This window comes from Heptranchias perlo, chromosome 30 (genome assembly GCF_035084215.1).
Source record: "Heptranchias perlo isolate sHepPer1 chromosome 30, sHepPer1.hap1, whole genome shotgun sequence".
Taxonomy (NCBI): domain Eukaryota; kingdom Metazoa; phylum Chordata; class Chondrichthyes; order Hexanchiformes; family Hexanchidae; genus Heptranchias; species Heptranchias perlo.
In genome coordinates, this window is record NC_090354.1 from 3406772 (window position 1) to 3695129 (window position 288358).

Consider the following 288358-nt stretch of genomic DNA (forward strand, 5'->3'; position numbering starts at 1 on the left):
CACTTTCGGTGAAGTTATCAGGAGCTGAAATGCTGAAAATTATTTAAACTCTTGCCTATTGTTGTTCAGTTTTATTTTTAGCCGGTTACAAGTTTCACGTTTATTTTTTTTAAATTAAAAACGCGGGCAGCCAATGCAACCCCGAACTTGTAGAGGGAAAAACACGAATGACAAAGGTCCTGCTGTTTGTTCAAAGGGGACCGTCATACATTTTATGAGTGCAGTTTCCTTTACATCAAAAGGCATCACACAGGGAGGGTAAAAGCTCCCACAAAACAAGTGCAATTAGCACAAAGTCGTCAGGAGCAGATGGCTGTGGTCCCCGCTCGCTCAGGACCGGAGCTAGTCCCTTTGAAATTACTTTTTAAAAACAATCCCCCTACAGCCATCAAGAACAAGAGAATTTCGAGCCTTAACCGTTTATTTATTTTCAGCTTTCTCAGGATGTTTTGGGGTGAATACCGGAGCCATCTATCTATTTATTTATGCATTTACTGGGTTGGGTGGGGTGTGGGGCGAGGGCTGTTACAACTTTTGCTAAAGCCACTCGCTCCGGATACTTTATTTTCATTCAACGAATTTCAAAGGCACGTTTGAAAAAGTATGGCATGAGAAGTATAACATTCACAACAGTGCTTGCAGTGAGGGGGAGGGTTAAAGCTGTGTGTGCTTCCTTGCAAATGAAAATAAAATGTTGATCTAAGAGGCAATGTACATTAAAAAAAGGTTAAACAGTATTATGTGGGCAAGATCGTACAGTCGGCGAATTCCTTAGATGTTCACACTGCAATAGCAACGCACAAAACAACCCGTGCCATGGATGAAATGGAATAGTTTGCAACTATTTCCGGTAACAACTCGCCGATTTCAGTGGAAAGCTGTACTTGTCTTTTGTTATGCTCCGCACCACAAGCCAGATCAGAAAGAGTTCCCTGGTTACATCTTTGTTCCCCGGCACATATATTCGATTGAGATGCACTGTTGATGCATGCGGTTTTGCACAGTGTGCTGGTTCGGGCGAAGTTTGTAACATTCTTAAGCACACGTAGAAAATCAACATGCTTTCGAATGGAGATGACTGGAGGAGGCAAACATTTGTTTCCCCAAAAGCAGCCCAGTTCTCTTTAGTCTCAATAATTGCCTTCATCGCGCCAGGCAACTCGAGTTCTTTCCTTCCTCTGCTTTTTAAGATATAATATTTGTTCTCTTCTTGAACGTAGTATATATATAAATATGCATGAATATTTATAGCACATTCAAGAAGAGAACAAATATAGTTTCCCCAGTTTCAGAAACTCCAGCTTTGTCCCCCGATCAAGCTGTCTCTGGCCTAACTTTTCCTGCACAGTTCTCCGCGTAAATAAATTTCACCAAAAGTGAGGGCAGCACCGGTTAAACTTTTCCCAGAGATCTTTAAAGCACTTTATTTAGCTTCTACGCTGAAATGCGGAGTAACACTTCTTCAGCGTATGTGCCAATATATTTGCGAGAGGGTGGTCTGGGTGTGTGTTAATGTGTATGTATGTGTATGTATGTGTGTGTGTATGTGTTTGTATATGTGTATATGTGTAAATACTGAACGTGATTTTTTTTATATCTGTATGCATGTGTATGGGTGTCTGGGACTGTATATATGAATGTGTGCATTTTGTGCGAATCTGTGAGTGTACCTATGTATGTGTGTGAGAGAGGGACTATACATACCTCTGACTGAGTATACTTATAACTGTATGTGTATTAATATATATAGGTCACAGTGTGTATGTTGGGGGATTAATTTAGTTAGACATTAAAAAGTTATACATTGTTTTAAATTTGACAGAGGAATCCGGTCTCTTCCAGTCAGCATATAATTTGTTTATTCGGGCAGTGGCTATTGTAGAAAAGTGGTTTACTTTAAATTAATGTGTGTTCTCAATCCAGATTTATGTCATTAGAACTAAAAGGCGCGTAAAACCGGCAATAGAACTAGAAAATTAGAACCTTTTCTGGATGATTACTTTTAAAACCTCAGTCCTGATTTATTGCATTAATTGTACCCCACAGTTTATTCTGAGATTCACCAGTCTCTCTCCATTCTCTCACTCGCACTCTCCTTCTCAATTCTCTATCTCATTTATATATATATGTATATGTATGTATATATATGTGTGTGCGTATATAGAAAGTTTGAGGGTTCTCTGCCTGAGATGGACAATGGTGTCATCTTCAGGCGGCTTTTGTTGACTTGTTTGTTAATCCCAGAGGCGTTTGGAGGTAAAAAGGTCACTCGTACATCCGGAGTTTGCTGTCGCATTCCTCGCTTCGCCTATACATTTATTTTAAAGACATCGCTGTGGAGTGTTTGTTTAATGTCGTTCATGAACGACATGCATCCTGCAATGAGAGCTTCCTTTAAGATTCCAGCACTGCTGACCGGCATTGAATTAAACATTTCTTGAATTTACCCGCATTTGCAGTCTTGGCAGTCTTTTTAAACTGTTTGATTTTAATTGCACGTTTTAAAGCTCTAGCGTTTGTTTTCTAACGATTTCGTCAATATAAGGTCAATTTCATGTACAAAAATGCAACCATCCAGTGATCTCGTTTTGTGCGTTGGTTTATTTATGGGCTGCCAGCTGACGGATTATTAACTATATATTGGAATACTTCATAATGGCCAAAGTCCATAATTGCAGGAAATAAAGCATGTCTCCGGATCATTGTATTGTCATAGATATTATAACTCTATCATAGGCCATCCCTAGAAAGATGCATCCTGTATAACATAATTTTTTGAGAAAGAAAGTCAAGAGCAATGAAAACAGCCAAGAAACGCAGTATGTTATAATAATCAAATCGGTTTTATTGGAATGAGGTAGCTGAACACTAGGGTTGTAAATTGAACGTGATGAGCACATTTGGAGGGCTGCTAAGAGGCTGAGAAACAAAACTGATAAAACTCAGTAAAAGATTTGAATCACAGCATCAATACCTTGGGTAGAACTGCTCCGGGGGCCATGTATAGCGACATCATCAATGCCCTTTTTCCTCTGGTCGGTATCACTAGCGAAATCGTAAACCCGAGTGGTACTGACCAGGCGGAATCTTCATGGATGCATTTTGCGACGTTACAACACATTGCTCATTGTACCAGAGCATATCCAGTCCCATGTTGACTCTAACCTCCCTCACATTGGTATCAAAAGATACCTGCACCAAGGCTTAAAACCAATTGAAAAATCAAACATTCTCTGAATTATCACTTTTCTGGAAATATTTGGTTCTGTTGTAACGAAAATCTAGTCACATTTTCCGATTTTTTAAAAAACAAGCTTTGATCAAGCAACAGAAAGAAAATAAAATGCCACAAAAGTGAGCGAATGAGATTAGTATTTGTCTGTTAACATTTAACACCCGCCTGCTACTTTCTCCACTCAATTTCTTAAAATCTTCACTTCCTTTCTACACCTAGCAAGTATCTTTTTAATCGATAACCCTGTAACAGTATTAGTAGTGCAATCACAAAAAGTATCACAGATCTCATAAAACACACTTTACACTGCAGAATAAAGGTGTTTTTTTCTCAATTTCCGATATATACAAACAATTCCGTTTGAAATCATGATTCTTAAATACAAGATAGACTGAAATCTACACCTATGCATAGACAGTAAGCCAGACTCCCTGTAAAGTTAACAATAACTTAAGGCGGGAAGTCAAAATCGCAAGCTAAAAATATATAAACAACCAGCTGGGCAATATGACCTATTACAATCATCGGTATCAAAATATGGGATTCTCGTATTGTAAACATGTGAAAAGTGCAATGCTAACTTTTTTGGTCTTTTCCCTGAGTTTATTACAAGTATAACACAAAAGGGAGGGCAAATAACATCAGTAAAATGTAATGAATGAAATTAAAGTCACATTCTCCCTTTCTATAAAGGTATTGCAATATGTTTTGAAAGCCTGAGTTAAGAGGTGTGGATGTTCTCTGATGTCGACGATCTGGGCGATGTTGATGGAGAGGTAGATGCCGACTTGTCCGATCCGTCTCCGTTTTCCTTTGCGGCGTTAGCGGAGAAGTGGGGAGCGAACCCTTCTTTCTCCCGCTTCTTCTGTTTCATCCTGCGGTTCTGGAACCAGATTTTTACTTGGGTTTCATTCAACTCGAGCGTGGCGGCTATCTCCACCCTCCTGGCGCGGGTTAGATACTTGTTAAAGTGGAATTCCTTCTCAAGCTCAGTTAATTGCTTCGTGGTGAAATTGGTTCGTATTGTGTTCGTCTGACCACCTATCCCGTAATCAGCAATTTTGGCTGCAAAAATAAAAGGGAAAACAATTAGATCGACCATGAGCAACCCCCACCATTAAGCGGCAACTTCAGCACTTAGTGTCCCGGAATTTGATAGAGGCAGGAGATAAAATATAACACGAGGCTTTTAGGCTGAATTCAACTCATCTTGTTGAACGAGAAGACTCTAAAACAGAACATTAACCCTTAATTCAACCAACGCAGCGTAAATGCGAAATACTTGGTCCCTCCCGTCGGGTTTTTCTAATAAATGTTGGCCCAACTTGTTTTGTGAAGTGCTCTAAAACCAGCTCACTGTGAAACACACGTCTTAAATAATAAATTGGTAACTTATATACAGAGATCAAGTTTCACCGAGTGAAGATACATAGACAGGCCCGTGCACATCACATTTAAAGCTGCAGTCCCGCTTTCCACAATGACCTGTCTGTCATTTTCAGGTCAGTTTCATAAATTCAGAATCAACCGACCGCTTATCTCTTATTTACTCCAATTGATTCCGGGAAGGGGGAGGAGCGTCAGCAAATGGGTTACTGCAAAACGATTCGAATATTGTAGGTCTTAATTTGAAAAGTTCAAACAGGGGGCAAAGTATTTTTTTATTTACTTTAGATGTTTTCGGAAGCCAATAAATGTTAAGGTCAATGCTATTTTACAATTTTACAAAATCAATTGTGAAAGTTGGGAAGTGCTTGAATTGGATTTTCGCCAGTCCCTTGATTCACTTACAGGTAAGGAAAGGATTACAGTGCTGCTCATACTAACCTGTTTTAGGAGGGTTTCTTTTCACTTTCATCCAGTCAAACGTCTGTCCCGAAGAGGATGAATCAGAGGTGCAGGAAGGTTCCTTTTCCCCTTCTTGAGATGGAGACAGATTAGCATAAGTCCCATACGCCAAGCCCTGTTGCTCTTGGCCGTAGGAATGCTGATACTGACCCGGCCCCGAGACACTACAGTAACCGTCTGAAAGCGGATTGACAGTGGATGCTATATTGCCAGTGTACCCCGAGGTCTGAAAGTACGCCCCATCCGATTCTTGATTGAAAAAATAATGGTGATTGTAACCCGGGTTGCAAGTTTGGGTCGTGTAGTTGTTGGGGCCTGAACTGGCGTATGGGGTTCCCAGACTGGAATGATGCGAATAGCTGGCTGGCTGGTGCTGATGCTGGAGTGCATTGTGCGCGCTTCCTCCTACTAAGAATCGTCCATCACTATTGCAATTGTCAACGTTACCTGCACAAGGAGCGAAAGCTGTTATCCCTTGTTCTGAATGATGGTAACCCTTGGATGAGTAGGCGCTCGTCCCACGATTACAAATTGCGTACTCTAAGAAGGAGTTCATCCTGGTATTGTCCATCTGCCAGTGATGGACGGTCAACCTGTTCGGGATTCTCCCTGCCCCTGAAACCCCAAGCACTATGTCACCCAGCAAACTTCCTCCATGGCTCGCTGGCAATCAAACGATATCACTCAAGAGGACATTCACGTGACCTCGAGTCGCCAATGGCAAGGGACCTCCTGATGTTAGTGAACTGCATGAGGTGATCCATCACCCCGGTGACATTTACATCACAAAAGCTTTCAATCAAAGTTATCCGCATCAATCTGATAGCAACACTTAAACGTCAAATCGGCCTTCAAAAAAAGGAGGGGGGGAGAAAGTTGGAATTATTCAAGATTGTCCTTAAAGTGTTAAAAGATTTGGTCAAACCAAGAAACACAACTGCCTACAAAACCTGGGCATACTATCTTACTGAAGCACAGCGGCGCTCAAGTAGGTAATTTAATATATATTTTAATGTTTTATTTGAATGATGCAACCTTGCAAGAAACAAACCCATGTCTTATATGCGATTTGGGCAGTTCTTTTTATTAAAAAAAACTGATCAGGTTTAAAGGTGAACAGCTTCTCGCTTAACTTTGTTTTAAAAGTCTAGAGTAGATGGAAATTAATCAAACATATAACAGCATGGATACAGAAAAAATAGACCCGGTTGTATGGGGGAGGGGTTATAAAATAAAGCTTTCCTTTTAAATGAATTGCAATGATCTTTTGGTGAATGTTGTAGTGTACTAAAAGCTATGAAATGTCCATATGATTTTTGGAAAGGTAATGTTTCTCATGGGATGTTTGATAAAAGGTCTTATAACAAATGTAATATAGATGAGTATTATCCTGTTAGAATTGCATGTTGCTTAATTACCGTTTTTTATGTCCCAATTTTGTAATTCGCTGGGATCTACTAAAGAGTCATAAAGGCATGGGTTAAATTTAAAAGTGTAATGTAATAAAACATATCCGTGCTGTCATTTGTGTTCCTTCAGTGAAATTGTACAGGGAATTCAATGAAAGACGAAACATAAAAAATACGATGTCAATCCGATAGAATCTTTTCTGTAATTCGAGGGTTCAGCCTGGTTAGACCATTAAAACAAAGATAATGTCTATTTGAGAGGCTTGTTTCCACCATGGAGAAATGATTGCCTTGCGAAAGTAATACATCCAATCAATTCATCAATAATATAATAAATCAACGAATGTAAGTTGAATAGATTATATGCTTTTGAATTTTAAAAAACATTTTAAAATAAAACTTTGAAATATTCATCTTATATACCCTCAGCCTTGTCATAAAGTTTATGGCTACCTGTAATAGATGCGGTGCTGACAGCACTAGGGGAGAAATCAGTCATCTCATTTCTCAGTGGGTGCCATATATTACTTTCCAGCACTCAAACTGAAGTTTTGACGATTCTACACGAGGGAGGGAGGGGGTGGGGCGTTATTTTATGCATCATAAATATTTCCTCGTTTAAAGTTTTGAAGTGTATCTTACCTAAGTCAGCAAACCCAAGTTAACTAAAAGTGGCAGAATATCTTGACAAAGTGAATGGTGATTATTCATGTTTTGGCGGAATTGAAGGCATCTCACACAATGTCCTTCACAGTCGAGTTTCGTTAGCTGTCAGGATATGTACTATTATCTCAGCATTTAAGCACATTTAATATGTTTGACATAATAAGGTGGTTTTCCCTTTACATTCTGGGTTATCACATATATACACACAGTTTAGTGGTGATTAGCTAGAGGCCCGAGGCTTACAATTATACTAATTTACTCAGTTAACAGAAAAAGATTAATTGTACAGTATGTGATGTGTCACTGTTGCACCTAGACATTCGAGCTGTTCGTCGCCCGCCATCTGTTAGGTTCATGGCGAGCTTATATTTTCTACATAATGATACCTTATCACTGTCACCGAATTCAAGAAACATTATTTTTGCCTTCACTCATTCAGTTGGTGGATCCATATGTCACAGGCAGCTCTGGCAGCTAAGCAATTTAAATGTTTGATGTCAGCTCCATTTTGCTACTGCTTACTGCACTCTCCCCTTTAGGAAGAGAGAGAGAATGAGAGGGAAAGAAGGATACAGATGGATAAGTACAGGAAGAGATGGAGCGATATAGAGAGAATGATAGAGAGAGGGAAAGGTGATAGAAACCGTGAAGTATAGAGAGGAGAGAGGCACAGACGAATAAATACAAAGGGAAGACAGAGATAAAGAGGGGAATGTACACAGAGAAAGGTACTCAGAAACAGAGGGATACAAGGAAAAAGCAAAGGAGTAAAAGAAAGAACGTTGGGTACAGGGAGTGAGCTGGGAAAAGGGAGAGAGAGGAATTATTTTAAGTATATAGCCATAACTGAGGTATATTACAAATTGACTGGACCTGCACTTGTTATTTTAAGTGTCAGAATCGCGAACGGGATCCCTAATGCTGAATAATGATGTTAAAAAAAATTGGTTTGCAATACAATAGACAAGTAACTCAACAAAGTTTCATGACAGCAATGTCCCAAACATAGCCTCTTGCTTGGGTTTCACTGGACTAATAATTTAACACAGGACCGTGAGCGTGCGCCATAAATGCTGTTCATCCACCAGCTGCTTATTCACGATGTCAGATGTAGCCAGTGTTGGTTGAATAAAGGACCTTTGGCGAGTAAAACTTTTGGGCTAATATAACTGTAGCATCACTATTAAACACAAAGCCCTGCTCATGTTTCCTATATTTGTTGCATTTCGACAAAATAGATCCGTGTCCGACTATTCACCCCACGTGTAGCCTTCCGCCTATTATGAAAGACATTTAATTAATCATGTGAAAATAACTGTACTGACACGAATTACTTAATAGACTAGCAATTTCCATTTTAAGCTGCGTGTAAATGGAACGAACGTGTAATGACAGAAATGAATAGTACATTCAAGCCACGCTGGATTATTCAATTGATTACGATAGTTGGGAAGCGGGGATAATGCATTTGATACCATATTATGCAACGTTAGTTGCAAGTATTTAGTTGAAGTGAACTAAAATATGTTCACTTCTCGCTGATCCATGTTCTAATCTGTTTTGTTAAAAGCAAAGAATGTAACAGCTAACGTCTATCATGCATTGAAATGAATTGAACGTTATGCTAACTGGTCATAACTGCAACTCAATGTTCAGAATCTGTTTTCGCTCTCTTGAATGCGAGAGTGATGTCACTGGCAATAAATATTTTCGGTGTAGCAGAGCCACGGAAAGTGAATTGATTCAAGATTGGGGAACCTGCTTTTCAACGAGATGTTACAAGTTTGTTTTGCTCGTGCTGTAGCTAGTTACAGATTTATAACATTTTTGGAGAGGTAGTGAACTCTTTAGTCAATATTTTAAATCGCAGTTGCATTTCTTCGGTGATTGGCTAATAATGACACAATCCTTGATGTTGATCTTTTTTATGTCAACCTCCTTTAACAATGTGATTGTATAAATCATTTCTCTGTGACTCCTTTTATCTGACTGTCTACCAAACCTATTTAGCATTGCAATCAGGTCACTGAGAAACGCTACAACTACTTCTTTACCCCTCTTATTTTTTAAATATGTAGTTATGAAAATGTACGGCTGTCCGCTTTTCGTGTCAAGTCTTTATTTCAGAATCGTATGACCCCTTGTACTGTAGTATTTCCAGTACACAATATTTTACCGAGAATAAGAAGGCGCCTTATTTGGGAAATACAAAATGTGCTTTTTTATTTTTGTCACAAAAACTTCATGACCTTTTTGCAAAGTGAAAAATAGTTCCATCTTTTCACAAGTGCATCGAATTCATACTGATACCCTAATGGCGTCTTAAGGGGGCACTGATGTCTGAGGTACCACATGAGGTCCCATCTGCCTTACTCAATGAATGATAAGGATGCCATGGCTCTAATCATACAGCAGATTTAAGCATTGTGCTGTGACCCCCTTAAAATTCCTCCTCTGTACCCTGCTTTTCCCAAGACTCCAATCTAAACCTGATGTGAAATCTCATTGGGTTATCCTGTTGAACGATCTCTAATACAATAATCCCAGAAATCAGAAACATTTCAATGTAAAAAAAAGCTCTAAATGAAGAGCCAAAGGCCGTATGTAGGACAAGCTTGAAAAGAATAGGAGAGAAGACGATGAATGAAGATGAGATAAATGAAGACGTGGTTAGGTGACACCAAATTTGGGTCCTAAAGGTCTGCAGATTATAGGAGGAAGGTAAGACCAAGAGAGAAAGAGCACTACAGTTTTGAGGCCCTGGTAAAAAAATGGGGCTAGAGTAAAAGACGGCGAGATTGCCAGTTAGGGTGATAGTGAGGATGGCGAAATGTTGCACTTTTAAAGTCGGTTTTTTGTCTAAAATCTGTTGTAACGCATTATTTTCAGGCAAAAGCTTCGGGCACTTCAGTTGCCATAGTGATGTGCGTGCCAGCGGTGGGTGTCCATGTTGTAAGGTCTGATGGGATAGCATATGTGCACAAATATACTTATGGTAGATGATATATAGTTAGTACTTTCCCCTCTATATAATGGGAAGTGAAGCGATGTGAAAAAAAGAAATGGAACATTTCAAAAACGAGAAACCATGCCGTGTGTTGCAGGCTGTAATGTTTCAGCCACCATCAATGGACGATTCAATACGGATAAGCAATAGGAGTCCTTCACTCTGGGATATGATTTGTAGATTTCTGTGTAAACATCAGGCAGCCTCTCTAAAGCACTATTCACTATATCCCAAGGCTTTTAAAGGTCTAATTTAGAGACTAGTAATATACAAATCCAGAACCTGGCATTTATCATTCTGACTTATGTAATCGTTTTATTATTGACATTTAGTATTTAATTGTTAAATTTATTATAGTATTTGTTTTTTAAATAATATTTAAGTTTCATTTCAGCTATCTGTTTATTGACTTCCCAGTTTCCAAGCTAATCAAAGTACATGGAGAATTATGTGCGAACAATTGATTTTAAATTTATGAAATTGATCAGAAATTGACAAGTAGGAGGAGAAAAAAGGGATACACTATGTCTTTAAGGAAGGTCGGATTGAGTGGTTAGTTCCCATTTATTAAGGCTGTTCTGTGGGCGTAGAATTGATTTGTAATTGTCACTGGCGTGTTCCCTGGACGTGATGCAAGTTTTACTGGTCATTATGCTATGTAAAGAGGCGCTCGTTAGAGATTTGTATTGATAACACGTCAAGGTTTACACACGTAAGCTGAAGGAGTTTCTACTCAATTAAACTGTCATGCATTTATATTAGAATAAAGAAGAGCACATAACTCTACGGCAAGACTAAATCCTAGAATTTCCTGGAGTCTCCGCGCTCAGACTGTATTAAACACGTGAACAGAATTCTTCTGTCCAAGGGAGCCAATTCGGCCATCTGCTCTTCCAACCCTTTAATAGCCATGAAGCTCTTTCTCTCTTCCTCTCTGTTCACGTGTTTCTATCTGCCTTTCTCAGTGTGCCTGTCTCTGCTTCTCGCTATCTCTTTGTACATTTCTCTATCTCTGCCTATGTCACCCTGCATGTCTTCGCCTGAACCTTCCTCTCTTTCTCTTTTGGGTGCTACTCAGTCTATTTTTTTGTTGCTTATTCGCACCTTTGTTTTTCTTTCTCTCTGCCTCTGCATCCTTTTGTCTGTTTTTCACTGTCCCTCGCGAATCTTCGACTTGAATGATGAAAAAAAAACGAAGCTTGCTAAAATTCTTATAGAAACACCATGAACGCTGCCTGCCCACAATGACCGGACGAGAACATTTCCTTGTGTGATTTGTATTTGTGAAAACCCATCGAAAAATAACAGATTAACTGCAGTCTGTAATAATATAAGTAGCATTGTACAGGAGTCGTAGTTATTCAAATAGACACAGTACCTAAAATACTGAAGACGAAGCAAAGATCAATAAACGAAAAGAATAATTAAAGAAACACGAGACAAAGGGGGGAGCAGTGGAAAGTTAAGAAGCAAAGGAGTGTAAAAGAGGATTCGATTATGTAAGTTCTTCAAAGTATCTTAAAAAGTTTTTGTTTTAAATTAGGAAACAAAGCTTGAGAATGTAAAATACAATGGAACAAAGATAATAAAAAAAACTAGTGCAGATGAAAATATTGTAGAATAATAATCAGTAACTATTGAGAATGTTTTCTGCCTGGTGAACACACGGCGCCATTTTGAAACGGAATAAGGCGGATCCGGTGATCCTGGTGTTTGCACCATTTTCTGTGGAGAATTTCCGACGGTCCGACCAAATTCCTGTCTTGCTTGGGAAACACCCGTGACTAGGCAAATACGTAATATGATTTATTTTGTGTGTCACTGCGATTGATTTCTCGAAATGACCCCCCTCATTCATAAAGCAGCTTGATGTATGAGTTTAAGTAAAAAAAAAATTACATCTTGTAAATAAACCTCCCCTGGCAGGGCGCGTGGGACCCGGAAAGTGGTGCACAATTGCGAATTAAAAAAAATGAACTTATGATCGATGTTGTTAGTTATTTTCTGGCGAGTTGCAGGAAGCTTTCCTCCTCTCTCTCTTCCAGTTTCTGCTGTCTAACTTACGTTTTTGCCGCTCCCTCTTTAATATCTCAGCACTCCCTCCTGCTTTTAATTCCTAAATTCTTTTTTTTTCTAGCGTGCCAAAGTTTACGTTTTAATTTCCTCGCCGTCGTGTTATCTCTGCCTCTCTCACCATTTATTTTTCACGATACTGTTACATATCAGAGAGAGAGAGGTGGCAATTACACCCGTGTACAATCCCGGTGCATTTAAAACAACAAATCACACCAACTAAACGAGATTCAATTTCAGGAGACCCATACAGAATGAGATGTTTGTTCTCTTTTGAGAGTGTGCTTTAAATTCTTTCACTCAGCAATGTTTAGTCAAAAGACGCGGATCAGTTTGGATGGATGGGAAAGGAATCACATTGAGACCCTCCCCCTCCCCACAGGGCATCTGCTGGTCTGTATTTATAATAAACTTTGTGTTTTCCTTTTCTTTTCTTTTCTTTTATATTCTAAGTTACTTAAATACTATTTTGGGTTAAATTTTAAAATTGGTATTCTATGGAATAACAGAAATTTCAACACAGAGGGAGGCCTTTCTGCCCATCGAGCCTGTGCTGGTCCTTGCTCCATGTTGGAGCTATCTACTTTAACCCTATTTCCCTCACCCTTTCATATTTTACTTCTTCTGGTATTTATCTATAGTATTACTCTACAACATTCTTAGAAGATTTATTTTCAGAAATCGGCGAAGCCTGGAAGCTGAAAATCTCAATTCAGCGCCTGAGTGGGGAGTTGATTGAATAACAGTCGATAATTTCGATTCACAAACAGAGGGCTCAAACACAGTTGGGAATGAAATTAACATTTAAAAATACTATTTATTTTTAAAATATACAGTTTGCTAGACCCGTCTCACTAAACCAGCTTCGAACGTAAAGTGAACCCAAGAACATGTAAACGTAGCGGAGAGAAGAACTCCAAGGAGGTTAAAACACTTGATGGTTACCCATTCTGTTTGTTGCTTAAAGCGATGGAATGGTACAAACCATTTACCAGACTATATAACACCTGCGATTTTATTGTCGTAGGTCCACCAGGACCAATCTAAGTATTCAGGATAGACACATTTCTCCTTAGATAAAAATACCGCATTTTACGTTTTTTTTGTTGTTACAGCGAATATTTCCTGAACAAGCTATTGCGGATTCAAATCATGGTGCATTATATTTCTAATAAAATAAGCACACTAACAGCCATCTTGAAACACAGACAGTGTAGGTTCATTAAAGAATTAAGTCGTTTTATTTAAACTATGAAAATAATGTACAATAAATAATTTAAAATTCACTATTTCAGAATTTGCAATAAATAGGCTACCTCTAAGACATAAAATAACTCGTCACAGTTGTCCAATTGTGAGCTATAAGATAAAGCAGCTTTACTATAAATACAATTCAGATATATGTTTTCCTGAGTTAGTGAAAATGGGAATCTACAATTTTTGCACGGTCTTGACATCATTTATGAAACTGCAACTGAATAAAACCGTATTTAATTAAATACCTGTGCAATAAAGACTGCAATTCTTGTAGACTCCAGGTCAAGGCTGAAGAATAAATTATTTACTGTGAGATCAATCCTATATCACACAGACTTTTATTATTCCACATTATTGTAATTTAAAATAGGAAATACTGAACATAATTTTAAACATGGCTGAACTTCTACACTCGCCCTACGTCTTGCGAATTGCTATTGATAACTGAGGTGCTGCAAGTCTATTGTGCAGAGAGCGCTGGTGAAAAAATCAAAGCTGTCCTCGGGGATATCCACAGGACTGTCGATGGAACCCTGCAGACTGGGAGATAATCCATCGGAGAACGGCAGATAGGAATCCGAGGAAAACATGTTTAAATCTGGCAGGGAGATCAGTTCCAAGGCCTCCGGACTGAGAGTGTCCAGACCAGCAGCACAATTCTGGCCTGTTGTAAACCCGTTTTCAGCAGTGGCCGTTAGGTAGAAGGGGCTCTTGGCTTTTCCGTCGCTGCCGCACATTGTCAGATCCTGCAGGTTTTGGAGTTCTTTGCTAAGCGTGTTTTGGCTTTGCTTTCTGGCCTGATCGGCGCAGTTTTTATTTTCGAAGTAAGTTCCTGATGCTTCGACAGGCTGGCTGTAAGGGGAAGACTGCTCGGCTTCGTCCTCTGGAAGCGAACTGTTGGAAAAACTAACTTCCCCGTCTTGGTTTTCTTTATACTGGGCTTGCCTCTTGTGCTTCATGCGTCGGTTCTGGAACCAGACTTTAACTTGTCTCTCGGTCAGGTCGAGCAGGGCCGCGATCTCCACTCTGCGTGGCCTGCACAGATATTTGTTGAAGTGAAACTCCTTCTCTAGTTCCAAGAGTTGAGTGTTTGTGTAGGCTGTCCTTAATCTCCGGGAGCTGCTGCTGTTATCCTGCTCACCCTGGCCTTCTAACAAGAGAGAAAGAGCGTGAGGAGGAAAGTGAACGTTTTAACATGCACATTGAAAAAGATTGGAATTCCTTCTGTTGTGCAAAACGTACTCTCTCACAAATTCCACTGAAATTGGCTTTGTAAAGGTTTCTTTTTTTCCAACCGGTCAATAAGAATCTTTACCCTTTTTAAAAAAATCCTGAAATTGATAATTTCGCACGACAAAACACTTCTTTACCCCTTTTCGAATTCCTGCAGCTTTTAAGAGTTTGATCAACATGGCCGCCGAAAATGCAAATACCAGGATCTAAAATATATCTAAACACTTTCACAATATAATAAGACAAATCGCATATTAAAACAACATTAAATAAAATATTACAATAAATCAGCATTTTAGAGCCAAGCACTGGATCCGTCAGACAATTATAAATGCATTTCATAAATCACCCAGCAATAACATTATAGATTAACCCGTGTTTTATAAAACGTTGTCATCTACGCTCTAATTGGAACGGATACGGTACACTTAAGTTTGACTTTTGTAAACTACGTATTAAAAATAGATTATATAAACGATGCAGAGAAAATCTGGGCTTCGGGCAGACCTGTCGGAGACTCAGCCGCTTGAGAGGACCCAGGGACCGGTGCTGACAGTGACAGAAGTCCCTCGTTGTTTTTCTTCGACGACTTTTTCTCTTTCATCCACGGGAACTCGGCTGCGGCAGCAGATGGGAATGGGCCATTTGGAGGCCGCTTTTCGCGACTTGGCCGCGGCTGGTTGCTGCTGGGATTCAGGCTCGGGATGGTCTGCTCAAAAGGAGGAGGAATTAGTGTCGAGTGTGAAAGCGTCGAGTTCTTGATTGATGAACTTTGAAATGTATCAACGACAGCAGGGAAGGACGTCAGGCACTCGGCGAGCGAAGGCTGGCTGTTAATGAAACCAATCTCTCGCTCCAATTCGAAATTCATGGCCTTCTTAATCCCGAATGGAAAAAGTTATGAATATTGTAGGTCGAGAAAAAATAATATTTTCAGGTTTTAATTCTGTTTCTCTGATATTACAAGGCGTATGGGGACCAGCTCTATTAAACTGAAGACTAGGTTGAAATTGGACCAAATTCGTTGTCACATGATTGGCGTTGCCCAATGGCAATTTGGTGTCTAATGAAAAGAAACCATTATCTCTGCAATTGATCCAAAAAAGTGAAGAAAAAAATGATTCCACTTTTGTATTACTGTCAGAGTTTTAAATTTACCGTCAGATTTTCTCAATTCTTGTGCATTCTTCCTATTTTTAAGAATATCGATTTTAATTTTTTAATTCTCCCAATAATAAAACAGTATTTTGCAATTCAAGTGAAGACGATTTGCACCTAAAATCTGGCGGCTTGAGTAATTAACAAGGTACCTCATTAATCTTCAAAGTTTTGACAAGAGGGCCGGTAACAAAATAGAACTTTCACAAGATCAGCCAGGCAGTTGCTATATGCCTGTAGGAAAGTTCCAATCCCTTTAAATGTCTGTATCATTGGACACATTTCACAAAATGCGTCTTTTCCAATTGTCGAGCGGATATAAATGCTATGACAGTAGTTTTTCAAAGCAGAGAAGAGGTTTCTGAAACCAGGTAAGTATCGGATTTTAATTTGAGGAAGGCTCGAAATAGTGAGAAACTACTGAGTAACTATTTTAACCTATTTTGTTTTACTATCTAGTCCAAATTTAGTGCAACATTTTCTTTCTATCTATTTATCCATCCATCCATCTATCCATCTATCTATCCAATCTTTATAGACAGATTTTCCTTTTTTGGGTTTTAAAATTGTTTGATCCAAAAACTTGTTTAAAACTACGAGCGTTTATTGAAAATTAATTTACAATTTACTGGTTTATTAAATACTGATGACTGTGTGAATCATAATAGGGACATTTTAAAAAAAGAGATTTTAAACAGTAACCAGCATTAGTGTTACAATAGATATCTTTTTTTTTAAAGCTGAACCCGGGGAGGAACTGAAGGCGGTCACGATCAATCTTTTCCCACAGAAGAGCTTGACAGCTAGGGCTCGGGAGCACACACTGAAGAATTTGCCTCCCCATATCAAATACCAGGAAGTGAGACTGGCCTACCTTTCTGACAATCTTCATTTTTAAAAGGGGGGGCGGCGAAAAGCATTTATTTTTTAGTCAAAATCCGCAAACGCATATTGTATAAATAGCAAACTGGTGACTTCACGAGTACTGAGTGATGCGACAAACGAAAGCATATTCAGATTAGGGCATTTTTACGCTTTCAAGAGGAAACATATAACACATTGCCTTGGCTCAGCTTACAATCCCTCCTGGTAAACACTGTGTGGGATGTATAATCAATTCGTGCAATGGGGCCTAGAAACCTTTGTTTGTCAAAACGTGTGTGGGTGCAAGTATTTAAGCGCGGGTTCTCACAGGCCTCTGAATCACTGAAACTGTTCAGAAGAGAAGCGATCTATTCTTAAATCAGTAAGAAAATGATTCCGAAAATAGAATATTTAGTTAATTTTTAAACAGGCGTGATCCGACCACTCAAATTAGCAGCAATTTTATCTGCTCGACACTGTGATTCATGGTGTGTGAGGTTTGCACCGGGAGCATTGACTGTGGAACAATTGGTTAAAATGTGACGTGAGAAAAAGGCTGTAACATGGCGTGTCGTTTGGTTTTCAACTGGAAGCTGCGGAATTATTTTCATTGTGCGCGTAGCTTAAAATTATTCCTAGTGCTAGTCCTGAGAGTGTTTTTTGTTTAATAAATAACAATAAATTCCTCGAGTTAAAGAAACGCGATAGTGTTAAATATTTTCTATTCATTTTTGATATTGTTTTGTACACAGACTCTCTAACTATATGTAGGTATGCACACATATCTAATTGAATGCAATATAAATAGAGAAATAAAAGACACCTGACGCAGAAGACAAATCTATAATTCATTGAATAGAGAGGGATACACATATTAATGCAATGAATTAAACAGCACCCAACAGCTCCAATAAATAAAATTGGTTTCTGGATGTTAAAAGACATGGGTTAATTTTCACTTGAGATCTGAAGAAAGCTAAATGATTGCAGCATTGTTGCAGGTCGTCTGCAAAAGCAAAATGTGTTAAGGCTTTCTTTTTGCTGGGAAGCTGTTTTTTTTCTTCTGGGCGGCGAAGGGTCGAAAATCGAACAATATGGCGCCGAATCTTTTTAGCTCCGGCTGACATCAGCTGCAAAATTGTATTTGGAAAACCCTGGAGAATTGTTATACGATCTCAGGAAAACTTTCACACAGATCTGTGGCTTTTAAATGGTCCATATCACTGTGTATATGATTAGGAACTCGTTGGAGGAGCTTCGCCTTCATGTTGATATCACACAAACACTAAAAAAAAGTTTATTTAAAAAAAAATCTAATCTAAGTTTTGCAAAAATCACAGATGATGGTCAAATTACCAGAATTGTGTGTTTAAAGTGGATAACATTAATTAAGGAAATACTAAATATGATTATCAATGTTATTACATTTGACGTCTGAACTTATGATGCCCACTTTAACTCTTGTTGTCTTCACATTTAAATCCATGGTCAATTAGATTTTTGTTGTTACTCCTACTGCAGCACTAAGAAAATATCAGTGAACTCTTGCCATAAAGTATAGGTATAGTGCAAATAAAACTATTTAATATTTTGTTATATTCCACAATTAATTTTACTTGAACCAAGAATGAACAGTTCAAAAGGTCATACTTATTGCTTAAACAATTATAGAATTAGGGCACAGAAAGCTTAAAGAATGAATCAATGCAATTAGTCTACTGGAGGTAAAATTAACTTTTAACCGTTGTTAGAAATAAATGTGTGTTTTATATGATTGGATAACCAGAATCACTCTGTGCTTTACTTTCCCTGCGTCCCTGATAGGTTAAAACCTATTGTTAAAAAGTGTGATTGTGACTATAATGCTTGCAGTGGTTACTATAAAAGGACTGTTTCACACTGTTTTAGGGCACGCGATAGTCAATAAACTTAATCAAAAAAGTGCAGTAAAAGTTTTGTTAGAACAGTAAACTTGTCAACTATTTACAAATACCTGCATTCTGCAATTTCGTATCAGAAACTTGAATAGCTTGGGAACCAAATTAACTTTTCCCAATTATTTCCCATGTTTTAGAGTTTATAGAAATCTTGAGTGTAAAATGCATTCTCATACAAATTCATACACATCCTGCTCTGATAACATCACTTTAAAGCGAGTTGATTGCCAGACCAAGAAAAATATCTTTCATTTTGAATGGAATGAACTGCAGAGATCTGTGTACTTTGGCAGGCTGCTCATGCTTTTGGTCTTTGTTTCTCTTGCAGGTCCAATGACTGCTCTGCCCAGACAGCACGTGGTGTCTCCTTTCACCAAATGGAAACTTTTTACCCCTTAATTCCTGAATGTTTGTGTAAGTCTCTGGACCTTGTTTGGTAATAAAGATATTTACAAGCTGGAAAAGTGCTTCATTCTTTAAAGTTTTGTAAGGGGCATTATCTGAGCACTATCCTCTTCGCACAAAAAAACCCCTCTGATATTAGAATAGACGAGATTTATAACAGCAGAGGAATGATTAGGCAATGAAATATAAACGAGGCAGAGCTTCCTACTCGTGCCACTGTGTGTATGTGTCTTGTGTGTGGGAGAGAGGGAGAGCTTAAAATATATGATTTGAATAGTTTTGCCATCACAAGTGTCTATTTCGGTGCTAATATAAACTGGCTATTAATAGCGTTTTGATGGTTGTATATATAAACATTTTCATGTTATGATCATTAATATATAACCCATACAACAAAATCTGTTAACAGGAGATTTATTCCAGAATTGTTTGACAGACAACTCTTAGCAAGGAAAATAACTACGAATAAGGCAAGGAGTCTCAGAAAAGGAGGATTTGCTATATTTTTCTAAATCAAGACTATACAATTACTGTCCGATTCTGCCCCATGCCTTCGATATAACTAATTACATTATTTGTTGGTACAATGGTAACAGAAAACTACATTTTTTATTCTAGTTTACATTAACTAAAATAAACGTGTTTACAGTGACATGAATACAACCGCTTCGACAGGTAAATACTAAAAGTACAGTTTTTTATTTTTTTATATAAATACGTATTGTTGGGGATAAATAATACAAAAAGAAGAAATATTTTCCTGGCATTAATCAATAAATATATCTGAATGTTCACCAGAATACACACATATTGAAAGACGCACCAGCTACTCAGTTTTAAGATTCCTTCAAGGCCGAGTTGAAGTTAGTCGTCTCATATGAGTTGTTTCACCCATTGAAATGTAAACGATAAGTGCAATACAGGTGTCCAAAGGAAATCAAGCATCAGCAAATACCCAAAAATGTCTTCACTTTTGCTTTTTTCAAAGGACAGAAGATTTGTTCATTTACCCTGTTTCACGTTAAGTCCAAGAAGAAACAAATGTACAACCTTTAGGGTTTTGCATTACCAAGTATTACTGGACCCTAAAGATTGTAATAGGGTGAGGGGAGGGGATGGAACAGGCATACTCTATATAGGAGGGGTGGCTGGGTGAGGGGACAATGTAAGCAACATATATTAATACAAGCCAGCATACATGAATAAGAAAGCACTAATAAGGGAATGGATCGAAGAGGTATCATGAGAAAAGGAAAGGATAACTTATTATTTATTTTTCCTCAGTGAAGCTCCCTGCTTATGCCTGCTACAGATGGGTCAGTTTGGGAGCTTCCTGAATTCTTCCCTGAGAAGGATGATGCGATGAAAGGTCTGTGTAGGTTGGATGTGGGTCACAAGGTCCATGGTGCTGACTGGCCGCCATCTGAGCAGCACCGTTGTAGTCCATGTTTGTGGATGCAGGGTGAGAAAGGTGATTGAGGCCGAAGAGAGAAGGCCCCGAAGCGGACATAGAATCCACATAGTTCCCGCCAACATACACAGGACTACCCTGCAAGTTGGGTGTCCCATAGTTGCCATTCCCCTGTAGTGCATGCGGGTCGTATTCTGGAGCCGTCCCAGGATATCTTTTCTGTTGCTGAGTTGGGCAACTTTTCATCGGGTTTTGGTAACTCGTGGTCATAGCATAAGCGTTCTGGTGAGGTTTATTGAAAGGCGGCGGTGAAGGGGCATCATAGGCAGAGTTGTTAGCAAGCGGATGCATGGCGTTTACAAACCCGGTGGGGGCCTGGACGGAAAGCGGGGGGCTTCCCGTGGGCGATTGTCCTCCGGAAGAACTCACCATGCCTTTCGTTTTCTGATCCTTTTTGTACTTCATCCGGCGGTTCTGGAACCAGATCTTGATCTGTCGTTCACTGAGGTTGAGCAGGTTGGCCATCTCCACTCGGCGAGGTCTGCAAAGGTAACGGTTAAAATGGAATTCTTTCTCCAGCTCCACCAACTGTGCGCTGGTATAGGCAGTGCGCGCTCGCTTTGAGGCAGAACCCGGCGGGCTTTTGTCCCCACTGACATTTTCAGCTGTGAGCAATAAAATAAAGATAATTACCTCTTAAAAGTGCACCTATCTGAACAAGAAAATTCTCCAAATAAATTTAATAAATCTTGAAAGAAAAACAGAGCCACCCCCTTTAACACATCAAGGTCTATCATTTCACGTCAAACGTTATTAAAAGTTCTATACCCCCAACACCAGAAATATGACGTGGGATCCCCAGAGCTCAGAAAATTGAATCGTAATCATATTGACACAATGTTTAGAACAATATATTCCACGGTTGAAGAGGTACACTTAAAGAGGACAGGGCAAATGATGGTTTGCTACAATACCAAGTGAATTATATAATTATGGTCCATTCAAGATTACGTGTATAATCAAGAACTGCTACTTTCGATATGGTTAATATTGTTATTATTAGTAATAATACTAACAGAAACAGCATTAATAGTATTTATATGCTTGTAGCAATTTCGTGTATTACCTGCGTTTTAATACTTCACTTTTTTTTGTCATGCCAACTTTCTGGTTTCACAATCAACCAGTACGTGACCATTGTGCATTCTGGGCTGTTTAGAAGCAGTGGCACAGTGTATATATTTATTGCAATACATGTTACAACATGTTTCAGTTTCAAAGCAAAATAATAACTATTTGAGAAATTAAAGGAGGGGGCAATGTGTTTTAAAATGTGTTAACAATGTTTTAACAAAGACTTTACGTGCTGCAGATATTTGAAAATCGTGTTTTTAATGTTTTGGTTTAAAAAATCGTGCAGCCTTTTCATTTGGTGCTTGAGTACCTAAAACTACAAAAGAAAACTCGTGTACCTGTGCTGGGACAGTTGTTATTTTTTTGCTTGGAGTTTTGCCGTGACTCTTTCATCCACGGGAATATCTGCTTGGTGAGGCTGGGTGTGGAGGTGTGGGAAGACTTGGGCAGAGTCTTGCTGGTGCCTGGTTGTGTCGAGTTGCTGCTGGGGTTTTGGGGAGGTGAGACAGGTGGAGGTTGGCGGTGCTCGGGGAGGCTCGAACGCATGCAGCTCCCATTGATGTCTTTTGATTTGGGATGTGGAGCACTGGTGCCAGCTGGCTGAAGGGAACAGGCCGACCTCTGGTAATCACTTTCAACGTGAGAAGATGTTGGGTAGGGTTCCTGCGCCACTTCATAGCTGAAACCATTTGCTCCCTGGTATGTGTATCCACCGAATAGAGTACAGTTGTCGTAGTATGTCGTTTTTTGCATCTCGCAGTTTCCCAATATTTATTTCACAAACTGTCAGGGTCCTGACACCCTTATCGAATAACATTGGCACCCCAATTCACGTGACGTTTTCTTCCAATAGCCTCCTGGCAGTTGACCTAAGGTTAGAAGAACCACAGAATAATAGTGGAACGGGTGTGGATCCATCTTACACACTCAAAAGCAAATGACATGAATAGCTTTCACCAAACAAACACAGCAGATGCCATGGCTGATCCTGATTCCTGGCTATTTTGGACTGTAGAGGAGTGGAGGAAAAAAACACTCTTGCATTGAGTCCTGATCGAAAACTACAAATTTCACATAGCCATCTGCAAAACTATTTTAATAGAGATCAGATTCAGCATTAGCTCATAGCGAAATTCTTTTGGTTTAGGCAATGTTCCAAAACTGATAATTATTTGGGAAAAAATTTCAGACAAACTCGGTTTTCATATCTAACAGGCAGTTTCATAAACTTTCACAATCAGCTCAGTAAACATACACAAAAAATCGTTACATTTGATTTTATTATTCTTTGCTTGATGAAGTGTCATGCTGTCAATATTCTAGATTAAAAATATTACCTACCGCCTAAAATTAGGTTTGCAGTTACTGTTATAAAACGGAGCTGTCAAACTATCAACATTTAAATGTACAGCAAACATGGCGGGGTGAGATTTCCCCTGAAAACATCTGGTTCAAATAGAAGGAAACTTATGGATGTTTCAGTAGCTATGTATTCAAACTCTAATCCGAAACACACTTTTATAGCCACCATAATTTCTTGCTTAACGCGGCAATCTAAAATTCACATCTTTCAACTCCTTTAGTGCGAAGAGGGTACACTGATAATGTGGGAGAAAATCACAGAAAAAAATCATACAAATAACGTAGTACTAAGAAACAATGAAAACGACCATTATATACACAGGGATTAGACTCTCAACCATTTGAGATTAGTTTGGTTTCATTGTTTTCTGAATATATATATACATGTGTATTTAACGTGGGGTATTAAAGTGTATTACTTTGCCAAGGCGAAGGTGAGGAAGTAAGTGCTTTTGTTTCTATCTTTCTGTGTCCTTGTGTAAACTGGATACTGTTTTTGGACGGCTCATGCTTGGCCTTGCGGCGATTTTTTAGGACCCTTTTCCTCTTCCCCGCCACAGCTTTAACTGTCCATGATGGATCGGCAAAGTATTTCAAACCTGAAAAACAGGGGCTTGTGTTCTCTATGACCAGCATTTGAACCTTTCTCTTAACCAAGAAAGAAAAAGGATAATAGGTACTGTCTTGGAAGGTGCTCTATAATTTGATGTATGAGGGGGGTCAGCCGACCAATAAAGATTTTTTTTTAAGAAAGGCCAGGGACTCCCGGAGCGGCTCGAACGCAGAGAGTCAACGGCGAGACGTCCCCGGCACAATCTGAGCACTCCTAAAATATGCAGTGTTTTCATTTCTGCTCCACACTCGCACAGCGTTTTCCAATTTGTGTTTTAAGTACAGTTTCAGTTTGACACACTTTTGTTTTAATGATCCGAAGCAGCTGCCAGAATTATAAATCACACGGTATAAACTCGGCGATGATATGTTCGAGAACCGGCCAGTTCTTTCTAAAACTTGCCCAGATTTTCAAAATAATTTTTTTTATTCGACATTTTTTAATGTTAATTTTGGTGTCCGACATTGATTAAAGATAATGTGAAACAGAATTATTAGATTAAATGCAAACAATGCACAATCCAAATGCTTGCTTGTCTATATCGCATGCAATACTTCTCTCCCTCAGACCTATAGGCTTTAACATTTATAAAGGGACGAACGCTTTTTATAGTCTAAGTCAGCGAAGGTTTCACTGTCAGGCGATACGGCGTTGGAAATATATTAAAGATGTGGCTTTGTGTAAGAGAGAATTAAAATGTATTCACAACATCGATTTTTGCTTCATGGAATGTTTATTATGGTCCAAGCTCTTACATTTTGCGCTAAAATTACGTTTAATTTATTCAGTATAAACTATCCAAGTAAAAGGTTGAAAATTGTAAAAAAAAAGAAAAGAAAGCATTCAAATCAATGCACACTTCTGAGAAAGGTAAACGGAATGGGATTTTTTTCAGAAAAAACGCCGTCGTTTACCGGGTACTTGCTTCGAAATGTATACTTTTAAAATAGTAAAATCGAATTTCATAATTCCGTAGTTTACACCTCTGTTCATTGGTGCCCCCCATCCTGCGCCGGAGTACAGACGGTTGTCGGATATTAGCTTTGTTCTGTACGACAGGGCAGAGTTCCTGATTATTTACAATCAGAAGATAAAATGCACTCTGAAATTTCAGACTTTTCATTCAAAGCCGGGCAGAGCAATACCCTAACCCCCCTTTGCTTCAGAGAGAAAATGCTGCAAAGTTTTATTTACCAATACACTCACACAAAATAATAAATTCTAATAAAATGACCCGTTTTCAGCTGGGTGCTGCGGTTGCACCTAGGGAAGCTGTAGACTGTAGCGGAGTTTAAGCGAGCCGCTAAAACTAGAATTTTACAGCACAATACATGGACTTTATATTTCAAATGATGCTTTGGGAAACATTGAACAAAGCCGGAAAAGTCAGGCGCGCTTCAGTCGCCGGTTGCCACCATGTTTCGGAGAAGCACAGAGGCTCGGAGAGTAATGTCCTAAGATTTCACTCTCCATAATCCGAACACGCAGTACCTGCAGGTCTCAAGTCCTTACAGAGCTATACAAGCGAAGGGGCATTTGATTGTTCCAAAATGTGTTAAAATATACAGAAAACAATCATCCAAGCTAGTGGGACAACAATAGGGGAAGTCGTCATACACCTTAAATTATAGAGCACCGTAAGACGTCCACGTAAATATGTCTCAAATCACAACAGAGAGCTTGATTTTAAAAAATACTCCAAATTAGCCCCCCAAAAAGGCACAGGAAAAGGGTTCCGTGTTGAATTCAGATGCAATGTGAAACAGTCGCTGCGTGAAAGGAAGCTATAGCTTGTGAACTCTTCTTGAACCGAGATTGAAGTCATATGGTCATAAATCACTGGGACATATACTCCGCCATTCACGAGTGATAGCCTATTTGAGTCCAGCTTACCTTAGCCACTGACGATAGAAGCAGAGCAAGACATAATATTTCAGATTCACCACGCAATCGATAAGCAGGAGTTCCCAAATTCTTTTTTATACATATAAAAAAAGGAAGGATAAAACAGCTGGTTATGGCGCTGAAATTCACTCGTTGAAGGCAACGGCAAAGAAAGGCGAGATGGTACAGCTTCAAAGAACTGTAGAAAGCTCAAGGCTTGAATGGACAGCCCTGATATTATTGAGCCCTAGACTGGTACGCCCTGCTCACAGATAACAATGGTTTCTCAGCTCTACAGGGCAGAGTGAACTAGAAAGAGAACCCATATATTCGGTATGTTTGTTATGAATATATATATATATAAAAATATTAAAAGCACGGTTTTAAAGGGAAAAAAACGATTTCTTTCTTGAGTGCTGGGAAGGCAACGAGTGTTAATCCCCTCGAAACACAGCGTCACAAGTGAAAAATTATGCTAATTAGCGACGTGGTGGACAAGGCCTAGACTAGGACTATTTGATTCACGTGTTTGGCAATTATGTGCCAGTTTATGCTAATATATTTTTCGGGCAAAGTGAAACAGTTCACCATTCAAAATATTATTAATACAAGATATAATAATTTTCAAAAAGTGAACTTCACATTACATAACTCCACGAAGAAATATATTTCCATCTATAGCATTGTTTACTTAACTTGTGGTCTGAATCATTAATTAATAATTTATTCATGACAAAAAAACTTTAGTGACAGACTGGGTGCAGTAGAAAGAAAAGAACATGGACGTAGCTTGGGGGGGGGTGGGGGGTGGTGGTGGTTGGAAGGAGGAGGGGGGTAATTCTGTTATATTTAACATGTAGCAACGCACAAGATGCAACAGCCTCTCTAAACTTTTAATGTGGGCTGTGTGTTGCACTTGCTTGGACACTTAAGGTGATTTAAAAAAAATAAAAAATGCACTTCAGACAATGGAGAGAGAAAGAAATGTCACTTGAGTGAAAGCCAATGAAAAAAGAATTTGGAACTTAAGCTCTTTTTTATGCATGCCACTGCTTCTGTCGTTTATGGCTACGTAAGATTTATGACTTCATGGCACCGTAGCTGTAAACAGTGTAAAAGGGATAGATGCTGCACTAGTTAGGTACATGAAAGGAGAGCCTTGAACAGCGTAGGAGGAAGACCGGCGAAAGAATCTACCGCTCTGCAACTTTTTACGCCTTCATGCTATTCTTCTATTTTATTTTTTTGCAAACTATGGCTTTTTTTTTGGTTTGTTGAAGAAGTAATTCAGAAGGCCGAGGTCTTGTTGAATGCTTCACTTCTGTTTAAAATAAGTGAGAGGAAGGACTGATTTTTTTTTAACGTGCAGTGATTTTCTACAACACAGTGCTCAGCTGCCAAAGGTATAATTTCACAAAGTGAGACTCGGGATTCTTGCCGTTTAAGAAACAAGTTCCTCCTGCTTAGAAGTACAACAGGCTAAAGAACGCCAAACCGCATCGCAGGTTTTTTTTCCCATCGTGAGGTGGCTGAATATATAACTTTGCAACTTTGTAACTTGTATAACTGGACGCAGCCTTAGTAATCACTTTTCTCCTGCACCTATTTTTTTTTGCCTGTAAACTACTTCAGCGACTGGGAGAAGAGTCAGCTTCATCTCAGTGATCTCAACAATGAACTTTTTTTTACATCTGCTTCTATGGAAACCATAACTTTCACCAATTTTGAAGCATAGAGATTTTAATTTGAACTTTTTTGTGGTGGTAAGATTTTTTTTAAGTACCGAGTATAACAGGAAATACTAAGGTTTCAAAATTTGGCTACATTGTTCTTATACAACAACTGATTCTAGATTATTACCAATAAAATATCTCATTTTACTCTAAATCGGAAGTTTACAAAAAAACTTAGGCAGTTGAAAACTTTGAACGCGTTATGTAGCTTGAACAATGTGCCCATTATAGACCTCTGTATAATTTATGTCTATCTATCTATCTATCTCTCTATCTATATATCTATCAATTCATCCATATGATAGATAAACAGAACACTGAATTTTGGGAAATGGTTCAGGTATTAAATGAATATAATCTGACTTACCGCAGTAATGCTGCTAGTTCCTGACCCAAGGTGTAGCTGCTGACGGGATCTTTTATAAAGAGCGAAGACTGCAAAAAGGAAAGAAAAAGACAAACCTCCGATCAAGGAAATCGTTACAAAATCGAATTCGTTGCACACGACCTCTGAGGAAATCGACGGAGTATTCGAACAAATGACAGAAAGAAGCAACAAAAATTGGATCGTCAGGAATTAGGAGCACAATATGCATTAGTAATAATATATTACAAATGGCACCATAATGTATTTCAATATAAACACTAATTATAAATACTTTAACTTATATATTGGTCTGTTCACCCAGAGTTTTTATATTTATAATTTAAGTAATACGCTGCGTATATTTTTGAAATTGCTCATGCAATCCTATTTGTGCTTAATCAATGAATAAAGTTGTGTTTCATTTATTTTTGTGAATTTTTTTCCTACCGTGGTTGATAAATTATATGTATATTTACCACCTTACACTTCACGGAGAGCACTTAATTGCCTGGTTTTATTGTCTCATTCTAACTAACATTTAGCCAGTTTTAATATTTGGATCAAATAGTCTTATGGTTAAATGTTAGGCCTTCGACAAACATCAAATATTAAAAGTATAAGTAATTTTAAAGCTTTTGAATTTTTCAATGTCTCTTTATTTGTAACTTTATTTTGAATGGTTACACATAATTCGAATGTCGACGTGGAATGATTTGGAAATTGGATTCATATTTTAAAATCAATTGTTTAATTATATCCCAACCCTCCTGCAAAAAATAAAGTAGGGCCGTTGATGTATTTTATAGTGAAAATAAAAAAACACGCTTTCTGTATGATTCTGTTATTGGTCTAGAGTAAAATATTCGTTGCACATTGCCCCAAAATATCGGAAAGATAATAGATCACGCAAGGCTTTGTAACCTCGCAGTATAAAAATGTTTTTGTTACAACCAAAAGCGGCAACAGTTACGTATGTTGAATCTTTACCTTCGTTTGCTATCGAATTACTTACATATATAAATATTTATAAATGGTTAAATGTGAATGGGAGAAACGGAGAAGGAATATAGTTGGACTAATGTTAATAATAAAGGTTACGCGCTTATATGTGACTAAACGCCAGTCCTGTAGCAGAACAAAGGAGCAAGATTTGGATGCGAGTTAATGCAGGGGTTCACCTGCTAGTTTTAATAAACAAAAGCCTCTTGTGTTTTCATATAAAACGTTAAAATACGTTAAATTATACATAAATGCCTATTTTAATGGCTATTCGCGGTATTTATGGATGGGCAGGATTCGAGAGGTGGGAGAAATGCCTTCAAAAAGGGTTAGTTCTTCGTTGCAGACTATGAAACTCATAAATTATTTACCTTAGCTGGAAAGCAAATGTTCATGAATCATTGGGTGTCATGAACGGCTTTTTTAAAAATTCTTTTTATTTTTGCTAAATTAATGTGAGGACTTTCAAAGAAAAAAACGGGCACGAAAAAGAGAATTTATATCATGAAGAGAAGTCTGACTGAGGACTCCTGAATCCAACACACATAGACTCACACACGCGCGTTTACAGTTGAGTTAAACGCGTTGAGAATTGTTCTCCCGGTGAACTAATTTACAGTCTTTGAGTATCAGGAGGATATTTAAACATTTGCAGTTGGACTGAGTTGATAAAAAAATAAAGGGAAAGAAAATAAAATATGCCTTGGCTCATTGTGACAGATATAAGCCTCTCTCTGAATGACCTTTCCTTGAATAGTAATAACTCACCACATTAATGATCAATCAACGGGAGGGTTTTGAAATGTCTCCAAAATAACAATCCGTCCCACTATCCCAGGCTTTCTCCGCGATCGCATATAATCCTTTTATAAGAGATATTGGACGGCACACATATCTTCCCCCTGACCCGATTTGTTTTTTAAATGGCCTGCTGTAAATAATCAGAGTACTGACTGGGTGATCACAGCCCGGAGACAGAGGCGAGGGCCTTCCATCCAAATGCCAGAGTAATGCGCTCGGATTATGCATTCACGTGGTCAGTACGTCAACGTTTCCCCATTTTATACAGACTTTAGCAATTGTTAATTGAACTCTTCGTTTTTTTAGTGTTGGATCGCTGAAACTTGCAGCTTCGCGCATTTCAAAAACTTCCTGCTTTATAGCGTGTGGCGAAAGGTACTCTACATTTTTATTGTTTTCTGTAGAAGCTGTTTGCAAAGGTAGGTTGTTTTTAAAAAAAATAAAACCCAAAATCATATAATTAGTTTCTTCCAAGAAATCCAGGTCAGGGAAAGAAAGAAGTTTTGGCAACTTTTTTTTCTTTGCGCCCACCTCTCCCCCCACCTCCCCCCCCCCCCAACTCTCCAGCTTTCTCTGTTCAGGCAAAACAGCAGTTTGATTTTTTGAAAAGACAAGCTTTGCTGGGATGCCTGTTTTGGATCAGACTGATAACCTATGGTCTCCCCACTCTGCTATGTAGAAAGTCTGTGATAGTGGGCTTGATCTACACCCACCACAGACTTTCAAAGAAACGGGGGACTCCAAAATTAAACGCCTTATTTATTCTTAACAATCAAAGGATTAGTTCACAGCAGCATACGTTCTTTAGCAATGTGGTCATATATCCGATAGTAAAATTAGCAGCATGCCTTTGATTTAAGGAGGTCTTAGGTGCTCATACTCGATATATTTAATGTTAAGCTACATGTAAACTTATATTTATTTTCTTAGCAAAAACCACATCATAATTTATAGAACAGTCGTAAAACATGCAATATATGCGTATATATATTATACTATGCTTACTAGTTTAACTCAATATATATGTGTCTGATACTCTGTTTTATGTAGGTGTCGCCTGAAACCGTAATTGTGATTTCAAACAAGAACTATTCATCAAATTGCAACGTGTTGGTGCGATATGCACCCATCGGAATGTAATCAGGCGTCTAATGTTAGGCCGCAGTGTTAAAATGTAAAAAATATGTCGCCTTCATTAAATAATGTGTTCTTCCATATTTAAACATAGAGATTTTACTATAATAGTGACTGCCAGCCGTGCAAAACGTGTGACATAATGTACACTGGCACGTTTCCAAATGTACCTTTTCATATGACCTATTAATGCATAACTTGTGTTTAATGTGACATTTGACCTGTAGCACAGTGACGTGCCATGGGGCGGTTTACGCCCTGCAACTTGCCTCGATTCACTGCCTTTTCATTTTGCTTTTCAAACGGCTGAGAAATTAACGGAAATCTAAAAATAACAAACTAAAATAAATAAAGATATTTATTAAAATTAACAAGAACGCTGTTTTGGGGGCTTGAGGATGCCTGGCATGAGTCAAAGAGAGATCAATAGGGTTACTGTACAACTAGAACAGAGGGCCTTTGATCTACGAAGCTAAGCGGAATCGCAGTGACACTCTTCGCTTTCCTTGCTAGATAATGCACGAGAAGAGGCTATGCAGCAGGAAAGAGTTAATTTTTAATAAAGAATAAAAACAAAATTTTCAATGCCACTGTCTTCTTAACAAATACTCTGTAGCCCAGGCGTAGAAAGATCATTACAGCGTGACCTTAAGTATCTCTAAATGCCTTAGATTGGTTTAGCAGCCAACAAGAAAAAAAGGTATCGAGAAACGAAATGTTCCAGTTTTCCAGTTTGCTGGACATTATCACCCATAAAAAGGGACCACTGCAGTAAAACAGTTAGTTCTGCTTATGTGCTAAAAACTATAACATTCAATTTGATTATTTCTAAATCCATTCTGACGCCTGCAGTTCAAATTATCTTCCTCAGCATAACAAACACTTGGTACATTTTCATTTTGCTGGAGGCTGGCCGCAGCGTATAAAATGATTTGCTAAAAAAAGGGGAGAGAGAAATTTAATGCAAAGCAATTTTCTGCTAACATCAAATACCACGTTATCGTTAGTCGTCTATCTGGCTGCAGATGCCTAAGGGAATGAAAGCCTTTTAAAAGGTTTTACCGTTTAACAAAATGTTGTACTTCCATGAATTAGAGAATGGTCTAGCATTTTTATTACTATTTTAAGGTGTTGCACGTTTTACCAGCAATATCAGGTTGTTCTGTTGTATTCAAAAGTTATTGTTATATTCTCAAAAGTGTTTGGTAAAATAGAAGTCACCTTCAGGTGGAACAAAAGTGGAGATGAAGCAATTCTAGAAATTTAAAAGAGACTCATTATAACTTTTTCTCTCTCAAAGTTTCGATTGAGAGGCCAAGAGAATCGAGTTGAAGAACTTAAAGCCGGCCAACACACGATGGGACTTTAGTTTGTGAACTTAAAAAGTCGCGAGTACAATAGGTAAACACAGTTTACCCAGGTCATAAATCATGTGCACATTCATCTTGAGGATAACACTCTATCTAAAAATGCTTTTGAAGCTTCTTCCACGAGTTCGGAGGTGTCAACAATCATCAAAGGTGGACCCAAACCAAACGTTTAACTCTTTGTAAGATCTTTCGGAAGTCTGAGGAGGAAAAGAGTTTTCTGAAGAATTCTTCACCGCCTTCTGAAAAGAGAGCATTTTTTGGGGGGCGGGGGGGGGGGAGGTGGGAGTGGAGAGGGGCCACGTCTGTCTTAATCCGTTACACACAAAAAAAGTCAACAACAGTTCACGGAAACCAACCGGGGACCTCTCTCTTAGGTCAAGCTATGGACCATTAATTATATCCACCCTGGAATTCATGGCGAGGTGCAGAGAGGGAAAAACATTTAAACTGCAGTATTCTTGGTTCGCTTACCTGTTGGATCATTGCAATGGAAGTTGGAAAAAGATCACTGCATTTGGTATTTAATCACCGGTGGTGGATCTCAACTACATCCCCACGGGAGGAAAAATGTTTATTGGACCCTGGTGGATTTTTTAAAAATGCATTCTGGAAAATCTCGGGATTGTCATCGAAAGAAGCATGGGTTCGCCTGACATAAATGAATTCAGCCAGGAGCGGTACTGGAAAGTTACGTTGCACAATTAGACCTGGGCCTGAACGAACTATCAGGAAAAACGCGAGCTGTTTGCTTATTTCAGAAGCTTAATTCTATATATGTTGTTCCAAAAAAACCCCACAAAAACCAACTATTACTACAAATGCAACATGATTTAAAGATAGGCTGTTGCCAACGGAGGCAAAAGAAAACGTCAGAAATGGAACGCAAAATAAGGATGTGGGTTAACGCGTCCAATAGGAATTGCCCTGTTCGATGGATGTTGGAAATTACTGCCATATGAGCTCAGTCTTCGCAGAGCGACATTGGCTTGCCTCCTTCCTTTAAATACTGACCACACCAATTAAATATACTATGATATGTATCAGCGAACTAGGGAGAATAAAAGAGATAGAGAGGGAAAAAGAGATACAGAGTGGAAGGGAGACAGAGAAGAGAGCGACAGCGAGAGCTAAATAGAGGCAATGTTAGTTCCTGAGCACAATGATACAGTCGTACTATGACAATTACCTAACAATGTCATTTCTGTGATTTAAAAATTATTACAATCATTACTTTCAAGCAAATAAACTTCAGACCTCCGTGGAGTGCGAACAGGGCACCACCTTATCCTATTTTTGTTCTTGCAATTGCAACAATTTCAGACAATTGCTCCTTAGAGACCGACCACATTTCAACACAAAGGAATGGAAAATACATGGAAAATTTGGCACCAAAAATATTAGTTTCTCCACGATTTGAAGCCTTAATTGGAAAAAGCCCAATAATAATAATCAAAAATCATCATCGCTATTAAAACAGAACTATATACTATTGGAGCAATTCTCAAGCGAATTGTACCCCAAAATTAGTTCCGTTTTGTACTATCAGTGAAAGGTCAGAGGTTAGAGTTATTGCATTTTCACTTTTCTAATAGCCAGTCTGGGAGCATGGAGCAGCAGCAATATAATTTATTACCTTGTCTTTACTGGAGCTAATTTGATCGGTTATTGAGAGGTGTTGAAACGTCATGAGTTGCTAAGTCAGGAACACCGCATTACTACCTACAATGCTGATCGTTTAATTATTTATTCTTATCTTTAAGAAAATTTGAGAATTTATATTGAACGTGTTAACGCACATTAACTGGCGACTTTACTTATCTGGACTACCTTTGTCGATGTTGACTAGTGTATACAAATTTTAATTTACAAAAGATTACCAACAAAATTGTACCATTTTCTTAGTGATACCGCTATCTTGTCGTATGTCTTTGATCCATTCTATAAAATTTAATTTTCCAACAAATGCTTTTTACGTTAATGTTTTTCTACGTATAAACAAAGTACATATTGTTACACCACCTTTTTTAAAGGGCGGTTTGTTTATAGATTATAGAGGTGTGTTTTTGTGCTTCATATCACCGTTTAAATGTTAGGACATATAAACGTAATTTCACCATCTCCCACTCCTCTGCACGGTGTCCAGATTATGTTATGTTACAATTCACATGGAAAAAAAGTCTTGTAATTTTTCATCAATTTTAAATAGCCTTGCACGGCCCTGTAAAATATATTAACAAAGAGAAGGGACATGATTTATTATGGGGAGTATAATTACCTGTAGATTAAATATCCATCTTATAGGAGCAATGGTTACTCTTGAGTGTACGTAGGGTTGTTTCCTTGTAACCCGTAATGCATTATCATCCCGTTAAAAGGATTTTATTTAAAGTATATCTGATCAGTTTGAAGGATATCAAAGCCAATGGACGATGTAAATAAGAGAGAGAGCAAAGCAATTATGAAATGAGACACCATAAATAAATCTTTGACTCGTTCATAAAGTTAATTCTGTCAGCTGTTGGATAGAGAGAGAAAAAAAGTTGAGGTGAAAAGAGTCCGGAAATCAAAAAGTTGAGCAATTTTCCTTCAAGTTTGCACAATTTTGTTGCTTTTTCATGCAGTGGAATGCGATCTGCAGGAGAGGAAAATTAGTTGACAATTTGATAAACATTTCAACGAGAACTGAAAGGAATAAGATACAAAATATTGTTCAATATCTCTGCAGGGCTTCGTATAGTAATACGGTGCTATTAGCGTTTTGCATTTTAAAAATATATTAGCCCTAGTCTTTATGTTTTGCTTTCTATGGAAGTCAGTGAACCGCTCGTAAAAGAGAGGCGAAAGAACAAAGCCTTTAGGAGGGGCTTTTCGTTGAGTGAATCGGCATGGCATTGTCAGGGTTGTTTTGAAGCACAGTCATCGTATTTAAAGAAGGGGCTGTAAATTCTACAGATAGAACAAACAGCCTTTAAGCCGTAACATTTTCAGAATGAAAGAGCTTATTTTGCCTTTACGTGGCATAAATTATTTCTTTAAAAAATCACATATTGCTATCAGCGCCTCTGAACGAACGCAGTGCCATTGAGCATGATTCATGTGTGTTGAGGGCACCGAGTCACATTATTTTTCCATTTTGGTGCTGGGAGTTATCAATTAATAAAGCCTCAATTGAATTCAGGGTCAGACTTGCAAAGAAATTTACACATCTTTGCTATGGAAGCTAAGCAATATCCAATTGTATTCTAATATCGATTTGCTAATGCCTTCCCCTTTTCTCTTTTCTCAGGAGCCTTTTTTTGGCAAATGACGAAAATCGACATCCCGAAGGCTTGCCTATCATACAGCAACTCTGTGTTTTCTTTGTTTTTTCTCATTTACAAGCACACAACTATTATTCAGAGAGTGAGGAAAACAGATTATGTACCATAATTTGTTACAAAGAAATATAGACTTTGTCAATCTGTTCAATGATTGCTTAGCTTTACTTTATGTAACATATATATAAATATATGTATTTATATTTATATATATGACTGCATGCAACATATGTATGTATTTCAAATAGAGAAGGACAATGGCTCGTACAGTATTTTTATAATATAAAATGCACTAAATCCATCAACAAACTCTCAATTTGTTCAATGTACTTGTAGTTAGTTCTCATGTCTGGCATTGACTTATGCATCCTGTATATTAAACAATTAAATGGTTAATATATATTTGAGTTTTTCCATCTTTGTTGAGATAATAGACACAAGAAACAATAGATAATTTCAACAAAGACCTGTGTAATTATCAAAACAAACACTTAAAAACACTTCAGATAATCATAATTAAAAACGACCATTAAATATCCCTCAATAAGAAAAAGACTGCAATTCAGTTGACAGATAATGGTATTTTCAGAGACTCGCGTGTTTCAATACTGATGTTCCTTGCCTGCTGCAACCATTAATATTTAATGCCAATCACTGAGTTATTCTAATTTTACTACATAAAGGTTTGCACTAACGATCGGTGTTAAATGTTACGCTGCTATTAATGGGCTTCAACTTCACTGGCTGGCGTCCAACCGCAGAATAAAAGGAGCGAGGCTTTGTGGAAGTCTGTTAGTCTTCGCTCATTTTCAAAATTGAGCTTTGCAATTCATTTCTGGTCACCCAAAGCGCCTCCTTTACTAGGTTTTTATTCCAATGAGGCGTTGTGTTTTAAAGAATTCATACAAAACTATCCATAATTGGTAATCACGGATGCTGTAATTTAAGACCCCCAGCTATAGCTTTCATATTATCCTCTGATCTATTGCTACAAATGGCCGGCAATAATCAACTCTGGGGAGAGGATTACAACCTTCCTCATTCCTGAATATCATCACTTGCACATCATTCTCATAGAGCATGATTTATCACGCAGACGAACATAAACAACACACAACTTACACACAATGGCATCCATAGTGCTGCTGACATATTTCGCAATAAATCAAGAAAGCAAGAAGAAAAACATTCCCACAAAAAAAATATCAATGAAAATGAGGAAATAAACAAACATACCACCGTGCTAAATTGAAAAATAGAAGGAAAGGCACTATTTGTCAAATGTTATGACAGTCTTGAAAAACATAAATAACACACATAATATTTACATAGAGAGACACGAGGCACTGCAGCTGTACTTACAATAATCCAGCCCACGGTGTGTCTCTCTTCCCAAATTGTTTTATTCCAGCCTCTCTCTGTTATAGGCTTGTTTTTAAAAGGACAGTGGAATTTCACGTCAGACACAGGGAGACCATGTCGGCGATTTACCGACGAATACATATCTATTCTGCAACAGCTGCATTAATTATTTAATGAGTCACGTGATCGAGGGGGAAGGGGGGATTTCAAATTCATACTCCAAGGAGAAGTGTGACCTTCCACTGGGAGAGCGGAGAAAATCTTTCATATTCTTCTTCATTCCCCGTTTTTTTTTGTTTACAGAATTGTATTAATATATTGCTAATGATTCTTGTTAAAAATAGGGGTTCAGAGGCTTTCCTGTAAGTCGAGAATTAAATAGAAGTGTGACTATATCAATGCATTCAGGGCTTTCTAAGTCTCATCCTTTTCATCTTGAGACGCTTCTTCAGACTCACAACATACGTGTCTATCTTTTGTGGTGCCGGTGCAGTCTAATCAGAACTGGGAGCACATTGCCATAATAATAGATTTCTACCTGATTCATTTTACCATAAGTTTGCTTGTTCCTTACGTTGACTTTCCAAGTTTTATATTGTCCATTTTACTCTTTATCTCCTTCTCTGTCGCATAGTTGGCTCTGTATTACTGTGAAACTACTATTATTTTTTTTAACAAGAAAGATCACTCTTCACTTATAGGCGGGCACTTTTCAATCCTTCGGTCACAAAGCTAGAAGCAGTCGCTACCAGCAACATAAAGGTCACGGAAAAAATCTTCAGCAGTTAGCAGTATAATAAGATTTTATAAAAATCCAATCCAAAATGTTTGCGTTTGTGACATAAAAAAATTCGGATCAAATCTATGGTAAGGGACAGAGAATCTCTGTTACTGTCATATAGGGGTGGGGAACCTCGTTATATTTTTTCTGGTAGCAGCAATGTTTTGAAAAAAGCAATAATCTTAGTCGGAAACATGCCCCGAGAAACCAATTTGACACACTGCTGTATAACTTCGTGGTGCTTCAGCGTTCTCTCTGCGGGTGCATCCTAAAGTGCAGGCCAGCAATATCAATTGCGGTAGGTGTATTTACAATAGTACTAGAGATTATTTCGTTACAAATAAAATAAAAATATCTGCCCTAAGTAGTGCATAATATTACCTGGAACTCTGCCTTTGTTCTCGCCAGACAAACCCACCGATTTTCAGAAAACTATAATAATATAATTTAATGATAGCCTTATAAATCTCATCCGTCACATTTATTGCCTTCTAAAATGATGTTAGAAAAATCGCGATGATTTTTAAAAAGAGAATAACTATGTTTGGTTTTAAAAGACGTCGATATCATTTGCAAAAAAGGATTGCGGGCGGGGGATTGACTTCTCAACTAACAAAAGACATTTAAAAATCGTTTATTTGTTTTTAATTCAAATTTAAAGGCTTTTTCTAAACTAGATGATGTATTATTGCATTCGCGTGTATTTCTATTGCCTAGAGAAACACAATGGTTGCCTTAATAAATTGGAGCTAGAGAATTTACTAAACGTGCGGAAACTGCGCTTCAGTTTCACGCACTCTTATACAACTTGTATTTCACGGTAATTGCTTCTTAAATCGTAAAAAGTGATGTCTATTTTATACTCTTAGAGATGGAAGACACGGGGTAGCAATCAGGTTTGAATTAGAGCGTCCGTTTAAATGTTGTGGTTTGGCGTTGGTAATAATAAGCTAGTGTAAAACAGCCAACACGTTGTACGCACGGATTTTCTCTCTATCCCTCCCTCCCTCTCTTTTCTCCCTCCTCACTATCCGTAAGCAAGCCGCATTTAAAGATAGAAAAGTCAGGTTGAAATCCTATTCTTATAATGAATACACAAAAAAGTTCAAATAAAACTGTACGGCAAATTGACACTGTATGTTGCTGAATCTTTTTAGAAGCTGGGAGCAAGATAATGGCCCCATTTTTCTTCTCATTCGTTGGATTTTCAGAAACCATCCTTAAACGTGATTGCAAAGTGCAAGATGCATATATATATATATATATAATCTTCATTCCACAACCTACTCTTATCTATCACTCAATATTTAAAGAAAAGAGGGATTTCAACACAAACGTTCAAGATTGTCAATCTTTTCTAACGCAAGTTAGAAGTAATTACACACAAGGAAAGCCTAACAGAACGGGCACATTTCAGCGACGCAGCACAGATTTTAAGTCGAGTGAACGAAGGGTAACCCTGGTGTGTTTTTTTTATCCTTTAGTATTGAGAATGTTCAGATAGAACAGTGTCATGTCTTAAAGGTCAAGGGTTTCAGAGGTCAGACTGCTAGTATAAAAACAGCTAATCGGATAGAAAAGTTGTCCTTTCCGTGAACCCTTTAGGCCGTCCTGCTGACCAACCAACATGCTGATTTTATTCCATTAGAATCATACATTTTTAAAAACACCATGGAAAGGTAAACAACAAAACGCAAACTAAAAGCAGATTCTCCAGTCGATGCATTTACTGTATCTTTCAAGCTGTTCTCAGCGAGTATGCGTTCACATTTAATTGTCAAAAGAACAAAGCGATTCAAAGTGACGAAATTAAATGACTTTTTTTTGCTATTACCTTTGGTTTCACCATTTTCCGTTTTCCAGATCTGAACATTTTCACGATTTTTAATCATAGTGGAGAGGGGATCTTCCGAGGTGACTGAGAAATTCCACGCTCTGCCCATATTTTTACAGAACCCTCCAGGACGCGCACCACTTTTCCCCGGGACGACCCATCCAGATTTGCTGTTGAGCAACAATGGGAGAAGTATTTAAAGAAAGCAGTGATTAATGATTTCAAGTTAATTCTCGCATTTTCAGAACCTCTCTGCGTTCAAATAATGCCTGTGAACTTTAGTTCTATAGCTTGTATTCAGCCCCTTTGGCAACAGTCTGGCGGAGGGTGTAGGACTGCTCGGTCTGTTATCTGTGTCGATGAATAGAGAAAACCGAGCAGCTATTGCAGAGATTCAATGAATAATTCTTATATTATTAACTGAAGTGAATACTCCTCAAAATACTTCAGAATTATATACCTTAACTAAAATGTTAGATTTGGAAAGGTTGCATTTCAGATCGTTTCAATTTCGTGGGACCTAAACACGTATACTTTGGTTAGTGAGGATTTTCTCATATAAAGGACAGATTGTAAATCTTTCTATTTTCTCCAAAGGCAAAACGTGATTTAAAAAAAACTTGAATGGTGTGTTTCTTTTGTTACAATTGTACATGTGAAATCTCATATATATATATATATTTGTTTTTCATGCTGCTAAACACAATCTTTGAACATTCATTAGAAAGTGGCACATTGTACCGTGTTCTGATCAATGGGGTTTTGCAGGTTGGGTTTGAAATTAATATTTTGAGGGGTGGCGGTGGGGTGCAATTACCGCATCGTTCAGTTATGACTTCAAAGTGCAGTTTTGCAACAGTGTTTGTTAAACTACAGGTCTGAAGCAAAACATGTGTATCCAGTGAACTAAAGTCTGGAAGCAGCTAATGTTTCACTCTAATGTAGAATATTGTGTTTTGCATTGATATACACTCCAGGTAGATTTTCTTTTGGTGTATGCTGCATTTTCCGATCCCAGATTGCATATGCAATGTGTTATGCGAAAGAAAATTAAAATTAATACGGAGCTTCATCTGACAAAAGAGGTCATTTGTCTTCTTGATTATCTATTTGCTTGTCAAAGCTTGAACCATTACACTGTCCAATCCCTTTCTAATACACAAACACACATGCACAAAGGAAAAATGCTAAGAGGTACTGTATAAATAAAAGAAATGAACTTAACTTTACAATATTAAAGGTTGCAAAAGAAAAAGACATGGCAACGAAATCAAACAATCAAAGAATAATAGATAACCATACTGGACTATCAAATCTTCACATTAAAGCATTTTTCAAAGTTATTACTCCATTGTATTACTATGCAATACATCTATATCCACAAGCAGCTGCAAAAGCCTCTAACAGTGTCAGAATAAGCGTATTTGTTCTGAGGTGTATCCCCTTTTGGCTTTTTTTCCCCGCTAAGCCAATGTCCTTTGTTATTACCCTGCCCAACTCACACAGATAGAGGAGCTTGGAGAAATCTGCAGTCATGTCACCAGATCATATTGCTTCAAGAATGTGTCCAGTAGACCAGGTATAAATAAACAAAGGAAAAGATAGACCTTGAAAAAATTTATTTCGGTTATTACTATTTACACGTATTTTGGTCTGGATGAGAGTCAATACATACAGAACAATGCAAGGACATAGACTGCTAACGAAAATACAAACTCTTGTGGGCCCGAACGAAGTAGCTGCTAAATTTCATAGTTTGGAATGTCATAAAGAGTGATGAGGAAACTAAAACAGTTTATCTACCTAACCTTCCACTTTTTTTTCTCCTGGAAAAGTACATTCTGTTAATACTGAGGCCAGAGGCAAGTATTGTATCGTGGCTGTACAAGTCACATGCAACATTTTAATAACCACTTTAAATAACTTTGCTGACATAATTTATTCCTACATATGATTTTTACACGTTTGTTTTTAAAGTCCAACTACATACATTTTTATTGGCACCGAAAGAAATATATTTGGGATCAAAACAGCTGAGGAAATGGAGTACATGTCAATGTAATATTCCAAAGAAAATACCCAAAATGTTTCTTTTTGTAAACCCAATTGGAAAATGACTCCAAGCTTAAAACCACAAGGGCCATCCTGCCGAATTGTTTCAACATTCTTGTTGTGGGTTTGTTTTTTTTCGTGAATAAAAGACAGTTTGTCATCCCAGGTTGGCGAAACGGAGCCTCATTTATTAAAGTGTTCGTTTGCTGTCGAGGTAATCGTAGGCATAGAGTTCATCCTTTGTACCACCAAGTAAACATGACAAATGGGGAGACTTTGGCGTGATTAAAGATGAAACGAGGATTCATCTTTGCCAATCTCTTCTGAAAACTGCAATCTACAATATTACTTATGGGGGGGGGGGAGGAGTGGGCAAAAGAGTATTTACAGTTTAGACTTTGCCATTATAAATAAACAGTCTTTCAGTTAAAATCCTATGCTTCTGCGCGCGACTACCAATTTCTCTCCCACAAGGGCAGCTATAATGTGGCTGCTGGTCCATTTGGCTCCTGGTTCTGAGAGATTCCTTGCGATTGATGACTTGCAGAGGACGAGGAGCCTGTGGTAGACCTGATTTTGGTATTTGGCAACTTGTGGTCCTTTTTCCATTTCATTCGCCTGTTCTGGAACCATATTTTAATCTGTCGTTCTGACAGGCAAAGAGAATGGGCTATTTCCACCCTGCGCCTCCGGGTTAGGTACCGATTAAAATGGAACTCCTTCTCCAGCTCTAGAACTTGCTGCCTCGTGTAAGCAGTGCGGGAGCGTTTGGGTTCCCCTCCTTTGTAATTAGGGTTCACTGAACAAAAAGCAACAACACAGAAATAACTGACTGAACACCAGGAATCTCACAAGGAATAGAACTAGTGCACTTAAAGTAAGCATTAGAGTAAGAAAAATGTAAAACTTCACTTCTATCATTAACTGCTGTTCAAAGAGATCTGAGCGGCTAGGACACAACACATCAAAGGCACATGGCCAGAAGTGTAATTGTACTGCAATAAAAATTTATGGAGGATGTGATTACTGACCTCCAGATAGGCGATCGTAAATCTAAAGAATGGCTATTTACAATGGGTGCAATAGATCCCGGGCTTTCAGGTGGTAAAAAGCCCAGGCAAACGACTCACCGGAGTTTATATGTAATTTCTTCATCCACGGATAAACCACAGGCTCTTTGGAACAAGGAGTGTTTTGGTTGCTGAAGTTCTGGCTGCAAGAGGGCGGTGGGCTTGGAGTCACCGAGACATACTGGTGGCCATGCTTGGCTAAGTGGTTCTGCAGGCCGGTCTGCGATTGTACGTGACCCCTAGGCGCCACGACTTGCTCGCCCGAGCCCTGGAGGTTGCTGCAAGAGGAGTAAGGCTGCTCGCCGTACGCTGACCGCGGGTACATCGCCTCATGCTGGAACCCGGACTCCCGTGCCCGGGTATAGTATTCCGGAGAATGGCTTGGTAGGTAATTGTTCTGTGAATACTCTTCACACGGTGGAAATTTAGGGTCCACATAGTTAGAGTTAATCAAAAACGAACTCATGACCTTTAATATCTGAAATGCAAAATAACTCAAAATTTTTTCTAACCCAGCCGTTTTTTCCTGTTCCCTAAACCCTCCTACTTTACTGTCAAGTGAACAAAGTTAGGCGTTCATGTGACACAGGCAGCCAATGGCAGGTTCCGTTCGATTCCCGGATAAGGAAATAGAATTGGACGCTGAATGCTCCCAAGCATCTCCTCTAAACAGTTTTTGATTACAGCTTTGAATGTATGTTTTTTTCCCCCTGAAACTTAGCAACTTTGCAAATAGGTTTTCTTTGCTTCAAGTCCGTTAAACAGACTTGAGGTCGACCAGACGTTTCTATGTTATGTGCATCAATGAGTTTGTTGCTAGTCGATATGAATCAAATTTTTTTTAATTGAGTCAGTTTTTTTAAAAGCATGAAATAGGATCTGATATGTTAGAATCTATACGTGGCTTGTAAATCTTTTTGTAATCGCGATGCTAACGCCTTCGCAGAGCTTGGGGAGGGGGAAGGCGTTTTGGCTGGCAAAGATAAATCGGGCTGCTTTGGATCAATAGAAAATTCATCAACTAATTCAGGTCACCTAAGTCAACAAATTACATTTAGAGGTGCATTAGACGGACGATTTTCACCCAGAATATCCCTTGTTGAAACGATTCCGCTCGAATCATCCCCGCACCAACAAACCACGCACAATTATAAGATAGAATCATTTCACAGGTGACAACCACACGGATGTCTAAACGAAGTTGCCCATGTTCGATTAAAAACATCATGGCAAACTGTGGAAGGAATGTTAACACATTTTGTCTCGTTGCTACATTGAATCGCTTTCGTTGGCTAAAATTAAAAATGGTCAACATATTTCAATTGAGCTGAAACATCCCTTTATTTTTGAAATCGCCCTGTTTGTGAATTTCAGAGATTAGTTAAGAATATGAGACTGATAACTGTTAAGTTTTATTTAAAATGATACATATAAAACTGAGGAAAAAGACACAAATAACTGGAATTAAATAATTGAAGATGTTCATGTACTTTTAATCTATTGTAGACTGTAATACAATGCACAGCAAACGACATGCGTGGGGGCTTCGAAATGATTAATTTCTAAGTCATAACAAACCCTTTAAATCTGACCATTTCTAAACGGAGGAATGCGCGGGATTATCGAAAAAGGTAACAGTTACATTCCATATTTAAATGACGTAACAAATATAGCACGAGAGAGTGCTGAGAGTTTTTGCAACAAGACAAAAAAGGAAAAAGGACAGCACGCTATTACAAGCACCAATCTCACCCGCAGAACCAGGTAGATGAACACTATGTTTCGGTTTTATTTATTTAAATATATTATCGATTTGTAGAAAGAAAGAAGATTCTAGACGTAAGCATATTCTTCTGTCTTCGGGTTGAATGTTGTAGCGTTTGTGTCGACTACATACTCCCCTAGATACGAATTTGTGACCACAACTTTGTCAACACAAATTCGGATCTACAGGGTATATATAGAGGACAGACATATATTTTTTCCGAATTTATGTAGCCCAGAGACGTTCAAGAGCATCCATGTAAATGCACACACACCATTGAACCAAGTGTATATATTTGTATTATATATGTATATACACAACTTGAGTGAGGATCCGGTTCTTCGATTTCTTTCAGTGATTTGTAATGCAATTTATGTATCTTTTTATACATCGAAATGTGAGTCGTACAGTTTTGCAAATGCATAGAAAGCAATGTCAGTTAATTCGGAACCAAGTATTCTGCAAGAATCCAAAAAATTCACTTCCAGGCCAAACTTGGAACCATCTCACCAGTAAACACTTTATATATAACCGTTAGAAAAGAGGCCAAGTCACATGTGATACTTCTCCAAAAGTTTGCTCACAGCTGCAACAGGGACAAAGAAATTTTCTTTATATTTAATTTATTCAGGAGCAGTGGATGAGCTTCCACGCAGTGGCTATATAAATCTTACAGTAGACATTGGGGAAACCATATATCCTCCTCCCCCGTGATAAATTCTTGTAAAAGAAAGAACGTAACTGTGGCCTACTTGGGCTGATTTATATTTGTGTAGCACATCGCCCAAGTAGTGGGAACTAAACGACCAACTAAAATGACCTCAGTACTTTTCTTCAGGGGAACACATTGTGAGATTTTTTTTCTTAAATAGAATGGCTGCCATAAATTGTCCATAAAATTATATCTTAAAAACTTTGCCAATCTAAATCCATTTGCGAAGGAGAAACAGAAATACCAAATGTCTTAAACACAAACACGTTTGTGAATAAGGACAATGTTGTTTATGTAAACTGTATCAAAGAACCTGATTTCCGGGCGATAGTAATAAAACGTGAAAATGATGCAGAGACTATACCCCCCGCATGTCAAAAGAGTTTATGACTTTAAAAAAAACTTCTCTCTTAAAGGTCTAACTTCACAATGATTTTGATCACGATCTTTAATTATCCAAAAAAAAACAGAAGCAGAATTTTATATAATGTTACATTTATCTAATATCATTGGCCCTTACAGTTGTGTCTTTAAACAGGTTTTCACTATCACTGCAGTTAAAAAGGAAACGTAGAGCCTTTCCAAAAGTGTCTTTTCATAAAAGATAAACCCGGTGCTTTGTTTGACTCGCTGTAATAAAAATGTCGACATTTCGGAAGTTTGGAAGATGAATATATTTACTGTCCCCTATCTGCTCTGCATTTCAAAGGAAATTCGCTTTAGATTGCTATCCTAACAGAGGATGCAAACAGCAGCGGGATGGGGGAGGCCTGTTCCCCCTCCTGTTCGTAGCGTGCCATAGGGGAAGTGAAACGCAGGCCACAACCTAACTGTAGTAAAGGACTCACTACTGCCAAAGATAGTAACTTAAACAAGTAAACATACAAACACTGTCAACATACTAACCATTAAAAATTAGCAGCATTGACATAAAATCAACATTGTTCGTATCTTTACAATTAAATGATTGCAATTAATATAGAATTACTAGTGTTTAAACCACGTATTCTGATCATTTATTTTGCACAGTTAAATTGTGATATTCTGTCTTAAATACAGTCTTACACACACCTCTCTCCACATCGCACCCCCACCACCCCCACCCCTCCCTAGATATATACGTTGGGGTTAGTTCAAGGCTAAACATGTCACCAAGTATTCCTACGTCCTAGCATAGTTTTCCGATTGCGTTAAATCACATACATACCCTCACACAAACAAAAAAACCCTTTGTGTTTCTTCCTCTACATTCTCAAAATGTACATTACAGGACGCGTCGGTTTGGGCTTTGCAAAAAAAAATCGAACAGAGAGGTCGAAAATACCAACTTCAACATAAACATATTCGTTCTCCTTTGTCTGTTCTTGCACTGATAACATCTAGTTAGAGTAACGCTTTCCAGCAGCCCTCTATTTTTTTCCCATTCGAAATGCCTAGCAGCTTTTTAAGAAGTGGCCGAGCAGCGGCCTGGTGAACATTTTGTTTTCTCCCCTCAGTTTTCGTATTAATCTCATACACTGACAGTCTTTGTTAAACACCAAGGCGTGCCCTGCGTCCCAGTACATTTTAATATTTGTTAGACGCTTTGACCTGAGTTTCACCCCGCTCTTGGACTCTCCCCCTCTACAAGTTCTATAGTATGGATAGGTCTCTCAGTCATATTGAATTTTGCTCAGGTCATTACGTTTGAGAAAAATAGCAAGGCAGGAGTTTACCCAAAACAGCATTAAGGCGCTGGAAATTCTCTCAAGCATAGCATGTTCTGTGATTCCATTAGCATCAAATATTTATTATAGAAGTCACAATTCTGGTCTTCTATAGGCTGCTGCGCACCCAGATTCCAATTTGAATAACAAAAGTAATTAATAGATCTGTTTTCTTGTGCATGCTTAGTTTACATTAATATAAAACGTTCTTTTTTGCAGTTACATATTTCATATATTGCTACATTGAATTAGTCAAAGAATAACATCAAGGGATAAGGCATCAGGCGAATAAAAAGTCCCAGCACTTTTCACATTTTATATATATGTGTATGTGTGTGTAACAGCGAATTCATTTAATTTCGTGGAAACGATTGTTTTAACACGTCAGAGGATTTTCTAATTAAAACTAACGACTATGCCCCTCACTCGACACAACCCCCTCCAGGCAAATGTCAGCAAATTTCTTCATGAACTTATAGTCAAACATGCTCAAATTATATTTCATTTTCCCCTCCATTTTCTCCTGATGCAATTTCCATCTATTAACAAATGAGTAAAACCGTGTCCACATAGAGTTAAACATGGAGATGAAATAAGGAAAGGTTCAAATATTTTAAAATTCCACCATGTTATTTAATATACAAAGTACAAATTCCAATTCCATGCGCAGGGTATGGTGAATGTTGTTTTGAGAGAATGTTTCAGTTAAGAGTGGCGTGTTTATCTACACCTATAGAATCCATTTTTGTCAGCCCAATGTTCTCGGTGCAATTTATTGTTTAATTCATATGTTTTGTTGGACATTGCACATATTAACATATTATTATTTGACGTTAAATGATATAAACATCCTTATGCTGCTGTTCATTGTTTTTGTTCACGATTACTTACCATCCCCCACAAAGAAAAGCCTGTAAGTTACAAAAGCTATATTGGCTTAATATAGTGAATTCAAAACTTTAAAGTAAACAGGTATCAGAAGGGACGTTGATATAAAATACATAACATTTATGAAAAGTCAATTTCATGAAAAAAAGAAGGTAAATGTGATTTCAGTGAATATGATTTTTGCACCAATCCAGAATCTAGATAACACTCCTACAAACAATGCTTTGCCACAGAATGTAAACCGAGACAAAATATTTCTTATGCAGAAAGTATTATTGTATTCCTTTTATATCGGAGGGGGAAAACGAAACTTATAATCCATATATTACAGCAGCAACTACACTTCAAAAGTACTTCATTAGCTGTAAATGCGTTTTGGGACGTCCCGAGGCCGTGAAAGGCGCCATATAAATGCAAGTTCTTTCTTTATGTAATGCACAAATAGGTTCTGCAAGACATATGCATAATCTAATCATTGCTAAATTCGCTTAAAATCGATTAGTATTAATGTTATCCATGGTAATTGAAAAGGATAACTGTGCATACTTTGTTGCCTTTGGAAAAACTTCTTAAAAGTATGCAGTATACATATTAATTTCACGCTTATATTGTTACAAAATGCATTTGTTTCAATGTGGACGCCATACAAAATAGAAAGAGAATAAGCTGCCCCGATTTCCCCCCTCTCTGTCTAAAAATGTGTGTTTAGAAATACGTTTAGACGTTTGCCACACAAATTGCTCATTCAAACATTCAAAATTTAAGGGTCTGTATATTTACTTTGAAAAGATTTATTGCAGAATAACTAAAGTGTAAACAGATTTAAAACGTGTTCGATGCGCCGAATGACCCCAAACACAGTGCCTTGCAGACAGATTTAAATAGTTTACTTTGTCTAAATGATCGGAGTAGGGCCTATGGCTTGTAGATTTTTCGTGCAACTTTTAAAAAAAATTGGTGCGTTGGTGTGAGATACGGACCAGCAACACGCGTATTAATGATAATTAAAGGCGATTGACACCGAGCTCATTTTACATTTGATTTGAGACCTATGGGGAGAAGCTAGATCAATCTTATATTTTTTCCTATTGTAAAATTTGATCAAAATTCCCTGAATCTTCATGGATAGACACTAAAAGAAAACCCTTAATCCTGGGGATCTATAAGGGGGCAACATGAAAAAAAAAACTGAAGCAAATACATGGAGAAATGAAAGAGGTTAACCTTTTCCTGTTTGCGAATATGCAGTATAATTCTAGGGTCTAGTATTCCTCCCTTTAGTGACTTACTTTGCTTTATGTGGTACTTTAAAACCCAGAAATCGTCAATCAATTGCAAAAACTCTGGGTCTACTTTTATTTGACTCCCTGGTTCTATATTTCCCCATTTGTACATATATATGTAAACACTATTTATGCACGAAAGCATCGAGAATGTACATATGAGTTCTTATTTTAAGTGTAATTTTCACACTAAGTTGTGTAATTTATATTTGACTCGATTCATCTTATGTCCTCTTGTCCTGATATAACAACAGGCATTTACTGTTCATCCTTACCGTCATGTCATCAATATTAAACAAAGCGTTTCTATTTCCATACACCTTGACTCTCAAATGATTTTAAAAGGAAAGCTGATTACATCTGGCGGGAATTATTTGTCTCGTCCATTTGTGTTTTCAGAGACTCTTATAACCTATACCACAACCCTTTCCGTCGTGGATCTGGTGATTTCTATTTATTGTGCAGTGTGTCCTATAAAAGAGATCAATTAATCCTCCCTGTTTTTGCACAGATCGCGGTCAGGATAGTTAGCCGCACCCGCCCCCCACCACCTCTCTCTGTCTCTGTCTCTCGCCTTATTTTACATACTCTGAGGATTGTTCTTCATCGCTAAGCTCTACCTCCACTTCCACGTCTTACCTCGGTATCATTTTCTCATCTGTGCCAAGATCATCCCTTTTACCATTGACATCGAACTGGGTCTATCTAAGCAGACAACACCAAGTCACGCACGACGTAAACTTTTGACCCTCCACTTTTTGACCCCTTAGCTATAATGCTGTACTAACAAGCCCCCATGAACAGTTTCAACATCACAATCCTCAGACAGTATTGCTGTACAGTTTTTGTTTTCCCCCACGAGGCTCGGTTTTTTAAAACTCAGCGCTGCTTCACTTAATACATATATTTTAGAAATCGAAAGATTTTGTTTAGATCCTGGAATTTCTTGAAAGTTGGTTTTGAACTCTTCAAGAAAGTATTTTTTTTTCTTACCGGCACAGTTTGAATGAATTTCTTTCATTATTCGTCAGGAAAAAAATACAAACTGAAAGGGTGAGTTTTGAAGAGATAAATGACTACAGCACTTAGAAACTGCTGATAGTGCATAAGTAGAAAATTTTGGGGAGATATCAAACAGACTCCTGCGACTCTGTTCTGCCAGATTAACTGCAATGGAAAGGCTGGTAAGCGCCGTGGCAGAAAGGAGACGCATAATGACTATGAACTTGGTCTGAAGCGGGCTCTGGTGGCGGATCTGACACGTTACATGTGTAAAATAGTTCCCCAGATTCTGTTCATATTTATTTCCAATTCTGCCTTTAAGTCTGATTTTTATAGTGGGAAAATATCACAAATTATTAGTAGCAAAAGTTTTTCGAAACCATTGTCAGTTTGTCTGTACTGTGCGTTCCGCGTAGACTGGCAGCAATCGTGACTTGTTTAATAAAACCTGAGTATATTTAATATAAAGAAGCAGGTTATCAGAACAATCCCTCAAGAGACGAAGCATTAACAATGATTTTATATTATCTTTGTCATCAGATAGTGTAATAATTTCGGAAGTTTAAATGTAATCCAAAATTAAATTAAACTAAATTCAATTGAATTCAATTAAGTTATAGTATTGCACCGTAAATGGCGGAGAACGAATAGTATATTAAACAGTTCTGGGTATTTGTAATACTTTTTCAAACTAAACGAATAAGATGTTCTGTTGTGAAGTGTCTCGCTGAATAGCACTGCAAATGTCAGACATCAACCTATCCTTTTTGTTTTAATCAATGGGGATTAACAAATCCGCACGGCCTGTGTACCATAAAAAACACTAGAGCATTTTCTAGAGTAGAAGAATTATTATGTAGCTTGATACCAATTATATTGCGGCTTTTAGTTTTTTGTTTCATTTTTCAATTTATTAAGTGAAGGAGATCAATCGAAAATAATGGTGCTCTGTAATTTAAGATCTCACCTTACGCCCGTGTTGCATTTAATTAGACCATGATATGTATGCTGGTCTCGCTTAGGTCGCACGTTCTGGAACAGGGTGCCGGTTTGTGGCCTAAAGTGATCCCAGTTACTGACGGTTGAAACCGCGGGGAAGAGTTAATGATAGCGTAAGGGATCTGAATGCTTTTATCTGTGTGCCTGCAACTAGATGTTTAATACGGCGTTATAATCATCTGACACCTTTATGGCTCCGTCGCGCGTTTATGTGACTGCCTTTTGTTCGCTTTCCCCCTAAATTACAACCTTAACCCAGTCCCCAAATCCGTCCACTGCCTATAAACACACCAGATGCAAACCACTTAAAAAGCTAAACAAAGAAAATGCATCACCTTTAGACTGTGCAGTTAACCTGATAGGGACGGTTATCGATCCTGTACGTTTCTATGGAACAGATAATTCGCTTGTGATAATATCAGGAACAAATACATCTGTGTTAGAAGGGGGGAGAAACGACACCACTTTCGCCGAAACCAAATTATTAATGTTACAGTTCACTATTGATTTGTACTATAAACGCTTGTGTCTGCGTCGATTTACAGAGAGGAAGGGAGGCCCGATAACCTTAAATAGATTGGGAATGGGTTGAATGGTTATTTGTGTTTTAGAATTAATTATGAAATATTTGCAACGCTTTTCCGTTCTAACAGAGTTAGCTCCAACTGGAACCTAAATCAGTATTTTTTCCACAATAGGAAAAATGCCAACCAATAATTGGTGCTATTTGATGTTCCCTTTTGTCCACTCAACTATGTTTTTCTTGGTTAAGATTGGTATATTTTACTTATGTACCAATATCTATAAAGAGCACGTGTATTCTTGCCTTTTTTGTAATTATTTATGCTCTATCAGTTTCTTTCTCACACTAATCATAAACTATTACACTAATGTATTTCCTGAGCACCATGCCTTCAAATCAGATTGAAAAACCTAAATGAAAGGCCAAGTGTAGGACACCATCAAGGCTGAAAAGAATAGTAGTTGGTTGATCGCGTATGAAGCGGATCTGAAATTGACAGATTATTTTGCTTCTGAGGAAAAAAATAAAGGTTACAAAAAACTTGTTTACCAACAAACTCGAAAACTTGTACCACTTTCGCCGTAATACTCTAAATCTACATGTAAAATATGCATTTAGAAGTCATAAAACGAATTGCATTAATTGTTGCTTTTTCCCATTTTACTGCAGGACATTAAAGGACAACCATTCAGTTATACCGGGCACTATGAATAAAATGAGAAATGGAACGCAATACCACAATGTACTTCCTCCGTCAGGGATGTGTTTTCCTGTTTACCCTCTGGATTTCCTCAGCTATCAGCGCGGAAAAGCAATAAAAAGATGACAGAAACATTTCGAAATTCTGAGAGAAAAAAAAACTTTTGACTCCTAACATTGACTTAAAAAGCTCCCGCCCCGCCTCCCCCCCCCACCCCCCTCAAACTTCACCGGAAACGGCGAGAATTAAAAACTTGACAGGCGGATTCGAGGACTATGCCACAACACTGATTATCACAGGGTGAGAAACTTGACATTTACTGATGAGAAATGTCAAAATATAATTTTCTTCTTATTTATCTGCATTTCTCCTTAGACTGGTTTGTGACTGCACACGTAATCTTTACACTGTACCTCAAAATATGCAGACTAGCGTGACAGGAAGTCTAGTATAGTAAGGATGATATGCTTCCAATTTTACTTTGATAAAAGCACATGGTACAGTATCCAAGCTGTAACGTACAGTTTGCGCAGTATATAAATAAAATGCGAATTATATTATATCACGTTAGTCTGTATTTGTTTGGGGTAATTCTTTACTGTGGGATCAAAGGACATCCGTTTGTGTTAAGAATCTCTTTAGCCTAATAAATTGATATAGCACCTATTCCCCTGTCTCTCACTTAAACTCGAAACCCCATAGGAAAAATTTTCGTATAAAAGTCTGTGCAACTTTCAATTAGTCGTACTTAAGAGTCACATTTCAAAACGATGACATTTATAGAGGCTAAAAGTCTATAATTCAAAGCTGACAGCAGTGAATAAGAGTTAAAGGCTGTAATTTAAAAGTAATGATTGAGTTTCGCATCTTTATCCTGAACTAATAAAGAAAGAATGGTGCACTTAATATTTTGAAAATATTTTGATAGTCCATCCTATGCTTCTTTTACAATTGGAGATGTGTGAAAAATACACCCCCATCCTATTTTAGACAAATATCTTAGGCTTTATGATACAGGTTAACCTTTCTGCTGTCCCCTTGTTCATCTTGAATACATTATGAGTTCACAAAATGTTCACTTAGGCCAAGGTCCGAAAATTCAGCCTAACCCAAACCTACTGATCGAGCGTCAAAAACACCGAAGGTGAGGTAGGGGGAAGGGAGAGATAGAATTTAGCTACAAAATAATATTAAGGGCCTTTTTGAAATTCGATTCCACTGTAATATAGTCCTCATTTTTTCACTAATCTTAGACAAAGATTGCGAGATAGTTATAAAAATATTTTTGGATGTGCCTTCCTTTAAACATTAAAACATTAGCGATAAATTTGAATCTTCTTAGTTTAACAAGATATATAATTATTATTCCTTCTGTTTTTAGCTAGTGGGAGAGTTAAAATTTCGAACGCTAATAAACCAAGGAAGTGTTTTAAAAATAATAAAAAAGATGTCCTTGACTGCACACGACCTCCCTCAAAAGGCCGATTTCCTTTTTAAACAATATATGTAAACAACTACATTAGATTACATGAATCCACACGAGACAGTGTTGAACTGCCCGTGTTCCACCACAATGATTATTCCAGGGAAAAAGAACTTTGTTAATATTTTGAAAATAAAATGAAGTTAAGGCAGAAACGAAAGGACTCCGTCGAGGGTGAGTCACGTTCGTATCCGGATTATTAACTAGAGTAAACTTTGCATTGGATTAACAACTAGAACTGGGAACATATTTCAGCTCCCCCACCCCTTCCTCCTTCCCACAGTTAAACAGTTCAAATTCATATTTAAAGGACACTGCGTTTTATTCTTTGCTCTCAACCACAGATTAACAAATCAAAAGCTAAAAACAAAGTAAATTATTGTCATGGAAAAATTCACGCAACAAACGAATTCTAAACCACACAATGAGTTTGCAGAACGTAAGGCGAGAGGTTATCAGAAAGTACAGCACCAGAGATACTTTCAAACAAACGAGAGCCGATATATATATATACTCTATTGCAATTCAATGTTACCTAATAAAACATTAGGAACATTTAAATCTACTTAAGGACAATAATCGGTCGCTAGGAACGAGGCCTATTAATCCTGTCCACCATATCTTACGTTTCTTTACAGTTTGGGCCCATTGTACTGGCTAAACTGAAGAAACAGATATTTATAAAAGCTACAATCTCAGCAGTACTGCCAATTAAACATTTTTAAAGATTTTTTTTTCATTTTTATAACTTCTCTGGGCCTTGCTGGCAGAAGCAGTACGCGCCGTAGTTAATAGTTCAGCGTAACTTACTTTGAGCTGTACAGTTCCATAAGATTTTAACTGTAGTCAGTAAGGATTTGGGACCCTATAGGTCTAGTAAAGGAGACCTGCTCGATTCCTGTAGAAGACTAGTCACGGTATACGCTTACAGACTGCAAACCCAGCCAGATAAAGTTCAGCGTCACTAACATTATACAGAATGTGAAATATATTGTACCTTGTCAACTCCCCAGAACCATAAAACTAACTTTAACGACCCCACGTGACTTTTGAGAGCCAGTAGGGGTATCTGCCTGCGGTATGGGCGATTTTTACGATCTAACTTTGAGATAAATACCCAATTCATTTGACATCCCAATGTCATACCGACTTCTTGTATATGTAGTTTGTTATATTCACAAGGGGAGCATGCACATTGCAGGATAGACCTAACATTTGCTGTGTGACTTATCAACTACCGATAAGCACTTGGACGTTCTTTTGGTAAGTTGAGTTTAAACTAAACTAAGGTTTACCTGTTGCACAAAAATGAAGCTGGGTTTACAAAAGGAGCGCGTAGAGTTTGTTGTATAGACAAACTTTTAAACAGTACATCTTATTACTGTACAACTCTCTGGGGGCATGGCATAGAAATCTAGACCGAGGACCCTTCTATCGAATATACACAATAACAGCTAATAGAAACCCGTCCTATTGAATTGTTCAAACAGATGTTAAGGGATTCAGCAAGATCCATAAATTCCAAAATGCAAGAAGTCAAATCACACAAATGCCGCCTTTAAAGTGTAGAGAGCAGCACACAGTGCCGCACGCAAAAAAAAAGGTAACTGTTAGATAACCTATAGGATTTAAGATGAAAGGTTAACTAAACAAGTCAGGTAAAGTCACATTCAAATAATATTTTATAGATTTAATTTTAAAAATATAAAACGAGAAGCAATCAATAGATGCCAATGAATGAAAATGCATTATGTGCGCTGATAATGTGACTTTAAAGCCAACCTTTTATAAAATGCAAGTAGTACATGGAGTTAAGATATCACAAAACACGTAGCATTATTCAAACATAACACGTCTGAAAGTATTTAATGTATTAGATACTAACAATAGGTATTCCCCAGACACAGTAGAACGTATTATACCGAGTAATAAGATGCCAGTTAATATACAGTCAACATATTACACTACAGAGATCAGGGGTGGTTATGAGAAACTTTTACTTTATTTCGAATTAAGCTACAAACAAATACAAAAAGCTTGTTGGCAACGTACTGTAGGAGCTAGACATAGCTGTCGTTGATATCCACAGAAAATGTGCCATTCATCACTCTGCCCATTACAGACTATCTATAGGCAACATTATAAACTTTTTTTTGTATTATTTACAACCATTATAACTCACTAAATAATCGTGTACAATCATCGCTGATTTTAGAATCTATCCACATGTATTAACAATGATTAGAATTCTACATGGAATTTCGACTTACGGACGTTGCTTAAAATCACGGACAGCATTAAGGACAGAAACTTACAAGAAGGTGTATATATTTTTGAAAGGTGATAGTGCAAGAGCAAAGATAATAGCTTTTTATCAGCGTGGGGGAGGGAAGGAAGATCAAATTGTACAACTTGTGTCAATTATAAATAAGTTATACCATTTACAATCCACAAAAACCATGCTACTTTTTCAAGAAAGCACCAACAGTTCACTGACACAGACATATGTAAGACAGCAACAAGCATTTAACAGCGAAAGGACAACACAACAGAATAAAATTTTAAAAAAATTGTTAGCAGTACCACAGAAAAGTTTAAGTCATCTTTAATATTTAACAACACGCGGGAAAAAAGGTGCCTCGCTGTACAGTACTGGTGCACGGTGTCTTTTATTTTTACATTTTATTTGTTAGGGTTGAAAGGCGCTTGCTCCGGCCGTCATGCTCATGCTTTTCAGCTTGTTATCCTTTTTCCATTTCATCCGCCGGTTCTGGAACCAAATCTTGATCTGCCGTTCTGAGAGACACAGAGCATGGGCAATCTCTATCCTCCGCCGCCGGGTTAGATATCTGTTGAAGTGGAACTCTTTTTCCAACTCCAACGTCTGAAAACGAGTATAAGCAGTCCTGGCTCTTTTCCCGTCCGGTCCACTCATACTATCTGTTAATAAATACAGGCAGGTTTTTTTTATCCATGCTGAATTATCTTTCCCTTTTTAAAAAATAATTCATTTTTTAAAATCAGAATTTTAGTGCTTGAAAGTTGCAGTATTCGACTTCCCCGGGGCCTCTCCGGACATGCATGTCAAAATGAAAGTACATTGTCCCCAATCTGAATTGCTATTAATTATCATTTTCCTTTTCATTGTCTGACTATGTAACCTGTGTCTTCACGGCTGTGCCTCTAATTATCTGCACACACACACACACACACACCAGAGACACACAGTCACACACACGCACACCTTTTAAAAAAAATTGTCTTAAATTGCAAACAGATCCATGGAAAATGGGTCACAGCAACGCTGACTGTCCAGGGTAGCTGCACAATGCCCTTTGTTATTATGCTGATCGTGCAGTACAAGTCGTAGCTTTCTATACACTAGCATCATAGATATCATATAATATTTACAATTTATCCGCATTAAATACGATTATTTTAATATTTACTGAATTTTGTTGGTCGACTTGCGCATTATTTTTTCATGCAAGTTATAAAATTGTGGTTTACAGAGTTAAATTAAATTTGCGGAATATGTTTAGTTAAGTTTCTGTAGAGCAATAAAACACAAATTGTTCACATTTTGTGTCATCCAGGTTGTACAATAGGACGCCATGGATTACCTGACTATAGAACAATGTTTAAAGTGAGAAACATAAAATCAAAGTGTACCATGGCCAATGTGCAGTTTTCTCATCCAAGGAAATATTTGTGGCTGCTGTTCTGGTGTTGTTGCTTGTGTTGGTTCTTGCTGTGCCCTGGGATGGTTGTTGTTGTTGGCTTGAGTGCCCTCTTCGGCATCCGAGGATGCTCCGGCCTCGTCCATTTCTGTAAAATTACTTGCTGAACTAGAGGAGGTAGTCGGGTCGGATGGGGAACCCTTGGCTCCGTGACTGTCCTTGCCGGAACAAGGAAGGGGTTCTGGAGATGAGAGGGTGCAGCTCGCTGCTTGCCTGAACCTGGTTTCTGTAGCTGGAGGATAGCTTCTGGAGTTTTCTGTATTAACCACTCCAAAGTGGTTAGATGAGGCTGAACGGGTGATGCTAAGGTCCATACCATTGTAGTTGTAGCCGTAAGTGCCTGAATGCATGGTGCCTGAATCCCTGTATGGTCCGTTCTCGGAGCTGCTCGTCCCATAATTAAGTAACTGATAATCCGGGCCATTTTGATAGCGACCGGAGAATGAGTTTACAAAGTAAGAGCTCATTTGGGTTTTTTTGGGTTGATTTGTGGTTGTTAGTCGTTATAACCCAGTCCTGCACGATTTATGATATATTAATGAATTATAGAAATGACTGTACTTCGTTCGCTTCTATGTATGCGGCCAAATATGGGGGGTGCGAGTCGGAATCACGTGCTTTTGTTGACCAGTCGTAAATTCTCACTGATGACCTCAAGGGGTAATTCATGCTCTATGGTTACAAATAATGACGATCCGAGAATCGTTACGCCATGTGAATGCAAGGCTCCAAATGGTGGCCAGGTTTGCAGAGTGCGCCACCTACTGGGCTCCGTCCAAATTACATGAATTAAGGTCATTGCTTATCTATTAACATTGGTATTATTTATATTAATAATAAAACAACAAAAAGTTACCTTTTCAATTTACCTACCACAAAATCAATAAATTCCAGTATTGTATTACATGTTGTTACATATATTATTTAACCTTTGACAATGCATTTATTTTAAAGCGCTAAAAAATATCAAAAATGATAAGCATAAAACGGCAATTCAATTATATTACAATTGAATTGGAAATCACGTTTTATAGCTATGCTTGGAGTGGGGCAATATATTTCGTTTTTTTGACCAGATACATTTAAAAACAATTAACTTGCCATCCTTGACTAGTCAGTTAAATATACGCGTTCATTGACTTACACTTGGTGCTGTCGATGTGAGCCTTATTATTTGCTACATGTTGTAGTTCCAGTGTGTTTGTGGGATTGACGTTCGTTCTGAAACGTGGTAATGTGTGCGAATACAATATGCTATAAATATATATAAAACTTTGTTCTTAAAATTGCACAGACCCTTTCAAGACAAGGGGCAGACTAAATCTTAGAAAGTTATAATTTAAACCATGGGTGCACTCCTTTATGTTCCATGGGCTGTGCGCATAGCACATTTATTTTCATTACTCTATGTTTTGAAGGAGTTAACTTAAGAAAAATACACGTTTGAACTACTTTGTACCACCTCTACCATTCGGAGTTAATATGCCTTATTGAAATTACCATGTAATTATTGTGACTTAAATGAGAAATGAATAATGCTAATTGACATTCCGGAGACACGAATCCCTTCCTCGGTATTTTGTATACACATAACATGAGTATCTTTATACGATCATTTACGGGATCCGCACAAGTCCCTCAGTACAACTCACCTCGTAGAGCGGTCAGTGAATAATTAGGAGAGCGCCTTCAGCATTTTTTGTGGCGAAATGTTATTTTGTTTTGTGTCGAGACGAATTTAAGTACGAATTTTCACTAGACTGAATCTGGTGGATTCTTGCGGGCATGCATGGTTACGACTACAGGACGTTTGTGGTCAAACAGCTTCTTTAAAAATTAAGCTTAATAAGACTGTGTCATAAATAGGTCGTGCATTTAGCAAGACGGGTACCGAGAAGTATTCACTTGATTGTGTAACAGAGAATAAAATAATTGAAACCAGAGAGGTAGTTGTTAAAAGCCGCACTATCCTTCGCTTTCTCTCTGTTATAAACAATCTGGTTGCGAATTTCAAAGATTTGCGTACGTATCAATAGCCAGTAATGTTTGTATAATCCAGTCTGATTTTTAGAAGCGGACAGTAAGCAGATTACTGGAATGAAATTTAAATAAGTTTTGAAGGGAAATCATAGAGATAAATCAATTACGAGAAATTCAATGAGGAGACTGTCAACTTTTTGTTTTGTGATAGATTACAACCTAGACTTAGATAAGCTATGAGTAGCGGTATTGAAAATTTTAGTCTTTATACCATTTCTCACAATCAGATCATCAATGGCTTTCATGTACGTTATGATTCTTGAATTGAAAAATACACATCACTGTTATTTTTAAAAAACTTTTATTATCATTCCAGATAAGGATGCCTCAGTTTTTAAAATTTATTACACACGCTACAAACACAATCACGTTCATTTAACAAAAAACACAAATAAAAAAATAACCTCTTACTCAATTCTTAAGACATTTGCTTTTATTTCCCTCGCTCAGTTACGAAAAAAATCCAAAATACAATATTTAGACCTCATTGTGTAATTTGCACACGCACGCACATTTCCACACACACGCGCATACATACCTAAAATAAATCAAAAATAGTTGTATTCACAGTGCACAAAAACATACACCTTAATTAACTAGAGAACTGAGACGAACGTCAAAAAAAATCACAATATTGCAGCAGCTCAATTGAGATACAGAATTCATGGAATACTCCTAGCGTTTTTTAAACTATTGACACCAATGTGAAACAATGCCTGCCTGACTAGACCAAAGGAATGCATAACTTCATAATAAATCTTACAACAAATACAGAAATGTACAATTCCACTGGTGCGCAACAGCAAACAAAATGTAAACTTTTAATATTCATTATTCTTTGTTTAAATAAAGAACTGCATAGCGTTCCCCTTTCTTTCTATTTCTTGTCGTTTTCACTCTGTTGATTTTTCTTCTGTTTCTTCTCCGCTTAATTGCGAGGAGCTGAGTAATTTGTTCTCTTTTTTCCATTTCATGCGCCTGTTCTGAAACCAGATCTTGATCTGGCGTTCTGTGAGGCAAAGTGCGTGTGCAATCTCTATCCGGCGTCTTCTGGTCAAGTAGCGGTTAAAGTGGAACTCCTTCTCCAGCTCCAGAGTTTGATATCTAGTGTAGGTTTGCCGCCCGCGCCGTCCGTTCGGATTAAATGCTGAGGCTTCCCAGGAAAAGTAAAGGAAGAGAAAGAGAGAGCGAGGGGAAAAAACAGTTAATTATTACACGTAACATGGAAATAGTACTGAAGCATATAAATAACAAGTGAATCACATTGATTATACGTTAAGCTACTCAGTTTCATAATAGACTGTTTGATGAGCACTTTCGATTCTGAAACACTAAATAATGATTCCCATTCATAGTATGGCTACACTCTGTTCGATTAAAACTTTATAATCGGTGGGCCTGGCAGATCGGCATTAAATTTTTTAGGATAAAACTACTGATCTTGCTTCATGTTTAATAGAGATCAGCGTTACATATTGTATACATAAACATATTAATCTTATGTACCAGACGTTGAGTTTTAATGAATTATTCAGAATCTCTAAATATGCAGCAACTCATAATTTAAGGTGAAATCCGACATAAAGAAATCTATTAAAGTGTCCTGAAATAATTCAATGTTAAATGCTCGGTATTTGAGCAATGGAGTGCTCATCTCTATTCTTTCTAGCTATGTTCAATGTAAGCATGCATTAAAAGTTTTTTTAAAAATAGTATTAAAGTGCAAACTTACCACCACTGGAATTCATTCTTTGCATCCAGGGGTACACGGGGTGCGAACTCTTCTGATCTTCCAATTCGCCATATAAAATTCTGTTTTGTGCACACTCGGATTTGCGTTGTTCCGGGTTAAAATGCGTTGGGTCTTCCAGGGAGTGGTATTTGGAGCTGGTGGAGGAGGCGGCGCAAGAAGGGTCTTTTTCCCGATAAAAACTGGGGGCACCGTAATCACAGGGTGTCCGATTGCACCCGTATGCACCGTTGGCTTGTTGATAGTAAGAGGGTGATGGGTAGCTTTTATCCTGCATGCTTGTAGCCCCATATGTGGCTGGATAGTGTCTTAAAGGGTCGTAACCGGAGGAATATAGAGGAATCTGCCCAAGGAAGGACTCTTGCCCACTGGCAAGAGTCACCGGGAAAGTGGAGTTCACAAAATACGAACTCATTTGTTGGCTGTGCTCTGTTATGATTTGTTGTGTATTAGTCCAAGTGCCTGTGCTATTAGCAGTTAGCGAGATGGGTTTGCTTCGGGATGGCCAAGTGCCAGAAAGGACAGCAGGAAATATAACCATCTGATCATCGACTGACCAATGGCAATACTGTTTGATAGCAAAATAGCACCCATGAGGGGCTTATCCATGAATCAGAGACGCTAGCAGAAACCGGCACATGTGATGGGAAAAAGTCCCAAACAGAGACAGAGGAAAAAAAATCAACAGAAACACAGCATCTTTAGATTCACCCTGGACTGAAAGGAATAAAAAGCATAAGACTGCGCAAAGCTCTAAATCTATTTAAAACAATTAGTTTACACGTCAGTGCAAACAGCGAAACAATCTACCCCCTCAAACTAACCAAACAAGCAAAATAAAACTCCAGTATCCGTGGATTCAGATAATAATTCACTAAACACTTATTAACTCCATTTTATTGCTTTCCCCCTTTTCAATCGGAGGTCGGTTTTATGTTTCTTACTGGTTTGGTTTGCATTGTGATTGTGTAATTAAAGACGCATTCGGTGTGTTTTACATATAAGATGTTGCCATTAATATTTCCAGCTCCCAATTTTATTCGCCATAACGGTTTCTTTTGCATATTGTATTGTATGAATATAAATATATCGGTGGCTTGTGTGTTATGCACACAAAAGTTCCTGATAGTCGTTTGTTCAAGAGTTCCTGATAGTCGTTTATCTGCTTGTGTTCCAGTTTTCTCTCTGTGTAAAAATGTGATTCAGCGATGCGGTTTAACATTGAGGCACACGAAAAGGGGATCAAAACACCAACTTTTAATCTTTAATTGAAACCACAAAGTGAACGGAAGAAACTTTCCAAAGAGAAAAGGCAACTTAACTCAACCAAAAACCCGAAAGGGAATCGACAGCGGAATAGGACACAAACATTTGCTACGAAGAATCTACAATTTTACATTTTAAGTTCCCGGAATAACATCTGTGAAGAGTTTTTTTTTTAAAGTTTGGTATCAAAGACAAACAGAGAACAACGCAGAAAATGGCTTAAAATCCATTAAAAACCCAACTTGTTAGACAGTGGCCGCCTTCGTAAAACAAAACAGCGTTTGGGCCCAAAAAAGCAGCAAGAACGGTTTTCGCTAGCAGATATTTAAATGGGCTCTGTTTAGCTCAGTGAGTACACCATTTACAGACTTATTCCATGTATTTAAAAATGTATTGGCGAATATTACTTGAAGTTGCTTCCGTTAAGTGCTTAATAGATACTGGGTGATATTCAGGACTACGCACAGCCTGTAAACTGATACACGTCTACATATATAGACAGGCACACAGTACTGTAGATATCATGCAATGTTGCTCTTTCGATTTCTATATTTGATATTAGGTTGTGTTGTACTCTTAAACTATGCGTTACAGAAATAAAATATTTTTGCCTTGTAATATATGAATTTCGTAATGTGAATTTTATTCAAATTTCGACTCTTCTATTTATACATATTTATACTTTACTCGTGGAATCACCATATAGTTTTTATTTAAAGAATACAGAGACATGCTGTATCCATCTGTGTGATTAGCGAGTTTGTAAAAAAATCATACGAAGTTATAGACATCCTGACTTTATACGAAAACGCATTCATATATTTTTAAATAGATGTAATTATTTTACCATTTATAACTATTAAATGTTACAAGTGTCAGAGAGTTTGTGATGGACTTTAGGACTTTTTTTAGCAGTGCCTCTGGAACGCGCCACTTCCTGGTTTCAAACATCTGTTTCAAAGAATCATAAACTAATTAGTGAGCACATGGCAGAAATTAAATAAAGGCTTCCCTCTTGGTACTGGTTCATTTTCAGATGCGGGTAGATTTCTTGTTCTAGAAACATGTCAATTTGAGCAGGGTGAGGAAGCATAATTAAGGACAAAGTGATAAAACTTTTTTTCCATCTGAGAGATTCCCACCTCCTCTCCTCTGGCATTGTTTCTAGAAGCGGCGGTTACTGGATTCAAACCAAATGTCTCATCCAACTGAAATCTGAAACTAAGATTTTTACTTTCCGTTTTTTAATTTCCATGTTCTAATATTCAAGAAAGCTTTAAACAGCATTGACATGAAGATTCTGAATATACATTGAAACCCTTCAAATTACAGTAGTGCTCCGAGTCAACCGACTCATTCAGTTGCTATCTGGTGTTTAGTTTATTTTGCTAAATCTTCTTTCTTTTCATTTTTTAGACATTTGGTCCCCAAGTAAATATTATATTGTGACTTTAAGTTGATTTTGTTTTAATTGTTTCATTATTAAAAATTATTGATATCGTAGGATTGTATCGCCTAAACCCCTGTAAGCTATAAGGGTACGTTCCAATCATTGTAAGTTTTATTTTATTCATTCATAACAAACTATTTAAAATAAAAAATCAGCATAAACAGAGTAGGAATTATAAAACCAGACAGGAAAAACATTGTGAGATTATAACTGTTTACGAGTAAGGTTGCTCAAGCGCCGAGTTTTCGAGGAATTTCATAGTTGCCATTTAAGCAATCCAGTGTATAAATGTTTTCATCCAAATGTTTTAATTGCTGGATCAGACATATTATTGAATACAAACTTGATATTTCTTCCTTTCACCAAATATTTTAGTTTTAAGTCTTAGTTAGATATTTCCAACATCCCGTCAATGTTCGTTTTTACTGGTCATCGCAGGTCGCCATTTACTTTTGGTGTCAATTTCTACAGCTCTTTGTCAGGAAAAGGAATTAAAATCCTCTTCCAAAGTGTGGGAAGGTAATATTAAAGTGGGCGGTGGAAGTTCTGTGGATCTTGTTTATTGTAATAGGTCGGGACATTAAGGGCAGAAATTCGTTTATAACCGGTCTGATTATGCTTTACATGACGGGCCTTGCACATAACAGACCGGACTGACTGGTAGCATTGCTATCATTGCTGGAACAAAAAGCAAATTCGGGCTTTGCTATCAATTTTCTGCTATTAGGATGTAGCCAGCAATCTGTTCATATGAGATCTGTTTGCACAGGAATTTTACAGATTAACTTTGACGCAGAATTCCATTTCTTCAGTAACCCTGGAATTTCTCCAGAGCATTTCTGTTTAATACGAATTGGCTGCTATTAAAGCAAAATATTAAGTGCGGTGACGCTAACTGACCTTCACAATAAATTTACAGTCGTACACACCACTGCGACAAGGTTACGGTGTACCGTACCATTTCTTTTCCAAATACTCTGAGCTTATTTTTTGTTTGAACAGAAGTCAATAAAATCAAATCACAAATATTAATAATTCCATTTTAGTCAGTACAATTGTGGCATTGAGTCAGAAAGAAAGGGAAAGCAAATAAGTAATTTGCTACTGAAAAGCACATAGACCAATAATAAAAATCGATGCAAAATTATATTTATACATCGTCGGTACTCGTTTATGCAGCTCCGTTCGTTTTCATATTCTGCAGATAAAATGCAGCATGCCCCTCTTGATCCTTATTTTCCGACTTCCTCGGCCTGGTGGAACGCAAGGTGGCAGCAGGGAGCAACAAATCCCTCCCCCCCACCACCCCCACCCAACCTCCCCCAGCAAAAACCATGGTAGATTTATATTATATCAATGCAGAGCTACTGGGCCTCTTGGTTGCTAAACACTCTAAACCACGGTCATCTAAACGCCATCTTATATTATATCATCGTACTGTTACCCACTATCGGTGTAAGCTGAAACCCTAATGCTCTCCAACAGAAAAAAAAAACCTGTCGCATATCGAGAACGCATTCATTTGTAACTCCAGCACCAAATGCTCGATTCAGAACAAATTATTAACAATCTGAGACACAATAGGAGGAAAAATAACACTATTACAACACAATTATAATACGTCTGTGCGTCATTCTCTGTGACACTGCCCATTCTAATTGCTGGTCCCTCTTGATAAAACTGTTCACGTAATGAGCGACCCTCGAGAAAAGATTAACAAACACGAAGCTCATTTAACATTACCATGTAACAGAATTCGTCCCCGAACACAATTATAGATTTGTCAACACGCCACAACTATGCTGGATAACGGGTTCCCTAATTATATAATAGACATGTGAAGCAGAATCGCTTGCGGAGAAAAAATCAATCCCAACACTCACTCTCCCGTATAAATTGAAGAAATAACTTTTCACAGCTGTATCACATTACAGTGTCTAAACTCCGGCTCATTGGAATAAAATACAACAAATATATTCTCCAACTCACGTCAACAAGTCTCTAATTATTTTCTGTGAGATTTTGATTTTAGCTGAATTCCACACAAAAATCATTTAGTAGAATTTTTAAAAATCAATTGTAAAATGCGTGCTAATATTCGTCTTACCTTTGCAGCATCATCTGTGATCTTGTTTCGATCTTCTTCTCACTTTGGAACCAGCGCGATTTTTTTTTCACGGACAATATTGTCCCAAACTGATAGCCGTCGGTTAACCTGCGGCCGCAGACTGGTCGGGGTTCATGCATCTGTCATTTACACGGGAAATCACAATACGAGCCTCTTTGAAAAATGATATCATCCACATCACTGAGATTTGCGCCACTCCATCCATTGCTGAAATTCCCAATCGACAGACAAGTGGTAGATTACAAAAAAAGTCTTGTTTACTTTGTGTGCGCGTGTATATGTGTGTGTGTGTGTGTGAATGTCTCTGTGTATGTGTATGTATGTGTTTGCACCTTCAATGGTAACTATCAAAGTTTGAAAAAAAAACCCGATAGAAGCCCTGAGGAGGACACAGGACCGACCCAAGGTACGGTGGCCAAAAGAATACTGCAATATACTCACATGGGAAATCATAAAAAGTTCATGTTCACGGTTGCTATCCACATGACCGGCAGCGGCCAATCGAAGGACCGATCCACTCATAAAGTTCTATCACAAAGTTGTAAATTTTCATAAAACAACAAGGAATTTATTGCATTTCTTCATGACTACTAACAACAGGCCCCCTCGCCGCCATGTTTTGTGCTAAAGCAAAATGGCAAAAAGAGTATTTTTATAAAATGTTTTCTTTAAAAATGCCACGGTTTAAATGGATCGTCTCCTTTTTTTTCCAATATCAAATGACATAAAACCCCATTCTCAGTGTGTTTCCCACATTTGCCTCTTCCTTTCCGTAGAAAGTATGTCAGCTGCATAAAAGAAAAAAATAGCTTTTGCGAAAACCAAATAGTTCTTGACTTTCTCTCTCTCTATGCTTTTGCTGCTCGGGCAATTTACGTGAAAACAACCGAAAAATAGCATGTAAAATTATTAATTTAGTTCACCATTAGTAAATAAAACGTTTCGTTTAACGAAAATCGCCTGGGTTCATTTTAAAAGCCGATTTTCACAGTTCGACAAATTGTTTTCTCAAAATTACCTTTTACTCCTTATTACCCTGACGTTTATTTTTGGAGGGACAATAGTGTCCTTAATATAATAATATGTCGGTTTCTTTGATCAGGTTAGAGGGATTTACTCGTCCTATATACCCCACGCTGAAAAAGGGCAGGAGCGAGCGGAAGCCGACCTGAATCTCGGTGCCCTTGGTTAATTGAATGGATTTACCTCCATTGTCTTCAGGGCGCAATGCGCCTAAAACACCATAAGAGAAATTTTAAATAATAATAATAATCGTCAGAACAAAGCTAAGTCAATTAATATCTTTAAAATACAATCGTTTGTATGTCAAAATGGTACTAACCATTTCATATATCGCCAATGTGTATTACATGAATATTTACCCCTGTTTTCTGACAAAAACATTTTATTGGCGAGAAACACTTATGTTACATACGTAAAATGCATTTACATATAATGTATATATGAAATGCACCATATATCCATGTATTTCCAGGCAAGGGTAATTTTTCAACTGTTAAGCCGCCTGAAATGCATTGCCTTGATACCCGACGCCTAACCCAGCTGCAGACCATGTCTTCGCAAGTGTTATATCTTTATTTAGACATAGATAGGTTTACAACTCCCACGCAAACGTTCTGGAAGCTTCCAGTGCCTTTGTTGGGTGTAATTGTTTAATCAGGAGAGCCAGTTTTAAAGACTTGAGCGCAAATCTCGGAATTAGTGAGAGCGAAAATATTCCACTAATTGGGTTATTCTGACAGAGGAATTGGTCTTGACTCATAAAAATCGTCTTGGCGTTATATATTTTCGATGAGGGGTATTTTGTGATTATCAGTGAGTGTATGTGACTTGTACAAATGATCAACTTTAATAGGGAAGCACCATAACGAAAAAAAAATCCTAATTTTATTTCACGTAACAGTTTACATCCTTCATGACTAAAGCGCAAAAACTCAACTGAACAGACATAAATGGTCCATTTTTAAATATCAAAAAATGTACATAGAAGTTTCACTCAATACTTCCACCAAAACACAATTTTATATATTTAACTATAACAGGAGTTTATACGAGACACACATTAATAATCTGTACACGGGTTGTGACTACGCACAGCTCATTTTTGAAACTATTCTTACTGACAAGAAATTACATCGATACAGTAACAAATATAAAGTCACTGACATTTTTTCCTTTAAATACACAGAGTAAAGCAATGCTACATACAGTAACGACCAATTCACCACATCAAAAGGCTAACGCACAGACTATATATAACTGTACTTGTACAATATAGATTTGGGTTATTCCCTCTAATCTGTACAAAACAAACTACAAGTAAAACAGTTACAGATTTAGGTAGTATTCTGTTTCAGTGTTACGAAATGGGGGACAAATCTCTCCATTTGTTAAAAAGTCATTTAAGTTTATGCCTTTTTTTAGTTTTTAGAAGTTTATTTTTTCTTCATTCTTCTTGTTTTTCTTCGCTTGCATCAGGTGGACTGGTAACTTTACTTTCTTTCTTCCATTTCATCCTCCTGTTCTGAAACCAGATTTTAATTTGCCTTTCAGTCAGGCAGAGAGCGTGTGCGATCTCAATGCGTCTCCGTCTGGTGAGGTAGCGGTTGAAGTGAAACTCTTTCTCCAGCTCCAGGGTCTGATACCGAGTGTAGGTCTGACGTCCCCTCTTCCTGTCTGAAGCTGGACCGTGAACAAGGAGAGGCACCGAAAGAGAGGGCGAAACAGAGAGGAAAAAAGAGATCACAAACAAGACAGCAATAGTCCTTTAAAATTTCAGTATTTCCCTTTCTTATACTTCAATTTTGCCACTGATTTCAACATTTTATCCAGAATATCCCCTTGACAGATACAATAAATTGCTATCGGAAAGTAACTGATTACAATCAATATAAAGTTTATATTAATGCCTTATAAAGAAGGACGGAGGATGTACCTGTATGTGAAAGTATTTAAACTGTTTACACTGCACTTACAGGCCTGAAACGACTGTCATGTAAAGAAACTCAAAAACATATTGACTTTAATTTTCTATTTATCTATTATTTTTAAAGGAGGATATTTGTATTAGTTGAACAACTATAATCTATTGATAGATGATCATTGTTCTACATCCTCACCGTTCTCTGGATTTGGTGAATTAATGTTGTGTAACTTGAAACTGACAGGTAGCTAGAAAATGGATACTGCGATTTGTTTTAAAGCAAAACATTGTGGTGCACTTTGTCTGCACGGCTGTGCTAGAAAGCACCAATCTCCAAATCCAGTCATAGGACTTCAGCTTTGCAATTCACCAACATACGGGAGAAAATAACACTAATGTGGAATAGAGAATGCAGGAATAGCCCTCTCGCTTGCCTGGCTGGAAAGAGCTTTTAAAATGGGATAATGGTGCTCAGAGCTTCCCCCACGACACCACCACCACCCCACCGCCTCCCCTTCCCTCCCCACCTTACATGTTACACAAGTAAATTGCCGCATTGGTTTGACTGGGCCAAAACAACGTTACGCAGCGCATTTAAGTAATTCCCATTGAACTGAAATACCTTTTTAAATATTTAATGCTAGTTTTTGCGCACTTTTTGTAGCCTCCATTTGTCATCTTCTTGCCATCCCTGAAGTATTCCGCTCCCCCCCCCCCCCGCCGCTCCCCCCCCCCCCCCACTTTCCAGCCGAATCCACAACACCCAATGGCACGTTGCAACTCAGAAACACGGAGAGAAACTTTGAACCGAAGCGGCATTGCAACAGCATTTAATGACAATAAACTGATAAAGGAATAAGAGGCGGGTTAACTCTCATGGGACATTCCGGGTTCGTTGCTATTTTTATTTGGAATTAACAGCACAGAGATTGGTGAAAATGGACGAGAACAGGGACAAATGTTTCACTGAAGTGTGCAAATATATTTGTGATTTAATGCACAACTTTGCAGTTCTCTATTTCCTATTTTATTTTAAAATGGCTTTGGCTATTTTTCACAAGGAGCTAATATACATCCAGATCAGCGACTTGATTGCTTATGGGGAGAGTACGTTGCATTTTATACCCCTATTTCGTGAACGTCATAAATGAACACGACACCACAATGTAATAAAGTAATTCACGGTCCCTCTAAGAGGTTTCATTTTATGTGACTTTTCACATACCTGAGCTCTTCATCCAGGGGTAGATCCGGAAGTTCTCCGACTGGGGGTCTGTTTCTCTCTGCTCCGACTTGCTGCAACTCTGCTTGCAGGAGTCCCCAGCGCCGCACATCATTGATGAGATGTTGTGATCGAATGAGGAACAGTGCATGTTAAAGGAGTTCGCGTTGAGGCCGTATGGAGACGTGTACATGGTCGGGGTCTGGTGGTGAAGGCTGTTGGCTGTGCTGTACAAACCCGGCACAGTGGCTGCGTACGAAGCCGACCCTGAGCCATAACCCGACCGCTGGGAGTTTGAGGCAAAGGCGCAAGAAGTTGGTTCCGAAAATACCCCCGTTGGAAAAACAGAAGTTCCGGCTGTATATTTCGAAAATAAAGCATTCGCATAATACAATGAACTCATAATTTGGCCGGTGATTTGTAGGCCGGGACGTTTCAGTGTCGGTTTTACGAGGTACGGTGATATATTACGGAATTAGAGTCCAGATTTACACCAAAAGAACCCCCTTTTTCCTCCCGAAGCACGTGATTTCGGCACGTGACACGGAGGACCAATGAGAATCAGGCTACCCGCTGCTTCTTTGGATGATAAAAAATTCTCTGATCAAAAGAAAAATTCCTGCATCCAAGTAATAATGTGACTAACTTTACATACAAGGTGAATAGGACGCAGTTTGAGTTCATAGGCTGGGTTGATGGATACTTTAGATGGGAATTTTTTTTTAAATCGATTCTCTTTCTGTAGCTTGGATTCAGCTTACAGTGGAAAACGCATTTGTCAAAACAGCTTTTTTTGGATTCGGTTGCGTTCTAACATCGCGCTATAAGTTCTTATAATCGATATCCATCTTAATACCAGTCACAGGCCGGAGGAGAATTTTTAGAATCTATTTTCCAAAACTACAACAGTCGTTTAGACACAAACAAAAAAAAATGCCCACTGTAATAAGCCACAGATATTTCAGAGCGAACTTCAACTTGTTCTTTTTTTGGTGGGGGGAGGGAGTGAGGAAGGAATTATGAGTGCAAATGAGTGAGCTGCAAACATAAACAGGTCACTAATGAAAAAGTCACAAAGACAAATTGTGTCAGGTGCAATAGCTGTGTGTTATTGATATTTTAATGCTCAGTTTTCAGCAACATTATCTACCTATCCATCTATCTGTTTATTTGTACTGGACACATTATGCACATTTTCCTTTTGCCAAACCTTTTCATTCAAATAAAATTCTACTTAATAAAAAGCCGAGCAATTTCACAGTTCTGTTTTCGCTTGTAAAGTTTATTGTACCCTTTTCCGCCGCTTGCATGTTCAAACAATAGCCCAATCTCGTGTATAACAATAATGCATCACCGGTTCTTCTCTGCACCCCCCACCCCCATCCTCCCCCAATAAAAGCAATTCACGTATACAGTAGACTTTTCTCACAGTTAAAACTTTTCTTCTTGTTTTGTAACAAAACCAGCCTTTACTTATGCACATGCCAACTTGGAGAAAACAATCTTATAAATACAACAAAGACGTAAACAATAACACAATCTAAAATAGCTAAAGCTTAAATAGGCAGCTTCATGTTGTCGGGATTTTCCTTTAAGCTAATGGTTATTAGCTGAAGTAGTGCACACGGCTTAAATATTCTACAGCAGGTTTTCAACACACACACACACACACACACACCAGTACATTGTTCCATGAACTTCACATTAAATACTTTTACAAGAACCCACTTAAAATAGCTAGAATGTTACACAACGACATGTATATATCTGGTAAAAAGTTGAAATGTTCGTTTTAATCTACACCTTCACACATTTCCGTACAATATTTTGTATCAAATTATAATCAGTAAAATTTGTTCTGCTTCTCACACCTCCTCTATTTAAAAACTGTCTACATTATTCTATTGATTCCCAGTCGTTTTGACCTTTCATTTTTTAAAATTATTATTATTATTGTTATTATTATTAATCTTTTTCTTCGTCTTCTTCTTTTCCGTCCTTCTCCTTTGGAGTCTCTTCTATTTCGGATTTACAGCTGGGAAACTTATCTTTGTTATTTTCCTTCTTCCATTTCATTCTTCTGTTCTGGAACCAAATTTTGACTTGCCTCTCGGTCAGTCCCAGGGCGTGTGACACTTCGATCCGCCGTTTGCGAGTCAGATATGGATTGAACAAAAATTCTTTTTCAAGTTCTAGTGTCTGATAGCGACTGTATGTTTGTCTGCCCCTGCGCCGTCCTGCAGCTACTAGGAAACAGAGGGAGAGAGAGAGAAGGAGGAACAAGAGAGAACGCTCAATAAGGCTTTGTAGTTGTTATACGAGGGGGTTCTAAAAACAGGATCCAAACACTATTTAACAGTATTCATCAGCGTAGGAAAAATACGCCATAAAACTGCAATAAAACTACAAACAGTACGCAATATACCACACATAAAAAACCGCCTTCAGGATCATTAAAGTATAAAGCAATTTACAAGTGCTGAAGTTTAGAATCATAAAACACTAAAGTTTCAGCGTTTCCCTTATTGGCTCAGGAAATGAACCTTTCTGTGTTCTTAAATTTGTATGTATGTGTGTTTTATCCCTTTCCTTTCTGTCTCCCTCTATTTCTTGCTGGCCCTTCTCAAAACCTTACCTTGCGGTCTCATCCACGGGAAAAGCTGTGTCGGAGATGAACTCTGTTCTGAATTCTCTGCCTCTTCTCCTAGGCTGTTAACCGTCGACTTGCAGTCGGGATATTGGACCAGCTCGGCCTCTTGTTGGGCGGCGAAAATTGGCTGCCTTTGCAGGGCATCGTAGCCGTAGAAACTGCCGGCATCCCCGTGACACGTCACCGCACATGGATTTTGTTGATACGCGGAGGTGGAGAGGGTCGCTGCGCCGTGGTGGTAAAAATCCTGGAGCTGGCTCGGATGTTGGAAGCTGCCCCCGGTGCCGGGTCCATAAACCACGGTGGGTCTGCCGCCCAGGTCCTGGGTGAACCCACAGTCATAATAATTGGGGCGCAGAGTCTCCCCACTTTTATACTTGGAAAACAGCGAATTCACAAAGTAGGAGCTCATTGGGAAGGACTAGGATCTCTCTGCTCAACGGAGGGAACTTAGTGTTTGGTAATCAGACAAACAAACAAGCCAAGATTTTTTTTAAAAAAACAAAATTAAGCCTTCATCTTATTGATCTCAACATATAGTGTCCTGGTATCACATCTTCGTGAAGAGGTTCACTCATAAACAGTTTTCTGTGATTTACTTCAGCCCAAATGAGTTGTTTCATATTTTGCCGTCTCTTTTCATGATAATTTGCATTTATTACCTCAACCACGTCCTATTGGCTTCGCTTACTCCGTACGGACACTGCACCGCGTGAAAAGGGAATGGTGAGAGAGAGAGGGAATGAGAGAAAGATAGAGAGGGGGGAATATGCGGATTAATATATTCAACCATGTTCATTACCGGGATATCAGCCGCTTTACAACAGATGAAATACATACGCCACCAAAAGATTGATAAGGGGAAGTATCCACGCTGTTGGGAAGTAAAGGATAGACAGTCTGACGTTAATTTCCAAACCATTTAATGAGAATATGCGTCTCTTTTAAAGGTCAGAGTTACATCAACAAGACGTGGAAGTACAGTAGCAAACCTAAAATCTAATTACCATCAACTTTGGATCTAATTGCTATTTTTCCTCCAAGTTATTGCAGCGTAGAGACATGTCCAGTAACAGTCAAACGCAAATTATTTGGGATAATTTTTTTTGGAAAATGTTTTATCTTAAGGAATAGGGGAATCTAGTGGTATTTAACAATTTAATGGTCCGTTTTCCTATTATTAATAAAGCCTTTTATCTGGTGCTTGGACGGACTCTGGAACAGTAACAGTCATCTGAGAACTATAGGAAAGAGATTAAGGAACTATAAAGCGTAATAAAAGCACAGCCTGTTATTGTTTATAACACGCAGTGAACGGCAGTTAGTGTTTTTACGAGACGCTCTGCGCGAAGCAGTAAAATATAGGTTTTCTGAAGTGGACGCTCTGTTCCCGCTTACTATTTTAAACATAACATTAAAAAAATGGACTATTTGTTATTGGGTGACAAGTTACACCGCAAATTTGATCTCGTTAAAAGAGTTTTAGTTTCCAACCCAGATGCAAAGGTTCCTGAGTGAAGGCAAGAGCAGTGATTCCGAATAAACGGTTCATACAAGAAAGCTCACTAAAGACGTGCAGGAATTTGCTTCGAATCCATTTTTTCTTTTTCATAAAATGATACGTAGATTTGATAGCTATGTATACATATATATATGTATGTATTTAAAAAAAGTTGAAATTATTTATAACGAGTTGACACATTAGATTCTAAAATCGAGTATAAACTTGAGGGAAAGTGTTATAATTCTGGCTCACATTTTCAAAATGATAATTTGGTATTAAAGCACAAAAGGAACTCCGTAACAATGAGCTATAGTGAACCTGTATTATTTTTAAGTGTTATGTCTATTTGTGACAACTGAAAGCAAGATATTTTCCTGCCACCAACTAGTATGGACCACAGTATTGTATTGGCGTAGCGTTTTCCTTCACGACCGATCTGATATTCTGATGTTATGAAGAAGGTAACAATAAGTTAAAATCGATCTGTCTCACCTTGGCAGATATCCCACATCATACTAAATCTAACCATGCATTTCAATCACTTACAAATGGCTTGTTTTGTGTTAGCACTAGGAATGTCCATGTATAAACGCACATTTGATCCAAATCAACAGTGTCATAACAGTTTAAAAGTTAGTTAAAGCTGAGCTTGTTTGAATGCAAGGTGTAAATAAAACTTTCGGGTATCTGTGCTAATGCATTACTACCCGATAACAACAACTCATTTTGTTAATTTTCTTTATTGCTCGTTTTAAACTTCCCTCCTGCTTTATACTACAGATTGTGCTTATATTCAACACGCTACTAAATGTGATTACATTGGATCTGTATGCATAGAAGTCTTTTTACACCAATGGACAGAATATGCACACCTTCTATTTGCAATATTCATCACAAAGAACACACGCAATATATAACAATATTCAAACTTTACATATTCATATATTTATTATGCATATTTCTATCTTCTCTACCTATCTATTTGTATATTTATCTATGGATCACTCTGTCTATCTAAGTATAATATACAAACTTACGGTTTTGCTATATAGCCTCTCAATAAGTTAGTGTTGCAGAAAAACTGATAATACTTAGATTGCAAATTTCCATTCTATTCTGCAATATTATGGGATGCGTCAGATGGCGAGGAACTAAGCGCACGGGTGTTGTAAAAGTATCGACGTCCAAAGTTAGAGTATGGCTCATGTAGTAAAATAATGAAACACACTGATAGCAAAAATGTTATTAACTTATCGCACGTGCAGCCTGTGAAATACGGTCAACTGATCAAATAAACCCGAATAAGGACCTTGCAATGAAAAGATGTTCGGATGCATTTTAAAAACGTAGTTGTGTGAAATACTTTAGCAACTTTCAAAAATGATTCGATTCTGCGAACGTTCTTGTGTTTAAATGATTTGTTTTTAGTATAAGTGGCATTAGCTTTCTGTAAAAAACTAAATGTATCTGGAATGGGATTGAATTAAGCTCACTAATGTAATAATTAATAGAAAGGTTCGTCTTCGAAAGTTTGTCCTCTCCGACTACCGGTACCCGGGGTGGTGTCAATACTGAAGCATCTCTGACTCAGGTTAAAATAATTTAATCTTATTTTCTTTTTTTCCAAGATTACAGGGCAACTTTCCGATTGTTATATTAACTTTTACTTTCGTTTTTAGTAATGATCATTACTTTCGTCTATAACCGTTTAAATTCTGTTTATATTTGGCTCGAACTTACCGGAAATAATGTTAAATATAGCGTAACAAATGCTAGGATTTAAAGTGATAAAAAATGTTTTAAAAGATGTAATATAACTCCAACACAGACCACCGAGACACCTAATAACATCACGAAGTTCGCACAAAAATACCTTGTTAAAACGTGAACATCTTGTTACTGATTATTATAACTGGTTAATCATTTGAGGTTTTTAGAAAAAAGAATTCTGACGGCAAAATAAAAATGTATAACTTGCCGAGTGTCCAGCCCGTGAGGACCCACGTGATTGTTGTTTTATTAGGTATTGCGGCCATGACGTGCTTTAGGATGGCTTTGGACTCTTTATTTAATATCGCTATTAATGCTTCATTGTGCTTTTAATGTGTTTAATCTCTTTATTAGCAAGGACTGTAATTTTATGGATGTAGTTTTATATTGTTAGAAACTATTCATATATATTTCCTAAGTTTAGCTATAAATGCAGTCAAATATTGTTAATTCCATTTGAAAAACCCCATCTATAAATCTCTTTCTACACACACAAATGTATATACGTGTGTGCGTAATATGATATTTCAGGTACCTATCATGCACATAGACACAATAACACATACAAATACTGATGAGATTTATTTCCAAATCTATTCAGAGAATAAACCTACTTCTGCTTAGTGCGTTTACAGATGATTTTACATATATTTTTGCAGGCATCATATGCATGCAACTGAAGTACATTCCCCGCACTTAGACAAAATGTTGTTCTTTTGATAAATATGCAGCATCACAGCGATATAGAATGTTATAATTGTTGGTGCTGGCGTTTTAGTTTTATGTTCCATTGATGTGTAACTCTGTTGCATGCTGTAGAAGATGGAGCAATACTAGTATAATGCATGTATTTGTGTATCTGGGTATGTATACTTATGCCTCCTTATTATTGATATTTTTAGCAGATGCATCGCATAGCCTGAAGTTTAATCTGAAATTAATAGAAAGCTGGTATCTTATACAAAAGCGAAAACGTTATCAAAGTTGTCAAGTTTGAAATCTAAAACCACATGCTTGTTATGTTCCTGCTAATATATATATTATAAGCGCACAAAGATAGAAACAGGGAGAGAGAGAGAAGTACATGCACACACACGAACACCTGCATTCACATACATTGTAAATGTACAGCGGGATTCCTATTGAAAAATGGTAATCCTGCTATTTATACAATTCTATGTCTGTAGTTCTTGGGAGAATTATGTAAAAACTTTAAGGAGTCAAAAATAAAGTATCACCAAAATTCTTACATTCAACGTCCTTGTGTAATACTCTCTTTTTACTGAAATTATAGACAACATGTTATCTATCAAAACGATATGATGGTGCAGGAGAATGCGACACAGAGAAAGACAGAGACGGAAAAAGAAACAGATACAGAAACAGGGACGGAGACAGAGAAAGAACAATCCTGATTGAAGTAAAGTCTTGCCTTTCTCTAGGACGAAATTCCAGTTTTGCTTTTACATAATGTTGCAGTCAGTTCTCTTCTTGTGCAAATCCTATCGCAGGAAATTGTTACACGCGTCCTTTTCTGTTATATATAAAACAGGTCTGCAATTTGATTTAAATACGGAGACAGACAGAGGGGTGGTTACCTAAACTGTACACCTTTTAAAATCATGCAACAGATAAAAGCGAAATCAATAAAGTCTGAGAAAGAATAAATCAGCAAGGTCGGGAAACAAGTCTGTAGGAAATGTGCATGCGGATGGCTATTACATTGAAGATGTGTGGTATATGGTTTGTTGAAAGGAAGACGGTCACACAAACAATAATCAATATCTATTCTACAATCTACGATAGACTCAATGTAAAAGTGCGTGCACTGAAATGTGAGAAATGTAACGGGGTTGAAAGTTCATTTGGAAGCTAAGCATCCAGAAATGAAAATATACACTTAAAACATTTTTCTACATAACTTATGTCCTTTAAATAAGAAATACAACAAATTATTTTCCCAATACATACATCGTTTAGAATAGCCAACTGCAAATTAAACACCCCGTTTGTTACATATTTAGCTGAGCGAGCGCATAGTTAAAAGTCCAAATCCTTAACATTTTATATATTTCCCAAGCGTAGCAAACCTCGTGATTTCGCTACATTGGAACAGTCTTCTTTCATTTATTAACTTTAGCCTCATATTGTGGACTATCCTGCCGTTAATGGACGAACTTATTTTTTTCTGTGGGCTTCTCAGTTTCATAAAGCAGTTTGAAAATAATAAAACTACATAAAACGTGGCACAGATGAACATATAGTAATGAAGATAAATGTTAAATTAATTTTCGTGACAATTTGCAAACACGGAACAAAATAGCTGATTGAGTCAAAGTTTTAGACAGGATTTTTGATATTTTATTTTTTAAGGTATCGTGCAACAGGACCAAGCAAGAAAGGCTGGGGTAATTGAAGCAGGAGCTGTATGCTTTTTAAGTATGTGTTATATGTATTGAATCCCGGTTCTTCGACTAACGTCCAGTGAATCACCATGACTGGGTTTGGTGGAACAATGCCGCCACCTACTGGAATCAGGGCGAAGTATTTTGGACTTTAAAAAAACACAGGGTGAAAAAAGCATTAGCAAATATGCGCAATAGAGCGATAAAATCTGACTATAAAGAATTCATTAGACCCAAACCGCGGCGAAGGAAGAATATTTAAGCTCTTCAATTCCATCATCCCATACAATCGTAGACAGTACCAATAAACCACATCCTTAGTGTAGTGCTGTAGCGGATTGCTAACAACCCAAATTCCTAAAGGGCAGTAAAGAAGAGGAAGAAGAAAAAGAAAAAAGGGAGAAAAAAAGCTTTCAGAACTCTATTGTCTCCACCTCCGAGACTAAACAATTGGGCATTCTGCTTTAGAATAAAGTCCCAGGCATAGGCGCGGGGTTGTAAACACAGCCAAAGCCCCCGCTCCAGACGTCTCGCCAGACTCCGTATAGCTTTTTATTGCAGCAATTTCTGGCAGCCTGAAATGGTTAGGAAGTAGAACAAAAGAGGGCGTCGCTTGCTTTAGAGTCTAAAAAGCATTTTGGTTACACCACAATATTCACCGCAAGTTTCCCCTAAAAAAATCCAGTTCCTATGTATTTCCCCTCAGAAATAAAACTCAAAGCCATATTTTTATTGCTCGCCACCTCCAATTGTGAGTTTAATTTAATAGGTTCTGAAAGTTTTCCCTTTGCTGTGTTTGTTTTACAGACGTTCAATTCTTAACCTTCAGAAATTTATACCCTATAAACTTTTACAACGGTCATATTATTTTATTGCAGCTCACCACACTGAATTTCCTATAATGACAGACAACTTCCTAACTCCTCCTCCTCCGAGGAGCAAGGCTCATTTCTGTTTTCTTTTTGTATGCGTTTGAGTCTCTTGTGTTTGATAAAATATTGAAATGAAAACAATTGATATTACATTAGTCTTAATATACGACATGCTGATACTGTAATTATTTTAATCTAGCCTAGTAAACACTGTTTCAAACGATCGCATTTTCCCTTTCCCTAATATGTCAGTGTTAAAGAATCTAAACATAGATTTATTTTTTAATATGGCTATGAGATATCCATAGCAGCCCATCCACTGAACCAACCTAAAGAACAGGTTTTAAAGTGGTCAGCTGCCCTCCCTCCCCTCTAATTATCCCGTTTTGCATTGCCAAGAATAAGAAGGCTTTGAAAGTACAATCAAACAAAAATGACATCTACCCTGAAGACCCGATGAAATTGATCAGCTTTTCTTTCCAGTACGGTGAAATATGCATCTTATTATCAGAGATTTATACATATGAATATTTGAAGATATATTTGTTTGGCGTGTTATTGTCTTCAATTTAAATACATTTCATTACAACATCCCTAGTAGTTGCGTGCAAATTCCTATGACTAATTTTATAATTGATTCAGTAATATTTCTCGTAGTTTTTAAATTTTGGTTATCAACGCATTTTTGCAATATACAATTACATGTATGGTTGTAACGTAAGCAAATAGGCCGATAGGTTTCTACATTCATTTATTTTAGTCATCTTGCAATACTCATCTATAATATAGCACATATGTGTGTATATACATATATATTTACACATGTAAATATACATATGTGTACATGTATATATGTATATTGTATATATATGCATAGAGATAGATATATAGATACATAGATAGGTACATAGATTGATATATATATAGATGATTGATAGATGGAATACACATCTGAGAAACAAGGGTTTAATATAAATTCCCTCTATCTGCTAAAGCAAGAGAGGCGACTTGAAACTTCCAAAGAGAGTAAAGAGTGTTGAAATATTGTCTTATTCAAAATTCAAGTTAAATAGGCCGATCGAAGGAATATTACTTAGCACATTTATTATAACAATAAACAATGCAACTAAACTAGCAGAACATGGACAACGGGTTCTTTTTTTCTTCTTAATAGTTTATGTAAATTCTGTTACAATATATAATTTCCTCCATGTATAAATACGTTAGATTTTACGTTCGAATTCCCCATGCATTTTATTTTGTTCCAATAACTGTGATGCTTAAGATGCAGCTTGTGCAAAATAATAAGTAATGAACTTACATACTTTATGATATGAATCAGAGAATAAAATATGCAAAGTTAACAGCAGAAAAATGCGGTTAGGTTTTTAGTTTATAATTTGTTTCGTGGGGAGTTAATTAATGGATCAAAAGAACACAAATTAACTGATATTTCAGATCCTGTAATGATAAAAGCATGGAAGGTAAGTGAGTAACTTACTGAATGTCGACTAACTACCCTGGGATGGAGCCAAATTTTATGAGTTTCTGAATCTTATATCCGTATCAACAACTTGAGATTATGTCTCATTCGGCGAGATACCCCAGTCAAGATTCCTTCATGAGACGGAGGCATTTTGATTTAGCTTTATTTATAGGGACACTTTGCCTAGCTTTATGCTTCTTCTCTGCAGTTGTGCGTATTCCTTTCTCTGCTGTTCTATTGACGACCGCCATTGTGTCCACTGTTAGAGAGGATTTATCGGAAAAGCCCACGAATTGAAAGATAAAATTACTGAATTACTTTTAGTCCGTATGTCTGGTATAAACACTGGCGTTTCTTCTCAATAATTGTCTCATGGTTTATCAGGTAAATACTTTGATTCCTTTGACCTTGTTTGAGATTTTAAGAATGGACTTTTATTTCTGCTTCCAAATACTTCTTTTCAATCTCTATTTGTAATTATTGACGAAGCTTATTTAATAAATATTTTTCTTTCTAATATTTTTTTTAATGGGTCTGGTTCTCAGCCATCAGGCACAGGGAGGGGTTCACATTCACAACCAGGAATGAGGCAAGACTTTAAAAAGGAGAGGCAAGCTCACGCCGAAACATCCGTTTCCAAACTTTCACCAGCATTTATTTTGCAGCCGTTTTTAATACATTCATATATTTCCATCTACTGATTGTGGTGTTAGGTGTACAGAGAACGGTGGGTTCAAAATGTTTTTCACCATTCAGTGGGTTTCATTTATTATTACTATTATTATTAATAATAAATCACATAAGAATAGTGCAACCGCGCGCTGTTGACGTCGGATAGCTGCAGATAAAAAGAAACTAAAAGCAATTGTTGCCTTTAATTGGGGTGCTTTTAGGTAAAATAGTTGTTCATTCACCTTAAATGTAAAATGTGCACACAGCTACAAAACTCAGAACATACACCAGCTCCAAACCGGACGGAGACAGAGAGATATTGAGAAATATTTTACAAGTTGTCATCTGGAATGTTAACTTTGCTACAATTTATCCCTTTGAGCTGATCCGTTTTGTCGACTTCCTTTTGTGTAAGCTGATAGGCAAACACAATGCGAGTCCCTTCGCCAGATTATTCCTAAACAGTATTTTATTTCTAAAATGTCATCAATTTCTTTATTACAGATCGTTAAATTTTCGCTTCGACCACAGTTAAACGTGCTTACTACAATATTAAACCATTTTTTAAAGAGCCACGTGGTAATAGTTACCCATAGTTATACAAAGTCTTAACAAAGGGTACAGGCACCCAAACGTGAAAGCTACTAATTTAAACCTTAGGAGTATCGTGTTGCACATAAAAATAAAATCGACAGACTCACACTCACTCAAACACGCAGACTAAAGTCTACAGAAATAGTGATCGCAAATTATATTATCAATCGGTTTAAATAGTAACTACTCTTCCATTGAAACAGGCAAGGTCTCAAATCAAAGAGATACAGGGATCGGGGGAAACAGCACTTAAAACAACCGCAATGTGGTTCGAAATGGTTTTTATAAACATTCAATTTGCATGTAAACAAATGAAAATAAGTCGTGTTAAATCATTGCGAACAACAATGATTAAAAATATATATTTAATCGTAGGTTAAAAAGATCCTTTTTTGCAAAATGGTGCTTTGGAGCGCGGGCCAGCCCAGTCCCGCGGCAAAGGCCATCACCAAAACACTCACAGAAATTGTAATAATTTATAAATAACCTGAAGTTTCTTTTTAAGCCACAAAGAGAGAAAACGTAGCCGGAATAAAAGCTCGCTCCTCTCTTTGGCTGTTATAGTGGATGAGAATGAGAGGAAGTTGTATCTCTTAATATCCTGCAATAAAATCCTTTACACGTGACTCTATTCCCTGAATGAATGCACTAAAATGTTCGAAATAAATAGCCGAATTGCTGGATGTTAAACCCTTACATTCTGGCTATTCTTTGCTGTGGAAGGATGTTGGTTTTCTCAGAACTACAGTGGTTTAAGGATATATTGCAGTGATAGCAATAACCGGCTACTCGCTAAAGTTTAAGCTCAACAGCTAGTCACTCGAACTCTTTTACGTGCTCCTTACTGAGTCTTTTCATCTTCATCCTCCTGTTCTGAAACCAGATTTTGACTTGTCTTTCAGTCAGGTTGAGAAGACGTGCCACTTCGTGCCTGCGGTCCCTGGTGAGGTACATATTGAATAGAAACTCCTTCTCCAACTCCAGGGTCTGATATTTGCTGTAAGGACATCTTTTCTTCCTTGTCGAACGAGCGTGTAACCAATTTGCAGAAGGGTTATCTGATGATGAGTGGAGGAGAGAGGGGGAAGAAAATCAGATCAGAATAAGAATTATAATGCGATCATATTTCTTCTATGCACTTCTAACTTTGCAATGGGAATGGGGTGACTCTTCCAAAATGGTATCTATGCAGCTAAGAATTGAGATAGTATGTTCTGTTGTGGTCATATTCCTAAGCGTCTTTCCCTCAGTAAAGTGTGTTACTAAACTGGAAACCGCTGGGCGCCCTCGGATGGTTTAGATTTATTTTTGCTGTTTATTACTACGTTTGTAATTGAGATGTAAACGCTAAGCCCCGACAGCATTGTATAAATTGCTTTCTTTTTTTTCTTTCTCAACGACTTCACATAAAGAAGGTTCCGCAAATTTTCGCTCACTGTTCTTCAAAAGATTGATTCAAACAGAAAATTGCAAGGAAAAAATATGCTTTATTAATTCATTAATGTATTTATTGCCTCGTAGAGGATCGTCTGGCAAACCCGTCATTAGAAGTTTGCAGGTGGTGACTTGTGTAGCTCATAAAACAGAACTGAGGCGCATAAAGTAACAAGCAATATAAAACCAGTTAAATACGTGTAGCTAAACTGGAAGTAAACTGCCTCTAAATTAGAACCTTATTTCAGTCTCGTTTTTGCTTGATTTTCGTAAACGATAAACATTCTGAGATAAATCAAGTACATTTTCCGAACAACTTACTTTGTTCTGATGTCTCTTTGTCCCTCTTCTCTTCACACATACTGTCTTCAAAGCACGGCGCTTTTCTGGAGCTGATGGTTTCGCTCACCAGAGATTCCCCGTGTAATTTTCGGAGCGCCGCTGGTAAGGTTTCCCCGCCGTGACCCGCGAGTGACTCTGTTTTCAATGAATCGTGAACGCTGGACTGTATCCCGGGTACGGCCACGGTCCTAGGGGTCGAGTCTAACCAGGACCGCATGTACCTGCTATCAGGCGGGATGGGGTGTGACTGGACGTATGGATGGTACAATGTGGAGGCATTGGCAGAGGGCTGAGCGTACACGGGGGCCCAAGAGGTGCCGAACACGGGAGATTTCGGCTGAAAATTACAAGCAGGAAAGTCGGGGTGCTCGGGGAGCCCCGGCTGTCTGGAGACTATATATTGCCCCGAAGTGAGCTTTGCTGCTGGCGTCTCCTCGTTTTCATGACTTATAAGAGAATCGACAAAATAGTTACTAATAGCACCAGAGATCGACATTGTCAAACATCACTTCGATTCATTGGGAAATTATATGTAAGACTAGAAATTGTTCTCTCAACTTCTCAACTAACAAAGTAGAGTTAGCTAATATGTTGTGGGCTATCTGCGAAACGATTGGTTAAAGTTTTCATGAGGCCGACAAAGCGACAATAAAACGTAAATCAATCCGCAATGGGGGTTAAACAATTAACATCGCCCCCCGTATTAAATACTTTTAGAGGTGAAATGGGATTTAAAAAACGAACAGTAACTCACATATATACATATTGTACAACTTTCCTTAACAATACAAAACGTGATTAATTTTAAAAGACAATCTTTTAAGGAACTATTTTGCTTCCTAATCAATCTTATCTCGTGTGACAAATTCCCACACCAGGTCTCATAATCGTTAGTCTTATTATTACTGTTATTATCTTAAACCAACAACATAAAACGTATTAAATGCAAACATCGTAGCAGATAATTCTTGCGATATTTGCGTTTGATGGGTACACGAAACTGGTGAGTTTGGCGGTTTGGAACGCCCAGATTTGAGTTTATAATGTAACCCGAGGTTCTGGTCCCATTGAATGAAATATGTGTGCATTGTAAGTATAGCAAATTTAAACTTTATACAGCAGAGATTGTCGTGAAAATTACATCACAAACCGTGACAAGCCAATGCTTTACTTTTCTTTCACATTTTAATTTGGACAAAAGTCCGCAATTGAGCAGGGCTAGAACGAATTGGATTAAAGACAGTTTCTTGTTCCAGTTCCTGCATTCTCAACCATCAACTTCCTTTTGTTCCCTTTGTAATGTTTTAAAGCTCACAGTTACATTAAAGACACGGCTTCATAATATTCTGCATTATAAGGCTGGGTGCTTTTAAATTACTCTCAAGACTGCTTTAGGAGAAAGGAAAGTCCATATTTTAAACAATGTTGAATTACAGTGAACGAGTGAATAATTACGATGTTTTTTAAAATATATATGCATAAACTGTTACAGGTTAATAAGTTGTAAGTTAAATCCACGACTTCCCTTGTTATCTTTTGCATCTGTTTAAGGAGCCGCCCTTTCCGTGAGAATAAGTACCAAGCAAGATATTTGCATCGTGAAGCTAGGGCGAAATTATGAATGGAAGTTCTAAGATCACATTCGACTTCATCCATTAAAAACTGATACAAAAAATGGCGAAATTCACAAATATGGACAAAATTTAATGGGTAGTGAGGGGTCTATATAGGTAGGAAACTGCTCGGCTTTCTAACTTACCAAACCAATTCCTTAATGTAACTCATTAATGACAACTGACAATGTACTGGTTTGCAACAAATTAATTTAGAAGGTTGGTTGAGATAACTTGATTTGATGTGATTCAGCTCATACAAAGACTTTGCGGTTGAAGAGACTTGGATATTAGTCAAACCGCAGGGCGAGCAATGGCGAAGGCAATAAGATTACAACAAGTGGCGACTTGTTTACACTCACCAACACACGGTTAGACGACGTTTTTTGTTAAACTTTCATTTTGTAAAATTAATGCAATAAGCTGCATTATTCAATTCAGGAAGAAATTATTTTAAATATAAATGGATGTTCATTTGTTTGAAATCACAAATCATTGGACCAACATTTCAGTCTTAATTTTGGAGCGGTTATACTGACAAGCCGTGGACTGTCAGATGGACTGCTGGTGAACAATAGCAACCGCCATTAAAATATCACAAGTGAGTTTCTGGGTATTGAGAATGTCACATGCTGAGGATAATATCTGCGTATTCCTTAATGTTATGATTGGATCCTCACTATATCTTGAGTCTCGAAAAGGATCTTACCGTTTTAAAAATAATTTACAAAATACTTGCAAGAACCTGGATAAACTATAAGCCAGCTTGATGTGAACACAAGGGAGACTATCCAAATATTAGAACAGATCCGTGTGAACCTACACCTATGTGTTCAAATTGGTTGTTAGCATCTTGGAATTTATTCTTCAAAATATGCACAAATGTGAACATCATTCTTGGGATTATTTTGTATTTTTTACTTGCCTTGACTAACGGTGTATGTGATTTTAAAAGAACGTTCTTATTCTCTCTCCTGCACCCTCGTTCAAAAAGTTTAATTTTGCTTCCACAATGATTTCCGAAATTCAGGGGTAAACTAAAGAAAAATAATTTGACAACAGTCCACATTTCAAGACTGTATACTTTAAAACGTTTTTTAAAATCGTTAAGATGAGAGATAGGTTTCAGTTTGACGTGACGATTGTTTTAAAACAATATTATCCATAGTTTTCAAACACAGTCGAAATACTAAAAGAAAGATTATTTCAGCAGCAAAATTGTGCAGTACAAGAGTCTGCCTGACTTTCACACTGTGTCTGTAAATTGGGTAGCAAACGGATGCTTGAACCAAGAGTAAAAAGTTGCATCCACATATGTTGGTGATTGTTGTTTATATTATCGCTTCTGCAGTCACTGTGACCGAAGGCCAGGGAGCAAAGTTAAAAACAAGCTGTCATATATTTAAATAGGAATTCGTTAGAATAGTTTATATTTAATTAGTAAAGTTATGAGATATAATTATTTCGATATGATCTTCTAAGAAATTTCATTTGTAGATATATTTATTTCTACTGCAAGAAAAAGTATATTTTTAAAATGTAAAAAATTTAGTATTTTTCGAAGTGCACCAAGTGGGCGAAAATCAGCTTTAGTGATTTAATTTGTCCAAATAATATATTTTAATCTATTTATTCAAAGCATGCCGATGTATCCGCTCATATTTGAATGTACCTTAACCTGAAAACTGTCAATCGGCTTGTGTATTATTGTGCAAATGTTAAAAGACAGTTTACATCAGCAGGTTCAAAGACACCTGCCCATCTCTTATTCGGAATTATTTTTAAAGCGATAATCTGGAACTAGCACCATCATTACTCTATCCCGTTCGAATAGAAATTCTAGGTAGCGGTTGGATTCTTGCAAAGTTCTCAATTTACAACCAAAAAAGTCTTAAATGTACAAACTTAGTAGTTTTAAAAATGATTGTTCAATATAGTATAGAGTTTCACTGTCAATAAAGTAAAATGTGCATTCCCAAATGGTTAGTAACAGTACAGTTTTCTGTATTATGGGTTTATTTAAAGAATGCATTCATATATTAAGTTCACTAACAGAAACTATGCGCTAGTATCTATATGGAAAACATGCAAAATTTAACTTGGGCGCAACGAATAGGAACCGCATTTTAACAATATAAGTCTATAAAAAGGATAAAAGATTATATTGCTGCATTCGCAGTATCTTTGCTTAATATATTGTTGCAGTCTATATGTTTTTATTGTGGCGAATTATGGGCTTTTCTTATATATTCCGAATGTATTTAGAGTTTTAAAAAGGCTTTTTTAAAAGCACATATTCGGATCTCTGCCAACCAAAAATGGCGAATGTCTCCAAACAGCAGCCACTGGCATCATGAATGGGAAAAGTTACGTCGTTCGGGGTCGCTGCAGGCCATTTGGGTGAGAACAGCACATTTAGTCGAAGGAGGTTTAGCTGAGGCCTAGCTATACAAGAAAGTAGGCCCTTTGCTCCAGGCTACACAGCACATTGTACAATCCTACCAACCTAATAATTTTAGTGTAGTTATAAGCGCTGTGACATCTTTAAAAGTAACGAGTTTCTTTGTTGTATTCCCCCGTTTGGCTCATTTCATAGTACATTGGAAATATGCAGATGAGCAGGAAAACAAATCAAAATCCTTTACAATAAATAGCACACCACACCTCGTAAAAAAAATCCAAGGATTCAACCCCTGATTGGAACACGCTCTGATATCCAACTGATGTTAAAATGTAATATCAAGATTTTCCTTTTTCCTTTAATGCAATTCTATTCTTAAAATCACTCGGCGGGCTAAGTGGCCGATGTGTATGTGTCTCCGTGTGTATTTTAAACAGTATTCGATAACAAATTTGCAGGTACCCCAGATTTCAAACTGACCGTGAAAGTGAACGAATTGAAGAATATCTGCGCAAACTCGTTCAGTTTATACTTTTATATTTGAACTAACCAAACAATAAAACGGTATCAACGATACTAAAGCTTCCTCATCCGGGGGAAAGGGACTAATCGAAGGCTTGCCTTATGTGTTTATAATTGGATGCCTCCAGTTAAAAATGCTATGAAATATAGTAAGACGTGCCTGGCTGCAATAATATCGTTCCGGCCTCTTTTATTTAATATAAAATGACGTTGCGATAGACTGAGCATTTACATTACTAGTTATGTCTGGATAAATTGCATTATAGCAAGATAAAATAATACAAGTATTGCAAGACTAGAAGCATTGATAACTTGACATTGAACGAATGAAAACCGCTCTGAGCCGTGAGTGTTTTCCTTAGATCATAATCCAAGGGTAGAAACGTTACTTCACGGACCAAAAATAATGCACTATAGAACTAATCGTGTTGGTCATCTGTTCATTTTCATCCTTGTTCGATGCATTTAAGCTTCTCTGTTTTTAAAGTCTGAAATAACTTCTTTAATGGATATAAACTGTGCAGATATTACCCGCTGACTCATGCCTGGAAGAAAGCTTTACACAAGTGCCCCATCTATCTATCTATCTATCTCTCTATCTATCTATCTCTCTATCTATCTATCTCTCTATCTATCTATCTCTCTCTCTATCTATCTATCTCTCTATCTATCTATCTATCTATCTCTCTATCTATCTATCTCTCTATCTATCTATCTCTCTATCTCTCTATCTATCTATCACTCTATCTATCTATCTATCTCTCTATCTATACGTACATCGATCGATCTATCTATCTACGCAGTTAGATCTTAAATAATAGAAAAGCAGAGCCAATTAGTCACCTTTGCAAACACAATACAATTCCAATATTTACCCCCAGAAAATATGCATAATTTGTACTATTTAAAACGTTGCCATGCTATTCATGCACGTGCTTGCACAGAAATTGACATGTTAGAGTCTATCCGCGCATCAGATAAATAGACAATTAGACAGAGATATATTTCAGTTAATCCGCAATAAGAATTCCACGCTAGGCATCGTTAGCTGCACCATACTTCTACATCTTCGTAATATATAAAATGTTTTCCTACAGAAACCATGTCTTCGGGTAGCAAAATACCAGAGATTCCTCTTTTTAACTAAAATCCAAAAGTTTGCGATGACAATAACTGGAGTAATTCAGGCAGTTTCTTGTCACTGCGATCAAACAGAAGCCCAACAACATGAAACTACCTAAGTCACACAGCAGTTCCATTTCGCTTGCGCCATAGACTGGACCTAACGAGTCGAGTTCAATTCGAACAGTAAAATAAAGTCCAGCATTGCGAGATATGGTTTGGCTAGACATTATTCTTTAAAAAATAATTCAATTAATAAAAAAAGAAAGAAAAATGAGGGAGGATGGTTAGAAATCTCACAATCACCGACGGCTCCAAAATTGCATCTATCTCTGTTTAATTATTCCAACAGGGCAGATTGCATCATTTTGGCCTTGCTTCGTTCGTATTTATCGTGCAAATAAACATTTAAGAATCTGAAGCAACAGGCATCACTATACTCCATCGTTACCATAGTAATGGATCAAGGTTTTCACTTTTTAAAACCAGTCACTAGGCTGTTGTAACAACAAACTTAGTAAAACCAAACATTCAAAGTCCCCCAAAGTCAACGCAGCTGTAACCAGCCTTACAAAGGGGTCGCTGGCAAAACACAGTTAAACGTGACAAAAATGTCCTACCATTCTCATCTGTTTTCCAAAGCCTTGAAGGCAAATTTGGGCAAAAGTTAGCGGGATTCCACTTGAAGTTTGTCAAGAAAAGAAAAGCGTGACCATTTTCCTGATCTCAAAGCTATGTTGTGTGGCATGCCACTCGGAGCCAAACTGCCCAAGTCCAACAAGTCCTACATGACAGCAACTTGCCAAACATATTTACAAGCCATAAAACTTTACAAAAGCAGACGTAGTCGTCCGTGGAGCATCGTCAGTGCCCACAGTCAAATTACGACCGTCTCGATGGTATTTAAATCACCGACACCGGATACCAAATAAATTTCAAACTGCAGGGTTTTCTTTAGGGCTGGAAGCGTCGGAATCCCCTGTTTTTTTTCTCTCAACCATCAACTTGTCCATTTCAGGTCAATTTCACGGGTTCACAATCAGCCAACCACCATCCATGATATACACGAGCCAGGCTTGAAGAAAGAGCCACTAGCGGGTAAATGGCCACAGTAATACTTAAGCAGACGTTTAAACATTAAGAAACGTATTAAGAATTACGGAAATCCAGCCAAACACATTTTTCTTTAAATCTGCATTTTAATATTGACCCGTAACAAGGCCAAGGGAATAATGCAACGACTTTAAGCCGTGAAATATACAGAACATGCTATAAAAAAATCCTGCCAACATTTATTATACACCATGAAATTAAAATATTTCATTTAAACAGTTATTGGTGGATTTACAGTGACAATGATTTTGACCAAGTATTAACAGTTCTTTGTACCCCCCCCCCCACACCCCCACACCCCCCCCCCCCCACACCCCCACCCCCCCCCCCCCCCCCACACCCCCACGCCCCCCCCCCCCCCCCCACCCACTTACAAGGGCATTGTGCGGAGTTCAGTGTGCTTAGCAATAGACAAGAGGTGATGGACACAACGTTAATAGTCTTTGGTATAACAAGTTTCTTTACTTTTAAAAAAAATAAATATTACACTTTATCCAACATTACACATTTAGTATCTGACAAATCTCTATCTAAAAACACGCATGTAAAACTAATTGAGACGACAGACCACCATAGTTTGTTTGTATTAAATGTCAGATATTTTGATGAACATTTAAAATACACGCTATTCTTAAGTACAAACACATTTTAGTTATAGTGTATAATGTCCACTAAGGGTGTACGTTCACTGCAAGAGGTATAATCGGCACTCATGGCATGTTACAAGCTGGGTTTTAACCGATTGCTATATATTCGCATTATTTATGCAACAGATGTTCAAAAGAACAACTACCTATCCCCCAGTGGACATTACTTCTCAAGAACATTGACTGAAACACTCGCCTGTGTCTATATCTATTTTCATTTGCCGATGTACTTAATCTGGAATTGCTATTGCGAGTTCGTATTAATTTATTGGTTTCTCACATTCCATTCACGTTTTGATGGGAAGCTTTACGCCACGTCTGTAGTGTGGAACAGAATGAGAAATTAAACCGTAAAATTGAGGCTGAATCTTGTTAAACAAATCGGGGTCCAATTAGTTCCCCACCCAGATGGGTTTTTTTTGCCCTCAACATGAATCGAGAAGCTTTGAGGTATTTTTAGGTGTAGGGAGGAAAAATATAGATCAATGGCAAATGAAAAAATGAAATTAGTAGCCAGCGGGGACCTATGCGAATTGTTTTCTGTTTGGGAGGTATGAGCAAGGTGTATGGAGGCCAGTTCATGAATAATTTTAGTCACTTGATGTTAGTCAAAGGGACACAGACAAAAAAATCGCTATGTAAGAATCTGTCCTTTCATAACAATAAGATCATCAAAAAGCGTTCAAACTTAGTACTTGTTTCTTTCATTTAAATGCTTATATCAATAAATGTGCATCCAATAACTGTTTTACCTCTTCCGCAAATCTTTATTTAGCAGACATCTCCAGTTATTAGATGTTATTTTAAGTCAAGTCAATTGTAAAACATTTTGTTAATCTACATAACAACAGTCAATGCATTTCCAAAGCAAGTTATAGTGTAAAAGCTTTAAGACGTTTCCACGTGAAAGACGCTAAATAAATGCAAGTGTTAATACTATAATCTCTATGAAATCGATTTGCAATTTTTCATAGTTTGTTATTTCCAAGCACCTCTATTTAACTGTCCTTTGTACGATGCGGTCGTGCATTGAAATGGAAAAATCAGATTTTATTTGGAACTCTTAGAACACTTTTTAACAACAATCGTGTTTATTGGGCATTGTGATTGCCCACTGAAAGCACATGAGAGCAACGAAGAGAATTGCACATTGTTTGATATCATTTTTGTAAAGCGTGCCCATTCAATGATGTGCATAAATAGTCATTCTTACAAACTAAGAAGCAGGGGGATTCTTGATAGGGCGATCATCTAGGAAAACGTGTTTTTACCTTTATGTCCTCTTATTACTTTAAGAAACACCTTTGCTTTAAGACAAAGCAGGATGTATCTATCTATAAGCAAGAAATAATTCAAAATTTATTCCTTGGTAGACCTAGCATTTCCCATAATTACTAACCTCTAATTGTTTCAACATGCCTCTCTATTTTGAGGCTATTTTGTTGCTATACTTTAACAAGTGCTTCAAACATTCTTGTGCGTGAACTATGTCTGCGCAGATGGTGTTATCTAATAGTGCCGATTTCTCTTTTGTCTCACAACAAGCGGAAGTTGCAGACCCTAAAATGATTACTCTTGTAAGCATGACACATATATGTGGTATAACTATACGTAGTTTAAATCCAACAAAAAGGACAAAATGTACAATGCAAACCAGATTTTATTGCCTTTTCCAAACATTCTTTCAGTTCCTTTTCTCATAATTAAGTGATAGGGCACTAAATTAATTGATGGCAATTAATGGACTTCTGTGCAGTAAACGAGTCTTCAGAATGTGCTCATTTTCAAAAGCAAATCAGTACCTTTTTGTTATGTTTCGTCATTTTGAACTTGCAATCCCTCCATCCCACCTTCTACCCTTCCCCTTAGCGGGCTCATTGTTGTTGTAGTGACTAGACTTGTGAACTTGCAACTCCTCCCCATGACCACCAAACTCCCCCCTCCCCCCTTCAATGTTGTTGCAGCGTCCGGACTTCTGCAAGGAGATGCCTTATATCGTCCACTGTCTCATTTTCTTAAATTGAAAAGCGTTAGCCCGTTCATCAGATGGGGAAAGTAGCCGATATTTCTCGAACTCTGTGCTCCCGGCTCATCTTTTTCAGTTTCATTCTTCGGTTTTGAAACCAGATTTTGACCTGTCTGTCGGTTAGATTCACGCCCCGGCTGATCTCCAGGCGGCGCTCTCGAGTCAAATACATGTTAAAGAGGAATTCCTTTTCCAGCTCCAGTGTCTGGTGCTTGGTGTACGGGCAGCGTTTCTTCCTTCCGCCCTTCGGCGTCAGCCAGTTTATCGCATTCTCAGCCCTTGTGCTCTCTGTCAATCGGGAAAAACAAATTGTCAGACGACCTGCTGAATAAAACGGGTTCTGTTTTTTTTCTCTTTCTTTCACCATCAACGATACCATGACTCAGGGTTTTGAAGGAGGTCTCCCAGTTGGGAGCGGGGAGGGGTGGGAGTGTCGGCTTACAGTCAACTAGTGGAATGTGAACAGTTCAGATTTTATCCCGTTCCACATTAGCACAAGCTGTAAATGATATTGTATCACAACGCTGCATTACCGGTTCGAATATATATGCTATTAACTTTAGGTCTTATCAATATAAGTGTTCCAACAGCTTTACTTGAAGATAAATCTTGCACCTGGACAAATAATTACAGTGAAGGCCTAGTTAAGATTGAATCTAAAATGATATTTCAAAATCACATTACACCTAATCCTTGATTTCTAACAAGATTCAGATGCAATGCAATGGAATAAGATATCACAGACAACACTTAAACCCCCACCCTTTTTACAGTTTACATTCTGACTGTAAAGAGATAGGATTGTCCCGAAAGCTTCATTGCAAAAAACGTCACGAGTAGGTTTTAAACAGCTAAGATAGCTTAACATTAGCAGAAAATCGTACCCCTAAATTCTAATTTATAAGCTCCCCTTTTAAAAAATGTGCCTAACTAGTTTAAGGTAAACCTGTTGTATTTCCAAGGGGCATCTCACAAAAGGACTTTTAAGCATCTATTAACTTTCCAGAGTCAATGATTAGTGCAAATGACCTTTTGAAAATTGTTTTAGAAGCGTGATGCAGCATTGCAAAATAACCTTTAACTCCTATAATGTCGCCTTTACACTGGATTTTCACTTAAAGGTTATGGTTTATGCAAGGAAATGGGAGTAGCTCCTTTGCGGAGAGGGCAAGGAACACAGATGTTTTCAACGGGAAGTCATGCGCCTTTTTATAAAGCGTCTCGTCGCTATTCATTTTATTTTATTTGCTGAAAGTCTCCCATTTATTTTGTTAGTTTTTAATGCAACAGTTGACGCACTTTGAAATAGTTTTTGTCATTCGCCGCCCTTTTAAGTGAGTGTTCTGATGAAAATTGCTATGCTGACTGTTTCTACATAAACTTTTAGACTTATTAGCAGGATTTTTAAATTGTAAAAGGATCTGTGGTTCCCATGTTTATTGAGGTAAACCTCACTGTATGCGAGTCAAATGTCGCCGATGCCGCCAATATCGCTGAATTAAACTGAAATGGGATGAACCAGAAGTCATTATTGGCAAAAAGGTCAAATGTACCCAAATTGTATGTGCAAAGATACACCCAGTTTCTCAACATCTTTGCAGTCTATATTGGTTGAAGACAAGCTACTTGGGTCCCCCGAGTCCTAATAACTCTTTTGTGAAATCCTATAGTTGCAATTAAAGTCTATAATTTAACCCCGTTGAAAGTGCGGATATCCATTCAACAGAGGGTTTTTAGGATAAGAAAATATCAGATGCAATTTCGTTGATGTGAATTACACCCTGACACAGGGCAAGCTCTTGATTTTTTTGGAGGGGGTTAAAAATCATGGAACATAAGAAATGTCCAGGTTTGTTGATCCAACTACTGTACAAAATTTGTAAAACTAATAACGTCATAAAGAAGCAATCGATAAAGAGCTAAAATATTCGCTCCATACGAGAAACGGTGTGTGTAGTGCAGGGATCAGCTCGTTACCGGCCATCTTTCAATTAAATTCTAAGGAGAAAAACACGAAACCTATTTGCGGGAATATCACAGCTTAAAGAATCTATAAATGGTTATTGATTGGCCATGCTCTTAGCTCTTGTTTAGATCGCAAGATCTTATCAATTCCATTCCGTTCAATGACATATCACAATTCCCCAATATTAACCGCATTCGTACTGGATCTTCCTGTCCACAAATATTATTTAAAGTCATAAAACCTGTTTTTAAATATTCGCAAACTATTACGGCCTGACTTTGAAGCACCAGGTACAATTCAAGAATGTTCGTTGCGTCTGTTCTGGCGACCCAATGATAATCAATACATGCGAATGTATCATACATTTCAAATTAATAATGTGTGGTCAAATACATACGTGCAAGACATGGGGCTAAATTATAATATTTTTCTTTTATCTGTGTTTATCTGGCGCTCCAAATGGTCAAAAAGGAAAGGAATTAGATAATAGTCGGACTGAAATCTCCTCAGGTTTCTCCAATAGTTCTTTTTGTAAATGCTGCTGTGTCAATTTCTTGGTCGTATTGCTGTGTGTGAGAGTTGCACCATGTGTTACATTTTCTATTCAAATGCTATAACTTAATTGTGCGAACCTTTAGATCAAAATGGAAACTGCGTGCTGTGATTACCTTGGCCTGCATGCATGTAAAATGCGGAAAATTACTCAACGAGACTGAAGTGACCGGAACAGCAAGAATTTGAAAAGAAATACAGTCCTAAACAACGTAACCTGGGGTTCGGTTTAAAAATGAGCATGCAAATTTACAATATATCTTTAAGCAGTAAGCTAATTATTGACTGAGTAAAGCATTTTAATTACATGTTGTAAAGTCATATTGTATACTAATGTCTGAATCCTACTCGCGGATTTATATTGCAACTGTTATGATTATTTTATATCAATAAAATATATTATTGTTTGGGAAGTTGTTTGGGAAATAACTGATATGTGTGAATCGCAATGTACGTTCTAATTTTAAGTATCGATTAATTATGTGCAAGTTCAATTTTTAAAACAGTCAAAATCCCAACTCAATTTAAGGGCTCCGTCTTTATTAGCTACTTTGTCACGTCATTAGGCTCTTTGTGTGAAGCTGACGTTATTTCAATGCAGCAAAGATGGCGGAAGCGTTGTTGTTATTGAGTTTAGTTTTTTTCCTGAGCCAAACTGAGATTTTTGTTATCAACTAAAAATGGAAATTCAATGTCCTTGGAAGTCAAATAATCTCCTGAAACTGGGCACATCAACAGGTCTGTGCAATAAATGGATAACAGCAATGATATATTACCTATACTTTTTATATTAAAAAACTGCTCAATGATATTTCACTCTACGGAATTAAAGGTCGACCAGCATTGAGTGTTCTGTCAGTGATCAGCTCAACTATGGGCTGTTCATTGGTAAGAAAGAAATCATGAGTCCCGACATCTACGGAGGGTGTTTATAGTTAATTTACAACAGTCCCCGCCAAGTCTATTTGTCAGTTTAAACTAACCTTTATCAATTCAGAATTACCCAGTCTGTAGTTTGGGTGCACACTTTTGATTTAGTCTAGGTTCTGTCAATAAATGGCATTAATGCAACCATACACAATTGAAATGAAAAAGACGATAAGATTGAAATACATAACTTTTCTCTATTCCTAAATGAGAGTTAATTTTACTTGCGAGGTGTTCCCTGTCTGTTTAGTGGGACAAGAGACACACTACACGCCCCTTTACAATACCTAGCCTCAAATTCACAGTGTAACGTGTGCTTCACATGTCCCAGATTTCCATAACAATACAAACAGTTGGATACACCATTGTTACTTGACGTGTAGTACAGTCTTCTCGTTTGTGTCACTTGTTTGTGTAGGTAAACATTCAATAAAAATCAGTGTTAGACAGAAAGAGCAACTCATCAGCCCAACATTTATCCTTAAACCTTAACAACACACAAAACAGACACAAACAAGGAACCAGCCATTTGAACTGCTAGGGTTTGGGCCGATTTTACAAAGGACTTGTAGACTTTAATGCAGTTGAACTGGCTTCGCTTTGCAATGTTTCTTTTTTTTTGTTTGTGAGTAGGGGGAGGAAATCCGTTATGGCGAATCCGAGTTGATTATAACTTCCTACGAGTTATTGCATTCTGGTGTTTACTCGCTTCTTTCCTATTGTGTAGCGGGTCAGGGTAGGGGAAAATTATAGATATTTGTTTTTTATTTATGTTTTCCAGAAAAAAGGAAAGGGGAATTACTCCAACGCAAAAGTTAAACCCATTGACCACCTGTTACATAATAGTCAATTTCTGAAAGAATCGGTAAAGCGATAGTAAAAATTGCTTGATATTCATTACACTTCTCATAGATTGTGTTAGAAACAGACCACAGCCAGAGCACCATCGGAATTATAGATACCTACCAGGAAATAGCATTAAGGGGACCTCAATTACTAATTAGCATGTCAGTTCAATTTGTTTGCCCCTGTGGCTCTTTTATCCCTAACTTACCGAGGAGCGAGGTCTCATAAAATAATACTGCAATACCTCTGCAGCGCTGTGTGATGTAATTTTCCTTTGGCGCCATAATCTAGTTCCATGGCAACAAAGAGAGCTTAAGTAAATATCACATGGTGCCATCAAGCTCATTTTATTTATATTCAGTATTTGGAATTTGTAGTTGCATCTTAGATTGTTTTGATACATGAGCCAACCATTGAAAGACCATCGCTCGGATGCTTAGATTGCTGTTCGCCGGGTGTCAGCCTCACAGCCAACATATCAACACCCATAGCTGTTTATCAAAAATATTGCTGACCACTAATGCAACGTTTGCGCCAAAACCCTAAACTCGAGCATTTTCTGGCATTTCATTTAAAGGAATATTTATCTGCATATATTTATGTTTCTATATATGTATGTATAAACTCTCTAATTATCCATGCAATGTTACCCACATACATACACAGACATTTATATATATATATGCATACATATATACAGAAGAACGTATGTGTATACATGATGCCTCGGATTACTAATTAGTAGGTCAGTTCAATTTGTTTGCCCATGTGTATACGTATAATTATATATATTTAGATAAATGTATATATCTGTATATACAAGCATATAGATATACATATATATCGGCATTATAATTATATAGATATATATGTCATTTTGTAAACATTTATCTGTGTATATAATTATAATTATGTATATATGCTCATAAAATTATATAGCTATATAGACATATATATATTTGCATATATGTCATTATTTATGTGGTAACGGAAGCGCTATTTTAAGTTTATATTTTACTTGATATAACTACAGCTTAAAGTTTTCTTCTTAAACATGCCTTGCATTTGGAAATGCTCATTTATTTTTGCCTAGGTGGGTTTTTATATTGGGGACTTTTACAACGGTTTCTAATGCAGCTAAGGAGTGGCCTTCAGAACAGGAACCTTCCGTTGTTTTGATCTTTAAAAGGGTCACTTAAACGTGTTTGTAATTTACTCTGCCGTAACGGGTCTGTCCTATAAATTACTCAAGGTATTAATTTGTACTGAGGGATCTTTGTGCTGGAGACAAAAAGGCTCCTTTATGGCCTAAATAAAGTCACCTTGCCGCAGATGAGAGAGCTGCCTATGTTCCTGTTCCAATTGCCGTGTAATTGCTTGTCTTCCTTTCGTTCATGGTTTTACCCACCTTTTGTTTCCTTCTCGGAAAGTGTCTTATTCGCGCCAGGAAACTGTAAAGAGGCACTTTCTCTTCCCCCGGTGTTCTTTCCCGCGTCTCCGCGGCCGGGATCGTTTGAGGTGCTCACTTTTATATCGTTTTCACCTGGTTTTGAGGAGGACGACGTGGCGAAGGAAGAAGTGAAGGAAATGTTGGACTGAATCGAGCACGGAGCAGTGACTAGCTGCGGTTGGTTGTAATCCGTGGGTTTATTTGATGGATAGGTCGGTTCTGAACGGAAGTAGCTGGGCATGGGAATCCTGCCACTGTCACTGGTGCACATTTCAGAAATCACCCTCGGGTACACTGAAACCTCAGGGCGCGTCTTCGCGTGCTTATCCCCGTCTAATAAACAATAGTTGGTTTCCTCCTTCACGCTGGACGCGAAGGAGAAAGTGTTTATCTGCTGAAGTCGGCCAGTGTGGCTGGATGGTGACGGGGTTGCCCACCCTGATATCCCTGGCACGTACTGATGTGGAACCAAACCTATGCCTTGCTGGTGATTCATTTCCCCTTGGATACGACGTGCTAGGCCAACTTGCCAATTCTGCACCCTGTAGCCCTGGTCCGGTCTGGAGGACAAATAACCCCCAGGACAGTAAGGTTCAGCTCGGCTGGAGCAAATTAAAGACCTCACTGAAAACGAGCTTGAAGCAGAATTCTCCGAACATGACATAGCTGCAGCTTAATTTGCTGAGGAGGGGGGTGGGGGAGGAGGGGGGGAGGGTGGAAAGAAAAAAAAAGGTCCTTATCAAACTGACATTTCTCCTGGACTCATCAGAAGGCGGCGGTGGACAACTTCCTCCCAACCGGCCAATCAGAATGCCAGTAGCCACTGCAGGCTCCGCCCACATCACGGGGGTTTTGAAATGAGACGAAAATTGATGCATTGGTGGGGCTCCGCTACACTTAGTTATTGTGACAAATACAAGCTTGTTAATTCTGCTTTAATTAACCAACTTGGAAGGGAAGCCTCTCGTTCTCTACTAATAAATATTCACCACTTCAACTTAAACACGGTGGTAGGCATTTTTTGTGTCAAATTAAAACAAAACAAGATTATATTTTGCAGGGATTTTTTCAGACAGTATGGCGACAGCAGGAACACTGAAGAAGCTACATGCATCTTTCAAGTTCTGTTTTGTGGAAGTAGTGATTTAGAGGAAATACGGACAAAAGAGGAAAACTGAAAGTAACACAGAAATTCACTAGTGGAAAGAATGCATTAGCTTTCAGGAAGAATGATGCCGGCACCTCGAGAAATAGGCATATATATCTTTAATGTGATAGATAAATATCTCTATATATATACATATAATTAATTTATTGGAACGGCTAAATGTTAATTTATAGTTTCAATAGCGTCATACAGTTAAGTGACATTAACAGCCTCCCATCAGATGGGACATGGCGTTTGGACTTAAGTTTACGTGAATCTGAAAATATATATTTTACACACACGCACAAACGTGATTCAAAAGCAAAGTTCAAGGTAGAGGCTTTTTTGGGTAAAGGTGGCAGTTTATATATAAAGATAGCACTGGGCGTGGGATCTCTGCAGTTTCCAAATGCATAAAATATGAATATCATTTCAAACAATACTGGGTGTAACAATACGGCGTGAATGATTGTAACAACGTACAAATATTTAACTTTTGTTCTAGGGTCTCTCTCTTGTACTGTACTGGGTTAAAAGAGGGCAATGAGATCCAGGGTTCGAAGATGGCCGCAATTCCCCCCTCACAAATATTTTAATCCGTTCATCTAGCTATTTGAAAAAAGAATTACGTTTTATCTATTTATTTTAATTTTTCGCTGTTTCTCGAACCTGTTTTTATTTTTTTAACAAAGAAATGGCAAAACTTCACTTTACAGTTTCGATTTTGTATTCCGGAGACTTTTCCCTTTGCCTATTTTAATTTTTATTGAAGTCTTTAAGTTCCTTATTTGCTATTTTAAACGTTAAAGATGATTATTTATGTTTTATATGCTTAAATTCTGCTATATTTATTTATTTTTCATAAAGTATTAAGCTTTGGCGGACTAGAGAGCTGAATACACATATAACTAAACAAGCAAACATGTAAATAAATAGGTAATTTTACTAATGCAAGTGCGTATATTGGACACATACATCTTTCTGAAAGAAAGGAATCTTAGGCCTGCAGTATATTTGTGCAGAGCTGTTCATTTAGAGACCGTTCGCTTTGCCATTAATATATATCCATTAAATCTGACTTTATGTATCCCTAAGGTTTTGAACTGAGATCAAATCTCCGGTGCAAACATGTCTTTGCAATAGCAGTTTTGGGCCTAAATCTGTTTTTTTTTAAGAAAGGGAGGATTATGTAAGTTGTCTCTTTCCCGAGACTGAGATATTTTATAGCCATTCTGTCAAATCACGCACAGGCGCCAACTCAGGGGAAACAAACTTTATTAACAAAAAAAAATTAACTCTGAAATATTACCCCCTCCCCCCGCGACCTCACGTTACCAACTGTAAATATTTTTAACAACAAAAAAAATCTAAATCCTGACGATGACAGATTAGGACATTCCTATTGACAACTGACTAACTACAGATTTGGTGGAGTTGTCCTTTTCAACCTCAATTAAATCTGCTTTCGTGACTAAAGTTAAAACTGTACAGTCCGCACATATTTTAATTCACTGGAAGCAGCAGCAACGAATCATCAATGTGAGTTGGAAATACAACCGGAACTCATATGTTCTGCTGTTAATTGAATTAGGTTGTAGATGGGATTCGACGCCTCTCACACCCCTACCCACCCCGAGAAATACATCATCTAAAATGAAATGAAAACACCTTTGTATGTAGAACTGGACTTACTTACAATTTACAACCGGGTAATATTGCAGAAACGCAATAGTGGATTGTAGCATGTTATTGCCACATGGACGAGACACACGTGGGGACACTTTTTCTACCCGGAACTGCAGCAATAATTCTACAGAAATGACTAAGGGGCGACTTTCAAGAGAATAGGCTGAGGGATTATCCCGTCCCCTGCTTGTAACGAGACCCTGGAGGACAGTATTTTGGGCACCGTCTAGGACAATCTAAAGCGCAGGCAACTCTTTGTGGGGGAGAGAGAGTAAAGGGGTGAGAGGGGAATTATACAGTGGATATCATGCATACCAAATAAACACAGAATATAAATGCAGGACTCAGAAAGTGTTCTTTAATACAATAGTTCCACATTAGTGTATGTATGTGTGTATATACACTCGTTAATCTCTGGATAGATTATGCAGTTACGTTATAGTCCTTACCTAAACACATACGCACAAAATTGCATAACTGGGTCGATAGACACATAATTCGGCTACATTTTATGATTCATTGTGCATGTAAATACCACATGTACTCGCGCGCAGTGAAAAACGGGTCTGTTAAAAAGGGGCTGAAATTGCTGCTCTCACACGTTGTTAAGGATATACTGCTGCAAAACTGCAGATTTGGATTATTTTTTAAAATAAAGGTTTGTAGAAACTATGAGGTTAGATTGCACAGTTGAATAGTGAGGCATAAAATAATTATTAAAAACACATGGAGATTTGGGATACTTTTAGTGAGATTGTGAAAACAGTCCCGCCCAACAATTAGATTAACCAAATTATGAATTTGATAAGTAATACGTCCTTCTCATAGGTTTCATTTGACCTCCATAATCCGTTGGTACCTTTACTTTTAAAACACGGTGTTTTACACACGAATTTACGTGTATTCCTTGCACAAGGGTCTTGGTAAACAGTGTATACGTCCAGTTTTAGTATACGTGCTGCTGAACAGCCAGAATTTACCGATCAAAGCAATTTATATGTGCTTATTGAATAACAACATTCATTTTGTATCCCCTGCGAAAAAAAACCCATGGGGATTGTAAACTATTAAAGTTTACATCATAAACGACACTTTTGTACAGAGTTTTTTTGAGATCGTGCAGTTTTTCCTTTAGTCCGAATTAACGTTGAAATTTACAATGGAGGCCACGCGTCCCACAAGCATTCAGAAACGTACAGCGCAGAATCCAATGTGCTCTTGATAAGAATTACTGCGTCGATTAAAAAAACATTGAGGCAGAAGTGAGCGTGGAACGATCCCCGATGCTGGTGGTTGCACGGTGAAAACGAGCCATATATAATTCTAAGATATTTAAATCAGATTCATACAATAAAGGTGACAGCAACAGCACCAGGAGCCCTGCATAGTCATTGTTTATAGAAGAATTACAATCACGGAGCTGTATTTAAGTAAAGAAATCTTTTTCCAAGGGTCGCATTATTTTTTCCAGATTTGAAACAGAGTTCATTAATAGCTCCTTAATAGAGTAACACTAAATCCGAGGAGGGTTACGTATTGCGAGCAGGACATTTACTGCAAAGTGGTGTCAAACGCTAATTACCATGGAGAAATTCACACAAACATTTGATTTTTAAAACTTACACAAAAATATTGATTTCTCTTCCATAATGCAACAATAATAAGACGGGCACCGACAATAAATAACCAGTGATACTATCTTAACTGCAAATAGATGTAAGATAATGTTGTAGGTTTTATAGTTTCTCCTAATTAATCAAGTTTAGTATTTAAAAATTTAAATACTCTCACTTTTGAATCCAAACTGGTTAAACTCCCAAATCACACAATTCAGTCCACAATGGTTGTTATGCCCTTAATCCTTCTCTTTCTCGCTCACTATTTCGTTCGCTTTCGTTCAAATGTACAAATGAAGGAAAGTTTAAAATGCTGAGCGGCCACACAAAGAATAGTTGTATATATTTATTTGATATACCAGTGAAATTGGTATGTGTACATATTATCGAATGTACGATGACACCAACAACTTGCATTTTCACAGCGCCTTTAACGTTGAAACAAAAGTTCTAAGTCGCTTCAGTGAATGTAACGCCATCGTCTCAGGTCTTTGGATATAATATGGATACATATATAATAACCATCACATTGAAATGTTAAATTTTATGAGGCTTTTATCGGTTCCATTAATTCTAGGTTTATTCTTGGAAAGTTTGTACAAATGGGAAAGTTCAGGAAATTCTCCCGTTTTATTTCACAAAACTCACCGTCAGAACAGAAAGTCACCGCCGTTTACTATCAGCTCGAGTCGGTGCGCGGTAGCCACTGAGAGAGGGACAATACCGGGTCTTATCAGTTGCTAACCGACAACGTACGGTCTTTTTACACACACACACATATATATATACGGTTAGAAGACGATGAAAATTAAATATAATTTGTCACAACTCGATTGTATTTGTGCAGGTCTATTATAATTTATACTTTTGCTACTTAAAAATATACTGTTGAAGCGGAGATCGGTTGACTTTCAGCTTCAATCAAGCAATTTCCTGGGACATTTCTGCATCTTTCATATGATTTCGCTGCAACTTAACCAATGATCAGTCTCCCACACAGACTCGTTTGGAAACGATCTAAAACTCGATCGTTAGTCGTTCAAGTTAAGTTTAAGATTGTAGGAACTTACAGGGAGAAGGCGTCACAGTTACCAAGTTCCGAAGGCGAATCCTGCACTTTTCTTATTTTGTTTTATAGTTAATTTCGGAATCTCACAGAGGGCCCGGAGAATGAAACAGTGCGACGCCACGAAAGGAAATAACGATAATACCACACAATCCACCAAGAGTCTACCTCCCGACAGAAATTTTCCTTGGAAGCACATCGGCTTACGGCAAACCGCAGGTAAAGGAATCAAATATTAAACTCCATGCAGCGAGTTAGCATCTCAATTCGGTAGTTATTCTGTGTCTTTATTGATAGCATGAATCAAACAGAAATAGCCAAGAACGCAGCTCTCTATCTATCTATCTACATATCTATCTGTCTGTCTGTCTGTCTGCCTAACTGTCTCCCTGTCTGTCAGTCTGTCTGTCTACCAATCAATTAATCTATCTAATCTATTTATCTGACTATTTCTCTATCTATCTACTACCAAGCCTCAGTTTTCCAAGTTGAAGGTGACGTAATAATTTCCCCTCCCTCAGCCCATCGTTTCCCCCTTTAACTCGTTGCCTCACAGGGTCACAAAATTGTGGCGCTCTTTACTTTTCTCGGGCTTCTCTTCATCTTTCAAAACGCTGGTTTGTAAAATCCAAACTCAATATCAACAAACCATCGTTTCCTGTGCACCTCTTCTCTCCGAATCTTTTCATATCCCTGTCTCGTTTGGCCTGCATCTGGGCTTCTAAATTAAACTCAAAATCAACCTGTCCATTGATCCAATCTAATTCGCTCAAGGTGAAGGTGATGTCCCAGCATCTTCCTCTCTGCAAACTTCAAGACTCCTTTAAATTCTTTCAGCAGTAGACGAAGCTGCTTTGCATAAATCCTCTACTATAATAAACAGAAACACAAAACACGCAAAAGCGAGGCCTGGATCCTCTGTCTTAATTTAACAATAGGATAGAAAGAGACTAACGCTAATAGTAACAAAGTAATACTCTTATAATAGTCCCCAAGTACTAAACTCCCTCCTCCTTCCTGAATTAATTAATGTTCCAAGTTGGATTGTTACCGATTTTAAAAATTATTGATACTTAAAAAAAACTATTCACATGTGACTAGGAGCTGCGCACAGTTCCAGGGGTTGCAAAAAAATCTCTAAATGAAATGCAGAGAATGAATATTTTAAATCGAATGAGATTTGGTAGTTAACATGGTGATCCTTTAAAATATCACATTTTCAGTAAATTACACTTTGTTAACATCAGCATCAACCCAGATTCCGCGCTGTATATTATGAAACAGAAACACCGGAACTTCCACCACAGTCAACAATTCTGACTTATTATTGGGTCAAATAAATCCACCCATTGACCACATACAATCAATTGTACATTTATTCCTCTCTGAGCTTCTTGTGCCTCGGATGGGAACGTGCCGAATCTATTCCAGGAAGTGATCTTGCATGAGCTTGCGGTTTTAGGCCCACAAGGACATGCTTGATTTTTTTTTCCAGTTAATCCACATTGATGACATTCTGATCACGAGTCTGCGTCAACCATCTCACTCACTCTTAAAGCCGTGTGAAGGTCAAGTTATTTTGAAAACATTCCAAAACGTTCACAGCTCAAACGCAGATAAAGCACTTTTAGCTCCAGAATTTACTCACGGTGCAAATCTATAACTAGGAAAGCAACAATTAATGAAATATGGCCCCATATAATAAATAGCTGGACAGACATTCCTTCTGACTAGCTTATACGTGAATGAATAAAGCAATAAAGGCATCTATCTATCTATCTATCTATCTATCTATTTGTCTGTCTGTCTATCTATCTATATATATATATCTATGTAGTATCTATGTATCTATCTGTCTATCTATCCATCTATTCATCTATTTATCGATCTATCTATCAAACGAGCCCTTTCTCGTGTTCAGACATAAGTTGCCAACCACCAACTCATTGCAAGGGTATCATCTCTTTACAAAACACCCAAATCAAACACGATCACAAGATCTGCACTTATTCGGCGCCTAATTTATTTTTTAGTCGGTATAGCTTTAAGGATTTTGACTTTCCTTCTCGTGGCACTCCGAACACTGACTCTGACATTGTCGGCCCCTGTTGTAGAACAGTCGCATTTTAATCTATTTTCTAAATGTAAAAATAATCGCTTGTCTTTATTTTAGAAAGGAATACCATAAAGGCCCACATTGCATTTCGATTTCTCAACAAATAACTTATTGTCACGGCAAATAGATACATCATTCTGTAGCCACTGTAACAGCAGCGTGTTTCCGTTTTTAATAAAGGAAGAACTATATAAGCGGGATACCTGTAATCAGGTGTTAATTATTGGCTTCTTTTCACTAATAAAAGCTAATCACATTTAGCAACTTTTGAGATTTTAAAACGACATGTAAACGATTTAAAATTAACAACTTGATTTTAATTACTATTTTTGTTGTTTTCGCCACATGAAAATTACATTTTTGCATTTCAGTTCAAGTTTAAATAAAATTTAAGTGAATTTTCTTACTCAGTCTTGTCAGTTTGATCAGGTCGAATGGACTTAAATGTAACAGTGTCGCCTTGACCCAGCTAGCGGATAAAGAGAATGCGTCTACAATGACATATAAAATCCAGCTTTAAATCTTTACCAACAACAGTATTTTAGCTCGGCAAAGCTTGAGGAGGAAATCTCCGTTCAGAATGAAACGAGTACCACGGTTTATTCCTCGTTTCAACTGATTGCAAGGGCGCGTTTAAATTCTAATATTTTTTCTATATAAATTATTATTAAGTAAACGTTGAATTTTCCTCAACTTCTCATCCACTTTGACTTTCGGTCTTTGGTAATAACAATGCGAACTTAGAATGCCAATAAGGATCTGTCGCTCTACATGCTGGCAGCCATAGGAATCTTACACAGTTACGAATATTTGATAAACTTTAATAAATTATAAATGGCTTTCTATTGAATCTTTGGAGTTGTAATCACAGCTTTGCACAATACAACTTTAAAAACAGCATACAATAGGCCCAGGGCCTAAACAAAGATACAACTATTTCCGCGATCAAAAATAAAATGTAGACCCTTTCTCAAGGAAAATATCTTTAGTCGCGTTGTAAAATTATTAATCACTGTTCGAAAATAATGGATCACTTATACTGTCGCTCACGTGATGGCGGTTGCTGCACAAACTGGGAGGATTTTGTTGAACGTTTACTAAAGATTTTTATATACGGTTTCGCAAGAAATGGTGCAAACATATTAAATGCCTTTCCGACGCGCAGTATTTTTCTCTATTTTTCTCTTCCAATTTAGCCATCGGAATAATACAATTTATACATGGGGCACTTTCAAGTAGAATAGCTAATGTTGATTTCATAAAATAAATCCGATTTTTACTTACAAAATAAAAATATTTAAGAATCTGTGTATCCCTGTTAATGCTGCATTAATCTCTGATAATACAGTCATATGTTGGGCTAATCTTTACAAAAGTAGAGAGTAGGTACACCATAACAGTCAACGAGTTTGCACTGACTATGCGATCCATTTAGAGAGTCAAAGATTTATTGGTAATTAATGTTTTGGAATAATAGGTCTTGGAAAATTGGAGATTCTTGTATCAATTGTCTCATTATGGAAGCAATTTTTCTCCGTATGTTGAGACAGCACTGGGCTAAATTAAATGCAAACCGCCGCTGCAATACTTCAGACTGCCACTTGAGGTCAGTGTTGCTCCACAAATGGGACTAAGAAGACCTTGGACTTTAATTGTGACTGTCTTGAGGCTGGATTCAAGGCTAAGAATTATCCATTGTATCCGTAGTTCTATTTGTAGCATTAATATGCACTAACTAAGTTAAACTTCATATGGCACGTCACAATCTAAAAATGATTTTTAAATTTAACTTCAGCGATTTAGATCAAGCTTGATTATTATAATTATAAAATGATGTACGCAAGTAAACCAGCCAATAGACTGATCTAATAAATATTTTTAACTAATAAAACTTCACATTTGAGTCCTTTTGTTGTCCTACTGTGATCCCTAAATTTTAACTTGCATCGAATTTAAACCGGAGAGAGATGGCGATCGGTGCGTTGAAGATATTGTCTCTTTATATATCATAGAGTAACAGACGAGTTATTTTTTAAACTCTGGGTTGAAAGGTTGTCTGCGAACTGTTCAATAATTGCTGGGGCTTCCTACCAGGGAAATGATTGATGTTGGTGTTCATACAGTTTTGAGTTACAGCATAAGCAGGTCGGGAAATAAAAGCCACTTTGAAAGATCATTGTGCATTAAACTGTCTTCCATTCTTTACTGCTTTTCCAATTAGCCACTTCCAACTCTCCGACTAGCCTTCCTGTTGCTTTAAGTTAGTGACCAACAAAAAAAAGGCTGCATCACTGATGAAAAACATTTTTCTTAAGTCTGCTCATTTCTCCTTGTGTAGCATCTATGGTAGAGTTAGATTATCATGAAGATTAAACCGTGTGACAGGCAGTATTAGCCTAATCAGTAATTCAACTTGAAATGATTTATCCTTTTCAGGGTAAATAAAGGTAATGGCATCAGCATTGAGATCAGCACTAACTTCATGCGCTCTTTGGGACGAAAATAATGGATTCCACACATTGAAATCATGACTGAAGCGAGCGATATTTCTTGCAGAGGAAATCAACAGTAAATTAAGGTCAAACTGGGTGTCGAGCGTTTTCAAAGTCAACAACTTTCCTCACACTTTTTTTCAGAATCGAAATAAATAAAATCCCCGTCACACTGAACAAAACATCACATTCCAGACTCACACTAAATGATTACTTTCTGAAACAAAGAAATTAAACATTGAACGAAATACTTATAAAAACAAACTTTGTTACAACAATTCAAAATAATCCAAATCGCAAGGATCAGAAACACACAACGGAACCCACAGAAAACTGCTGAAGAACTCATCAATTCAATATACCAAGGAGTGTTATTTCTAAACACAACACAAATTTCCGAAAATAAGCTAGTAGCAGGATATCTGAACCCAGCTGCTTATGAAAGCGGGAATCTAAAATAATGAACATAGGGAGTTCTATATTCAGGTGTTGCCAAACCAGCTCAATAACACGGAAGAAAGACGCTTAAGTCAAAACAGATCAGGCGACCATGTCCATTTACTCAGTTGCGGTATTTACTGCTTTGACTACATCGATGTGCGGAACCAAAAATCAACCCGGGGGTAAACGCTAAGCAGGGATTATATTAATGCATTAGAATTCTGCAAGTCCAATAAGGAGCTAGACCCCAAGATAAGATAGGGGGGATCTGATTTTCGTTGCGACCTGTTCTTTTTACACGTGGTTTGGTGTCTGCCGTTAGCTCGCCTGATATGCTATTCTGGACCATGCGTGCAACAATCTTCCGCTTCGATTGAATAAAAGCTTCAGTGATGTACAAACAAGATCCAAAACATTACTTTCAAGAATCCCGCCATTGCCAGGAGTAACCTACGGCCACCAGGAAGGTATACTTACTCACCTGTCAGATTCTTACGGTCTGTTTAGGGGTCTCCCCAAACTCTCATTTGTTGCTTTAATACTGCACGCCTTCAGTTCCTCAATGACCATGGGTCGTGGGATCTGTGCTCTTTCCCCCTCCCCGTTCGTACGCGCGCTGCAGATTTTATAACACACTGCATAATATTACTGCTATTAGGGCTTGACGTTGATTGCGCCATCCTGCGGATTATGCAGATTGCCCCCCGTTACTGTTTAGCTTTTGAAAAGAACCCTTCGTGTTATTTAGGAGGCTGTTGTATTTATGTGAAGTCGGCGCTGCGTGTACTTTCCACCTCGTTTGGTCAGTCGGATTGATGCCAAGGGAGGCTCATTTCAAAATGAGTCGTTAACATGTTATTAAAGATCAGTGAAATATAACTGTAGCCATGACAACGGTTTTTGCCTGTTATTGGCGCAACATGGCAAGGTTACAGAACATTGTCCACTGCGTCAGACCCTGGAAGGCCCATCATCCACACAGTTAATAAATAGATTCACTTTCTGTCAACAGGGGGAAAAAATCCAGCGCCAAGTTTGAACGCCTCTTGTTTTTTTTGTGCTTTGAGGCTGCTCGGAGCCATTAACAGATCGTGAAACTGATCCGTTTCCGGAGCGAAGTTTGGAAGTTTGTGCTGTTAGTGGAATGTGTTTGTCTTGACCCCGGGGTCAAAGGTGACCTTGACCTGACGGAAGTTCAAAGACAGTGCTTATTAGACCAGAAGAAAAAAAGACGGTTCGGCACTTAAAGCATTTGCGTTTTCTGAGAAAGGCAGAAAGAGAGGGGCGATAAAAAGCGAGTAGGGAAAGAATGAAGGGGAGACAAGAAGATAAAGAAAAGGAAGACGGGGGGGGGGGGGGTGGAGAGAGAAGCGAGAAGGTAAAAAGGGGAATAAAAACAGAAATATACAACGGATCAGGCAGCGTCTATTAAGAAAAAGGACGGGTTATTTTGCGTTAAGCCCTTCATCAGAATTTGTCAATTTCTGTTTTTAATTATATATGACCAGCGTTTGCAATTTGTTTAAAGAAACAGGCAGCGAGGGTAGAAAAGGGCGGAGAGACAGAAAGACCGAGACAGAGGAATGAAAATAGAAAAAGGAAGGCGGAGAAAGACATGGAAGAAGATGAGAAAGGAGACTGAAACAGAAGATAAGAGAGAGAGCAGGGACAGAGAGAGAGAAAGAACGGAACAGGACAAAACACAGAAAAATAAACTGTTTATTGAATTGTCAACAAAACCCTTGCGTCTTTTTTCCTATCAAAGCGATTCTAGAGAAATAGCTTCATCGACACAACTGCACCAATAAGAATGGGACCTGATGGAGAATTGAGTTTATCAGAGAGATAAAACTACAATAAAAGTTATAGCTCCAGAGATCGAAACATCGATTTCAAGACGAAATTATCTTATTGGACAGGATAGACCGTTGAAAATATGTCTTAATTTTTCTTTTTTTATAAACCTTCGATGTAAACCGGCGGAGCCTGGCCATCCCAATGAGATGCCCATCTGGACAAACTGCTTGAATTTATTTCACCAAATAAAGCCCCGGCCTCTCCTATGAGTTTTGGGTTTAATTCATAGTGTGTACCTCCTTTTCCCCCAAAACAAAATGTTACATGCAGTATTTTCCTTTATTATTTTCTTGATTACCATTTGAAATTCTTTTTCCCCATTTCCTCCCCTTCTCCCCCAAAATTTTGTGTTTCTGTATATTTTAATTTTAAAATTTTTTATTAAGTAACAATGTTGAAAATGTCCATTGCAGTACTATGTATTCAGGAAGCTGAAACTAGCAAATTGGTTCCCCGCCTGTATAGAAGGCGAGTTTGTTTTTAAATATTGATTTGTAGGGTTCTGTCACGGGGGCAAATATGGCCGCTCCGATTCCCATGTATTCTGGGAATAAATAAATGTCCGTCCACGATCTTGGAGTGAGATTATAACTTTTTAGTTTGGCCGTCGTCCATTCAGCAAGTCGTAGTTAAAAAAAAGAAGATAAAGGCAAAGATTGGTTGTACTCAAGAAGGAGAGAGGGAGGGGGACAATTCTTGTTTTACCCGATATGTAAGAAAGTCACAATTCGCATCATGTTTGCAAGTTGTTTTTTGCTATTTTTTTCATTTTATGGCTTCAGTCGAACTTCTCTTCCACGGAGCGAAAGAGACAGAGAGGTAGAAGAACAGAGAGAGAGAGACAAAAGGACGGAGTATGGTGGAGAAATAAACAAAGACAGAGACAGAGAGGGGAGAAAAAGGGACAGAGACAGAGAGGGAGTGATAAAGGGACAGAGACAGAGAGTGGAGAAAAAGGGACAGAGACAGAGTGGGAGAGATAAAGGGACAGAGAGAGAGAGGGAGAGATAAAGGGACAGAGACAGAGTGGGGGAGATAAAGGGACAGAGAGAGAGGGAGAGATAAAGGGACAGAGACAGAGTGGGGGAGATAAAGGGACAGAGAGAGAGGGAGAGATAAAGGGACAGAGAGAGAGAGGGGGAGTGATAAAGGGACACAGACAGAGAGGGAGTGATAAAGACTGAGAATGCGACAGTGAAACAAACCGAATGAAGGCGACGAGAGAACTTTTAAAACAATATTTCCGCTCTCCATTAAATCTGATTGGTTAATTGGGACTATTTACCCGGTGCGGCACACATTCAGTAATTAAGATGCATGCTGGGTATGTGTTGGATACATACTGAGTACATGCTAGTTGTATGCTGGGTACATAATGGACATACGATGGGCATATGCTGGATATGTGCCAGGTACATGCCATGTATCTATTGGGTACAAGCTGGGCACATGGTAGGTACATAGTACTGAAATGCTGAATGCATGCTGGATATATGGTGAGAACATGCTATGTTCGCCATGTATATACTTGATACATACAAGACACATGCTTGTTCATGTTATATGCATGCTGGGTACATGCTAGCTAGATACTGGATCTATGCCAGATCCATGTTCGGTGTATGAAGGTTACATGCTGGCTGTATGCTCAGTACAAGTTGGGTGCATGCTAGGTGCATACTGGCTACATGCTCAGTACATGTGGGGTACATGCTAGGTATATCCTGAATATTTGCTTGAAATTTGATATATATTTGTTAGGTACATCTTTGCACATGCTACATGTAGCTGCATGCTGGGCATGACTGGCTCTGGATAAGTGCAGATGCACGTGGCTAAATCCTAAAATATTTAGATAACGATTTGTTTCGCTTGTTTCTGGGGCAACCACGTGATTTGGCCAGTTTTCCCCTCCGCTAATAAATGGATTCTTAGACATGTAATAACTCGCAGCATTATTTGTTGCTTTTAATGTCGTTAGAGTGCAAAATCTATGAAATTGCGTCGATCCTTAAGTGAAATTAATTAAATACCAACGCAGTAGCCATTCTGGGCTCTGAGCGATCAGCTGGAGAAATAAACTGGCCTGTCAATTCTGTAAGACTGAGATTGAAGGGATGCATTTGATGAGATTGACATGTGATGACCGGGCGCACATTTTTCCAGTGTGCCCTGTAAATTATGAACTACAAGGGAGGACAATAACTGTCGATATTGTTGATATAACCGTGTCTTATTTTGGTAGAGTACAAATTATATAACTTTCTCGCCAGTGGCCCGAAGCTTTGTGGCCGCTTGTTATATAAAGCGGAGGAAATGGTCCATCTTGAGGTTCGAAATTCGATCTGTACCAAATATTGGAAGCAGCAAAGATAATAGAGGCTAGGTTCTAGCCCGAATTGTTATATTGTGTGCGCCGGTCCAGAGGGTCAGCCAGATATGTATTCGGCCGGACCAGGCCTGGAATACGTGGTTAGCCTCTCCTTCAATTCCTCTGATGCAAATGAATTAATTTGTGTCTTTTTATCAGATTTCACACCTCCTGTTGAGATCCCAAACACTCGTTGTTTTATAATGATTATTGTCATCGCTGTTTATTGTGGGGCTATGATTCTAGTTTCCGTCTAAACTTCATTTGACTTACGCAATTTTTTTTTTAAAACTGCGAAATAGGAAGTGAAATATTTCTACTGAAGGAATTTACAGCGGAGAACATTTATTTATCAGGAACAAATATGATATTGGTGAAAATCTGCGTTTAAGCTTAACTTAATAGATCAGAAACACTCACTGAAATAACATTATGTGTTGAGGCATTTAATTTTTAGTTAAAAGATTCAGGCAACCACTTTTGAGAATGCTGAATTAGCAAACACTTTAGATTTTCCCGCCAGGAACATGCCAATAAGTTATTGGAGAAAACTTGCAACTGAATGGTCAACATTATTTTATCTGCATTGCTATTGTTACATATTATTCTGCGTTCTGAAACAAGGGTTCTGGGGCGTCACCACGCCGATTCCACGAGACAGTTTTCATAATGGAAATCTATCTTACTAGATACATTACAACAGATAAGAATTCTGAGACTAAGATTAATAATTAAGAATCTGTTCGCTTTAATTATCTGTTGACAGCGATCTGTGAGACTATGAATCATTCCAGGTCCTTAGCTCTCCATCAGTTGGAGGTTCTGGTACATTCCTCTTGTTGATATAATAATCTGTTTATGTCACTCGGTGTGCCCGTTGTGTTCTGTTTTTATGACTGAAACCAAGCATAATAAAGATGTTAATGTGAAAAATGTGATAAAACGCCAGCAACTCCATGAATGTTTAACCTCGAAGTGCACAAGGAACTTTATATGACCTTACATGGCTTATTGCCCGCCTCCATCTTTTAACTAAATGGTCATAGGGCCCACACCCAGCTTAGTAGCGCGAATAATCGACAGGTAGAGATTCGTATATGTACTCTCAAGAAATTAAAATAATTTTAAATATAAAAAAAAATTGATCCGTTGATTTATAGTATTTAAAACAAAACCTCACTAGGCGTCATTTATTATTTAGAGGCATTGCTGCAGATATTCCATTTGGCGAATTAGCTGCACTGGAGCCGGAACCTGAACCTTAAATGTTCATTCCTTGCTGTATCTATATGTCAAGGTATAATTCATTACACGACTGTCCCCTTACAATCTTACACTTGTATAAGTCCCTTTTTCCAACGCGGGACAAAGACTTGCTCTGTCCATTCTTTATATACAGGAATAACGATTTCTTCACAGTTAGCTCATAGAGGAAATCTCTCCCATAGTTAGTAAATGCAATTCACATAAATGGTGATGGTGTGGCTGTGAATTACTGGATCCTACATTTTAATGGCTGGACCACCAGTTACATTTTCCAATATATGATTCATAAATGGTCAACCATTTCAAGATATTTCTACATTACATGTACAGCAGATCCCTGTTTGCAGCATTGCGGCTTTATTCAGAGAAGTCTCTACTGGCCAGACTGGTTTAGCATAACTGAACGTACCATTATTAAGCGTATCTTCACTGACTGTGCTGTTGCTTATTATATAATTGCTAATAATCCAGTAGTTAGTGATTTGTGTCTCAGGACATCAATATGAATTAGGTGATATCAGGATTACATAATGCATACCCACTTAGTCTGTTCTGTTCATTTGTTTTTTAAGAGATGCTTTTGTAAACTGCAGGTTTGAAAACGCGTTCTTGCAAGTATTCTTAAAGCTCTTTGTCCTTGAACTAGAATTACATAGAATCCACAGAACAGAAACACGCCATACGGCCCAATTGGTCTATGTCGGTGTTTATGCTACACACGAGCCTCCTCCCACTCTAATTACCTCTTCCCACTCTGCCCCCATAATCCCCTATTCCCTTCTCCCTCATGTATGCATCTCCCCTTAAATGCACCAATCCTACCTGCTTCAATCACTCAGTGTTGCAGCGAGTTTCACATACCTACCACTCTCTGTGCAAATATATTCCTCTTAAATGCTTTGTTTGATCTGTTGATGACTATCTTGTATTTATGCCCCCTTGTTCTGGACTCACTCACTAGTGGAAACGGTTTCTCCACCCAATTGAACCCCTTCATAACTTTATTTCCTCTCAGTCTTCTCTTTTCCAAATAAAAGAATCCCAGCCTGCTCAATCTTACCTGGTAGTTGCATCTGGTCAATTCTAGTAACATCCTTGTAAATCTTTTCTGCACTTTCTCTAGTGCTTCAATATCAATTTTTGTAATATGGGGAACAGAACTGCACGTTCCAAGTATAGTCCAACCAAGATTCTACATAAATGTAATATTATCTCCTTGCTTTTGTATTACATTCCCCTAGAAATGCATCCAGTACATTGTTGCACTTTTTATGGCCTTATCAACTTGTGTTGCTACATTTAGTGGTGTATCTATCTATATTCCCAGATCTCTTTTCTCCTCTACCCCGTTTAGTTTCTTATCTTCCAAAGAATAAGTTACCTCTTTATTCCTCCCACACATTATTAGCTATACGCCCAAATTCGGTATCATCTGCAAATGTCGACACCGTACCTCCAATTTCTGAGCCCAAATCATGTATGTATATGGTTAACAACAGTGGTCCCAGCATGGATCCCTGAATTGCCCTTGTCTATTGTTTCTGTTATTTCTTCAGAGAATTCAATAACGTTGGGTAAACATGACCTTCCTTCCAGAAATCAATACTGACTATGTTCTATTATAGTCTCCATCTTTAGATGTTTTGTTATCTGATCTTTCAGCAAAGATTCTAGTATCTTTCCTACCACTGACGTTAAGCTAATTGGTCTATAGTTCCCTGGATTAGTTGTATCTCCCCTTTTCAAGATAGGAATTACATTTGCTGTCCCCCATTCCACTGACATTATTCGTTCTTCTATTGGAGTTTTATGTATGGATACTAGTAACTCTGCTATCTTCTCCCTAATTTCTTTGAGTATCTGTGAGAGCAGTCCACTGGGACCCGGGATCTTGTCCTCCTTAAGTTTGGCTAGTTTGCCTAGTATCTCCTTTCTTTCTTAACTGATATTGCATCAGAAACGTGTCCATTGGGGTGTGGTGTAAAATGTGTATTGCCTCTACTCTCAGGCAACTGTGTGTGATTGTACATAACATGTACATAACATGTAATGCAACCACTTGCAATGGTTGTACAAAACACAACAAGAAGCCACATGGGCAATAACTTGCCCATAAAAATATTGCAACTCTCCAAACCCGGAAACGTTGATTTCAACGAGGCTGCGCGATGGCAGCGCAGGGGCGGTTTCTACCTATGAGTTCCCAAAACTGATAAATATTTAGTTGAGCCAAATTAACTTAGTACGTTCCACTGATAATTATATTTTTAAATGGTAAAGATGTGATGAAACTAAACAGTTTAAAAGCAAAGTTCTTAATTGTTAGCTAGAGATATCTTCAAACCTTAACTTTTATCAGAAGAATGAGGACAGTTTGGATCAGATAGTAGTTTTCTCATCCAATGGGATTTGAAATAGTATCTTGTGCCGACACTGTTCACATTTCCGGTATGTATTGTGTCCTGGAATTCAAATGAGGGATTTTGTTTATCAAACAATTAAGGTTTTAAGTTAATCACATAATTTGGGATGGAATGTAAATGATTTTTCCCTCAGGATTGCACACAACAATACATATTATTAAATGAATTTAAATATACATTTTTCAGCCTTCCCATATTTTGAGAACTGATATTCAATTCTACATCCCAGTATTCTTACCAAACACCCCTTTCTCCTAATACTGGTGGATTTTATATTCTTGTGATCCTGTGACAGAAGTCACACAATGCTCACATTGAAATGAGGATTAAATTAATTGGGATAGTATAAATCTCCAGTGACACTGTATTTTGTGATATTTAAACATTGACGCATACGATTTGATAGAGAAAACAGGGAGCATTATGTCATGCTGACTTGTTTTAGTCAAGTAAATACTGAAAGGGACCAATGTAATCTATTGTGTCCGTTGTGAGTATGCAATATCAGGAAGGTGCAGCGAGCGTTATAAATGTCCACGCGTCTGTGTATCTTTGCTTTATAGACTAAATGGTGATTAAAGCGCGCCATGGGCTTTTAAATCTGTGGTATTGAAAATTAAAGCTTGAAGTTCCCTTTCAGCGATAAAGAGAAAACGATAAACTTTGCACACTTGCTGCTAAAGGCTGGTGCTTCACCGTGTGTGTTTTCAAAGCCAGTTCTGGTCTGTAATGCAAATTCATCTGCAATATTAATCTTTGAGGGTTAGTTTATTTATACTGACGAGGTAATTCGATATTATATGCACGTTTAATTTGAATATCTGAACGGTAATGAGTGAATTCATGCTACGGATTATATTTTGCACACAATTAAATGGATTTTAAAACTCGAATAAATTAATCTTATTAACACAGTAAATATCTGTAATTTTATTTGCATGGTCATCGTTTAAAGTTACTTGGAACCAAACGGCCTTCGACATCTGGTCCCATCTAGAAGTCGAGCTGACTTTTCAAGTTAAAAACTCAGCTCCATTAGTGAAGAATTTAGCGCCAGCATCAACGCTAATTAAAAACCCAGTAAAATGTGTCCCAGAATAAGGGCTGTGGCTACTTCAAGGGGGAGGGGGTACAACAGTCCGATAGAGTCGGTGTCTCCAGTGGAGTTTATTCGGTTCTATTCGCATTAAAAGACAAGCCGCAATTTTTCAGACCGAAACTGAATTTCTCTGCCGCTTTCTTTCACTCACCCAACAATGATAAGAATTCGACTTAACGCGCCAAATAAACTTCAGATTCCTGGATTAAAAGCTGTTGCCTTTTTCTTTGTTTATGTAGAGTTGGAAGATCTCTTTCTTTCTCTCTCTCTCTAGCTCCAGATTTGATGTTTGTTATAAGAGGCGCCCCAGCCTCTGTCTCTTTTCTCGTCAGCCAGTTGTCTATTCGCACATATAATTTACACAGACAGGCAATAAAATGTCTGGCTGCTGTGTGCGCAACCTATACAACGCCTTGCAGAAAGGCTGGTTTTAAATGCTACACCAGCACAACCGTGGGATTGAAATTTTACCTTCCACCCGCATTTAGAATTTATAGTCTCGATATATTTTTGGAAATGCTAGCATTTTGTTTCGTATGTGGATAGATTTTTTAAAAGAATTCTAAAAACAAACAAACAACGCCACTGTGAAAACAAATCTATAAACTGTACTTGATCGTGGATGTTTGGTGTGGAGTTCTCAAAGTTTAAAGCACCGTTAAATACATTGTATTGTAAATATTCTGTATGGTTAAAAATCCAGGTGTTAAAATATGGGATTGATAAAAAAAAAGAAATCTCTTGGAATTTCGATGCCTCTGCTAGCGCTCTGGGCTCTTTATGACCCTATCTGAGGCGAGTGGCTGCAAATGATTGAACTTCTCTTGTTATTTCTGTCGGGCAATTGTTTTCCCTCCTGCAGTTTCTAACCTTGAAACGGTTCCAGACTTAAACTTTATTCCCTGGACGCATTCCCCTGTGAAACTTACTTGTCGTTCATTCTAGAACGGATGTTTATTCGAGAGAAAGTTTAATGTGTTGGAGACTCGACTTCTTGTTTGCTGTAGTCTATTTGGTGGAGATCCTTATAGAAAATATTTTTTATTGATTGGGGGAAGGTTCAAATAATACAAATAAAGCGACATCGCCAACATACAAATACAAGCAACACCTATAAAAAAAACACCATCTAAAATTAGAAAGATCAGTCTATTGCAAGGTGTATAAATTAGTCAAGAAATCCGTGGTTGGACCCATCTTCAGGGCAAAATTTAAATTCTTAAAATTCACTTGTAATTCTACTTCATATGTGTATCTAAGGACAAAGAAATTACCTCCTCTTGTTACAATATCCTCCAACATGGGGGAATCTCATGGCGTGCGATGTGATCACATGATCCTACCAAGAATGCAACATTGCTTGCACCAAACACTTTGGGGCCAACATTGGTTCATCGGCGGTGGAATGTCAACAGCTTTTTAAATGCATGTTGTTATTATCTTGTATTATTGTGTCTGTTGTGTCGTCGATTTGAAGTGGTAGCCAGCAAACTACAGCACACAGATATTTTGTGAGAAAATACTTAAGATGAATTTTGCCGCTCATCCCTTGGAACTAACAAGTAAAAATGTTCGGTTTTGTTTAAAGGCCTGTTGTAGGCGACTGTTTATTTTAATAATTATAATCTTGACAGAATCTTGCCAATTCTCCAAATAACTACTTAAAAAATCCCATAATTTTTTATTGTTCCAAACTGTTGTCCAAACTACCACGCATTTTTTTATTGATCGTAACATTTGATTTCGAATGTCCTTTCAAGGTGATTTGTGCAATAAGTCCTCCCAAGGTACAGTAGTTAATTTGTACCAATCTGGCTGTTCTACAATAATTTTAATTACAATTCTATTGAGACGTAGTAATCCAACCAAAACGAATACACCGTGTTCCAGTAAGAACATGCAAGGATTAGCTTGAGATTGCCACCGTTCTGCCAATCAAGCATGTGGAATGTGGCATAAATCTAGTTATTTGTTTTCTTTTGAAATTGAACTCAAAACTGCAACAAATGCTTTGGAAAAAAAGGATTAACTCGTGCAGCTTATTTAACCCTTTCAATCTGTACATTCGTTGTGAAATGCTTTTTTTTTTAGTTTAGGGACTCGTTTTATTTCCCACAGTATAAGAATACAAGACTTTGGAAGCAAAATGCTCCATATTACATCCTGCTGGTTTGGCTCGCATGCATTAGCATAGAGGCTTTCACTGACCCCAGCGCTTTCGCTTCGGAGTTCGTTAATACATACTGGCAGTTAGTTTGCTCCGAGAAAACTAATTGATAAAAGTAAAAAAGAAATATAGAAGTTGATCATTCATTTATCACTACGTTGAAGCTGCAGCACAATTTTTAAACTGAGTTTTGGTTTTGTTGCAGGTCAAAGTTTATGGGAGGGTTCGTTTTAGGATCGTGGATTAAACCCAAGCATTGTGAAATTAAGAAATGTGCTCGTTTGCAATCAACATAAGAATAACACGATACTTAGTACCAATTAAAGCACTGCACTACAGCAGGACAACAGTCTTCGAACCTGGCTGAGGTGATCTGGGAGTGCACAACAGGTCTGAAAAGAATTCGTTATCGAAAGCAATGAACAGAAATGTTAATTTGTTTTCAGTAAGCGTGCTGCCGAATTTGACCAATACACAATGTTCAGCATTAGACCAGGGTACAAGTCCTTCAGAAGTGCTGTTCATAAACAGTAAGTTCGGTGAGCATTTTAAGCTTTTGGCTGTGCTCTGGAGAACGACACTCTCTCGCTATGTCTACCCCAAATCGAAACAAATTCTTTAACGAGCCAGCAAATAAACTGTCATGTTTCGGTCTGGTTTCTCCATGCACTTGTAGTACCCACTCCCCGAAGACTGCCCACATTTGATCTTCCCAGAAATGGCTAGTTGTAAAAAAACACTAACTTTCAAACAGATGCAGGCACAAAGATATACGAACCTACTACCATTTCCCATATTTTACTGAGAGGCAGACACGTTCCTTATTCCAATTGTGAGCTAGTAAATCCCTGCGAGAAAGGAGGAGAAGAGACGGTCTCAAGAATAAATAAGACAAACATTTTTCACCGGGTTACCGTTTATATTATTACATCTATCTCCCTTTTGCGAAAAAATTAGTAACTATTTATAATAATCCCTTCCGGGATCTCTCAAAAAAACTGAAAGTTGGCAATTTTTTGTACTTTTGGTGAAACTTTTAAAATTTAAAATATGTTACAATTAAGTACAGTTTGACATTGAAATACCAAAAAAATTGTACCAAAATTTACAAACATTGGATTAATTCTTAAATTATAGCATTCGTGAAAATATCTCAATAAAAACCATAGCACGGCATGACTTAGGAAACTCCAAAATATACTAACTTTTAAAAATCTAAAATCATAAGGGATAATATGTGTTTTGCACTGTTTTAAATACAAAATTCAAGAGCGAAAATAAGGAAACTGGGATAAAACTGAAGATTCTGGAAATACACAGCAGGTCAGTTAACACCGGTGGAGACAAAGGGCAGGTTAACTGTTCGTATGCGCCTGAAACGTTCGCCTGTTTTACTCTTTACAGTTTGAGTGACTTGTGTATTTCGAGCGTTTTGTTTTTATTTCAAATTACTAACATTTGTCGTTCTTTCGGAAGCTCGCTTTGCACGAATTAAATATTTTAGAACTATGGATTTGGATAAGCAGAAATAAATAACGTTGAACATGCTGCATACGAGACAAAGAAAGCGAGCGTGTAGCGTTATTTAAAAGGCCGGTTTGATGTGACAGGCTGCTTTTTGCGTGTTTAAACGTTACCCAAGTGATTTGAAAGCAAGCTTTACAAATACACAGTGTCACTTAAGTATCCCGACTCCCGCAAATTTTCATCACTATTACTGTAGCTCCTATGGAGATGAAACAGGGTGCATTTCACCAAATAAAACCAACCTCCCCTTAAACAAACTACAAATCGAACATTAATTATGTTTGCTGTAAACACACCCAGCTGCTAAATATCTATATCCACTCTGCATGTTTCCGACGGGATTACAGTGTTTTTAAAGTGTCGTTTAGCAATGAAGTTCTATACTTTTTGTAGAAGATAAAATATCATTTGTCTATAAAACAAATTGCAGTGATTTTTATTGTCTTTAAATCGCAATTCCTGGTCCATAGGCATAATTAGCTCCGATCTGATTTTTATTCATTTGGCTCGTTCAGAACAAATGTGTTACATCAACCGCAAAAAGATCTACTCGGGTTGGTGTATCGGGGAAATTGGATCAGGAAACAAAATGATTACAGGCAGTTTCCACAATCACTGCAAGCTAAATTGTTTCCCACCCAGCCCAAGAAGCACGAAGAAATTGGGGGGAATGGTAAACCAACCCATACCGTTTTAAATTCAAGTCCAGAGGAATGCGGCCGTTTGCAACAACCGCTTTAGGTTTAATGTCAAAATGACACACACAAAATTGTCAAGGATGGAGAATAAGGAAAGTGTTTTTTAAAAAATCATTTTTTTAAAACGAGAGGTCAACGTGAAAAGCCAAGGTCTATATTGCATCACACCGCCAAAGCTCCAAACTGTTAAAAAAAAGAGGAGGAAGTCAATTAGAAAGTAATGATTAGGTGGCAACATTGCGTTTTAAAGTCCTGCAAACGGTAGAAAGGTACAGCTGAGGGACGTGAGGAGTTGCACGGTTCTGAGAAAGAATAAACTGTAGTGGGAACCTGTAAATGAGTGTTGGGGATGCAGGGAGGAGGAATAGCCTATCCAACCACATAGTTGAAGCTTAGAAGGAACAAGGCAGAGAAGTTTATAGCTGCAATGGTCATGGCAGATAGGCAGATAAAGACGGAAAAGGATATGATGAATAAATTACTTACTGTTAATAGGTTTACATACTGGTAGCAATTTAGGTCAAAAGAGCCGATGTGATTCATTTTACACCGTACAGGGATGAACTTGCATCAGCAATAACAGCAACTAGGAATAGAAGGCGTCAGCATTCACGCAATCTGTGTGCATAATATTAACTCGTGTAGTGCTCGAGTTTCGAGTTCACAGTTTTCATTGGTTGCAAAGTATCCTTTTACATCTTAAGAGGTTTCTGCACTGTTTCTGGATTTGTGTTGGAATTGGACAAAACACATAACATTCAATAGTTAATATTTCTGTTTTTTTTAATGCGTTTGTATCGTTTCAGCTGCTCTGTAGCTTGTGACACTTTCAACCCCCCCTCCCCCCCGCAAACAGACATACACAATATATGTTTCCACACAAATATAAACACCCTCACATACACGTACACGCAGCCTTTGCTACGGAACTGCACACAACTCATATACTCTCATTCACACAAACATAGAATCATAGAATCACGGAAAAGATACAGCGCGGAAGGAGGCCATTCGGCCCATCGAGTCCGTGCCGGCTCTATGCAAGAGCAATCCAGCTAGTCCCACTCCCCCGCCCTTTCCCCGTAGCCCTGCATTTTTTTCCTTTCAAGTACTTATCCAGTTCCCTTTTGAAGGCCATGATTGAATCTGCCTCCACCACTCCCCCGGGCAGTGCATTCCAGATCCTAACCACTCGCTGTGTAAAAAAGTTTTTCCTCATGTCACCTTTGGTTCTTTTGCCAATCACCTTAAATCTATGTCCTCTGGTTGTTGACCTTTCCACCAATGGGAACAGTTTCTCTCTATCTACTCTGTCTAGACCCTTCATGATTTTGAATACCTCGATCAAATCTCCTCGCAACCTTCTCTGTTCCAAGGACTTTTGTACTCTATCTCATAAACAGAGATATACAGACACAACATATGCACCATCTCTCACCGGAAGACGTAAACATCCAGCACATGTACTCTTTGACGCATAAAGGCATGGATATAGCAACATGTTTACTATTACACACGGGCATACGCATATTTGCTTCCAGTAGCGTTACGTAAACGAGCAGTTAGAATAGAGGAGACCGTTCCAAAAGATAAAAGCCGTAGAGGACAAAATAATTACAATATTAAACGGATATTTTCTAGAAATATTCACCAAGGAATATAACACTAACTTGCTATCCAATTCTTGTAATATTCCCAATAACAGAGGATTTTGAAGTTAATAGGGCAGAGCTACTTGCCAAGTTGAAGGAACTTTAACACTAACAAATCACTTGTGACAGATGGTATCTATCCTACGTATTTTGACGCCAACCATAGAGGAAATTTGCATCGTACTGGCTATCGTCATGAATGAATCGCTGTTGGACTGTTGGACTGAAAGCAGCAAATGTAGTGCCTTGGTTTTAAAAGAGCAACATATCTGATCCAGGTACCAACAAACCTATTAGCCTAATATCAATAGTAGCTAAAATCGTGGAAATTATTCTAATAGGAAGGCTGGAGGAATATCTACAAAGCAACAACAGTAACAAAATAACCGCATTCGCGTTTATGTAGCATTTTATCACCTGGAAATGTCAGAAAGCACTTCACGCAATGAATTACATTGAAGTGCAGTGCCTGTTGTTATTTCCACAAACAATTTAATAAGAATGAACCGGAGCTTAAAGGGTTAAATTATGAGTACAGGTTGCATATACTTGGCGTGTGTTCTCTTGAGTTTAGAAGGTTGAGGGTGAACTAATCGAGGTGATTAAAATGATTAAGGGATACGATAGGGTTGATACAAAGAAATTATTTCCTCTGCTAGGGGAATCCAGAACAAGGGGGCACAATCTTAAAATTGGGGCTAAGCCATTTGGGAATGAAATCAGGAAGAACTTTTCGCACAAAAGGTAGTGGACACAGGAACTCTCTCCCCCAAAAGGTTGTGGATGCTGGGTCAATTGAAATTTTCAAGACTGAGGTCCATAGATTTTTGTTGGGTAAGGGTACCAGGGGAAATGGAATAAAGGCGGTAAATTGAGCTGAGGTACAGATCAGCCATGACCTAATTGAATGACAGAACAGATTCGAGGGGCTGAATGGCCTCCGCCTGTTCCTGTATAGAAACAGCCAGCATTGATTTAGAAGGTGACGAACTTTACAAATCTTTTGGAATCCTTTGAAGTGTTTCGGACAAAATAGATAGTGAAATTGTAGGTTATTATTTATTTGGAACTTTCAGAATGCCTTTGACAAAGTTTCACATGGGGAACGTCTTATTAAAGGGAAAAAAACATAGGGATCCAGGGTAGAACTGGATAAGATATTGGTTATAAAATAGGAATTGGGTCGAACTGGGGGGAATTAGATCTGAGTCCCTCTAGGGTTAATGTTTCGATCGCCGTGTTTTTCCCCAATTTATACTAATTACCTGGATATCAAAAAATTACCAAGTTTGCTGAACTAGGTAAAGCAGTGGAAATAGATTTGCAGCAATGTTAAAATCTGTTGTGCAGCTGAGCAGATAAACGGGACATTAACTTGAACACTGATAACTGTAAAGTATTGCAAAATGGTCAAGTATATTTCATAGGTATACAATGTTTGCAACTGAACTATCAGAACGAGAGGTAAGCAATCTTTATACAACCACTTCTGTGTTAATGTGAATAAGTTTCTGCTGTTCAGAAGTGCAAAATTAACTGTATTTGGTGACCCAAGATCTGAACTCCTTCCTAATATAAGGTTTCAGACTCATTCTGCTCTGGACACGCTCCAGTGCAACTTCACTTTGCCTGGGTTCATATATAAAACTGGGAGTTACGCAATGTACAGTCTCACACCATGTATTGAATCGCCCAATACAAAGCCATAACAGGTTAGATACAACTACAAAATTAAGTAAAACTCTTGTCTTGCACATTTTTACTACACTTCGCTTTACAATGAACCTACAAAACTTCCGAATAAATCATATGTGCACACACATAATCGTATATCTATACCTGTGTCATAACGTAAGATTCCATTTTCTGTCTATGCGTGGGATGTCTAAATCAGTTTAATTATAACTTCGGTCTATACAACCGATTCAAATTGAGACATGTACCAAACTCAGACCGTATATGTAGTTTAATGGCAGCCTTAGAAATTGATCCGGGAATGATAGTGGACTTATCACTCTCGAAGTCTAGACAATATGGCAAATCAACATAACAAAGCGACTGGATTGCTGGGATATATGGCCAGAAGAAAGTCTTTACAAGTTATGCTGAGTCCTTATAATGCACAGGTCAGGCTTCACTTGGAGTATTAATGGTATAGATTAGGTAAAATAGGAATAATACTTCCGAATAATCCCGGAAATGAGAACCAGGGGATATGCATTTCAATTTAATTTTTTGAAAAAATTAGAACAGATATTTGGAAGAACATCTTCATTCAAAGAGTGGAGTATGGAGGCTAAATTAATGGATGCTCTAACGGGAAGGATGAGTTTCGATTTTTTTTTCTCGTCCTTGACTTACATTCTTATATACTCGCCCTCTTTCTCACACACAGACATACACACGTCTAGACTCTTTATACCACACGTAACCCAAAGTTAACAGTGTTCAAATGTATTTTTACATTGACACAGGCGGCTATAAATATATTTCCGAAAGTAGTGCAAACGGGCGATTCTATAAGAATTAACTATTTTCATTGAGGTATTCCTGTAATAAATTGCGGGACAGTTTTCTCATGAAATGTCCACGAATTGGATCTAATTACGGACTTTTTGTTAAGTGGTTGAGGTTACTTTGAAATTAATGCAAATTATTTATTTCTAAACTCATTGGTGTCTGATTGAAGCTCTGGTTTTGAATTACAATATCCGAAGTATTGCCTATTTCCTTTGCAGTCGTTCTAAGGTCGGGTTTCGCCTCAGGAGCGTTTTGCTGAAACACGACAGTAATAAAACCAAACGGTAGGAACCCTGACTCTCTCTTACAAATAAACTGCATCTTTAAATTCACAGACGTCCACACAAGTCCAAGCCAGCCTCCTCGAGTACCAATGTTTAAAAAAAATTAAACTAAAGTGGTCTTTGTATCAGGGAGACTTTGAAGATGCTTCGGCTGCAATGAAATGGATTTAGTGTTTACAGCTAGACACCATTATTTGTATTTTATGTTTAGAGCGCCGAAATATGATAGATTGGTTGAAGAGGTTGGACTGCACGACCCGATAGTTCAATTGCAGATTAGCTGTGCAAAACCAACTGCAAAATACAGAACATTCTCACAGATTTCTGTTAATCTCAATGTACGGAATTCCAGCTTCACACTTGCCAGGTGGAGAAACCTACAATGTGAGATTCAGCCTTGATAGGTTACAAGTATTTGCACTTAGTGGGAATTCTCGAACGTTAAACGTGCTAAATTCATAGTTTAAAAAATCCTTGAATTTTAATCCGAATATCGACATGTTCTCCATGAAACTGCAAGTTCGGAACAGGTTGCTATTTGGTTACCAGTGGAAGTGTGTGACCCTTATATAAAACTTATGTTATATAATATCTACAAGATAGATTCGAATTATTGTACGCATATTATCAGAGCAGAAACATTGTGAATAATAGCCCTGCTTTCTATAAGTTTTTGATTGTTATTAAATAGTGGATTGTTCAAATATATTTATCACAATATTGTACATCATGGAGCTGCTAAGCCTGTATTCATTATTGCACTAACATTAAAATGATGAAGAGTGAGATATGTTATAATTGCATTGATTTCATTGTTGTTCATAACTGTACGTGATCTTTCCTTCCCCAGATAAAGCACATTGTACTCAATCAATATAAACTAATCAGCAGTACCTGGAAATCCAGGCAATTTGATTCGTAAATTTGCAGGAACAGAACCGATAAACAATTAGCAATTATGATATTATTTATTTTTGGAATTGGACGAAGAGAGAAGAGGAGGGTACCCCGTGACAATAGAATTAATATTTATAATGGCGCAATGGAAATAGCTGAATCTTCATCTCGCTCTGATCAATAATGTCATAAAGTAATCGCTGGTCCCGTGTTATGAAGTGTGTCGAACGGCAGAGGGCGCGCGGGTGTAGACACCTGCGGAGCCAAGGACAGGGGTTATGGATATGAAACCTATATTCTTCTTCAGTTGAAGAATCGATTTACATTTTTAACAATAAAATTGAGATTTTAAAACATAAATTTAATTAAACATTGAATAGTTCAATACAACTGCAATAGTACGTTTCTCTACGTTATAATAGTAATAGACTACTTCATAAAAGTACTACATTGGCTGTGAAGCGCTTTGGGATGTACTGACGTCGTAGAAGGCACTATATAAATGCAAGCCTTTATTTACTTAACACAATTGCACACATTGTCAGATACAACTAATCATAATCGCGTCTGTAAATCAAAGCTCGAAGCCTCAAAATAATTGCCATAGTATTGAAATATGTTCCTGAAATATACTTTGCATAAACAGAACCAATTATCTACAATTTAAGCATGACGTAGTTTGGAAAATATACGTGTAAAATTGAGCCGTGCACAAAGTTCATTGTTATTAATACAACCTGCGAAAATTGTATTTTTATGCATATACCTTTAATAAGGTTTAGAGTTTACAGGTGACCACCCTTACAATAATACCCCTTCTCTAATTACATCGACTTTGTATTGTGTGTGTGCACCGCTAGTTGAGTACCAGATGGTAGCCTTGGAGGCTGGTTATTAAGGATTTTTATTGATGTACCCAGTGGAGGCTTTGACCTATTTGGATTCCTCAGTAGCGGTATCATTAATTTCTGGTAGGGAAAGTGGAGTGGGCGAAGTCTAAAACATTGTTTTTCTTTCAAAAACAATCTTTGATGATTAATTGAATTATATTCTTACAAGTTGATTCTTCATCGTGTCAGTTACCTCTTTATTTCTAATCTCTCTAAGTCCTCATCCAGTTCTATCTGGTCTTCGTTTAACCTAGGTTCTAGTTTGTGTCTTTCGTTCCTCTGAGTCTGGCCTCCTTTGATTCCTTGTCCCTCTACTCCATCATCGTGAGAGAGTTTTAAGCCCTTTCAGCCCCACACTCTGAATCTCCCTACCTCGCTTCCTCCATTTTTCTACTCCTCTTCTCGCCCTAAAAAGCCCCTGAAGACCCTTTTCAACCATGTATTTGGTCACCTCTCCTATGACTCCTGGAGATCTGTTTCTTCTTTACATGGTGCTTTCGGGTGTTTGCTGCATTAAAGTGTGATAGATACACAAATGGCTGTTTTTGGTGAAATTGGGTCGACTAATCTTTGTTCAAATATAATTCTGCAACATTTTTCACTGTAACCAATGGCTTTCTATAATTCCTTTAAAATAGTAACGAATTCCTTTAAAATATATTTAACTGGGAAAGTCTCCACCGCAAACTGCTGTGCATTTGAACTGCGAGGGGGGGGGGGGGGGGTTGTAAAAGCACACCCAGCACGTGCGGCAAACATTTGTACAAAATAAACTCCTGTTATTGTGTTATTAGTTATAATGATGCATGTTACAATTAAACCATGTTGAAGCCAAGCTCTGTAATAGGTTACGCCATTTAATGAACCGTATCGAAGTGAACCTCTGTTATAATCAAATGTGCGATAATGAAATCTTATTATAATTACCACTTTTATAATGAAACCTGGTAATATTGAACCCTGTCATAATGAATCCTTGTTATAATGAACCTTGTAATTGTGAAATATGGCAATGATCACTGTTTTATTGAATCCCAGTCTTAGTGGAACTCTGGTACAGTGAAACCCTGTTTAATGAAACATTTATACTGAAATCTTATCGTAACAATCCTACCTATTATGAAACCAGATTATATTCACCTCTGTTATAATGAAAACCCGCTATTATAACAACCGTGGTATAGTGAAATGTTATTACAAACATTCTTATAATGAAGGCCGACTTTCACGAGTCTTGTTATAGTGAAATTCAGTTATAGCAAAATTCTGTTATAATCAAAAACAAAAACAGAACATGCTGGAAACACTTAGCAGGCCAGACAGCATCTGCGGGAGAACAGAGGAATTCCGAATGTGAACCCTTCGTCAAAATCCAGTTTCAGATTTCCAGCATCTGCAATGTTTTTTGCGTTCTGTTATAATCAATTCCGTTTCAGTGAAACTGAGTTGTAATAAAGCTTGTTATAACAACCCGCTGTAATGAGTCTTGTTATAGTGAAATCTTGCCAGAATGAAACCTTCATTTGCAATAATAAAATACGTTTTTAAGGTTTCCCCATGAAACTTTCTCCAAAGAAAAAGCTGTTTGAAAAATATCCTGCTGCATTTACAGTTAATCTGTGAGCTCATTATACAACGAAACGTTTGTTATAATGTAATACAGTACTGTCATAAAAAGTATCACGGAAGAAGTCTGGCGCGGAGAAGACAGCATAGAGCAACAAATTGAAAAAGGGAAGAAAAATATCTTAGTGCCTTCATTACATTATCAGGAATCCAATGTGAAGTAAGGGATATTATTACACTCTTCATTTTTTGGCATTCGCTTGCAGTGATATATTTTATATCAAGGAATAAGTTTTGTGTGTGTTTAAGTTTTCAGCAATCCACTTAATGAATAGAACAAGGGTTAGTTTAAATCATTATGATGTAGTGTGCTAAAAAGACTCGGATTGGTTTGTAAAAAGGCTCTAAACAGAAAGTTAATTGTAGGAGAAATGAATGGAAGGGCTCTAACAAAATATGCTTATCCTTAATCTGTGAAGTGGAATTTCTCAGATATCCCAGGCACACGGGGCCAGCCGCAGCCTTTTCCATTCGCCATGTGTTTGGCTAGTTGCTGTGCCTCTTCCCAAGTGATATCACATGCAAAAAGGCCCTTTCGACTGTACTTTGCCAGGTTATGCTTGGACTTGCACGTTTCCCTTTTCCTGCTATTTCAGTACTTGACGTGGTAGTTTGGAATCTTGCAATCTTAGCACATGTATCAGCCAAATGAAACCTCTTTGCTTGGCAATTGCTTTGCTCGTTATAATGAAGTGGAGTAAGTTATATATATAATGAGCAATTATATTTTATTAAATTAAAATAGAAAATGCTGGAAACACTCTGCAGGTCAGGTAGCATCTGTGAAGAAAGGAACTGAGATTTCTGTTTCAGTTCAGAACTGACGAAAGGTCATCACCCTGAAACGTTAACTCTGTTTCTTTCTACACAGATACTGTCTGACCTGTTGTGTGTTCCAGCATTTTCTGTTTTTATTTCCTATTTCCTGCATCCACAGTATTTTGATTTTGTTTTAGTTATATTTCACTACCTTCTCTGATACTAGAAGGAAGCATGTTGAGGCAATAGAGTGGGTACAGCACAGATTCACTAGGATGCAGCCTGGTATCATAGAATATAGATGCGAAGAAAGACTTGAACAACTGGGGCTGTTTTGGTCAGAACAGAGGTAAAGGGGAGATTTAATAGACGTTTTTCAAATTAGGAAAGGATAGGACAGTGAATACAGAAGCAGACTGCTTCCAGCGGTTGAGGGGGCAAGAATGAGGGGGCGTAGATATAAAATTAAATTTAAGAGATTTAGGAAAGAACACTGGAGAAACGTTTTTACACAGAGGGTTCGGAGGTTATGGAATGCGCTACGAGGGTTAGTGACTGAGTCAGATACCATGTCAACATAGAAACATAGAAAATAGGAGCAGAAGTAGGCCATACGGCCCTTCGAGCCTGCTCCGCCATTCAATATGACCACGACTGATCCTTTATCTTGATACCATATTCCCGCTCTCTCCCCATACCCATTGATGCCTTTTGTGTCTAGAAATCTATCCATCTCCCTCTTAAATATATTCAGTGACTTGGCCTCCACAGCCTTCTGTGGTAGAGAATTCCACAGGCTCACCACCCTCTGAGTGAAGAAATTTCTCCTCCGCTCAGTCCTAGATGTCCTACTTCATATCTTGAGACTGTGACCCCTCATTCTGGACACCCAGCCAGGTGAAACATCCTTCCTGCATCCAGTCTGTCAGAATTTTATATGTTTCAATGAGATCTCCTCTCTTTCTTCTAAACTCGAGTGAATACAGGCCAAGTTGACCCAATCTCTCCTCATACAACAGTTCAGCCATCCCAGAAATCAGTCTGGTGAATCTTTGCTGCACTCCCTCTATGGCAAGTATATCCTTTCTTAGGTAAGGAGACCAAAACTGCACACAATACTCCAGGTGTGGTCTCACCAAGGCCCTGAATAACTGCAGTAAGACATCCTTGCTCCTATACTCAAATCCTCTTGCAATGAAGGCCAACATACCATTTGCCTTCCTAACTGTTTGCTAAACCTGCATGTTTGCTTTCAGTGACTGGTGTACAAGGACACCTTTGTACATCAATATTTCCCAATCTATCACAAATTAAATAATACTCTGCCTTTCTGTTTTTCCTTCTGAAGTGGATAACTTCACATTTATCCACATTATACTGCATCTGCCATGTATTTGCCCACTCGCTCAACTTGTCTAGATCGCCTTGAAGCCTCTGTGCATCCTCCTCACAACTCACGATCCCACCTAGTTTTGTGTCGTCACAAATTTGGAAATATTATATTTGGTTCCCTCATCCAAATCATTGATATTTATTGTGAATAGTTGGGGCCCAAGCACTGATCCCTGCGCTACCCCACTAGTCACTGCCTGCCACCCCGAAAAAGACCCATTTATTCTTACTCTCTATTTCCTATCTGTTAACCAATTTTCAATCCATGCCAGTGTATTACCCCCAATCCCACGTGCTTTAATTTTGCACACCAACCTCTTATGTGGGACTTTATCGAAGGCCTTCTGAAAATCCAAATAAACCACGTCCACTGGTTCTTCCTTATATATTCTACCAGTTACATTCTCAAAAAACTCCAGTAGGTTTGTCAAACATGATTTCCCTTTCATAAATCCATGTTGACTTTGTCTAATCCCTAAGTGCCCTGTTATCACATCCTTTATAATAGACTCTAGCATTTTCCCTACTACTGATGTTAGGCTAACCAGTCTGTAGTTCCCTGTTTTCTCTCTCCCTCCTTTTTTTAAATTGTAGGGTTACATTTGCCACCCTCCAATCTGCAGGAACTGCTCCATAATCTATAGAATTTTGGAAGATGACAACTAATGCATCCACTATTTCCATGGCTACCTCTTTTAGTACTCTGAGATGCAGATTATCAGACCCTGGGGATTTATTGGCTTTCAGTCCCATTAATTTCTCCAGCACTATTTTTTTACTAATACTAATTTCCTTTAATTCCTCCTTCTCACTAGTCCCTTGGTTCCCTAGCATTTCTGGGACGTTATTTATGTCCTCTTCCGTGAAGACAGAACCAAAGTATTTTTTAATTGCTCTGCTATTTCCTTGATCACCATTATAAATTCCCCATCTCTGACTGTAAGGGACCTACATTTCACTAATCTTTTTCTTTCTACATATAAGAATAGATTAGGTAGATGGTTGAAGGGACATCAATAGGGATTGGTTGGGCCCATTTGCCTGTGTCTGTGTGTTCTATATAAAAGTAACACCTGGCAAGATTCGAGATATACTTTGAGCTACGACTTACACTCTGCTCACTAGGAGGAAGCTCTGCACACAATACGAGACCATTCGGCCCATTGAGCCTGCTCCATCATTTTGTTATCCATCGACACGTTTTATCTTTTTAAATCCCAATTCGCAGTCCTTTCTCCATTTCCCAACAGCAACAACAACTTGCATTTATATAGTGTCTTTAACGTAGCGCTTCACAGGAGCAATTATCAGACAAAATTTGACACTGAGCCACATAAAGAGATTTTAGGACAGGTGACCAAAAGAGGTTTTAAGAGGTGACTTAAAGGAGGAGAGAGAGTATAGAGGCGGAAAGTTTATGGAGGAAATCCAGAGCTTGGGGCCTAGACAGCTGAAGGCACGGTCACCAAAATGGGACAAAGGAAATTGGGGATGCACAAGAAGCCAGAATGGAGGAAGACAGAGTTCTCTGAGGGTTCTAGGGCTGGAGAAGATTACAGAGATAGGGAGGGGTGAGCCCATGGAGGGATTTGAACACAAGGATGAAAAGTTTAAATTTGAGGCATTTCTGGACTGGGATTCAATGTAAGTCAGTGAGCACAGGTGATGATGGGCGAACAGGGCTTGGTGCAAGTTGGGATATGGACAGCAGAGTTTTGGATGAGCTCAAATTTACGGAAGGTGGAAGGTGGAAGGCCAGCTCAGAGAACATTCCTTAATACCTTTGCATTTCAATTAAGTATCTATCTCCCTTACGTGCATACACACAGCATCACTTCTGTTATGGTTTTTTTGATGTGGGCAGAGGGCTAGTCGTATAAGGTGCCCCCAGGAAATTGAGTGATTTTTTTTATAAATGCCTGGTTAGGCCTCATTTAGAGTATTATGTCCGATTCTGGGCACCACACTGTAGGAAGGCTGTAAATGCTTTGGAGAGGGTGCAGATTCATTAGTAACTTTCAAAAGGGAATTGGATATATACTTGAAAAGGAAAGAAGAAAGAAAAGACCTTGTATTTATACAACGCCTTTCACGACCTCAGGACGTCCCAAAGCGCATTTCGGCCAATGAAATATTTTTGAAATGTAGTCATTATTGTAAAGTCGGGAAACGCAACAGTCATTTTGTACACCGCAAGGTTCCACAAGCAGCAATGTGATAATGACCAAATCTGTTTTTTAGTGATGTTGGTTGAGGGATAAATATTCGCCAGGACACCCTGCACCTCTTTGAAATTGTGCCAATGAATCTTTTACCTCCTCTTGAGAAGGTAGAGAGGGCCTTGGTTTAACGTCTCATCCGAATATGTGGGACTTGAGCACAAAATCTAGGCTGACTCCCTCTGTGCTGCACTGGAATGTCAGCCTAGATTTTGTGCTCAAGTCTCTGGAGTGGGACCTTCTGACTCAAAGGCGAGAGTGCTCCCATTGAGCGACGGCTGACATTTACATGACTATGGGGAAAGGTGGGGGGGGGGGAGTGGGACTAATTGGATTGGTCCTTCAAAGTGTGACCACAGGCACCTGAGCCGAATGGCATCATTCTGTGCTGCAAGATTCTATAATTCTGAGTGGACTACTTCAGAACTTACTGACAGTTTGGCTCAGCGGTTGTTCTCTCGCTTCTGAGGAAGAATGTGGGTTCAAGGACTTGAACCCATAAACTAGGCTGGCATTCCATTGCTGTACTAAGTGAATGATATCTTCAGTGGAGACTGAAGGCAGCTCTGCGCGTTGAAGTGGACCTAAAAGATCCCATGGCACTATTTGAAGAGGAGCAAGCAACTTTCTCAATGTCTTGACCAAGCTTTTGCTCTCAACTAACGTTCCTTAAGCAAACTGGTCGTTTATCTCATTTGCTCTTTTTCCACAAAGCAACATTAGTTGTGAAGCACTTTGGGACGTCCCGAAGAAAGGCATTACATAGATTTCAGTTATTTTTAAACACGGTTTTGCACTCGATTGCAGCTATACGCAATGCAGTGAAAACCAAATTAGGACCGTATTCTAAGGAGGTTTCATACTTTTTGTTTTAGTGAATTCCCTGATCTGAGCCCTGCGTTATATTTTCACGCCGGTGCAAATCCGCATTCTATTGATGCGAAGGTGACTGCAATCTAAGCTTGAGATGATTTTGTGCATTACAAGTGTCTTATGGAATCCCTTTTAGTGCTTTTACCCCAGGTCTACGAGTGTAAAATCTCCAAACTCCAGATATTATTTTTTGTGGCTAACCCTACCACCCGCCCCCCCCCCCCCCCCCAATACTGAAGGATACATTAAAGACAATTGCCACATAACCCTAAACATTAAAATGGACATGCCTGCATAGTTATGGGTTTCCCTCAGCCATCTCTGGTCACCGTTTTGTTGTGCCTTAAACCTGCTACTTAGTGGCAGACCGAATTTGGGACTTTCCCGACGAATCCATCTTGAAATTCCGCTCAATTTATTATAGTTGGAAGTGTTGCTCCTAATTCACCATTCGCAGCAGGAAATTCCAACAGGGGGCGCTCTAACCAAAACTGTCCGTTCCCAGCCTGTCTCTAATCAGCTGTTTTAAAGTGTAAAATGCACTAAAAGGTGACGTCGCAGAGGCATCGGCAATGTGCTGATATCTCCCTTGAAACGTTTAGCATTGTATGACAATTCAGCAGTAGGCATCTTATCTTTAATCATTTATTAGTGATGAAGTACCAGAGCAAAACTACCAATAAACACGTTTCAACTGTCGCATGATAGATTTTGGCGTGAAATTACGAGGAAGTAAAATAATTCTAAAATCAATTCTAAAATAAAGTGACATCTGTATTAATATTCATTGTTTCTCCTATTCATACTTTTACAAAAAAAATCAAATCAAAGACATGAAGAGCACTTCCTTTTATCGCTACTAATTGTTGTTATATAGAAAAAAGTGAATTACACCAGTCCCACAACAACACCAAAGGCACAACATAAAAGATAAGTTGTAAATGACATGGGAATAAACTTTCAGTTTTTAGTATGTTCATAAAGCACCCTCAAAATTTTTCCTCATATATTGGCGGCGAAAGCATTTTTCTTTCTATTTTTCTGTCTCTCTGCCACTTTCTGTCTGTTCCTGTTGCCCACCGTCTCTCTCGTCATAGAATCACAGAGCTCTTGTTCTAGTTGTCTGTTTCTTTCTGTCTCACTGCTACCTCCACCGCTTTCTCGCTCTCGCTCTCTTATATTTCCGCCCGGTTTCCCTCTCTCCTTCCTTGTCCAGCACTGCTCAATCTGTATTGGTAGCTTTTCATCGTGAAAACATTAAAATCTTTCAGACTATGGGTCAATGTTCAATCCATTCAAAACGCCTGAAGTGCGCGAAATGTTCTCTTAAGTTTGAGAATGGAATTTGGCTAAAACCTCGTAATGGCCCCCATAGGTTATACAGGTGTGGTAGGATGCTAATAAACAGGATTCATTTCCCAGCTGTAGCCATTAGCAGCAACCAAAACATCGCACGACTTTCACATTTATGCGGAAAATCTGTGCACAACATTTCGCTAAATGGCACAGTCTGACTTGTTTAACATAATATAAAATATCTCACCTTTTCAATTTGGTCGTACGACTATTAAACCACAGCTAGTATTTATGACTTCCATTAATGGCAATAATGGAATCCAGCCAGTTTATGTAGTCGAAGTAATAAATCATTACATCTATAATATTCAGTCCTTACTGATCTTGAGTCCTCTCATGCAAATACACCCTTGCCAATGGAGTGAAGAATCTCAAAGTTATGAATTCATGAGATTTTACGTAGATGGCGCATTAAATACTTAATAGCATTAACCCAATGCCACATGCCACACATGTGTAATTAATGTATCTTAGTTTATTAGGATCATCTCGAAATATTAAAATTTATTTTAAATACGTGGAAACCCATAAATAAAGTCATATAAATGCATTTTAAATGGAAATATGAATTATTGATATGCAGTTGACATATTTTAGCAATCGCCATTTCTAAATGAATGTCCCCTGACATTTAGTACCTGCAAAAGGCTCCTGGTCTTCACATACCTGTGGATTTTGACCTGCTGTTTTTTAAAGTTGCAAACGGCACAGTTTCGCGAAGTCCAAATTAAACAAAAACTGCGAATACCGGTAATCTGAAATAAAGACAGCAAATGTTGGAAATTCACAGCGGGGTGATTAGACTTCAGCACAGAGGATAACGTTTCTCTATCCGACGCTGTGTTCTTGATGTGTATTACCAGCACGTTCTGTGCTTTTTTATTGCACTGTTGCAAAGTTGGATTTTTCATTGCAACAAACGACTAGATGAATGAGGTTAAAAATAACTATTTAAGGAGTTTGAATTGAAAGGTACGTTATTTAAAGGCAGATGAAAAGTAGTAAACTCTCACACGGAACAGTGGGATTGAAAAATGTAATGAAATACGGTTTTACAGGAAGGCGCAGCATTAAGAAACACACGAACGAGCTGGACAACCCAACACTTTAATTAAAGTCTTCAATTAATTGAAAATTTACTAGAGAAAAGTTACAATCGCATTTTGGCCTTGGAATTACGATGTGGGATGATAAGTCAATGCTGCAGATAAATTGCTCTTCGTTTCCTATGTAGCTGAGGTTTCGAACCGGTTTGAAATGTTAATCAAAGCCTCCTCTAAAACAACGGAGAGAAGGATTTCTTACGTAGGCTAACCCATTATCCTCCACTACAATCACAAAGCCTTTATCTTAAAGAAGGCAATATTCTTAGAATAATTAGCTCTTCTTATTCTTCAACTGTTTCTTCAAGATTTCCTATGGTTCCTATTTGCAGCGAAATTATAAACGCCTTTTTGGTTTGTGTAGCAACATGATTTTGAACGCAATGAACATTTCGCTGACAACGTAGATTATAGAAAGTCCACATAACTTATTTACGATGGCATTGCAAAAAGCGACCAGAGAAATTCTTCCTCCATAGAAAGCAAGACAATCCAACCATAGGTTTCACTTTTTGCTCTACTTGGAGAGAGGGGATGTGTCAGAATGCATCATTTTCTTTTGATGGGAAGTGGACTAAATGCAGAGTTTTTCCGTAAATTTACCTGCTGGACCCTTACCCTTAACCAGGAAGAAACAAGTCATTTTTGTTTTGATAGAGTAAACAAGGAGGAACTGTTTCCACTGGGTGAAGGGTCGGTAACCAGCGGACACAGATTTAAGGTAATTGGCAAAAGAGCCAGAGGTGAGATGAGGACATTTTTTTATGCAGCGAGTTATTAGGATCTGGAATGCACGGCATGAAAGGACAGATTCAATAGTAACTTTCAAAAGGGAATTGGATAAATACTTGAAGGGGAGAAAATTGCAGGGCTATGGGGAAAGAGCGGGGGAGTGGAACGACTTGGATAGCTCTTTCAAAGAGCTGGCACAAGACGGCAAAGCCGAACGGCCACCGTCTGTGCTGTATTTGTGTCTGTGCTGATTCTATGATACTATGATTGTATGATTTCACAGGGCCGTTTCTGTGAAACCATTAACCATAGCTGTCTTAGAACCGAACTCTTTGAAAGTACTACCAATTACAGAACAGAACATTGATATGAGCAGGTATCTCTATACTGTACAAAAAGCAATTCGAAGGAACACGGAGAAGCGTTCTATATGTTCCCGTTGAGTAATAGAATTTTGCATGTCTGATTTAGGGACGATAGTTCCTCTTTGTAACATTCAAAATTAGAACTTTATTTTAAAAAAACACATGGAGGGAAAAGCAGAGGCCAATGGGGCATGGACGTTCCCGTGTGATGCTTAAATTGCTCTGAAACCAATTCACCATCTATGATCTACAATACACCAGGCTCTTCCTCCCTGTCTCTCTGGATATAAATAAATATATTCTATAGATAGATGGGCGGACTGCTAGACAGACAAAGAAACAGATGGGTAGCTCCATAGATGGACATACACACACGTAAGGGAAACAAATAAGACATAGCAAGATACAAAGGACGGTAATTTAAAGACATGCATGACAAAATAAAGTATCTCACAGATGAACCTCCAGATCAGAATATGTCGATGTATATGTCCAACTAAACTCTGTTTCAATAAATTATAATGCCGTCGATGCGCAACATTGTTTACGTTTGGGTAAATCGGTGTTTACCATAGAGTAATGCAATCTCTCATGTATTATGTTGTGAAATGTTATTTTATTTTATGAAATACTTTGACAATGAAACGTACATCTCTTAGCAGATTTTGTGGACAAGCCCTGACCTGTTGTCAAGTCAATGTTACAAAATATGTGTCTACCTACAATATGTCTTCTGATTTGAAACTGAACAAACAGTGCGAAAAATGGGGATCCTCGTTTTTATCCAAATGTAAATACTTTTGATTTTTATATCTTGTAGTTAATTTTTACTTTTTAAAAATGTCCTTGTTAATTATAAATTACCTAGATAAATATTGTTCTTAAAGATGAATGCCACCGACACACGATCTTTTGTTTATGCTAAAATTATACAATTGCTTCTTAGAATTATACACGACGATTTCGTTTCTATCCAGTCTTCACTCTGAGTTCATTATATCACGTCTACTCTCAAGCCATTTCTAAAATGAAACTCTCAGTACGTAAATAAAGTAGCCAAGCTTTCTACTGCTTTTAAAAAGCAAAACAAAACTAAGTGAAACAATTGAAGAAGTTGCAATGTGTTACAATTATTAATATTACTGACTATATCGTTCTGGATTGTAACACAGAAGCAGCAAATAATTCCACAATTTAATTCAGAAATCATTATACAAAATTGAGGGTACAAACAACATTTTGTTTTCTTAGTATTCTAAAATAAGTTAACAGAATGTCGTTAAAATGGCAGCTTTGGACATTGAGAAATAACAGGACAGATACTCTGCTAATGAAACATTATCACCTAATTTCCGAAAGTCGAGGTCTGTGAAAAATACCAGAATGGGTCCATTTAATCCTTCTTGAATGGGTTGGTTTAAGTTTAATTTGATTATTTTTTAATATACGGAACGCCTACTTCGTCATTTTGAGAAGCTGTATTTTGAATTTGTACTCATAAAATATTGGAACATTAGTGTGTTCTATTATAACGGGGAATTATTAATTATATAATTTATAAACGTCGAAATTAACATAAGATTAATAATCGGAAACTTTATAGTTGATCCTGAAAATTATTATTTATTTGTTCAATTTCTTTGTTCTACTGATATATAGAATAGTTAAAATTGCATTTAATACATCTGGTATTTCTAACTTTTTCATTGCTGATTTTTAGCTTTTTGTTGTAACAGCTTTATTTTTGCGCTTTGGTAAACAGCTTCACACTGGGCTGTATTAAAAGTATAAATAAACATAGCCTTCTAGTCATTATTATAAAGTACAGCCCGTCATCGAATGCAATTTAAATATAAAATGAAAAGACGACACAGTGCCAACCATACTGAATATGAATCTGTTACTTACATGTAGAAAAACATGCCACATAAATATGCATATACATACTTACCAGAGGCGCATGTACATGGATGCACACAAAGAACCATATTCGCGGAGATTGAAATATGCATAGAATAATGCTAACAAATGTTGAGCACTAATAGTCGGATAGATTATATTCCAACATTAACAACAAATCATAAAATGATGCTACTTATCAAGAAATTAGATTTCATAGTCACCTGTTGGAAGTCTAGTAATAGCACTACATACTGTGATAGGATTGGTATCCATTCTGGAGAATAAGAAAAGAGGAACTATCAGTGTCACTCGGAATTACATAAGGACATGAACGAAAAGTCAACGAGAAAAGGATATTCGGCCCACAGCAACTCATTCCTCCAATTACATTCAACAGACCACCAGATCGTTTTATTTTCTTTTTGTCAATTTATTTCCCTTTTCATAGGCTTCTGTATTATTTACTAATCGACAGCCTCTGGTGTTTCTGTAAAGTATCTATATCTTTTTTATTTTCTTTCACGAATAGATTCAGCGACCTACACATATTACGACTGAATACAACGGGCTATGAAATACATACAGTCCCACAAATATTACCAGTGAAATGGCGCACCTGTATAGATACCGTGGAAGTGAGTCTGTGTAAGGATGCATGGTCGTATCATTGGAAAATATACATTTAAGTTACGGATTGCTTTATCCTGGATCTTTATTGATATTTCTGAAAAACGCAATCGGCTGATCAGTCCAATTACATTACGTTTCAGTTATTACCCTGAACAGGGACAGATTGTGTTGGAGGGCTCCAAATTAGCGAGAGCACGTGATATCATACCTGATTGACTCAGAAACTAAAGACATTTCTTAAGAATTCAAAGTAGATTACTGAAAGTAAATCATACTTTTTAGCTTTAGTCTATAAATGACACTGGTTACACGTTTCATTTCAAATTGCATACACTAACATATTTCAAACAGCTGTAACCATGCAGCTTAGATATTCTAAACAGTGCCTCGTGGGAGAGGGGTTCTACCGCAAACTGCTGTTTATTTTTAGAATTTTTTTAAAATTCAGATTTAGGACATGGGATAATATCTGTTGGTAACCAAAGGAAACCTTGCCTATTATTTCCCTTAATCCTGATAAACACAGTGCTATTTTATCAATCGATTTGGGGGTCCACAGACTTCTTATAAATTAATGTGTGATACATTTAGTCTCCGGCTCATTGATTCTGCCATGCTGCAGCTAAATCTAAATTGAAACACTTTGGCTTATCATGCCTTTTATTTACAAGACGTTGTTAGTGGGACAGACATGACTGACATGAATTGCTCACGACATTAACTGACAGTTAATGTGGTGAGCAATTCATAATGAGGGATTATTTTATGCTTGGTTTAAGATTATATATACAAGCTTTTTTTCTAGGTTGGGGTTTATATGTGATTGGAGTCAATAGGACGTGGTTAAGTACATTCAATGCAATGGAAACAGCAGATGACCTGAGAAGTTAAAATTCTATACCTATTTATAAGTGATATGCAGCAAAATGTGCCCAATACTCGTCTTAGATGTTTCCAAAAGTAACTTTGATGGCATATTAGAACGGAATCCACCAAGTGATAAATAAATTGTACAATTGGAGCAGAATTCTGAAAATCACTGGGAGAACTATTCAGGAAGAGGCAATAGCATATTTTTAAAAGTAATCGGATAAGTATTTAAAACGGAAGGATATAAAACATACCGGGAAAGGACATGGGGTGGGATTATAGTGAAGGGTGCCAGTCAATGAGTAAAACAATTTCCTGCTGTAATTTCTACGATTGTGTGAAGCAACACTTGCTTCTAGTGTTATAGAAAATAATTGCCCTATTAAATGGATCATGAATACCCATATGATGTTCACATAAAATATTCCAAAATTATATTATGTTCTTTCAAAGTTCTTATTATCTTTTGGATTTTTAAAACTAAATTTAGTTGAGTGATTACAATGGAAGAATTTCACTTTATTGAAATGAGTTCTTTATTTTCAAATATATAACTTTGAATTATCCATTGTTCCAGATATAGCCCTGTGATGCAAATATATAACCCGTTCTGAATATGCACTTTTTTCAAACCTGTTCACACCTGGAGAGAAGCACTAAAGTAGAATGAAGTTCTTTGTAACTTGAAAGCTATATCGGAGTCCGCCCCACCTCAGCCCATCTGCTGCTGAAACCCTCATCCATGCTTTTGTTACCTCTAGAATTGACTATTCCAATGCTCTCCTGATCAGCCTCCCATCTTCCACCCTCCATAAACTTGAGCTCATCCAAAACTCTGCTGCCCATATCTTAACTCGCACCAACTCCCGTTCACCCATCACCCCTGTGCTCGTTGACCTACATTGGATCCCAGTCCAGGGACACCTCGATTTTAAAATTCGTATCCTTGTTTTCAAATGCCTCTATGGCCTCGCCCCTCCCTATCTTTGCAACCTCCTCCAGCCCTACAACCCTCCGAGATCTCTGCACTCCTCCAATTCTTGCCTCTTGCGCATTTGCAATTTTAATACTCCATTATTGGCGGCCTAGCCTTTAGCTGCCGAGGCCCTAAACTCTGGAATTCCTTCCCTGAATCTCGCCGCCTCTCTTGCTCTCTCTCCTTCTTTAAGACGCTCCTTAATATCTACCTATTTGGCCAAGCTTTTAGTCACCTGTCCTAATATCTCCTTATGTGGCTGGGTGTCAAATTTTGTTTGAAAATCGCTCCTGTGACGCGCCTCAGGGCGTTTTACTATGTTAAATGCATGTATAAATGTAAGTTTTTGTTGTTGTTATTTAAAGAGCTCGGAGGAACATGTTTCATTTACAGACTATTTGTACATTGGGATTTATTGGATCTTTGTATATGTGAGTGTATGAGCCTACCTGTGTTGGTATATATTAGTGGATGAATACATGAGTAAGGAAAAGACAATGTGTATCAAAAGGCGTGTGTTAAAATGTGTCAATGAATGTGCGAGTTTTGTTCCACATTGTCTCTTCTTCAAATCATCCGCGAATAATGTATATATTTTAACTTTCTGCAAATAAAAACTCTTTTTATTCATCCTATAACTCATCATACCGTCTCATTGTTCACACCTCGTGTTATATAAGGTGAAGTAGTTAACGCTGTTTACCCATCGTTTTTAAAACTACTGATGAACCTAGTAACGTACACATTGCCTGGTTATCAATGTTATATGAACCTACAGAGATGAATCGCTAACATTTTTTGGTAAGATCTTATTATTGTTATAATTACTCTCAGATCACAAATGTGTCTCTTACACGGTGCTTATATATTTGAATCTCTTTCTTGTGGTTCAGGAGTATTGCCTACAGCAGGATGTTTGTGATTGTGAATAAATATTGATTTCAGTTGACAATAACATCCGGTTGACCACACTCACGTTAAGATGCAATATCCGGTCTGTATTATTTTATGATGTGGAGATGCCGGCGATGGAGTTTCCCATTGCGATGGCAATTTATTTCCAAATTTTGTAACTTTCCTCAATATCCTGATATTTCTCTTGGCCTTTGCTTTGTGTTCCACCAATTTAAATATACAATTCGGTGCGTTTCTCAGACACTGTCTGGAATCTAGCAACAAGCCTTTCTCTTTTCTGGTTTACTCGCTTTAGCAAGTGACATGCATAATATTTTGTTTTCAACCACGTGTGACCAAGTTTACAACCGTCGGCATGTACTGCGCATAAAGTAGAATAAAAACACATTCTAACAGAAGGCTACGTTCAACATATTATTGATAAATTCTTTCCCTGTTTTCATAGGCTGATTGCAAAACCCCAAGCCAATGTTTTTGACAGGTTTTTATATGAATCAAGTTGTGTTAGAGTAAGCTGTTGTTTGAAATATAAAGAATATGGTTCTTTGTGTGCTTGCCTTGTATAATTAATCTCACTGTCGTGAAGCTTTCAGAGTAAGGCAGATATACAATGTTTCTACTTTTTTTGCAAATTTACAAATCAAAGTGGAACAATAACATACAAACCAACAAAAATACTACCAATAATTAAAAACGTTCGCAAAATGCACAAATAAAAACATACATTTTAATTGTAGATGATTAAATGGATCTGAAGAATTGATTTTGGTTCCCGTTGTGTCATATCTTGGTCTCTTTTTGGCAGGTCTTTCAGGCTCAAGATTGTTTTCATAATGTAGCATCCCCAGATATATATATTACAGATAGCTATATAAAATATAAACTAATGTAGAATGTATGTAAAATTCTATGCGTATATGTATGTAGTGTAAGTAAAATACTAGAAAGATACTGTTAGAGAAATACACTAAGAGCACCAGCATTCTGAGCCAACCGAAACACTAATCGTGTTAAAGTTCATCCTTAAAGGGCAATGGTGACCCGGCAGATTAAGAGGGGACTGTATGTGAAAACTGCACCAATGCAGTGCCGAACTCGAATATTTCACTTCTTGCCTTATCATTAATGCACCCAGTCACTAATGAATGCACTGAGTCAGTAATTAATTCACCGAATCACTAATTAATCCACCGAGTCACTAATCAATGCACCGAGTCACTGATCAATGCTCCCGAGTTACTTATTAATACAACGAGTCACTAAATCAGTGCACCGAGTCAATAATCAATGCATTTTTAAAACTGTTCTCTGGAAGTGTGCGACGCTGGCAAGCGTTGAAGTAACCAGGTACAAATTGCAGGATTCTGCTTTTACATACGAGATATGTATTGTTTCTGTTACTATGGTTACTAAAGAACAGGAACCTGTTTGCATTTTTGTCCTTTGGCTGTATCTTGGCTCAGTGGGAGCAATCTCATCTCTGAGCCAGAAAGTGGTGGGCTCTAGCCCCACTCCAGGGATTTGAGCACATCATCTAGGCTGACACTTCACTACAGTACTGAAGCTTTGCCCGAGGTGCAGTCTTTCGGATGGGACGTCTGGCCCGGTCTACTTGTTCAGAGGATTGCAAAATATTTCATGGATCTATTCAAAGAAGGGCAAGGGAGCTCTCCCGGTATCCTGGCCAAAGAACACCCCTCAACCAACATATCTAAAACAGAGTAACTGCTCATTTATTTCATAACTGTTTGTGGGACCTTGCTGTGCGCACATTTGCTGCAGCGTTTCTCTACCTAACATCAATAGTCATACTTCAAAATAATGAAATGGTTGTGAAGTGCTTTGGGCCGTCCTGAGGACGTGAATGGTGCTATATAAATACAATTTATTCCTTTAATAATATTGAGTAATCATTTCAAGTCTGATGTTAGCATCTATGAATGAAGTTATCAACTGCCTTTTCACAAAATATTTTGAAACATATAAAACGAAAAGCAGAATCACTTTCTTCGGTGAGTGCGTGACGATTTCTAAAATCAGAATCAACAACGAACAATTCAATTTCGTGGACAAACAAGACTAATTAATTAGTTCTCAAGATCACAAGAAAACAATGCCCTTTGATGTAATAATCAATCTATGTTTACTTTCCCAATGCAACGTACTCAGTGTTATGTTTCATGCTAAAACAAATATATATATATATATATATATATATTAATCCGTTGTGCTAATATGTTATTCTCCTCGCGACTTTGTACCAGTAAATTAAAATATTTTTACTGCCTAGTACCACTCACACAGATAAAAGTGTGTTGATTGTCAATAGCTGCTGGGACCAACTATTTAACTATCGATTCCAGATTAGTTTATTATCTTCAATAAAAAAAAACTCTAATCCAATGAGATGCTTGACCTCACTGAATAAAAACGGCCACTGAAACAAATTCCACTAACCTTTACAGCAAAAAGATTGGATCAGATAATTACAGATAGCCAGATAATAGCAGGCATACTTCAATCTGCTTTAGATGTTAATACTTCTAATTGGAAACGAGTAAACGGAGCACTCGTCCGTAACAAGATTCATTACATGCAAATATCACCCACTTAGGGAAAGGAGCTTTCATCTTTGCTTCCAGTGAGGGGTTTTGACCGGTTAGAACATATCCTTCAGGCCCATTACTTACGTTGGTATCTACTAACTTGTTGCTCAGTAATAACAGAGAGCGTGGACCTAGATTGTCATTGTATGGTGAATGGCAAAAAAGTAGCATTTGGTGCCAAAGTTTGAAATCTTCATGGAAACTCCCGCCGCAACGTGGTAAAAGCTGAACTCTCAAAGCAATATGGCGCCTATGGTCTCTCCACTAGTAAAAGTCTTTGATCTGCGTTAAGGTGGCCTGTATGTTAAACTGGTGAAGCATTAAATATCCAAGGTTACAGCTTCCTTTACTGACAATCAATTTATAAAAGCAACATCTTGAAATCATTGTAAGCTTGGATTAATTGGCCATGCGTACTTGAATTTTAATGACTTTTTGTATGAGTTTTGTATTCCATTGAAGAATGATAATACTGGGGAATGGAATTCTTTCTAGGTCAAACATCTGATGTCAGCATCAAGCACTTTCACGTTAGATATATGAATGTTGGATGCCCCAACAATGTAACTCAGTCCCAACCTCTAAAGTGCCTCAATACTGAACCAGTGTGAATACCCCACACCAATCATCTAGTGGCCTTTTTAAGTGACATGGCAAATTTAGCGCCAAATAGATCAAATATGAACATTCAGAGCACAACCCAGTACCTGCAAATTTATATTTTGTAATAGGTTGTTACACTGCAACTTTCATGCTGTTTGATGGCTGTATCGGATAGGCATCTATGTGAAAGTGTCAACATAGTTGGGTGCCAAATCCCAATCCAACCACCGCAATAACATTGCATGTACATTGCTGCGCGGGGCAATTTCCTATGTGCACTGGCTAAACTTTCAGGGTAAATCTGGAATCAGGATCAGAGCAATTGTTGGGAACAAGCTCTGCACATGCGTATATCCTGGGCAGGAGGATTCGAGTTCCAGTCAGGCAGGAGCCGAGTAATGTAAGCGTGGCCGGAACCCGTACTGCAGTAAGCACCTTCAGACTGTAGCTGCAGTGTAAACCCAACCTAAAGCCAAGCAGCCTGTGATTTCCAACAGCCTTTCCACATCATTTATGTTTACAGTTGCTACAGGGTAACTCCATCCTAGTACAAAGCCTCATTTGAAAAGTGCCCAGGCGGTCCATTGGACTAGTGGGAACTTTAAAACGTCGGATTCCTTTCAATGTTAAGGCAGAATGCTGCCCTCCTCTTTCCTACTTTTAAAAATGAGGTGCCCAGGGAACAGAGCCCTACACTAGCATTCAAGCGCACACATGCAGATCTCTTTTATATTGGACCTTCTTGTGACCTGAAGGGACGCGTAGTTAGTAGTATAACTGTAGTCTGCTGCTTATGGATCACACATCATATATACTGATTTGAGCCGCTTAGCTAGTGGGTGCATAGTTGCAATTAATGAGTTATAACTGCAAATTACACTCTGTTCTCAGGTGGAAATATCTGCTTTTTGAGCAATAGAAAGAATTACAAGTTTACGCAGAAGGTCCAATAATGTACTTGAGCAGTTGCAACGCTCAAATGACACTACCCCTGAGTTAGATGGCCTCCCCAAGGAGAATCCTGCGCCACTTGGCCTCAGTGCATTCCAGACTTGACTCCAGGGTTATGCTGCCACTTTTGGGTCAATGGGTAACCGAAACCAACGTGCAACAATGAATAAGTAGCAAAACAAAATCAGCCTTAGGCTACATTTATACTGCAGCTACCGGTGACTACATAATTGATTCCAGCCGAGCAGTACGTGATTGTGATAATTTAAACTCTGGTAGCCAGGAGAAAGATCTGCGCACGGCAGCCGATACCCGTTCATGGAGCTTCGCTGCAGGTCTGTACATTGGAACATTTTCAGAGCATAGACCAAGGATCTGCTTCCTCGAAACATTGCAAAAAATGGTTTCAAGTTATAAGATGTCTATGTGGTCCAGAAGACCCGGTGGATACTTTTTAACCCCAGTTTGAAACTGCATTGGAGTTATAATCCATACAGAGTTAAACCCAAGCAATGCGGACCGCACTCCCACGGAATCTCACAGCACCAGTTGTGAAGTCAGATGAGGACCTAACTCTGGAGTTATACTGCCACTATAGAAATACTGTGAAGCAGAAATCACTTCACCGCAACGCATACCTAACAGTATAACCTCACCCATAGACGCCTGCGGACAATGATCCGTCAAACCAATCAAGTAATAAACTATCCTGCAAAGAAATTGCTTGTGAAACTGTATTAAAGTATGTCTGTAGTTGATTTTATCTAAGTTATGGGAATACATTTAATATCTCCTGACAGATTAGAGTCCCCAGCAGTGATAGCATTCCTTACTAGCCACAATTATAAAATAATTTACATTGGATTAAGAAATCCTTTTCACTCTCGTCTGCTTTTACTTCTTCCTCATTCTCCCTTAACTTCTCCTTCCATTCCTTGTGTATTTTATTTTCTCCCTTTCTCTGTCTCTTTCCCGTTTTCTCGCCATCCTCCCTGGCAGTCTCATTTTTTCCCTAATCTTTCTCAGTATCTCTCCTCTTAATCCCTACATTCCTTCTTTTCTATCGCTCTCTCCATCTTCTCTACTGGCTCTCTACGTTTTCTCCCTTCCCACACTCTGTTTCGTCCTCCTGTGTTTTGTCCCTTCACTCTCTCACTCTTTACGGTAGCATGGAACATCAAATGTTTTTATTTTTCTAAATTGCAAGATATCCGTGCACTCTATTGTAAACGCACACCAATTACGACGCGTGTAGAGGTAGCTAGATAGTATTAACACGGCCATAGTAATTGATCACAGTTTTTACATATTCAGTATTAATTCTGTTATTTTTAGATGTCCAATTTTTACAGTTTGATTTTTATTATGTTATTCTACATAAATCATTCAGCGTTGTATTATTTAACCTTGACTTAGTTTTTGTCATCGTGTTCTGACATTTTATCTGATTATAATGTTACTTGGGTTTATATAACGCCTTATCACAACAATAGCTTTAATGTATATAGTGCCTTAAACGTAGAAAGAAGCCCCAAAACGATTCACAGAGGTATAATTAAAATAAAACGGACGCAGAGCTAAAGAAGGAATGATTAGGAGCGGTGTTCAAACGCGTGGTCAAACAAGTGGGTTATATGGAGGGCCCTAAAAAAGGAGAGGGAGTTGAAGCGATGGAATGGTTTAGGGAGAGAATTCTAGAGCGTGGAGCCTAGGCAGATGGACACAGCAGCCAGTGATGGAAGGGATGCACGAGAGGCCAGTGAGAAGAACAGAGAGATGGGGGAGTGGAGGTTGTAGGGCTGGAGTAGATTACAGAAATAGGGGAGGGGGGGCGAAGCTATGAAAAGATGTAAACACCAGATTGAGAATTTTAAATTTGAGGCATTGGGGGACCCAGAGACAATGTAGGTCACTGAAGGCAGAGCTGATGGGTTAGCTGTACTTGCTGTAAGATAGCATAGGGGCAACAGAGTTTTGGGTGAGCTGGCGTTTACAGAGGGTGGAGCATGGGAGGCCAGCCACGAGAGCAATGGAATAGTCGTCTGGAGGTGACAACGGCATGTATGAGAGTATAAGCGGCAGATAGGCTGAGGAAGGGATGGAGGCAGGCGATCTTATGGAAGTGGACGTAGGTGGGTTTTGTTATGGAGAGTGTATCAGATTGGAAGCACAGCTCAGGGTCAAATGATGTGGAGATGCCGGTGATGGACTGGGGTGGACAAATGTAAGGAGTCGCACACCACCAGGTTATAGTCCAACAGTTTTATTTGAAATCACAAGCTTTCGGATCTTTGCCTGAAGAAGGAGCAAAGCTCCGAAAGCTTGTGATTTCAAATAAAGCTGTTGGACTATAACCTGGTGTTGTGCGACTCCTTACAGGATCAAATAGGATGCCAAGATTGCGAACAGTCTGATTCAGCCTTAGACAGTGGCCAGGGAGGGGGAATGGAATGGGAGAAAGGGTACTGAGTTTTTGGCATGTAGTTGAAGACATTGGTTCTGTTTTCCCAATGTTAAACTGGGGGAAATTATGGTCCACCCAAGACTCGACGTTAGACAAGCAGTCTGACAACACAGGGGCAGTGGAAGGGTCGAGAGAGGTAGAGGAGAGGTAGTGCTGGGTGTTGTCAGTTTACATGTGGAAACTGAACCCATGTCTGCAGATGATGTCGCCAAGGGACAGGAAGCAGATGAGGAAGAGGAGGGGGCAAGGATAGATCCTTAAGGCAATGGCGAGGGGCTGGGGAGACAAGCTATTGCTAGAGATGTTCTGGCTATGATCAGGTAGGTAAGAATGGAACCAAAGAACGGACCTGGACCACAGAGGAGAAGCATTATAGGAGGACGATGTGGCAGACCATGTCAAATGCTGCAGAGAGTTCGAGGAGGATGAGGAGGGATAGTGCACCACAGTCACAGGGATGTCGTTTGTGACTTTGGATAGGGCCGTTTCAGTAATGTGGCGGGGGCAGAAGCCTGATTGAAGAGATTCAAAGAGGGAGCTGCAGGAAAGATGGCACGGATTTGACAAATGTTACAAAGAGCTTCCTGCCATAGTTAATTTTGGAGGACAGCGGCTTGTGGATGTTTGCGGTTATTGCGTTTTACTCCGTGGAGCTCATGTTAGCACTCGACCCATTTCACTTCCTTTTGAAACACTAGCCAGCTATTTCACTAGATTTTAAAACAGATAGGTTACAGAAAAAATAACGTCGAGATCAGATGAAATGCCACACCCAGGTTCTAGAATGGTTCATTTCGATGAATTATAGACCTCATAGTATGATAGCTGCACCTTCGTTTTTCGGCTCGTTGGAGTTGCCCTGTTTTCCTGTTTTGGTTCGACTCTTACCTATTCGACCCTAGTAAACTGTTGAGAGTCTATGATATTATAAATTACAGAGGATCATTGGGTAGGAGTGGGCTGGATAGACTGAATGGTCTCTTATTCCATAATGCCCTGCATTCTTATCGCCATCAGTCACGTTATTCCCAACTAAATGCCATAATTTATTTGACAACATTGAATTTATTTTTTCTAAACACTAATATTTTGTGAATATTTCAATTTTTATAATAATATAACAACTCTATGTAACGCATTTCTTTCTTGTAATTACAATATGGGTTTGTAGACCCATCTCAGTTGTAACTAGATTGGAGACCAAACTGCTTTTTTCTCTGGGCCGAGACGTTCGTCAAATAAAATATCAACACTTTAAGATATGAGGTTTTTAAGGTCGGGATTTGAAGAGGCGATTTCACCAAAAATGAGTCAATTTTTCTCATCAACTTAGCAACGTGAAGGATGCAATTCAATGATTAGCATACACAGTGGATCTATCAATACTAAGTAATGAGACAGTTTGTATCACGTAGCTGCCAATTCTGTTGGATTGTTATAAACAGGACTGGCTTACATTACGCTGCATTAATTTAGCCCATGCCATTATTTATTTGAACAAGATTCAATGCCTCCCTGCCAGCATCTTATGCATTCAAGGTCGAGGTGACGGTTATCTCAGGTACTATGCCGAATCCTTTGGAAACAAAAGTGAATATAACTGACCAGAAAATCAATACAGAAGTTAAAAATTACAAACTATACTTCAGGCGACAAACTTCTCTCTACTTTTGTAGTGCAATAGGTTTCGGCATAAGTGAGATATAAAAGGGAAACCCGGAAATGTTGGAAATCTGAAATAAAACCGAAAGCAGAGATGTGCATTTCCATCATCCAATATTCCATTCTAGCACAAGCCCTTGAAAGAAATGTGTAGCGTCAATGATATAAGGAATCAAATTCAATGCAGAAAATGTACACGTAAGCAGAAATTCACAGAGCACTGTGTTTCTCAAGAGACCTTTCAGCCCCTGCAGCATCTGTACATGCTGCGCCTTTACTGGTCACCACTTTGCTATTTTTTCACATGCCCATCTTCTACTAAAACCAGCATGAACGTTTGCGAGAAAGCGTTTAATGTCCTAAGGAAGGATATATTACCGTGTATTTGCATAATGCTTCAGTAATATAAAACAAAAATTAAAAATCACACATATAACATAACTATGACAAGGTGGTAATTCAAAGCTGCTCCCTTTGATTTTTTTTTCAAAATACAAAATTCACAAAAATATTCCTTGAAATTATTTTTCCCAACTCATAAAATGTCACAGGAGTTTTAAACGGATATAACTAGGCAGTCGTGTAAGATAGTAAATATCTCCATTTGTGAGGGGGTGATAACTCACGTGTGAGGTATCTGGTCTGATAAAGGTTTGCACCCGAACATGTGATCCTGTTTTTTTTTGTCTTTCCTGATGCTGATAGGCCTGCTGTGTATTTCCTGCATTTTATGTTTCAATTTGGTCAGCCTTGTTAGTGGATCATCTCCTGGCATCCAAAAGCCTCGCCACCATCTACAAGGCTCGTCGGGAACGTGGAATACTCGCCATTTGCCTGGATTGGGGGAAGCCACAAAAACTTTCAAGAAGCTTGACACCATCCAGGACAGAGCAGTGGATGGGTGTCGTTGCCGCTAGGCTCAATATCAATCACTCTCCCGGTGTACTGTGGTTGGAGTATGTGCTATCTAAACTGCAGTAACTCATCAAGTTTACCTAGACAGCGTCTCTCAGCCTCCTGACCATCAAGAAGGGCAAGAACAACAACTTAATGGTAACACCATCACCTGCAAGTCACAAATCACCCTGACCTGCACACTCACTGTTCTGGGCCGCAAAATGCTAATTACCTATTGAGATTTGTAGGGATTTTCACCCTCAGCGAAAGTGAGCTATATGGTGGCCTGTAACCCAATATAATCGATATCTTCATTCTACAAGGATGGATCGAATGGCCTTTTCCCGTCCTTGATTTATCTTACGTTCTAGATGAGACTGAATCCATAACACACCCGCGATTCCACGGGTTACAATCCTCTCCCTAATAGACATTTATCATAATAAGCCTGCTGCCGGTGTAATAATCTATTTCTAAGATTGTAATGAGGGGAAGGATACAACTAGTATTTCTCTGGTACTGGTAATCACGCTTTGTGAGGACTCTTTTGTCTTTGCGCTTTGACAAGTCTGTGGAAATATCAATTTTAATTTTTACTTTACCGTCTCTCTACATGAGTGATATAAATCACCAACAACTGAAACTAGGTATAACTGGTTTATTGTGTCACTTATTTTGGAACGGTTTCCAAAGGTTGGGCAACACTAGCGACAGCTTAACGGTGGTAATTATTTTATATATAGGAAATGTCTATAAAACTTTGAGCTTTTTAAGCTATATGTACAAGGCGTGGTACAAAACGGAAAAACATAGAATAAAAATAATATTTTGGCAATTATGCGTTACTGGTTTTGAAACATCAGTCTAAAAGAGAAACATTCCCGCCTTCACTAGAACTGGAGAGCTGCATTTCCCTTCCGCATTCCCAAGTTACAATCGCTTAAGGCAACGTCACGGGTGCAATACTCTAATTCTGAAACAGCCTGCGGAATGTTACTTACCATAATGTCATTACAAAAGCATCCAATACGCACAGGAAAAACCTTTCACTAAACTGTTCGACGAAACAATGAACATGAAACTATAGATGTTAGAAAACAAGCCACACTGATAGATAGATAGATAAATAGATAGATAGATAGATAGATAGATATGGAATATTTTAGCACAGAGGTTCTGACATTTAATACGAGCTGACTATGCTTCATTTTCCACACTTTTAGACAATGGGCTTTGTTAAAATCTTTAAAGAAATTCGCTTCTCTTCAATAATTACTAAAATCAAAATTTTTCTATTTTTATTCAACTTGTTTCATATTTATTAACAATCCCGTTTCTAAATTCGGCCATTTATTTGTTATGACATTTGGCCTAGATTTGGCGTTATCAATCCACTGCTTATTGATTTTTCTCGTCTTCTTCGCTTTTCAACGTCGCTGGTGCCCTGCGTAACGTCAATGGTCCTCAGACCTTTACCTACATTACCTATAATAATTAGATTTAAAAATTAAAAAGAGAACCAATCGTTCCATGTTTAGAAAAATGTTCTTCAGGAGTGCTCATCTTTCAGGAACTTCTTTTTACATTTTTTAATTGAGGTTGAGTGATCAGAAATCGGAGCTAGTTCCCATTGTTACCTTGCTAAGGATTGTAAACAATTTTACAACACCAAGTTATAGTCCAGCAATTTTATTTTAAATTCACAAGCTTTCGGAGGCTACCTCCTTCCTCAGGTGAACGATGTGGAAATTTCGTTTCCACATCGTTCACCTGAGGAAGGAGGTAGCCTCCGAAAGCTTGTGAATTTAAAATAAAATTGCTGGACTATAACTTGGTGTTGTAAAATTGTTTACAATTGTCAACCCCAGTCCATCACCGGCATCTCCACATCATTGCTAAGGATTGATAGACTGAGAAAACTCCATTGACCAAACATAAAGTGGTAGTGCATGTAAACTAGGTGTCAACGCCTCACAATTGCAAAATTGTGTAAATATGCTTTCGGTTAAGGCTTTCAGCCTAGCCATCTATATTTTGTTCTTTTTAAACATACAAAATCTATGTATGTATATAGCCATCTATAGTGTTAACGGAAAACTACGTATAAAATACTTTAGCTAAACTTTCGCTGCAGCCTATATAAAATATTCAGAATAGTTATTTTATAATTTAGTCACTTGTCGTCAACATGCATTTATCAGCTGAAAATGTGACATATGATTTCTGAGATCCATGCATCAATCATAGCATGTGAGATCTCCTCCCTATTCTACAATGCTTATATCAAAATAGTTTTGAATTTTTATCCAATATTTCACATCCATTGTTTTGACAGGATTGTGATTTTTCTTCCCCGAATATATTTGCACTGCAATATTTGTTCCTGTTGTTGCTGAAATTAATATCGTACTTGCTATATTAAATATATTTTCTGTTTATGTATTCTACCCAGGCGAAGTACTTACATGTTTCATGTCGGCAGTGAATGGACACTCGGCTTTATGTTATATAACATTACATCAAAATGTATATGTACAGTGGGGAATGTTGTTTATAATATTGCGATAAGTTTGTCGCATTTATCTTATGAACTCACGCTTTGTTTCCTGTGAGATTGAATGTGCTGCTCACAAATCTTTTTCCAATGTGTTAGTCAATGCCGAGACAGTTTATACATTTTACTCTCTGCCTTACACACACTCAAAAAAATAAAACATAGAATGTTAAATTGCATCAGAACTGAAATATAGTGCTGATAATTTGTTAATTATTTTGTATTTTCAGTTCAGTCACATAAACGTTGTAGAAAAATAATACTGAACCATGTTAAAAGATGTTAGCCGTTTGATTAATATCGCACAACAGCACAATATACAACATAAAAAGTCAGTAACCAAATCAGTGAAATCTGAAAACCAGAAAAATAAATATTCAGGATATAATAACTACAGAATTTGCCAGAACATGTCTAAATATTATATAGATATTTACCAATATAAAACGCCGCCTCATAGAGCAACTGTTAGATATGGAAAGGTGTATGATATTTTACGTTATATTCAATAGCTAAAATATAAATTTAAATCAGAATAGAGAATTGTCATTTCGAAAACTTAACCACACGTTCTTTATTCTAATTGGGTTTTTTAAAAATCAAACGGTCCATGCAATAAACAAGGACTTCCTATCATATTTTTAATAAATGTTTGCCCAAGCTCATTTCAAACATCATATTTTCAAAAATGAAGAATCTGAAATTAAAATGTTGATTCATTATTTTGCCTTTGGTAATCGCAACACTCAAATATGTGAATATAATAAACTGGTGTACTAAATGTAACTGAACGTCTGACGAAGCATGGATGCTGGTTTTTATTGTTCTGTATCAAAACTGTCAAACTCTGCGAAAGTGTACGTGGTAAGTTATATTTACAATTAACCCGTAATCTTGTTGGCAAAAGTTAAGTGGCTGCAGTTAAATTATATAATAGTTACTGAATGTATTTACATTATAATCATTGTGTTGCTGAAACTTAACATGCTGATTTTTTTATTTCTGTGGGCGAGGAGCAGGAACAGGCAATTGAGGACATGTTAATGAGTGGGATCATTGGTCTGAACTTCAAATGGATGGGAGACATTCGCCTAGAGGAATTGTACAATCAATTAAACAAACAAAAACATCAAGGCACATTTCCCATTCATGTTAGTATAGTCGATATAATTAAGGAATTTAATTAAACTGCACCTGCACACACGATACAGTGTGCATTTGTTTTAAAACCAATTAGGTTTAATTGAACTAAATTAACGTCGGATGTTGAGATCGGAGTATCCTCGTGAACTAATAGAGTACTTCTTACAATTTCATATCAATTGTATTTATTTTTGTTCGGGGTGAATCGACAAATACTTGGAAAGAAGGTTGTGAGATATAAGAACTAGTTGCTTGAAGTGCTATAGCCATTTGTGAAAACAACATCGATTGCGTCACAAAGAAATCGCTGAAAACCAAGACTTTTTTTTAGACTTTAAAAGAATAGCTCGCGAGAACTGAAAATGCCCGCGGCAAATTATAGTCATAATTGCAAAGTTACACATTCTCTGTATCAAAGCTGCCAAACGAGAACCAGTCCATTCGATTAGATTGGATTTTAGCACGGTTTCTTACATTTAAAACTTCGAAAGTCCTTGGCGGGCTTGTTTTGTGCCAAAATGTTCCTTTGGCCCAATGTAACTACACAACACAGAATCCAATCAATTTTTTTAAGAAGGTCAGACCCACAGCTTGCTTGTGGCTTCATATCGATTACGGAGCAGCCAGTCAATTGCAACAGGCTATAATGGGTCCGATATGACCAGTTTTTATCCAAATGAATGGGGAGAAAGTGCAAAGTCTCTTAAAGCCTTTTCTGTTCTTTATTCATTCAGATACAGCAAAGCAAGTTATGACTTTATTTGTTGAAAGTTTTGTTTCATCCCCATCATTAATTTCAAAACTTATCTTAAAACGTACATCTTATCATCCCATCGCCTTGGTAGCGAGTACTTACTGCATTAGCCAGGGAACTTTATGTTCTTTTCTGAGACCAGACCGTCGTCGGGGCCGCGGCGCTTCGTCTGATTGTTGACATTGTGCCTTTCAAGTTCAACTGCAAGGTCAGGGCTAAACACAAAGGAATGGCTAGCACGAACTGCAAGTAGTCCTTAACTTCATTACATTCAATGGAATTGAACTTGTCCCCCCGCACCCCCGCCCCCACCCCACAATTTACAAATAAGAACAGAATCCAATTCCTGCGTTCGCTTTTTTGTCCTTTCCCTCTTCGAATTATTTCTTTATTTCTGACTAATGGAAAATTTTACGTTTGGGTGCGCGTAGGAAACCGAGGGAGAAAAAAACCTCAATTCGCCGTTGGCGCACTTGAACTTGAATGGCGCCTAATTTTTCCGAACACTCACGAGGAAAATAAATATTTTGCGCCGAGGATTAGAGCTAATCCCATTAAGTATGCGTTAATCGCTGGGATGGAGTTTTGACTTCCTTAATGTTTAAATAAAATTTACACACACTAAACAGCAAACGCACAAAGACTTAATTTGGTTGGCTGTTGGACATCATGTGACGGTTGCAAAGATTTGAAATTACTTTTGTGATTTAAAGTTCATTATTTTCATGCTTAAGTTAGATGCTCTTACACACCTAAACCCTCAGATTTTTTTTAAAAGCGAATTTTCTAATAATTGTACTGAATTCAGAGCGACCCATCAAAATTGCAAAAATTCACAGTGAACTGAGCTGTGCTTAACTCGCTGGACACATTATAAATAACATATATTTGAGTTTATAGTGCGAATTTTTACTAAATGATAACTGCCACATTTATTAAATATGAATTGTGTGATTGTTTTGGCGGGTCCTGAATCACTTCCCTCTCTAATGTCTGTTGCTTCTGATGTTTTATTTTGTCGGAGGCCGGGCGTAAAGTCAAAGGTACAGCGTAGAGATTATTAACATCCCATTGTGTAGCTTTATGTTAAATTCCTAATTCTTAGTTGCAACCGGATAATGTTATTTCTTTTCTTTCTATTCACATCTCTCTCTCTCTCTATCTATCTATCTATCTATATACCCACGCTTATTTTCAGACTTTCTTCAAAAGCAGGCTACACAGTTTCACAGAATAGGACAATAATACAAAGCATCTCACTCAAATGTACAGAATTTTTAATGGAGCTGTAACCAAAAGAATTATAAAGGCAACACATTGGCGCACTATAGTGTGTATATTTACCTGAAAATTTTGTATATAAGTGGCTAAATCGGAAGTCAATAACTAGTTGCATATATTGCTTGCAATATATTTTTATCATAAACGCATAATGTGGATTCGAATACTTGTGTGATGCACGTGTGCACAAACAACAGGTATATACAGTAGGATATATATTAGCAATATATCTCGTGTATACAAGTGAAAGATTGATCCGAAGATTTTTTTAAAACGGCAGTTTCTGAAAAAGAAATAAATAAACGAGTATTAATATTTATGAGATTACTTTAGGTAGTGGCACAATTTGAAAGCTTTGAGGGCGGAAACGCTACTTTCACATATTTAAAATTGTGTCGGAGTGCAACATCCGGCAGATTGTAATATATAAACTCACGGTGTTTGAATAAAGATTATTGATATCTATTTATGCTGAATGCAGCGATATTGATACTCTTCTGGCAATGCAGTATATTCAGCTCTACTGACCGCTATGAATGAACAAAAATGGTAAACGGTAGCGAACTTGCCATTTCAAGTTCTGTGCCAAACAATAGTTCTGGATTTTTATTTGTACTTATATAAAGGCTGAGCTAAATTGGCAAAGTTAAATATTTTTAGGGTTCTGCTCTATTCTTAATATTGCTATGCGTGCACACACACAAATACTTTCAATAGGCATACGTGTAGTCTAATGTGAACACATTCTTGGAAATGTCCTGATAAAAACAAATTGTGTTCAAGTACAAATTGCATTCTGTGCAAGCTCAGTAATGGGAAATTAATCCAGTTATCATGATAATTGTAAACTCGAGCCTGGTTTATAGTTACTGCTGTAATAAGATAATCAGCCTTGGCATATATAAAGTCTGTAATGGTACAGTCACACCGGTTACAGACAGCCAGTAGTGAGACAGTCACTGCAGTTTATAAAAAATAGTCAGTACGGGATAATCAGTTCTGTTATATGTCGATCTGCTTTTGTGCAATTTCTTTAGACTGTCCTGACTTATTGGTTAAGCATATCCCATTGCATTTATGATGATTATTAACCCAGTTGGAAACGTCTCTGCTGTTAAATAAGCTCCATTAATACCGTTTGCCTTTAACGTTTTGCATTCATTTCATCTTTCTGCATTTTGCTGAACGATATAGCCTTTAACCCCTTGAATTTACTGTAACAGTCACAAGTCCGTGAGTGAGCAGGTTTGTAATGATGGCAAAAGTATAATTCAAGTGCAAGCTCAAAATAATCAGAACTTTACGCCTGAAGGCACGAATTAAATGTAATGGGCACAAACATGTCCTTCAGTTTCCGGCCGCTCAATGGATTGTTCATTTATGAAAATGTATCTACAAAGATGTTTTAGTTTAAAGGTTTTCCAGTAGCTCTAACTTGTTTCGTATACTCAAAGTGATTTTTCAGATTTTTTTTATTTCTCATTTGTTAAAATGTCAACTATCTGCGCTAATTTTTCAACGTAAATATTTGATGTAACAGTGGTACCGGCTCAACTTGTAACATGCGATTTGAATAATTGTACAGAATTGACTAATGTAACGCCCAAAAATATGTGTGTCTGTATGTGTGTGTCTCTGTATGTGTGTGTGTGAACGTGTATACAGGCGCGCGTTTGTGTGTGTGTGTTGGGGCGGGGGGGAGATGACCTTGGCAATGGTTCTTAAGGCAATTGGATGGGCGAACTGTCAACTATCAAAAGAAAACATGAAACGTAAAGCGCTGTAGACAAACAATTATTTGTTCAATTAATCGAGATTTAAATTTTCCTTCACTTTGTACTATTTCTGTACGAGCTCCGTGCAAATTAATCCTACATGTTTAAACAAAGGCTGGCAGTGTGAGCGGCAGCACTCGTGACATGGAACGATTAGCCAGAGGATGGCGCACTTACTCTACCCATGATAACCCAGCCATATCAGATCACCAAAAAAACATCGATTATTCATGAGCTGCTAGAAGTCAAGATCACTGGCGAACACGCACGTGACTGTCAAGGTCAAGGTCAAAGGCTTATCAGTGCGATCGGATCTGAGTATCAAAAGTGCTTTTTCGTTGATAATTGCTTAAAAAGTTACCATTCACCCCCACCCGATTCATACACCCCAAGAAACACACATCCCAACATAGACAAATCCACACCCTTATGCCAACACGGTTACACAAACATATACCCTTAAACCAACAGGCACATATGCAACAGTACATCAAAGAACGTACTTACACATGTGATCGTCTAACCTGTATTTTGCATATACCGTATGCCATTAAACTGATGGACCACGGTGAAATTCGTAAGTGCTAGTTATTTTGTAGAAAGCGACAGGAAAACTCTTTTTAACCAAAGACTTTATTGACTGAATGTCAATTTCATTATGCAATTCACGTGCTTGTGTTTTAAATACTAATAGTTAATGATATGGAAACACGAATAAAATGACCGGCCGCATTCTCCTCTGTAAATTGATGTCATGCTGGATTATGTTAACATGGAGCCAAAAGAGGGGAAAGTCTGTAGCAGAGTGTTTATTGGTCTTAAATTGTTGAATAAACCAGACGCCATTAAAGGTGTGAAGTCCAGAAGGGTTCAGCTTATTTGTGTGATAATGCTCAGCTCTCCGAGAATTGTTACCAAACCTTTTTCATTCGTTCATTTCCTTCTTTTCACAAGGACAACAAATTCGCTCGGAATACATGTAGCAATTGTTTCACGAAATGTTGTTTATCATATTTAAATAATTGTATTAATTTACTTTAAGTCGAGGCAAATAATTTACTGATTTTAAACATAATTAAGATAGTTGCAGCTAAATCCTTCCAGAGACGACCATGCACCGAGGTTAGGCTTTGCCCAGCTGTCAATTTTAAAGCTTATTTTGTGATTAAATCATAATATTAAATAAAAATTAAATCATTGTTTGGAAACACAAACGGCTCCGAATATCTGTTTACCTTTTTTTAAAACAAACTTGCAGAGTTTAAAGCAATTATAATTTTTAAAACGATAAACCAGTAAATATTTCGTACAAGTTCACGTTTACTCAAGAACTCATCGCCATCCCTGTCCACCAAAATTTAAAACCAAATCAGTAACATCGCCATTTCATTTGCTTCTCTTTATATATATTCCAAATATTATATTATGAAATATATTATATGCCAAAACTTCCATGGTTAATATCATTAGATGGATATGGAATGTATGAACATTCCATGCAACATAATTGTTCAACAAAATTATTGCAGTCACAAAACTTTTAATCTTTTTTTTATTAATATTTTCCCTCAACCGGTTTTGCTTAAAAACTGCGTTTAGGCGGTTTGACTGCAGCCGTGTCGATAATCAACGGTTTTAATGCATAACCCAAACAAAACATAAAAAATAGCATCTACACCAATAAGACATACGTTGCATACCTTCACTAACACAAAACTGATAATAAACAGTGATGTCGGTATGGTTACAGCATCGTTATAATTATATTTACATTCTGACCATCTATTTTAGTCCATTTTAATGGTGTTCCATAACAAATCCTCCATTACAGTACTAAAAAAAAGGAGAGGACATGTTAGCATTCTGCAGACAAGACTCCATGAAAGAAGTGTGCATTTAAACCCCGTCGGTCACAATCATCTTTCGCGTCGTTGTGATCAATTTCCCCAATTGAACAGTTTCATTTTTTTTTATAATTAAGGTGTGTTGGTTTTTACTTTCGCAATTACTTTCTTTTCCTTGACTCTCCTGTTTTGAAACCAAATCGTGATCTGCCGTTCGCTCAGGTTCGTAGCCGCCGAGATCTTCCTTCTCTTGTCTTTCGTGATGAATTTATTTGTTGCATATTCCCTCTCCAGTTCTTTGAGTTGGACTTTGGTGTAAGGAATTCTTTTCTTCCTCCCGCGCCGAAAGGAACTTCCATCCTGTTGGTGCGCTACAACATCTGCTGTGTGTAACCAGACACACACAGCCAAAAAAAAAGCAGAAAAGCACATCAGAAAAATGTAACATTGGAAAATAATGTTTAAATGCGAATTAAACTATACGTTCATAATCAATAATCTTCAGTGTCCAAAATGAACACATTTAACTTAACTGATGTATCAAACACTACTAGTTAATACTGTAACATGTATATTTATATTCCAAGACTTAAAACAAAATCACAGCACTAAAATTCGTATAATATTCCAACTGAGTCCCTTGCATCGGAAGCATAAAATAAAATTGTATAATTTTCAATCCTGTTCTAAATTTCGGCATATTGTCAGAAATAAATTATCATTCAGTTAAATAAGGTCATAACGTTTCCAATATAATTAAACATGCAATGGTTTGAATTATTTTTAGATTCGTATCCTTCTAGGAAGGAATGCAGAAGTAACTTGTTACCTGCGAGTGTGGATTTCCAGAGGTGTCCCGGCTGTGCTTGTTCCTTAGAACAGTACATCTGGCTATTCCACCCATTAAGGGCCCAGGGCTGGTAGCCGTCCATAGGTAACAACGTTTCGTGCCTCGGCTCTCCCGCGCCACTGATAGTTTGGACTACGGAAACGTCCAAATAACTTGGCATTGGTTGGTAGGGGCTCGCATAGCCGTGGTAGAAGGCGAATTCCTTAGGCCGGCCTGGGTACTCATCGGTGGGGACAGGACTGTCCATGTACTTGTCTCCTGGATAACTGGATAGGGCAGCAGGCTGGGTGCAATGCTTGATGGAACTTCGACCCATTCGACAGGAATAGTAGCCGCTGCCGAAATATCCGTACGGTAAAGGGGCGGCGGTAGAGGCCTGGGGCACCGGGCATGGAGTGCATTGCTTGCCGGGCTCCACTACCCCAGAGCCGGAGACGTCGACTGTTGAGTAACCGGACCCGTGAACCAAAGGTGAAGGATGAGCCCCGAGCGCAGAGTGAGCCATCAAATTCCTGCACTGATTCGCAGAGAAATTCCCAGCGCCAACAAATCCTTCCATTACCCCGTTATTCTTACTAATCTCATCCGAGTTGTTTTCATACAGGAACATCACAGTGTCGACCCAGTGCGGTTTGAGAAGCAGTGACACTGTCATATCACGTTCAGCATTGGGTCTATGGTTTCTTTTAAGAGTCACAGGACTGAGAGCGATACAGAATTTCTCCCAGCTAACTGCACTGACGCACTAACCCGGGTTAAAAAAACACTCACGCCCATTGGCTGCCCGTGGATCACGTGCTATGCAAACACAGATAATAAACCTTCCTGCAGAATTGGCAGAATTTTTTTTAAAGACTCATTACAAAATAGAAAATATGAAAGGTACGCGTTGAAAAGGTCTTTAGTTTTTGCATACTTAATAGAAAGCGAGGGAGTTGCATTGACCAAAAGTCAAACTGCACGTTAAGCAAGCTACACACTGTTAAGCAAAACAATACAAAAATTAACGCGTGCACTAAATAAAGGTATTTTTACCATCTGGATACTATCTGTTGCATAATCGGCGATTTATCTGATTAAATTTACAGGGATGGATTTTCCTGTTTCAACATTTCAGCATAAATTTATCGCCCGTTCACATTCCCTTTCAGTGTGCAAGAACTCTTGAGATTATTATCGACGTGCCCATCAGTATCTGGCGTGCGTCGATCGTTCACGGTTTTTCCTTGGCAAGTCATTTGTGTTAGAACTAAATCCGCGTACAGATTTGGTCGTGGAATAATTATTGTTTTGCTTAAAGTTGTCAAAAGATGCTAATTTATAACGTAAAATTCCCGAAGTAAAGTCTGGAGGGAGGTGGGTTGCCGGAGTCAGTTTTTCTTACTTGCACGGAATTCTTGGCTGGTATTATTTTACTGCCAAGCACACGAGTTGTATTCTGCAATTGCTGCGAGAGTATGTCGTTGGTTAGGATCTGGTCGGATCACCAAATCTTAGCAATTATAAGAGGCAATTTCCGAAAAATAACAATAATTAAAAGTAAAAATCCCAATAACCGATTATTCTTTCTAAAATTAGAACCTATATTTTCAGATCATATGTGAGTGTGTGTGGAAGCATTTACATTCCAGCAACTAATCTTCCATTAAATGTGCAACATCTTAATAAAACACACGCATACACACATAGATAGATAAGCACGCGTTCAAAAACGTGCATGCACAGCATATTGTCCCATCCTCACATATTCTTGGATATATAATATCCAAATACTACAAATAATAACACAAAATAAATTCGATACGAAAGGCTCCCAACGAGTTTACAGTAGCCGTACACTATCCGCCAAATAAACAAAGTCTATGGTCTAAATCGAAGTGGCATTGCCACATTACACACCTGGTATGGATATTTATTTTTCATATGCGATCTGCCATTTATGATATAGTACAGTCATACGAAAATGTGTATTATATATATATATATTGCACCCTCGAACTTTTTGCCATCACCGTGTGTTCTTTATACCTCCGGTTACACGGAAGAGTTTTCGATGTATTGTCCGCAAATCATTTTCACTCATTAAAGTCTTAGCAATTGACAAAGAGATTTATATCGCGTTTTGATATAGTACCAAAATAGGAAATTGCATTAAGTTTGCGGTAGCTCTTATTGTGGAGTTTTTAATAGGATCTAATTTGTAAGCCTTCACACAAACATAATGAAGACTTATTCCGATTTTAATCTCTGGTCTTATTTTCAAATCGGGTGTTTTTATTTCATAATGCAATTAATCACAATACATGGTTCAACCTCAGACTCCTCCCTCACTTAACCTCGAGTGCTCAAACTTTCACTGTCTGAATCTTTTTCTTAGATTTATTTTTATTTGATGCAGAATTGATTTGAAACTCGCATGCTTTTGGAGTTATTTTAGCTTTAAAATATCTGACATGCAGATTCCAAGTTCACCTCCATTTAAGTCTAGTCTTAGATCCCACTGCTCTTCTGCGTCAAACTGCAGAAGTTAATTAAACTGATAGTTCAACGGCGCGTGTGAGGCGTGGACGTTTTCCTATGTTAAAGGCGCTATATAAATGTAAGTTGTTATTGTTGTTGTTTGTCAATTAAGATGCTGTCAATTAAGAGTGGTTTGAAATTGGCTGATTTTAAGGCCGCATGAACAAACAGGGTTATATTAATAAAACACCAGATAATCGCCTCTCGATTCACATTCACAAATGTCTTCACGATTTAAAAAGCTCTAACGCTGTGTTATGTACAGTGTCGATTCAAACAAAGCATTGCTGCGATTCTTCACTTCAAGAGAGAAAAGAGCGGAAAGTTTTTTTTTAATTCCAGCCCCAATGGTTACTATGAGAGTAACACGATTGGGAATGATGTGGCAATATTAGAAACTGTAGCAAAACTGTTTATTATTCATCTATAAATTTACTGAATCATTACCAGCTTTGAAAATATAACAGACCAAGCTTGTTCGTATTTTTAAAAAAAAACAAGACATTGTTTAAATTGTGACGTAACTTACAAAATAACTTCTGAAAATAAAAATAGTTGCTTTATCAACGGCCGCTTACTGCATTTTATGGTATTTACACTGTTAATAAAACGAATTAAAACTCCTGATACAGGATGTTGCTCAGAAAGTCAGTGTTACTTTAAACTTTTGAGTGATGCTGGCGCTCTTTGATAGGGAAGTTCACATCAAGAGTAATAATCGTTATTTTTCTTTCAATTAAACTCAGACAGACCGACGGACCAATAAACGATAGATTACCAAGAGATATGATTTAAATTTAAAATGTATATCTACTGAAATAGAACCCAAAGGGCTGTAGGACGTCCTGCGGGCGTGATAAGGCGCTGTGCAGATGCAATTTCTTCCCTTTTTTTCTTTAAAGTCGTCAGAAGACTTAAAAATATATTTTATTGCCAATTTATTTTAACAGCATTTAATTCACGAATATGAGGTTCTTTTATTCATCCCGATTATTGTCAGTCTGCCAAATGAGCTTTCCATTAAGACAATCCAAATAAAAGTACCTGTGCGTAGAAACAAGCCTATAAATTGCAAATAGGAAGAACGTAGCACAATACTTCAAAACATATTTACAAATAAATAATGGATACCGGAAACAAAACGAAGCCTACAGAAACTCATATTTCATGCAGTATTTTTCAATTACTGCATCTGTCTGTTTTAAGATATCTTCTGTAAACGGTGAGTTATTAATATTATCTTCTTCTATTGATCACTTTTCTCTTATTATAAAAAAGTAAAATCAAGAGAAAACATTTTACTGCCGACTTACTTTTGCAACCAATGTTTAAAAATATTAAACAACACTTTTAAACTTTTTATATGTGACCAATCGCAGATGTCTGTTAGTCCATTTTCTAATATTACACCAAAATTCACAATTAATTGGAGCGATCCGGGGTGATAAGAAGTTTGGAAACGATACCAAAACATTCCTGTTATTCACCCGCAATTGAATCTTTGTCATCCTTCAAAATATAACAGAATAATACTAATATTTTAAAAAGCATGGTCATTTTTAAAGTCCGATTTAACTGACGCAGAATATCTCTTAAAAATAAAAATAGACGTTTGCCCACGCACATTCTATCATTTTTTTTAAACTTGTTTTTTTTCTATTGCTTTTCTTGTTTAAAATATCTATCAATATAAGACAATTGTAATGCTTTTGCCGATGTGAAAAGGGCAGCATTTCCATTTTTTTTTAAATAGCAGTCGTGAGGCTGTGTTGTGAGTAAAGTTTCAGTGTAAACAAAGATGGGTTTGGGGTTGGAGGGAGGGGAAGTTGGGCCGAGGACGAGACACAAGCAATTAAAGAAGAGTCGGCTTTTTTACATACGGGTCAGACACGGCTGAAGGCCAAGGTCAAGGTGAAAGTTAAGAGTCTAGCCGCTCTGAGAGCTGTCATTCAAGTGCTTTTCCTTCCCGTCTGAGTCCCATCAAAACAAAACCCCTGATCGCTTCACTGCTTCTTTTATTCGTTGAGAAAAGCATTCGGAAGCCAATACTCCTCAGGCAGCGGGGTTCACAAGACGGTGTGAGACACATTAATAAAAAAACTGGTTTCGAAGAGGTTCCAAGTAATTTCATAGAACATCCTTTTGTACTTTATACTGGGGTTTAGCAGTTCAACATCTGTTACTAAACAAGCTGAGATTAGGCAAATAAAACCTCCATTTGCACGTGTTTTCTTCAGAAAATGCAAAAAAAACCCTGATAGCAGCTTTGTTCACATATGTAATACCTTAGCATATTACAATTCTATATTTGTTTCAAACTGCGTTAGCCTAACAAAATACCTGAACCACGGCAAAGCTGATAGTCTGAAATATAATTTAATGTAGGATTTCAGGTTCCCGAACCCAATGGTAACAAAATGAAGAAATAGCATTGGTCAATCACTACTTGAGATCAGATTCTTGGGCAGTAAAGACATTGTAAATAAACTTTTATTTTATTTTTATTTGCTGTTGTGTGTGCAAGTTTTGTTTTGTGTACACATCCAATTGTTAATACTTCAGAGATATACAAAGACTACACCTCGAGTATGAGCACAGAGTTCATTCCCTGTATGTTCACTGGATCTTGATACATTTTGAGGTACGGGAAGCTGTGCTGTGCCCATATTGAAGTTGCATAACGCTTACTTTCTTTCTCCCGAAAGCATGTAGATATTGTAAATGTATGGGGCAATAGAAGTAATCTTTGCGATTTAGGTTCAGAAAGAGTAAAGATGTAGTTTATTAAAATGTGACTACACCAATAGAATTAATGGCAAAATCTCCCTGATCATTTAGTTTTTAAATATTTCATTTACACAGCGATCCCAGGTAAACTTCAATATTTGTTATTTATATGAAATCATTTTCTGACCAAGGGGCGGCCCACAGACCAAAGAAACGAGAACACAGATGGACGTGGAGCAATCGTTCATATTTCGAGGAATTTGAATGTCCTTATCTTTTTAAATATTATTTAATTTCTGGTTTAAAATTCGTAAACGTGAGCACTAGCCACATGCCAACAGCTGCATAATATTAAATTCTTTACATGAAAGGGGTTTTATATTTTTCTCCAAGTTTATTTTCTGTTGCGAGACATACAGATTGCTTTGGGTGGCACCTTTAGTGGGGAAAGTATTGAGCTAAGGCCGCATAAACATGATGGTGGCGAAATGCAACCTTTTAAGAAATTAAGATCAAGAGCAGTGAATCAATTAAATGTCCCAGAAAAAAATACCAACAAAGAAAGCACAACTGGGAAGAGCAATTCTAACCATACTGTGATGGCCAGCACACATTAGCTTTAAACGGCTTCTACAGGATTGTCCCTTGTTCGTCTCGGTTTTATTCACTGCTCGCGTTTATCTTGCTGTCTGGACAATAGTTATGTATGTTTACGGTGTAACTGCAAATTATTTTTCCTGTTATATATTTTGTTTATCACTGGCAAAGGTGCGCTATTTGAGGTGATTTGTTAAAAACGTTTGAATCTTTTTTTAAAGAGAAATTGACGTGACATTGACAAGTGGGGATTTTGAAAACGGGAAGATACGCCTTCATTGACATTCCCTGTGAGCAGTAGATCAAGGTCAGTGTTTGCAAAGAATGTGGCGCATGTTTTCCTATTTAAACCATCTGTAGGTATGAAAATGGGTGCATGTCAAGTCTTTGAGATAGAGCCAAGCGCTGTGAATTCCTCCTCTGTATGGGTACAGTTACCACGTTCTACTGTTACCAATATGATGACAGTTAACCCAACTCAAAGGTGTTTCATTGTGTGAAGCACTTTCAAGACCTTTCGGCGTCTCGAGGTGATATGAAATTGCAAGCATTAATCCTGGATATAAAACACTTCAAAGATATCATTTCGAAGTGTATTATAATAAACTGTCATATCCCATCACATGTTTCCAAAACAATTTCAAAAACCTTCGGGCATTTATCTATATATTTAATTGTACTTTGTGTTTTCTATACAGTTCCAATGATTGTGTCTACATTAATATCATTAAACTGAGGCTCAACGACCGTTGAATTCAAAAGTCGTCGTTTGTGTAATGTCGTTCAAAGTCAAAATGAAAATTGAAAATCTCAAAAAGACGTATTCACTTTGTGGCGGATTTGCTCAGATGTTTTGCAAGTCTAATTCACTGTTCTGTGCGTTGTTTGGGCTGGATTGTAATTTCTGTGTTACCAGGGAAAAAAAGTTCACAAATAAATATTTTAAAAAGAAAAGTGGTCTGAAGGCTTTTTAAACGATGCTGTTACCGTATATTTCATCTATTTATTTTTGGTTTTGCAATCAGGAATCATTTTAGCGGGTGTAATGCAGCTCGGAAAATCTGAATTAAATTAAGTGAGGAAGTAGAAATATCGCCAAGCCCACTTTGTACACCTAACAAACAATGGATAATTTGGGTGGAGCATAGCCCCATATATTAACCATTCAACAACTCATGACCGATTTCATGAACCTGACACCTCCTCTGTGACCCACCTTCCTAATGACCCACCTTCCATTACTCCAAGATCTACATAATGAATTTGACTTTTTATCTAAATAGGGTGCGGAATAGAACCATCACGAGTAATGTTAATCCTCCAGCAATTAAATGGATTACGCTTCCACATCTAATTTTCGTCATTAACGATTTATATGGCCAATCAAGCTAGTTGTTCAAATATCGATTACCCAGTCTTCCAGGCTGCGGATGGCAACGCCTGTTCTCATATCTTACCAAATAAAAGCAATCAACTGTGTATCGTGGTCCATTCGCTCCATTTAACTGTCCCATGTAGCCGAAATTCCGTAGGAAATATTTATAATCTTAACTCCTCGAACATAAAGCACTCGGAGCAAATATACTGATACCCAAGTCCATTCCTGGAAGAGAAAGGTTACTATTTCCATCCAATTGAGTGTAAAAAGATAAAACAATAAGAATGCTATAAATGTGAAATGAAAACAGAATGCTGGAAATGCACAGGAACCCACTCAGCATCTGAAAAAAAAACAGGTTCAAACTTTTCGGCCATTGACCCTCCATCACAAATGGTCCAATTGAGTTTTCCCTGTAACGTTCTATTCGGATCTACAGCTCTTTTGAAAGTTTGTGTGAAACTGTGGTACCGATATAATTCATATCTACTCCTATTATTTTTGTCTATTCAATGTGATATATTTCAATTTAATGCCAAGCTATAACTAAATGTAAGGAATAATCAGGAAAAAATAGTGTTGAATGATCTTCCACGATCTGGACATGTTAGCATCATTAACTATTAGAACGGGGAGGGGGAGGACGTGGGGAGCAGTAGGTTGGGCTAGGCGAGGGTTTTACATTATTGCTTATATAATGAATCTCTTCAATTGCTTGTCGCTTCCTTGCTCTATAATCTTGTTCTATTCCAACAGTTCAAAATATCCACAAATGCTACATTTCGTGTTTATTCAAATAATACAGCGAATAATGAAATATTTCAGGTTTGTGTCACTCAACTCTACAACACCTAGAGTCAGAATTAAGAAGAAAATAATTTTCGACTATCCAATCGCATTAAACCGGTGAGTATGCGAAAGACGTTTATTTGGGCCACAAATGGCTAATTATAATACTTAGGAATCAGAAAAGCTAGAGGCAAAGAAAGAGACACCGAGACAGACACAGAGCGACATGGAGACAGAAAGAGACAGAGCTAGAAATAGAAACAGATAGGGAGACAGAGACAGAAAGACTGACAGACGGGGGAGGGGGGGCACAGACACAGAGAGAGACCGAGGCACAGAAAGACAGAGACGGGCATCAACGGGCGGACAGACAGGCGGAGAGATAGAGACAGAGAAACCAAGACAAAGACAGAGAGTTAGAGACACATGCACAGGCAGAAAGAAAAGATAAACAATCTGTTAGAAAAGGCCATTCCCGGTTACTTACATTCGAAAACGCAATTGCGTCATGTGTGCAATGCTCCAATCAAATTGTAAAACAAGATTGGGACCAGGCAGAAAACTTTGACCTTGTACTTGACACCTAATAGGCTGCGGCTTTGTCGTATCGACGGTGGACATTCAGATATACATTAAAATAGACGCATATTTGAAAACTGTGAATCTCTATATGCGCAATATGCGTGCTTGGCACATAAATAACATGCAGGGAAAGAGATTAAAATATATCAGTGCTTAAGTATTTGAAGATATATTTTCTCAAAATGCACGTGCAGTTTAGAAAGTTGCCTTCTGCCACACACTGTTGGTGCATTGAATCAAACATTATAGAAATTGTCACACACATTCAAAGAATTTATAATTCCTTTTTATTTAACTTCGGTTTATACATACTTCCTTCACAGATGGGATGTTGCAATGGGCAGGGCCTACAATCTTTGACTAATTCTTGTCATGCTGGCTCCCCTCATTTAAAACAAACCCTCTTTGTTATCTTGAGTGGGGACCTCACCTTGTTGTTCGGGTAAGTGAACACTGTGTTTCTGTTGTCCCACAAATAACTGCATCTTCTTAATCTATACTATTATATTTTATAGTATTTGTTTGTTGTGGTACAATAGCTATACAACGTCATCGGAGCCCATGCACCATATCCATGAATCTTTTGTTTTTGTTTTACAAATGATTTATGGCAGTTTGAAACAAATACCTAATTTCTGGGAGTCTGCCCATTAAGTAAGGATACGTCGTTAGGAATGTTTAACCTAAAATGTTGATTCCTTTGGTCTTTAGTACAAGCTCATGTTGTTCTGACCTTGAGCTTTAATGCCTCAGTCAGGCCTAATATTAGGCTGCCAGCGTGTTTTATTTCATGCATCCATATGTATGCATACGGGTCACCCCTGCTGCTGTTGTTCCGCTATGGTTTTATTTAAGGACGTTGATTTGTGTAAATAAGGAGAACAGAAATTCAATTAAATAAAATGTTGCAACAACAAAAAAATAATTGGTCAGCAGTTAACACATATAAAGATAGATGCGTCCACCCAGAAAGGGCTTCTGTAATTGTCGAAATTTGAAAGCATTCACAATTCACTTTAGTACGAACGGGATATCGGCTGGGAGAAATTCTGATAATTGTGATACTCACTCTATGAGTACGGTGTATTCGTTGCGTTCATTAACAAATATAGCAATCTAAAAATGCAGCATGCGTATTCACATATGCATGATTTTTTTTAGATTATATGGTACTGGTCTAACTAATTACTATATTTTCTATTACAGGTTTTTTCCAGATCCAGAGACTCATATGGTATTACTGCATTTGTTTTGATTTAAATAAGTTAGCAGATTTGTTTTTATATTCTGTGTAAACCTTTGGAATGTGTTAGCTTAGAGCAGAGAGGACAGACGTACAAAACCCCATATCCGTATTGTGTGGATTCCGTTTGTAGATGTGAGTGTAATTATTATTGAAGATTCTGCTTATCGGTGAGGTAATATCCTGAAGATGCTGATATAATATCATATGTACTTCAATAATATCACTTTAAACTTCTATTTCTAGCCCCGCGTTCCTTGAATACCTTGACTTAATTTTGTGCCTTTATTATCGCTACGATTCCCGTTTGTTTTAAGATGAAGACGTTATCTTGAGTCCTGGTGAGCAGTTGCTTTGGGGTTTCTTGTTTTTTTATTAAATGGAAAATCCTTGCAGACAATAAAGTGTTTTGGCACAGTCCCTCGTATCTTCTCTATCAACTAATACACACAAATGTCAATCATTGTGTTAACACTGGCTGAAAGAGTACTTTTATTCGGAGAAGATAAGTTCCATCTTTACTGTTGAAAAGAGTTATAGCGATTTTAGTGAAGACAAAGTAAAGGTAAATAAGTTACTTTTAAAAAACTAAAACACAAATAATGTTATACCGGTGAAAGATTCTTATCTCCTGAATATTTTTGTAAGACTTTTCTCAGGATATATTCTCATTTGAAAAACACATTTATATGCTGTTTAAGTTATTACGTTTTTACATAGGTTGTTAATACTTGGAAATTGTTTCAATATTATTACATGAATTAGTTAATATCCTCGATATTAAATAGAACATTTGGGTAATTGGATTGATCAATTAGGCACTTACCAAATTATGGAAGTGAGTAAAAGATTCTTCGAATTGGGTTTAATTCGTCAATTATTACCGCAAAAAATCACATATTCGAAAGAACTTAGATAGCGCCATATGTCACCTGTCAGAAACGCCCCAAAGCACTTCACATCCAATGGAATGCCCTGTAAGAGAAAATTATTTAATGTTAACGCCCTTACCTGTGTCTGTAACAGAAACTCCAGCAATATTGGATACTTATATTTGTTCTGAGTCCCTTTTTTACACACGATAAAATGTAATATAGCCTGTCAATAATATCCAATTTCATTTATCGCCTGTCATATTTTTGGTTTAATGCTGTGTTACCCTTTTAATAAATGAGTGTTTTTTTAAGACATATGATATATCCTGTACCTTGTATCCATCATGTTTTTTAACCTTTATAGTCAACCATGGGCAGTGTTTACAATCCGCCCCGTGCACAGAGACTTAAAACGTCATTTTTGAACTTGCAGAAATATTCAACATTAAGTTAGACTAACAAGAACTATACTTGTGTCGGATCAAGCAGTGTTCTGCGGGCGGGTGGGATTTTAGTTTTTAGCTTGGGATACGTTTTAGCTTGGACCAGTCCGCATACGGTATCAGCACCTCGTAGCTGTTGAGATCCATTGGTTAGGGATCCATTGGTTGTGGATGCTACTTTCGTGGTTCATTTAGACAAGGTCTTTTATTCCACCAGCAAGAGATTCGGCCGGTGACCTGAGACCTGATTAAATTTAGTCAGGCGTCCCATAAACGCTGTGCAGGTTGAAAAGACCTCTCTTCTGTGTGGCGGTGTGATTGACTGCTAAGCACTCCATTTTAATTCCAGTGTAAATAAGAACGGTTCAAACTCGAAGGTCGCATTTCAAAATAAGAAGCTGCAGCCATTAATCATGTTACAACTTCGGTTTTTGAAACAATATATTTTTAATTATCCGAGTAAATACAAGGATTTGATCATTAAACTTCATAACCATCAGCAGAAATTGACTGGTATGTTACTCAGCGCCAGACTAATGCACTCATTTTTACCCCGTACCTCAAAACGCGTTTATATTAATTCATGTATTAGAGCCTCATCGTTTCAAATTCTGCGATTGTAATATACAGCTGCTACAAACGTTTTTTTTTCCTGTTTAAGCTCATCTGAAAAGTTCATCTATTGGTGATGTGTAACATAATATAATAGCCTCAACAAGACATAGCAATTTCTGTCCATATGATGCAATATAAAAGTACTGCAATTTTTTTTTAGTTTTGAACGATGTTAGCAATATTTCTGCTCACTGTTATACAGCACCACGATAATGCACACATATCGAGTAAATTCTGCAAATACAAAGGTGACGATTCTTCAATTCTCGAACACTAATATACCAGTAAATATACATGAGAACTGGCGAAGGTATGGGCTGCGTCATCCTATCAGCGGCTGGATGGTTAATCATCCATGGTTAATCCAATATGGTTTATGCCTTAACTGCTCCATTACAGACCAGACAGAGATGTGAATCAAGTAGTTCTCGTTGAAGTTGACTGTTCGAATTTGTTAACTTTTAAAAACAACCAATAAGCAATTTTACAAATACATTGGAAAAAGTGCGCTCCAGTATTTATATATCTTTAATCAGGAATACTGGGAAACGTTGATCTGTATTTTATATGATTTTTACAACTGTGAGCTGCTGTATTGAACATTCATCTCATAATATCGAATACGGACATGTCTCTAGTTTGTGCTGCACATAGAGATCAATAACCACATATAATTGTAGATGTATATTTTGATTATATATTGTCAATCTATTCTCAATAACAGGAGTCTTCCTCCTTCGTCAGGTGAACGCTGACGAAGGAGGAAGCCTCCGAAAGCTTGTGAATTTAAAATAAAATTGCTGGACTATAACTTGGTGTTGTAAAATTGTTTACAATTGTCAACCCCAGTCCATCACCGGCATCTCCACATCAATAACAGGAAGTCTAATTTTTCGCTTATATTTCTTGTGGTCCTAGTTGTCAACATTTTTAAAACTTTTCTTCTAAATTCATGAGCAGAAGAGTTGCTCTAGTTGTCAGGTGTAGCCATATTGCAATTGCATTCAATTCATCTACCCATTAGTTCTGGTGAAATTGTTAATATATTTTTTAGGGTGCGTTTATACACTGCACGGTCAGGAGGGTGCCAATCAGTCTCCGGTTTGTTGCAGGGATAAAAGCTACGTTTACACTTCTCTAAGGGCTAGGTATTCCAGACTTGAAACCCCCCCCCCCCTTTCACTTTGGAGCCCCGGAGCCAATAGGGAATTAGATACAACAACAACTTGCATTTATATTACGCATTTGCCTAATAAAAATCATGGGCGCAGAGCCAAAGAATGAAATAGTAGGGTTTCAATACCGCGACAAAGTTCTAGAGTAAATCCAGAGTCAGATGTTCACTGACACCCAAGCAAGGTGGGGTTAGAATGCATTTACACTACAACTGTAGCATTGGTGCCAAGCGGTTTCACTTCATACCCAGACTGCAGCTATTGCCGCTGTTAAGCTTGGGTTGGAAGTCAGGGCCCAACCTGACACTTGAGCACATTGGAGTGGGGTTTCCTTAAGGAAGGAATTTCATTCTGCTTTCCTTAGAAGTCAGTTCTGGCCTTAGCACTATACTTTACACAAGCTTAAAGTCCCTACAAACCCTGCACCCACACTAAATTTCGGAGTGTTCCATTTCTGCCCACCTCTCCAGCCCCTGATTTTCCGCCCATGATTGGCAGAACACCCGCGGGCTGGTGAGTGACAAGTTGACAATTCTATATGCACTTGATTTAAATCTGCTTCATTCCCGAATCATGTTGCTAACTAACTCTGAGTTAATGCCACAACTTTGGCGTGGGTGCAAAGTGAACTCCCACAGCCATCAACTCGATTTCTCTCTATATTCTTCACAGTACTAGGCATTTAGGTATTCTCTCAATTCTACCCAGCTCCCACCTGTCATTTAACGGGGCAAGGTCCACCTTCTGCGTCCTTCTCTATTAATTATTATTTTGCTCCTTGTTACAGCACGACCCATAAAATCTATAAATGTTGCGGAGGTTACAGTCGGGTATTTCTGCGCAGTTTGTCACGTCCCATAAACGAATTCCTTTCTCGGATCCATGCGGTTTGCATTACCCTCTTTCAAAAGACTGATGAACTGCAGTAAAGGGATCACATTGACGTCCAGTTATGTTTGAGATGAACGCGGCATAAATCCTTAAATTTTTACACTGCACTGCGGGGTATCTAGAACCGTTAAAAACAAGTCTGCACCTTCCCTGCTCAACACAAAGCGGCACACGGGCAAGGACAAACATAAGGTCCCTGTGCCTATTTCCGCGTTTCAATTCTTTAAATAAATGGCTGGGACCTGTTGGGTTATTTTCATATCTGCTTTATAATCGGGAAATATTTCCTTTGTTGCTATTTCTAGCGAATTATGGAGGCGGGTTTTGCTGGAAATACCGACCGGGGAAAGTTTCGCGGCTCTATTTCCCAAATAGCTGCACAGAGACCAGAGTAATTCTCGCCTCCTGCCCCGCCCCGCCCCCACTCTTGCTTCAATTTAGTGATGTTTCGGCTATTGGTACTTCTCACTTCATCCTCTGAATTTGGTTTTGCATCTATCACAGTGTTTATCAGATAACTGCAGTACACGCAAGCAAATCACACAAATCATCCGCCTCCTCCCCTGGCAACTCACTAACGCCCGACGTTGCTATTTAAACGTTGCAGGACAATGTGGAGCAAACGTCCAAATTCAGAAGTTTTGCTGTTTTCTATTCATTTTAAAATTGGATGGGGGCCTTTCTGTTACAGAATTCTGTCTGTCAGACCCACACTTATTGTGAGTAGACACAGAATATAAATCGGTTCGAGCTGGGAGCCTGTGGGTGATACATAAACCGGCTGGAGAGTCACCTCAAGGCTGTGGTTCATATCTTGCCTTCCAATCACCCAGTCCCCGTTGTCTGACACTGCACCCCCTTCTCGCCGCGCATCCGTTACAACATGCTCTTCCTCCTTTACAATCGCCCCTTGGCCTACCCCTCTGCAACCTCCAGCCCTACATCCCTCTGTGACCTTCCCCTCTTCCCACTCGTGCCTGCTGTATGTGGTCTCCTCGCTCGCTCCGCCATCAATGGCAGAACCTGGGGTCATCGTGCCTTTGCATTCTGGACTTTTCATAAACCCATTGACCTTGTTCACCTTCGAACGCCTCCTTAGAAGCGGGTGTTTTGTCACCCCTCACTCTTATAGTTCCTGAGACATTTCGCCATGGTAAATGTAAAGGTAAGTGCACGTCGGTATGCTGAACGAGCAGGCAAGCAAGATACATGATACATGCAAGAGCTATTCCACCGTGGGGGTTGAGTTTACGGTAACGGAAATAAAATCACGAGATTGTGAGATAAGGACTGGCAGACCAGGGCTCCAGAACTTCAGATCGAGTTACGAAATTGCATGTTGAAGAGCTCCATGGCCACCAATCTTGCCTTACGCTTTGATCTGCACACGCGAGTTACGCCGTTAAGTATTGTCGCTGTTACGTGGGTCTCCTTGTAGCTCCATCTTTCAATGTCTAGGAAGACACAGTGCATGATACCCCGGGCAGGTAAAGGCTAAAATACACGGCAACCGGAACGCGTGTCACAGTCTAAGCAAAATAGCCCGTTACATTTAACACGATTGCTGTGACAGAACTGACTGGAACTTACTGGAACAAGTCATAAGTCCATGATCATTACTTTTCCGGGCTAGATATGTAAATATAGATTAGCTTATTTTAAGTTCGTGGGCTCTAGCAAAGAAAAAACACATTTTGTAGAAAGAAAGACTTGCATTTAAAAAAGCGCCTTTCACGACCTCAGGACGTCCCATAGAGCTTTATACCCAATTAAGTACTTTTGAAGTGTAGTCACTGCTGCAATGTGGGAAACGTGACAGCCAATTTGCGCACAGCAAGCTCCCACAAAGAGCAACGTGATAATGATCAGATAATCTGTTTTAGTTGGTTGAGGGATACATGTTGGCCAGGACACAGGAACTCTCCTGCGCTTCTTCGCAATAGTGCCATGGGATTTTTTACGTCCATCTGAGAGGGCAGACGGGGCCTCGGTTTAACATCTCATCTGACGGAGGGCAGCTCCCGACCTTGCAGCACTCCCTCAGTACTGCTCTGAAGTGTCAGCCCAGATTTTTGTGCTTAAGTCTGTGGAACGCGATCACGAACCCAAGACCTTCTGGCTCAGTGCCGAGGGTGCTACTAACTGAGCCACGGCTGACACAGCGCCTATGCAGACACATTGATTTCTACTTTTAAAACTATTCGTCTTTCTAACAGTCAAGTACATTTATTAGAAAATCGAAGTCATTTTTTTCATTTCCAGGAGTAAATTTCACTTTAACCTGTCTTTATTTTCATTCTTCCTTACAGTGACTATCCCTTTCGTCTCCTTGTACCACTGTCTGTCAAAACCTGCTGATCTGTGCATTTATCGGTTCATTAGCACAGAGATGCTGGAACATAACAGGAAGAGGTTTTTCTTTTTCTATAGGTTATATTAATTTCACTCGATTCATATTAATTTGAGTTTATGTGCGCCCTGAGAAATACAGGTTCGTTATGCGGGGTTTCCAAACTGGAAAAAAAGTGTTCGCGATTTTGAATCCTCTAAACTTGTGAACTCCGTGGTGCGCCTAGATAACAGAAAATGATGACTTGAATACAGCAATTAAATATTTACAGTGCAAAGACTAATGTAATTTGCTTTGGATTTTAATATGAGTTTGTAAAAATTACGGTTGCTTCTAATATTGATATATAAACAGCGGTGGGTATGAGGTTAAACTGCCACATGCTGAGTAATTTCAAACATTACAAGAAAAGTTACATAATTCGTCCACACTACAATTTGATGCCTAGAAAATAAAGACGGTGGAGATTTAGAATTTAAATTATTTTCTATCCGCAAATAGGTTCTGTTCAGAGTGCAGTCGGTACAAGACTTGATAAAAAAAATCCGCCAGGAAGGTAACAGGTCGTTCGAAGCCTTAAGCTTAAAGCCGCGCTTTATTCCTCGGACCTACTCATACTTTTCGATCGTAAAAGTAAAATCTGCTTCCGCTGCATTTATAGTTGTTTGTAAACTGCTTGTACACTGGTTGAAATATTTCCTCAATATAAATGTTCTGTTATTTCGAAAATAAAAGCGAATTCGCACGCGCTCTTTTTCAACGGACTGTATGAAGATTAATAGTGTGAAGACTATATTACTGCGTCTGCGGCCAGTGTTCATAAATAATGTTTGTCACGAACATTTATTAAATCCTTATGAATTCAGAGTAAGACCTTCATAAAAAATAACTTTAATGGCGTGTAATGTCTGTTGTAATTGCGGCAAAGGGCCTAAACTGGGTAAAATATAATTAATTGCTTAACAGTTCTGAAAGTGTGCAGTCAACTAGAAATAGTACGGAGATTGTCAGTTTCTATCAGCTTATCTAGAATCCCTCCGCTCCAGCCTGATCCGAATTAATTCATTTAAAATTACATAAAAAGAGCAAACTAGCAGTTGGTGCGAAATAATTAGAGCAGAAGTATTGTTCTAATAATTTAGAGAAATGATTATGGGTAGTGGGTTTATCAATGGGCAATACCACTGCCACCTCTCACCGAGACTGCTAAACACTATGCGGATAGTCCAGTGTCCTGAGTTGTTTGCCAAACTGCTTTTTACACTCGTTCTCTTCCCAAGCTTCCCATCCTTATAGTACAGACTTCAAAATCCAAATTTGCATCGTCTAACCCCGTCTTAGAATCAAATGCGTTTTCCGGCTCGTCCGCCGTAACTTTGGCGAAAGTAACTTTTCCGTGGCTGTTTCAGCGAAATTAGGACGGACCAGCGGAGACTCCCCCGCGGAAATTCACCGCCGTACAATTTTACAGCACAGAGGGAGATCATTCGGTACTTGGCCTGTGCAGGCTCTCTGAAAGAGCGTTCTTTTAATCCCATTCCCTTTCTCTCCTAGTCTTTCCAACCTACGGGATGTCCCGTGCCTGGGGTCTTGGACATTCACCTAGGTTTTCTAATAAAAGCGCACAGTTGGTCCAAAATGTTATGACAATTTATACACAGTTTCTGAAGAAAAAACACATCACAGATTTTTACAATGAGGCGGTTATGTGCAATTGTCATAACAAAGGCTATAAACAATGCACACATACAGTTTACACTAAACAGGTGTAGCTCATTCTTTGCACAATTACAATACAGAGTCTGCACACAGTAAGTCACTTTATGCGCAATGATTGCAGCACATGTTATGTGCAATCATCACACCCGTATTTATACATAATTGCAATAATGCAGTTTATACAAAATGCGCATGGTACAATATAGTACCAGACCCTTCACAGCCTTGGCGTTCTGTTCAATCCTGAGCTTAGTTTCAGATTTCATGTGTCCTCCATCACCAAGACTGTTTACTTCACCCTCCATAACATTGCCCACCTCCACCCTTAACTCAGCCTCTTTACCACTGAAACCCTTTACTTGCCTTTGTCACCTCCGGACTTGACTACTCCAATGCTCTCCCAGCAACCATTTTTCCTTCATTCTTGTGCAAAACTCTGCTGCATTTTGTCCCACCCGAATTGCTATTTGCCTATCAGCTCCTCACTGGCGTACATGGGTATCCCAACCCCTGATGCATTGAATTTAAAATTCTGGTCCTGGTCTTTAAATCCATTCATGACCGCACCCCATCCTATCACTACAATCTCCGGCAATCCCATATCCTCCGGTACAACTCCGTTCTTCTGAGTCTAGTTTTTTGTGTATTCCATCTTCCTTTCATCCCTCCTGTGACTCGGCCAATGTTGTCTACCTCATACATTGCAGGAAAGGATGCCCCGGAGCATGGTACATTGGCGAGACCATGCAGACACTGCGACAACGGATGAACGGACACCGCGCAACAATCGCCAGACAGGAGAGTTCTCTCCCAGTCTTGGAACACTTCAGCAGTCAAGGACATTCAGCCACCGATCTTCAGGTAAGCGTTCTCCAAGGCGGCCTTCGAGACACACGACAACGCAAAATCGTCGAGCAGAAATTGATAGCCAAATTCCGCACCCATGAGGACGGCCTCAACCGGGATCTTGGGTTCATGTCACGTTACACGTAACCCCACCAGCGAAAAAAGAGTTATCTGTTTTTAATACAACTGGTGATTCTCTCTCTTTCTCTTCCTTTCGGATGTTTCTCTCTCTCTCTCTCTGTCTTTGGGTTCGGACCATTTGTATATTCAGTAGCCCTGTATGTAATGTGTCTCTGTCTGATTGCCTTGACAAAACGGACAGTTGGAAAGATTATCTGTAATCACCAGGCATTGTTCTCTGACTATATATGCGGTAACCTTCATAGAATCCCCCACTCACCTGACGAAGGAGAAAGCCTCCGAAAGCTTGTGATTTTCAAATAAAACTGTTGGACTATAACGGTGTTGTAAGATTCCTTACATTTGTCCACCCCAGTCCATCACCGGCATCTCCACATCATGGCCCTCCATTAGAGGCAGAGCCATCAGCTGTCTCAGTCTACTTTCTGGAATTCCCTCTCCTCCTTTCAAACTGCAAAATCCATCCCTTCAACTAAGTCTTTGGTCACCTAATCTCTCCTTTCTGGGTTTGGCATCCACTTCCATTACACTATCTGTGGAGCACTTTGGGGCAATGTATTATGTTCAAGGCGCTATATAAATGCAAGTTGTTGTTATGTCTATGTATAGCACTGTTTACACACAACATTCATTACACAGGTTTACATACTGACAGTACAAGTAGAAATGTGGGATAAGACCAGCAGATCCATTGAGTTCGCCCCATCCAGACATGGTGTAACTCGCACGGCATTTACCCGTGCCCTAACCGTGCAATTTCCTAGCAAAGTCAAAACCCAGAGGAACAAAATCTGCTGCTAATTCAAGAAAAATTCCTCTCTGGCTCCTTAAGGTGATCACGCAAAACCCCGCCATACTGTGGTTATCTCGAACTCCTCATAACCCCGGTTAATCAACAACTTGTCTTCTATAACTGAAAATGCCCTCTTTATTCAGGAACCTGTCAAGTTCCTTTTTAAAAAAAAAACTAGCAAATCCATATCCATCATATGTTCAGGTAATCTGTTCCACATAGTGATAACTCTCTGCTAAAAAAAAATACTTCTTGGCAACAAACTTGAGCCTTTGCCTATGTATTGTATACGTATGAACATAAGAACATAAGAAATAGGAGCAGGAGTAGGTCATACGGCCTCTCGAGCCTGCTCTAACATTCAATCAGATCATGGCTGATCTTCGACCTCAACTTCACTTTTCGCCCGATCCCCATATCCTTTGATTCCCCCAGAATCCAAAAATCTATCGATCTCAGCCTTGAATATACTCAACCACTGAGCATCCACAGCCCTCTGGGGTAGACAATTCCAAGCTGTCTATTGCTGTCTCCGCCACCCCGCCCCCCTCACCGCATACAGCTGAGCCACCCATGGTGCTATGGTCTCGCCTCTGGCTGCATTCCCCTCTATCTCACCAGTTAGAGAGCAAGATGCCCCCAGAAGACTCCTGCACTAGTGATAGGAGATTAAGAAGCAGGACCTCAAAGGTAGTAATCTCTGGATTACTCCTGGTGCCATGCACTGGTGAGTATAGAAAAAGGAAGATGGAGCAGATGAACGAGTGGCTAAAGAGATGGTGCAGGAGGGAGGGCTTTAGACCCCTGGGCCATTGGGACCAGTTCTGGGGGAGGTAGAACCTGTACAGGCCAGACGGGTTGCACCTCAATGGAGCTGGGACCAATGTCCTTGCGGGGAGGTTCACTGGTGCTGTGGGGGAGGGGTTAAACTAATTTGGCAGGGGGGTGGACATTGGGATGTAGCATTTGACAGGAGAAACAAGGTGCACATAGAATTGGGAAAGAAAGATAGCACTAGAGCAAGAAATAGTACGTTATTAGGTGGGACCAGACTAATAGAGAGTACACGAAAGTCTAAGATAGGTTTACATTGTATGTGTGTAAATGCACAAAGTGTCTTAAATAAGGTTGGAGAGCTGCAGGCGCAATTAGCCACATTGGAATATGATGTTGTGTTGGTAATGGAGACCTGGCTCAAAAAAAGGCAGGATTCTGTACTAAATATTCCTAGATACAAGGTGTGCAGGAAAGATAGGGAAGGGAAGAAAGTGGCAGTATTGGTTAAGGAGAATATTGCAGTGCTGGAGAGAGAGGTTGACCTGGAGGGGTCAAGTACTGAATCTATGTGGTTAGAGTTAAGAAACAATAGAGGCATCATTACACTACTGGGTGTATTCTATAGGCCACCAACTAGTGGGAAAGATATAGAAGAGCAAATTTACAAAGAGACGGAAAAGCTATAGAATAGTGATAACGGGGGACTTCAACTATCCTAATATAGACTGGGAAAAGAGTGGGAGAAATTTTTGAAGTGTGTTCAGGAGAACTTTCTTGACCAGTACGTTCCTGGCCCAATGATGAAGGAGGAATTGCTGGACTTGTTTCTGTGGAATGAGGCGGGCCAAGTGCAGCAAGTGTCAGTGGGAGAACATTTAGGAAACAGCGATCATAGCATCATAAGGTTTAGAATAGCTATGGAAAAGGACATGGACCACTCTAAAGTAAAAATACTCATTTGGAGGAGGGCCAATTTCAGTGGGATGAGAACAGATCTTGCCCAGGTCAATTGGAATCAAAGATCAGCAGGCAAAACTGTTATTGAACAATGGATGGCCTTTAAGGAGGAGATGGTTCGGGTACCGTCTAGGTACATTCCCACGAGGGAGAAAGGTAGGGCAATTAAAGCCAGAGCTCCCTGGGTGACAAAAGAGATAGAGTGTAAAATGAAGCAGAAAAAAGGGGCATATGACAAATGTCAGGTTGATAACACAAGTGAGAACCAGGCTGAATAGAGAAAGTTCAGAGAGGAAGTGAGAAAGGAAATAAGAAGGGCAAAGAGAGAGTACGAGAATAGACTGGTGGCAACCATAAAAGGGAATCCAAAAGTCTTCAATAGGCATGTAAACAGTAAATGGGTAGTAAGAGCAGGGGTGGGGCAGATTAGGGACCAAAAAGGAAATCTACTCATGGAGGCAGAGGGCATGACCGAGGCACTAAATGATTACTTTGCCCTGTCTTTACCAAGGAAGAAGATACTGCCAGAGTCTCAGTAAAGGAAGATATAGTTGAGATTCTGGATGGGCTAAAATTGATAAAGGGGAGGTACTAGAAAGGCTAGCTGTACTTAAAGTAGATAAGTCACCCGATCCGGATGGGATGCATCCTAGGTGGCTGAGGGTAAGGGTGGAAATTGCGGCAGTACAGGCTATGAAATTCCAATCATTCTTAGATAAGGAGGTGGTGCCAGAGGACTGGAGAATTGCAAATGTTACACCTTTGTTCAAAAGAGGGTGTAAGGATAAACCCAGCAACTCCAGGCCAGTCAGTTTAACCTCGGTGGCAGAGAAACTTTTAGAAACGATAATCCGGGACAGAATTAGCAGTCACTTGGACAAGTGTGGATTGATTAGGGAAAGCCAGCACGGATTTGTTAAGGGAAAATCATGTTTATCCATTTTGATAGAGTTTTTTGATGAGGTAACAGAGAGGGCCATGAGGGCAAGTGGTTGATGTGGTGTATATGGACTTTCAAAAGGTGTTCGATAAAGTATGGCATAACAGGCTTGTCATCAAGATTGAAGCCCATGGAATAAAGGGGGCAGTAGCAACATGGATACAAAATTGGCTAAGTAACAGGAAGCAGAGAGTAGTGGTGAACATTTGTTTTTCGGACCGGAGGGAGGTGTACAGAGGTGTTCCCCAGGGGTCGGTACTAGGATCACTGCTTTTCTTGACATATATTAATGACTTGGACTTGGGTGTATAGGGCACAATTTCCAAATTTGCAAATGACATAAAACTTGGAAGTGTAGTGAACAGTGAGGAGGATAGTGATAGACTTCAAGAGGATATAGACAGGCTGGTGGAATGGGCGGACACGTGGCAGATGAAATTTAATGCAGAAAAATATGAAGTGATACATTTCAATAGGAAGAACGAGGAGAGACAATATTAACTAGAAGTCACAATTCTAAAAGGGGCACAGAAACAGAGAGATCTGGGGGTATATGTGCACAAATTGTTGAAGGTGGCAGGGTAGGTTGAGAAAGCGGTTAAAAAAGCTTACAGGATCTTGGGCTTTATAAATAGAGGCATAGAGTACAAAAGCAAGGAAGTCATGGTGAACCTTTATAAAACACTGGTTCAACCACAACTGAAGTATTGTGTCCAGTTCTAGGCACCGCACTTTAGGAAAGATGTGAAGGCCTTAGAGAGGGTGCAGAAAAAATTTAGTAGAATGATTCCAAGGATGAGGGACTTTAGTTACGTGGATAGACTGGAGAAGCTGGGGTTGTTCTCCTTGGAACAGAGAAGGTTGAGAGGAGATTTGATAGAGGTATTTAAAATCATGAAGGGTCTAGACAGAATAGATAGAAAGAAACTGTTCCCATTGGTGGAAGGGTCAAGAACCAGAGGACATAGATTTAAGGTGATTGGCAAAAGAACCAAGGGTGACATGAGGAAAAACTTTTTGCGCAGCGAGTAGTTAGGATCTGGAATACACTGCAGGGGGTGGTGGAGGTAGATTCAATCATGGCCTTCAAAAGGGAACTGGATAAGTACGTGAAAGGAAATAATTTGCAGGGCTACGGGGATAGGGTGAGGGAGTGGGAGTAGCTGGATTGCTCTTTAATAGAGTTGGCATGGACTCTATGGGCTGAATGGCCTCCTTCCATGCTGTTACCTTTCTATGATTCTATGATTCTACTCCTGTCATTCCTTTCAATCATAACTGTCCAATGAGGAGAAATTGAGTAGAATGGGCTTATATTCTCTGGAGTTTAGAAGAATGAGAGGTGATCTCATTGAATCTTATAAAATTCTTAGAGGGCTTGACTGGGTAGATGCTGAAAAGCGGTTTCCCCTCACTGGAGAGTCTAGAACCAGGGGTCCTAGTCTCAAGATAAGGGGTCGGCCACTTAGGATGAGATGAGGAAAAATTTCTTCACTCAGACAGTTGTAATTTTTCAGAATTCTTTACTCCGGAGGGCTGTGGATGCTGAGTCATTGAGTATATTCAAGATTGAAATAGATAGATTTTTGGACACTAAGGGAATCAAGGGGTATGGGGATAGGGCGGGAAAGTGAGTTGAGGTAGAAGATCAGCCGTGATCCTATTGAATGGGCAGAGCAGGCTCCAGAGTATGGCCTACTCCTGCTCTTATTTCTTATGTTCTTATAATCTAACTTGCCCGAGTCCACTCCCATCATCATTTTAAAAGCCTCAGTCATATGCCCTCTATGCCATCGTTTCTCTAAAGTAAATAGCCCTAACTCTTGGAGCCTATTCTCTTAACCCAGAGCCCTTCCCTTTGGCATCATTTGGGTCACCAACCACTGCACCTACCCCAGAGCCTCAGTGTCCTTCAACATGTGCCAGGACCATTACTGGACACTATACTGCATGTACGAACATACCAAAACCGTATGTGGCCTAAGTGTAGCGGTCTTGCTCATTGGTCCTCGCTTTAGAACCTAAAATCTTATTTTATTTCCCTATAGTCACCTTACACCAACTTGTGCAGCTGTAAAGAGTGATTAATAATTACCCTAGGTATCTTTGTTGATCCCTTACCTTTAACACACTTTTTATACTATTCAAATACAATTTATACATAACTAGATTAACATATTTGGCGCCCAGCATACACGTGCGCACAATGGGCACAAAGTAATTTGTATAAAATGGAGACAGTACTGACTGTTCAATATAATTCTAACACCGTCTGTGTACGAGTATGGAATTGATCATTTACACATGTTTCACACTATTTATACAACTTGATTAAAACATACACAACACATAATTGACATGAGGGACTTTATAGAAACGGGCTTAGCACACTCCATATACATTGGGCATAACACAATCTACAAATCATAGGCACAGTACAGTGTGTGTACCCAATTAACAAGTTCTGTTTAAAGACTGCACATCACGGGTTATGCACATTCAGCAAAGCTCTGATTAAAATTTACTTTCAGAGGATAATTTCGCTCTAGCGCATTGATATGTCTATACATAGTCTAGACGGTAATCGGAAAACTGGTTACAAACAGTGATCATCCCATAATCTATATATCATAGGTATAGTACAGATAATGCATTTTATACACAATGGGCGTAGCGCAGCCATAGCACTGAATATAATACATGATAGCCTTAACGCAGATGCTCCAATGTTTTCCTCTGTGCATTTGTTTTAAACTGTCAGTAACCCCATTTACAAACAACGCGTTCACCCATGGTTTGAAACTAATGTACAGTGGAAAATATCGGGGTCAATGTACAACGAACAAGGACACCTTACATAGAACGATCGGTCAACATGTCAGATAGAAAGGACATCAACAATCTGCAAACAATGAACTCATTACGGGTTAAATAAATGGCTTGGTAGCGCCATATCATACAAAAGCAAATTTTCGGACAAATATTTTTATATAATAAAGTAACAAATTAAAACATATAATCTGATAGAAAACGGCATGAGATGTCGCTTTTCTGATTTTTTTTTGAATAATGCGTTCGATTTATGCGCAATTGTTATCAATTCTCTCCGAATTAACAATATTCACATTCCCTATATTTTTCTTTGTCTCATATATGTTTAATTATATTCATACTGCATTTCTTTAGGCTAAAATAAACATTTAAAGTAGCAACTTAAATACAAGATTCGCCAGGATAAATGAGCTCACGCATATAAACACTGCGTATTTCTGTGTTTAAAACGGGAGATGAATGAGAGAATCGTTGATATCTCTGTTAATTAAGCCTGGTAATCGGTACCGTCAGATAATTGAACGCTGTTAATTGTGCTAAGTTTCAGGGTAGGAAAAATGTTTTATTAGAACAAGTTAACAATGACTGCACCTTCTTTCCCACTATTGAACAGCGACCAAGCGAGACGTTAACGTAAGATAACGAACATGAGCAGCACTTAATGTACCGCTCTATTTTTTATTTTCTTTTAATTGTTGGAAGTCAATGCGTGTAGTCTTAATTTTGAAATGATTTTTAGCCATTGCATTCAAGTACAGGTGTAGGTCAACAGAAACAATTAGCGATTAATATAGAAGAAATTTGGCAGACTATATATCGAACATTTTAGAAGCAACTGAATAGGAATATTTGAGTTTTATCTATTAAAGGAAAAAGAAAGCAAGTTGCAGACATTACGGCACTTTGCTATGAGTGGCGTAAAATCTCTTGTGTTTTAAAATACCTTTAACAAATTGATTTTTCCCAGGAAGGAAATGTACTATAAAATGCAGACAGGCCTTATTTAATATGTACATTTCAGAGCGAGACGCTATGGTCAGTAATATCTTGTAGACATCCTTTTGAGCACTTGGTGACTCATGGATGATAACATTATAATTTCGCCACTGGGACCTGGGTTAAATTCGGTCCGGTCTGATGGAATGGAAGTTGCAGCTCAGTTGATTGTAATGGTCCTGGGTGAAATTACTTTGGTAAGTCTCAATCCACTTCCCAGTGGGTTGGAACGCAGTCCTCAAAATGCCCACAATTATGCACTTAGTGATGCCATAAGGGTGACAGGTGTAGTGCTTTTCTGAGAGTGGGAGTTTGATGAGCTTGTTGAGGTAGTTCATAAGGAGCTTTATTTGCACATCTACTCTCAGTTGTGTTTCATTTAGGGGCATTTCAAAGTGCAATATTGAAATTTAAGGTTCCACATCAGAGACTTAGCTAAAATTAAAGCTCGTGGAATTGAAAGCAAATTATTGACCTGGTTAGGAGATTGGTTAGGAGGTAGAAGACAGAGAGTAGGGATAATCGGTAGGTAGTCGAATTCGGAAGGAAGTGACTAGTGGTGTCCCACACGGATCTGTGCTGGGGCCTCAACTATTCACTATTTATTAATGACTTAGATAACACAATAAAGAGCCATATATCCAATTTTGCCGATGACACAAAGATTGGCGGCATAGTAAGTAGTGCAGACAGGAGCATAAAATTACAAATAGACATTGATAGATTAAGTGAGTGGGCAAAACTGTGGCAGATGGATTTCAATGCAGGTAAGTGTGAGGTCATCTATTTTTGACCAAAAAATGATAGATCCGAGTATTTTTTAAATGGTGAAAAGCTAGGCCCAAAGAGATTTAGGGGTCCATGTACACAGATCACTAAAATATGGGTTAACAAATGAAAGCCAGCATGGATTTGTTAAAGGCAAATCGTGTTTGACCCGCTTGATTGAGTTCTTTGGTGAAGTAACAGAGAGGGTTGATGAGGGTAGTGTGGTTGATGTGTATATGGACTTTCAAAAGACGTTTGATAAAGTACCACAGAATAAACTTGTTAGCAAAATTGAAGACAATGGGATTAAAGGGGCAGTGACTGCATGGATATGAAATTGGCTAAGGAACAGAAAGCAGAGATTAGTAATGAATAGTTGTTTTTCAGACTGGAGGGAAATATGTGGTGGTGTCCCCCAGGGGTCGGTATTTTGATATATCTTAATGACCTGGACTTGGGTATACAGGGTAAAATTTCAAAGTTTGCACATGACACTAAACTCGGAAATAGAGGGGAGGATACTAACAGACCTCAGGAGGATATAGACAGACTGGTGAAATGGGCAGACACATGGCAGAGAAATTTAATGCAGAGAAGTGTGAAGTGATTCATTTTCGTAGGCAGAATGAGAAGAGGCAATATGAACTAAATGGTACAATTTTAAAAGGTGTGCAGGAACAGAGAAACCTGGGGGTGTACATACACAAATATTTGAAGGTGGCAGGACAAGTTGTGAAGGCTGTTAAAAAGGTATGCAGGATCCCTGGCTTTATAAATAGGGTTGGAACACAAAAACAAAGAATTTATGCAAAACCTTTATAAAACACTGGTTAGGCCCCAGCTGGAGTATTGTGGCTAATTCTGGGCACCACTTTGGAAGGGTGTCAAGGCCTTGGAGAGGGTGCAGACGAGGTTTACTAGAATTGTACCAGGGATGCAGGAGTTCAGTCATGTGGAAAGACTGGAGAATCTGGTTCTGTTCTCCTTGCGAGCAGAGAAGGTTAAGGAGAGATTTGATAGAGGCATTCAAAATCATGAACGGTTTCGCTAAAATAAATAAGGAGAAACTGTTTCCAGTGGCAGAAGGGTCGGCAACCGAGGATACAGATTTATGGTAATTGGCATAAGAACCAGAGCCGACAGGAGGGAAAAGAATTACGCAGTGCATTATGATCTGGAATGTACTGCCTGAAAAGCAGATTCAATAGTAACTTTTAAAAGGGAATTGGATAAATACTTGAAGGGAAAAAATTTGCAAGGCTATGTGGAAAGAGCAGGGAAGTGGGACTAATTGGATAGCTCTTTCAAAGAGCCAGTACAGGCACAATGGGCCGAATGGCCTCCTTCAGTGCTGTATCACTCTATGAAAATGTAGTAGTTAGGTACAAAACATAATCAAAAAGGCTAATGGAATGTTAGCCTTTATAACTGGAGGGCTAGAATATAAAGGGGAGGAAGCTTTGCTACAGCTTCTTTACCCAAAGAGTGGTAAGAATGTGGAACTTGCTACCACAAGGAATAGTAGAGGCAAATAGCATAGATGCATTTAAGGGGAAGCTAGATAAGCACATGAGAGAGAACAGAATAAAAGGTTATGCTGATAGGGTTAGATGAAGTAGGGAAAGAGGAGGCTTGTGTAGAGCATAAATGCCAGCATAGGCCAGTTGGGCCAAATGGCCTGTTTCTGTGCTGTAGTTTCGATGTAATTTGATGTAATTCGATGTAGATATACAAAGCCCTGGTTAGACCACATCTGGAGTACTGTGTACAGTTCTGGGTACAGCACCTTAGAAAGGATATATTGGCCTTGGAAGGACTGCAGCTCAGATTCACCAGACTGTAACCAGGGTTCCAAGGGTTAGATTATGAGGAGAGATTACGTAAACTAGGCTTGTATTCCCTGGAATATAGAAAGTTAAGGGGTGATTTGATTGAGATTTTTCGAATTTTGAAAGGAATTGGTAGGGTAGATAGAGAGAAAAATTTTCGGTGGTGGAGGCAGTCTACGACAAAGGGACTTAACGTTAAAATCAGAGCCAGGCCATTCAGGAGAGAAGTTAGGAAACACTTCTTCATGCAAAGGGTGGTAGAAGTGTGGAACTCTCTCGCACAAAAAGCAATAGATGCTAGCTTAAATAATAATTTTAAATCTGAAATCAATAGATTTTTGCTAGCCAAGGGATATGGAGCCAAGGCGGGCGGATGGAGTTAGGAGACAGATCACTCATGATCTCATTGAATGGTGATGTGGAGATGCCGGTGATGGACTGGGGTTAACAATTGTAAACAATTTTACAACACCAAGTTATAGTCCAACGATTTTATTTGAATGGTGGAACAGGCTCGAGGGGCTGAATGGCCTACTCCTTTTTCTATGTTCCTATATCCACCTTGCAAACAAATTCACAATCTTTTTCTTTTCATTTTCGAAAACCCTTGCATTCTAAATAGATATTGATATTAAACACCTGTAAACAGCCAAACATTTACGGTACACTTTATTTTCGTATTAATGGCACACTTGCCGGAGTCAGTGTTACTGTGAGATTCACCAGACCTTTTATTCAATGAGACATTTTCGAATAACTCATCTGAGTTCAAGCGGGAACTTGTTAAGCTGCTTATTAACGCAAATGAATAGCGGGTGCATAATTGATCATATAAATTTAACTGGATGATATTTAATTATTTCTATTACAAAAGACGTCAAGATAAACGGACCATAGTTTGACAAATTGTATTTCTCTTTATTGTCGTGTTCGATCATCGGGGCACTTCTCTGGTTTTCAGAAAGCTGCCAATTGTTTTATTTTGGTATGAAAGCTTTCATCGATTCTCGGTTCTCCCGGGTTTTACTATTACTCCTTCCACTCAGATATATATCCTCCTTACTTCCATGACACTTCAGTTATCTTAAACGGAACATTCCCCACAACCCTGCTTTCCGAAGGCAAGAACATACGAACTTTTTAGGAACTCCAGTTGGCCTCAATAAACCCGTTTCCTTCCAATAGTTAAACCCACCTACCCATCTTCTTACCATGCCCCTCAAACTCAATTCACAAATACATCTAATTCTTCATTAAACCCAATTTATTGTCTGCTTCAATGGCTTCTCCTGTTAATTTATTCCACAAATCTATTTCTCTTTAGATGAAAAGTTGCAAATGTCTTCCCGCCTTACTCCCAACGCTGTATTGTTGGGACTTAAGATGCCACCTTCTGACTCCGCCATTTATCTTGCCAGTCTAATCCATCAGATGTTCGGATGTCTATCTATTCCTCTGCCTAATGGGGCTGTCACTGGGAGGAACTGTTTTCTTAATTCCCTTAGATAGGCACTGACTTTCCCTGCGACGCAAAGGTAAAGATTCCGGCTCGAGTCCATATAGACCAAGAAGAACCCAGAATCAAACCCTTGCTCGCTGCTGAGTTAGCTAATTTCAGCCGGGACAGCAGTCAGGATGCTACAATTGTCTCAGCAACCCTAAGTTAAGTAAAAGCAAACTAGCCAAGAATGCCACTCACGAGTGTTATCCAGTGATCCCTGCTGGAAGTGTCTCTCTGTGGATGCCAGGTGCGGACCGAATGATACTCGTCTGTGATGGCCTGCACGGTCCAGTAACCTAACCATGTATGTGCAGTGTACACAAACGGGTAGATTGTTTTATCCTCTGGGGCGCAAACCAGCAATTGCACAAGATTACGCTGCAATAGCCAAGTTGCTGTCCAAATAATAGAATATCATTTAGCTCTCTTTTTTGATGTGGCTGCAGAATGGGGGCGGGGCAAAATTAGACAAACTTCTTCCGGCCTGTAGAAGGAGAGAAGACAATGGTAACTTCTATCAGATTGATGTCACATAAAAGTGACTCGATAATACGATTTATCCAATTCCTTAGTGTGCTGGTAAACAAAAGTGTGTCCACATTTTCCATGTAAATGGTGATCCTTTAATTTCTGTCACGTTTAATCTTTCCAATTGCCATTTCCTACGATATTTTGAAATCCTTCTAATTAATTTATGTTCAGTCTTTTCTTCCCTTCCTGACTCCTAAATATGAACCTATTAACTACATGCATTGACTTCTGCACACAAGATGTGCGTAATTGACATAACTGCACATATTTAACTGGAATTGAGCTCAGATATTAAATGACCTCAAGATCTACGATTCTATGTTTTATTTAAACACTTTAAAGTTGACACCAATCTATGTTTTCTCCATCGAATTCATGAATTAAAAAGACATAAAATTCAATGAGATTCATCCCAATTAGCCATATCATACATCCTAATGAAGAGTTTCTTTTTATTGAGAAATATAGTTGAAGGATCAAGAAACACAAGCTGTTTTTATATTGGCGCCATTTAATTCAGATTGAGGAAGAATGGAAAATCCCTCGCCCAGCGACAGGTTTGTTGAACCATAAAAAACTAGAATTACAAATCTATCACTGAGATGAGGGAGCCCCATTTATCAGCGTAAACATTGGGAGGTGGTTCACCAACTCTGGTCTTACAGAATCCGAATTAAAACAAAGTTATTAATATAAAAGGCCCATCGTGCTGTTGGAAATGGTAAGAGAGCAGAGTATCGCTAGCTGTTGTCAAGATTTGGGTGCTTCTAGATTGGAAAAGGAAAATACACTGCGGTAAAGACTACCAGAGATTTGAGGTCTTAGGACGGGATAGCAGTGGAAGACAGAGCAAGAAGCCCTAAGGTGAACACAGTGAGAATACATTTAAAGTCTCATCCTAGTGTTCAAATCCCTCCATGGCCTCGCCCCTCCCTATCTCTGTAACTTCCTGCAGCCCTCCGAGACCTCTGCGCTCCTCCAATTCTGGATTTTTATCGCTCCACCATTGGAGGCGGTGCCTTCAGCTGTCCAGACCCTAAGCTCTGGAACTCAATCCCTAAACCTCTCCATCTCTCTACCCCCTCTTTTAAGTCGCTCCTTAAAACTTACCCCTTTGACCAAGCTTTTGGCCACCATAATATCTCCTTATGTGACTCAGTGTCAAATTTTGTCTGATAGCGCTCCTGGGAAACGACGTGGGATGTCTTTACTACATTAAAGGCGCTGTATAAATGCTAGCTGTTGTTTAGAAGGAATAATAGTGCTCAGAAGAGAATTGATCTTAGTAGAATCAATAACATACAGGGAGACACAAAGGTTTCAATGTGTTGTGCAACGTGTCACTACAGTAGTGACAGAGCGATGTGTTTGGATTAACTTGTGTTTTTAGGTTGAAGTTATTGTAAGTACGGGTCTAAGCGAACAGGAGACCGAACGTCAAGGCCATTCAGTTTGTAGCATGTTTAACGATAGGAGAGCAGTTGCCAGTCCCCTGGTTCTGAGCATGTCACGGGCATCGCTTGATGGCGCGTGCATGCACGGACATTCACGTGTACGTCAAGCAGATTGAACATTTGAATTTGTAGAGATGATGGTGGATCCCGTTTTGGAGAAAAATAACGCCACTCCATGCAGGGACACGAACCGAAAATTGCTTCCGGCACCCCTGACGTTGTCTTTCTACAATCGAGTTCGAACAGGCCCGAGTTATACTGCCACCTGTGCATGGAATGTGACTCCTAAGTTCTAGTACCACTTTTTCGACCTCTGCCAAGGGAAATTACTTGCTATCGACCTAGTGTGACTACGGTCTTAAATACTTAATGGGGTTTAACGCTCGACGTACAGTGTAAATGCCAATAAATGTTAATTTTGCACAATTTTTCCACAGTACACTTTTGGGAGAGGACAGAGGGTAGCAAAAGACGAAAATGATCATTCATTTAGGACCCTATGAAACATTGTAAAAAAAGGTGATTGTTTTGATGTTGCTACGGAAACTATCGTTTGTTTAAAGTGAAAAGGGCAGTTTGTGTTGCCACTATGGTTATCAGCTGGTGTTTTCCCTTGAAGCTGGCCAGGGTTCTGAACTGCGGGCTGCATCCCCTGCTAGCGTTGCCTTGGCGAGTGAAGCAACTATTTAACTCCAAGGCAGCAACGTCATAGATACATTGTTTGGTAACTGCATCAATTATTAGTTAGATAATTATTATTAAATTACAACAGTAACATAACTAGGAATAGTTGTTTTAAGCAAATACATACAGACATTAAACACAGCAGCTGGATCTAAAACCTTTTTATTTTTGTAAAGGTGGACGCGGTTTTGATTACAGTCAGGGCTCACAACTCCTATAAACTGCAAATAAATGAACATTCACCGTGCAAATATCTATCTTACAGGCTATTTAATCACCTAATTTAATAAATAGAAGATATAAGTTACTAATAAATCCAACAAGGAATTCAGGAAAGACGTCTTTACTCAGAGAATGGTGAGTGTGTGGGACTCGCTACCGCAAGGAGTGGTTGAGGCGAATAGCATAGATGCATTTAAGGGGAAGCTAGAAAAGCACATGAAGGAGAAAGGAATAGAAGGATATGTTGATAGGGGTGAGATTAAGTAAATAGAGCAGGAGGTTGCTTGTGTGGTGCATAAACATCGACATAGACTGTTGGGCCTAGTGTACAGTAATTCTATGTAATTCGCTGGACCATTCAATCTAAACGAATTGAAAGCAGTAAAAATACATTTTATTTGTACACAAACAATACCAACCTACATACGAACAAGGCACTGCACAGCATAGTAATTCATTACATATGAAACGCGTTGAGGCGCTTCCGAGAAACATGATAAAATTCTATAAAATTACGAGCTTTTCCTTTTTTAATTTCAAATAAAAAGGCAACGCCGGAAACCTAAAATAGAGACAGATCCAATTCTGAATTTCGCGCCGAAATGTCAGCTTCCCTCTTTTTCTGAAGTCGACCGACTGTGCGGTTCTATTATTTTACACCAACGCGATTAAACTGGTGAATTGTACTGGTGTCCCTCAGGTGAAAGGCTGCCTTGGCCTATCGAATCTGTCCAAGTTAACGAAAAACAACAAGCGCTAGGTACCATACGGTACGATGAGAATATTCTGCTTAAATTGTAATTAATTTGGAGCTGTTCGGTGTACAAGTGTATGGGTACCGTTCGTGCGTTTAATGTGTCTGTGTTTGAATTAGGTTGTGCGTTTGGACCTCCACCAAAAAGCAGATGTGTAACATTTCCAAAAAATATTAGTTTTAAAACATTCAGTGCTATAGCCATGTCCTCTATGAAATTTCCCAGAACGAGGAAGAATATTAGCTAGGTTATAAAAACATAAAATATTAATTTATATTCGATATATTAAAAAGTTGTACAAATTTTTATATAATCATTATGTCCATCAGTTACAACCAATGAACGTTAAACGTGTGTTTGAAGGAACATTAGAACGTATTTCAATTCGTAAATGGAATGACACTTCCCTTTAGTATTTCCCGTCGCACAAACGATAAGGGAAATGAAAATGTTCTTTCAAATCTCTTCCTGAGAAACAAAATATTAAAAAACAAAAGTTTTCGTACCGTTGGAATTTGTGCAAACCCTCTGGAAATTGAATCTATCTCGCACATCTACACCTGAATTGTACCTCTCAACCAGCAACGTTTTAAAGAGGCCGGAAGGTTCATTTCTGATGCATTGTCGATATATAACTATGGTATTTCACTTTCATATCCTTAATATATAAAACAAAACTAATAGGGTACATTTTTATAACGCCTCTCACCTAAGGGAATGATTAAGAGAGGGAACCCAAGGCATTCTGGAAGGAATAGGTCTTTAAATGTGCATCTGTACTGCAAAGGGAAACCATTTTGCAGCGATACTAAATTCAGCATCAGGGCCCGACTTAGCTCCAGAGTAAAGCTATGTGGGACTCTTTGCCTGCCTCACGTAGTATGGGTTTGGCATGGATGGAATTGAATTCACTGTCTAACGCGCTTGTGGCGCTTCCTTAACATTTAGATTTTGATGCTGGGAAGGGAGCTCCACAATGGATCTATCAACGCATGCACAAGTCTCTCTCCTGGGCAGAATTATTGCAACTGCAACAAAGCAGTACTGTACAAATGAACTCATGTCTGGCTAGAACTAATATTGCAGGTAGCTACAGCATAAATACAGCATAAGACGCTTTGAAGGAAATGGGCTGACGATGTCGTTTAAAGAGAGAGCTCCAGGGAGCAGCAGTCCACTGACTGAAGCAATAGGGTAATTTAAATATCAAGATCTATCATGAATACTTCAATTTTCATTTTTACTTCCTCTGGATTAAAGGAACGCGTCAGTTCGCCTGAAATGAACTTACTAAGAAAAATATTTTCTTCTGTGCCTAAATATACAATATTTAACTAATAAACCTATAGCAAAATTCCGATTAGAAACAGTTGCACAGCAAATCAGAGGACAAAATAATCGTTCAAAAAAGCCATCAGATAATTTCATATTACGTGTTTCTATCACCATTTGATTTAAAACGTAGATAAGCATCTAGTCAAAGGTCTCTCCATTTCAATTTATTTTTGTTCACAGGCACTGTGCAGGAAGATTTCTTCTTCTGGCACAATTTAACTTAATCGTAAAAGAGTTCTTTATAAATGAGTTTGTGATTTCACTACACTTCGCATATAGAGGAAGTCAACCCACTGTACATTAAATAGGAAGTTGTCATTTTATATTGCATTTAATAAGGGATTTTCTTGACACAAGTCCTATCTTTCGCAGTTGTACTGTGGATCTAGAGACAGGGCCGACCTTGTTTGAGGAGTCTTACTCCCTTTCCTATGGTGTCAGTTCCAGTGCGGACAAGACTTGCACCATAACTTTCGCATTCCTACCAACAGTAGTAATGCAGACGCATTTTACGATTCATCCGTACTAATACCTTGGATATGGCACTGCTGACGCGGTACCTCAGTGATAGAGTCGTCCTTTCAAGAGAGATGGGGAGGGGAGAAAATTGGCGAGAGAAAGAAAACAAATCACTGTAATTTCAACTGACATTAGCCTTTATAAATATAAACTCCGATCTTAGTGAAGGTTCAAAGATCAGTTTTCCGAATTTATTGGGAGCAAAATGATGCATAACCCAATTAATCAGAACTTTCGGGTGCCTCAATGCACCTGTAATATGGTATAGATTGCAAGCGGCAACGTTTTAATGGCGTACCAATATTAATAATAAACATATAGAATTAGATCAATAGAACGGTGCGGACGACGGCCATGGAAAAAATAAACTTTATTGGTCACATTGTTTCTCTGTCAGGCTAATTCTAACTAACCTGTGTAGGTTTGTATATATTTGCAACATAACCGCCAATACCATCTTCTCAATTGCAATTCCAAGGTGGTGTTCTGCATTTACTGAAAATATAAATAATATTTCAGGCAACCAAACAATCCGACAGGCAAAAAGAGGACTTAATTAATGGAACTCAAAGCCAATCGATCCCAAATCCGCTTCAGGATTGGAGGCCCCACACACAGAGGCATCTCCAAACCCCAGTCTGAGCGAGAGGGGATTCCTTTGGCGGTGACGTCGTGAAATCACGATGCAAACCACCAAATTGATCAATTTTGGAGGTTTTAACATTTTTGTTAGATAATAAAACAAAAGCAAAATACTGCGGATGACGGAAATATGAAAGAAAAACAGAAAATGCTGCAAACACTCAGCAGGTCAGGCAGCTTCTGCGGAGAGAGGAAGGTAGGGTTAACGTTTCAGATCAATGACCTTTCATCAGAACATTATTTTTAGCTTTCTCCCAGGAGAAACATTTCAGGAATTAACATTTTTCTCTCTCTGATCCTGTTGAAGATTGTCCTTTGGGACTAAATCGGCAGAAGGCCGCCACACTGATCAGGGATGTCCATTTTGGGCCTGAAACCACCAGGTATTGGGATGGGCAATCACGTTTGCAGATCCATTAGATACGTCATTACCCTGTTTATACACTATCCATCCTTAATGTCACCGCAACCTGGGAACTGATTCCCAGTGATGCAAAAGATATTACAATGTTTGGGCCTAAGGGGTCGAATAGGTGGGACACATAGAGTAAAACCATGCGTGGAGGATCACACACACAATTTAAACAGGTGGAAAATTAGGTGGGATCTATTAGGGTCATGGAATACTCTCTACCCAACTTCCCTCTGTTCCCTTTAACTAGGTGATCCTTTACATCAAAGTGCCATAAGCAGCATTGTGTCAAGCCTGATTTATAACGTTACTAAAGCATCACTGAAACTCCCGGGCACTTGTTAAACTACCTGACCTCTAGTTCAATATCAAGAAAGCACTCTTGCTTTGCACATATTTAAGTTCCTAACGGTTGGAAGAGATGCCTATTTCGAGGCACCTTGAGAGCTTTCTCCTGGATAGAACAATTAAGAGTTTCAAAGATATGAGTACTTTGCATCTGTCTTTACTAAGGAAGAAGTTGCTCCCAGAGTCTCAGTAAATGAAGATATAGTTGAGGTACTGGACGGGCTGAAAATTGATAAAGAAGAGGTACTAGAAAGGCTAGCTGTACTTAAAGCAGATAAGTCACCAGATGGGATGCATCCTATGTTGCTGAGGGAAGTAAGGGTGGAAATTGCTGAGGTACTGGCCATAGTCTTCCAAACATCCATAGAAACGGAGGTGGTGCCAGAGGACTGGAGAACTGCAAAAGTTACACCTTTGTTCAAAAAAGATTGTAAGGATAAACCCAGCAACTATAGGCCAATCAGTTTAATCTCAGTGGTGGGGAAACTTTAGAAACGATAATCCGGGACAGAATTAACAGTCACTTGGGACGAGTGTGGATTGATTAAGGAAAGCCAGCACCGATTTGTTAAAAGCAAATCATGTTTACATAACCCGATAGAGTTTTTGATGAGGTAACAGAGAGGGTAGATGAGGGTATTGCAGTTGATGCCTTGTAAATGGACCTTCAAAAGGCGTTTGATAAAGTGCAACATAGTAGGCTTATCATCAAGATTGCGGCCCATGGAATAAAGGGGCAGTAGCAATATGGATACAGAATTGGCTAAGTGACAGGAAACAGAGAGTAGTGGTGAACAGTTGTTTTTTTTTGGACGGGAGGGAGGTATACAGAAGTGTTCCCTAGGGGTCGATGCTGAGACCACTGCTTTTGTTGATATACATTAATGACTTGGACTTGGGTGTACAGGGCACAATTTCAAAATTTGCAGATGACACAAAACTTGGAAGGGTAGTAAACGAGGAGTGAGGAGGATTCAAGAGGATATAGACAGGCTGGTGGCATGGGCGGGCACGTGGCAGATAAAATTTTAAAAATGGGAAGTGATATATTTCAGTAGGAAGAATGAGGAGAGGCAATATAAACTAGAGGGCACAACTCTAAAAGGGACACAGGAACAGAGAGATCGGGGGGTATATGTGCACAAATTGTTGAAGATGGCAGGGCAGGTTGAGAAAGCAGTTAAAAAAGCATACGGGATCCTGGGCTTTATAAATAGAGGCATAGAGTACAAAAGTATGGAAGTCATGATGAACCTTTATAAAACACTGGTTTGGCCACAACTGGAGTATTGTGTCCGGTTCTGGGCACCGCACTTTAGGAAAGATGTGAAGGCCTTAGAGAGGGTGCAGAAGAGATTTATTAGAATGATTCCAAGGATGAATTATTTTAATTATGCGGATAGATTGGAGAAGTTGGAGTTTTTCTCCTTGGAACAGAGAAGATTTGATAGAGATATTCAAAATCATGAAGGGTCTAGACAGAGTAGATAGAGAGAAACTGTTCCCATTGGTGGAAGGATCAAGAACCAGAGGACATAGATTTAAGGTGATTGCAAAAGAACCAAAGGTGACATGAGGAAAAACCTTTTTACACAGCGAGTGGTTAGGATCTGGAATGCACTGCCCGAGGGGGTGGTGGAGGCAAATTCAATCATGGCCTTCAAAAGGGAACTGGATAAATACTTGAAATGAAAAAAAAATGCAGGGCTACGGGGATAGGGCGGGGGAATGGGATTAGCTGGATTGCTCTTGCATAGAGCTGGCGAGGACTCGATGGGCCGAATAGCCTCCTTCCGTGCTGTAATCTTTCTATGATTCTATATACAACAAATGTTTACTGGAAAAAATGTTTTTTTAAAAACTCAAAAACCCGAATCTTCAGGAAAATTTACAATTGTTTGTGGTTGGCGCCTATTTGACAGGTTGAAGCCAAGCAATACAAATACGGTCCTGTTTGGCTGGAACCCGAACTCTAGCTATCGCTCGCTGACCAGTGGCTGCAGTATAAATGCACCCTGGTACTGACAACATGCACGGTGACTTCTATTTAACTCAACGTGTTATCTGTTGAAAATAGAACTACTTCTAGAACTGCGTTTTTATTTGAAAGGCCTTTGTCAGTTTACCCAAAACAACAACATATTTTCAAATGTTACTGTTCAATCACATTACAATAAACTCATTTTGGTTTTATGTGGATTCAGTTTGTAACGTCCATTGTTCTTGCCCATTACACTGCTGCAGCCGAGTGAGACAAGTTTCATCTGCTCTTATATATATAACCAGGTCTGTAACACGGGGAAATTATACTTCCTGTTCTCTGCCGAAATTATCATTTTGACCTTAATAAGAACAATTAAAATTAGTATTTCTAATACCAGCAATAGGTAGACACACAATAATCCAACACAACAAAAAAATTACGCAGAGAAAATACCAAGCAATAATAATTCCAGCCCTGGAGGCATTCACTGAGATTCGGGCTCATGGCTTTTTAAAGTATTTTTCTAGTAAATATTTGCTGATTTTTGGTATATTTTTGGAATATTATATTAAAGTTTATTTGCACCTACTCTGGTGCCATTTTACCTCAATTAGAATATTCAAATAGCGGCGTACCAGTACATCTCTGTGAGGATATAATGTAATCTGTTATGAGATTAATTACATTTTAATTTCATGTGAGTTTCGTGTGAAATTCAAAAAAGGTTATTTAAATAAGAACAGAAAATGCTGGAAATACTCAGCAAGTCAGGAAACATCTGTGGAGAAAGAAACAGAGTTAACGTTTCAGGTCGAAGACCTTTCGTCAGAACTGGACCAGAAGAATTCTTACCAATGAGTTGCTAGGCATCAGTAAAAGAAATAGTGGAGTAAAACCATAAATCGTTTGCTAATAAAATCTATAGGAATCAGAATGCATCGAGACAAGCATTAGATTGGTGTTAAATTTTGATTTCCGGATCTAAAATAGGATTTGAGAAAATGAAAATGATCTGAAGACACCGAGTTAATTATTAATGCCTGGGAAGCAAAACCGAAAACACGAATCTCCAAACCATACTTATTATTAAAATATAAATATAAAATAATTAAAATGTTTTACTGAAAAAAGCTTCAAAGCGAGTGGGTCTTAATTATCATCTCGCTTGTTGCAGGAGAAAATGAAATAGAGCGGAAAAAGAAAATAATCATTGTCACGACAAAAAAAACCTGTATAATCGGTGTAGGAAATCCCACTATTGGAGAGACATCATCTTATCCTTAGGAATTTTGTGAAACAAAAAGTTAATAGAATTTGACATTTTGCCTTCAGTTTGAATGTGACTTTTCGGAAGTGATCGTTAATGTCGTGGAACCGATCCTCATTCCTGATCCCTGTTCGGTGCAGTGTGTTTAATATTTTGCTAACTTCAATTTGTATATTTTATTCAATTAATTAGAAGCGGTTTGTGGAGCTTTGAATTTAAAAAAATTGAAATATGTTCAATCTTTCAAAGAAAAAATTCTGATTGCTGAAATTAGAAGAATTAACCATTAGATCGTAAAAGAACGTTTTTGAATTTTGAACTGTTTTGTTCTCTGTCCCGCAGTGCTTTCCCTCTGTATCTCTCTCTCTGTCTCTCTCTCTGTGTGTGTCTCTCTCTCTGTCTCTCTCTCTCTGTCTGTCTGTCTCTCTCTCTCCATGCACACACACACGTGCAAATATTGGGTTCTTAGTAAGCAGATTACTGCGAGCAATAAAAGATTACTATAAAAAGAGTTTAAACAGTAGATGTGTTCCATATTGTGAAGTGGTGATTGTTGCAAGTCTGCCTTTAAGCGGGGCTTTGATTTTTGTCCTCAGCCGACGCTTCGGTGCTTTATTAATGACGTACCGTGAGCGAATCATCTGGTTGTTTAACAATTGTTCCTGAAAAAAGAAAGTCTTTAGAATTAAAGTGCCGACAGTATACCTATCGTACAAATGGTACAGATCAATATTAGGAGGAAACAGGCGCTCCAGATGACCATTTAATCAGATAACGAGGACAAGTTTTACGGCATGAGAACACCAGATACCAAAGTTTTTTAAACAGACGGTACATCAAAGTGTTTACTAATAGTGGGCAGAATGAACTACAATGAGGATTCAAGAGTCGTGTTTAGAACTGAAACCATTTGTGACCCGTGTACATTGCACCAATGTCCCAGACGATGTATTTTCTAACTTTCCTTATGATCTGAGGCATCTGAAAAATTCGATTCATTTCTGGTTATCAGAGAACAATGCCAAGGCTGTGGTTTTCCTCTGGGATGACCAAAAATAGCAAATTGCCTGACCACTTAACTTCCTCCTCACTTGCGCTATTGGACTCCAACTACCCACCCTAATCAGGGATTCCATCCTAACCCGGGATTTCCAGCAATTAGTTTTGCGCAATGACAATCAAAAGAGTGAATATTGTTTTTTTTTAAAAATGATTAATTGCGAACTTGATTTTCTAATTTCTGTTTCTCTTTGCTTGAAGCCCCCTCTCTATCTCTACCTCTATCACTCTGATTTGTCTCTCTCTCTCGGCTCAATTTCTTTCGCCTCCCTCGACTTTATTTCTATTTCTAGCCTCTCTAATTTCTCTCTAGACTTTTCTTTCTAGTCTCTCTCGCTCTCTCTGGTAAGCCTCTCTTTAATTTCTCTAGCCCCCTTTAGTTTCTCTTTCTCTAGTATTTCCCTCCGTTCTCTTACTTTTTCTAGTCTTTATCATATGCGATGGAAAAATATTTTAATGTTATTCTTTTATTTCAAGTGTATGCTATCGACTTGGAATTTCTAAAATCATAACTAAAGTATTACTGTGGACAGAAATGCAACCGCTAATCGTTTACATAATATCAGTCCTTGCACCCACTTTTAAACTCGCAGACACTGCCAGAGACAGATAGGGAGGCTGCAAAATTAAATAATAAATCTGTCATTTTGTGATTATATTAAGCAGAATCATTCCGGTCCTCAAAGAACGATCAGTAAATGTAAACACTCTGATTCCTTTATTGCACCAAACAAACACATTCAGATCTTATCGGTTCCGTCCACAAGCACGATCAAGGATCCTAATGGATCTCAAATGCTTTTATGCTAATTTTGGTGCAAGTATAACTACTCGTTTTGCTGGACAATGCTGAACAGATCAGACGAGAAGACTCATATAAGTGGAATTTATGAATAACGGAAGTCGATGTTAGTTGACTCCCGTATCGCTGTCCAGCGATTGAAAGTGAGGATGTTAATCCGTAAGGATATGAATACATCAAATGCCCTTGTTTTATTAAGTGTGTGTGTGTTACACGCTTGGTGTAAAGCTTGTTGCGCGTTCGGTTGTAAAAATTAATTTGTCGTCTGTCACACCTGCAAAACTAACGACTTTTAGGGGGTGGAAGGGCTCGGATGGAGGTGGATTTGTCAGTTGGGATGGTAGATGCTGATCATTACTGGCGCGGTATGAAATTAACATCCAAATCTAGCGGATTTTTTCCCAGTTCTATACGGCTAATGCCCAGGAATTTTTTTTTTACACAGCTGAAATTAAATGTATTTTATATTCTCTAAACCTTGTGTCATTTTCTCTTCTTGTGCCGAATAACACAATCACAGGTTGATTTATTGTCTATTGAACTCGGTTGCTCTTTCTGTCACCATTGTTTTGACAGTTCAGAAAATCGTTGAACTTAATCTAGAAACTACGATTTAAGTTTAAAATATCTCTGATCCTTTCACATTTTCATAGTGTTTCATTTATTTTACAGCACGCTGCTCAGCTGGGTGGTTAAAACACAGTGAATGGAACAAAAGAAATTGGAAAGCTTAGCTTTGGCCCTTTAAATGTTAGTGCTTGTATCGATTCAGTCAGCTCTACTCTGCAACTGTCTTTAGAAAAGAGTTTGGAGGATAGGCAGCTTTCTAACATTAGAAACTCCAAAATGCCACTGGCAGGGGCTCGTAGGTTGCCCTCTGTACAGTCTAAATAGGAGTTTGCGAGTTCTGGTTTCAGTCCTTGGGGAGCAATGAGAATAATTCCACAGAGATATTTCATACGTCTCAGCATCAACACGGAGACAATGCAGAATTCCAATAATTCAATCTCATTTTACAGAATTCCAGTGACCCATTCCAATTGTACAGAATTCCAGTGATTGACTCATTTCCATATGCAGAAATTCAATGTCTCCATCCAACTGTACACAAATCCATACAGCAATCCGCTTTACAATCGGCTCTATTGCACATAATTCACCTAAACAGAACAGTCACAATCGAAGATAATATGATTCCCATTCCAAAGTACCTATTGCAATGCTCATTATATTAAACACAGTTTACAAAATTGTCGCCAAATGTTGCTTGGAGCTATTCGTGCATTTATAGAAGTCTAATCGCATTGGTATCAGCAACCAAGGGTTTTCTGATGGTGATTCATAATAAATCCCTGCCTCAATAATGAAACAGATAGTGTTAGAGCAATCTGAAAATTAATTGTTTTTACGGTACAAATCATTCCGAATAAATTAGTTATTTGTTTATTAAGAGTGATCTGAAACCCATCCGAGCTGAATCAGGTCCGAGCTATTTGCTAAATGAGTAACTGAGACTGAGTCTACCAGCCAAGTGTATTTGTGAAATACCCAACAATATAACCTCACTCTACTGATCTCAGTGATGTTGGACTCTCCCTATAGACACGGCAGTGCCATTGACTGAGGCGGAGGTTGTACAGCGAAAGGGAAGATTCGCTAAAACTACTGTCTGCTAGAGCCCCCATTAGTCTCTAGCACAATCCCAGCTTTCAAATAAAACCAGCAGACATAGCTATCCTGTCGAGTCCAGACCAGTACAGCTGTACAATGGAGTCCTGATGATATATAGAATAATTATCTCTTTTGAAACAGTCCTTACTGATGCTCATTTCGTTATTTTAATGAATATTTAAATTATCCCTTCCTCTTCATAGCATTTTGGGGAATTTTCAAAACATATTTTCTGTTAAGATTAACATTTTAACGTGGAAGTGTATAAAGTTAGATCGACAATCACTGCACTATAGGAGATATTTAAACTCCTTTTCCTTATTCCCCTTTCACTTGTATAGAATTAGTGAGATTTTTATGATTCTTTACGCAGAAATCTAGACATTAGCTAACAAGGTGGAGACTCGTGTTTAACTGAGATTAAAAAGTAACTGTATTGCTCAGCGTTTCCTGTTTCAAACTGGAGCTGGGAGATGATGACGCATCTGCCTTGAAATCCGAGTTTAAATTATTAAATGATGTTTGTTCCATAAATACACCAAAATATCAGAACTACCACGTTAAACATGCCGCTGATGACCCGGCATGTCGTTCATAGATCCCTTGACCTGAAGTTCGTTGGTCGATTAGCCTGTCGATACTTGCTGTTGCATATGGAAATTGGCCACTGTTGCCAAGTTGTGAAGGGCGTCTCAAACACCGCACCCAGCAAGTCAGCGCCTTCGGGAAAAGAAGGGGGGGGAGAGAATTAGAGATTGGGGAGCGGGTGGAGACTGTGGACGTTTGGTGAAATCCTCACTCTTCATTTTCAGCCTGTCTCGATGACAAAAAGGCCTTTGTACACAGAACGCCCAAGGTAGCTTCTATGCTGTTTATTTATCCAAAGTGTAGATGCTGACTCACCTGCTGAGTATTGCCAGCATTTTCTGTTTTAGGAACATAGGAATTTCCAGACGAAAAAAGCCAAGGTCCATCTAGTTCACCTTCTACCATCCTGGTAGTCGCATGATTCAACGGTAATGGAGTTGTTCACTAATCTTAGCAATCAATCTCTATCAATTAGTCTATAACAGATCCAGAAATGACACAAGAAAAACCACCAGTGGAGGAGAGATTTGGGAACTTTTCTCCCAAGTATGCTACACTTACCACATGTCATGTCTCAAATTACTCATAAACTGTATCCCAAAATATTATTTTCTGAAAGAAAAGTCTCTACTTGTCAAACACACAGAAAACGTGATACCACGGTTATTCAACAAACTAGCAATCGATTGATCTTTATATATCAGCACCGCTTAGTAATAGATGTAGCTCATTGTTGCCATTATATTACCCCATGGGTAACTCACAAAGTAGAATCTCTGACCGAAAACCTAAACATAACATATTATGCAAAGCTGCAGTGAGTTAAATTGCGAGTGGTACAGGGAATATAGTCAAGAGGAAGTAGAATCTGCTTTGGTGAAGGTTTCTGCCCGAAATGTTAACCTGGCGTGTTCATTTAGGGGCTGATGGACCACTGGAGATTTGCACCATTTTTCTGTATATTCTAATCGCAGGTTTCCAGCATTTGCGTTTTGCTTTTTATGTCTTCAAAAAAAAAGGAAAACCGCCGATCACCTGTAACAGTAAACCAAGCAACACTGGGCACTATTCAAATATCAGGCCAACTGCAGCAGTAGCTCAGACCCAACTGCAAACAATTCAAGTAGGGATCACACTGCTCTCTCTCCCTCTCTCACACATACACATACTGTTGCTACTTATATATTGGGTTGCACTGGCAGGGGAGTTCTCCCCGGTACCCTGACCAACATTTATCCCTCAACCAACATCACTAAAACAGATTATCTGGTAATTTATCTCATTGTTGTCTGTGGGATCTTGCTGTGCGCAAATTGGCTGCCGCGTTTCCCTACATGACAGTTACTACACTTCAAAAAGTACTTCATTGGCTGTAAAACGCTTTGGGACGTCCTGAGGTCGTGAAAGGCGCTGTACAGCTGCAAGTTCTTTCTTTCCATTTTAAATAGGACGGGAGCAACGGTGAAAGACAGAAAGTCTCTCCTTGTCATTTATATGAAGCAGGTTTCTGGCCATTCGGCCCATTAACTTCCTCTCTCTGATTGGAGTTTCTATTGTGTGTTCTTTTTTCCCTTTTCTAGCACCTTTTTCCGTTCCACAAAAATATTGTTTATCTTTTAGTTTTCGGTTCTGAAGAAGGTTCTGCTCGAAGCATTAACCTGACTTTTATCTCTATAGATGCTGGTTGGCCATTGCGATACGCATGAGAAAAGTCAGGTTAATGCTTCGAGCAGAACCTTCTTCAGTTTTCAATTTTGCTCCCTTCTAGTCAGAGATTAAGCACTCGCTTCGTTCTCAGCATGGCCAACTCCGGTAGATCTGTGAAATGCTTATAAACTTTCCTGCAATGTGGTTATTAAGGCTTCAAAAACGCGTATTCGCGACTGAGATAGGTAGATTTTTGTTAGGTAAGGGTACGGAGCAAAGGCAGGTAAATAGAGTTGAGGTGCAGATCAGCCATGACTTAAATGAGTGGGAGAGCAGGCCCAAGGGGCTGAATGGTCTACTCTTTTTCCTATGTTGGAATGAGTTGGGTAGCACAGGGTAGCCCGATCGTACTGAGTTATAATTATTTGCTGAGATAATGTGCATCTGAGGTTACACTGTATATTCACTGTGTAGAACAAACGGAGAACCGAAGTGGGAAGGATCACCAGCAAGTACCAGTGAAAAGTGCCCCAACTTTTGTGATAAGTACCTGTGTACCCTGAGATTCAAAGCCGGGCCTTGATTAGTCTTTTGCCGCTCCTCACATTCCTCCTTCTGGCTGTCAGGTTAATACGGGCTCCTGTTATGTGACAGGTTAATACGGGGGTCACCGCTGCCCGATAAATAATAAGAATGAACCTTAAAAGACAACTTAGTTCCTCTGCTGGGTTACAGAAGAACATACGTTACAACCTAAATTCAACTGCTCAAGTGGGAGCAAAATTAATTCCCATTATTAATCTTTGCACTATATTCCGGGTAATTTCATATTTCCCCCGTGGACCATAACTCCAGTGTAGTTTGTAAAATAATTGTCTTCGCATTATTTGCCTTTTTACCTGCATCTTTGTATAGAACACAATCAAGATGATTCTGCATCGATAATTATGTTACTCTAATCAATTATCCCTTATACTGCATTAATTACAAATACTTCAGAGTAACCTATTCACACTGGGCCGATTCTATATTATTAGGGTACACGAAGGTGGCATTGAGTGCATTGGAAATTGATATGAATTGTATGAAACTGACATTGAAACCACCTTGTGCATTTAAATACCTCTAATAACTTTCCATAACAATAAAAGACCTCCGACGAAAAATGTCCACCGGCTTAATTATTTCACATACTGCTCGTAGAGGCTGCATTAGGGTTAGGGCGCCCTGTGGCAATTAACTGCAAACTGCGCAGGTCACGCCAACTCCGCACGTTTTCGCAAAGAGAACTTGGATCAAATGATTTATTAAAAAAAGGATCAAAAGGGGAGAAACCTGAAAGAAAATTAGAAAATACTAGAAATAAACAGCAGGTCGGTCAGCATCGATAGAGTTAAGAGAGGGGGAGTGCCCAGAATGTGTGTATTTCCAGCATTTTCAGTTTTTAAATAGGATTTGAGTTCTTTTTGAAAGATATCACAGTTAAATAGCAAGAATAGGACACAGTTTCAAACTAGTAAAGGACTAACGCCAGGAACCTCTCCTTCACACAAAGAGTGACCAACGCGTGGAATAGGTTCCGGGATAGATCAGTGCAGGACAAACCCCTGAAATCATTTATGAAGCAATTGGATGCGGCAGACTGTGGGATTTCTCCGGACGGATGAGTGAAAACGAACTGAACGGTCTTCTGTAAGGAATCTTACAACACCTGGTGTTATAAGATTCCTTACATTTGTCCACCCCAGTCCATCACCGGCATCTCCACATCATGAATGGTTTTCAGCATCGGTCATTATCTTGTCATCCTTTAACTTTAGTAACAAATAATTGATTTCGCAAGGAATAAATCATTTCAATCTATATGTAATCTTGTCTATTTTCTTTCCAATTGCTGTCTGCAACACTAACACCATGTAAAAATTAAAAATGCTACATTGAATTTGTTATTAACCACGATTATATTATCCGTCTAACTTAGATCATGTAATGGGGCAAACCAAGGCAATATATATAGCTGCACTCAGACTCTCTCTCTTTGCAGTAAGCTCCAGGGCTGTTTACAGACTGTACTTTGCAAAATAACATTTCAGTACCACTGTGTTATTCAAAGGAAACACGAAACATCAAACACTGTACAGCACCGAGGAGCTCTGCCCCGCAACAAGAAAGAAAAACAGGGGGGATTATTTTCAGTAAAAACACTAAAGCTTCTCCCAGCAAACCGTTTACCAGCTTCGGATTTCGGGCATCCTGCCTGACGCCCTGGCGGATAATGTTTAGAGAATCCCCAGACCCCGGTGAATATGAAAGGGACACACGGCTCCTCCGTTATAGACGGTTGAGCTTGCTTTTCGCTAACTTCTTCAAGGCTGCAAAAATAGATTTTCTCTGCGTTTGTGGAGTTTAACCGCGAAGCCTCCATTGCCCAAGATAACAATTCACGTTTAATTATTTTTAAGCTTTTCTATTAAGATTTTCTTCAGAACATTCATTTAAAAGTTGCCTTTTCCTTCATCGACAAATCGTAAGCAGGAGTCATAAGTGAAAATAATCAAGTGCCTTCGGTAAAAAGGACCCTTCCTAAGTTTAAAGTTTAATTCCTAAGAGCCGCTGAAGACCCTGAACCGAACGATGGGCGATATTAGAGAGGTGGCTGAAATGGACAGCGGCCATCGAGTGGCCGGAGAGGGCGATCATGATCAGCACAGACGGCGGCACCGGACAACCTTTACTCCGGAGCAAATTAACTGGCTGGAGGAGGAATGTTGCAGGGAGCGTTACGTTTGCAGGTATCAAAGATGTGAATTGGCACTTATTTTGAATCTTCGGAAGAAAAAATTAAAGTTGTTTTCTCTAAAAAGTGTTCCACTGGGGAGGAAATCTCCATAATCTGATGAGTCAGATTGCTCAAGTCCCCGTGTGCAGTGATCTCTTTTTCACTAGAAATACCCTCTATAGGGAATCTTCATGAAGGTATTTACTCTGTCCTACTCTTCTCCCTGGGCCAGAGTTGGATAAATTACATTTCTTAGGGCTAGAGGTAGCAGGAATGGCAGAGATATTAGGATTTGTTAAAAGTCTCCTTACAACCCATATCTATGTCTTTTGTAGACCAATTGATAGAGATCGATTGCTATGATTAGTGAACAACTCCGTTATTATTGTATCACAGAACTACTATGATGGTAGAAGGCGAACTAGACTTTATGCGCAAATTGGCTGCCCTGTTTGCTACATTACAACAAGGACTACACGTCAAAAGTACTTCGTTGACTGTAAAACACTTTGGGAAGTCCTGAGGTCGTGAAAGAGGCTATATAAATTCAAGCCCTTCCTTTCTATCTAAGGGTAAAATTAGAAAAATACTTGCATTCCAACGTTTGCCTCTGAAGAATGGTCAGTTGGACTTTAATCACTAATAACATGGCTTATCTCCAATATGAAAGGATTGACTGTGGAAGGAGGGTCCAATCTGTAAATTTAAAATATCTTTTACAGTGTTGTCACCAGGACGTCAGTAAAATTTAATGGCAGGCATGTGACATTTTTAATACAGTGCCTATATGACAAATGCCAAGCAGTATAATTGTAAATTTTGTCCTTACAAACTTGAGTTGCATCTAGGGAGAGCATTTTGAATTTTATAACATTCGAACAAAATATTGTAGAAATAATTTAAGGTGTTAAATTCAATGTAAGGATCTAGAAGAAATGCATTGGCACAACATTAAAAGGTTGGCTTTTTTTTCTTTTTTTAGTGCAATTTTTTCTATTGCATAGGCTTATTTAACCAATGTGTTAAATAAGCCTAGTGTCAACACTGCAGCAGATTACAATGGCTAATATATCTACGGCAATAAAGACAGGCTCTGGATCTCCTCTCAGCTGCACAGGAAATGGCCAGTGTTATTTATATTGTAAATAAAAAGAGACACCTTTAATTAATTTTATAGCTGGCAATGTTTTAAATTTTAATTGTAAAAACAATGGTTTGTGGGCAACATTTTATAAATTGTTTATCAGCGTGGTTCCAGTTTTTTTATAATCTGTGTTCTATGATGCAATGGTGCGAATCCAAAACTGCTTTGAATTCGATGTATCTCAAGTGTGAAGGTCTGATTTAACCGTGAAGCAAAGCAGAGTGAGACTGCCTCCTCCAGGTTGTCTGACGTTACTCTGTTCCAGCGTCAGGATGGGGCGTGGCACCAGATTCAGGCTGAACTTACAATTAACTGTAGCATCGGTGCAAAACCAAACTGTTTCGCACTGACACTACAATTATAGTGCATCCTTAATAAAATATTTCTGAATTGATTTAGTGCGGATTTTTTAAAAATGAAAACTATTTGCTCGTTTATAAGGCAACCAATGTATAAGATAAATCTGCCTCCCCATCCGCCAGCCCAAAAATCTGAGGGGGGAAAATCAATGACCCTTGTGTAAGACAAGGATTAACATTACTTGGAGTAGTTAAGGTGAAAAACATAGATGCATTTAAGGGGAAGCTAGATAAGTACACGAGGGAGAAGGGCATAGAAGGATATGCTGATAGGGTTAGATGAAGTAGGGTGGGAGGAGGCTCGTGTGGACCATAAACACCGACGTAGAGCAGTTGGGCCGAGTTGCCTGTTTCTGTGCTGTAAATTCGGTATAATTTTATATAATTACAACAGTCCAACTCTCCCATTCCAGGTCTGCCACTTCCCATTCTGAGGCACTCAACCTGCTGCTCCCCTCTCTTATATATGGGCACAAATTGCAGTTTCCATTTATTAAATATTAAGTTGCAAAATATTATCAGATTTTGTAGCTTTTCTCCAAGGTTTTCAGAATATGAGGCATCCTTTGCTTTAGAGACTCAGGTGGCCGTCTTTATTTCTGCAAAGATGTTACTCAACATCCTGCTATTCCAGTGAGTCAGGGCACACTGATATAAAGAATCATACACTCACTGCAACAGCTCACTGCAACTGGGTACTTTTGTGGCCAAGCTCCTTTTAGGTTAAGACTTGAGTTGATGGGTTTACATTGCAAATCCCCAATCTCAAAAAAAAATGTCAGCCCTTCAGTTTTTATGGATCTTAATTTACAGATTTATATCAGTACCTGCACTAGCCAAATAGGCTGGAGTGTCCTTGCAAATAAATGTGTGTGCAACTTGATCAAGTTTCTTAATTAGGATTTAAGGCCACGCTCCCTTGTCCAACTTTTCTGTCTTTTGTCTCAAACAAGTCATTTGCCTGTTTGCAGAACCACAGAGTTTGAATGCAGTCAAAACAACAACAACAACTTTAACAACTTGCATTTATGTAATGCCTTTAAAGTAATAAAATGCCCCAAGGCTTTTCACAGAAGTGTCATCAGACAAAATTTGACACAGAGCCACATAAGGAGATATTAGAACAGGTGACCAAATGTTTGGTCAAAGAGGTAGATTTTGAGGAGCATCTTAAAGGAAATGGGAGGCGTAGAGGTGTAGGGAGGGAATTCCAGAGCTCAGGGCCTTGACAGCTGAAGGCACGGCCGCCAATGGTGAAGCAAAAAAAATCAGGAATGTGCAAGAGGTGAGAATTAGAGGAGCGCTGAGATTTTGGAGGGTTGTAAGGCTGGAGAAGGTTACAGAGATATGGAGGAGCGAGGCCATGAAGGCACAACTCAGCTGTGGACATAGGGGCCATCGGACTCATTTGGATCAGATTAAATGTACATGGGTAAACAGAGAGGGGAAACTTGTTTTGTTGTCTGGGGATTACTGGGGTTTCCATGGAAGGGAAGTGGACTGCAGCAGCCATAGCAAAGGGCAGATACGCTAATGAGGTGGCAGGAGCATAACCAGCTCTCTCTCGTTTCATTTTCATCCCACTGCACCAGAAGGGCACCCATGTTGAGGGACACCCAGAAGAAGTGGGCCTCAAGCCTTGAACCCAGCCCCTTTCTGGCTGAAGGATTGGAGAGGAGCAGGCAACAAAGGCCTAGATGTCAGCAGAAGGAAAGTCCCTTTTTCTTTCAGGGACAGACATTGGAGATGGAAGCTTTCAGGCTGCTGTTTTGCAACACTCTTAATCCTTAGAAAATAATGGGATGAATTTCTGCGGGTGGTCTCTCGCTCGTCCACCATAACTTTGGCGTAAGAGTATTGTAAACCCTGGGAAGACAGCATAAACACCATTTTCAAAGCTGTAAAACAAGAAGTTTCTACATGATCTAACAGAAAAGGAAGCAAAAAGAAGAGGCATAATCAATTGCTAGGACCAGCAATTCCATCAGTCCATTGTGCACCGTGTGGCTATGCATGTGCATCATGTATTGGGCTCACAAGTCATCTCAGAGCACACAAACATTGTCAACTCCACATCAACACCACTGACTGTTGCAGTCATCATCAGTTATGACCAGACAACCACCAGGAGTGAACTAATTTCCAGTATCACTAGTTAAATCATGTCATTATGTGGGGTTTTGATAGAGTAAATAAGGAGAAGTTTTTACTACATTAAAAGCAAGTTGTTGTTGAGAAACTGTTTTCACTGGGCAAAACTGTGGCAGATGGATTTCAACAAAGGTAAGTGTGAAGTCATCCATTTTGGACCAGAAAAGGATAGATACCAGTATTTTTTAAATGGTGAAAAGCTAGGAACTGTGGAGGTCCAAAGAGATTTAGGGATCCATGTACACAGATCACTAAAATGTAGTAGTCAGGTACAAAAGATAATCAAAAAGGCTAATGGAATGTTGGCCTTTATAACTAGAGGACTAGAATATAAAGGGGAGGAAGTTTTACTACAGCTATACAAAGCCCTGGTTAGACCACATCTGGAGTATTGTGTACAGTTCTGGGCACCACACCTTGGAAAGGATACATTGGTCTTGGAAGGAGTGCAGCACAGATTCACGAGAATGTTACCAGGGCTCCAAGAGTTAAGTTATGAGGAGAGATTAAGTAAACTAGGCTTGTGCTCCTTGGAATATAGAAGGTTAAGGGGTGATTAGATTGAGGTTTTTAGGATTTTGAAAGGAATTAATAGGGTAAATAGAGAGAAACTTTTTCTGCTGGCGGGGGAGTCTAGGACAAGGGGACATAACCTTAAAATCAGAGCCAGGCCATTTAGGAGAGAATAGTTTGGAAGAAGTGAGGAATTGTCTGCCACAAAATGCAGTGGATGCTGCCAAAATTAATAGTTTTAAATCTGAGATTGGTAAATTTTTGCTAGCTAAGGGTATTAAGGGATATGGAGCCAAGGTGTGTGAATGGAGTTAGGATACAGATCACCCATGATCTCATTGAATGGCAGAACAGGCTTGAGGGGCTGAATGGCCTGTTCCTTTTCCTATGTTACTAGGGAGGTCGGTAACCAAAGGACACAGATTGAAGAAACCAGAGAATAGATGAGGAGAATTATTTTTTTGTGCAGCAATTAGTTATGATCTGGAATGCACTGCGTGAAAGGGCGGTGGAAGCAAATTCAACAGTAACTTTCAAAAGGGAATTGGATAAATACTTGAAAAGGAAAAATTTGTGGGGCTAAGGGGAAAGAGCAGGGGAGTGGAATTAATTGGTTAGCTCTTTCAAAGAGCCAGTACAGGCCAAATGGGCCGAATGGCCTCCTTCTGTGTTGTTATGATTCAATGACTGCTGGAATCTATTATCTTTTTAATATCCACTGTGACAACCAGCCCTGAGGAAGAAAAACTTACTGAAAATAAGATTGTTCTACCAGTCTATGTTATAATGAATAATGCAGGAGCTGTTTTTAAACAAATGGCATTACCACTGTTTCCTCCTTTTCTCCCCTCCTCCTTTCCTGAGCCCACTGATTCTTCTTGGAGTTCAGTACCACAGGCAGCAGTCATGATATGACGCCTTACTCAAGCCCAGACTGGGTGTCGGCAGGCTGCTCAGCCATGAACCAAGCCCAATCCTGTCCTTACCCAATGTTCACACAGATCAATCATGAGCAGGATCCCTGGATGATTTCCCCATCTTTGCCCATTATGACCAGCTGTAGTGCTCCTTTTGCCACCTTAGCTTAGGCGATCCTGAGACCCTCTGGTTTGTGTACACAATCACCTGCTGATTTCTATCAATTGAGACATCAGCAGAATTGGCTGATGGTCATTGCAAGACAGCAATACCCATCTGGGAGTTTCGATGGCATCGAGTTTCATCGAAACTACAGCACTGAAACAGGCCATTTGGCCCAACTGGTCTATGTCGACATTTATAGAATCATAGAATCATAGAAGGTTACAGCACGGAAAGAGGCCATTCAGTCCATCGAGTCAGTGCCAGCTCTATGCATGAGCAATCCAGCTAGTCTCGCTGCCCTGCCCTATCCCCATAGCCCTGCACATTTATGCTCCACATGAACCTCCCACCCTACTTCATCTCACCCTATCAGCATATCCTTCTATTCTTTTCTCCCTCATGTGCTTATCTATCTTCCCCTTAAATGAATCGATGCTATTTGCCTCAACTACTCTTGTGGTAGCGAGTTCCACATTCTCACCACTCTTTGGGTAAAGAAGTTTCTCCTGAATTCCCTATTGGATTTATTAGCAACTATTTTATATTTATGACCTCTAGTTTTGGACTCTCCCACAAATGGAAACATTTTCTCTATGTCTACTCTATCAAACCCTATCATTATCTTAAAGACCTCTATCAGGTCACCCCTCAGCCTTATCTTTTCTAGAAAAAAGAGCCCCAGCCTGTTCAACCTTTTCTGATAAGGATATCCTCTCGGTTCTGGTATCATCCTTGTGAATTTTATTTCACCCTCTCTAATGCCTCCATAATCCTTTCTATAATATGGAGACCAGAACTGTGCACAATACTCCAAATGATAAGTTGTTTGCACAAGCAGCAACTTGCAGGGAACACTGCGGGGGACATGACTGAGGTTCAATGCACATGCTCATATGCATGCTCAGACGAGGGTTCTCAACCCTCCCGCTTTCGGCGGGAGTTTCTTGGAATGGGCAATTGGTCTCCGGAGCGCAGCTGTTGGCGACTGGGGAGAAAGGCGCTTTGCGCGTGCGCAGTACCATGGCTGGCAGGCAAACCGCGTTGTCTGGTGCCTGTTGGTCTCCCCGCTGTTCAGAAACTCCGTTTCATTGCCGGTTGTGAGCACGACTGCATCGGGGTCACGAAAATCGCCTGCAAAACTCAGTGAGTCCCGAGAGAGCAACTGGGGGAGGGAGAGAAACACAAACTGGAGGGAGAGAGAAACACAAACTGGGGGAGGGAGAGAAAAACACAAACTGGGGGAGGGAGGGAGAGAAACAGAAACTGGAGAGAGGGAGAGAAACACAAACTGGAGAGAGGGAGAGAAACACAAACTGGGGGAGGGAGCGAAACACAAACTGGAGGGAGGGAGAGAAACACAAACTGGGGGAGGGAGAGAAACACAAACTGGGGAGAGGGAGAGAAACACAAACTGGGGAGAGGGAGAGAAAACAAAAACAGGAGGGAGGGAGAAACACAAACTGGGGGAGGGAGCAAAACACAAACTGGAGGAAGAGAAACACAAACTGCGGAGAGGGAGAGAAACACAAACTGGGGAGAGGGAGCGAAACACAAACTGGGGAGAGGGAGCGAAACACAAACTGGGGAGAGGGAGCGAAACACAAACTGGGGGAGGGAGCGAAACACAAACTGGGGGAGGGAGAGAAACACAAACTGGGGTAGGGAGGGAAACAGAAACTGGAGAGAGGGAGAGAAACACAAACTGGAGGGAGGGAGAGAAACACAAACTGGGGGGGAGGGAGGGAGAGACACAAACTGGGGGGGGGAGGGAGGGAGAGACACAAACTGGGGGGGGGAGGGAGGGAGAGACACAAACTGGGGGGGGGAGGGAGGGAGGGAGAGAAACAAACTGGGGGAGGGAGGGAGAGAAACACAAACTGGAGGAAGAGAAACACAAACTGGGGGAGGGAGGGAGAGAAACACAAACTGGGGGAGGGAGGGAGAGAAACACAAACTGGGGGAGGGAGGGAGAGAAACACAAACTGGAGGGAGGGAGAATTCATGTCGGCTTGTGTTGTGCGCTGTTGTATAATGTGTTTTATTATGGGAGTCAGGCAGCTTTGGTGCTGCTCTGTGAGGCAAATGCATTTTTTGCAAACAGTGAGCAAATGTCATGTGATCAAATGTGATTAAGTATCTCATGACCGATGTCACGCGATCAAATCCCACTTGATCAACTGTCACATAGTACTGTGGGAGAACCTTCACCACACAGACTGCAGCGGTTCAAAAAGCCGGCTCACCTTCTCGAGGGCAATTAGGGATGGGCAATAAATGCTGGCCATGAATGAATATATATTAAAAAAATTATCAAATCTCCAGGAATTTGTCAAGCTAGAGTTGGCAACCTGAACTCTGACAGGCGGGCCACATTAGTGCTAGTTCATGTTAGTCACTCAGAAACTTACTCAAATCAGAAATAACCCTCACATTGCACATAGACAACAACTCACCCCTCCCCAACAGCAGAATTTTTATAATGAATTTGAATTGAAAGATAGTATAGAGTAAATTCACCGATCCCATGTTCCCAGCAGGGACCACGGTTCAAAGAGAGCAAAGGTCAGAGAATAAGTACCACAGTGTTGTAGCTGTACCGCTGGCCCATGCTCCTTTGGGAGCATTGCTCCCTGGTGAGATCAATTTATTTACTCTTATATATGCAGCCCATTTATGTATCAATAAAGTAGGAGTATTATGAATCATTTAATATCAATTATTAAAACATTGTTCATTTTGCAATATGAATGTGAATGCATGTAGTTAATTACATTTGATATATTTATATTGTTCATATTAATATGGAGCAATTAATCAGGACACATATATAGCTCTTCTGTTTATATATATTTCATAAGACACAAGCTGACCACACTTCATGAATAATTTTTGTCATCGACGTTCACATTTAAGGATAAAACACAGTTGTCTTGTACATACCTTGGTTTGATATAAAACTTTACCAAAGCTCCAAGTCCACCTCCATATCTCACCTATATCCCTGTCACTTAGTTTTCAGTAATGTCCAAAACAAGGTTTAGCTCCGGGTGATCTCTTTCTTTCAGATGGATTTTCAGATTGCTGTCTGATTTGTAAAATTGTTTATATTTCCGATCGGCTGATTTCTTGTAAAATCTTTTCACTAGTTGGATCAGAAACTAGCGCTGTTTTGCTTGGTGATGGTCCCATAGAGTTTGTCTCAGAGAAATCCAGGCCTTCTAAGGCACCCCTCACAGAACTACAGTAGCAAGTACTGTTTGCAATGAGCGTGGCCAGCTTGTAACTAGAAATTGTGTGATATTAGTAACAAATGTATTGAGGTTTGTAGAAATCCCTCTGTCCACTATTTTAACAAAATAGTTACTAATACCTCTGTGAAGGTAGCAGAGAGAGCAATTCTCTATGAACATGTTTATTATTAACATTGCACTGCATGAATTCAACCTTTGTGGTTTTGCTTTTGTCTTTGAATGCAAAAAACAAATTAGGTGTGTGCACAAAATCACAATCAAACCCAAGTTAAATCTTACAATCAAGCAGGTGGAAAGTAACAACTCATTACAGATTCACCAAATTAAAAGGCACTGTAAACAGCAAATCGGAATCATGTCCCAATTAAGCCACAGTGAAAGACCAATTAATCAGGAGCTCCATAAATGTAAGTTGTTATTCTTTTCCATGGGAGAGTATTACAATGCTTTAAAGTATTGTTTTAATTTTCCCCTTATTAAAAATCTGAAAGTGGTATTTTAGTTACAGTAAGACCCCCTTTTAAACATCTGCATCAGAGAAAAGAATCCAGGATCCCTTATTTTTTCAGACAGGTATTTTATATTTTCATTTGTGGTGAAAAATAATATAAAACTGCAATCTCCAAAATATAGCAAACAGCAATTTAATGCATTGATAAAATAACATTATGCATTGAGATGAACAACAATGTCAACATCAGTCTTTTTCAGTAAGGGATAACATTATCATTCATCTCAATCCAGTTTTTGTTTATATATAAAATTCTCCCTGTTATATTAATTGGATATTCTGCTTGCACATATCAGATTCAGCAAAGCTGTTGGCTCCCTGAATGGAAACTCAACACCCAGCCGATGACTCAATTTAGCACTCAGGTAAAAGAAAGTTTATTTCATTCCAAGTGTTGAGTTCATCAGCAATTACCAGCTAGCTGCAAAAACAAAAGCTATTTATGCTTCCTTTGGGGGAGTTCAGGCCTTCAACTCGACCAGAACTAGAGCTTGGACTGACCACTCCCTACACTCCAAGCGTGAAACTCCCACTGCCCAACACTCCCCAACATCTCAATGAAGGCACGGAGGTTAAATAAAAGACAGAAAGAACAGTCATAGACTGCTGGCTGACAATAAGGTCACATATCGGTCAAAACCCAAGCAAGGAGAATTCATTCTGGGTTATTAGGGATGCAATGCACCCTCAATATTAACAATGCGGAGGGGGTTGCTCCTTCCATGCTGTTCTGTTTGAGTTTTGTTTTTGTATCCTCACTAACACTCAGCAGTGATAAGTGACTCAGTACACATTGGATCTTTACCCCTGTAACTTAAAAAAGAATCCACTCTTTCACTATACTCATTTGGCAATTAGAAAGTTCAGCTGTGTTTAAGAAACTGTGTTATGAGGTATTCATGTTATGATCTCGTTCAAGTTTTGGATGAGCAATAACTTCCTTCAGCTCAATATCAGCCATCGTATTCAGCTCTCGTGCTAAGGCCTTGGTGCGTTGTTTGACCCAGAGTTGAATTTCAAATTCCACATCTAAGTCATTATCAAGACTCCCTACTCCCATATCTGCAACATCACCCACCTCCATGTTAATTGTATTCAGGTGGTGGGTATCAATTGGGGACTCTCATGTATCCATTTATTGGAGGGTGTGTAATGTTGAGCTGTGTGTGAATAAAGACCATGTTACAAATTGGATAGCCCGGTGGTGAGGGATAGAATACCAGAGACTGGTCTTCAGTTGCTTCCAAGCCTTTATTCACACAGCTCAACATTACACATCCTCCTATAAATGGATACAAGAGAGTCCCCAATTGATACCCACCATCTGAATACAATTAACACTAATTGAAATAAATCACAAAGAAACAATTAACACTCCACCCCATACCCACTGAAACCCTTACATATCTCCAGATTTTGTTTCCTTCTCTCGTTGGTGTTTTTATGAACATCCAGCACTTTATTTCCAGATTTATTTTTAAACTGAATTTAATTTCTCAAACTACCATGATGAGATTTGAACTCACATTCATAATGGATTATTAATCCAGGCCTCTGGATTACTAGGCCAGTAACATCACCACTATACTACCATACCCTATTGGATAGCTATATGTTCTATTATAAATCACTGCCTTCAGGAGAGGAACGAATTGGCAAACAAACAATCACCAGCATAATAAGAAGTAGAAAATCATACAGTGCTCTTGCTGAAAACAAGTATTAGTGGTGCTTGACCAGGTATAAATGTACAGGATCATGAAGATACAGTAATAATCTATTAATGCAGATTCACCTCACCCCTTTAGGTTTCCTTAACAATGCACTGCAGAGAGGCAGATTGCATTGGAGGGTCATAAAAGTCAGAAAAAAAGGCTTATTTAATCAGCACGTAGTAAGATGAACAGGGGGATTATAACTACTTTAAATAATGCATTATTATACAATAAAACTGCAACGCTCATCAATTAGATTCCAGGGTTTTATTGCACTCAGAGGTAGATTGGTAAGGGGACACTTGTTATTACGTGAAAGTTGGGTAAACACAGAAATGTGGTTGATTCTTAATCGCCCTCTGAAATGGCCTAGCAAGCCACTCAGTTACAAACAAGCTCGCTACAAAAAGTCATAATAAGAAAACTGGATGGACCACCCAACATCGGACCACTAGGCACTGGATACAACAAAGGCAAACCAAGCCCAGTTGACCCTGCAAAGTCCTCCTCACTAACATCTGGGGACTTATGCCAAAATTGGGAGAGCTGTCCCACAGACTAGTCAAGCAACAGCCTGACATAGCCATACTCACAGAATCATACCTTTCAGCCAGCGTCCCAGGCTCTTCCGTCACCATCCCTGGGTATGTCCTGTCCCACCGGCAGGACAGACCCACCAGAGGTGGCGGGACAGTGATATACCAACAGGAGGGAGTGGCCCTGGGAGTCCTCAATATTGAATCCGGACCCCATGAAATCTCGTGACATCAGGTCAAACATGGGCAAGGAAACCTCCTGCTGATTACTATCTACTGCCCTTCCTCAGCTGATGAATCAGTCCTCCTCCATGTTGAGCACCACTTGGAGGAAGCACTGAGGGTAGCAAGGGCACAGAATGTACTCTGGGTGGGGGACGTCAATGTCCATCATCAATAGTGGCTCGGTAGCACCACTACTGACCGAGCTGGCCAAGTCCTGAAGGACGTAGCTGCCAGACTGGGCCGGTGGCAGGTGGTGAGTGAACCAACACGAGGGAAAAACTTACTTGACCTAGTCCTCACCAATCTACCTGTCGCAGATGCATCTGTCCATGACAGTATTGGTAGAAGTGACCACTGTACAATCCTTGTGGAGACAAAGTCCCGTCTTCACACTGAGGACACCATCCAACGTGTTGTGCGGCACTACCACCATGCTAAATGGGATAGATTCAGAACAGATCTAGCAGCTCAAAACTGGGCATCCATGAGGTGCTGTGGGCCATCAGCAGCAGCAGAATTGTATTCCAGCACAATCTGTAACCTCATGGCCCGGCATATCCCTCACTCTACCATTACCAAGAAGCCAGGGGATCAACCCTGGTTCAATGAGGAGTGTAGAAGAGCATGCCAGGAGCAGCATCAGACATACCTAAAAATGAGGTGCCAACCTGGTGAAGCTACTACACAGGACTACATGCATGCTAAACAGCGGAAGGAACATACTATAGACAGAGCTAAGCGATTCCACAACCAACGGATCAGATCAAAGCTCTGCAGTCCTGCCACATCCAGTCATGAATGGTGGTGGACAATTAAACAACTAACGGGAGGAGGAGTCTCTATAAACATCCCCATCCTCAATGGTGGCAGAGTCCAGCACGTGAGTGCAAAAGACAAGGCTGAAGCGTTTGCAACCATCTTCAGTCAGAAGTGCCGAGTGGATGATCCATCTCGGCTTCCTCCCGATATCCCCACCATCACAGAAGCCAGTCTTCAGCCAATTCGATTCACTCCACGTGATATCAAGAAATGGCTGAGTGCACTGGATACAACAAAGGCTATGGGCCCCGACCACATCCTGGCTGTAGTGCTGAAAACTTGTGCTCCAGAACTAGCCGTGCCTCTAGCCAAACTGTTCCAGTACAGCTACAACACTGGCATCTACCCGACAATGTGGAAAATTGCCCAGACATGCCCTGTCCACAAAAAGCAGGACAAATCCAATCCGGCCAATTACCGCCCCATCAGTCTGCTCTCAATCATCAGCAAAGTGATGGAAGGTGTCGTTCGACAGTGGTATCAAGCGGCACTTACTCACCAATAACCTGCTCACCGATGCTCAGTTTGGGTTCCGTCAGGACACTCGGCCACAGACCTCGTTACAGCCTTGGTCCAAACATGGACAAAAGAGCTGAATTCCAGAGGTGAGCTGAGGGTGACTACTCTTGACATCAAGGCAGCATTTGACCGAGTGTGGCACCAAGGAGCCCGAGTAAAATTGAAGTCAATGAGAATCAGGGGGAAAACTCCAGTGGCTGGAGTCATACCTAGCACAAAGGAAGATGGTAATGGTTGTTGGAGGCCAATCATCTCAGCCCCACGACATTGCTGCAGGAGTTCCTCAGGGCAGTGTCCTAGGCCCAACCATCTTCAGCTGCTTCATCAATGATCTTCCCTCCATTACAAGGTCAGAAATGGGGATGTTCGCTGATGATTACACAGTGTTCAGTTCCATTCGCAACCCCTCAGATAATGAAGCAGTCCGTGCCGCATGCAGCAAGACCTGGACAACATCCAGGCTTGGGCTGATAAGTGGCAAGTAACATTCACGCCAGACAAGTGTTAGGCAATGACCATCTCCAACAAGAGAGAGTCTAACCATCTCCCCTTGACATTCAACGGCATTACCATTGCCAAATCCCCCGCCATCAACATCCTGGGGGTCACCATTGACCAGAAACTTAACTGGACCAGCCATATAAATATTGTGGCTACAAGAGCATGTCAGAGGCTGGGTATTCAGCAGCAAGTGACTCACCTCCTGACTCCCCAAAGCCTTTCCAACATTTACAAGGCACAAGTCAGGAGTGTGATGGAATACTCTGCACTTGCCTGGATGAGTGCAGCTCCAACAAGACTAAAGAAACTCAACATCATCCTGGACAAAGCAGCCCGCTTGATTGGCATCCCATCCACCACCCTAAACATTCACTCCCCTCACCACCAGCGCACCATGGCTGCAGTGTGTACCATCCACAGGATGCACTGCAGCAACTCGCCAAGGCTTCTTCAACAGCACCTCCCAAACCCGTGACCTCTACCACCTAGAAGGACAAGCAGGCACATGGGAACAACACCACCTGCACGTTCCCCTCCAAGTCACACACCATCCCGACTTGGAAATATATCGCCGTTCCTTCGTCGTCGCTGGGTCAAAATCCTGGAACTCCCTTCCTAACGGCACTGTGGGAGAACCGTCACCACACAAACTGCAGCGGTTCAAGAAGGTGGCTCATCACCACCTTCTCAAGGGCAATTAGGGATGGGCAATAAATGTTGGCCTCGCCAGGGACGCTCACATCCCGTGAACGAATAAAAAAAAGGGCACATGCCAAAGCATCTCGAAGAGTTGGTGCTCCGTCTTTTCCATACAAAGCCAGCACCAAAATCAGGACTGCTGCCAGCAGCAGTGCCGGAAAGCAAATGCAGCATCTGGTGTAAAGTGTGAATAAGAGAGTCTGAAAATTTCTGTAGTCAAGGTCATGGGGGGGGGGGGGGGGGGGGTGGGAGGGGGAAATGGGATTTATTAATTTTTTATGAGGCAATAAAATAAACTGACTGAGACGAATGTAGACCACAATTATAATAGCTTAAAATGCGGGGGAGGGCTGTTCCCTATTGGGTTACTATCCAGCTGTGGAATGGACAGTCCATTTTTTGACTGCCGGCATCTGAAATTTCGAAACTAGAGGCTAGATAATCAGAAATCGGATTTTTAAAATAAAAAACACAGAAGCAAGCAACAAAGATGATCCCAGGATTTTAAATTCTTAGGAAAGGATAAGGAAGTCAGGCTTCTTTTCTTTGGAACGCTTTCAAAATTGTGAATGAAGTCAACAAAATTGATCCAGGCAAATTTTTCAACGCAGTTCAAATCCCGAGAGACACAAGTTACAAATGAGGAAGTTAGGAGTGAGAAAGGAAGGCATGCAGAATGTTTTCAATCAAAGAGCAATGGAGTTGTGGAATGTTACTAGGGAAGGAAAAATGAAAAAAAAACTGCAATTGCTGGAAATGTGGAATAAAAATGTGAAACGGCTGGTCAGGCGGCATCTGAAGAGGCAAAAGACAGATTAATATTTCAGGATGTACAAACTTTGTCAGAACCGGGGAACAACATTGAAGCCAACAGTGTAAATAAGAGGGTGTGTTTCTGGTAAGAAAAAGGTTTAGAATTAAAGAATCATACAGCACAGAGGGAGGCCACTCGGCCCATCGTGCCTGTGCTGGCTCTTTGAAAGAGCTATCCAATTAGTCCCACTCCTCTGCTCTTTCGCCATAGCCTTGCAATTTTCTCCTTTTCAAGTATTTATCCAATTCTCATTTGAAAGTTACTGTTGAATCTGCTTCTACCGCCCTTTCAGTGTTGGATTATAAGACTGACGGATAAGGTGGTTCGGTGGTGTTGATCTATGTGTGGCCCTAGGCGCCTTTTCCTGTTCTGAAAAACCCTTGTGTTCTAAAAAAACATATCTATTTAATTCTGTACAGAGGGTTCAAACACGCCCCGATAATTCTGTGATTTTTTTTATCAGACCACTCGGTCTGATTATGCCTTTGATCGCTTGATGGAACACAAATATAGCAGATTTTGTTCCACAGTTAGTCAGTTCTGCAATTCGACCAGAAAAGCTTGTGCTTCTAAATGTTCAATGAGATATTATTGAATAATAGCAAAGTTATTGACAGACTAGCAACACACAACAAGTTCTTGGACTTTGTCTTTGTTAAGGCATCAGTCATGGCTCAGTGATAGCACGCTCATCTCTGAGTCAAAAGATTGTGGGTTCAAGCCCCACTCCAGAGGCTGGAGCACGTAATCCAGGCTGAAACCTCAGTGCAGTACCGAGGGAGCGCTGCAGTGTCGGAGGTGTCGTCTTTCAGATGAGACGTTAAACCAAGGCCCATCTGCCCTCTCAAGTGGATGTAAAAAATTCGACAGCACTATTTCGAAGAAGAGCTGGGGAGGTGTCCTGGCCAATATTTATCTCTCAACCAACATCACTAAAACAGATGACCTGGTCATTTATCTCATAGCTGTTTGTGGGATCTTGCTGTGCACAAATTGGCTGTTGCGTTTCCCTACATTAGAACAGTGACTACACTTCAAAAGTACTTCATTGGCTCTAAAGCGCTTTAGAACGTCCTGAGGTTGTGAATAGGCGCTATATAAATGAAAGTCTTTCTTTGTCTGACAAGATTATTTTTTCTTTTATTTATTTGCTTTATTTGAATTGTTAGATTAATGAAAGTAATAATTCTTCGATTTGAATCATATTGTAAAATTCCTATTTGAAAAGTAGACCTTTTGAAGTAATTCATATCCAAATACCTCCTGAAAAAATCCTCCCTACGCCACCAACTCTGTGCCTCATGATTTGGAGATTTTAGTTATTAAGGTCTGCAAAGAATTTTCATCAGCAGCAAAGCAAACATCAGAAGTCAGAGCAGCTGATCTGACTGTGATCAGCCAGAATGGTGGCAGGGGCACTATAACTTGGTTTGGGCTTGATTGGGACTCCCCTGCCCTGCGCCAGAAAAAGAAAGAAAGAACTTGCATTTATATAGCGCCTTTCATGACCTCAGGATGTCCCAAAGCACTTTACAGCCAATGAAGTACTTTTGAAGTGTCGCCACTGTCGTAATATAGGAAAAGCAGCAGCCAATTTGCACACAGCAAGATCCCACAAACAGCAATGAAATAATGACCAGATAATCTCTTTTACTGATATTGGTTGAGGGATAAATATTGGCCCAGGACACCAGAGAGAACTCCCTTTCTCTTCTTCAAATAGTGCTATGGGATCTTTTACATCCATCCGAAAGACAGCACTCTCTCAGTATTGGCATTGGGAGTATCAGCCTAGATTTTGTGCTCAAGTCTCTAGAGTGGGGCTTGAACCCACAACCTTCTGACTCAGAGGCAAGAGTGATACCACTGAGCCAAGGCCGACAGAGTCAAATCGCTTGCTGGCACTCGCTGTCATCGTACAGCCGTTGGGAATAGCCAGTTGGACAAGGTTCCAGAGTGCAGCCAGTGCCTGTGGCAATGCACCCCTGTGAGAGGAGCACCTTCAGGAGAGAATGAGAAGAAAATGGGGAAAACTAAAAGACAAACGAATAACCAAAGAGGTAACTCTGTGGAAACTGGTTACTACTCACTATACTGTCAAAGTCCTGAGTGCTCACTAATCAGATCCTAGGTTAACTACAAAGATTTATTTAACTGTTGCGGGTTCCTGTGTTCTGTTATATGAGCCTTTCAAAAGGTCTCTCCAACTGTTTGCATTAAGTGCTACATAAAGATGTATAGTAAAGATAATACTTCACAGGTAAAGCACAGATTCACTTCAGTGGGCGGCCTCCTTTCAAACTTTCCTACTGTCTGGAACTACTGGGGCTTTTAATCGTTGTTTGATTTTCCCAGACTGAAATTTATCTAGCAGTTAGCTTGCCTTGGGAGTGAGTTTGTACCACCTCTCCGATACAACAGTGCCTAGAACCCACAGGCTTCATGTCTCCATTTTCTTCTTGAATAAAGCTTCGAGCTTGTAATGATGCCAAGCTGGAATGTGAGATTTGAACCAGACAGTCTAGACTTCGGTGTGGGTGGTCTGGAAATTTCTAAAGTGAAAACTGGACACCGATTTTTAAAATCACTTTCCACTTTTTCCACTTACTCCTGTGTCATATGACGAGGAGGCGTTAGTTATTGAAGTGATCAACTTTCAATTTTCATGGTCTCAGAGGCGAGAATGCTACCAACTGAGCCAGTTGGTAGCACTCTTCCCTCTCAGGCTTGAATTTATATAGCGCCTTTCATGACCTCAGGACGTCCCAAAGCACTTTACAGTCAATGAAGTACTTTTGAAGTGTAGTCCCTGTGGTAATATAGGAAACCCAGCAGCTAATTTGTGCACAGCAAGATCCCACAAACAGCAATGTGATAATGAGCAGATAATCTGATTTTTAGTGATGTTTGTTGAGGGATAAATATTGACCAGGACAGCGAGGAGAACTCCCCTGCTCTTTTTCAAAATATTGCTGTGGGATCTTTTATATCCACTTGGGAGGGCAGATGGGACCTTGGTTTTACATCTCATTTGAAAGATAGCACCTCCTACTGTGTAGCAGCTCTTCTAGTACTGCCCTGGGAGCGCTAGCCTAGATTTTGTGCTGAAGACTCTAGAGTGGGACTTGAACCCACAACCTTCTGAGTCAGAAGCAAGAGTGCTGCTACTGAGGCACATCTGACACTATGCACACATAGCATAGTACTACAGTATGAATCAATGCCTTGAAAAGAGAAAAGGGCCAAATTAGAAGGACAAGAATAAATAAGTTTAAATAGATGGCTTCAGTGAGCTAATGGAGTGAGTAGCTGGCGGCATATAAACCAGGTTCGATCCCCAGTTTGTGCTGAGTTTGCTGATCTGTGCTAGGGGGCTACAATTAACCTCAGTTGCCTGGGTTAGACAGAACTTTGGACAGGATTGCTGCACCGGATCGTTAACCAGTGAACCCTGCTGGAAGTGCATGTGGGTGGACGTCATTTAAGGATAGAATTGAGCTTGGCTGTGATATCCCCTGCGATCAAATAGCTGCCAATCATTGCTATCAAGGCTCACATGTCAGATGTTACTTCAGTGAGGTATCATTTAGAACTGTACCCCAGCAAGGGGTCAACGCCTTCAGGAGGGGAGGGGAGGGAAGGGGAGGGGAGGGGAGGGGAGGGGAGAAAAATTGCCAAGAAAAAGTTGGCTTGAAGTGATTGTAGGTGATGTGCGACATGAGACTGCCTTCTCAAGATGGCCTGGCAACACTTGCCAATATTCAAACTAGAATTTGTGCATCGATGCAACAAGATGCAGAAACCCAGGAGGTAGTACAACTGGCTTATATAACAGATAGCCTCTTAAACAAAACCCCCAATCAGCACAAAAACAGCTTACGCATCCCAGTAACATATAAAAACTTCAGAAACATCCTTCTATCATCCTTGACGAGAGCTGTGCACAAACAAGATTGTTTAAAAACCTCTCCAGTCATACAGCAATAACACACAAAAAAAAACTGTAATTTATACACGACTATATCTCGCCATTTATAAAAGACGAGAACTGCTGGTTGAGTTTATAACTGGGGAAATGATTTAAAAGCAATTTGATAATCCAAGGGTACAGAGATGCGTGAGGATAATTACTGACTGCAGACCCTGACAGTTTGCTGATTATCTGGGTGTCGAGAATATTCCAGTTCACTATCTCTTTAACTAAAGAGACAGATAGGAATCGATGTCCTGAGCCTGTTAACATATGTCAGTCGATTCATACAGGCAACTTCCTTATTTTATATGCGTACCTTACTGAGCCTGCTTCTGTTGAATTTTTGGCTGCAAATCATTTTATTAATACACGTAGACCAGAATCATCTTTCACTGCCCCACTGGTGAAGAAATTATTGCGACCATGAGTTTAAGTAACAATGACAACAACCACATTTGTGGCATTTGTAGAATGCAACTGTGTGCAAATCAATGTTAAATTTGGAGCCTGTGAGAATATTCCAAAATAAAACATATTCCATTTTGCTATTGTCCAGGACACCAGGGAGACCTCCCCTGCTCTTCTTCAAAACAGTGCTGTGGGATCTTTTACATCCACCTGAGAGGGCAGTTGGACCTCAGTTTAACATCTCATCCGAAAGCATCTCTGACAGTGCAGTACTCTCAGTACTGCATTGGAGTGTCAGCCTAGATTTTTGTGCTCAAGCCTCTGAAGTGGTGCTATGAAACCACAACTTTCTGACTCAGACAAGTGTGCTGCCAATGAGCCATGGCTGACACATGTGGTAGTGCTGTAAAGTAAATGCACCACAAATGAGTGTACTAATCCACACCTACCATCTCGTGGGCTGCCTTTGATACATTTTTTTAAATTCTCAAGTGAGGGCAGCATGGGGGGGTTGACTGTGATACCCTCCACTGTTGAATAGGAGAAAAAAAAAATTCTTGTACTTATAAGGTGCCGTATCACATCCCAGAGATGTTTGAAAGTGCTCCATAGTCAATGGAGTAATTTTTAAAGTGTAGTCACATAGATAGAAGTAGTTTAATGTAGGTATTTTTTTTTAATTCATTCATGGGATGTGGGCGTCCCTTGATAAGGCCATCACTTATTGCCCTTGAGAAAGGTGGTGGTGAGCCACCTTCTTGAACCACTGCAGTCCATGTGGTGAAGGCGCTCCCACAGTGCTGCTGGTAGGGAGTTCCAGGATTTTGACCCAGCGACAATGAAGGAACAGCGATATATTTCCAAGTCAGGATGGAGTGTGACTTGGAGGGGAACTTGCAGGCGATGTTGTTCCCATGTACCTGCTGCCCTTGTCTCTAGGTGGTAGAGGTCGCGGGTTTCAGAATAACGTACTGACACTCACTGTCTAGACTCACACATAAAAAAAGAACTCAAAGGGTTGTCAGTGCTCAGGACAACATTGCAGAATGAGCAAGTGTTTTCAGGTGTGAGGAGAGGAAAAAATTGGTGTGCGGGGTCGGGGAAGGGGGTGGAGGGATAGTAGGACATCTGGGAGAAATATAATTGGGTTGATTGAGGTACTGCTTTTTTCAGTCTGTTCCCACCTCCCTCCCTCAGCTGAAGAAGTGAACAAAAAATATGAATACTAAATATTTTGGGGGCAAAAGAATTGATGTAGCAATGCGGTATTTTATAACCTTTAAATATATTTAATAAGTTTTGTAAACAGAAACATTTCCAAAAGCGCTAGGTAGATGACTAAAAAGTTCCACTCACTAAATTCTTATGTTATATAGTGCATTCTCTTCAAATAAAAACAACATTGCAGTGGGTTTAAGGTTGTGGAGGCTCACTCTGGAGATTGGAGCATTAAATGGCAGAAGCATCTGAGCATTGCAGAGACGATGGATATTCTGTAAACTGCTGAAGCTTGACTCCTGCAGCTCAGAGTCAAAATGGTCTGTTTACCTCCTGAAGGAAAAAAAGTTTCCATTATTACAGATAACAGGGAGACCTTCAAAACTAGTAGGGGTAATTTTAACTTTTATCACGGGGTGAAAATGGTGTAATAGCAAACCCGAAGCACGTTTTTGCACCTCACCCAAATCGCCTATTTTTCGCCCGGTGATCTGAGCAGCACAAGGAAAGCAATTCCTCCCCACCCCATACACACAATGTCCTCACATCTTGTCCTGAAGCCACTTACTCAGACTGGCTTACAATTTCATAGGCACTGGCCATCTCACTGTACCTTACCCCGGTGCCCATTGTTCGTATGTGAGACTAGACTATATCAGCAAGCCTATTGTACCAGAGAGGCAAACCAGCCGAGTCCAATCTTGTCCTCACCCAATATCTGCACATGTGCGCTTTCAAGCAGTGATCACCACAGTCTGGCATTTTTCATGAATTGAAAAGGTCTGGTCATTTTAGGGGCTGGCACCAGAAAAATGACCGTGAATGATGCTGGATTGTCGTTAAAACCCAATTGGCTCACTAATGTCCATCAGGGAGGGGAACCTACAGTCCCACACTACATGACTGAATCTTAATGTCCGTCAGTGCAACTAGGGATGGGCAATAAATATTGCCTTGCCAGTATCGCCCACATCCCCAAGAACAAATGTATAAACATGGCTGATTTTTTCCCCTCCCAGCTCCAACTCTGAGCACAAACCAGGGCTAAAGATAGGACCAACTGGGACTGTGTGGCTCAGTGCAGAATCAGGTGGTCTCTTTATCCTCTGAGCTTAAATTACACCTTAGTCAAAAAAAAGAAAGACTTGCATTTATATAGCACCTTTCATGACTTCAGGACATCCCAAAGCGCTTTAAAGCCAATGAAGTACTTTTATTGAAGTGTAATCAATGTTGTAGGAAAGGTGCCAGCCAATTTGTGTCCAGCAAGTTCCCACAAACAACAATGTGATAAATGACCAGATAATCTGTTTTTTAGGTTAAAAAGAGGGATAAATATCGGTCTGGACATCAGGGAGAATTCCGCAGCTCTTCTTTGAAATAGTGCCATGGGATCTTTTACTTCCACCTGAGAGGGCAGACAGGGCCTCGGTTTAACGTCTCATCCGAAAGTCTGCACCTCCAACTGTGCTGCACTCGCTCAGTACTGCACCAGGAGTGTCACCCTGGATTATGTACTCAAGTCTCTAGGGGATTTGAAAGAAGAAAAAAAGAACAAAGGAATGTGCAAATGGCCAAGACGGTGAAAAGGAATGGGACAATGGGTTAGGTCCGCACAAGGAGAAAGGCAAGAGGATGGGAGAAATATTTGGGGGGGGTGGGGGGGAGGATTTTAATAATGCAGTTGCATGAGGCCTGTAATGAAAACAGAAAACCCTGGAAACACACAGCAGGTTTGTCAGCCTTGATTAGAGAAAAGGATCTCCCAGGATGAGGCTAATAAGTGAATAAACTCACTAAGCCATTGAGGGGGTGGAGAGCAAATCCAGCAGACTCCATTCATTCAGGAAAACCAAAAAATGCATAAATTCAGCAGCGCATTTACCTGCCAATATTATTCTGGTCCTTTCGTCTCATCTTAGGTTTTGTGGAATGGGAACAGCCATGGCGCTGAACTGTGGGGGCCTTAGAGGACACCACACACAGATTCCGTCTGCTCTTGTCCTCAATGACCTTCTCTGGATTGACGAACGTACTGTATGTACACGTTTCGGTGACTTGGTTTCTCTGGAACTTCGGATGGTTCTTGAAGCAGGATTTTGAGTCGCCTTCCCGTAATCGGCCCATGCAGAAGATCCGATCTGTGGTACAGGCAAAAGATTTTAAGTTATTAAAACACTTGAGAACCTTAATTTTCCTTGGCCTAGAAAAGCTTTATTAAAATTTAGCACAGGGTAGATGTAGGGAAAAGCTCTATCTGCTCTGCTCTGCTCTCTTCAATGTGCCTTAACCCATACTTCAGGAAAACGTCCCCTATTGCGCCAGAGTGACAATTCCATTTCCAACATTAACCATTTGTTTGTCTTCTCTGGGTGAGAATTAGAGCCAGATTCTGTGCTGGTGGATCATGGCCATTTGGAACAGGGTTGAGTCATCCCAGAACCATAGAGCCATTGAAGAGAGGAGACTTTCAACCCATCGGCTGGACAGGTTTTGAGCCCAGTTGCCAGAGATCTAACACTCACTCCCGATTTCCTTGCATCAATGGTTAGTTTACTGGAGAATGGCAGACTGTGGTTGATTCACTTATATAAACAGCAAGGTTAACCAATTGGCAGGAATCTGTGAAATTCAAACCATAAATCTATCACTGACACCTGCAACTGGAATTTCCAAGGGGCTTCTCCGATCTCCCACCATAATTTTAGCAGAAGATCATCTGTGTTACCAGTTTCCACTGATCTTCCGCCAAAGTTATGGCAAGAGAAATCCACCCCCTTATTTATGGTAACAAATGGGCTACATTATAGCAAATTAACTGCTGTTTGTTCTTAGGATGTGAGCAACACTGGCAAGGTAACATTTCTAGATCTCCTGGCTTAAAAGGACATTAAGAGTCAACTAAGACTAGAAAGAGTCAGGTGCAGGGGTGGCATATATGGTCATTTCTTCCTGGTACCAGGATTATCAGCTGAATTATTGAGTTCAGTTTTCCATACTTGCCATGGTGGAATCTGAACTCTCAATCTCTGGCCAAAAGCCTAACCAGTACACTACCAAGTCCAACTGTACACATCAAGGGGTCACTTTGACTTTTGGTGTTAGTGTAAAACGGGCGAAATCGGCTCGGCCGACCTTTAAACACCGCCTCCGATTTTCGCTTCCATTGAAGTCAATGATGAAAATCGGGAGAGGTGCTTAATGGCGGCTGATCCGATATTGCCCATTTTTAACAGTCGTCCAAAACTCAAAATTGCCCAGGTGAAACAAAACCAAACCTTTTTGTGAGTTTCCTAAAGTCAGCACCTTTGACTCAGTTTCCTGCCATTGTAAATTGCGACGTGAGGCAACAGTGTTAGCAGAGTCACGTGAGCCAAATAACATGGCCGCCACTCAGGCTCGCCAACCCTCCAGGATTGTCCTGGAGTCTCCAGGAATTAAAGACTAAGCTACAGGAAACTGCTGCAAGTAAAACCGGGAGAAAAATCATCAGGGCAATAAAAAATTTATTTTTTAAGAAGAAATTTCTTTGAACACTTTTTTTTATTAGTTATAAAGTTATCGGATATGGGAATAAAGTCTGTTGACTGACAGTAAAGAATCATCCAATCGGGCGACCAATGGCAGGAGTGTGGGGCCGGAGCAGTTGGAGGTCATGTGATGAAGCCTCCAGGAATATGCCTAACTAGAGTTGGCAACTGTATCGCCACTAACTTAATGGTTCATTTCCCACTCCCACACCTACCACAATGAGGTGAAGTGATTTGGGAGGACAGTTTTAGAGCAGCAGAGGCCCGTGAGCAGGTTGTCCACTGTCCTTGACCAGAAATGAAGCACGGGGAAGAGGCAAAAGTACTTTCATAACAACAACAACTTGCATTAACAGACATAAAGCTAAGCCTGAAAAGAAAAATCAGGGTTAATACTAGTATATTAACATAAAAATGGCTATATATAGAGGATTTACGTATTTAATTGCTCAATAAAATATCAATGAAGCCTGACTCTTAAAATTGTCCTGGCCTTTCACATGCTTTCCACCCAGGAGTTAGAATCCCCAGTCCTGTCCGTGTACCGAGATCAGCTAATTTACCTCGCTGTAACACTCAGTTCTAACTGGCCAGTTCGAGTGCCCCAAGAGACTCATTAAGCTACTATTTTTTGACCGTTTCTAATGAGTGTTTAAAAATTGAATCTCCATTTATTTTAGGTCAGTAAAACTTCAAAAGTTTTGTAGCACTTACTTCCGTTCCGTTTCCAGCAGATGCAATTTGAATAGTGTTGATCTCCAGCAGAGGTTGAAATCTCCTCCATCATATTGGGACTTAGGTTTAAGGTCTCTGCAGTATCAGTCGGGACAAAGTAATTTATTTCATTTGGCGGACACACCTGATTGCGATTGCGTTTCAGAGCCATAGACACCTTCTTGATCATCTGTGTCGTAAAGTACTGATTGCTGACAGTGCTTTTCATGTCTTTTGTGACTTTGTGCTCCCCTTGGGAAAGGATCTGGGTGTCTGGCTGGGCTTGGGCCTGGAAGTGGAAGTGGAGGTTAGGCTGGCTTTGGGCCTTGAGATGGATCTGGGCCTCAGGTTGGAATTGGCTTGAACCCCCAATTTGCTGTATGCCTTTGACTGACACGATGCTGCATCCGTCCTCAGGCTTGGACACCTTCGCACTGAAATGTGAGGTTGGGCTGTAGCTATCGAGTTCTTCCAAGATATCCGACTGCCTACTCTGATGCAAAAGTAATCATAAATCTGAAGTTACCGTTAGGATTGAGGTTAAGAATGTGACGGAGTTATATTGTTGGAGCTGTTTAACAACAAAATCAGAATTAATGCATAGCTCCATCACCGCCAGCTGTAACCATGGAGACTTCCTCGCTGGAACTACATCCAAGCGTTCTGGAGTGTGAGCAGTATAACAAGAAACTCACTGCTGCTACACAGCTCACCCAGTCCCCAGCCCGCCACTAGCACTGGAAACTAGCACCCAAACCTCATCACCGAACCCTTATTATATCATCATCCCTGCAACCAAATTCGAACTGAATCAGCACTGAGGTGTAACCTGACCCTACATGTTCCGCAGTGCCCCTGTACATTCTGCAGTTTAAAAAAAATTAATTCTCTAGATGTCGGCGTCGCTGGCAAGGCCGGCATCTATTACCCCACCCCTAGTTGCCCTGAGAAAATGGTGGTGGGCCTTCTTCATGAACCAACGTAGCAGTTTGATACAACTGGGTGGCTTGCTAGGCCACTTCAGAGGGCAGTTAGGAGTCAACCACGTTGTGTGGGACTGGAGTCACATATAGGCCCAGACCAGGTAAAGACGGCAGGTTTCCTTCCATAAAGGACATTAGTGAACCAGGTGGGTTTTTACCTCAAACCGATGTCGCTTTTACTGAAACCAGCTTTTTATTTCCAGATTTTTAAACTGAATTCAAATTCTCAAACTGCTGTGGGGAGATTTGAACTTAGGTTCTCTGGATTATTGGTAACATAACCACTACACCACCGTATCCATAGTGCATAGCGCTATGACATATCCCTGTACCCCACACAACAAAGCCAGTCATACTTACAAGCACGCACATTTGGGTTTAATATTTGTCAACACTGCTCAAACTTGTATGTGCATCATACAAATAGAAGACTGCACATCGAATGGTTGAATCCACTTACGGAATCATGACCAGGAACCCTGGCCAATTTAATCCCTGCTTATTCCATGGTCACTTCTGGCAGCCCTGACTGAGATGAGTTAGTTCCAACATGGGAACCCTCTTGATCTACTTGGTCTGTACAGCTCAGTGTTACGCTGATCGACGACCACTGGACAGTCTCTATTATTCTTTTTAAATTAAAGTTAAATTGTCACTCAGTTTGTGATTTTTACATCATGCTAAAGTGCAGAAAGGGGCACGAGAGGCGCTGAAACTGGTGAATTTCTCCCCCTCTCTCCCCATCCCTTCCCTCTCCCTCGCTCCCCTTCCCTCTCCCCTTCTTTCCCCCTCACCCACATAAAATCAAGTTACACCAGTAGGAAATCACCACATTAAATACAGACTCCTCCACAGTAGATGTAACAAACACCATCACCCTCACCCCCCACTGATAATGTGGCCGGGATGTGTGAGGGATTATTCGACAGTGGCAAAAATGGATTCAAAAATGGACAGACTGTCGGATTAAATTAATTTGATGTTGCCGGGAAATGAAATCCAGCGCCACAACTATTAAAACAGAATATTTTTTGGATTATGATGTGATAAATTCATCACTTTTGAAGTTAGCCAGACTCCATTCATTATTTGAACAAAAGCAAAATACCGCAGATGCTGGAAATCTGAAATAAAGCCAAAGAATGCTGGAAAACACTCAGTAGGTCAGGCAGCATCTGTGGAGAGGGAAACAGAGTTACGTTTCATCAGAACTTCTAGTGAAAGGTCATCGATCTGAAATGTTAACTCTTGTTTCTCTCCCCACTGATGCAGCCTGACCTGCTGAGTGTTTGCAGCATTTTCTGTTTCCATTCGTTATTTTATCATTTATCATTTACTTATAGGCTTGTCTCAATGGTGGAAAATCAAATCACTTTGAAAAAGAAATCGCACAGGAACATAAGAACCGGAGTCGGCCATTGAGCCCCTCAAGCCTGTTCCGCCATTCAATGAGATCATGGCTGATCTGTACCTGACTCCATCCACCCGCCTTGGCTCCATATCCCTTAATACCCTTGGCTAACAAAATCGATCAATCTCAGATTTAAAATTATTAATTAAGCTAACATCTACTGCTTTTTGTGGGAGAGAGTCCCACACTTCTACCACAGACATCACACACACCTTCATGAAATATCCCCTACTTATACTTACTCTGGACCCATTCTCCTGGGGTGAATTGAACACAGACTGGATCTGTTCCCTAGTCTCTTCTTTGATCTCTGTATGGATTTTGTCCCCTGCCTGGAACTGTCTTTCTGCTTGGGCCTCTGACTCGACCTCTGGCTTTATATCTAATGGCTCACTGTCCAGTGTCCAGGCCTCTGGCTGGGCCTCTATCTGTACCTCTGGCTGAACTTGGTCCTGCATCTCTAGCTGAGCCTGGCTCACGGTCTCCAGTTGAACCTGGTCCCAGGCCTCTGACTGAGTCCGGGTCTCCCACTGGACCTGCTCCTGGGCCTCTGACTGAGCCTGGGTCTCCTGCTGTGCCTGCTCCGGGGCCTCCTGCTGTGCCTGCTCCTGGGCCACCTGCTGTGCCTGCTCCTGGGCCTCCTGCTGTGCCTGCTCCGGGGCCTCCTGCTGTGGGGCCTTCTGCTGGGCCTGCTCGGGGGTCTCCTGCTGTGCCTGCTCGGTGGCCTCCTGCTGTGCCTGCTCAGGAGTCTCCTGCTGTGCCTGCTCCCGGGCCCCCTGCTGTGCCTGCTCCCAGGCCCCCTGCTGTGCCTGCTCCCGGGCCTCCTGCTGAGCCTGGTCCCGGGCCCCCTGCTGAGCCTGGTCCCGGGCCCCCTGCTGAGCCTGGTCCCGGGCTCCCTGCTGAGCCTGGTCCCGGGCCCCCTGCTGATCCTGGTCCCGGGCTTCCTGCTGAGCCTGGTCTTGGGCCTCCTGCTGAGCCTGGGCAGGGGCATCCTGCTGAGTCTGGGCAGAGGCCTCCAGCTGAGCCTGGGCAGGGGCCTCCGGCTGAGCCTGGGCCCGGGCCTCCGGCTGAGCCTGGGCCCGGGCCTCCGGCTGAGCCAGGGACCGGGCCTCCGGCTGAGCCAGGGACCGGGCCTCCGGCTGAGCCAGGGACCGGGCCTCCGGCTGAGCCAGGGACCGGGCCTCCGGCTGAGCCTGGGCAAGGGCCTCCAGCTGAATCCGGTCGCAGGTCTCTGACGGAGCCTCGTCTTGAGTCTCCTCCTGGACTGCTGTCTGAGCATAGGCCTCAAGCTGAGCCTCTGGCTGAGCTCGGGGCTCTAGTTGAACCTCTTGCTGGGCATGGGCCTCTGGCTGGGCCTCAGTATTTGCCTCTGTTTGAGTCTTGACCGTGGCTTCTGCATGGGCATTAGCCTCAGCCTCTGCTGGAGCATCTAACTGATTCTGGTGCTGGTCCAGCTCTTTTGCCTCCGTTTGGGTTTGGCTGTGGTTTCCTGAGGTGCTGTCAGTGCTGCCCATGGTTGACACACAAAGTTCATTAACTTGCTCAGTGTCTTCCAGCCCAGGATCAACATCTGCACTGCTCGGAGGCATTTCACCGCTCTTCTCTGCATTCTCTTTCTCAGCTTCACCTGCTCCCTGGATTGGACTGGTGCCTGTTTCTGGAACTTGGCTGATCTAGGAAGAGAAATAAGGAGCTTTAAAATGGATATCATTTTTCAAAAATCAATAAATACAAACTGAGCAGCCAATGCCAGGTAGACTATGTAAAATTTTATAGTGTGCCTGATGTTCACAACATCATCGGTCCTTACATCAAGGAAGGATGTCAAGGCCTTGGAGAGGGTGCAGAGGAGATTTACTGCAACAATTTTTCAGAGCTTGGGGCCTAGGCAGCTGAAGGCACGGCCGCCAATCGTGGTGTGATTAAAATCGGGGATGCACAAGAAGCAAGAATTGGAGGAGCACAGAGTTCTCGGAGGGTTGTGGAGCTGGAGGAAGTTACAGAGATAGGGAGGGGCGAGGCCAAGGAGGGATTTGAGAACAAAGATGAGAATTTTAAAATTGAGGCATTCCCAAACCAGGAGCCAATGTAGGTCAGCGAGCACAGGGGTGATGGGTGAAAGGGACTTCGTACGAGTTGGGATACGGGCAGCAGAGTTTTGGATGAGCTCAAGTTTATGGAGGGTGGAAGATGGGAGGCCGACCAGGAGAGCATTGGAATAGTCGAGTCTGGGAGTAACAAAGGTGTGGATGAGGGTTTCAGCAGCGGATGAGCTGAGGCAGATACCGCGGTGGGGGGCGGGGGAGGGAAAACAGTTGCATTTAAGAATTTAGTTCAATAAGTTAAGGTTAATATTACAATAATAATACTGTTCCTGATATTTGACCAGCTCATTGAACAGCCCAGTGGTGAGGAACTTCAGTGATGTGGAGAGACGAGAGAAGCTGGGATGGTTCTCTTAGCGCAGAGAATGTTAAGGGGGGATTTAATAAAGGTGTTCAAAATTATGAGGGATTTTGATAGAGTAGATGGGGAGAAACTGTTTCCATTGACGGGAGGGTCAGTAACCAGAGGACACAGATTTAAGATAATTGGCAAAAGTACCAGAGGGGGAGGTGAGGAGAACATTTTTTATGCAGGGAGTTGTTATGATCTGCAACGCACTGCCTGAAAGGGCGGTGGAAGCAGAATTAAAATCGAACCGTAAGAGTGGAGAATAGAACACTTGCTATTTCTGGAACCCAAGGTTAGTATCAATCACTTGCGGGTCAGACACAGAGGAAAGCTCCCTCGATTCTTGCCTGGTCAGGTGCCTCTCTTCAATCTCATGAAGAGCGCCCCCTACTGCAATAATGTGACATTTTCCCGTTCACCACAACAACAAGTCACCTTCTCTGAGTGGCATTAGGCTGTAGGAGTGTTAATTCTATCATATGATTTATATCAATTAGTGTTAATTGTATTCAGGTGGTGCATGTCAATTGGGGACTCTCTTGTATCCTTTTTCTATGAGAGCTTATCTAGGGTGTGGTGTGTGTGTTTAAGGGGCAATCTCTGAATAGAGGCTTGGAAGCAACTGAAGACCAGGCTCTAGTATTCAATCCTTCACCACTTGGCTATCCAATTTATAATAGGAGGAGGTTTGTGTTTTGAGCCAAAGCTACCTGCAACGGGATTGGGACTGCCCAAGCTCAATTCACACAGCAGACAAAAGAGACTTCAGCAGTCTGGCTATGATTTGAACCCAGGTTCTGAAGGTTAATCTCTAATCCACTGCACCATCCAGCCACTTTAGTTTAATTAATTCAGTACTGTTTGCTTAGTAATCTTGATGCACCCTGGATAGTTAAAGAATGAACTTGCATTTATATAGCACCTTTTATAACCTTAGGATGACCCAAAGCACTTTACAGCCAATGAAGTACTTTTTGAAGCGTAGTCACAGACGTAATGTAGGAAACACGGCAGCCAATTTGCGCACAGCAAGATCCCACAAACAGCAATGTGATAATGACCAGATCATCTGTTTTAGTGATGTCGGTTGAGGGATAAATATTAGGAACATAGGAACAGGAGTAGGCCATTCAGCCCCTCGTGCCTGCTCCGCCATTTGATACGATCATGGCTGATCTGTGATCTAACTCCATATACCTGCCTTTGGCCCATATCCCTTAATACCTTTGGTTGCCAAAAAGCTATCTATCTCAGATTTAAATTTAGCAATTGAGCTAGTATCAATTGCCGTTTGCAGAAGAGAGTTCCAAACTTCTACCACCCTTTGTGTGTAGAAAGGTTTTCTAATCTCACTCCTGAAAGGTCTGGCTATAATTTTTAGACTGTGCCCCCTACTCCTAGAATCCCCAACCAGTGGAAATAGTTTCTCTCTATCCACCCTATCTGTTCCCCTTAATATCTTATAAACTTCGATCAGATCACCCTTTAACCTTCTAAACTCTAGAGAATACAACCCCAATTTGTGTAATCTCTCCTCGTAACTTAACCCTCGAAGTGCGGGTATCATTCTACGCGTAAACCTACGCTGCACTCCCTCCAAGGCCAATATGTCCTTCCGAGGGTGCGGTGCCCAGAACTGCTCACAGCACTCCAGGTGCATTCTAACCAGGGTTTTGTTTAGCTGCAGCATAACTTCTGCCCCCTTGTACTCTAGTCCTCTAGATATAAAGGCCAGCATTCCATTAGCCTTCTTGATTATTTTCTGCACCTGTTCATGACACTTCAATGATCTATGTACCTGTACCACTAAGTCCCTTTGAACATCCACTGTTTTTAACTTTTTACCATTTAGAAAGTACCCTGTTCTATCCTTTTTTGATCCAAGGTGGATAACCTCACATTTGTCTACATTGAATTCCATTTGCCACAGTTTTGCCCATTCACCTAATCTATCAATATCGCTTTGTAATTTTATGTTTTCATCTACACTGCTTACAATGCCACCAATCTTTGTGTCATCGACAAACTTAGATATGAGACCTTCTATGCCTTCATCTAAGTCATTAATAAATATTGTGAATAATTGAGGCCCCAAGACAGATCCCTGCGGGACTCCACTGCCAATGTGAGTACCGACCCATTATCCCTTCTCTCTGTCGCCTTTCGCTCAGCCAACTTCCTAACCAAGTCCGTACTTTTCCCTCGATTCCATGGGCTTCTATCTTAGCTAACAGTCTCTTATGTGGGACCTTATCAAATGCCTTCTGGAAGTCCATATAAATAACATCTATTGACATTCCCCTGTCCACTACTTTAGTCACCTCATCAAAAAATTCAATCAGGTTTGTCAGGCACGACCTACCTTTCACAAATCCATGGTGGCTCCCTCTGATTAACTGAAAATTCTCGAGGTGTTCAGTCACCGTATCCTTAATTATAGACTCCAGCATTTTCCCCACAACAGATGTTAGGCTAACTGGTCTATAATTCCCTGGTTTCCCTCTCTCTCCTTTCTTAAAAAGTGGAGTGACATGTGCAATTTTCCAATCTAGAGGGACAGTTCCTGAATCTAGAGAACTTTGAAAGATTATAGTTAGGGCATCTGCAATGTGCTCACCTACTTCCTTTAAAACCCTGGGATGGAAACCATCTGGTCCTGGGGATTTGTCACTCTTTAGTGCTATTATTTTCTTCATTACTGTTGCTTTACTTATACTAATTTTATCGAGTCCCTGTGCCCGATTCAATATTAGTTTTCTTGGGATTTCCGGTATGCTATCCTCTTTTTCTACTGTAAATACTGACGCAAAGTAATTGTTCAACATGTCCGCCATTTCCCCATTGTCAATGACAATATCACCACTTTCAGTTTTTAAGGGGCCAACACTGCTCCTGACCACCCTCTTTTTCCTAATATAACTATAAAAGTTCTTTGTATTGGTTTTGATATCCCTTGCAAGTTTCTTTTCATACTCTCTTTTTGTAGCACTTAGTCTGTTTTGTGACCCTTTGTTGATCTTTGTATCTTTCCCATTTGCCAGGATCTGTGCCATTTTTTGCCTTTTTGTATGCCCTTTCCTTATGCCTTATACTGTCCCTTACCTCTTTAGTTGTCCATGGCTGTTTTTTTTTGGCAAGTAGAGTTCTTGCCCCTCAGGGGTATAAACCGATTCTGTATCACGTTAAATGTTTCTTTAAACATTTCCCACTGATCATCAGTCGTTTTACCCATTAACAGATTTGCCCAGTTTACTGTGGACAGTCTCTGTCTCATCCCATTGAAGTCGGCCTTACCCAAGTCTAGAATCTTAGCAGCTGATTCACTTTTTTCCCTTTCAAACACGACATTGAACTCGATCTTGTTATGATCGCTATTGGATAGATGTTCACGCACAGTTAAGCTGTTAACTAAATCTGGTTCATTACTCATTACTAAATCTAGTATGGCTTGCCCCCTTGTTGCCTCTAGGACATTCTGCTGTAGAAAACTATCCCTTCACACTCCAGAAATTCATTACCTTTCTGACAGTTGCTAGTCTGCTTTTCCCAATCTATGTGAAGGTTAAAGTCCCCCATTAAGACCACTATGCCTTTGTTACACGCTTGTCTAATCTCTGCATTTATACAATCTAGCACTTCAGAGCTAGATATTAACAGGACACCGGGGAGAACTCCCCTGCTCTTCTTCGAAATAGTGTCATGGGATCGTTGACGTCCTCCTGAGAGGGCAGACGGGGCCTCGGTTTAAAGTCTCATCCAAAAGTGCAGCACTCCCTCAGTACTGGTACCGGGAGTGTCAGCCTGGATTTTTGTGCTCAAGTCTCTGGAGTGGGGCTCGAACCCACAAGCTTCTGACTCAGAGGCAAGACAGCACTACCCACGGAGCCAAGGCTAACACCTAGTGCAGATTATTAGTAAGTTGATTTCTGTCTTAAAACTAAATGGCGCAGCAATCAAAAGGAAGTAAGTACAGGAGCTGAGGGTGGAGAAGTGGACGGCTCCTCTGGTGGCTTCTGCTTCGCCAAGACTGATGCCGAGAGATTCTTCTGGTTCTGGGACTCTCCCCGCAGGTTCCGTTCCGGGCACTTACGCCCTTTCAGCAGCAATTCCTTCTGCTCGTGCCGCTGCCGGATATCTTGGCGCAGCTGCCTGGGAAGTCAAGAGGCGAGAATTTCAATGCAAAAACTGCTCGGTCAGAATATTTTTTCTTGTTCCCCCTCCCAATTTTCTACCCTTTTGTCCTGAAGGGACTGATCCCTCGCCATGGGAGCAGGCAGCCTGCTGCTGGCTCACCCAGGCAGCAATAATCACGTGTGAGCCTATTCACTCAACGAGCGTTGGCAGGCTAATCGACCACAGGGCAGGGGAGAGCATCCAAACTGATCCTGACCCTGCACTCACCAGATATCCACACACCCACTCTTTCCATAGGGGTCACTGGATAGTGATCAGGAGCAGGAACCCATGGCTAAGTTTTCCCCTTCCCCAGTACAGGAGAACGTAGGGCAATGGTAGTGTCGCCACTGCTGCCTTAGCCAAGTTCAGCTAACTCAGTACAGAACAGGGATTCATTTGGGGACCTCCCTAGTCTATAAGGTTCAGCTACAGGTCAGGCGGCACAGTTATCAACTGAACCAAACCAATGAAGCAACCCGTTATTCTCTTTCGAACAAAACAATTCCACTCCTGTAGCCTAAATAGTAAACATGGGGAGGGGCAGTGGCAGACTAAGTTCATTCCAGAAGCGAAGGAGACTGCCATAAACCAAAATAAAATCTACCTGGCACATTCCTCCCGGGCTTTGGAGGCAACCGTTTCCTGGAAAAGGGAATGTTTGCATTTCAAGAATTTTTCATATTTTTCTGAGCCAGTAATAGGATAAATTCTTCTGAAGCCACCCAGGTTTTCATCTTCGTACTTTTCCATCTGTTCCACCCAGACAGCCTGGTTGTTTCTTATTTCACCGGCTCTAAGTTGAAAATATAGGCACCGATTATTCCTTTTGTCCTTTATTCTTGGGGCAGTACTTCATTTTTTTTTCTTAAATCTACTGTCATTTATTGTTTAGTCTCTTCCCCTTCCTCCCTTCCTCCTCTACTGAATCATTTGCCTCTGGAATACGTTGCTGGCTGGTGTGGTGGGTGCTGACTCTCTGCCTTCAAGAGGGAGCTGGACCGGTTCCTGACTGGGGCAGAGATTGGATCATGTAGAAGCACATAACTTCCTAGTCTTACAAATTAATGGATGGATAAAGATGCGCTGGGTTGTAGGGTTGCCAACTCTGGTTGGACATATTCCTGGAGGTGTCATCACATGACCTCCTGCCTCCAACCACGCCGCCCCCACACTCCTGCCATTGGTCGCCCAACATGCCCATACTTGCAAAGCACCGCCTTCCCATGGCCAATTGGAAAGCGAATAGACTCTTCATTACCCGATTGGATGACTATCAGTCAGCATCCTTTTTTCCCAGTCCTGGAGGGTTGGCAACCCCTAATCCGGGCGCGCTCAGATTAATTATAGCTCTCTACTCCCAACCTGACCAAGGTGAGCTAACTCAGCACAGAGCAGGAATCAAACCAGTGACTTGCCGGTCTTTGTAGCTCAGTTACAGCCTGCCAGAAACACCTAAACAAAAGGGGAAGCTGGCACTCCCACCTTTTCTCCCCTCCTCTCCTGAATAGGGGTTGCCAACCCTCCAGGATTGTCATGGAGTCTCCAGGAATTAACGATTAGTCTCCCAGACACTGCTGCGAGCAACTCCCGGGACAAAAATCATAGGGGCGTGAAAATAAAAACCGTGTGCTTTTTGATTTTCTTTGAACACTTTCATTAATTAGTTACAAAAATATTGGAGATGGGGAAAAAGGCTGTTTGACCGGGCGGGGAGGTTGGAAGTGGGGAGGTCATGTGATGAAACCTCCTGGAATACGTCCAACCAGAGTTGGCAACCCTACTACTGAAAGCACTGACTGTTGCTGGGGTATAGTCCTGCAGGAACCACCCAGCTGTCATGCCTCACTTATGTGCGAGCCTAGATATTGACCCCAGCTTGAGGCAGCGGTTTCAGGTGAGCAAAGGAACTGGAATAAGAGAGATATTTGGCATGCACTGGCCACTAGTTCATTACTGAGCGTTTCACATTGTCTTTCAATCACGCAGTTAGTTACCTGTCCTCACGGGATCTGTAAATGTGAAGAAGTCGCTCATTTGTTCTACGCCTCTCTTCTTCTATAATTTTCCGACGGTCACAAGCGCTGAGATTTATCATGCAAAATGTATCGTAAAGAAGACTATCTTTCACTTCTTGGTCAAGTTTAGAGTCAGTGGTAAAACTCGGAGAATGATTAACCTAAAATGTTCACAGCAAAATATGTTCAAGAATGAATGGTGGAGAAATGAAGCTACTAGAATCAACTTTTTTTAAAGACAGAGTCTTACCATCAGTTAAGTAAGGAATGTGCATCAAGTAAAAGTAAATTACTGTTAAAGGGATAGTGTGCCCTAATGAATTGTCAGCTACTCCTAGAAGCATAACAGGCAGATATCTGCACACATGCCTCTCAGGAACACCTTTGTTTCTTTGCATCTTCTAGTCAGAGGCAGTCATCCTCTGGTACCGCATTCAAGTATCCATTCTTTACGTATAAGGATTGACTGTGAGTGACTGCAGGCTGTTCAACTGTGGGGGCCATCACTGCTGAACCTGATCCAATCTTCACCCGACATTCCACACACATGTATTTTCCAGTAGGATTGCTGGATAGGGATCACTAGATAGTGATCAGGAGCAGGGTGGGGGGGTCCCTAGTTGATTTTTTTTTCTCTCCAGATCCCAAAGGGCACTGAAGCCAGTTGCAGTGCTTCCACTACTGCTAACTCAGCTCAGATTGGGGACCTTCTGGTCATACTCCTTGGAAAATAAGAGTCTAAATGGGGTAGAAGAGCAAAGGGATCTCGAAATACAGATACACATATCACTAAAAGTAGCAACGCAGGTTAATAAAGCCACAAAAAAAGCAAACCAAGCAGAGGGGTTCATTTCTAGAGGGATAGAATTGAAAAGCGGAGAAGTTATGTTAAACTTGTGTTGAACCTTGGTTAGACCACACTTGGAGTACTGTGCACATTTCTGGTCTCCAGATTACAAAAAGGATATAGAGGCACTAGAGAAGGTGCAAAAAAGATTTACAAGGATGATACAAGTACTCAGAGGTCATGCCTATCAGGAAAGATTGAACAGGCTGGGGGCTCTTTTCTCTAGAAAAGAGAAGGCTGAGGGGTGACCTGATAGGGGTCGTTAAGAGTATGAAAAGGTTTGATAGGGTAGACGTAGAGAAGGTGTTTCCACTTGTGGGGCAGACCAGAACTAGGGGCCATAAATATAAGATAGTCACCAATAAATCCAATAGGGAATTCAGGAGAAACCTCTTTACCCAGAGAGTGATTAGAATGTGGAACTCGCTACCACAAGGAGTAATTGAGGTGAATAGTATAGATGCATTTAAGAGGAAGCTAGATAAACACATGAGGGAGAAAGGAATAGAAGGTTATGCTGATAGGGTGAGATGAAAAGGGGTGGGAGGAGGCTCATGTGGAGCATAAACACCGGCACAGACCAGTTGGGCCGAATGGCCTGTTTCTGTGCTGTACATTCTATGTAATTATGGCTCCGTTCCCACAGAGGCGTCAGGGGAGCCTTTCACTGGCTCTAGTTAACAGGAATTAAGGTGATGGGTGTAAACAGAGACAGGTCACACGTTCTGTGCCATGGGCAGAAATATCCGCTTATCACATGTACACGATAAAGGTTTCTGTACCTCCAGCAGCCAGGGTTTGAGAGTTTGGTCCAGCAGGATATCAAAGCCAAGAATCTCAAAGCAAGCGCTGCCAGAAAGATGATTTGGGAAGCAGGTGAGGTAATTGTGTTTCAGGACCGGATACGCTGCCAAGATGGTTTTAATGATCACGTCTTCAATACTGCTCCACAACCTCTCCAAGTCATACGCGTTGTTCTCCATGTACTTGTTAAAGAAAGATAGTTTTCTGGAAGAAATATATTTTACAGACCCGTAAGTTTCAAGCTTTGTAAATCATCATTTATGCCGCTTGGCCTCGTGAGGTGCCTTAACTGGCAAGGCGTCACACAGCATCATTCATACCAATGTGGAGAGTGCACACAGTCAACAGTAACTGGATTCACAATGGTAGAGTGTGAATCGGTTAAAGAGGCTATCACATTTTCCCCTTTATTAGTGTAGTGATCAAAAGTTATCATTTTTTCTCCCTTCCAATTACCTCCCCAGTAACATTGGTTCCATGAGCACCAGCAACCATCTGGTCTCTGGTCATACTTTGTGCGTTAGCTCAGACACTGAGGGGAGAAATTTAACCCCACACCCACCCAGGGCAGTTAAAACAAAGACTTAGTTACTGGCTTACCACCCTGATCTGGCCAACTGCAATATTAACCTGAGCCCTGAACGGGTGGGCAGTGGTGACTTCGTCGTCAAGTCAAAGCTGTCGGGACGTGGATCCAGAGCCAGCGGAGGCCCTGAAAGATCAATTTTGTCCTTATGGGCCAGGGGGAGCAGGAGTGTTCCTCTGGACCCCACAGGAAGGCTTCCCCAGCTGCAAACCCTGTCGGACCTCCCTCTTGAATACTTACCATAGTGCCCGGGACCATTCACTCTGGTCCCCGGCCGTTACCTCCGGTAGCCTGACTTTAACGGCCAGGCAGCCGCTTCCCGACAACCTCCCGGCCATTTTGGTCAGGAATGTGGCCAGCGGCAAGTTAATGATGCCCAGCCATAAAAAATCAACAGGGGGCCTCCCTACTGCCATTCCCAGGCAGGCTGGCTCCTCGCTAGGCCGGGCTCCCGCCTGGAACTTATAATTGACCCGAGTGTCAGTAGGTTATTTGATCGTTAATGGACAATACACCAGAACCTTTTATCCCAAGGGTGAGCCCTTCATTTCTGACAATCAGCCACATTTTTAATAGTCATACATTTAACTCACTATTTAGATTAGTAACATATTTTGTATTAAATGGAATAAATAGATGCATTTAAAGGGAAGCTAGAAAAGTACATGAGGGTGAAAGGAATAGAAGGGTATGCTGATGGGGTTAGATGAAGGAGGGTGGGAGGAGGCTCGTGTGGAGCATAAACACCTGTTGGGCCGAATGGCCTGTTTCTGTGCTGTAAATTCTATGTAAAAGAATGAAGGGTTTGTGACAACCCAAAACTTCTGGAGCCTAAAGCCTAAGCTCCTGAGTCCCATCAAATTTCGCTCCACCTCTCACCTTCAGCATGTGGCTGAGCTGCCCCTTCATAAAAATCTTTCCTAAAGTTGGAAACTCTGAATGAGGCAATCCAATAAATTTTAGCACTGGACTCCTACTCCCATGGGACTAAGATTGACTGTTAGTCAGTCTTCATTCTCTTGAATGTTTGTGTCCATATGGTTCCTGCAACACCACAGGATTGGGGTACATCACAGAAGCTTTGAAGGACTAGCCTGTTCTCCAGATGAAGCCTTTTTTTTCATGTGAGCTGATCTTGAGGCGGCTTTCATCCCATGGAGAGTTTGCAATATGGTTCTACTCTCTCAGTTGAAGGAGGAGGGAAATTGCTGGGCAACAGCATTGGAGATCTAAACAGGCCACAAACATTGAGAAAATGTAAGTTATGAGCAACCTTTATGCCTGCTGAGGTCTCAGAGGGTTCAAAGGTAGCTGTTGGGAGGCGGTGATGATATACGTGTCGGGTTCAAATACCCGTAATTTCCCCCACACCAAAATTCACAGTCCCAGCCATGGTATTAAGGGCTGAGCAGAGGCCAAGCACCTCCCACAGGCAGGATGGGGGCTAAGAATTAGAAATTAGCGGGCAACTCACCTCAGGTTGTATAGACCTCCTCACAGCCAGCTGAACAGAGGCCTGGGAGCGAGTTGCCTGATAGCCATCTTGGCTTGGGGGATGGCTAGTGAGAATGAGAGACCTAAAGAGGGGAAAAAATAAAATGTCTTAAAAAGAGGGGGGGACAGGAGGAGGAAATGAACTATTGTGACAGTGGAACAAGGGCTTCACTATCTCTCCTGACACATTGACTGCCTTCCATGTGCGCTGTGCTTTTACAATGGGCAGACCCATTCTTCACTATGAAAGAGTCGCACGTGGCTAATCTGCCCCTGTACGGTCTCACCTTTTACTGCCTTTGTTTTCATCTCGGACAAAGTTCTTGCTGTGTTTGTTGATAGAGTAGTTGGTGAGGTGCATGCAGACATCGTCCTGCGAGCAACAGAGGGCAAAGGGGTTGGTTTCTCGATCAGGGACATCACCTTCAATAATTATGTAGAACTGCCACCACTTCCACAAGTAGTTACCTGGATCGTGGCCACAATTGCTATTGACATGTTGAAGACATTTTCAATATGAGCAGTGAGGAGAAATGGACTAACAGGTACCTAGGCACATGTAGCTGAGGAATAGACAGTGGTTAGAAAGAAAAAGAAAGTCTTGCATTTCTACAGCACCTTTCATGACCTCAGGACGTCCCAAAGCGCTTTATAGCCAATGGATTTACTTCTTTGAAGTGTATTCACTGATGTATTTTGGGGAGAAGCAGCAGCCAATTTGCACACAGCAAGGTCCCATAAACAGCAATGAGATAATGACCAGATCACCTATTTTTAATGATGTTAGTTGAGGGATGAATATTGGCCAGGACACTAGCAAGAACTCCCCTGCTCTTCTTTGATTAGTGCCATGGGATCTTTTACATCCACCTGAGAGGGCCTTGGTTTAACATCTCATCCAAAAGACAGCCCCTCTGACAGTGCAGCATTCCCTCAGTACTAGCACTGGGAATGTTAGCCTTGATTAAGTGCTCAAGTCTCTGGTGTGGGACTTGAACCCATAACTTTCTGACTTAGAGGCGAGCGTGCTACCCACTGAGCCACAGCTGACACCTAATGTATTAAAAGGGAGTACACTGCCCCAGCAGTCCTTCAGTATTTCACCCAAAGCAGACACACTCCCATCTGTGAGTGTTAACAGGTTGGTTTACCATGGGGGGCATTACGGCCAAACCTAATCCTGTTCCCAAACAACATCCCCACACAAGGCAGAGCAGAGCAGAGGAATGTTGAATCGGGATCACATGTCCGGGAACACTGGCTGATTTTTTTTAAACGTCCCTAGCTCAGGAACAGCCATTTACTGTGTTCCCACCTTTAAAAAGTGCAAATGCACATGGAGTTAATTAAAAACCAAGGGGGGCAATTTTAACCTAACCCGCCCATTGGGAAACTGACGGGATCGGGTGCAATGTCGGTTTTACATCCCGCCTGATTTTACTCCCATTGAAGCCAACAGAGAGTAATATTGGGCGGGGTATAGGGTTACCAACTCTGGTTGGACATATTCCTGGAGGTTTCATCACATGACCTCCAACCGCCCCGCCTGATCAAACAGCCTTTCCCCCCCCCCCCACCCCATCTCTGATATTTTTATTACTAATAAACAAAAGTGTTCAAAGAAAACGAATAAAACACACAATTTTTTTTAATGCCCCGATGATTTTTCTCCCAGGATTGCTCGGAGCAGTGTCCAGGGGATTCCTGGAGACTCTGGGTCAATCCTCGAGGGTTGGCAACCCCTTGCGGGGTGTAAAACCAGCATTCCACCTGATCCACTGGGTTTCCCGCCTGACAAGTTAGGTTAGAATTACCCCCACAAATATTACCAACAGGAACTACTCTTAACGCAAGCTAACTACACTTAAATGACCTTCAGCTTAAAAAAAACAACAGCGGGACTACTTACTACATTCCTGTCTGTGGGTTCAGAATACTTTGTGGTGGCAAAACGGATCAGCCCCTCGTCGTAGAAATATATTCGTAGAGGGTCACACGAGGTGATCAAGACGTAGAGTCTGAGATCAAACTTGAATCCATCCAAGATGAATGGCTGCACAGGAAGTAGAGAGTGATTGCATGCACATTCCGTTCCTAGTGTACCTTTAAAAGGGGGTTACAGTATCTACATTGTGTCAATTAGTTTCCTTCCTAGGGCCATCCACCTTTCTCTAGATCTTGCTCTTGTCCCCTTCCAATTATCTCCACTCCTCTCCTGAAAGTACCGATTCCCGCTGGGGTGCATCAACCAAGTGGCGCCACCCTTCATGCATGAGGCTTGGCAGCGGATGGTGGCCGGTTATTCGACCATAGAGTGCATCACAGGCAAGTCAAATTCTGACCACAACCTGATGTTCCCCAACCCCTCATTTTGTTAATAGGTTTGGTTTTTAACGATTACAGTTGAATAATGGGGGGGGGGGGGTGGATTTCCTGTGTATTTGCACCCAGAGACACGGGTAATCAGGGAATAAAGCAAACACCCAGCATGAAAGGTCTAGGAAACTCAGGTCACAAGTGTGTTACGCACGTAATTACGCTGCGCCCAAATTTTCCTCGATCTTTTCCGCCTGTCTTTTGATCCTTACGCCTGAACGCAACAGGGCTCATTACAATGGCTCTGCCCCCAGGCGAGTTTCTTGCGATTAAGCTGGGTCAAAATGTGGGTAGAATTATGCCCAGAATATTTCTGGTGTTTTATTGCGATTTTTTTTTTCTCTTTTAATTTATCCTCACTGAGACCTGCTCTGTGTTTTTAGTTTATTTGAATACATTTTTATGAGATCCATATGAGTCACATTAAAAATTGAAAAGCTTCCATGATTGCATGTTCTTAAACATGCTGTACTTAAAGTGCGAGAATGATGGTTAAATGGCTTGCAACTTTAATATTCATACTTAAAAGGAGGAATAAATGGTGTGAGTTCCGCACTTTCCTCGGGCCTAACTTCAATGGAAATAAAAATGGGGAGAGATGTAAAACAGGCTGCCGACTCGCAAGAGTCAAGATCTACCCCGGAGAGTTTTTAAAATGAAGAAGTGAAGGAGGGATTTGTCACAGGTAGATAGGTTATTTGAAATGGTACGGGATGGTGGGATTAGAGGGCATGTGCGTAAAATCCATAAACTAGGATGCCAGGAGGTATTTCTTTTCACAGAGAGTCATCGCTCTCCAGAACAAACTGCATGGAATCACTATGGGCCACTAAAAAGGAACCTGGCCAGTTCCCCGAGAGAACAGGACGTTTCCAGTTAAAGGGGCAAGTTGCCAGTTCGTTGTGTTTTGATGAGTGGTCGGCAACCCCAGGCTCTGAGCTGAGCATGATTGCCTCAGGGAGTCGAGGGGTCATTTCCCAGAGTGTTTCCTGAATTGACTGCAGGATTTTGTCTTTTTTTTTTAGCCTCTCACAGGAGACGGTGTGGTGCCTGTGGGTTAATGATGTAGGAGGTCCCATCGGTGACTTGAAACGGCAAGCTTGATGGCCTGAAGGCCCTTCCTCGCCCCTCTTTTCACATGTTTATTGTGGAGTTCTTTGTCCTAACCAATGTCACTGAGTTAAGAATTCTCCTTTATGAATGCCCACCTCCTGACACTAAGAAACAATGTGGCACAGGGTAAAGTACCTTTGGAATGTAGACCTGGCAGACCATGTCTTCTCCTGGTTTAACTTCACTGGTGGTCCTGGTCAAAAAGATGCCACGACCCTGACATTCAGAATCAGGTTTGCAGATATAGGTCTTGTGTTTTCTTGATCTGCTGTAGGCCACAAACTCATGATAACTGTGGAAAGAAGCATTTCACAGTACTAAGAGAGAATATACGCTAATGTTGCATCATTTCACACTGAGCTTAATTATGTCATCAAATATGGCACCATAGTTTAAGAAATGGAGCCAATTTGTTAAACTTTTCCTCCAATTTTTCTTCACTGTTCTCTCCTCATCTCCTGAAGGCCAGTATCATTTCAGGGAACGGTCAGATGAGGCTATGGAGGGACTTGCAGACAAGAATAAGGATCTTGAAGTTGATTCACTTGGGCACAAGAAGCCAGTGGAAATTCTCAATGGTGGGGGTGCTGGGTAGATTAGCTGTAGTAACGTTCCAGGCAACCTTCCGGAGTTGGAAGAATGTGACCTTAGCAACGGAAGGGAGCAGCTTTCCATGAATGGCAACGCCACCCAACTGTACCTGTTTGCCAGCACCAACAACTCCAGGGCTGTTGTTACACTTTGACGTTAGATCCTACATGATATTTTTGCAGGAGACTTGGATCTTGAACCTTAAATCTTGGCAGCTGAGAGGTGCAGTAGTTTTTAAAAAGTCAGCGGGGGTAACTTAACTTTTGGTGATGGTATGAAACGGATGATTTCGGATTGGCCGCGCATTGTACATCCCTCATGATTTTTTTTCCATTGACCAGGTTGGGTGTACAGTGGGTGACTCATCCAATATGCCCCAGTTTACACTATTGCTGAAAGTTAAAATTACCCCCATTGACCTCTGGCACCTGGGTATAAGTTCAACCAAGACTGATGGGAAGAGAGAATCGGAGGTAAATCGAGATGGAATGGTTAGATGGCTCCAAGCTTGGATTTTTAAACCCTATGGATTGTAGGAGATTCCACAATATTCACCTGAGGAAGGAGGAAGCCTCCAAAAGCTTGTGAATTTAAAATAAAATTGCTGGACTATAACTTGGTGTTGTAAAATTGTTTACGATTGTAGGAGAAAGGGAGGGAGAGCAAGGAGTGCCACAGTTTTGAGCTCCTGGGTAAGCAGAAATTAGAGTGACAGACAATGCAATTGGTTTTGATTTCAACATAGTAAGAATGGGGGTGCAGGAAGAGTGTGTTAAACATTGCATTTGAAGCATTGGAAGGAATTACATAGAGGGTGATTTTAGGAGGCAAATGCGGGTGCGTTGGGGCTCCGAAAATCGCAGAAATTCCATTCAGGTTCGGAAGCCAGCTCTAGCCCGCCGACTTCCGAGTTTCCCAGGGACCCACCTGTGTGCGCGCGGGCGACCCGAAAGCAGAAGTCCCGCCGGTGGGATGACAGTTAAAGAACCAAATGTACCTCATTGAGATTTTTAAACTTACCTGGGCGGCTTGCCCACCGCCTCTGAATCATTGGTATTTCAGAACCGGTGGGCCCGCTCCAATATCCCCCTCTTCACCCCTCCGACGTCCCCCTCTTTACTCTCCCTGATCTTCCCCTCTCTTGCCCCCCCCCTCCAGTCTTCCAGTCCAGCACCGGATCTTCCATTTTCCCCCCACCCCCATCTTTTTCGTTTCAGCGCCGGATGACGTGTCTGTCTCTCTCTCTCTCTCTCTCTCGCCCCCCTCCCCTCGCATTGCAGCTCTTGACGGCAGCCAGCCTGTCAATCAGGCTAGTTGCCAGGAGCGAAACCCGGAGAGGACTTTAATCTTCATCAATCAACATGCAATCGTGTCGGAAACGGTAAGTTTTGTTCATGCGGGTTTGCCACGCGCACCTTCACCCCCCCCCCCCCCCCCCGCCCCCCCGCCAACCCGCCACCATTGTAAAATCGAGCCCATAGAGTCTACAGCACGGTCTTTGCCAGCATTTACGCTCCACACAAGCCTCCTCCCATCCCAATTAAAGGAGCAATATCTGGTAGAATCACTGAACTCGAGAAAGACAGGAAAGTTTGTGATGGAAAGGAGGTTGGGAGCCAGAGATGAGAAGGGAATCCCCTATCAAATAAGAAGCCTATTCTTCCATCCTGATCAGTGCAAGAGTGATGCTGGAAGAGATCCTGATCAGGGAACATTTTTCAAGCCTTAAATGTTCTTGAATTTTGTAGAATGTTGAAAGCTCAGGCCTTTAAGTGAGAAGAGCCTAGATGAAAATGAAGTAGAATTATGTGACTTAATTTTTCAATATTTATCTGCTCATCAAGGTGAGGGATGTTAGTGCTGGGGAGTGGAAGTCTCCCATTTCAGGCACCCAATGTAGGTATCAAGCACTCCCAAATCAGGTACAGCACAGCCAGGTGCAGAGTAAAGCTCCCTTAGTCTGCCCCAACAATGTTCCTTAGCCACAACTCAGAGGAGCATTCTACTGCACCAATGTGACATTTTTTTCCATTTCCTACAATAGCCAGCCGATGGTCTCTCCGAGCGAGATTGTGAATTTTCTGATTCAGGCACGTGTCTACCAGGAACTGGACTGAAACTGTCCAAACAAATAGGATCTTTATGGCCAGCAGACAGAGGAGACAATCATTCCATCTGGCTTGGCTGCATTTGAACCCAGAGATAAAAGTCCAGCGTTGGTACCTGTTTCCATTTTCTGTTCTGTAAGTATGGCTTTAGTCTATTGTTACTGTGCCATGAAGTTGTTTCACGCCCCAGCCTTTCCTTGAACTTACTCAGATGGTAGACACCACGTTTTAGGATAAATGTTGTAATCTTTTGGATATAGCTTTAACATCCTATTTAAGTTCCTGGCCAGCAAATCCTTCCTGCAGATCTCATTCATCCCAGGAAAATGATTAATTTTCTGTGTAAGAAAAAAAAGTCATCAGTCACAAAGTATACTCGGTATGTAGTAACGCATTTTATTTATTGTTTTCTAATTTTCTCCCTTCTTTCCTTATGGCACTGAGTAATGCTGAGGTATGGCCCCATTGCTGCTGGTAGCCCTCCAGTACCTCATCCATGTGTCTACTCTTCAGCCATGACCCTTACAACAAGGTAATTGACCATAGGAGGCATCACAGCCAGAGTGATCCTGTACTTACATAACATTCACACATTGTAGCAGCAGTCATTGCATTGCTATCAAGAGCAGGAATCCTGACTATTTGTTTTTTTGTCCGCCCTAGGCAAGAGGAGCTGAGGCTAATTTAGTGCCACTAATGTCATAACTGAGATCAGCTGACGAAGGAAGGAAGGAAAGAGAATTTGCATTTATATAGCAGCTTACATGACCTCAGGACGTCCCAAAGCGCTTCACAGCCAGTGAAGTACTTTTGAAGTGTAGTCTCTGTTATAATGTAGGAAACGCGGTAGGTCAATTTGAACACAGCAAGGTGCCACAAACAGCAATGAGGTAACGACCAGATAATCTGCTTTTTAACGATGTTAGTTGAGGGATAACTATTGGCCAGGATACCGAGGAGAACTCCCCTGCTCTTCTTCAAATAGTGCCATGGGATCTGTTACATCCACCTGAGAGGGCAGATGGGGTCTCGGTTTAACTACTCATCCAAAAGATGTCGCCTCCGACAGTGCAGCACTCCCTCAGTACTGCACTGTACTGAGTGTGTCAGCCTGGATTATGTGCTCAAGTCTCGAGTGGGATTTGAACCTGTAATTTTCTGACTCAGAGGCAAGAGTGCTACCAGTGAGCTAAGGCTGACACCTAATACACAATGTCACTCTGTGTTGGTGTGTTTACCAATTCAGCCAACCACATACTGAAATTTAAATGTTGTGCAAGGTTCCCCCGGCACTGGTACAGAATCTGGGGAAACAGCAACTTCTCCTTATTGGGTCAACAGTTGGCTAATTACCTGATAGCGTTTCAGTTCCATGGCTTTGTCCAATGACACTGAGTAGTCAGTCCAGAACAGAGTCCATTCCTCATCATCACCCACCTCTTTCAACCCAAACTGAACAGCCGCACGACGAACTACAAATCCAAAAACAAACCATGAGCTCAATATTGAGAATTGGTCACTTTCCAAAAGCCATATCACTTACACAATCACTTCCTAAGGATAGTTTCTGACTGTAATAACCCGTTGCACGTCGCTAGTGAGTTTTTATGTTCTTCCTGTTTTGGTATAGGGAAAAGAGAGTGACCTGGTCAGTCTTTACACTTCTGGCTTCCAACTGACTAAATATTTGCTGGAGTTCCCTAAGAGTGTGTCAATATTTTCAGAGGGTCCCTGGGTACGTGTCGGTATTTATAAGGGGTCCCCGAGAGTTTGTCAATATTTTCAGGGGGTCCCTGGAAGAGTTGTCCCTATTTATAGGGGGTCTCCAGGGGTGTTTCAATGTTGGAAGTTTGTCAATATATACTCGGGGTCCCTACACAGAAAAGTTTGAAAACCATTCTTTTAAAGTTACTCTATCTGCAAGATGGATAGTAGAAGCCAGTAAGAAAGTGAAAGGAGTCAAGTAAGGGGATGTAAAGAGTCGAAAAGATAGATTAGGTTAGAATAGGCAGAGAAAAGTAGTTTAGAAAAGAAATAAATTATACAAAGAGAGAATGGGGGAACTGAGCAACAGGGGAAGCAGAATTAAAGTATTCACGGTTTTTATTTTTAATTAAAGTAGCTTTTTAAGGTGCTTATTTTTATAGATGTAAGCTGATAATACAGAAACAAAGCTATTTGTGATATTTGTTCGACAGCACCTCCCAAACACATGACCTCCACCTTCGAGAAGGACGAGGGCAGCAGACACATGGGAACAACATCACCTCCAAATTCCCCTCCAAGTCACACACCATCCCGACTTGGAAGTATATCGGCCGTTCCTTCAGCATCGTTGGGTCAAAATCCTGGAACTCCCTACCTAACAGCACTGTGGGACTGCACAGATCAAAAAGGCCCAACACCACCTTCTCAAGGGGCAACTAGGGATGGGCAATAAATGTTAGCCTTGCCAGCGATGGCCGCACTCCGAGAATGAATTAAAAAAATAACTTTATTGCTGTGATTGTAGAGCCAGTTTCACAGTGACGAAGCTGTAATTACTAAACCAGCCGGCCCAAGATGAGGGATAAACATTGCAAAGTGGGGAGGAACCTGTAAATAGTGATATCAAGACGACATGGTCCAGCTCAATGCAATATTCATCCAGCAAGCAGGTCTGACACGATACTACGGTCATAACATTAAATGAACAGCTTTCCTCCGTGGATAATGATATACTCAATAGGACACTGAAGCAGAACTACCCGGTGTGATACTGGACCGTACAGACCAGGAAGGTCCCTTGTTCAATCCATGTCTTGTATTGAGTTAATTGATCTCATCCTAGGAAGCAATTGGGGGACAACAACGTGCTTTAGTTCCTTGAGTGGGGGGGGGGTGGGGAGGTGAATCAACCACAGTTCTCATTCCTGATCACTATTCAGTAACTCTTGCTGGAAAGTTTGGATATCAGTTGAGGGCAGCATCAGACTCAGTTATGAGGTCCCCCCCATGATAAAATCTCTCACTGACAACATGTAGGCTCACACATGAAGGTGGGGGGGGTGGGGGGAACGACTGGCACTTTATAGAATCATAGGAAGATACAGCACTTCTGTGCCATTCGGTCCATCGTGCCTGTGCCGGCTCTTTGAAAGAGCTATCCAATTAGTCCCACTCCCCTGCCCCTTTCCCATAGCCCTGCAATTTTTTACCCCTTCAAGTATTTATCCAATTCCCTTTTGAAAGTTATTATTGAATCTGCTTCCTCCACCCTTTCAGGCAGCACATTCCAGATCGTAACAACTCGCTGCATAAAAAAAATGTTCCTTATGTCACCTCTGGTTCTTTTGCCAATTATCTTAAATCTGTGTCTTCTGGTTACCGACCCTTCTGCCACTGGAAACAGTTTCTCATTATTTACTCTATCAAACCCCTTCATGATTTTGAACACCTCTATTAAATCTCCCGTTAACATTCTCCGCTCTGAGGAGAACAATCCCAGCTTCTCCAGTCTCTTCACATAACTGAAGTCCCGCATCCCTGGTACCATTCTTGTAAATCTCTTCTGCACCCTTTCCAAGCCCTTGACATCCTCCCTAAAGTTTGCTGTTGTAGCCCGGAATGAGTCAGCTGCCTCCAGAGAGGAGGTGAGAAAATTGGCGAATGAAGCAAGAGACTGCCAAGTATTTTCTTTTGATTTCAACAGGATCCTAATATCTAAGGAGTAATTTTGTAAAACTCCACTCCTGGCTCTATCTCCAACTCGCACTCCCACCGGTAGAGGCTCCGCACTGCCAAAACTCTACCTCTATCACGTCCCCAATAGATCAACCTATTCAGCACAGCCCTGAGATTGAATCAAGGAGTTCCCAGGTCTGTATGGCTTAGCCCTCGACGAGATATTTACCCATCGAATCATCAAGAGAGCTACAAGAGATTTATTAGCTGAGTTTTTGTTTTAAATTGCAAAATCCCAGTTATCAGAGTGGGGTAGAAATTCCCTAAATCTTTGGAAGTTTTGGGGCTAGAACATTTCCAATAAGGAAGAAACTGGAGGTTTCACAGCAGAGGCCAACTAGTGTTACACATACTCACCACTGGACTGCTTGCAGTTTGAAAGATTGATCCATATTCATCTGAAAGAGGAAAGATACAAAGAGACAGACACTTGCACAAGGAGCTATAGTTCAAAAAAGACAACTGTCTTCCTTAAGTATCCTCTTCAACCTTATCTTTTTTTAAAACAATTATCTCTCTCCTGTCCTCCAATGCTGTGTCATGCTGGCATATAATTCCATGGGCACTGGAACTGAGTCAGACAGACAAGCAAGGTGATAGCTTATAGCCCCAGTCTGTGCAGAGTTAGCTAAGGGGGTGGGGTGGGGTGGGGTGCGGGGGAAGGAAATAATTTAAAACTTCTTTCTTTCAAGGGACACTAGCGGGTGTGAGATTGGATTCTTTCCTGACATATGACGGTTCTACTGTTAAAACAGGAGAGTTTTTGAATTGTATCTTTATTTAAATAATATAATTCCAAATACCCAAAAGTTGCAATCTAATAATCCACAGTACTGAACATTGACGCATCACTGAAACACCATGTCAACTTCTGCAGAGATAAGGCTGAATTATGGTGTGTGCCTCCGCTGACTCATCCCCTTTGTCTTCTGTCTTTTCTCTCTTCCCCCCCCACCCCCCCTTCTTCTCTTGCCCCTTCCCAGTCTCCTCTCCTTCACTTGGTCTTCTCTCTCCACTCACTTCCCTTCTCACCCAGACCATTCCACCTTTTTACTTCCTCAACTGAAGCTCAAGTGCCCTTCTGCTCCTTATATTCTTTGTGTTGAAATCAAGCTTGATTGCCCCATCTCTTACTCCAACTCATTGTTGTTCAATTTCTTTCTCCTTCTGCCCTCTCTTTCCTCCTACAATCTACAGACTAGCATCTGCCAACCACCACCACTTGCTTTATGTCATTTCTTTTCTACCTTGGTGGTGTCCTGCAATATGGGCCTTGGATGTTCAGGTTCACACAATAGATACATGGGAGCGATTACAAAGCATTAATCTGATTCAGGAGCTCAAATGATAACATAAACTGTGAGAGAGAAAAAGAAGGAACTTTCACTTAAATAGAGCTTTTCATGACCTCAGGACGCCCCAAAGCACTTCACAGCCAATGTTGTACTTTTGAAGTGCATTGACTGTTGTTATGTAGGAAAATGTGGCAGCCAATAAGCTATGAAAATGTTTTTAACTATCAACTGAACCCTCAAGATTAAATTACTCCAAGGTGTCTGTTATGTTTGTCCCTCCAATTCTCTCCCCTCCTCCCCTGAAGGCACTGACTCATGCTGGAGTACTGTTCCACAAGTGCTGATATGCCTCTGGATACCTCTAATCCTTCCTGATTGAATCCAGATGTCTGATTTTGCAGGTCAATTTTAATCCAGTCCTGCTTTCTCAGGTTGAGAACAGCATTCCTGAATTTTCCTCCAAGCTATTTTTTTTTGCATTGTTCCTGTAAGACATTCTTTTTGGAGTTGGAAGGGTTTGGGGGATGAAGGAAGTCTGGAATGTGATTAATTTGTCTTTTCTTCTCCGCTCCCCCCTCCCCACTTCTCAGTTAGCTGAATAATCAAGGTGCAGCTAAACTCACAACTGATACAAAGTTTACAGTATATTAAATAATTCTGCACCTCCCTTCCAAAACAAGCCCCTCTCTCTACTGAACAATAAGTGATAACCAGGACTCAAACCTCCACTGCTTGGTGAGCTTTTCCAGCTACTGCTGGCTCCGTTTCTCAAAGTGATCACTAATAGGAGATAAGTAATTTGGGCCAAAGAAGGACATGCTTCAGCTCAGAACACTTCCTCCTAATGACATCATGGGGATAATTCCATGAGTCTGGGCTGTCGATGGGGAATGTACCCTACCAACGGCATAATGTTTGGAAACTCATGGAAGCTAGGGTCGCCAACTCTGATTGGACGTATTCATCACATGACCTCCAACAGCCCCACCCCCACCCACCAATGGTTACCCGACATGTCCATCCTCATGATGCTCTGCCTTCCCACACCAATTGGAAAGCTAACAAACTCTTTATTACTCCATTGATTACTCTTGACTGTCAGTCAAATGGCCGTTATTTCCCATCTCCAATATTTTTATAACTAATAAACAAAAGAGTTCAAAGAAAATTAAAAAAAGAATGTATTTAATGTCCCATTGATTTTTCTCCCCAGTTGCTCACAGCAATGTCCTGGAGATTAATCTTCAATTCCTGGAGACTCTGGGACAATCCTGGAAGGTTGGTGACCCTAATGGAAGCGGGAGTCCGAACTTTCAATTTTTATTCAAATCCAGACTTGAGCCTCATTGTAGCGTTCCTCTGCTTTATTGATAGCCCTACTCAGTGGTACTAAAAGCTATGGTAGTATTGGATAACCCTCATCTCCAAGAAAGCAATGAAAGTCTTGCCCCTGATTCTGAAAGAATGCAGGGAAACTGGACTGCTGAAAAATGAATAAATCATGACAGCTCCCCGCATACTGACCACTGATGTCCCAGAAACCTGCACCTGTAGTTGCTTGGGAAATAATTTGTAGTTTATTATCAGAACATTCTCTGGCCTGTATTGTATATTTTGTTAATCAACAAGGACTGAAATTCTTCTTTGCACTGGTATTTCCCCTCATCCTCTGCTGGAAGAACTGACTCTTGCTGGGGTACAGCACCGTAGGGCACCTTCCAACCTACAGTACCTCAGCCAACTGGTCATTCTTCATATATGAGTGAGTGTCATAGTGTGATGGCATCTCAGCTGAGCAAAGTCCTGTCCTCACTCAAAATCCGCACACACATGTTCTCTCCAGCAGGAGGCAATGATCAGCAATCAGAAGCGGAAGTCTGACTTTAATTCTGCTCCTCTTTTGTGCAGGGGCACTGAGGCCAACTGTAATGCCTAATCGCTGATTCAGCAAGGCCAGCCAGCTCTGCAGACTGGGACCTACCTGGCGATACATTCGCCCACTAACTGGAGCAACTTCATTTTATTTTAATTTGATGATTGCCCTCCAAAAATAAAACAAGATCGGATCAAATTTGCTTTTTTGTTTGGTAGTTACCTCTTTTTCTTCATAATCTTAACTCGTGCTTTATGGAGATCCTCATTACTTGTGCTACGCTCAATGCCATTTGTGGGAGCCTCTAACGGGGTCTCAGAATCCTTCTCCCTGTCATCCTCTTTGTCGCTGATGGGGGCTGTTCCTGCATTCCCCTTTTGCAGACCCTCTTTTGAAGATCCCTGGGGCAACCCCTTCAGTGGATCTTTCATTTTGCTAAAACACAAAGAAAACTTCTCATGACGTTCATTTCTTCTTAATTGTCCGCTGCATACCCTCTCCAGGGGATCGGACGGGGAAAAACTGGAGTTTAGAGTGGAGTTACTCGCTAAATTCTTGTCAAGAGCCCCAATCCCAATTGTTGTCGTGCTCGAGAGCTATTCTCAGTTAACACCCAGCCTGCCAACACATACTAACCCAGGCTCACGTATGAAGCACATTAGTCACTGACTGAGGTGCCAACGTGCAAACCTACACCCCTGGGACCTCGTCCCAGTGCCTCCAGGGGAACACGGGAGAAGAAAAATGCACAAAGGGAAATTGGGTAAGGGAGGGGGAAAGATCGGGCAGGGCAGAGAAAATAACAAGTAGACGGATAAATGAAAAGAAATTAAGGAAAGAGACATGCAAACCAAGAGACACTGAAGCTTCTTTAAATTCAGCCGCTACTTGGACGTGAACGTTCGGCAGGATTTCAACACAGTTAGGCCAGGAGGAAATTGGCAGTTGAGCCGACTAGAATGTTAGATTTGAAGGAGAAAACAAGAGTTTCTTTCTCACTTCGCGAACTTGCGCTCAGGATTCCATCCTCAATGGGCTGGAATCTGTTTGGGTGGCACCCAATCACAATGCAGCAGGCAGAATCCTGAGAGCAGGTGATAGTTGTAATTGGTCCTTGACTGGTGATATTATCAGCACCAGGAGCCAAACAGGAAAGACCACTGCCTTAAAAAAAAGGTAAAAGGGCTCAGCTCAGACCTTGTTCCTGATATAGGTGCAGCAGTTTCAAGACACAGATACAGACACCAGATGATCTCAGGTTTGATTGCCTGGTCTGTCGTGAATTAGCTGGATTCAGCAACAGATTGAGCTCTTGGATTGGGACAGAAAGAAAACAGCCAGGGTTCCCACTCCTGATCACTTATCCATCAGGTGAGAACAACAACAACAACAACTTGTATTTATATAGTGCCTTTCACAACTTCAGGATGTCCCAAAGCACTTTACAGCAAATGAAGTAGTGTAGTTTAGGAAATGAGGCAGCCAATTTTTTTTTTTATTCGTTCACGGGATGTGGGTGTCGCTGGCGAGGCTGGCCATCCCTAATTGCCCTTGAGAAGGTGGTGGTGAGCCGCCTTCTTGAACCACTGCAGTCCGTGTGGTGAAGGTTCTCCCACAGTGCTGATAGGAAGGGAGTTCCAGGACTTTGACCCAGCCACGATGAAGGAACGGCGATATATTTCCAAGTCGGGATGGTGTGTGACTTGGAGGGGAACGTGCAGGTGGTGTTGTTCCCATGTGCCTGCTGCTCTTGTCCTTCTAGGTGGTAGAGGTCGCAGGTTTGGGAGATGCTGTTGAAGAAGCCTTGGCGAGTTGCTGCAGTGCATCCTGTGGATGGTACACACTGCAGCCACAGTGCGCCGGTGGTGAAGGGAGTGAATGTTTAGGGTGGTGGATGGGGTATCAATCAAGTGGGCTGCTTTGTCCTGGATGGTGTCGAGCTTCTTGAGTGTTGTTGGAGCTGCACTCATCCAGGCAAGTGGAGAGTATTCCATCACACTCCTGACTTGTGCCTTGTAGATGGTGGAAAGGCTTTGAAATGCACAGAAAGTTGATCAAAATCTCATCAATGCAGCTGCAACCAGTCACGCAGAAAATAAACCTTCACATAAAACAATACCTGGACATGGCCCAGAAAAAGTCCCACAAACAGCAATGTGATAATGACCAGATTGGTTGAGGGATAAATGTTGGCCAGAACACTGGGGAGAACTCCCCCCTCAAAGTGCCTTGGGATCTTTTACATCCACCTGAGAGGGCAGACAGGGCCTTGGTTTCTCATCCAAAAGACGGCAACTCCGACAGTGCAGCACTCCCTCTGTACTGCACTGGGAGTGTCAGCCTAGATATTGTACTCCAGTCTCTGGAGTGGGGCTTGAACCCACAATCTTCTGATTTAGAGGGGAGACTGCTACCCACTGAGCCTCAAGGCACTTTATAGGAGCATGCTCAGACAGAAATTGGCACTGAAGAGCAGGATCAGGCTCTGCTGTGTTACTCCTTATGCAGCCCCCCCCACCCAACCCAAAGGATAGCCTGCTGACTTTTGCTGTACAAACTTTAAGTGAGACAAGACATTAGAAGAATTGCTTTGTCCTGACAGAGCAGTGGAACAGACTTACACAACAGCGCAGTTTGCAGCAGTAGGGGATTTAGAAATGAGTAAAGGGGAATGTTAACACTGAAGGCATTAGATTTATTTCCTAGTGCGGTCTGGGGACATACTCCAGCACCCCCCTCCCCCCAACCCCCCAAGAAAATGTTGACTTTTGACACTCTATTTACTGCCTTTTGGAGCCTGCTGTAATCCAACCTTTCGATCCAAAAATAACTTCTCCTAGAAGGGTTACAGATATTTTTAATATGAAAATAAAAGTAGATGTAGGGACTTCATTACAACTTTACAGGGTCCAGTTCCTTTTATTGGGAGTCCAACTCATACATCATGTTAGGCTGTGAACTGAAACCTCTTACAACCCACAGCTACAACATTCCCAACCTGCTGTGCATTCTACACTCACAAAGAAAGACTGGTTCACAATTGCAATCAATGCCTATCCCTGACGCCAAGGCAATCCAGATTCAGGCAGAGGATTACCCAGATTGAGGGTTTGCTAAATTAACAATTACTTTTAAAAAAACATTTTTTTAAGATTCTTATTCCGCTTAAGAAGGGATAAGAGTAAGTCAGTATCATCAAAATGTAGCCTTAGAACCAAATTCTGATGCAGCGTCAAACCCAAACAGTAGCCCTAGCATCAGAGGGTAATTTTTTAACCGATCAGCCGTCAGTTCATTACCTGCCCAATTTTACACTCCTGACTGCAACGGAAAGTAGAATCGGGCAAGTTATAAAATAGACGGCCAATCCAATCCCATCACTTTCCCGCCGGGCGGGTTCAGTTAAAAATTACCCTCTGCAGGTACAGGTATGTTCATTTATTGTTTGACCCTCCACTGCCCCACCCCCCACACAGGAAATTATACATAAGAAATAAGTTGCTAAAATGCAGTTTTTGAAATCTTATTTTCCTCAGGAAACTTTCTGGGCCATGTCCAGGTATTGTTTTATGTGAAGGTTTATTTTCTGCAGGACTGGTTGCAGCTGCATTGATGAGATTTTGATCAACTTTCTGTGCATTTCAAACCTTTGTTTTTAAAAACATGTGAGGCTAGAAATTACTGTTACCAATAACAGTAGGCAAAACTTAATGTGTTCATATATTCCTCTATCCTTTATTTTAAAGAAGAAAAAAACTTGTATTTATATAGTGCCTTTCACCACCTCAGGACATCCCAAAGCACTTTATAGTCAATGAAGTAAAGTCACTGTTGCAATGTAGGAAATGTGGCAGCTAATTTGCACACAGCAAGGTCCCACAAACAGCAATGTGATAATGACCAGATAATCTGTTTAAGTGATGCTGGTTGAGGGATAAATATTTGCCAGGATACTGGGGAGAACTCCCCTGCTCTTCTTTGAAATAGTGCTATGGGATCTTTTACGTCCACCTGAGGGGGCCGTAGGTGAACATCTCATCCAAAGGATGGCACCATCCAACAGTGCAGTTTCCTCTCAGTACTGCACTGAAGTATCGCCTAGATTATGTGCTCAAGTCCCCAGAGTGGGATTTGAACCCACAATCTACTAACTCAGAGGTGAGAGTGCTACCCACTGAGCCACAGTTGACACTTGCTGGACTATAACTTGGTGGACTATAACTTGGTGTTGTAAAATTGTTTACAATTGTCAACCCCAGTCCATCACCGGCATCTCCACATCATGACTTTTTCATGCAGCTGCTTAATGCCTCTGTTAAAATAGCAAACAGAAAAATGCCATATGAACACATCCATTAGATGGTGATGGCTCTTAGCCAGTTACTGCAAGTAACAAAGGAACCTCCGCTATGAGCATGGATAACAAACTGAAAACAGTTTTGAAAGTTATAGAACATATCTTGGCACTGCACTCATATACCAACCTGCCAATGATCCACATCACAGTATTACACGATACAGAAATCCTAAAAATGGCAATCTGGGTGTTATTTTTTAAAAATTAAGCAAAGCCCATCACCACTCAGACAGCACATCTGATTGTGTTTCCAAAACCCTGTCAATTCTGTAAGTGCTATGCTCAAATGAAGCCAACTAAAGAAGTCACACCAAGAAATATCCTCATTATCACAACTGGCTACAACCAGTCTTGCATAACATAAGAGTCTAGCAAGTCTCGGGCAGTTTCTCCAAGGAAACTACATTGTTGAAAGGTTGATTTTAGCAGCCGTTTTCTTTTGGGACAAACACTAAATAAACACACCCATAACTGCAACTCTCCGAAGCCATCAATTCACCTTAACCCTTTTCTGCAAGTGCACATGCAGCCAAAAGTGAAAGAAAGTAACATCTGCTTGATTTGATCAGAGTTCAAATCCCACCATGGGCCGTTTGAGAATTTGAATTCAGTTTTTAAAAAATCTGGAAATAAAATGCTGGTGTCACTAAAAATGACCATGAAGCTGTCGGATTGTCGTAAAAAGCCAATTGGTTCACAAATGGCCTTTAGGGAAGGAAACCTGCTGTCCTTACCCGGCCTGGGTGTAAATGTGACTCCAGTCCCACCCAACATGTTTGACTCTTAGCTGCCCTCTGAAGTGGCTGAGCGAGTCACTCAGTTGTATAAATTCAGGGCAACTAGGGGTGGGCAATAAATGCCAGCTTTGCCTGCAATGCCCACATCCTGAGAATTAATTGTTTTAAAGTCCCACCCTTTAGCAAGATTGATTGGTTCTACCAGCCTCCAGTCTGCCTTCAAACTGCTCTGATTAGTTGATACAGACACTTCATTATAGTAGGGTATGATGGGAGAGTCGCCCTCAGGCCACACTTTCTTGCTTCTTGCCAACTGCTTCAGGTTAGCACTGCAGCAATGAACCCACCCATCCTCTTGAGATACAGGTTATGAATTGACCAGGGATACTGGGAGGGGGCAAGAATTTGTCTTTGGAAAAATAGCACTAACTTTATGTTGTGGTGTTCTTGTGTCATTCCTTGACCGAGAGTGAGCAAGTGAGCAGTACCCAGTTATCTAACTACTATTAGATGTGTGGCTCCATTTTCCTCCCCGCTTGGCCTCCATCTCACAGCATGGACAAAATTGGGAACTCATCACACGAGGTATCATGAGTGGAAATAAGTACACTCAGGAAACAGCTAAAATATAATCATCCTCCCTTCCCTCAAACACCCAAGAACAGTCTAGCACATAGTATCATCACCTCGCATGAACTAGCTGCCTCCTGATATCGGCACTGGCACTCTTGCTTGTGCACATAAAAATCACGGAGAACTCTCCCGTTGTCCAAGATTATGATGAAAGGAGAAGCCCTTTAATACAGCAAGTGACTGCAGCTCATACCTCCATCCATGATGTCACTGGAGCAGAACTTTATGATGTCACAGTAGGATAACATCAAACAAACCAGGGACAACAAAGCATTAGATGTAAACAACAACATACAAGCCCTCAAGACTAATTCCTCCACTGTGAGATGACACTTGGAACTAACGGTCTCCCTCAGTCTTACCTAACTCTTTTTCTACTGTCTACAGTCTTTAAAAACAGACAAGCTTAGCATTAGTACACCTTGACTTACACTCTTCTCCATCTGTTTTGGCAATGCCCTTTAATCCATGACCCTGGCCTTTCAATTGGTTTTGTCAATAAATTAAAAGAAATCGGTTTTGCAATCATGAAATTGAAGATTTTAAGATATGCAATTCACCATGTAACTTAGCCCGATAGATACAAGATATACCAGTATAGTAAAGTAGTAAATAGGATAGGCGTGCGTGTATATTAAACAAAATGCAGATGAAATTCAATGTTTTCCAAATACACATCTAATTCTTTGGGAATGATGCTGAATTGGAACGTCTAAAACAGCTCCTTAAAGTCGTATTGTTTTTGAAAAAATTGCATCCCCCAATTTCCTGCTCTCTATTGAAGGTATTGACTCAGTCTGGGGAACACCTCCTCCAGCCACCCTCCAATGCCTTGCTGAAGTAGCCTTTTTCCTGTCTGAGCCCAGACAATGGGTGTTGATGGATTATTTGACTGGAGGGCATCATAGCCATGCGTAATCATGTCTTTTTATCCCAATGTCCACACTCGTGCACTTTCCAAGTGGGATCACTGTATCTTGATTAGGAGTGAGAACCCTGGCTGCATTTTCCTCTCCCTAGTCCAAGGTTACTGAGGTCAACTGCAAATGCCCCTTCTGTCACCCCTGGCTGAAATCAGCTGACTCCGCACAGATGGATTTTTATGGCAATCTGGCAGCTTTCAAGGGCATTTTTCCTGGTTCCAACCCACAAGTTACCAGTCTTATTATAATTTGCCATGGTGGGATTTAAACTCACAACTTCTGGGTTGCTAATCCAGCACCGTAGTGCTAGACTACCACATGCCCTAAAACTCTGGGGGCAATGCTGTGGGGGTGGGAGGAGAAGCCATTGTTAGAGATGTTCTGGCTACGATCAGATGGGTAAAAGTGGAACTAAGTGAGGATAGTTCCACCAAACTGGAAAGCAGAGGAGAGGCGTTGGAGCAAGTTGGAGTGATCAACCATGTCAAAGGCTGCAGAGAGGACAATGAGGGATAGTGAGCCATGGTCACAGTAACATAGAATGTCGTTTGTGGCCTTGATTAGGGCTATTTTCCTGCTGTGGATGCGTGGAAATCTGATTGACAGAATTCAAACAGGGTTTTTTAAAATTCGTTCATGGGATGTGGACGTCGCTGGCGAGGCCAGCATTTATTGCCCATCCCTAATTGCCCTTGAGAAGGTGGTGGTGAGCCGCCGCCTTGAACCGCTGCAGTCCGTGTGGTGAAAGTTCTCCCACAGTGCTGTTAGGAAGGGAGTTCCAGGATTTTGACCCAGCGACGATGAAGGAACGGCGATATATTTCCAAGTCGGGATGGTGTGTGACTTGGAGGGGAGCGTGCAGGTAGTGGCATGCCCATGTGCCTGCTGCTCTTGTCCTTCTAGGTGGTAGAGGTCGCGGATTTGGGAGGTGCTGTTGAAGAAGCCTTGGCGAGTTGCTGCAGTGCATCCTGTAGGTGGTTCACACTGCAGCCACGTGGGCCGGTGGTGAAGGGAGTGAATGTTTAGGCTGGTGGATAGGGTGCCAATCAAACGGGCTGCTTTGTCCTGGATGGTGTCGAGTTTCTTGAGTGTTGTTGGAGCTGCACTCATTCCATCACGTTCCTGACTTGTGCCTTGTAGATGGTGTAAAGGCTTTGGGGAGTCAGGAGGTGAGTCACTCGCCGCAGAATACCCAGCCTCTGACCTGCTCTTGTAGGCACATTATTTATATGGCTGGTCCAGTTAAGTTTCTGGTCAATGGTGACCCCCAGGATATTGGTGGGGGATTCGGCGATGGTAATGCCGTTGAATGTCAAGGGGAAGTGGTTAGACTCTCTCTTGTTGGAGATGGTCATTGCCTGGCACTTGTCTGGCGCAAATGTTACTTGCAGAACAGATTGGCACAGATCTAGGAGGCAATAACACATTCAAAGGCCTTGGAGAGAAAAGAGAAGTTGGAGATAGGGTGACTGTTAGCAAGGACAGAAGGTGGGTGGATGATGGCGGCAGTTTTGAAAAGGGAGCTCAGTTCAAAGAAAGAACGAACTTGCATTTATATAGCGCCTTTCACTACCTCAGACGTCCCAAAGCGCTTTACAGCCAATTAAGTACTTTTGAAGAGTAGTCACTGTTGTAATGTAGTTCAGAGATAATCTACCATACTGGTCAGGTAGAAAGGACCTCAATTTATCATCTGTCTGAAAAGCCATACCTCTGACAATCCAGTACTGCACTTCTGACTCAGAAGCAGGAGTGCCAAAGGATCATTCAAATAATAATAAAGCAATTAATTATAGAAATAAAGAACTTGCATTTATATAGCTCCTTTCACGACCTCAGGACGTCCCAAAGCGCTTTACACCCAATTAAGTACTTTTTGAAGTGTAGTCACTATTGTAATGTAGGAAATGCGGGAGCCAATTTGTGCACAGCAAGATCCCACAAACAGCAATGTGATAATGACCAGATCATCTGTTTTAGTGATGTTGGTTGAGGGATAAATATTGAAAGAAAGAGACTGGATGCTTTGGACTATAGATCTCAGAGCCATGCTGTCCTTTTCGAACCTGAATGTATTTGTTATTGCTGAGCACATATATCTACTGCATCTTTTAGAAATCAGCTATAATAGAAATGAACAGAGTTAATTAACAGTGAAAAACGACACTTTTTATAGCATATACCACACTTTTCATTATAGTTTCAGTTTTTAATTTACGGTCCTGTTTTATTACACTCCCTAAAATAAGCCAGTAAATGTTCCACATGTTTCGTCAAGGTATTCCTGACAATATTTGAAATGGAATTTCTTAAAGGCACCCAAACTTCATTTTTTTTTTAAAAAGCCATACAGATAATCAAAGTGCCAGATTTGATCTCCAGTCTGTGCTGATGATGAGTGGCGAAAGCTACAAGTGGCTCTGACCAAAACACAGGTAAGTTCAGCCCAGGGTTTCCACTCCTGATCACTAACTAGTGAGGCCTGTTGAAAAGTGCATGAGTTTGGATATTGAGTGAGGATAGGATTAAGCATGGCTGTGATGCCATCCATGGTGGAATTGCCTGCCCACGCTCACTGTCTAAGCTTAAACACGGGTGCAAGGTAGAGGATGGGTGCCCAGGAATGAACACCCTCAGCAGAAAAAAAGTCAACTGAAATGGATAGAACAAAACAGAGGCCCTGAAAATGCACAGGCCGCAATCCCTGCTGGAAATTGCAGGCTCAGCGGGAGGGCACCACATTTGCATGGGGCTAATAGGTGCATCTCGGGCATCGAGCGACCCCTTGTTGCCTGCCTACCTTTGGGCCGGGGGCAGGGTGGGTGGGCTCAAAGCTGTTAGTGGAGCGAGTGTAGAACCCATTTTGTAAGTAATGATTCCACTTTATACGAAAGTTAAAATCCTGCAGAACTTTGCAGTGTCTGCACAAAGATCATGCACAGTCCTGGTCCCGAGGTTAAGCAATATAATGAAAGAAAGATGTTTATTTAGCATTGTTATTGCATTTATTTAGTGCCTTTCGGGCTGTCCTAAAGCACTTTACAGTGAATTAAGTACTTTTGAAGTGTAGTCACTGTTGTAATGTAGGAAATACAGTAGCCAATTTGTGCACAGCAAGGCCCCACAAACAGCAATGAGATAATGATCAGATAATCTGTTTTTAGTGATGTTGGTTATGGGATAAATGTTGGCCAGGACACCAGGGAGAACTCCTCTGCTCTTCTTCAAATAATGCTGTGGGTTCTTTTACATCCACCTGAGAGGGCCTCATTTAGTGTCTCATCCGAAACACCGCACCTCCAGCAGTGCAGCACCCCCTCAGTATTGCCACTGGAGTGTTAGCCTGGATTATGTGCTCAAGTCTTTGGAGCAGCACTTAAATCTATAACCTTCTGACTCAGAGGCACAAGTGCTACCCACTGAGCCATGGCTGATGCCGTTTCAGCCAGTGACTCGATTACAATAGATACATCCCATGCTCTGTTAACCTAAACACCAGCCTGCTGGCTTTGGGACCACGAGTGATAGATGATTAGACAGCCTGGAACTTCTGCACTGCATTCAAATTGATCATGTCCCAGCTACACATTCTGGTTTAGCACACTGTTGAAGAAACGAGTCCACACGAGCAGTTTCCAACAGGAGTCACTGGATAGCGATCAAGGTTGGAAATCCTGGCTGAATTCTCCTCTACTTAGGCCAGGACCCTTTGGAGGGTCTAACTCCCCTCTAACTGCCGTCATTAACTAGCTCAGCGCAGGATGGCCATCCAACATGGCAACTCGCTTCTTTCGTAGATGAGATGATGATACTGAGCAACCTTAAAAGTTGCAGGCTGTGTTAGAAGGACCCTGCAAAAATATGTTCCGACAGAAACGAATGGAGTTTTTATTGTGGCTTCTGAACTGGTTGTGCATGAGAATATTTGGCAGCCATGCCAATTACTACTGGTCTGGTCTTGATGCAATCATGAGGCTTTTCCAAAACATTGTCCGCAGCTCTTCTGCGAAAACACCCAGAAGCACCATGCGCTCGTCCGCCCGAATCCATTGCCACTTTCTGGCGGTGGTGAGGATACTTAACCTCCGCCTGGCACTCGCCACCGACCAGTCACTGGTAACATCGTCTACTGTCATCATGGTAGCAGCTTTTAACACCTGAGCCACCATAAGATGTCAGCCGTGGTTCAGTTGGTAGCAGTCCGGCCTCTGAGTAAAAGGCTGTGGGTTTAAGTCCCATTCCAGAGACTTCAGCCCATAGTCCAGGCTGACGCCTCAGTGCAGTACTGAGGGAGCGCTGCACTGTCGGAGGTGCCGTCTTTCAAATAAGACATTAAACCGAGGCCCCATCTGTCCCCTCAGGTGAATGTAAAAGAAGAGCAGGGGAGTTTTCCCCAGTGTCCTGGTCAATATTTATCCCTCAACCAACATCACCAAAACAGATTATCTGGTTATTGTCACATTGCTGTTTCTTGCTGTGCACAAATTGGCTGCCGCATTTCCTACATTACAATAGTGATTACACTTCAAAAGTTCTTCATTGACTGTAAAGCACTTTGGGACGTCCTGTGGTCATGAAAAGTGTTATATTAATGCAAGTCTTCATTTTTGTTTTAAGATTAAAAATACTTCTATTGCATTTCCAGTGCGAATCTGCCCTGAGCAACATTTTGATCATGGGCTATTGTTCGCTCTTTCAGAAAATTCAGCCCCCAAAATCTCCCCAGTGCAACAGCATCTCCCCTTTAAGACCAGAGACTTGTAAAAGCTGTAAAACACAGCACAGTGCGGAGCAGTGAATTTTACCTAACACAAAGCAGACTTTATTGGACAGATGACATTTACAGGCCATACACAGGACAAAGGTGCAAAGTCACCTTAGATCAGAGAGGCACACTGCAGTTGAAGACAAAACAGTTTGCTTTTAACACTCACTTTAAGTCATGGAAAGTTATCACGGACAAAATCCATATTTGGGATAGATTTGAACTTAAAGAAAATCCCTACGCTGACAGCAGCTTTAAACTTCCTCTTACCACTGTTCAGTCACACCAATGGTTTAATTGGTAAAATCAGTGCTTTACTGAGCTGAGGCGTTAGTCGTGGCTCAATAATACCACTCTCACCTCAGGTGGAAGGTTGTGGATTTAAGCCCACTTCAGACACGTGAACATAATCTAGGCTGACATTTTTGTGCCAGTACAGAGGGAGTTCGGTGGGTGCCGTCTTTCAGATGAGATGTTAAACCGAGGCCCCATCTGCCCTCAAGATTCCACAGCACTATTCAAAGAAGAGCAGGGGAGTTCTCCCTGATATTCTGGCCAATATTTATCTCTTGACCAACATCAGTAAATCAGATTATCTGGTCATTATCACATTGCTGTTTGTGGGACCTTGCTGTGTGCAAATTGGCTGCTGTGTTTCCTATAATAGTGACTACACTTCAAAAGTCCTTCATTGGCTGTAAAGCTTTGGGACGTCCTGAGGTCATGAAAGACGCTATATAAATGCAAGTCTTTTTCTTTTCTATGTCCTTCCTTGATTCTTGGTCAGTGCTGAGTTAGCCGATCCCATCTGGGTGGCACTAATAATGTTATAATAGGCCTCTGCACCCCAGGCTAGACGGGGGAACAGGTCCAGGATTCTCGCTATCCAATGACTCCCACTATAAAGCATGCCTGTGGGGATGTCGGGATGAGGACAGAATTGGGCTCCGGCTGTGATGCTCACTGTGGTCCAATGTCCTGCCTACAGTCAATATCTGGGCTCACGCATGCATTAGCCAAAGGGTGATTGATATTTGGTGGAACCAGCAGGAGGCCGAGGTTTCATGAGGAGGGAGAAAATTCGTAAAAAGAATCATTATAGCTACAATTTTAACCCTCGCAATGATGCGCCTTATTTGACTCATCCATGTGTGACAAGGATAAAACACTGGTTAGGCCACAGCTGGAGTACTGTGTGCAGTTCTGGTCGCCACACTACAGGAAGGATGTGATCGCTTTGGAGAGGGTGCAGAGGAGATTCACCAGGATGTTACCAGGGCTGGAGCGCTTCAGCTATGAAGAGAGACTGGGAAGATTGGGTTTGTTTTCCTTGGAGCAGAGGAGGCAGAGGGGGGACATGATTGAGGTGTACAAAATTATGAGGGGCACAGATAGGATGGATACTAAGGAGCTTTTTCCCTTCGTTGAGGGTTCTATAACAAGGGGACATAGATTCAAGGTAAAAGGCGGGAGGTTTAGAGGGGATTTGAGAAAGAACTTTTTCACCCAGAGGGTGGTTGGAGTCTGGAACTCACTGCCTGAAAGGGTTGTGGAGGCAGGAACCCTCACAACATTCAAGAAGCATTTGGATGAGCACTTGAAATGCCATAGCATACAAGGCTACGGACCAAATGCTGGAATATGGGATTAGAGTAGACAGGGCTGATGGCCGGCGCGGACACGATGGGTCGAAGGGCCTCTCTCCGTGCTGTATAACTCTATGACTCTATGACTCAAAGGCTCTGGGGGGCAACTGATGAACTAACTGCTCTGGTCACAGCCCATTCCTGGCTGCATGCTATTTGATATCTATTATCAATCTTCACAGTTTTGGCATTCAATCGGCTGGGAAAAAAATAGTTTTTGGAGTCAGTTTTTAGCCAAACGGAAGCTAATTGTTTCGTCGTTGGTCTCACCGACTATTTTACAGGGAAAGGAAAACTGGTAAGGAACATAAGAACATAAGAAATAGGAGCAGGAATAGGTCAAATGACCACTCGAGCCTGCTCCGCCATTCAATAAGATCATGGCTGATGTTCAACTCCACTTTCCTGCCCGATCCCCATATCCCTCGATTCCCCTGGAGTCCAAAAATCTATTGATCTCAGCCTTGAATATACTCAACGACTCAGCATCCACAGCCCTCTGGGGTAGAGAATTCCAAAGATTCACAACCCTATGAGTGAAGAAATTCCTCCTCATCTCAGTCTTAAATGGCCGACCCCTTATCCTGAGTCTATGCCCCCTGGTTCTAGACTCTCCAGCCAGGAGAAACAACCTCTCAGCATCAAATAAAGGGTTGGAACTGGTAGACGAAAAATAAAGTTAATACAACACAAATAGACAAAGTAGGGAAGGGAAAACAGAATGGGGGAAGGGAAAACAGTTGCATTTAAGTATTCACTTCAATAATTTATGGTTAATATTACTGTAATAATTCTGCAGACATTTTGTGTGGCGTCCTCCTGCTCTATAATATCATTAAAGGGAGCAATGGAGGATGAGCAGTACTATTCAGTCATGATAAGTCATAAAGTAATTGGTAGAAGGATTAAAGGGGAGGTGAGGAGAAATTTTTTCACCCAGAGGGTGGTGGGCATCTAAAACTCACTGCCTGAAAGGGTGGTAGAGGCAGAAACCCTCAATTCATTAAAAAAGTACTTGGATGTGCACTTAAAGTGCCGTAACCTATGGACTAAGTGCTGGAAAGTGGGATTAAGCTGGATAGCTCTTTTTTGGCCAGCATGGACACGATGGGCCAAATTGCCTCCTTCTGTGCCGTAACTTTCTATGTTTCTATGATTTCACTGGAGGGGAAGGTAGGATTACTAACTCTCCAGGATTGTCCTGGAATCTCCAGGGATTAAAAATTAATCTCCTGGACACTGCTGCGAGCAACACCCAGGAGAAAAAGCATAGGGGCGTTAAAAGAATTGTGCATTTTTCTCATTCTCTTTGAACAATTGAGGTAATGGGGGAAATGCGGCAGCCAATTTGTGCAGAGCAAGGTCCCACAAACAGCAATGATATAATGACCAATTAATCTGTTATGGCAGTTGAGGGATAAATGTTGGCCAGGACACCGGAAGAACTCTCCTGCTGTTCTTTTGTATTGTGTTGTGGGATCTGTTACATCCACCTGAACAGGCAGATGGGGTCTTGGTTTAACGTCTCACCTCCAACAATACAGGACTCCCTCAGTACTGCACAGAATTGTCAGTCTAGTTAGACTGCACCTGGAGTACTGTGAGCAGTTCTGGGCACCGCACCTTCGGAAGGACATTTTGGCCTTGGAGGGAGTGCAGCGTAGGTTTACTAGAATGATACCCGGACTTCAAGGGTTAAGTTACGAGGAGAGATTACACAAATTGGGGTTGTATTCTCTAGAGTTTCAAAGGTTAAGGGGTGATCTGATCGAAGTTTATAAGATATTAAGGGGAACAGATAGGGTGGATAGAGAGAAACTATTTCCGCTGGTTGGGGATTTTAGGAGTAGGGGACACAGTCTAAAAATTAGAGCCAGACCTTTCAGGAGCGAGATTAGAAAACATTTCTACACACAAAGGGTTGTAGAAGTTTGGAACTCTCTTCCGCAAACGGCAATTGATACTAGCTCAATTGCTAAATTTAAATGTGAGATAGATAGCTTTTTGGCAACCAAAGGTATTAAGGGATATGGGCCAAAGGCAGGTATATGGAGTTAGATCACAGATCAGCCATGATCTTATCAAATGGCGGAGCAGGCACGAGGGGCTGAATGGCCTACTCCTGTTCCTATGTTCTAGATTATGTGCTCAAGTCCTGGGGTGGGGCTTGAACCCACAACCTTGTGACGCAGAGACGAGAGTGCTACCACTGAGCAAATCATGTAGAAACAAGCAGAAGAACTCCGGCCTCTTGCACATCCCTGATTCCCATCGCCCCAGTATTGGCGGCCGTGCCTTCAGCTGTCTCGACCCTAAGTTCTGGAATTCCCTCCCTAAACCTCTCCGCCTCTCTACCTCTCTTTCCTCCTTTTTAAGATGCTCCTCAAAACCTACCTTTTTGTCCAAAATTTTGGTCACCTGTCCTGATATCTCCTTGTGTGGCTCGGTATCAAAATTATGTCTGATAACACTCCTATGAAGCGCCTTAGGAAGTTTTACTACGTTAAAGGCGCTATATAAATGCAAGTTGTTTATTTTCAAACACATACATCAATTTTGAGACAATTTCTAACGTAAGATGATTGCTCCAAAACTTTCATGTCAAAAAAACTCATCTTGCTTACCCTCATTAAAAAAACATTTTTGAAAAAATTTACATTTTATAATGGGAACCGAGAAGCACTTTAAAATCTGTGGCGTTTCCAAGCGAAGTCAAGCCGACAGAAATGCTTTGTCCAGCACGTCAGGGTGAAGTGATAAAATCAGGGCCATTACACTCAGCTCATTTTAAATGGATGCCTCAATACTGCTATCTTGATATAAGTTTTGCCTCTGGGGTGGGGGGCGGGGGGGTCCCTGTATTAGTTAACATGGAGTATGCCTGTACCTGCAGTGTCAGGCAATGACAGTGTCTGCTTCTGTCTGTCAGCCCTTTAATTGCTGGAAGCTGTAGATCAGTCTAATAGCCACGTTTTTCACAGAGCGCACATCTCCCTTTTGCAATCAATTTGGAGAAAAACAGCCATAATGCTTCATCACTGTCGAAAGACTGAGCTGTTGCCTGATTTGTAACCTGCCTTTAACTCTGAGCTATATGCCTTTCAGCAAAGCAAATTGCCTTAAAAGCCAAGAGCAGAATCTGCCCAGCTGACAATAACATTTTACCTACCAGAATTTTTTTTTCCCCCAGTCTCTCCATAATTGGCTGCTGTTGGACCAGTTTCTGTGTTTCACATAATGGAGTTACCTTGCATTAGGAATGAAAAAGGTTGTCAGCAAAATAATAAAATATCAGTAAACCAGAATGAAAGGCTGAGAATCACAGAGGCATCATTGACTGTAGTCCATAAAAATGCTAATGCAGAATAGCAATAAAAATACAGAGGAGAAAATGGTGACATCGGACAAAGATCTCAAGCAAAACAATTTTATGGTGTGGCTGCCTAAAGTGTTTGAAGTCACTCAACAATCTCAAGCGCTTATAAAAGCTGATCAAATTAGGACTTGACAGTGTAGATTGTGATTCCGTCCCCTGTCCAGCACAGGGGTATTTATGTTAGGTCATTCTGGAGCAAAATTTTTTTTACAGTACATTGTACATTGCCCAGTTGGCCATTGGAGAGTCTAAGTGAGTGTGATCAGGTGAACTTTGGCCAATTGCAACAGCTCAGATGAGACCTCAAAATGAACAAGGGTTTAAACCTGCAATCTTCCTGGTCCATACAGCTTACAGCGCTGAGTGTGAAAGAAAGAAAGAGCTTGCATTTATATAGCCCCTTTCATAACTTCTGGATGTTCCAAAGCGTTCACAGCTAATGAAGTATAATAGTGACTGCACTTCAAATGAAATATATGAAACATGGCAAGCTCCCACAAACAGCAATGCAATAAATAACCAGTTAATAATTAGTGATGTTGTTTGAGGGATAAATATTGGCCAGAACACCGGGGAGAATCCCCTGCTCTTCTTTGAAATAGTGCCATGGAATCTTTTCTATCCACCCAAGAGGGCAGATGAGGCTTCGGTTTAACATCTCATCCAATAAAACGGCACCTCTGCCTGTGCAGCATTCCCTCAGTATTGCACTGGGAGTGTCAGCCTAGATTTTGTGCTCAAGTCTCTGGAGTGAAATTTAAACCCATGACCTTCTGACTTAGAGGTGAGAGTACAATCCACTGAGCTACAGCTGACCAAATGAGTCTTCTTCACCCTCCTAAGCTGAGGAATGATGCAGGTCACAAGCAAACCCAATGTGACAACAAAATACAAGAGCAAGACAGATAGAAATAAACCAGAAAGCAGGACGATGGAATCGAGTGCTTTGTGCCAGCTCCATTCCTATCTGTGTAAGTGAAACCTGGAGGCTTTTTCCTTCCGAAGACAAGGAATTTTTGAAGACTAATGTCACAGTCTATACAAAGTGAAGTCATGAACCCCGAGAAATATCCAGCTGAACAGTACTTGGATCAGTCAATTCAGCATCAGCCTGTCAGCATTTAAATAGTTTATGCTGCATTACGTTGCAAATGTGAAATGTCAGTGCTATGAATGGATCCACTTTTGAAACCTTCAATCCATCACTTACAGCTGCAGTTGAGTGATTTTGCTCATAAATCTGAACGTAAAACACTATATTGTTCTATTATGAATAATAGGATATGATGTCAGTCCAAACAAACAAAAAAAAAGGGCTTTGCTGACAAAATGTTTAAGCAGTTGCATTAACCCCAGCTTAAACACATCAGCATCCCCAATAGTTCAGCAGCATTGAGATTAATGCTCCTCACTTCAACACTCTCCAGTCACAGGAGTGGCCAAGCACCAACGAGACTCTAAGGTGTTAGTCGTGGCATGGTGGGTAGCACTCTCACATCTGAGTCAGATGTTTGTGGGTTCACATCCCACTCCAGAGACTTGAGCACAAAATCTAGTGCCTGTACTGAGGGAGTGCTGCACTGTCAGAGATGCCGTCTTTCAGATGAGACGTTAAACCGTCTGCCCTCTCAGGTGGATGAAAAAGATCCCATGGCATTATTTTGATGACGAGTAGGAGAATTCTCCCTGGTGTCCTGGCCAATATTTATCCCTCAACCAACATCACTAGAACAGATTATCTGGTCAGTGCCACATCTCTCCTCGCTCAAGCTTATAAAAAGAGAACTTCCACATCAATAAGATGAATTGCACAAGCAAATGTTGAATTAGATCTTCACCATTGATCAAGTCTCTAGAGTGGGATTTGAACCCACAACCTTCATAACTCAGAAGGTAAGAGGGCTACCCATTGAGCTACAGCTTTCTTCACCCTCCTAAGCTGAGGACTTACTGATGAAGGTTTCATTGGAACTACAATGTGGGGGGATTTCTGAGGCTTGTTTTATATGTCAGGTTCCCCTCCAAGTCACACACCATCGCGACTTGGAAATATATCGCCGTGCCGTCATTATTGCTGGGTCAAAATCCTGGAACTCCCTACCTAACAGCACTGTGGGAGAACCTTCACCACACGGACTGCAGCGGTTCAAGAAGGCGGCTCACTACCACCTTCTCAAGGGCAATTAGGGATGGGCAATAAATGCTGGCCTCACCAGCGACGCCCACATCCCATGAACAATTCTTTTTTAAAAGGTGCCGGTGTATTCTGTAGCCTTCCAGGATGGCATGGTCCCACATTTAATGGCTGATCTCTCTCAATGTGTGGTGCCGAGTCACACAGAACAGTAATGTTCCTGATCCATTCCTGGTTTGCTGATCTCAGCTCCTTCCATAGGGGTGCTACACTAGGCCTCAGTGTCCCGTGAGGTCCATCCCTCCTGCTCCAATACCATGATTGAAAAGGTTGAAGATACCCACATAGGAACTGGAGCAGGCCATTCAGCCCCTCGAGCCTGTTCCGCCATTCAATTATATGGTTGATCAGTAACTTAACTCCTTGGTTCCATTGCCCTTAATACCCTTGCCTAAATATTTCCAATGCATCATGCCATAGAACAGAAGGGATTGTGCCTGCAGATAACCACGGGGCGAGCTCCTGAACTTAGCTGTCCCATTTTAGAAATGCAACAAGTGAGAGCCCAGCACTTCCCTATAGGTTGGCAGAAAAGGAATAATCAGCAATGGAGCCTCGCGTACTTTCCAACAGACAGTGAGCACTCAATTGGCACAGGCCGAAGTACAGTCCACAAGGGCTGCCACCTTTCATCACATCCCAAACCAGACACAGGGCAGAACAGAGGATGGGATCAATGCCTGAGGTCTTATGTTTGGGCATTGCTGCAGTTGAACATTTAATTGAGAACCTTAGTAAGCTTGGTAACGAATGCCTCACGTCCACAAGTTAAGACACGGGGTGCATTTTAATTCCCCTCGCCTCCTGGAGAGGGCGACTTATCCACTGACCTCAAGGCCCAATCCCGCCAATTGCAATTTTAAATTTCAGGCGGCAAGTACATCCGCCCAAAGCCAATGGGATCCTTCTTTAAATATACAGATCAGGTCCCGATGACGTCAGCGGCACCCGACTGCCATTTTAACATTGGCCTGAGTGGGGAAGCCGCTGTGGCCTCTCCGGGTACGATTATTTCTTTCCTGGGACCAGTAGGAGCAGGAGTGTTCCTCCGGGCCCCACAAGGGAAGTGTAAGGCTTCAATGGCGGACTCCCCCCCCCCACCCCCTCCTCCCAAACCCCTGACCGCTCCTGAACCCATACCACCCTGCCCCCCTCTCCACACTTACCTCAGGCCCAGCAAGCGCCTCCAAGCCACCCAATCTTAACGACCAGGCATTATAGAATCATAGGATCATGCAGCGCAGAAATTGGCCATTTGGCCCATCGTGCCTGTGTCAGCTCTTTGAAAGAGCTATCCAATTAGCCCCATAGCCCTGCAAATTTTTCCCCTTCAAGTATTTATCCAATTCCTTTTTGAAAGTTACTATTGAATCTGCTTCCACCACCTTCTCAGGCAGTGCATTCCAGATCATCACAACTCACTGCATTAAAAAAATTCTCCTCATCTCCCCCTCTGGTTCTGTTGCCAAATAGCTTAAATCTGTGTCCTATGACCCTCCTGCCAGTGGAAACAGTTTCTCCCTATTTACTCTATCAAAACCCTTCATGATTTTGAACACCTCTATTAAATCTCCCCTTAACCTTCTCTGCTCTATGGAGAACAACCCCAGCTTCTCCAGTCTCTCCACGTAACTGAAGTCCCTCATCCCTGGAACCATTCTAGTAAATCTACTCTGCACCCTCTCCAAGGCCTTGACATCCTTCCTAAAGGATGATGCTTTGCATGGAAACAACCAGGAGGTCGGCCAGCGACATGTTAATGAGGCCTAGCCGTTAAAATCAGCCGTCTCTCCTACTGTTGTCCTGGGAAGAGCCGGCTGCTCGCTAGGCCCTTTCCCATCTGGGGAGTTAAACCCCCCCCCCCCCCATAGAATTTACAGCACAGGAGAAGGCAGCCATGCCCACCATGCCTGTCTGGGGAGACATTCTACTCAAAAACCCAGACTTCAGGTGTCCAGTATTACAAATTCCTAGACATTCAAATACTGAACAGTTCTGTCCAAAACAGGGTGACAGATAAACCAACAGCCTGCCATTCTGCCCGTCCCCGAGCAAATTCCAGGCTGACACTCCCGGAGCAGAAATAAGGGAGTGCTGCACTGTCAGAGGTTCCGTTTTTTTTGGATGAGACATTAAACCGAGGCCCCGTCTGCCCTCCCATGACCACTATTTCAAAGAAGAGCAGGGGAGTTCTCCCCGGTGCCCTGGCCAATTTTTATCCCTCAACCAACATCACTAATACAGATTATCTGGTTGTTATCACATTGCTGTTCGTGGGACCTTGCTGTGCACAAATTGGCTGTTGCGTTTCCCTACATTATGACGGTGACTACATTTCAAAAGTACATCATTGGCTGTAAAGCGCTTTGCGATGTCCTGAGGTCATGAAAGGCGCTATATAAATGCAAGAAATTATTTTTTTTAACCAAGGAATGAAAATGGCTCCTGGGGGACCATGAGAATGCTGGCCAAGAAAACAAAAAAAACCACTAAAACATCTCAAAACAATCCATTCACTAAACGAACCCACACTTGCCTGTTCCATCTGAAGGGATGACATTTGGAGACGGTCCCTTACGTTTGGGTGACTAATGTTGCAGTTACACTTGGCTCATTTCGAATGGCTTCTTGCAGCCATTTCAGAGAAGGGAAGGTGTAATGGGAGTCTACTGTGCTTCAGGTGGTAATGATAATGTTCTACAGTGTAATGAAAATATGTACAAGGTATTGAACATAGCAGATAGCCTGTGGGCAGCAGTGTGATTTGATTTTCCTTTTTTCTTCCAGTCACTTGACTGCATAACTCAAGTTTGTGAGTGTAATTCGATACTCGAGTGCTGTAGTGAGTCGCAAACAAATTATTTGTTTTTGAGTCTTCAACAGGTCAGTTTTCCAAAGACATTTTGCAGAAAATAAATGTTTATACAGTGACCCATGGTGCTGAAATGTGTCAAAGCACTTCCAAAAAAACAAACAAATTGCCTTCACAGAGGGCAGTGACTGTTGTTAGAGGTGAAAATTCGTCAGCTCCTGGAAGCGTTACTTAGACTGATTCCCCTCACTCTTCAGCTCGAAATGGCGATCAGCCTCCCACGCATGGGACTCCCACCGTGCATATTAAAGGAGATATTAGTTCCGATGAAGGGTCATCGACCTGAAACGTTAACTCTGTTTCTTTCTCCACAGATGCTGCCTGACTTGCTGAATATTTCCAGCGTTTTCTGTTTTCATTAAAGAGATATTAGGACAAGTAACCAAAAGCTTGGTCAAAGAGGTAGGTTTTAAGGAGCGTCTTAAAAGGAGGAGAAAGTGGCGGAGAGGTTCAGGGAGGGAATTCCAGAGCCTAGGACCTATGCAGTTGAAGGCATGGCAGCCAATGGTGGAGCCATTAAAATCCCCTGAAACGGGGCGGGTACTTCAGCTGCTCATCAGTGGGTGCTGGTCAAAAAATGGCGGTCGATTGGTTGACCGGAGCCCCAGTGTGAACGGTGAGTGGAAAGTCTAACTGACCACCCCTCCTCCCCAGCCCCACACAGCCTAACGCTGATTTAAGCGCATTAAAATGGGACACCCTTGCATGCGGATTCTGGATAAGGTCAGGATCAGGCTGTGCTGTGCTGCCCTCCACATCCGAATAGTCTCTGGCACTCGGGCGGATGCGGGTCGGTGCCTGAGGAGAGAGAGCAATTGGGAAACAGGACACGGTGTGCTTTGTATTCAGTCGGTGTGTACTGCAGTGTGCTCTCCCAAGTAATGAGTTGCTTTTTGCCTGATTTAAAGCTGCTAGAATGTCATTTTCTCTCCTTCCAGAAACTGAAGTATAAATCATTAAATTCACAGCAGGCTCTTTGCATCACATTAATCCTACTGTTTTCTAGGAGGCATCAAACAAAGAAATCAATTGATGTGCAGCGTATGTAGATTTATTCAGTTCTGCCTCTCTGAGATGTGACTTTTTTTTACCTCCCTCAAGCATCAATACTTAAACTGTTTCCTCTTATTTATCCAGTCAGCAAACTGAAAGTCGTTGATACAATAGGACTGCTCCCTTGGTCTCAGGACAC

General features: G+C 40.0%; 11 protein-coding genes and 6 long non-coding RNA genes across 29 annotated transcripts in view; 4 read left to right on the top strand and 13 right to left on the bottom strand.

The window, feature by feature from the left end:
- Nucleotides 1-2824: 2824 nt before the first annotated feature.
- LOC137300265 (homeobox protein Hox-B1-like) lies at nucleotides 2825-5840 on the bottom strand. Its single transcript, XM_067969397.1, has 2 exons — nucleotides 5063-5840; nucleotides 2825-4300 (listed from the first exon to the last, which is right to left on the bottom strand). The coding sequence occupies exons 1-2, from the start codon at nucleotides 5652-5654 to the stop codon at nucleotides 3957-3959; spliced, it is 936 nt and encodes a 311-aa protein (XP_067825498.1). The 5' UTR covers nucleotides 5655-5840; the 3' UTR covers nucleotides 2825-3956.
- Nucleotides 5841-13078: 7238 nt separating this feature from the next.
- LOC137300256 (homeobox protein Hox-A2-like) lies at nucleotides 13079-15724 on the bottom strand. 2 transcript variants are annotated; one of them, XM_067969386.1, is made up of 2 exons: nucleotides 15236-15724; nucleotides 13079-14642 (listed from the first exon to the last, which is right to left on the bottom strand). In XM_067969386.1, the coding sequence occupies exons 1-2, from the start codon at nucleotides 15597-15599 to the stop codon at nucleotides 13930-13932; spliced, it is 1077 nt and encodes a 358-aa protein (XP_067825487.1). In that variant the 5' UTR covers nucleotides 15600-15724; the 3' UTR covers nucleotides 13079-13929. The 2 variants fall into 2 exon arrangements, with proteins under 2 accessions (XP_067825487.1, XP_067825486.1); XM_067969385.1 differs by having other exon boundaries at nucleotides 13079-14645; nucleotides 15236-15723.
- Nucleotides 15725-16057: 333 nt separating this feature from the next.
- Nucleotides 16058-19151, top strand: LOC137300266 (uncharacterized). Its single transcript, XR_010958050.1, has 3 exons — nucleotides 16058-16257; nucleotides 16627-16745; nucleotides 19016-19151. It is a non-coding gene; the product is annotated as an uncharacterized lncRNA (long non-coding RNA).
- A 339-nt stretch (nucleotides 19152-19490) lies between these two features.
- On the bottom strand, nucleotides 19491-109960 carry hoxb3a (homeobox B3a). 8 transcript variants are annotated; one of them, XM_067969378.1, is made up of 6 exons: nucleotides 109877-109960; nucleotides 39195-39364; nucleotides 27597-27664; nucleotides 25506-25586; nucleotides 21976-22506; nucleotides 19491-21168 (listed from the first exon to the last, which is right to left on the bottom strand). In XM_067969378.1, exons 5-6 carry the CDS (start codon nucleotides 22388-22390, stop codon nucleotides 20399-20401), a joined length of 1185 nt encoding a protein of 394 aa, XP_067825479.1. In that variant the 5' UTR covers nucleotides 22391-22506; nucleotides 25506-25586; nucleotides 27597-27664; nucleotides 39195-39364; nucleotides 109877-109960; the 3' UTR covers nucleotides 19491-20398. The 8 variants fall into 8 exon arrangements, with proteins under 8 accessions (XP_067825479.1, XP_067825478.1, XP_067825477.1 ...); XM_067969377.1 differs by lacking the exon at nucleotides 109877-109960 and adding an exon at nucleotides 65731-66176; XM_067969376.1 differs by lacking the exon at nucleotides 109877-109960 and adding an exon at nucleotides 54188-54322.
- LOC137300261 (homeobox protein Hox-B4-like) lies at nucleotides 40799-42966 on the bottom strand. The gene is made up of 2 exons (XM_067969391.1): nucleotides 42377-42966; nucleotides 40799-42045 (listed from the first exon to the last, which is right to left on the bottom strand). The coding sequence occupies exons 1-2, from the start codon at nucleotides 42780-42782 to the stop codon at nucleotides 41726-41728; spliced, it is 726 nt and encodes a 241-aa protein (XP_067825492.1). The 5' UTR covers nucleotides 42783-42966; the 3' UTR covers nucleotides 40799-41725.
- Nucleotides 42337-52456, top strand: LOC137300267 (uncharacterized). Its single transcript, XR_010958051.1, has 2 exons — nucleotides 42337-42700; nucleotides 51864-52456. It is a non-coding gene; the product is annotated as an uncharacterized lncRNA (long non-coding RNA).
- On the bottom strand, nucleotides 55358-57732 carry hoxb5a (homeobox B5a). Its single transcript, XM_067969389.1, has 2 exons — nucleotides 57050-57732; nucleotides 55358-56317 (listed from the first exon to the last, which is right to left on the bottom strand). Exons 1-2 carry the CDS (start codon nucleotides 57582-57584, stop codon nucleotides 56067-56069), a joined length of 786 nt encoding a protein of 261 aa, XP_067825490.1. The 5' UTR covers nucleotides 57585-57732; the 3' UTR covers nucleotides 55358-56066.
- On the bottom strand, nucleotides 59487-62912 carry hoxb6a (homeobox B6a). Its single transcript, XM_067969388.1, has 2 exons — nucleotides 60890-62912; nucleotides 59487-60310 (listed from the first exon to the last, which is right to left on the bottom strand). Exons 1-2 carry the CDS (start codon nucleotides 61446-61448, stop codon nucleotides 60051-60053), a joined length of 819 nt encoding a protein of 272 aa, XP_067825489.1. The 5' UTR covers nucleotides 61449-62912; the 3' UTR covers nucleotides 59487-60050.
- hoxb7a (homeobox B7a) lies at nucleotides 67638-71077 on the bottom strand. Its single transcript, XM_067969395.1, has 2 exons — nucleotides 69921-71077; nucleotides 67638-68454 (listed from the first exon to the last, which is right to left on the bottom strand). The coding sequence occupies exons 1-2, from the start codon at nucleotides 70318-70320 to the stop codon at nucleotides 68219-68221; spliced, it is 636 nt and encodes a 211-aa protein (XP_067825496.1). The 5' UTR covers nucleotides 70321-71077; the 3' UTR covers nucleotides 67638-68218.
- Nucleotides 71179-109964, bottom strand: hoxb8a (homeobox B8a). 3 transcript variants are annotated; one of them, XM_067969394.1, is made up of 3 exons: nucleotides 109877-109964; nucleotides 72553-73270; nucleotides 71179-72160 (listed from the first exon to the last, which is right to left on the bottom strand). In XM_067969394.1, exons 2-3 carry the CDS (start codon nucleotides 72977-72979, stop codon nucleotides 71883-71885), a joined length of 705 nt encoding a protein of 234 aa, XP_067825495.1. In that variant the 5' UTR covers nucleotides 72980-73270; nucleotides 109877-109964; the 3' UTR covers nucleotides 71179-71882. The 3 variants fall into 3 exon arrangements, with proteins under 3 accessions (XP_067825495.1, XP_067825493.1, XP_067825494.1); XM_067969392.1 differs by having other exon boundaries at nucleotides 71179-72163; XM_067969393.1 differs by lacking the exon at nucleotides 109877-109964 and adding an exon at nucleotides 89925-90316 and having other exon boundaries at nucleotides 71179-72163.
- On the bottom strand, nucleotides 81238-86349 carry hoxb9a (homeobox B9a). Its single transcript, XM_067969390.1, has 2 exons — nucleotides 83626-86349; nucleotides 81238-82928 (listed from the first exon to the last, which is right to left on the bottom strand). The coding sequence occupies exons 1-2, from the start codon at nucleotides 84140-84142 to the stop codon at nucleotides 82687-82689; spliced, it is 759 nt and encodes a 252-aa protein (XP_067825491.1). The 5' UTR covers nucleotides 84143-86349; the 3' UTR covers nucleotides 81238-82686.
- hoxb10a (homeobox B10a) lies at nucleotides 92707-99553 on the bottom strand. The gene is made up of 2 exons (XM_067969387.1): nucleotides 98790-99553; nucleotides 92707-93378 (listed from the first exon to the last, which is right to left on the bottom strand). The coding sequence occupies exons 1-2, from the start codon at nucleotides 99493-99495 to the stop codon at nucleotides 93107-93109; spliced, it is 978 nt and encodes a 325-aa protein (XP_067825488.1). The 5' UTR covers nucleotides 99496-99553; the 3' UTR covers nucleotides 92707-93106.
- Nucleotides 109965-114053: 4089 nt separating the features above from the next.
- Nucleotides 114054-123424, bottom strand: LOC137300268 (uncharacterized). Of its 3 annotated transcripts, none has more exons than XR_010958054.1 (4): nucleotides 123290-123424; nucleotides 121323-121426; nucleotides 117240-117351; nucleotides 114054-114519 (listed from the first exon to the last, which is right to left on the bottom strand). It is a non-coding gene; the product is annotated as an uncharacterized lncRNA (long non-coding RNA). The 3 variants fall into 3 exon arrangements; XR_010958052.1 differs by having other exon boundaries at nucleotides 121357-121426; nucleotides 123290-123421; XR_010958053.1 differs by lacking the exon at nucleotides 121323-121426 and having other exon boundaries at nucleotides 114183-114519; nucleotides 123290-123415.
- On the top strand, nucleotides 120791-128129 carry LOC137300269 (uncharacterized). The gene is made up of 3 exons (XR_010958055.1): nucleotides 120791-120968; nucleotides 124585-124733; nucleotides 127194-128129. It is a non-coding gene; the product is annotated as an uncharacterized lncRNA (long non-coding RNA).
- A 9819-nt stretch (nucleotides 128130-137948) lies between these two features.
- LOC137300093 (uncharacterized) lies at nucleotides 137949-158589 on the bottom strand. Its single transcript, XR_010958022.1, has 3 exons — nucleotides 158501-158589; nucleotides 141595-141647; nucleotides 137949-138026 (listed from the first exon to the last, which is right to left on the bottom strand). It is a non-coding gene; the product is annotated as an uncharacterized lncRNA (long non-coding RNA).
- Nucleotides 158590-163024: 4435 nt separating this feature from the next.
- On the bottom strand, nucleotides 163025-164835 carry hoxb13a (homeobox B13a). The gene is made up of 2 exons (XM_067969188.1): nucleotides 164128-164835; nucleotides 163025-163681 (listed from the first exon to the last, which is right to left on the bottom strand). Exons 1-2 carry the CDS (start codon nucleotides 164801-164803, stop codon nucleotides 163431-163433), a joined length of 927 nt encoding a protein of 308 aa, XP_067825289.1. The 5' UTR covers nucleotides 164804-164835; the 3' UTR covers nucleotides 163025-163430.
- A 122682-nt stretch (nucleotides 164836-287517) lies between these two features.
- Nucleotides 287518-288358, top strand: part of LOC137300095 (uncharacterized) — a 5541-nt gene continuing 4700 nt past the window's right edge. Inside the window, exon 1 of the long non-coding RNA XR_010958023.1 lies at nucleotides 287518-287568. This is a non-coding gene — a long non-coding RNA (uncharacterized lncRNA). The remainder of the gene's footprint in view (nucleotides 287569-288358) is intronic.

Bases quoted from the DNA above. Each gene is read 5' to 3' on its own strand.
- hoxb6a (XM_067969388.1), bottom strand. From the start codon at position 61,448: ATGGTTATATTTCCTGCTGTCCTTTCTGGCACTTGGCCATCCCGAAGC. The intron at 60,311-60,889 runs GTAAGTTTGCAC...TTTCCTGGGAAG, and splicing joins AAGAATGAATTCCAGTGGTG to CCTCAGCATTTAATCCGAAC.
- hoxb8a (XM_067969392.1), bottom strand. From the start codon at position 72,979: ATGAGCTCCTACTTTGTGAATTCGCTGTTTTCCAAGTATAAAAGTGGG. The intron at 72,164-72,552 runs GTAAGGTTTTGA...TCTGTTTCCTAG, and splicing joins CCCGTGGATGAGACCGCAAG to TAGCTGCAGGACGGCGCAGG.
- hoxb3a (XM_067969378.1), bottom strand. From the start codon at position 22,390: ATGCAAAAAACGACATACTACGACAACTGTACTCTATTCGGTGGATAC. The intron at 21,169-21,975 runs GTACACGAGTTT...TATTGCTCACAG, and splicing joins TAACAACTGTCCCAGCACAG to CTGAAAATGTCAGTGGGGAC.
- hoxb7a (XM_067969395.1), bottom strand. From the start codon at position 70,320: ATGAGTTCATTGTATTATGCGAATGCTTTATTTTCGAAATATACAGCC. The intron at 68,455-69,920 runs GTATGTGAAAAG...TTCACGGTCCAG, and splicing joins CCCCTGGATGAAGAGCTCAG to CTTCAGACAGGAAGAGGGGA.
- LOC137300265 (XM_067969397.1), bottom strand. From the start codon at position 5,654: ATGGACAATACCAGGATGAACTCCTTCTTAGAGTACGCAATTTGTAAT. The intron at 4,301-5,062 runs GTTAGTATGAGC...TTATTTTTGCAG, and splicing joins AAGAAACCCTCCTAAAACAG to CCAAAATTGCTGATTACGGG.
- hoxb9a (XM_067969390.1), bottom strand. From the start codon at position 84,142: ATGTCGATCTCTGGTGCTATTAGTAACTATTTTGTCGATTCTCTTATA. The intron at 82,929-83,625 runs GTAAGTTGTTCG...ACTCATCATCAG, and splicing joins CAAAGAGACATCAGAACAAA to ATAACCCTTCTGCAAATTGG.
- hoxb5a (XM_067969389.1), bottom strand. From the start codon at position 57,584: ATGAGCTCTTACTTTGTAAACTCATTCTCCGGTCGCTATCAAAATGGC. The intron at 56,318-57,049 runs GTACACTTTGAT...ATTTATTAACAG, and splicing joins AAAACTGCACATTGGCCATG to ATAGTATGAGTGGACCGGAC.
- LOC137300256 (XM_067969385.1), bottom strand. From the start codon at position 15,599: ATGAATTTCGAATTGGAGCGAGAGATTGGTTTCATTAACAGCCAGCCT. The intron at 14,646-15,235 runs GTCTGCCCGAAG...CTCTCTTGTTAG, and splicing joins AGCGGCTGAGTCTCCGACAG to AAGGCCAGGGTGAGCAGGAT.
- LOC137300261 (XM_067969391.1), bottom strand. From the start codon at position 42,782: ATGAGTTCGTTTTTGATTAACTCTAACTATGTGGACCCTAAATTTCCA. The intron at 42,046-42,376 runs GTGAGTCGTTTG...CTTTTTGTTCAG, and splicing joins GAAATTACATATAAACTCCG to TGAACCCTAATTACAAAGGA.
- hoxb10a (XM_067969387.1), bottom strand. From the start codon at position 99,495: ATGTCATGTTCGGAGAATTCTGCTTCAAGCTCGTTTTCAGTGAGGTCT. The intron at 93,379-98,789 runs GTGGGTAAAACC...CCCGATTGACAG, and splicing joins TTCCGAGAAGGAAACAAAAG to AGAGCACAAGGGCTGAGAAT.
- hoxb13a (XM_067969188.1), bottom strand. From the start codon at position 164,803: ATGACAGTGTCACTGCTTCTCAAACCGCACTGGGTCGACACTGTGATG. The intron at 163,682-164,127 runs GTAACAAGTTAC...GGTTACACACAG, and splicing joins CTGGAAATCCACACTCGCAG to CAGATGTTGTAGCGCACCAA.